At 41.1% G+C, this 288,358-nt stretch overlaps 1 protein-coding gene, 1 non-coding gene and 1 pseudogene across 5 annotated transcripts; 1 reads left to right on the top strand and 2 right to left on the bottom strand.

Moving 5' to 3' along the window:
• Positions 1-96,173: 96,173 nt before the first annotated feature.
• On the bottom strand, positions 96,174-282,718 carry FAM124B (family with sequence similarity 124 member B). 4 transcript variants are annotated; one of them, XM_089328964.1, is made up of 9 exons: positions 281,527-282,673; positions 159,795-159,979; positions 151,448-151,680; positions 148,991-149,126; positions 121,241-121,355; positions 111,296-111,497; positions 108,193-108,283; positions 105,652-105,860; positions 96,174-97,222 (listed from the first exon to the last, which is right to left on the bottom strand). In XM_089328964.1, exons 1-9 carry the CDS (start codon positions 282,256-282,258, stop codon positions 97,095-97,097), a joined length of 2,031 nt encoding a protein of 676 aa, XP_089185090.1. In that variant the 5' UTR covers positions 282,259-282,673; the 3' UTR covers positions 96,174-97,094. The 4 variants fall into 4 exon arrangements, 3 of the variants coding, with proteins under 3 accessions (XP_089185090.1, XP_002712551.4, XP_089185091.1); XR_517161.5 differs by lacking the exons at positions 96,174-97,222; positions 105,652-105,860; positions 108,193-108,283; ... (3 more) ...; positions 151,448-151,680; positions 159,795-159,979 and adding exons at positions 248,863-249,534; positions 253,878-255,427 and having other exon boundaries at positions 281,527-282,718; XM_002712505.6 differs by lacking the exons at positions 96,174-97,222; positions 105,652-105,860; positions 108,193-108,283; ... (3 more) ...; positions 151,448-151,680; positions 159,795-159,979 and adding an exon at positions 248,863-255,427 and having other exon boundaries at positions 281,527-282,718.
• On the bottom strand, positions 201,578-201,650 carry TRNAF-GAA (transfer RNA phenylalanine (anticodon GAA)). Its single transcript has one exon. It is a non-coding gene; the product is annotated as a tRNA-Phe (tRNA).
• Positions 230,973-233,047, top strand: LOC100355695 (uncharacterized; annotated as a pseudogene).
• Positions 282,719-288,358: the final 5,640 nt, after the last annotated feature.

Genomic DNA, 288,358 nt, shown 5'->3' with positions numbered 1-288,358 from the left:
CCACACCCTTTATTACTGAATACTTTCAGCCTGTACCTGGCTGTTCTTCCTTTGACAGCTCCTCCTGAAAGCCCCTTGAATGTTCCATCTCTGCATCACCACTCTTTTTCACTCTGCCAGCTCCATCCTCTCTGAAGGTTGCATGATTCTGACTGTGACCTACAGTTGTGACAGCCACCTTGATGTCCTAGGTCAGAGCTTGCCTTGGAGCTTCAGATCCTGTAGTCAGCGTTTACCTGGCTTCTCCTTCTGGGTCTTCCAAGACACAACACCTTCTGTAGTCCACAACACTGCATGACACCTTCCTCCCAAAATATGCTGTCCAGAGTATATTTGCTGTCTCACTGATCGTCAGTACCATGCAGACAGGCTCATGCTAGAAATTAAGGCTTCCCATCCTTCATCCTGCTCTATCAGACATCACACCTACTGATTGACTGCTTTGATATTTAGCAGTCTCTGCCCCTCCATCTCCATACCTTGTGCAAAGTCGGACTATCTATTTCACCCTGACTGCTTTAGCAACTCCTTAACTAGTTTCCAATTCTTTTTTGCTTTCTAAGTCATTTTCTAGAGGAGTTCTAGGCTCACAGAAAAATTTGGATGGAGGCACAGATTCCTCAATGCTACTCTTCCTCCACACAAACACAGCCTCCCTTATTTTCAGCATTTTCTACCAGAAGAGAAAATTGGTTATGATTAATGACCCTACAATATTATTATCCTCCAAAGTCCATAGTTTACATTAGGGTTGATCTTCGTATTTTCATGTTATGAATTTGGACAAACATGTAAGGACATGGGTCCGTCATTATACTGAAGTATAACATAATAGTTTCTGTGCCCTAAAAATCCTGTCCTCTCCTATGTATTCATCCCTCCCTCAAGTCAACCCAAAGCAATCACAGACCTTTTTACCATCTCCTTAGTTTTGTCTTTTCAAGAATTTCATGTAGTCCTAGCTGGACTTCCATCTTCTTTTTACCTCCCCTAAAATTTTCCTTCACCTGCTCATAGATGCCTGTAGATGCTCTGTGTAAAAACACAGGTTGGACTGTGTCATTGACTGAAACCCTTTGGTAGGTTCCCCACTGTCTTCAATTTCAGGTGAAACCTGTATCATGTTGCACGCAGGGCTGTTTGGGAGTTGGTGTCTGCCTCGCTGGCCCTCCAGTTTCATCCTACGCTTCCATTCATGCTGAATAGCAGGTACCTGCCTGAATACACCACACTCTTTTCCTTTCATGTCATTGGAGTAACATTGCACCTTCTTTGGAACACACGTTTCCATTTTACTACGCCCTTAAAGTTCATCTCACGCTAATCTCCTCCAAGGTGACTTTACCTGATCACTGACAAGCAGAACCCTCACCCTGAGACTTCTCAAAGCCTTCCACAGATCTTTGACTTTGCACTTACCCCTGTCTCTTTAGGGGTCTGTGAGCTCCTTGAGGGCAGGGACTAGGCCTTTTGTCACCATATCTCCATGATCTCACCCTTGACGTGACACATCTTTGTGGATTATTGACATGAACTACCTGAGAGACTTTTCCCTACTCCCTATTGCGGAGTCAGAGTAGAGAATATGCCTCACAGTGTCTTAGGGGAATTAATAGAAAGTGAATGTTCTCAGCCACTCAACCACAGATCAGCATCCAGGAAGGGAACTGATCTCACAGTTGTAACACCTGAAGCAGGAGAGCAGCATTGTACCCCAGAAGGCAGTGGCACACAAGTGGATTCTGCATACGTTAAAGTCAAGAGGGCTGTGGAAAACCCACAATAATGTGGATATGGAAAAATCCCAGACAAAGGCTCCGTTTGAAATGACCTTGTCTGCCAAACAAGTGTGGTTATGCGGCTCAGTGCTGCTCAACAGGACTTCAGTGGAAACTGTGTGTTCAATTTATGTAAAATGCCTTTAGACAGACCCTGACACTTTCCCATTTCTACTTTTCTGCTGGCCAAAATATGGACATGTTGACTGAATAGTCATCCTGGGCCGAGAGCTAATGGTGAAAAACAGGCCACTAGGGGAAGGGCAATGAAACAGACAGAATAAAGGCGAGTGATACTGTTCAGTTCCATGCTGGCCTTGGCCTCCTGTTTTGGATTTTTACATGTGAAAGGAATACTATTATACTTCGTTTCGGCTATGTTTTGGTTATGTGTCTGCAAGCAAAATCTTCAGAACCAGACATTATATGACATCCCCAGGGAATTTTGAGCATCCTAATACCTTACAACTCAACCATGTTCTTGTAGTTGAAGCTATACCATATTTTCCCACTCCAGATTTTGATTGGTTAAGAATTAGGGCAGAGGAGACTTCCACACAGGCAGAGTGAACTAGGAAGTAGACATCACATGAAGATGAATGTCTGAACTCTTGAATTTTAAAGAATGATGGTGATTGCTCTCATGACTTGATAGAGTCACATGGTTTAAATTTGGGCCCACACTATCTCCTAGGAATGCATGCATATTTAGTCTGGTGTGCTGTAGAGCTACAGGGAAAACTGACAGTACAGCAACTGTGTTGGTGATGATGAGGCTGCCAGCAATTTCAGGATGAGGACTTTCCTGGAAGAGCCAAGGAGCCCAGAATGTTTTTCGGACATTAAAGATCCACTTCCCAAATTCATTTTTTACCAATTTGTAGGACTAGCATTTGAATTAACAAACATTCCCAGAAAAGTTACAAATGCTCAGTCATCAGCTCCAAAGAAATAGTTTTCAGGAAGGCACTAGTGGAGAGTAAAAGTTAGTGGTTTATTTGGGAGAAGACAAACTTGAATGGGACATTATGACTCCAAGCAAGTCGAGCAAGACTGAGGGGAGAAGGTCACATGATGCACTTATCAGCCTGGCTCTGGGCTCCATGAAGGCTGGCATGGACTGAGGATTCCCTCTTCACACCTTTGGGACATCAACAGTGCCTGAGATGGCCAGATCTGGGATGTTGGGACTTCTTTGGAAACTATAAATCATGGCTTCTTCCAACTGTTGGCTCTCAGGATGGGCATTCAGTGAGCAAATTGGATCAGCAGAGTAGGTAATCCACACAGGCCACAACTGGCCAAGAAGTCTGCTTGCTCTGCCCCCAAATGCAGGTGTCCCTTAGTGCAGGCCAGCCAAGGGTCTTTCCCCAGGTTCCGTCATCCTTCCCGGTAGCTAGTGGGAAGATCATCAAGGGCAGGGGACAGGAAGTGCCAGCCTTCTGCAGAAGAGAGAGACAGTCAGGGCCCTCCTTCTGTCTGACCGCACCGCACTCCCCTCATTTCTTCCACCTTTATTTTTTTCTGTTGTTCTTGGGAATTTGCAGTAGTTTCCAAATCGGGTTGCTCAAGAGAATTATAAAAATACAGACTCCAGGCCCCACATCCAGGAGACTTCTAATTCTACTGGCTTTGATGATTGTGCTTGGCTCTTGGAGTGGGAAGAGCCTCAGAAATTTCTTCTCAGGCCTGCAGTGGGAGTAAATCCTTTGTGATCAAAAAGAAAAAGGAAAAAGGGAACAAGACAGCTAAGGAAAAAAAAAAAAGAAAAACTCTGCCATCCTTGTGGGTTGAAAGAAATATCATCCTCTGTGTAGTGACTGACGATGAAAGTTTAATGATTTCAACAGACCCAGAAATCAAGTACTCCCTGAAATGGTTCCTGGGTTTCATTAAAGAGTTTGTTCCCCTTGGATAGTAGAGAAGCAGAATCACTGACTCAGGAACACACAGAAAAGAAGGCGACATTTTCCTTGCTCTTTCTTCATCCCTGCGTTCCTCCAAACAGAAGCCCAGGACTCCCTCTTAGCCTGCAAATCCTCCAAACGCGGCTTCCTGCATTCTTCTGCAACCTTACACTTTACAGGAAACACATTTTCCTCCTCCTTTCACCTTTCCACCCAATCTCACCTCGAATCTAAATAGCCTGAAGTTCACTTGGGCCAGGAGGGCCGTCACCTGCAAAGCCAGCTAGCTAATAACTGAATGTCCTTGGAGGTAGTGATGACTCCATGCATTCCCTGGAGAAGTCACCCTTCTGAGGATTTACTCACTCTGTTCCTCTACAAGGTTGGTTGCTGGAACCAGTGAGACGTCATCTGCTGAAGAATGCAATACTTTCCTTAGGACAGAAGGACCAAAGCATAGAAAGCTTGGCTACTGGCAACTAAAGATGTAGGCTAGAATAAACCAGTTTTTCATTGTCACCATGACTCTGGTACACTGATATGTTTTTGAATAAAATGATTGCAAATGGTGCTCTGTCCTGGCAGCTATCTGGTATGGTATGAACATTCAAGGACAAGTGAAAACATGAGAAAAATGCCCTCCTGATTATTCCCGGTCAGAAAGAGCTTTCACAGGTCATTCAACAGCAAACTGCATTTGTTTATGGATACACATAAGTTGGGGATACCAGGAATTTTACTTTAGGATCACAGAATGTTAGTTAGAGGGGAATTTTCAGAGTATTCCCTTGACTGAGAGAAAATTTGGTTTGCCATCTCTAAGCATCCTGGAGAAATAAGTAACAACATAAAAGATAGAAGTGGAAGAAGTGAGGGGGGTGTGGTAAGGTAAAAAGGAAGAAAGGCCCTGGCTGGCTCTAATGTTTGCTAAGTTGAGGGCTGTGGAGAAAAACTGAATATCTTTTAAAATGGGGAAAAGAAGACAGCAGGTGCCCTCCAGAGCCTTTTTCCTGTGCCCTTTGATAATTAGCAAAATTGAATTGATTACTGATGGACAAGGATCCTACTGGTATTTCTAAGATGAGATTTTCAGTGCTCCATTTACAAGAAACCTCAGCTTGTTTCTGAGGACTGCTCGTTTCTCACAACTAAGCTTTGTTTGAAATATACCCCCCTGGATGAAGACCAGACTTGTGAGATGATGAGCAAGACCAACCTAAAAATCCCAGAATACCCATTCTACTCTCAGAAAGACAATAGCAGGAATCACAAGTTTACACACATTGTTAAGTAAGACTTCTTACAAATATTAGGCAACATTAAGAGTTCCTTTCAATTCTTTCCCCACATGGCAACAGTGTTTTCTCCACTTGGATATTGTAGTTCAACATCATAGAGTAGATCAAAGTCCTCTGACAACTCACTTTCTGTGTGACTCAGCTTTGAATGCCAACATGTACTTGTTACAAACATACCCTTTGATTGGTCCCTCCATACAAGTTTTCATTTTTAATACAAATATTGTCATAAATCTCTAAGTGTTGGAGTTTTCCCCTATGACCTATACTTAGATTGGGTCTCTTTGTTTGTAATAAAGTTGTTTTAAGGAGCAAACTGAACGTGAACTCAAGCACCAAATACATAAAGTTGAAATTCAACCCTCTGGTTGCAAGATAGAAACTTAATCTGTTCTTGGACTTTCATGGTATTGGACAAAGAGGTGGGTCTAAAGACAGCTCTTTAATTTCTCTCTGGGTCAGGCTAACCTGCAGTGGGAGTTCCTGGAAGCCAGGTAGTCACTGCAGAGTCCAGGTGTGGATGACTGATTGCTATTGTGAAAACATGCCAAAGCAAGGGATATCTTCTCTTCAGGTAGCACTTTTTATCAGAGGACGTGTAATCACACTTTGTATCATGATCTGTTCTCAAAGCATATTTTCACAGAGTACCTTTTCCCTTCTACTGCCATGAGTATGTGTGAAAGGGGCTCTAGGCGCTTCTTGGATTCCCAGAACTTGATCTCACATACCTCCCAGTCTTCATAACTTCTTCACTACTGACTGCCATGAGGCCTTCAGGATAAATGTCCTAATGAGTCACCATCAGGAAGCTAGGACCATCTCAGATCCTCCCTCATCTACCAGATTCTTACCACATGAAACATAAAACGTTGCCTTGATGGCCCCCCACCTCCCCTCCCCTGTTCATGGGAGCTTCTAGGATACAAGGTAATCATCAGCAAGATCTCCCATATCCTTTCCGTCAATAATTCCTTCCTCTCCTTACCATGAGTCCTGGATCTACCCAAGAACATGGCTTTCCCTTCACCTTTCTCAAGTGGGGGCTATTCTAGCTCCAGCCATCCTGTTGGGATAAGCCAAGGACCTAGAGGTGGGATAGGTATCCTTGTTCCTTATTATCACTTTTCCAAATTATGGTCTTTCTCCCTTCCCTTTCTTTCCCCACCTAGTTGTGAAGCTCATGCCATCAGACCAAAGCATTGCTACCCCTCCTTATTACAGTCATCTGTGGACCCAAGGTCACTCATCCCTTGATCCTAGAAGAGTTTAGATCCTGATTCAGTATCACTGTTCAGTGGCACATTTATCACAACACTTGAAGATTTCATACTAGTTTAGATAGTCCTTGGCCTCTGAGGTCCTTGATCTCTCTTCCAATGACTTGGCCATATCCCATCTAATGGTCTTAGCCTTGCCACAGCCAAGGATGCGGTATTTTATCAAATGCTTTCTCTGCATTCATTTTAAATAGCCAAGTGCCCTTGTATTGGGTGTGTATACATTTATTATAGTCAAATCTTCCTGTTGAGTTGATCCCTTAACAATTATATAGTGCCCTTCTTTGTCTCCTTTAATAGCTATTGTGCTAAAGTCTACTTTGTCTGCTATCAGGATGGCTATTCCTGCTCTTTTCTGCTTTCCATTATCATGGAATATCTTTTTTCATCTTTTCACTTTCAGTCTGAGTGTATCTTTGTTGGCAATGTGTGTTTCATGCAGGCAGTCTTATTTATCAATCCATTCAGCCAGTCTGTATCTTTTAATTGGAGAATTTAGACTTTTCACATTGAGGTTATTATTGGTAAGAATTGATTCAACCCTACCATTTTCCCATAAATATTTCTATTGTTTACTTTGGATTTCTTTTGTACTTTTATTAGGAGATTTTCTCCCTCATATTCTTTCACAATGATGACTATTTTCTGTGTGTAGCACATTCTTAAGCATCATTTGTAAGGCTGGATAAATGGTGAAAAATTCTTTCAGTTTCTTTTTGTTATGGAAGGTCTTTATTTCAACTGCATTTGTAAATGAAAGCTTTGCATGCTGCAGTATTCTGAGTTGACAATTTTTTTCTCTAAGACTTGGACTACGTCTTGCCTTCTTTCCTAACTTGTAGAGTTTCTGATGAGAAATCAGCTATCAGTCTAATTAAAGATTCTCTGAAGCTATTCTGGCATTTCTCTAGTCACATTTTAGAATCTTTTATTTATGTTTTAGTGTTGAAAGTTTGACTATATTTTGCCGTGGAAGAACTTTTCTGGTCATGTCTATTAGAAGTTCTATGTGCTTCCTGTACTTGGATGTCCCTTTCTTTCTCAAGATTAGGGAAGATTCCTGTTGTGATTTCACTGAATAGAGCTGATGATCCATTCTGTCTTTCTATACCTCAGGAACTCCTGTGATACATATCTGATAGTATCCCACCAATCTCAAACACTGTTTTTAGTTTTTCTAATTTCTTCTTTTTTTTTTTGCCTGACTGAGATATTTCCAAAGATTTGTCTTCTAGCTTGCATATTCTTTTTCTGTCTCACTGAATTTGTTGTTAAGATTTTCCACCGTATTTTTTTTTTTTTGACAGGCAGAGTGGACAGTGAGAGACAGAGACAGAGAGAAAAGTCTTCCTTTTTCCGTTGGTTCACCCCCCAATGGCTGCTGTGGCCCTTGCACTGGCTGCACCACGCCGTGCCGATCAGAAGCCAGGAGCCAGGTGCTTCTCCTGGTCTCTCATGGGGTGCAGGGCCATCCTCCAGTGCACTCCCTGGCCACAGCAGAGAGCTGGACTGGAAGAGGAGAAACTGGGACAGAATCCAGCGCCCCGACTGGGACTAGAACCCGGTGTGCCGGTGCCGCAGCCGCAGCGCCGACCTCCACCGTATTTTTTATTGGACATATTGAATTCTTAATTTCTAATATTTCAGTTTTATTTCTCTTCCAATATATCTCATGGGAAAATTCTCATTCATGTCATTTATGAATTTCTTTAACTCATGCATTTACTTCTTTTTGTTTTTGAGTAATCTTATGATCAATCTTTTGAATTCCTTTTCAGGAATTTCATCAATCTCTTCGTTTTCACATTCTGATATTGAAGTGTTGCATTCCTTTTTGGGGAGTCATATTGTCTTACTTGTTCATGTTTCTTGTGTTCTACATTGATTTTTTTAGGCATTTGTGAAACAACTTGTTAGTTTTCTCCTCTGATGGCTTTGTCTTTGAATTATGCCTCTGTGACTTAGTGGAATGTCTACTCCTTCAGTGGGTATTCAGAAATGTGTAATGTTGTCATATAATGGCACCTCACAGCTGGCAGCTGACTGTGCCATGTGGCTGGCTACAGTGGCATCTCTGTCTTCCCTCCTCTTGTCCCACAGAGTCTAAATTACTTTTTCAGTAAAAGTCTTTTTCACCAAAAGATTGCATCAGTCAGACCCCTGGAAACATGATCCCTCCTTTGTTCTTTTTATATCCCAGAACAGCCAAAGTTATTGTGGCTACACTCTATTCAATAATATTTTTTTTTTAAAGACTTTTGATTTATTTGAGAGGTAGAGTTACAGACACAGAGAGGGAGTGACAAAAAGGTCTTCCATCTGCTGGTGCATTGCCAAAATGGCCACGAAGGGTGGAGATGGGTAGATACAAAGGCAGGAGGTACGAGTTTCTTCCAGGTCTCCCACATGGATATTGGGGCCCAAGTACCTGGGCAATCTTATTGCTTTCCCAAGTCGTAGTGGAGAGCTGGATTGGAAGAGGAGCAGCAGAACATGAACATGCTTCTATGGGATGCTAGTACCACAGGCTAAGGCTAATGCTGGCCCCGTTTTTAAAAATTCTTACCCACTAACTTAATGCTGCTAGAGCTACCCCACCATATTCGTTGGCTTGTCCCCCTACTCCTGGAGGGTTATCGCTATCCCAGCTCTCCCACTTTGTACTGACATTCTTGCTTTTGTTTACTGTAAGGTGGAAGAAATCCGAAGGCCCCCAACAGGCGGCAGCCAACTGGCCTCTGTCTGTCCATGTAGACGTTAATTTGTCTTCCTTTAGGAATGTTGGGCAATGACTTTGTTCCTGATGAAGACCTACTGTTCCCTGAGTCCCATATACTTTTTCCAGGTTATGCCACTAAGAACTTCTCTCCCTCTAGCCTGCATTTCATTTTCCCTGTGTGGCTGCATCATTATCATAGTAGGCAATGCTGTATTATTTCCCAACTTAAAATTCAAACAGCACTGTTTCCACCAGTCCTTCCATTATATCACCATTTCTCTGTTCCCACTCTAGCAAACATCACTTAAAGGTTTGGCTACACTAGCTTGCTCTATTTCCTCTTCTCCAAAGTTTCTATGAGAATTTATGGTTCATAAATGTGAATTTTAAAATTCTCTGTGTTAGTGTGCGTCAAAAAATTTTTTGTGTGTCAAAATTTACCACAACTTTAGTGACTTAAATTATTACACAGCTTTTTTTTTTTTTTTTTTTTTCAGATCAGGAATTCAGGTACTGCATGGCTGGGTTTGCTGCTGAAGGTGTCACAGGATGAAATCCTATTGGTCAGGACTGTGGTCTTGTCTGGGCTTAGAGCCTCTCCAAGATCTACTGATGGTTTCAGAATTCAGTTCTTGGTGGTGATAAGACTGAAGTTCTCCTTTTCCTTTGGCCATGACCTGGGGCCTTCTCTCAGTTTCCAGAGGACAGCCATAGTCCTCACCTGGGCCCTATGAGTAGCTCTGTCTCTCACATAAGGTCATTGCTAAATAGTTACCATCACTGTCACACCCTATGCCTTAGCTTTCCTTTCCTTTTTTGTGATCAGATGTATAGTATTTTGTATGACTGGTTTATATCCCCCACTCATCCCTGCTACCTTGTTTAGGGATAGCCTTCATGAAGGTGGAGAGTACTTCATTTTATTCATTGATATGTCCCTAACAATTTAAGATAATAGATATTCAATAAGTACTTGCTGCACTTATCTCTGCTCTTTGAAGATCAATGCAAGAAAATAAATTAATAGTTTCTGCATGGTGAGATTGTACTACATTGGTTTAAGATTATCAGATGGTTTAACAAAAAATAGTAGATGGAAACTATTTTTGGGTAAACATTATTTATATCAGTGAACATTTGATGACAAGTTATAGATACATTCTTTTTCTTATCAAATAAGAAAAAATATTTTTTGAAGATTTATTTACTTATTTGAAAGTTGGAGTAATGCAGAGAAAGAGAGTGTAAGATACAGAGAGATCTTCCATCTGGTGATTCATTCCCCAAATGATCACAACAGCCATATCTGGGCCAGGCCAGAGTCTGTGGACAGGAACTCCATCCCAGTCTCCCACATGGTGTCAAGGACCCAAGCATTAGAGCCATTATCTGCTGCTCTCTGAGGCACAATAGCAGGAAGTTGGATTGGAGGAGGAGCAGCTGGTACTCTGAATTGGTGCTCATACAGGGTGCTGGTGTCACAATTGACAGTTCTAATGTGCTATGCCGCAATGTTGGCCCCAATAAGATGGGTTTTAAAACCTAGAATTCCCCACAAAATGAATTTTTTATGAATTCAGGACTGGTTATCTTATAACCATTAAACTAATGTCTCAAAACTTATTTCATTCTGGTTTTTAATACAGAAATAAGAATAATTATCAAATAGTTCTTACACAGCAGCAGGTTCCCTGTGGGAAGCACATTTCTGCTTATCAAGAAATGACATGAACATCATGCCCCTCATAACAACTCTTTTCCTAAAGAGAATTTGGAGGGAGCCCCTTTTTCATGTTGACAACCTCCAGATTTGAATTACTCATCATGAGATTGAACACGATTAACCAAATCCAAAACTCAAAGCATGGTATCATGAATTCTAACCACTCATTCTAGATTTCTTAGATTCATATTTGTGCCTTGGAGGTGAATTTATGATCTACATAAACAAGAAATTCATTTTTCTGCAATTTGAGTATGGCCTTCATGCCAGAGATTAGAGCATCAATTTTTGAAAGGCACTTTGGAACCGAATTAAATCTTTAAAATTCCTGCCAAAAGTGTCTTGCTTTTAAAAATTCTTCAATAAATAATTTAAAATTCTACAAGTCCTTTGATTTATAAATCTTACTTCTAACACTTTAGCCTAAGAAAATAGTCCTGTAAATGAAACTTAATGGAAAGTATTCAGACTTCAGAAGCAGATAGGCCTGAATTCTGAACCCAGCTCCAGCATTAATATGCTGTGTAATTGAGTAAGGCTTTTTCTGTCCATTTTTTTCTGTGAAAAATGGGAATAACATATATCTTTTCAGATATATTCTTTTGTTTGTATGAAACATCTAGAGGAGGTGACTCCACAGATAGGAAGCAGATAGGTGATTTCTATGGGTCTGGGGATGTGAGGATGAGAGGTAAGAACTGAAGGAGAATGTGGGTTCTTTTTGTGTTGATGAAGAAATTCTGCAACCAGATAGTGATGATGGTTGCACGCCAGTGAATTGTATGCTTCTAAATGGTTATGAGAATAAATTGTGTGTTATGCATATTTTACCACAAGAAGAGTAGTATTAAGTAGAACTTTTGCTGTGAGGTTTCCTTCCTTTACCTTCTTTCATATTGATGAACAATCGAAAAAGAGGGAATCCTCCCAAATTCTTTCTAAGAAGCCAGCATCACCTTAATTACTAAGCCTGAAAAAGATGCAGCATTGAAAGAGAATTACAGACCAATATCCCTGATGAACATAGATGCAAAAATCCTCAATAAAATTTGGGCCAATAGAATGCAACAACACATCAGGAAGATCATCCACCCAGACCAACTGGGATTTATCCCTGGTATGCAGGGATGGTTCAATGTTCACAAAACAATCAATGTGGTACCCCACATTAACAGACTGCAGAAGAAAAACCATATGATTATCTCAATAGACACAGAGGAAGCACTTGATAAAATACAACACCCTTTCATGATAAAAACTCTAAGCAAACTGGGTATGGAAGGAATGTTCCTCAATACAATCAAAGCAATTTATGAAAAACCCACAGCCAGCATCCTATTGAATGGGGGAAAGTTGGAAGCATTTCCACTGAGATCTGGTACCAGACAGGGATGCCCACTCTCACCACTGCTATTCAATATAGTTCTGGAAGTCTTAGCCAGAGCTATTAGGCAAGGAAAAGAAATCAAAGGGATACAAATTGGGAAGAAATAACTCAAACTATCCCTCTTTGCAGATGATATGATTCTTTATTTAGGGGATCCAAAGAACTGGAACTCATAGAAGAGTTTGGCAAAGTAGCAGGATATAAAATCAATGCACAAAAATCAACAGCCTTTGTATACACAGGCAATGCCACGGCTGAGAAAGAACTTCTAAGATCAATCCCATTTACAATAGTTACAAAAACAATCAAATACCTTGGAATAAACTTAACCAAGGATGTTAAAGATCTCTACGATGAAAATTACAAAATCTTAAAGAAAGAAATAGAAGAGGATACCAAGAGATGGAAAAATCTTCCATGCTCATGGATTGGAAGAATCAATATCATCAAAATGTCCATTCTCCCAAAAGCAATTTGTAGATTCAATGTGATACCAATCAAAATACCAAAGACATTCTTCTCAGATCTGGAAAAAATGATACTGAAATTCATATGGAGACACAGGAGACCTTGAATAGCTAAAGCAATCTTGTACAACAAAAACAAAGCCAGAGGCATCACATTACCAGATTTCAGGACATATTACAGGGCAGTTGTTATCAAAACAGCATGGTACTGGTACAGAAACAGATGGATAGACCAATGGAACAGAATACAAACACCAGAAATCAATCCAAACATCTACAGCCAACTCATATTTGATCAAGTATCCAAAACCAATCCCTGGAGTAAGGACAGTCTATTCAATAAATGGTGCTGGGAAAATTGGATTTCCACGTGCAGAATCATGAAGCAAGACCCTTACCTCTCACCTTACACAAAAATCCACTCAACATGGATTAAAGGCTTAAATCTACGACCTGACACCATCAAATTATTAAAGAACATTGGAGAAACCCTGCAAGATATAGGTACTGGCAAAGACTTCTTGGAAAATACCCCAGAAGCACAGGCAGTCAAAACCAAAATTAACATTTGGGGTTGCATCAAAATGAGAAGTTTCTGTACTGCAAAAGATACAGTCAGGAAAGTGAAGAGGCAACCAACAGAATGGGAAAAATATTTGGAAACTATGCAACAGATAAAGGGTTGATAACCAGAATCTACAAAGAAATCAAGAAACTCCACAGCATCAAAACAAACAACCCTCTTAAGAGATGGGCCAAGGACCTCAATAGACAATTTTTCAAAAGAGGAAATCCAAATGGCCAACAGAAACATGAAAAAATGTTCAAGATCACTAGCAATCAGGGAAATGCAAATCAAAAACAAAATGAGGTTTCACCTCACCCCGGTCAGAATGGCTCACATTCAGAAATCTACCAACAACAGATGGTGGCAAGCATGTGGGGAAAAAGGGACACTATTCCACTGTTGGTGGGAATGCAAACTGGTTAAGCCACTATGGAAGTCAGTCTGGAGATTCTTCAGAAACCTGAATATAACCCTACCATACAACCCAGCCATCCAACTCCTTGGAATTTACCCAAAGGAAATTAAATTGACAAACAAAAAATCTGTCTGCACCTTAATGTTTATTGAAGCTCAATTCACAATAGTTAAACCTGGAATCAACAAAAATGCCTGTCAATAGTAGACTGGATAAAGAAATTATGGGACATGTACTCTATAGAATACTATACAGCAGTCAAAAACAATGAGGAGAGAACTTCCACTTTGACTGTGACCTTGTCTAAATAAGATCGAAGTCAGTGAACTCAAGAGGCTTCCATAGCCTTGGCAACTCATGACTAGAGCCTAGGGAGATTACTGACGCCATAAACAAGAGTGTCAAATTGTTAAGTCAACAACAGGAGTCACTGTGTACTTACTTACTCCTCATGTGGGATCTCTGTCCTTAATGTGTTGTCCAATGTGAAGTAATGCTATAACTAGTACTGAAACAGTATTTTACACTTTATGTTCTGTGTGGGTGCAAACTGTTGAAATCTTTACTTAATATATACTAAATCGATCTTCTGTATATAAAGATAATTGAAAATGAATCTTGATGTGAATGGAATGGGAGAGGCAGTGGGAGATGGGATGGGTGCAAGTGGGAGGGAAGTTATGGCGGGGGGAAAAAGCCATTATAATCCATAAACTGTACTTTGGAAACTTATATTTACCAAGTAAAAGTTAAAAAAATTCCTACAGTAAATTATTAAGTATATCTACACACATGCACTACAATGTGCACACAAAAATTTTAAGTGGTCATTATTTCTCAATATTGTATCACAGAATTTTTTTCTTTTTATGGATGGGGTTTATTATCTTTTTTATTTCTCCTTTCCCACAGAGAAAACAAAAACACAATCAGCAGAGCTTCAAGAATCCAAATTTTTTAAATGATCAGAATGCAAAACTGGTCAGAACTGCTGCTTTCATTTGGCTTACATATTTACATGGTGTGCAGCATGGGAGGGGCCACAGAGGGATGCTTAAAGTGTGGCATAACAAAACATACAAAGGTGACCTTTTTTTTCTTTATACTTCATAGACGAACCCTGCCTCATTTCCAAATGAGAGCACTATAAAACAAAATTCACAGGCTCTATTTACTATATAAATTATGAGATTTGCTGTACAGGAGCATGACTATAAACATAGAGTATAAATGTATCTCTTTGTGATGTAGCTGAGGATGGGCTCAGTTGTGTCCTAATCTTTGAGAGGTTAGCAGAGGAAGGACTGGGCCTAGGGGTGCAGCTGTACCAACTCCCCTTTCCTGGAGAAGGCTGATGCTCACTTGCCTAGGAGAACTGGGATGGTTAGGGAAGAGGTGCAATAGGATGAATAAAACAGGGGGCTCCAGATGGCAGAGGGAGGGCACCTGAGATGGGAAGGAGCATACCTTACCCACAGCCACATGGGGACCCCATTCTACTTGGTCACAGTTCTGAGGGCAACCCAGCCATGCCTTGGTTTCCTCCCCCTGAAAAAAATGTGGGGCTTTAAATTCACGATCAGAGGGCATGAAATTGAAGCTCACCTTTAGGATAATAGAAAACGTTTGGAAAGATTCCAGTAGATGGTTGAGTAGAAGGAAGGATGGAAGGAAGCTGACCACCACCAAAAGCTGGCCCAGAAAGTCATACTGCACAGAAAGTGAAGAAGCAGCAGAAATGTGGAAATATTCCGTACAAGATGCTTCCTGGGGTTCAAGGTGGCAGCAATGGAAGGAAGGAGCTTGAATTTCTTATTCCAAAAGCTCCAAGAAAGACGGCTTTCTTATCTGATGAAGAGAATAGCAATAGGCCTTAATCACAGTGCATGTCAACTTGTCTTTCTTGGTTAAGATTTTGTTCACTTTTTAACAGGCAGAGTTATCAAGAGAGACAGAAAAGTCTTCCATCCACTGGTTCACTCCCCAAACGGCCGCAATGACTGGAACTGAGCCAATCCGAAGCCAGGAGAGTCCCCTAGGTTTCCCACACAGGTGCAGGGGCCCAAGCACCTGGGCCATCTTCCATTGCTTTCCTAGGCCACAAGTAGAGAGCTGGATTGGAAGAGGATTAGCCAGGAGCAGAACCAGTGCCCATATGGGATGCTGGCACTGCAAGTGGATGCTGAACCCACTATGTCACAGCATTGGCTCCATCAACTTGGCTTTTAAATGAAGAAGAACCTGGGGCCATTTTAGCAAGTAAAGTGTACGTTCCCCAGTGCTGACCATTCCTTCCTCATCCTCTATCTACCTGGCTCAGGAACAGGACCACTCTCTCCCTCAGCAAGATGGAAGCAATGTGTGAGCCAAGGGTAACCTGAACCTCTCTGTATAGCTTAGGTATGGCTGCCATTCTAAAAACTTGGGAATTAGAACACCACAGATAAACTGCTTTGACTAGCCACACCTGCCTAGGTGAGGAAACTGTGGCAAGGGATATGGGGAGCACTGGGAAGTGGGAAAGGCCCATATATACGGGCTTCTCCAGGTCACCAAAGAATTACATTCTCTCCCATGAACTCAGCTGAGTTGAGGGCAAGGATGCCCTGGAGTAGCTGCTCTTGATTGAAACCAGTCTTTGATAAAAAGAGAGAGAAAGAGGGATGCCTGAGCTGTCACACTAAAGGAAGGTTTTGCACACATAAAGCATTCACAATGACTTGCGCACCTTTGAGAACATTCCATAAATCATAGCTTTTACCCTGTTCTGTACTAAGAAGGTGGTTTAAGTCTGCAAACAGGTCCTGTAATCGTGTGCAGAAATGTAGTGACCAACTGTCTAGGGTCCTTCCTGTGCCTTCTGAGAGGAGAGACCTAGGGAGTAGGATTGAGATAACTGCCCTGCAGACTGATGGAGTGGACCAAGGGCAATGAGAATCAGGACTGAGATCCACTCCATTTCCTAAGGGGCCCAAATCCCTGAGGCAGAGGGCTTAGGGGTGTGAGAATTGGAAAAGGGCAGAGATTTTTGGACTTGAGGTCCTCCCCCACTGCGGGGCTGCCCCTAGAAAGCTGTGTTACTGCAAGTAGTCTTTCTTTTAATTTTCTCTGTTTGTGTTAGTTCTATAGTAAGAGATGAAGTTTTATGAATAAAGAGTCAAAGAAACAAAAGTGCTGACTCGATGTGAAAGGTGAAAGTGCCAAGACTTACTGCACTGTGTGTTTATACAATAGAAGTACTAAGAATTATCTCATATCTGCATCCTGCATGGTCATAGTTCTGAACTGCACTTCGCAGAGGAGAACCATGTCTGCTTTGTGCATCAGAATGTATGTGAAATCACGTCCAATTCTTAGCATTTAATTTGCATATCAGCATGGTTAGACATAAGCCTGGAGAGAATGTAGGAATAATTGCATGCAAGTCACGTCATGCCAAGATAACTATAACACTTTTTACTATACATATTTGATTATAAATGCCCCACTTAAAAAAACTCGTTTCTTTCCCCAGATGAAGAGCTGAAATACTAGTTGGTGGGATTCCAAACAAGATACTTGGTAACTCTACTTATAGTTGTCTTTATTTATCTCAATCACCCCATGAGAATGAAACAATAAAATTTGGTCTCACAATAAGTCACTTCCTTGGTTTCAGGGTATTATTAAATTGTGAGCCCTGAACCAAACTTGTGCTGGTGGGAACCTTGGTCTCAGACTGTGTCCACAGTGGCATACTGTTGCCTTGTCATTTGATGGATGATGAAATAAATGTTCATGGAGGCAGGGTGATTGGGCTAATGTCACAGAAATGCATGATAGACATAGGCATTGATCCCAGGTTTCTCAGCAGGGTGAATTTCCTCAAATCTCAGATGCCTTCCTGGATTTTTCAAAGATGGTGACTACACAGCTGGTGTTCATTTCAAGACAGATACCCTAAGGACCACAATACAGCACAATCTTAAAGAATTAATAAAAAGATAACAGGGACTTTAGAATTTATAAATCTCATATGCTGAGAGAATAATGCTTCAACTAAGAATAAACTTCTGACATGGAGTCATAAAATGTTCCATGTTCACAAAATGAAAATATTTTAAATGAACTGACAAGGTAGGGGTAACATTGAAAGACAAACTACATTAAATTTGAGCTGCAATGCAAAAGGAATGTACTCTCTTAAAGACAGATAAAAGCAAAACTTGGTATGAGTCCTGCATGCAGAGCCATCTGCCCACCTGGTGTGCCATATTGAATTTTTTTGTTTGGTGGACATAATCCACATGCAAGCAGATTTTGATATTCAAGCCACATCCCTCTCCTCCATGGGTGGTCTAAAGTAGAAGGCTATGCAGACCATGTTTTCTAAGCCACAGCAGAAGGAATGGATTCAGTGTGGAGACTTTTAGACTAAAGCGGAAATAGAAATCATTTCCCTTCCCTTGTAATCATTCTAGCTCAATGAATCATTCTCTCAGGTGAATCAACCCTGGGCTCTATTTTGCATACTTTGCCACACTCTGAATCCTTTTTCATCTACAGTGGCCTTTAGGTCTTTGTTGTCTTATTACAGACATTAGTGCTAAAAATCTCATTTCTTTCCTAAGACCCTGACTACATCATACCTTTTAAAAATACCTTTCTTGGGGCCGGTGCTTTGGTGCAGTGGGTTAACACCCTGTCCTGAAGCACCGGCATCCCATATGGGCACCAGTTCGAGTCTCGGCTGCTCCTCTTCTGATCCAGCTCTCTGCTGTGGCCTGGGAAAGTAGTAGAAGATGGTCCAAGTCTTTGGGTCCCTGCACCCATATGGGAGACCCAGAAGAAGTTCCTGGCTTCAGATCAGTGCAGCTGCGGCCTTTGGGACCAATTTGGGAGTGAATCAGCGGATGGAAGACCCCCCTCTCTCTCTGCCTCTCCTCTCTCTGTAACTCTGACTTTTAAATAAATAAATAAATCTTTTAAAAATATCTTTCTTGCTCTTTTCTTTCAGTAAACACAACTACATTCTCACCCTTTGACTTGACTTCCCAATCTGATTTTTTTCGTGTCTCCTTTCGTGCTTCCTGGAAGCCTGTGCCTCCGATTCTTATCTTCTCCCTCACCTCCCTCCCTTTTATTCAGCCTTTTCCTTGGCCCCTCTCAGCTGCTTTTGTGTTTTGTTCTTGGGCTTTCTCATGAGTTCCCAGTCATCTGCTTCTGATGCCAGCCCTTCCCTCATTCTCATACCTTCAATCTCTATGGCTTTCACTAGCTTTGTGAGGCTTTCCGGTATGCCCATGGGTGGTGCCATGATCATCTTGGGACCCCAGCTGGGTTCCATTCCTTTGTCCCCAGGCTGTCCAATGAAAGGCTGGAATATAGTTATTCCCTGTAAACCCCACCTAGATCAAAAAGCAGGGTTACCTCAGGGATTACCTCGTTCCCTGCCCCTTATCCCACACTGTTGTGATGTCCACTGGGTTGATCTCTATTCCCAGAGAGAAATTTTGCTGATTACTGAGTATCACTCACATGGAGATGGTTAACTTGAACATGCTCCAAACATGAGAAGATGAGAAGCACTGCTTCCTCATTCATTCATTTATCCCTCAGCACATTATGGAGGAATTATTACACATCAGACATTGTGTTGGGTGATTGGAATTGTGTGCAAGAGTTTGGGTTTAAGTGTATCACAAAGGATCAGGGTAGCAGTTCTCAAACTTTCTTGGTCATGGTACCCTTTTGGTCTCAGTAATATTTGGATGACACCTCCGGTCCAAAAGTAATAACTAACCATTCATTTTTTTAATAGCTAGGTTCAATTAAACAACTTGTTAAGTATTTATGGATTTATAACTTAGTAATCATTTGGGAAATAGCTACACATAAATAGAAGGAAGAAAATATTTTACCTCATTTCTAAATAATCAGTTACTCATAAGCAGGATGTATGTGCTTGCTGGGCTCCTCACAAATTCTCAAACTTTAAAATCAGATTAGACATTGACACCCTTACTCACCATTCCATATTGATTTTGTGCTTACTTAAAGACAACACTAAACTCAGCTTTGGCAAAAAAAAAATACGACATTATGAAAAGGAAGGTAGCATAATAATAGAAATGTAGAAATTTAAGACTGAGCTAGAAGTCTATGGGATTTCTGACAAGTTACTGTGTTTTTATCAAAAACTAAACATATCCCTCAGCGCCCCTTTGAGTGTACTGTGGCAGTCTAGAGTACCTTGATACACAGATTGGGAATCATTAATGATATGGTTTCTCTTGTCCCATGCCTATAATCTGAGAGAGGTGAGAAGTCATACAAATAAGTAATGATGGCTTAGGCACTATAAAATTCACCACATTTGAGTAATGATTCTATTTATGATTTTGTTGGTTGATGTAATGTCAAAATAAAACTGTTAGCAAAAATAATTTTAAATTTAAAAAGCAATTTGTTTACTACTGTTACCTTGATTGTTTTTTAAATCGAGGTATAACTTACATGTAGAAAATGCTTACATATCAAGTGCTCCATTTAATGATAACTTATGTCTATAACTATCCATGTAATATCATCTAGTTCAAGAAATGTGAATGGGGCCCGAGTTGTGGCACAGCAGCATCCTCTATGGGCACCAGTTCTAGTCCTGGCTACTCTACTTCCAAGCTAGTTCCCTGTTAATGGGCCTGGGAAAGCAGCAGAAGATGGTCCAAGTACTTGGGCCCTTGCCACCCATGTGAGAGACTGGCTTCTGCCTGGCCCAGACTCAGCTATTGTGTCCATTTGGGGAGTGAACCAGTAGATGGAAAATCCATCTCTTCCCTCTTTCTTCACCCTCCTTCTCTCTTTCTCTCTCTCTCTCTCTCTTTTCTGTAACTCTGCCTTGCAAATAAATACATACATATTTAAAGGAAAAAGAAGTGATCACCTCAGAGCTTTCCTTAAGCCTTTCACAGCGAATCCCTCATCCACTGCCCCGTCCCACCTGCTACAGTGCTATTGATAACCACTGTGTTGACCTCAACCCCTGTAGAGGAGTTTCACTGGTTCCCAAACTTCCTGTAAATGAAATTATACACTGTCTGCTCTTTTACATCTCACCCTCACTCAGCATAGTGACTGCGAGAATCATCTGCATTGTTTCATGCATCAGTAACTTGTTCTTCCCTCTTGCTAAATTATATTCCATGGTGTGAATATATCACATCATCTTTTTCTGAAGAAAAAATATCTCAAATTGGAAAAAGAAATGTTTCTACTTTCTTTATAGATATACCACATATGCATGTTTCCTTAAGCAATATGTTATCTGGACTTTTGGCTTGTACACTTTAGAAAGTTGTATGCCATTTTATATAAATTGGATTCTTCTGTAACTTCCTTTTTTCACCCTTGGGTTTCTGAGTCACCCATGTTCAAAATAACCTATTGTTCATTCATTTTCAGTGCTGCATATTATTCTGTGCATGAAAAAGTCCAATATATGTATGGACCATCCAGTGATGGACCTGAGCAAGTTATTTGCATCCTAAAATGCAGAGTGTTTCAAAAAAAATAACCAATGTATGAAAACTGCCAAAGATGGAAGGGGCTGACAGACTGAAGAAAGAGGACAAAGCAAAGACTGCATAGTTTGTAATTTACTTTGGAGACTTGCAGACAGAAGGGTGGTCTTGGGTGGCCACAGGACAGTTGATCCCTGTGTCCTCAGTCCATAGTAGCAGATTCATATGTTAAGCTAGACAAAGGTGGTTTGATGTCCACCTGAGTGCATCTGGACTTTCTCACAAAACATTAGTATTCCAGGCATTAGATAAAGGTCATTCCAAGGGCAAACCTGGCAAGACCAGCCTAACCAATTGTTTCCTAAAGAGCAAGATGGTGGCTTTGTCAAAAGTGGCTTTGGTTAAATCAAGTTGAATCCCTACACAGAGAACTTTGCTTCTCAGACATTTTTAACTTTGCAAATCAATATGAAATAGTCATTCTCCTTTAAATAATTTTGTAAAATCACTGTCTTCTGGAGGTTCTCTTAGGATAAGTCTGCAAACCTAAAGCAGTCCTGGGGTAGTTTTCAGGCAGTGTGCACAAAGTGACTGGTCTTGGTTCATGCAGGGCCTCTCTCTGGCCCATGGGCTAATGACCACACATCCCTAAAGAGGTGCTTACTTCCCTGTTAACAGCACCCAACCCTAAGGAAATCTTGCACTAGAGCTTTCAACTAAAAGAGAAGCGCCCAGTGCCAAACGAGGAACCTGGTCTCTTAGTTGTGCTAAGCTTGGATTCCATTGAAAGAATGATCCCAGAACATAGCGACAGCCAGCTAAGAAAAGTGGAAAGATTTTTCTGCTCTAAGAGAAAAATATTAATAAATGGGATGTACTCCAAAATTAGGAAGTCTGTAGTCTTCAGAATCCTCTTGCTTCCTTTATCTAATGGAATGGTTTTGCCTTCAGGCTTTACAAAATGATCAATTTAATCACCAAAGATTTGCTGACAGAAAATAATAACGAGAGAAGATCTTCCTGCTGCTCTTCAATGTTCTCTGTGTAGCAGGCATCCATGGAGCTAAGTGCTTTTACATGGTTGATCTCATTCACTCCCCACAAGAGCACTGAACAGCCACTGTCATTATCAGTCCCATTTTATGGATGAATCAGAAGTGATGTGCCCCAAGTCCTGCAGCTGGTGTTAGCAACGCAGGGTTGAAAGCAGTGTGTGTTGATTGCAGAGCTTGTGTTCTCAGACACGATTGCGCCCCGAGGCCCCTGCCTGTCCAGCTGCCACAGCGCATGGGTACTATTGATATTTTGAGTACAGTGACTGGAGACTGACGAAGGCTGCGTTCAGGGGGCACTTGGCCTGTCTTTGCAGTAATAGGTCTATGCGCAAACATTTTAGTTCAGGAACACAGTGCAGGCACAGATGGAATAAACTTGCAACTATTGAAGCGCTGGTTCTAGCCATTCTGTTCAGAGTTTTCACAGGTATTACTTGATTTAATGCCAGTGCAGCCTGTGGGATTCAGCACAGCACCCCCAGGGGCTGTGAAGCAGATGTTCAGAGCGGTTACTTGTAGCACATGATTTGAAGATCGATAGGACTTAAAACTATGGCTTCAGCCTCTCAACCAAGAGTCCTTTCTATCAGCCCTCAAGGCCAGGGAAGCCTTTAGAAAATAGCTATAGTCCTGCATCACTTAGGTAACACTTTAAGATATTTTGAATCTTTTTTTTAAAAAAAACATATTTGAGGTTTTGTGGTGTGTTGGAAGTCATATTTTATTTGTTCCTTTTTGAAATCTGTATTTAGTTTAGGATTAACGTAGGATCTGTTCTAGGCCCAGGGAAGGAAGATTAGGGATTCAGAGAAGATTCTTTTGTTTCTTTATTTTTATTTATTTATCAGAGGAGTAAAGAGAGAGAGAGACTGACAAACATAGAGAAAGAGAATTTCAACCTGCTGGTTCACTCCTCAAAATGACTGCAACAGTCAGTGCCAAAGCTGAGAGCCTGGAACTTACTCCAGGTCTCCTGCACAGATGCCAGGAAGCCTGCTGCCTCCCAGGGTACGTGTTAGCAGGAAAACCAAGTGAGGAACTGGAGCCAGGTGTGGAATCCAGGCACTCCAATGGGGGATGCAAGTGTCTTAGCCTGTTTCCCCAAGGCAAACCTTATGTGCAGTGTTTTGTAGCTTGCTTGTGAATTTGCATCTTCCTTCCCATAAAGGTACTGCCTCCCTTTCTGCTGTGATCCTATGGGAATACACAGAGCTCTGCATTTACGTTTGATTTGCCAAGATACCAAAGGGTATCTCTTTGACTTTATGGCTGCAATCAACAGTAAGTGTATTGAGGAGATAAACCTTTGCTGTAAAGAAACTTCTGACCGAACCCTTGATCCAAATTGAAAAGAGGGCATTGCTGGTCTATACAGCATGGCCTCACCCTCTAGCACAGCTGATTGGACAAAGATGGGCACAGGACTCAGGCTGGGTCAATTAGATTTCCTTCCTCAGGACTTTATCATTGAACTGAGAGATTCACTCCCTTTAGAGAGCTGAAGTTGCATTATGTAAGCTCTGAAAGCCAGCAGCGAAGCAGTGAAATCACTATGTAGAAAAAGAATAAAGGAGATGTGCTGTTAACATTAGTCAGGTTCAGTCAGGACAACAGAAGACACACCACCTGTTATAGCGGAAGAGTTCATACCGGGAATTGGTTGAAAGGCATTGGAAGGCTATAGAGGCTAAAAGGGAGCCCTGAAATTATACAAAGATGGTAACTTCAAGGAGCAACTAAGGATGTCAGTGCTAGGGGAACAAAAGGAAGTTACCAGAACCTAGAAGTTTGGAAGAGGGGTGTTCAGAGCTGAGCCCAAGAGCCTTGAAGAAGCAGTCCTGTTCAGCTGGTGCAGGTACCTTTGGAACTCTCAAGAATTTTCCAAGGACTGAGCCTCAGGAAGAGGCTTCTGGCTGGTTGGCTGGAGCTGGTATCTCTAAATCAGGGTTGAGGAACCTTTCTTTTGCCAAGGGACATTGGGATATTTATAACATCATTCCTGGGCCATACAAAACTAACAACTTGAAAATTAGCCTGCTATAGCTTTATTAAATTGCAAGTGCTAGCTGTGGATGTGTTAGCAGGGCCAGACCAAATGATTTCCTGGGCCTTATACTGTCAACAGACTGGACATTCCTCACCAGCACTCCAAAGGGTCCCCTTGAGGTAGGTTATGGGTATGCACAACCAAGCTGGATACTCAGGTCCATTGCTACTGGAGCCAGCTGCTGCTGGGATAGAACAGAAGTCAGGAAGAGCAAGCCAACTAGAAGGAGCCTGGCCCTCAGCCATCCTCCAGGCTTACAAACACCTGTAGCATCTTTATATATAACCTTTACACGGAAGCAGTCACCAAAGCCAAAATGTGATTTGTAGAAATCCAGCTCTGGCATCACAATAAAGAGTCAAAAAGGGGGGGGGGTGTCTTTGGAGCTAACAGAGATAAAAATCCACTGGTGTAGGACGCATTGACAGGCATGATACTGGAGTGTAAATGAGTCTCTAGCCCCTGGCCTCAGGTTTCTCAACAGCATCACTGTTGCATTTGGGCCCATCCTGTGAACTGCAGGGTGTTAAGCAGCCTCCTTGGCCTCTATCTGCTAGATACCAATAACACCATCCCAGCACTGCCAAATATCCCCCGAGGGAAGAATCATCTCAGTTGAGGACCACTGGGCTAAATTCTTGTTTTGTGTTCTGTGGGGTGTCTCTGATCTTTTAATAACCCCCTTTCCCACTTAAGCTATTTCTATTTCACTCTTATTACCTGCAACCCAGGAAGTCTTTAAAGTGATCCTAACACTTGCTGAGATCTTAAAGTATGTCCCAGGCCCCGTGTTAAGCATCTACAGGCATCGTCTACTTTAATGCTCTTAACAATCCAGCGAGAGCAGTACAAGTATTTTGTCCTCACTTTATAGAAGAGGAAACCGAGGATCTGAGAGAAAGCTCACCCCAGTCACTGAGTAGAGCACATTCTTCATGACAAGACTTTACTATCATTTGCCCCCACTGATCAGTGGAACTGTAGCCAGAGGCATTTTTGTAGATCAAAAGGTCAGGTATCTGCCGGCGCCGCGGCTCACTAGGCTAATCCTCTGCCTGTGGCACTGGTACTCCGGATTCTAGTCCTGGTTGGGGCGCTGGATTCTGTCCCAGTTGCCCCTCTTCCAGTACAGCTCTCTGCTGTAGCCCGGGAAGGCAGTGGAGAATGGGGGCCCTGCACCCACGTGGGAGACCAGGAGGAAGCACCTGGCTCCTCCTGGCTTTGGATGGACGCAGTACGCAGGCCGTGGCGGCCATTTGGCGGATGAACCAACAGAAGGAAGACCTTTCTCTCTGTCTCTCTCTCTCTCACTGTCTAACTCTGCCTGTCAAAAAAAAATTAAAAAAAAGGTCAGGTATCAGAATTTTTTATTTGATGCAAATGAATATCTCTAACCCTTTTCCAAAAAAATGCCAGCCCATTTGTCTTTCTTTCTCTGCATCCCCCATAGTGTCTTCCTGGACCACTCCATCTGATGCAGACAATAGTTGGCTAGAGCTTCTATAACAAAGTGTCACCGGCAGGGTGGCTTAAACGACAGAAATTCTGGAGGCTGGAATCTGAGCTCCAAGCATTGACAGGCTTGCTTTTTTCCTGAGGCCTCTTCAGTGGCTTGTAGATCACCATCCTTTCTGTTTCTTTGCATGGTCCTTCCCCTTGCATGTTTATGTCTTAATCTCTTCCTACATGGATAGCAACTGTATGGGATTCAAGCCTACATTAATGACACCATTTTAAATTAATTGCCTTTTTAAAGACCCTATCTCAGGGTGGGCCTTGTGGCACAGCCCGTTTAATTGTTGTTCCTGAAGCCTGCATCATATACCAGAGTCCTAGTTCAAGTCCCTGCTCCTCTGCTTCCAATCCAGCTTTCTGCTAATGTGCCTGGGGAGCAACAGAAGATGGCCCAAGTGCTTGGGTTCCTGTCATCCATATGGGAGACCCTAATGGGGTTTGAGACACCTGGCTTTGGCCTGGTCCAGCCCTGGCTATTGTGGGCATTTGGGAAGTGAACCAGCAAATGGAAGATCTCTCTTGATCGGTGTCTTCCTTTTTCTCTGTCACTCAACTTCTCAAAGACAAACAAATAAATATTTAAAAGAACCATAAAGACTCTACCTCCAAATGCAGTCACATTCTGAGGTATTAGGGTCAGGACGCCAATATGTGGATTTGAAAGGGGGCACAATTCAGTTGCAACGGTCTCCTGAAAGCACCAATGAGTTTAGGCAGCTTGTTGATTAGATTCATTTATCAGTTGTATCTTCCATCTTTTTGGGTTCATGGAGTGTTTTGCTTCACACATCCGTGTAGATATCTTGTCCTTTCAAGAAGTGCATATGCTCACTAAAAACATTTCCTTCCCCAAACCTAGCACAAAGGTAGGCACAAATCAGTAAGACATTACATGAACTTATCATCACTTGAATAGCATAAGCTATATTAAAACAGGAATATTGATTTAAAGACATCTCAAGATTTATTCCAACTTAAAGTTTCCATGCCACACTGCTCTTTAAAACCAAGTTTTACACAGTGGAACCACACTTTGAGATCTCTTGAAAACCTTTATTATTGCTTTAATTTTCTTATGATGAACCCGTACCAATGCTATCTAGAACTAAGCTGTAAAAACAGTCAAAACTCATTTGACCTGCTGGAAGCTCACAAGATTTTTAGTTTCTAACTGCTGATGAGGTAAACATGGGCCAAGACCAAGAAGGGAAAGAAAAATATCAAGACCAAAGCAAAATATGTAAAAACCTGCAAGTCCCAACCCACAGGCCAGCTAAAAATAGATCTCTGGCATGACCACTTTCCTAGCCCAGCATGAGAGACTGAAGAGTGGCTGATGGATGTCATTACTTGGAAAGGAAACCCAAGTTTATGGAATAAATGTAAATAGATTCATTCTTGGGAGTTCTTTTCAGAGTCATGTTGGCTTTTGGCTGTGGTCCACAGTTTGGACATAAAAGGATTTAGGGCTCTGTGTGCAGAATAGTCGCAGTTCCTCCAAGAGCAGATTTCCGACTTAGAACATTTTTATTCGACTGGTGCAGCCACTGGTCATTTACTTGATGAGCTTCTTCTGTGCATGTTTTTGTACCCATACTTTTAAATTTGTTCATTTGTGTTCTTTCAACAAATATGTGTTGGATGCCCACTTTGTGCCAGTGTATGACTGCCACACTGCAGTGTAGTCAAATACTTTTGGTCCAGGTCAAGCCACAATGTGTAGGGAGGCAGTACAGTGGTGGCTAAAAACAGATTCTGGGGCCAGACAGCCTCACTCCCACCAGGCTCCATACCTCCCGGATTGGTGGCTTTATGCAACTTTCCTGTGCCTCATTTGTAACACAGGGATAATGATTTTTACCTACCTCATGGGTGGCTGTGGTAATTAACTTAACAGGGCATATAAATTACTTATTGTAGTTCCTGGCACATTATAAGAGCTACAAAGTAATTAGCTGATATTGCTTTTACTGTTCTTGAATAATATTTTTGCAATTTCTTGGTATTTTCTGTTACTCTTTTTCTATTTGGGCCATGACCATCACAAACAACTGCTTTGGGGGAAAATTGCTGCAACAGAAACAAGTGAAAAAGGCACTGGGCATTCAGACTCAGAAACTGAGTTGGAATAGTCTTTCATTTTCTGAGACTAGAAACCTTTCTCTCACTACGGGGGAAGGTGGAGAAAAGACATTCTCGGAGTCTGAAAAATGAAAATCCTTGTGCTTTGGTGTGGAGGGAGGGGAAATCCGGAGGGTGTGATGCATGAGATGGACTGAAAATAGACTAGGGAAACTCAAGGGTAGATCCCATGTGTTTCAGTGAGTTTAGGCAGCCAAAGCAATACACCACAGACCTGGGAACTAAGCAACGAGCATTTATTTCTGACAGTTCAGGAGACTGGAGAGTTCACAATCCTCTTCCTCACTCGTAGTTACCATCTTCTTTCGGCATCCGCACAGGGCAGAAAGCAGAGTGCAATCCTCTTACACAAATCCCACCCATAAAGGCTTCCTTATCATGGCCTTGTTACCTCTCAAGCACTCCTTTTCCTAAAATCATCTCCCTGAGGGTTAGGCTTCAATATATGGATTTTGGGAGAGTGAAAACATTCAAGTCATAGCATCATATGCCCCAAAGAGTACGGAAACAGACAAGGTCTTGGTCAGTCTCTCAGAACTTTCTGTGGTCAATTGCAGGGATCAGGTATGGTAGAACAAAAAGAAGAATGAATATTTTCAACAAGCACTAGCTTTAAAGACACAAAGAGACTGATTTCAAGGGGCTTTCCAGACAAGATTCTAGAGAGTATTGTGCTAGGATTCTGCATGCAAAATGACTGAAGATGAAACCTTTCCCCTGCATAACAACCTGTGCCTCAGCACAACATAGGACCACAAGGACTTAGATGCACTTCTGCTGGAGCAGGAGTAATGGGTTGGGGCACTTGCAAGAATCACTGTCATTACTGAAAGTTTTTGAGTGCAGACACTGCTAATTTAGATTAAATGCATATAGCATAGAGCTTGGTATATTGTAAGTGGGCAAGAAAATGGCAATATATTATTGGCAAGTACTGAAGTAGACACTAGGAATATATAGATAAGAGGGTACAATCCTTGTTCTTCAGGAGTTAAGTATTTTTTATTTGACAGGTAGAGTTATAGACAGTGAGAGAGAGGGACAGAGAGAAAGGGTCTTCCTTCCATTGGTTCACTCCTCAAATGGCCGCTATGGCCAGTGCTGCACCGATCCAAAGCCAGGAGCCAGGTGCTTCCTCCTGGTCTCCTATGCGGGTGCAAAGGCCCAAGCACCTGGGCCACAGCAGAGAGCTGGACTAGAAGAGGAGCAACCGGGACTAGAACCGGTGTCCATATGGGATGCCAGTGCCGCAGGCGGAGGATTGACCAAGTGAGCCAGAGCACCGGCCCCCCAGTTGAGTAATTTTTAAAGATTTAGTTATTTTTTTTGACAGGCAGTGTTACAGAGGGAAAGAAAGAGAGAAAGAGAGGGATCTTCCATCACTGGTTCACTCATCAAATGACTGCAACTGCCGGGCCTGAACCAGACTGAAGCCAGGAGCTGGGAACTCCATCTGGGTCTCCCAAATGGGTGGCAGGGGACCAAGTACTTGTGCCATCATCTTCTGCCTTCCCAGGCACATCACCATGGTGCTGACTTGTAAGTGGAGCAGCTGGGACTTGACTGGTGCTCATTTGGGATGCTACCATCGCTAGCCCCAGGAGTTGAGTCTTGTGGAGACCCACACACAAACTCCTTCACAAACACATAAATCTACAATAGCCTTACCCAATGTGGTAAAGGTATAACAGAGGTACAGTGAAGCCATAGTGGGAAGAGCCCCCAAACCTGATTGCAAAGCTTGGGGGGTGGGGGCTGGGGGATATTGGCATTGACTTATGCCAATATTTTGGCACTGCCAAAAGAATGAAAAATGTGTGCATGAAAGTATGCAAAGGCAGAAAATATTGGGGTGCACTTGAGGAGTGACACAACCAGGCAGCACCGGATGCCACAGATGTTCTAACAAGTCAAGTTTGGAGGTTGACAGAGGATGCAAATGCCCCCAAAGGCTCTCCAAAGCAGGTTCTGACTGCCTAGGATGTAAAGCCTTCCCGAAATGCATTGATGTTTCAGGTACTGTCCTCCCTAAGATGAGGGATTTCTCAACAATGTCTTTGAAAACAGCAAAGAGAAAGAATCTGGGACCTGAAGGCTGGATACAGAGCCTGGCCCCATCACCCACTTGGCTCTGTGATTTTCACTAAGTGACAACCTTCTTAGTCCTCTGATAGACAATCCATCTATTACCTGCGAATAAAAGACAATTGTGAGTCTTTTCTGCAACTTTGTCCTGATGTTCAGAATGACACTGAGCAGTGGATTCGAAGAGTCACAGAGGACGACAGTGAGGTTGCCTTCAGCACAGAGTGCCCGCTGAGTCCAGGGTGTTTACTCAAACAGTTAGAATAAGCCACAGGCCCTAAGGCAGGAAAATGCAGAATAGACCAGAAGAACTGAAGGGAGCAGTGGGATCCCTGAATTAATATTTATTGAACTTCTACTTTGTACCCTGCGTGATTAGGGAGGATGGAAAAATATGGATCCACAAGACACAGTGACTGTTCTTAAGAAAATCACAACTGTTTACGGAAGGCAAACAAAGGGAACAAGTAATGACAAGCAGTGGATCTGAATGTACAGAGGACTTTGAGAACACATAGAAGGAAATGCTCCAGCTCCTATGCCTTCAGGGGAAGCAGCAGGGGAGCCACACAGAAGAGTCAGCATTTGGATTGGGTCTTGACACCTCTCAGAGAAGTGATATCAGGAGAGACGTAGAGGACACAGCACACAATCAAGCACTCAGTTATGTTTTACTGGGTCTCTAGCTGCAAGGTGAGGCAATAATCTGATAAAACACGAGTGATTCATCATTTTAAATAGATGTCTGTGTATTACTGCTATTTCCTTCTTTATTTTCCAAGTGCATGTTTTTGTTTTTGTGTAAGATTTGTTTTTTGGTGTTCAGTGGGCATTTTGCCAACAAAAAATCATGCTGTCTGCCTTAATGAAGAATATTAGGCACTTCCTTCTGTCCAGAAATCAGGAAGTCTGAGTCTAGTTCTTGGCTCCAGTTAGAAGATAGCTTAATAGAGTAGAAATAAGAGTAAAAATTGCTAGAAGACACTAAGACCAGAATAAGTGATTTAGGCTTGTAGCCAGCAACAAAAGGATTTCAGAAAATTCTTCTCACCTCAGTGCCTGACCTCCCCAAAGCCTTCACATCTGTCAGTCATCCTGCAGAAGGAGGAAGGAAGAGCAAGGGGACGTGAGGTGGGAGGGAGAATTTGGCAGGTGCACTGAGTGGGTAATTGAGTTGAGATGGAGTCAGCCAGTCTGGAGTCAAATCCTGCCTCTGATACTCACCAATTTTGTGACCTCAAGCACTCTTACTGTTCTAATTTCCTCCTCTTCAGTACAATGGTGACAAAAATCTACATCTTAGCCTTGCAAGATTAAGGATATAATATCCAAATTCAAATATAACAGTACCTTCTTTGGGAAAAAGTAAAATAAAATAAACAAATATAACAGTACCTGGTATATGCCACAGATGCAGTACATATTAGCCACTATCATTTGTCCATTCAGGATCCTCTCCACCCTCTTTCTTGACAATAGATTTCCTTCTAGAATAGAGACAGAAGGTGAAATGTAAGGACCACATGGTCACTACATGTTTTACCCCTTCACTGCTGACAAAATGGACTAAAATAATTTAAAATAAAATAAAATCAGCCTTGATGCCAATGGTCCAGAGTCCGGAGTCAGGTTTTCCTGCTGGAACTGAGCTTCTTTCTCATAGCTAGGGTCAGTATAAGCAAGAATGGGTGTCTGCTATGTTCCTGCCATGAGGCCTGCCCGTGGTAACAGATGGCAAAGCTTCATATTACCCACAGGATAAAAACAGTGCATGCTGGATGCAAATGCGGAGGCTCCTCAACATTCCATAGGTCCTCAGCTCTATGTATTGGAAGGTCTACCCCCATCATTTCTGCAATCAACCTTCTTTTTTGTTAAATCATTTCATTGTATAAATTTTTATTAGTATGTAATATGTATACATCTTTACATAGTTCTGTGCCATATTTCACATATACACATGCACACAGAATAAACCAAACAAACCAGGCAACTAGCCTTTCTATTTCCTCACGTTTTCTTTGTATTGGGAGCCTCCATGTCCAGCTCTTCCAGTTTTCTATCCAATATATAATATATTATTGTGGACTATAGTCACCTCACTGTGCTATGTAACTCTAGAACTTGTTCTATCTAACTGTGTTTTGGCAACTGTTATCCAACCTCACTCTATCCCCTCTTACTCCACTCTTCTGAACCTTTTGTAATTGCTACACTAAGTTCAGATCAAATATACATATTTCCACATAGAGAGATAACATATGGTATTTGTCTGTGTCTGGCTTATTTTACTAAACCATGATCTCCAGTTCCATTAAATTTTTTGCAAATGTCAGGATTTCATTGAGTTTATAGACTGCATTCATCCATCAAAGAACATCTAGCTTGATTCCATATCTTGGCTATTGTGCATACTGCTACCATGAACAAGGGAGTGCTTATTTCATATACTGTTTATATATATATATATATATATACACACACACACACACACACACTCACACACACACTCACACACACACACACCAAGAAGTGGGATAACTGGGTCATATGGTAAATGAATTTTTTTTGTTGTGGAGAAACTTCATTCCACTCTTCATATTAGTTGTACTAATTTGCATTCCTACCAACAATGTATAAGCAAACCATTGTCACTACATCCTCATCAGCATTTGCTATTTTTTGTCTTTTTGAAAATATTCATTTTTCACTTATTTATTTTAGTGCTGATTTAATAACTTGCTAAATTGTTAAAAGAGAAGTTGGAGGCCAGCATTGTGGCACAGTGAGTTTTTTTTTTTTTTTTTTTTTTTTTTTTTTTTTGACAGGCAGAGTGGACAGTGAGAGAGAGAGACAGAGAGAAAGGTCTTCCTTTGCCGTTGGTTCACCCTCCACTGGCCGCCGCGGCCAGCGTGCTGTGGCCGGCGCACCGCGCTGATCCGATGGCAGGAGCCAGGAGCCAGGTGCTTTTCCTGGTCTCCCATGGGGTGCAGGGCCCAAGCACTTGGGCCATCCTCCACTGCACTCCCTGGCCACAGCAGAGAGCTGGCCTGGAAGAGGGGCAACCGGGACAGAATCCGGCGCCCCGACCGGGACTAGAACCCGGTGTGCCGGCGCCGCTAGGCGGAGGATTAGCCTACTGAGCCGCGGCGCCGGCCAGCACAGTGAGTTTTAATCTGCTACCTGTAATGCCATACCTGCTGGAGTCCTGGCTTTTTCACATTCCATCCAGCTTCCTGCTAATGCACCTGGAAAAGTAGCAGATGGGACACCTGGATGGAGTTCTAGTCTCCTGCCTTCATTCTGGACCAGTCCTGGCCGTTGCAGCCATTTGGAGAGTGAACAAGGAATGAAAGATGTGTCTCTGTTCATCTTTCTCTCTCTCTCTCTTTCTCTGTAGCTCTTCCTTTCAAATAAATGAATTTCTCTACAAAAAATACAAGGGAAGCCTGATACAGGATATATAGAAACTCTATATGGTCTTTCTAATTTTTCTATAAAACTATCTTAAAATATAGCCTATTTTTTTAAAATAAAAGTCTAATATACAATGGTAGAAAGGAAGAAAACCAGAATTCCTTTTGGACACACATTTTCTTTTCTTTACTAACATTGTATAAAGGTGGTCACACTGGATTAGTTTTAATCACTAAAGTATTATTAGTGTTACTCATTACTTATCTGCTTAACAGGTCACTATTAAAGTACTGTTTTTCAAACCTATTTTCCCCAGAACATTCACCAATGCAGCGAAGCTAACTACTTCAATCATAAACTATAAAATTGTAGACATTCAAAGAATCTTTTTAAAATATTTATTTTTATTTATTTGAAAGCCAGAGTCACAGGGTAGGGGGAGATCTTCCATCTGCTAGTTCACTCCTCAAATGGTTAAAATGGCTGGGCATGGATCAGGCTGAAGCCAGGAGCCAAGAGCTTCTTCCAGGTCTTCCACATGGGAGCAAGGGGCCCAAGCACTTGGGCCATCTTCCACTGTTTTCCTAGGCACAGTAGCAGGGAGCTGGATAAGAAGTGGAGCAGCCAGGTATTGAACCAGCACCCATATGGGATGCTGGCGTCGCAGGTAGAGTCTTAACCCATTATGCTATAAGATAGACCCCAAGGTGCAGAGAATCCTAGATGAATTCTACTCCAATCTGCTGACTTTACTACCAAGGACATTAAAAAGAAAAGAAATGATTTGTACAGAGTTGACTTACAAGTAAGAAATAACCAGAAGTTATTTCAACTCCAAATTCAAAGATTTTCCCTTAGACAATAATTCCATTCTAATTACAGTTACTCTTATCAATATTCAATGTTTTAATATGACATTTTAGAATCTAAATCTGTGTTTTCCACAGATGGACAGAATCACCAGTGCTAACTGTGTACACAATGTTTTCCTTAAACACTAAGTTTTATGAAAACTTTTCTTTTTTATTTATATATTTTATTTAAGCTATACAAGTTTCATATATTTCCTTTATACCTTTTTAGGGAAATAATGGCACTTTACCACATACCCTCTCTCCCACCCATGCTCCAATTCTTCCTTCCCCTCCTTCTCAGATCCCACTCTTCATCTTTACAATGATCTTTTTTTTTCTGTAAACTTAGTTAACTCTACCCTAAGTAAAAGAGTTCAATACTCTAAAGAGAAGACAAAACAAAACAAAACAAAACACTGTTCCTCAATGAATGAGACAAGGGCTATAATCAATCATTGCTTCCCAAGATGTCTATTTCACTCCAATGCATTATATTTCAGGTATTCTATTAATTACCTTGGATCAGTGAGAACATATGATATATGTCTTTTTGTTGGCTTATATCACTAAGTATAATGGCTTCCAGTTGTGACCACCTTGTTGCAAAAGACAGGATTTCACTTTTTTTTATAGCTGAGTAGTATCCCATAGTGTACATATACCATAATTTCTTTATCCAGTCATCAGTTGTTGGATCTGGGTTGATTCCATATCTTAGCTATTGTGAGTTGTGCTGAAATGAACATGGGGCTACAGATAACTCTTTCATATACTGTTTAATTTTGGTTTGGGTAAATTCCCAAGAGTTGGATGGCTGGATCATATGGGAGGTCTATATTCAGATTTCTGAGGTATTTCCATACTGTCTTCCACAATGGTTGCACCAGTTTACATTTCCACCAACAGTGAACCAGGGTACCTTTTTCCCTACATCATTGCCAGAATTTGTCATTTGTTGATGTCTGTGTGTGGGCCATTATAACTGGAGTGAGGTGAAACCTCATTGTGTTTTTTATTTGCATTTCCCTGATGGCTAGTGATGCTGAGCATTTTCTCAAGCATCTGTTGACCATTTGAATTTCATCTCTTGAAAAATGTGCGTTCAAGTCCTTTGCCCATTTCTTAATTGGAATGTTTGGTTTGTTGTTGTTGTTGTTGAATTTATTGAGCTCTTTATAGATTTTGAATGTTAACCCTTTATCAATTGAGTAGTTTGCAAATATTTTCTCCCATTCTTTCAGCAGCCTGGAGATTCATTTATTTCAGTTGGTACAGCAGCTTATATAGCCAAGGCAGCCGATCCAGTCAAGGGGCAGTTTATGTCCTAACCAGTCACAGCCTGTGGCCAGGCAGGCTCCATTATCATGTGGTTTTCGAAGCCATCCAATCACAGCAAGTGGCCATCTTGGCATGGCCTCATTCCACCACATTTGGGGTTTCTTGTGTTTCCATGTGAATTCTATCATCATTTTTTTCTAGATCCTGTATTTTGATTGGTATCACATTGAATCTGTAAATTGCCTTGGTAGTATGGACATTTTGATGATGCTGATGCTTCCAATCTATGAATATGGAACATTTTCCTATTTTTAATTCTTTTTAAAAAAAGATTATTAATTTTACTTGGAAGTCAGAGTTACACAGAGAGAGAAGGAGAGGGAGAGAGAGAGAGAGAAAGAGAGAGAGAGAGAGTTCTTCCATCCACTGTTTCACTCCCCAAATGGCTGCAACAGCCATATCTGTGCCAATCCGAAGCCAGGAGCCAGGAGCTTCTTCTGGGTCTCCCACATGGTGCAGGGGACCAAGAACTTGGACCATCATCTACTGCTTTCCCAGACCACAGCAGAGAGCTGGATCAGAAGTGGAGCAGCTGGGACTCGAACTGGCACTCATATGGGATGCTGGCAATTAAGGTGGTGACTTTACCCACTGCACCACAGTGCTGGCCCCCATTTTTAGTCCTTTCTATTTCTTTCTTTAGTGTTTTTTGATTTGTATCATAGAGATTTCTGACACTCTTTGCTAAATTTATTACAAGGTATTTGATTCTTTTTGGAGCTATTGTGAATGGGACTTATCTAAAAAGTTCTTTCCCAGCCATGACTTTGTCTGTGTATACAAAAGGTATAGATTTTCCATGTTGATTTTAATCCTGCTACTTTACCAAACTCTTTTATGAGTTCCAGTAGTCTCTCAGTGGAGGTTTGCAGATCCTCTATAGAAGGGATCATGGCATCTGCAAATAGGGATAGTTTGATTTCCTCTTTTCCAACTTGTATCCCTTTGATTTCTTTTTCTTGCCTAATGGCTCAGGATAAAATTTCCAGGACTATATTAAATAGTAATGGTGAGGTCTTTAATTCAATATCTGTCTTGGCTATTGGTCTGTTTAGATTTTCTATGTCTTCATGACACAGTTTTGGTAGATTGTATGTGTCTAGGATTCTGTCCATTTCTTCTAGTTTTCCTATTTTGTTGGCATACAGCTCTTCATAGTAACCTGATGATTCTTTTAATTTCTGTTGTATCTGTTGTTACACTTTCTTTTTCATCTATGATTCTATTGACTTGATTCTTCTCCTTCTCTTTTTTGGTTAGTTGCACCAATGGTATATCAATTTTGTTTATTTTTTTCAAATAATCAGCTCTTCATATCACTGATTTTATACTGTTTCTTTTTTGGTTTCAATTTTGCTTTTTTTCCTCTAATTTTAATTACTTCTTTCTTCCTATTGATTTTGGGTTTTGTTTGTTGTTGTTTTTCTAGGTCCTTGAGATGCATTGATAGCTCATTTATTTGGTAACTTTCCAATTTCTTCATGTAGGCACTGATTGTTATAAACTTCCCTCTTAACACTACTTTTGCTGTATCCCATAAGTTTTTTTTTGACCAGGCAGAGTTAGACAGTGAGAGAGAGAGAGAGAGAGAGAGACAGAGAGAAAGTTATAGACAGTGAGAGAGAGACAAGAAGGTCTTCCTTCTGTTGGTTCACTCCCCTAATGCCCGCTACAGCCAGTGCTGCGCCAATCTGCAGCCAGGAGCCGGGTACTTCCTCCTGGTCTCCCATGTGGGTGCAGGGACCCAAGCACTTGGGCCATTCTCCACTGCCCTCCTGGGCCACAGCAGAGAGCTGGAATGGAAGAGGAGCAACTGGGACTAGTACCCAGCAGCCCAACTGGGACTAGAACCTGGGGTGCTGGTGCCACAGGTGGAAGATTAGCCAAGTGAGCCATGGCGTCGGCCTACCATAAGTTTTGATATGATGTATTGTCATCATTTCTGTCCAGAAATTTCTTCTATGCCCCACTGTTCATTTAGGGGCATGTTGTTCAATCTCTGTGTGTTTCCATATGATCTAGAGATTCTTGAGTTGTTGATTTCCAGCTTTATTCCATTGTGATCAAAGAAAATGCATGATATTCTTTTAAGTTTTTGAATTTGCCTGAACTTGCTATATGGCTTAGCATATGATCTATACTAGAGAAAGTTCCATGCACTGATGAGAATAATGCGTATTCTTCCACTGTAGGGTGAAAGGTTCTACATATATCCTTTAGGTCCATTTGGTTCATAGTGTCAATTAACTCTATTGTTTCTTTGCTGATTTTTTTTGTCAGGTTGATGTGTCCTTGCTGAAAGTGAGGTATTGATGTCCCCCATTACTAATGTATTGGAGTCTATGTCTCTCCTTAGATCCTTTAACATTTCTTTACAATAGCCTGATACCTTATAATTAGGTGCATATACATTTACTATAGTCACATTTTCCTGTTGAATTGATAACTTAATCACTACATAGTGTCCTGGTCTCTTTTGCCTTGATTGTATTGAGGAATGTTCCTTTCATACCTAATTCGCTTAAGGTTTTCATCATTAAAGTATGTTGTATTTTATCAAATGCCTTCTTGGTATCTTTTGAGATAATCATTTGGTTTTTGTTCTTCAGTTTGTCAATGTGATGTACCACATTGATTTGTGATTGTTGAACCATCTCTACATACCAGGGATAAATCCCACTTGGTTTGGGTGATTGATCTTTCTAATGTGATGTTGGATTCTATTAGCTGGTAGGATTTTTGTATCTCTGTTTATTAGGGAAATTGGTCTATAATTTTCTTTATCTATTGTATCTTTTTCTGGTTTAGGAATTAAGGCAATGCTGGCCTCATAGAAAGAGTTTGGGAGAATACCCTCCCTTTTTATTTTTTTAAATAGTTTGAGAAGAATTGGAATTATTTCTTCTTTAAAAATTTGGTTGAATTCAGCTATGAAGCTATTCGCTCCTGGGCCTTTCTCTGTGGGATGGTCTTTTTTACTGATACAATTTCTGTCTTGGTTATTGGTCTGTTTGTGTTTTCTGTGTCTTCATGGCTCAATTTTCTTAGCTTGCCTATGTCCAAAAATCTTTCTTCTAGGTTTCCTGATTTGTTGGAATACTGCTCTTCATAGTAATTTCTGATGATTCTTTTTATATCAGTGGTTTCTGTTGTTACATTTCCTTTTTCATCTCTGATTTTATTAATTTGGGTCTTCTCCATCTTTTTGTTGTTGTTAGTTGGGCCAATGGTGTATCAATTTTGTTTATTTTTTCAAAATAAAAGCTCTTATTTTCACTGATCTGTATTTTTTGTTTCAATGTTGTTTATTTTTCTCTAATTTTAATTATTTCTTTCTTCCTATTAATTTTGGGTTTGTTTGTTATTTTTCTAGCAACTTGTGATGCATTGATAGTTAATTTATTTGTGCCTTTCCAATTTTTTGATGTAGGCAATGATTGCTATAAACTCTCTTCTTAATACTGCTTTTGCTGTATCCCATAAGTTTTGATATGTTGCATTGTCATCTTCATTTTTTTCTAGAAAATTTTTGATTTCTCTTTTGATTTATTCAATGACCATGTTAATCTTATCCCATATCTCTACTCTTGCTTTTAAAGCTTGTGGTCTGCAGATCTTAACCAAAAAAAGTTGCATTTGCTAATATCTCGAAGTGTTTCCCATAAGTTTTTATCTAGTAGCTTTATAGCTCCAGATTTTGAACATATTTTGAGTTGATTTTTGTATAGAGTAAAAGGTAGGGGATGGAGGTCAAATTAAATCTTCTAGATATGGACACCCAGTTTCCTTAGCACCATTATTTGATGAGATTGTCCTCTACCAGTGTATGTTTTTGGCACCTTTTTAAGAACTCTGTTGATTGTAAATGTGTAGAGTAGTTTCTGGGATCTTTGTTATATTCCTTTGTTATATTCCCCTTGCCAGTTCAATTCTCCACTAAGATTCATTTTCAATTAACTTTGTACACACAAGACCAACTCTATATTAAGTAAAGATTTCAACAGTTGCACACACCCACACACACAAAACGTTTGAGAACTGGTTTTACAGTTAACTCTTGTAATATAACTCACTAAGGACAGAAGTCCTACATGAGGAGTTAATGAACAGTGACTCCTGTTGTTAATTTAACAACACTCTTACATATGATGTCAGTGCCCACCTGCAGCTTTTGACGTGAGTTGCCTAGGCTATGGAAGCTTTTTAAGTCCACAAACTCTGTCAGTATTTGGACAAGTCCATAAGCAAAGTGGAAGTTCTCTCTTCCCACTAGTGAAAACTACATTCTTCTTTGATGGCCACTTCTTTCTGCTGGGGTGTCATTCACAGAGATCCTTCATGTAGAATATATTTTTGCCATAGTGTCTTGGCTTTCCATGCCTGAAATGCTCTCATGGATTTTTCAGCCAGACCAGGAAGTCTTTAGGGCTGATTCTGAGTTAAGAGTGTTACCTAAAGCAATTGTCATTCTTTGAGTCTGCTGTGTGGACTGCTTCCCACGTTGGAACATTCTCTCCTTTTTATTTCTATTTATTATTATTACCAGACACTTGCTCATATTTATATGATCACTTTATTTATTTATTTTTTTGACAGGCAGAGTTACACAGTGAGAGAAAGAGAGACAGAGAGAAAGGTCTTCCTTTTTCCGTTGGTTCATCCCCCAGGTGGCCACTACGGCCAGCACGTTGTGCCAATCTGAAGCCAGAAGCCAGGTGCTTCCTCCTGGTCTCCCATGCGGGTGCATTGCCCAAGGAAATGGACCATCTTCCACTGTACTCCCGGGCCACAGCAGAGAACTGGACTGGAAGAAGAGCAATCGGGACAAAACTGGTGCCCCAACCGGGACTAGAACCTGGGGTACCAGTGCCGCAGGTGGAGGATTAGCCTAGTGAGCCGTGGCACTGGCCATACGATCACTTTAACACTTGATCTTATCTATATGTTTACTATAACTCTTAATATGACCACATTAACAATTAAGATGCCATTTTTACCACCAAGCTAAATGGGATTTGAAGCCCCATGAAATTAGTCCACAGGAATGTATGCAGAACTACACAGCTTTACAATTACAAACTTCCTCTTCCCTCTCATTACCACCATATTTTTTACTGAGATCTATTTTCAATTGACTTCATACACATATGATTAACTCTATGTTAAGAGTTCAAGAAATAGTATGAAGAAAAAAAAAGTAAAAAAATAGTGTCAATTTTACTTCAGCAAGTTTCCCCTTTGGTGCTCAGTTAGTTGTCGCTGATCAGGGAGAACATATGATATTTGTCCCTTTGGGACTGGCTTAATTCACTCAGCATGATGTTTTCCAGATTCCTCCATCTTGTTGCAAATGACCGGATTTCATTGTTTTCGACTGGTGTATAGTATTCTATAGAGTACATGTCCCATAATTTCTTTATCCAGTCTACTGTTGATGGGCATTTGGGTTGGTTCCAGGTCTTAGCTATTGTGAATTGAGCTGAAATAAACATTAAGGTGCAGATGACACTATGAGAAACAGTGACTTGATCAGCTCTTGTCCTGACTGTTGATGTACAATGTAATACTTTATCCATTTTAGTATTTTTTTTTGTTCTAGTACCATTGGTTGAACTCTGTAATTAACACACAATTATTCTTAGGTGTTTAAATTTTAACTGAAAAGTGATCCCTGTTAGGAATCTGGAAAGCATTATGCTGAGTGAAATAAGCCAGTCCCAAAGGGACAAATATCATATGTTCTCCCTGATTGGTGACAACTAACTGAGCACCAAAAAGGAAACCTGTGAAAGTGAAATGAACACTATGAGAAATGGTGACTTGATCAGCCATTGCCCTGACTGTTGATGAACAACTTAATACATTATCCCTCTTAGTATTTTTTTGTTTATCTGTTCTACTTAATACTTTTGGTTGAATACTGTAATCAATACACAATTCTTCTTAAGTGCTGAAACTTAACTGAAAAGTGATCCCTGTTAAATATAAGAGTGGGGATAAGAGAGGGAAGAGATGTGCAATTCGGGACATGCTCAAGCTGACTTACCTCAAACGGTAGAGTTAGAAACATACCAGGGGATTCCAATTCAATCCCATCAAGGTGGCATGTGCCAATGCCATCTCACTAGTCCCAGTGATCAATTTCTGTTCACAATTGATCATAATGATAGGACTAAGAGCCAAAGGGATCACATAAACAAGACTAGTGTCTGCAAATACTAACTGATAGAATAAAAACGGGAGAGAACGATCCAACATGGGAAGCGAGATACACAGCAGACCCATAGAATGGCAGATGTCCTAAACAGCACTCTGGCATCAGAATCAGCCCTTAAGGCATGCGGATCTGGCTGAAAAGCCCATGAGAGTATTTTAGGCATGGAAAGCCAAAACACTCTGGCAAAAACAAACAAACAAAGAAAAAACCAGAAAAAACACACACAAAACAAACCCTACATGAAAGATCTCCACGAGTGAGATCCCAGTGAAAAGAACAGGTCATCAAAGAAGGAGGTACCTTTCTCTGAAGGGAGGAGAGAACTTCCACTTTGACTATGACCTTGTCTAAATATGATCAGAGTTGGTGAACTCAAAAGGCCTTCATAGCCTTGGCAACTCATGACAAGAGCCTAGGGTGATTACTGATGCCATAAACAAGAGTGTCAATTTGTTAAGTCAACAACAGGAGTCACTGTGCACTTACTCCTTATGTAGGATCTCTGTCCTTAATGTGCTGTTCATTGTGATTTAATGCTGTAACTAGTACTCAAACAGTATTTTACACTTTGTGTTTCTATGTGGGTGCAAACTGTTGAAATCTTTACTTAATATATGCTAAACTGATCTTCTGTATATAAAGAGAATTGAAAATGAATCTTGATGTGAATGGAAGGGGGGAGGGAGAGAGAAATGGGAGGGTTGCAGGTGGGAGGGAAGTTATGGGTGGGGGAAAAAGCCATTGTAACCCATAACCTGTACTTTGGAAATTTATATTCATTAAATAAAAGTTAAAAAATGAAAAATAAAAAAAGTAAAAAACAAAAAAAAATGAAACTGTTCCTTGATAGTCAAGACAAGGGCAGCTCAAGTCATGCCTTCTTGAAGTTCAATTTTACTTCTACAGATTTGTTTTTAGGTGTTTTAGGTGATCTATTAGTTCTCACTGATCAGAGAAAACATATTTTTGTCCCTTTTGGACTTGCTTATTTCACTATATACGATGTTTTCCAGATTCATCCATTTTATTGCAAATGAACAGATTCATCTTTTTTTACCACTATGTAGTATTCATAGTGTAAATATCCCATAATTGCTTTATCCAGTCTTTGGTTGATGAGCATTTAGGTTGATTTCATGTCTTTTTTTTTTTTTTTTTTTTTTTTTTTTGACAGGCAGAGTGGACAGTGAGAGAGAGAGACAGAGAGAGAAAGGTCTTCCTTTTGCCGTTGGTTCACCCTCCAATGGCTGCCGCTGCAGCCGGCGCACCGCGCTGATCCGATGGCAGGAGCCAGGATCCAGGTGCTTTTTCCTGGTCTCCCATGGGGTGCAGGGCCCAAGCACCTGGGCCATCCTCCACTGCACTCCCTGGCCATAGCAGAGAGCTGGCCTGGAAGAGGGGAAACCGGGACAGAATCCGGCGCCCCAACCGGGACTAGAACCCGGTGTGCCGGCGCCGCAAGGTGGAGGATTAGCCTATTGAGCCACGGCGCCGGCTGATTTCATGTCTTAACTATTGTGAATTGAGCTCCATTAAACACAGAAGTGCAGATAATACTTTTGTTTGCTTATTTCATTTCCCTTGGCTAAATTCCCAGCAGTGAGATGGCTGGGTCTATATTCAAATTTTTGAGATATCTCCATGCTGTCTTCCACAGTGGCTTTACAAGTTTACTTTCCCATCAACAGTGGATTAGAGGACCTTTTCATCCCACATCCTCACCAGTATGTGTTTGTTGATTTCTGTACAAAAGCCATTCTAACTGCAGTGAGGTGAAAAGTCATTGTGGTTCTGATTTGCATTTCCCTAACAGCTAGTTATCCTGAACATTTTTTCATGTGTCTGTTGGCCATTTGGATTTCCTCTTTTGAAAAGTGTCTGTTTAAGTCCTTTGCCCGTCTCTTAACTTGGTTGTTTGTTTTGTTGTTGTGGAGTTTCTTGATCTCTTTTTATATTCTGGTTATTAATACTTTTTAGTTACAAAGTTGCAAATAATATCTCCCATTCTGTTGGGTGCCTCTTCACTTTCCTGAATGTTTCTTTTGCTGCACAGAAACTTCCTCAATTTGGTGAAATCCCATTTGTTAATTTTGGCTTTGACTTCCTGAACTTCTAGGTTCTTGTCCAAGAACTTTGCTGTGCCAACGTCTTGAAGAGTTTCCCAATGTTCTATTATAATCTGATGGTACTGGGTCATAGATTTAGATCTTTAATCCATGTTGAGTGGATTTTTGTGTAAGGTGTAAGGTAGGGATCTTGCTTCATACTTCTGCATGTGAAAATCCAGTTTATCCAGCACCATTTTTTGAATAGACTGTTCTTGCTCCAGGGACTGGTTTTATATCCTTGGTCAAATATAAGTTGGTTGTCTATGTTTGGATTAATGTCTGGTGTTTCTATTCTGTTCCACTGGTCTATCCACCTATTTCTGTACCAGTCCCAAGCTGTTTTGATTATAACTTCCTTGTAGTATGTCTTGAAATCTGGTATTGTGATGCCTCTGGCTTTGTTTTTGTTGTACAAGATTGCTTTAGCTATTTTAGATCTCTTGAGCCTCCATATGAATTTCAGTATCATTTTTTGTAGATCTGAGAATGTCTTTGGTAGTTTGATTGATATCACAATGAATCTGTAAGTTGCTTTCAGAAGAATGGACACTCGGATGATATTGATTCTTCCAATCCATGAACATGGAAGCTTTTTCCATTTTTTTTTTTTTTGTATCTTCATCTATTTGTTTCTTCAATGTTTCGTTATTCTCATTGTAGAGATCTTTAACATCCTTGGTTAAATTTATTTCAAGGTATTTGATTTTTTTTCTAACTGTTGTTAAAAGGATTGATCATAGAAGCTCAATCTCAGCCTTGGCATTGTCTGTGTATACAAAGGCTGTTGAATTTTCTGTATTGAGTTTATACCCTGCTAATTTACCAAACTCTTTTATGAGTTCCAAAAGTCTTTCAGTGGAGGTTTTCTGGAGATTATACAGTAAAACCAAAAGCAATATGAGGAAATTAGAGAACTAAAAAACACTGTTGGGTATCTACAGGATACGATCAAATGACCCAACATATGGGTTCCAAGAGTTCCTGAAGGTGTGGAGAGAAAGGATTAGAAGGCCTTTTTAGCAAAATAATAACAGAAAACTTCTCTAATTTGGAGAAAGAAAGGAGCATCCAAGTACAATAGAATTCCTCATAGACATGACTGGAAAAGATCTTCACCATGACACATTGTAATCAAACTCACCACAATGAAATATTGAAGTGTTGTGTTCTTTTGCGGGTGTCATGGCTATCTTCCTTATTCTTGTTTCTTGAATTGGTGCATTTGTCATTCAGCATTTATGGAGATACTCACTGGTTTTTACTTTGTTTATTCCCCCCCCCCCCCCCGCAGTGGTTTTATCTTTGTACTATGCCTCTGTAGATAAGTGGAATGTCTGCTTTCAAATCTAGAGGCTTGTAGTGGGTATGGCCAGGGGAGCTCTCGTAAGTTCTCCAGGGTGAAGGGCATGTCTAAGATGGCACATTCGGGTTTGGCATGGTAAATCTCCTATTTTTTTTAATCGGAAGGGGCGTTTATTCTTCTCAGCTGAGCTCTTCTCCTCAAAGGAGCTCAAAGGCTAGGCCTGAGCACTAGCCCCAGTGGTTATAATTTTCATCTGTTCTGCCCCAAGGACCTCACAAAGGATCTATGCAGTCCTCACTGTAAGCTCAGATTCCCCAGCAATGTCCCCCACCAGATAACCAGGAAGCTCTGAGCATATTGAGTCTCCCACAGTGACTGAACCAAGTCCAGCCACACTGTGAGTCCTACTACACACCCTCAGTTTTTTTCACAGTCCTGGCACACAAGCTTATCACAGTCACGAACTCCCAGCTCTTACTTAGTTCTTCCCATTAGAGTCAGGAATCTCCAGTCGTCTGGTTGTTGGGCATGGACACGAGTTGTCCAAAATGGTGCCCATTCTATCAGCTTGTTACAGGATGCCATTGTAAAGTGACTGGGGAGAGACAAATGTAGCCCTTCTTTTATTTTTTTCCTCCTCTAGTTTGGCAGGTACACTATCCCCCACAGGGCTCCAAGCCAAGTTCCCTCTAGGCTCTTCCTACAGCTTTATGATCAGTGGCTTGTGCTACTGTGGTCTGGTCTCCCCTCACTTCCAATGCTGGTATATAGGCTCTCAGCTGCTGGAATCCTGAGTTAGGGCATCCATGACCTCCATGTAGGTCCACCATGTCCCTCTAATTTGAAGAGTTTCCTTTGCCATTTTCTTCCTTCCCTGAGACTACACTCTTTACACTTTTTAAAAACTATCTTCTCTGAGACTAGAGCAGTAAGCTCCCTCCCTACTCTGCCATCTTGGAACCCATCTCTGTAATTAATCTAATCTCCTTTTCTTCAGAGTATGTTACTTTTTTTTAACTTTTATCTAATGAATATAAATTTCCAAAGTACAGCTTATGGATTACAATGGCTTTTTCCCCCACCTATTACTTGCCTCCCACCTGCAACCCTCCCCTTTCCCTCTCCCTCCCCCCTTCCATTCACATCAAGATTCATTTTCAATTATCCTTATATACAGAAGATCAATTTAGCATATATTAAGTAAAGATTTCAACAGTTTGCACCCACATAGAAACACAAAGTGAAAAATACTGTTTGAGTACTAGTTACAGCATTAAATCACAATGTACAGCACATTAAGGACAGAGATCCTACATGAGGAGTAAGTACACAGTGACTCCTGTTGTTGACTTAACAATTTGACACTCTTGTTTATGGCGTCAGTAATCACCCTAGGCTCTTGTCATGAATTGCCAAGGCTATGAAGGCCTTTTGAGTTCGCTGACTTTGATCTTATTTTGACAGGGTCATAGTCAAAGTGGAAGTTCTCTCTTTCCTTCAGAGAAAGGTACCTCCTTCTTTGATGGCCCCATTCTTTCCACTGGTATCTCACTTGCAGAGATCTTTCATTTAGGTCATTTCATTTTTTTTTTTTTTTTGCCAGAGTGTTTTGGCTTTCCATGCCTAAAATACTCTCATGGACTTTTCAGCCAGATCCGCGTGCCTTAAGGGCTGATTCTGAGGCCAGAGTGCTGTTTAGGACATCTGCCATTCTATGAGTCTGCTGTGTATCCTGCTTCCCTTGTTGGATCATTCTCTCCCTTTTTTGTTCTATCAGTTACTATTTGCAGACACTAGTCTTGTTTATGTGATCCCTTTGACTCAGAGTATGTTACTAAAGCATTATTGTTTTCTTTTGGAAACATGGTACTGCCTTATTTTTTCATACTTCCTGTGTCCTTACATTGATGTTTGCATATCTAGCAGATTCATTGTTTCTATCACTGTTCAGAAGTGACTTTCATTGCAAAAGGCTTTCTCTTAAAGATGTGTCTTCAAATACTAGCTTGGTAGGCTATTTTGATCTTATTTCCAAATGGATTCTACAATATCATAACTTTATATCTTTTCAACAATTGGTGGCAGTTTCAGTGGGGGCATAGAGTATTACTTTCAGTCCCACCAAGGATGCATAAGTTTTGGTAGAATCCTATGGGGCGTGGGCTGGGGTCATAGTGCACTTTCCCTCAGTCCACTATAGTTGGAGTTGTGGAAGTGCCAGGTCAGAGACCCGGAGAGGCTGCTCAGATAACCACATTGGCATGGTCAAAGGCAAGGTCATAGCAGCATGGATCCTAGTCCAGCAGAAACACACAAGTCTCTGCCATGCCAAATCCAGGTGTCCATGATATGTGTTGACACCCAGCTTTATTTTCTTTCTCCATGAAGACAATTACTCCCAATGTTATGCTTCTTGATTTAAGGAAAGATTGGTTGGAGTAGTCCTATGTCCATCTGTGCCTTAATGTTATATCACACCCACAACTCACAGCCAGCTATGATGCAGCACAACACAGGGTAGCACCAAGGCCTACTTTGCTGTATGCTACCTGTTGCATAAGACTCCAAGTCCAGTTGACTGGAGCCACAGTCTCCATTTGGGACTGTGGTAGATCCAGGGACTATGTCCAAGGCACTGACTGGAGACAGGGACATTTTATGTCTTCTCAGTGATGTCTTTACCATATCCAAAATGCAGCCCTATGCTCCTTTGATACCCTACTCCCCAGTGGCTATAGTCTTGCTCATTGCTGTCTACCCATGGCTGCTAAATCATAAATGTAGTCCTTTGACTCCCCAAAGTGACATTAAGCTAGGTTACACCTAAGTCAAACAGCTATACAGGGCACTTCATTGTCTTGTAGATGCACACCAAGTCTTCAAGAGGCTGGGAGTTGGGCCAACATTGTGGCAGGTAAAGCTGCTGCCTGTGAATTCAGCATCCTACATGGTTGCCAGTTCATACCCCAGCTACTCCACTTGTGATACAGCTCCCTGTTAATGGCCTGGGAAAACAATGGAAGATGGCCCAAGTATTTGGGCTCCTGTTACTCCCTGGGTGAATTGGATAAAGCTCCTGGCCTTAGCCTTGCCCAGCCCTGGCTGTTGTGGCCATGTAGGGAATGAATCAATGGATGGAAGATCTCTCTCTCTTTCTCTCTACTTCTGATTTTCAAATAAAATAAAATTTTTTTTTAAAAAAGGCAGGGGCCAGTATTGTAGCATAATGGGTAAATAGTGGGTAAAGCTGCCATCTGTGCCATCCCATATGGGTATTAGTTCAAGTCCTGCTTGCTTCACTTCTGTTCTAGCTCACAGTTAATATTCCTGGAAAGCAGTAGAGGATGGACCAACTTGGCCTTCTGCATCTATGTTGGAGACTTGGAAGAAATTCCTGGCCCAGTCCTTGCTGTTGTCACCTGGGGCAGTGAACCAATGGATGGAAGATATCTTTCTTTGTGTCTCTACACCTTTCTCTCTACCTTTCAAATAAATAAAGTCAATCTGAAAATAAATAGAGAGCGAGCTTGGGGGTAATGTGGGATGAAATGTTGATCATTCCACCAGGCCATGGGTCTCCACCTAATGCCAGTCAAGATTTAGAGGCTGTGTCTGTGAGCAAACTGTGGAAGCATTTAGGCTTTAGGTGGTGCTGAGTCTCGCCAGGAGAGCACTGAGCTTCAAAGCAGAGTCCTAAGTTCATTTTCTCACCTTATTTTCCAAAAGCTTAAGTCTTCCTCTGCTGTCCATTGAAGGTCAAGGGAGGGATGGTGAATGTGGTCCCTTGATCACGTGGTTAAGGATAGACCAAAGATTCAGTCTACAAGTAGAAGCGTGGGGGAAAAAGCTATGAGGTTCTGTCTGATGTTCGGTTTTGCCAAAGCAAGGTTTATACTGGGTTCAAGTCTAAGGTCTGGACTTTACTCCCTTTCCCTCCTCCAAGCAGGAGGTGTCTCTCCACACTGAACTAAATGGAGCTAATGGAGGGGTAACAAAGCAATTATTCCCTTCCTTATTGTGATGGTGACTTGGTACATGAAGAGCTGTTCAAATTGTTGTCTTTGTGGGGAGATGTTCACTGGAACTCCTTACCCAGGCACCATCTTGCTCCACTTTCCAGCAAGCCCTCTTTGTTTTAGGTCAGTGTTTAGGTTACACTGAAGGGTTCTGGCTGATGCAAAGGGACAAAGGAGGGAATGAAAATAGATAGGAGACATCCTGAAACCACAAGGCTTTGCTTAAAAGAAGGGAAGGAAGATGAAATTCACATAAATGCAAAGCAAAGTCACATTTTGAAGCAACATTCCCAAACCTCCAAGGCTGATTTCCAAGGAAAACAGGAGGTTTAGGCTGAGGGCTAGCATTCCAGAAAGTGCTCTAATTAACTGTTCTAATTAAAATTGCTTTTAGGGTGACAATGACCACTTTGGAGTCTTGGATTTGGAATTTCTATCCTAGGAGGACCTTTTTGTTGTCATTTGGTCTTTGAACCACTTGTTCTCAGAATTTAGGTTGATGGTAGTTATGAAGTGATTTCCTAATGAATCAATATAGAGCAATTATCTCATGACTCCTATATTCTAGTTCCAGTAAATCTTGCTTCATTTAACTTACACTATATATCAAATGTATTGTGCAAAACTAGTGAACCTTTTAACAGAATAATTATTAAGAAACTTAAAACTTTCTTATGTGCTTTTAGAAATTATTGAAAACATGATTTAATTGATGTCCATTGTTAGATTTATGCTTCTGTCTTTTGCAACTAACAAATGCATTTGCAATACCAATAAGATTTGCTTTTGTAAGACTTTAGCTTTTGTTCTTTACACAATCCCCTTTCAGTCCAGATTCTTCTGACCATCATAAGAACAAACGACCTCAGCCCACAGGAGGCCTCATTAAGAATATTAAGCTACTAGTGAGGGAAATACCCTGAGGACCTGAATTGTAGGGGAGAGATGATGCATCAGAATGGGGTTGAGGAAGTGGTATGCAGCAATCATGCCTAGCACAGTGGTATGCTGGATGGTGCCTTAGCACAGCTGCCCACAGTGTCAGGCAAGATCAACTAGAGATCATCCTGGTCAGTCATAAATACTTTCAGTTCAAATTTTGAAAGAATATGGCATGGGTAGCTTTCTTTAAAATGTAATTTTTAAGATAAAAAGCAAATATCATTATAATGTCATTAGAACTGTGAGTAAAAATGAAAGAACAGTATCTATTCATGTGTTGGCATCCTCTCATAAGGATGGGGACAGTAAAATGTCTTCACAACTAAAATTAATGACTTCAAGCCAGCATGACTAGTTTCATCCATGCAGATAAGTAACCATGTAGTGATGGCTTTCATTTAGTGAATGACTAATTTTCTGGTTCTAAAGGTGAAAGTGAGGTTAAGTTGTTGAAAAAAAAAAAAAGACTTAGCAGATCTGAGTAAAGGAAAATTAGTACTTAAAAGCTTTCTTACTGCCTCTGTTACCCTGGATGATGTCTGAGATGAAGGCAGGAGCCTTGGCTTAGCCATGGTCACAAGTCGGCTATGCTGAATCTGAATCCACAAGATGGGGAATGGAATGGGGAGTTAATAATGTCTGAGCAACCCATGGGGTCCTCTAGGTGCAGTGAATTTGTCTTATTTAATTAAAGGAGTCTCACTTTTGTCATCTTTAGATTGTTTTCGAAGCTCTCATTACATGCTCTTCCCTTGAGAGACACCTCAGACACTTTTTCTAAGTTTACCAACTATCATCACTTGTTAGAAATGAGGGGTCACTGGGACCCAAACTTTCTGTTACCAAAACCAGGATGGTGTCTATCACAGCTGGTCACTCAAGCTTCTCCTTTGACTTCTGCCAGGAATGATCCAGTGTTGTCTTACCTCTTAAAAAAAAAGCCAGACTTTCATCAGTAAAGACTGATTTTCACAACAAATCCATAACTTCACTCACACACTCTTAAATCCAACATGGTATTTGGGCTTACATACACCACTGAATTGGACCAAGGTTGCACCATCATGTTCGTGCTTTTGGTTCCAATCAAGAAGGGCAGAGAGTTGGTTAGGGAGGAAAGAAGATACTTGGGAAGGTTAAAAGAAAAGATGAGAGACAAAAAGAAATGGGGCTTGTGATTTGGGAGATGGAGTGAGGGGCAGATTTTGAGAGCAGACGGAGATATTAGAAGCCACTGCTCTGATGTGAGTGAAAATTGGAAATAATTTTAAGAGCTTTGCCACATGTTCTGAGTGGAGTGGAATTCCCCTTTTGTCCAAGAGACTTCTTTAATGATGCCACCTGCTTAACAGTGAGTACTATGTTGGGTGCCAAGATGCAACCCAAAAAGTCGCAGTCGTTGAGTTGTGCTTCCATGTCCTCATGTCGTGCTCTCTTGCAGTAGGTTTTTGAATTCCCTATTCTCTAACTGCTGTCCATGAGCCATTTCCCAGAATATATCTACACGGTGTTGGAATGGACTCAGTGTATCAGCCTTATGTCAAATATTGCCTTCCATGATCAACGAAGCCAGATTAAAAACTCAAACCTATCTAGCATTGCTCCAAGGAATATTTGTGAGCTAATTGGCAATGCTTGCTGGAGAACCAAGTGACACTTCCAGCTGAGAAAGACTGCCTTGATTGTTCCAAGAAAGGAACACATCCCATGCAAAAATGTGACAAAAGCAACGAGAATTTCTACAGCAAAGGAAGAAGGCCAGAGGGGGATAGAAATTACAATAATAATAAAAGAAGACCAAATCTTTATCCATGATAACTGTTTCAAATGCCCAGACTGCTACTTTCTGTCAAAACACATTCCCTTGAAACTCATGACTATCTACATGAAAGCTTAGAATTTATTTTGACATTATCTTTTATTCAGGTTATATATTTTTAATTCCCAAGCATATAAAACAGTGGAGAAAAAATTGAAGAAAAAATTTTATATTTCTTGATTTTTAAAGGTAGCAGAATTATTCTAGTGGATCTACCACAGGGGTATAATGAGAGGTAACATGTGAGATGTTAATGGCTTCATACTTACATTGATGGGATTCACATAACATGAGCAACATAAAACACATTCTATAAGCTGCATTTCAGTGTATGGGACATATGACCCAGCATACTGTGTTAATCTGTTCAGGCTGCTATAATAGAATGTCATAGCCTGAGTGGCTTATAAGCAACAGAGATTTTTTGCTCACAGTTCTGGAGGGTGCAGAGTACATGGCCAAGGTGTGAGCAGTTTTAGTATCTGGTGGAGATCTGCTTCCTAGTTCATCAGACATACCTTCATCCTCATCAGCTAATCATCCTCAAAACCCTACCACGTAATTTCATGTCGTGTGATCAGGCTTCAGCATAGGAATTGGGGCTGAGGGTATGAGAGTGGGAGAACCAAACGTGCAGACCATAACATGTGCCTCGGGTTGAGAACTTCAGTTCTTTAGGAGAAAAGTGAAGAGGCCAGGGAGTAGTTGGGTGTGAGATGTATTCCTTCCTCACAAAAAGAGCAAATGCAAACCTTTGGAGACAAGGTGAACATGGTAGAAGAATGCTTACCATGAAAATCAGGACGCAAAAAAGGGGGAGGAGCATCAGTGCTATGGTGCAGCAAGTTAAGCTGTCGCCTGTAGCACCAGCATGCTATATGGTCACTGGTTCAAGTCCTGGCTGCTGTACTTCCAATCCAGCTCCCAGCTAATGTGCCTAGGAAAGCAGTGGAGTAAGGTGCAATGCTTGGACCCCTGCACCCATGTGGGAGATCTGGATGAAACTCCTGGCTCCTGGCTTCAGCGTGGCCCAACCCTGTTGTGGCCATTTGGGGAGTGAACCAGCAGATGGAAGATCTCTCTTTCTCTGCTTCTCTCTCTCTCTCTCTCTCTCTCTCTAATTCTGCCTTTCAAATAAATAAATCTTTAAAAAATTAAAATCAGTAAGTAACTAATGGCTTAATGATGGTGAGCCAAGTTGCTCATTTTATCAACTAAGGGCAGCCTCTTTCATCACTTTCAGCGCTCCAAAGCATATGTGGGGGAAGGCATTGTGGCATAACAGATTAAGCAGCCACCTAGGATGTCAGCATGGCCATATGGGTGCTGCTCTACTTCTGATCCAGCAACCCATTAATATTCCTCCTCAGAAGGAAGCAGAAGATGGCCCAAGTGTTTGGGCCCCTGACACCCATGCAGGAGATCTGGAAGAAGCTCTTGGTTCCTGGCTTCAGCCTGGCCAGCCCTGGGTTTTGTGGCCCTTTGGGGAGTGAACCAGCATATGGAAGATCTCTCTTCCTGTCTCTCCTTCTCTCCGTGTAACTCTGCCTTTCAAATAAACAAATCTTTTTAAAAAAGCGAATGTGCATAAGCATCACCAGAAGCATGCAAATTGTTAAAAATGCAGATTCTCAGGCACCTCTAGGGATTCCATTCCAGTAAATCCCAGGTGGCTCCAGGCAGTCTGCATTCAACACAAGCACCCATCTTCTCTAGTTACAGTGAGGTAAGGCAGAGGAGCTGAGGCTGCGCTTGGAGCAGCATTGGATTCTTTCATAAAAGCCACACAATGAGACTGACATTCAGAATAGTCATCTTACATGGATGCTCTTCAGATTACACCCTTTGTCCTTTGTAAAATGATTTAGGTTTTACACACTTGGTCAGAAGATCACAGCCTGGTAAGAAGAGATGATATGAGGACAGAGGCCCTGACAGCCTCCCCAACACTTACAAGATATCTGTAGAAGCTCTGGAAGTCACTAACAGCTTCATCTTCCAAAGTAAATCTTTCCCCTCCCTTCTCTTTCTAATGCCAAAAGAGATCCACTGAGCCCTCTTCTTGTAAGTCCAACTCCTAAACATCTCTCCGTGGTGCCCTGACCATCATCCCCCGGCCTGGACTGAGAACGTGGTCTGACTTTGCTTCAAAGCACCAACTTTCCTACCTCTAATATACATCATTTTACCTGCAATAAGGGCTGTCTTGCTAACCCCCTCCTCAACTTGATAATTTTAAAAAACACACCAACACTGACCTCTTACAAAATGATGTTGAACACTCTCTTGGTATCAAAGCGATGCTCAGAACTTCCCTGTCGAGACTCAACATTGCCTGAGCATGAATTTCCTACTGATTTTTTTCTTTGGCTTATGGAACAAATGAAGGCAACAAGACAGTGGTGAGGTTTTGAGTTTCTGTGACTTATTATTGGTTATTTACTATTAGTCTAAAAGGGTTGTGGCTATCTGACCCAGCCCTATGATTCTTATCATGAATTTCTGTGCAAGTAAATTGAAGAATCTCTTCTTCATTGTGAAAATAACTGGTCAAGGCTACTGAGTTCCCATTATCCACTCTGGAGCTGGCAGTCTTGGTGGCCAGACTCAAAGAGTCCCAGAAGTCAATGGCAAAGTCAAGGCTTCAATTCTGGAATCCACAGGAGGTAGCGCACTAATTCGCATCATTCCCTCATCTTAGGAAGCCACACACACACAGATGTGTTCTGGAGGAACTTCGAAATATAAAAATATGCTGGCTATAATTTAGAGTTTACAATATTGCCCATGTCACCACCAAGAGAAAGGTCATCTTTGTCTCACATGGAAGCTAACTTTTTACTTTAGCAGTTTATTAAGTTAATTTGTTTCCAATAGCAAACAAAAATCAAACCTTAAATCTAGATCAAGAGGGATATGGGAGGCAAGAGAGAGAGGGAGAGGGAGAAAATGTAATACAAAGATGCTTTCAAAATATTGCAATTTGTCTGGAAATCAGAGATGGGAAAATATCCAAGCTCAGCAACCCATTTAAGAACTCTATAATTGGACTCCTTAACTCTCAGGGCTTCCTCCTATTGATTTTATTTTGACAGTAAGAAACTGAAGTTTCTATTTTTTTTTTTTGACAGAAGTCATATTTTCTTTTCTTGCTTTTAAAAAAAATGTGCTTTATTTATTTGAAAGGCAGGCACAGGGAGAGACAGATGGAGATCTCCTATCTATTGGTTCACTCCCTAAATGCCTGAAACAGCTGGGGTTGGGCCAGGACAAAGCTGGGGACTGGGAACTTTATCATGGTCCCCTATGTGAAAGGAAGGACCCAACTACTTAGCTATCACCACTTCCCACAGGAAGCACATTAGGAGGAAGCTGGAATCAGGAGCAAATCTGTGACTCGAACCTACAAGCTTTGATACGGGCTGCAAGTATCCCAAGCAGCATCTTAGCCATGGCACTGAACTCCTGCCCCTGAAGTTTCAAAGTAACACACAGATGTATTTCACACATAATTTGCATATTTTCAGCAGTCTTCCTGGCTCCACCTTAAAGGCTGTGTAACCCTGGGTAAGGGACTTTTCCTTTTTTCTCACTTTCCTTCCTCTCTAAGATATCCCCTCTACAGCAATGTGAGAACTGTGATAGTTCATATAGAGGTATTCAATAATTAACTAAAATTATTATGTGAAAATGTGGGTGAAGAAGCCCAGAGGAAGACAGAGGCTCTGCCCTTATGGGGATTACAGTCTAATGGAGGATACTCATATTAAACAATCGCTCATAACTGTTTCTCCACAATGTTCACTGGCACTATGAAAGAGGAATGTGTACAATGTGCTATGATGCGGTTGCCAAGAGGACTGTGAGGAGGCAGAGAGGATTTTCCCAATGAAGGGATTACAGACTGAAACTTGAAAAAGGGTGAAGAGGTTCTGCCAAGGACAAGGCAGAACCTGAGTGAAAGAATATAGGAATGTAAGACAATCGAGTTAAAGAATGGCAGCAAGTGAGAGACATGGCCCTGAACTACTATCCCATGGCTGAAGGATTGAGTCAGGCATCCCAGTTCAGTTAAGGAAAGCAGCTTTGCCTTGTAGCCCAGGCTCAGAAGGGGGTAACACTTTTGTAACAAAATAAGCTGAAATTTATACTCAAAGGACAAATATAAACAGGGAAGAGCCAAAAAGGTTTTGGGAACAACATCAATCTTCATTGGGCAAAATATATTTGGGTTTCTTTCCTTTTACTTGTTTTTAATTTTTTTTTGGTTGTCTATTCTGTAGATTTATGGAAAGCTACAAAATGCAACCCAGATGTTTTCCCTCCCAAGCTCTGAAGATCTGAAGCTGACCTTTCCCTCCATCAAGGAACAGAGAAGAGAATGGTCTTGACTCACTGCAGACCCTGGAAAGCTTCAAAAGTAGGCCAACAGAGGGACATGGGATTCGCTGACTTCTGAGGGAAGGCAGTGTGTCCAGGACCATGGGGACACAGAGATTTCAGGAAGAGGAAGAAGGGTAAAAGCAGAGATGGAGAGGGAATTGTGTCAGAGGTTATACCAGGGTGACAAGCAGTATCCTCATTTCTTGATTGGCAGTGGGGGTGAGGTGCCTGGGATAGAAGAATAATTCAGGACCCTAGGTACTACAGCCTTCCCCACTGTCAGCCATCTTTGGATTTATTACCAAAGGCCTTGAGTGAAGAATTATGTTGGCCTCTCTAAAGTTCCTGTGTATATTTGTCTCTGGAATAGAGGCCAAGGTGATAGCCAGAAGAAAGAAAGGAGTTGCCATTGACAAACATAAGAAACACCTTTGTTACAGGCCAGTTATAGGAAACAGGTTTACCCATAGACAACACTTGGCTAGGAGAACCATAAACTCTTACCCTGAATATCATCTCTTCCCAAAGGATAGCCAGAGATATTGCTTCCTTCCCCACCCATCTCACTGTGAGACAAAGGAAGACAGCTCATAACGCATTATGAGCCTTTGGTAAGGACCTCTGGCGAAAAACAATGGTGGTTTAGACTGGGCTGGTGGAAACAGAGATGGGGATAAGTGGATGGCTTTATGTATGTTTAGGAATTAAATAAATAGGAGTTGGTAAATACATAGAGGAAGTTGTGGTGTGAGCAGGTTCTCACAGAGAAACCACAAGGATCGACTGGAGTGTCATTTACTGAAATGAGAGCCCCTGTAGGAGGAGCAGGTTTCTGGGAAGATGACAGGATCAGTTTTGAAAACGTGGAGCAGGATATGCTGATGAGGCAGCCCACAGGATGCAGAGTAGGCAGCTGAGTATAAGGATCCAGAATCTGCTAATGAGGTCTGAAATGGACAAATGAGGAAGAGTTGACGCCTAAGGACAATGTAAAGGGTGAGGAGAAGAAGGCCCAGATGCGATCTTCTGAGAAACATATTCGGAAGTTGAGTGGAGTAGAATCATTCATGGCTATTGAGGAGTGGCCAGAGAAATAGTATGAAGTCTGGGAGATTTGGGGAACACTTATGTCTACAGAAGAGAATGTTTCAAGAATTTAAGCTCCCTGAGTGCAGCAGCTATATCCCTAGCACGTGGATACTGCCAAGAACATAGAAGGTCTGGTCAACATTAGTTTTTATTTTTTAAACATTTATTTACTTTATTTGAAAGGCAGGGCTATGAGAGAGAAAGAGAAACACAGGGAGTGAGAGAGAGAGAGAGAGAGATCTTCCATCTGCTGGTTCAGGGCTGGGCCAGACTGAAGGCAGGAGCCATGAACTTCTTCCAGGTCTCCCATGTGGGTGGTAGGGACCCAAGGACTTGTGCCCTCTTCTGCTGCTTTCCCAGGCACATTGACAGGGAAGCTTATTGGAAGTAGAGCAGCCTGGACACAAACCAGAGCCCATATGGGGTAGCAGGTGACAGCTTAACTGGCTAAACCAAAACACTGCCTTCTCTGGTCAATATTTGTTAAATGAAAGAAAGCATGTCAGTATCTCAGATGCTGATGAAGGTCTCTTTTTATTGTGTTCATTCACTTTGAACTCATCACAGAGGAGTATGGTGCCTTGATGCTTATGAGAACTAGGCTATAAGAACATGTGGAAAGAATGGAGGTAAGTGTAGTGAATATGAAGTGTTTAGACATCATTCTAGAGAATTTTGGTGTGAATGTGGAAACAAGAATTAGGGAGGCATATCTCTGATGATTTATTATCTCTTAATTTTCTTTTGTAGGTTTGGAGACCTTTGATCTTACATGAATGATGATGGGGTAGGATCATTAGAAAGGAAAAAGAGTAGGAGAGAATTGAAAGCATACAGTGAAATGCATGGTCCTGAGAAAAGAAAAGAGAATGTTCAGAGCACAGGCCTGGGTTTGGCCCCTGAAGGAAAGGCGAGCGGGACCCTCACTGATAGGACAGGAGGAAGAGATGACGGCAGCGAGGACTGCTTTGAAGTTCTGCTGGCGTCTCAGGGTTTCTTGTTCTCTGTGAAGTTCCAGGCAAGACCATTCACTAAGAATGAAGGTCATGGACAGAAATCAAAAGCTAAGGAAAGGCAAAGTATGAAATGGTGCTTCTGTACCGTGAGAGATGATGGCAATTAGAAAAGTACTATGAAATTGTTTTATGGTGTTGAGGGCCCATTGATCGTCAGTTCATAGGAGCGCTAATCTGTTGTTAGTCAGTTATCTCCTGTGGTTCTCATTCTTTTCCAGGACTAGTACAGAGCAAAGATATAATTAACTTTATTAAAAGCTGTAGTTTCACTAGATGGTTGGGACAAAGGAGGGCTGTGAGTGGCAGAGGCTTAATGAGGACTCTTACTCCCACGGGCATTTATGAAGTCCTTTGGGCACATTGTTACTCGGACCCCGCAACTGCCATTCCTTCTGGCTCAGGCTCAGATTTTTGAGCATCCACACCATGAGGAATCCTTCCCAGGTGACCTACTTGAGCAAGTGGAAAATAACTCTGATCCTTCTTTTTCACTTTCTGGCTCATATTAAATCCACAAAAATTCCCCAGGTGGTTGCTTTCGCTCGATGTAGTTCCAGAAGTGCAGACTGATCCTAGCATGGTGCCACTGAAGGGGAGTGTTGTTCTTTTCCAAGTGCAGTATGTTTCTTTGCTTCCTCTATTTTTCTTGGAAATAGAACAGTTACTATTTTCTATGTATACATTTCAAGTTCTTTGGGTGGTATTCTAGAAATATGCTTCACTAGGCTCAAGTTGAAGGCAACATTCCTTCACCACTCTAGAATGGGGAGTACTCAGCATGGCAACCATTCCTTCTAAAAAGCCTCCTCACATACTTTTCTCTTTCCATTTTAAATTCTCTGTTGGATGGCATGTAGAACTTTGAAATCCGTGTAATCAGTTCTTGTTGGTATCACACTCTTTGCATTTCTTGTCATGCCTGATGCCTGCCTGGAAACCTGCATACAAGGATGGGTAGCGAAATCTAATCTGGGAAAAGAGAGAAGTGGAGACTGTCAGAGACCTAAGTACAAAGAGAACTGGGACCAATGGATCAATAGTCACAATGATGTCAAAGAATGGCCCCATGGGGCTGTTTGAATGGACATTAAGAAATGACAAACATTGAGATGATAGGGCATAATTTCAGAGGGCCTTTGGTTTCTGTCTGTTGCTGATACAACATGACCGCATGTTGTATCATGTCATGTTGCATGACAGCAACATGAGGATGAATGTGTTGGGTGGTTCCTCCAAGATGATATTGGTGGTAAGAGGAAGAGTAAACCCTTAGTGGGTGAGAAGGGGTGATTTGGAGGTGAGCATATGACACAACAGGGAAGAGGAGGGTGCTTAAGCTATATGATTTACATCTCAAAGGAACAGAGGATTAGATAACATGAGATGGAAGAGCAAGCATCTGGAATTATTGCATGCAGCTGTAGATTTCCATCTCCCCTTCATAGACTGGTAGCATATGCGACTGGGAGAGACGAAAGAACACAGGCTTGAGGCAGCCACTAGGAAGCTGTGCCATCAGGGGAGCTGGAAGGAAGCTCAGGGAAGAGACTGTGTTAGAAAGGAGTTGACCGATCGGCCTGTTGGCTCAGATAGAAGGCTCTGGGAGTGGAGACATACGAGAAGGATCAGAAGGTGCTTGAATATAGAGGAGACACATCAGTTCCTTTGGTCATAATAGGTTCACTGAAGCCAGGAGTTAATGTCAATGGTCAAAGCTTACGGGTCCACTTTCCCATGGTCAAGTGGTAGCAGCTGATGCAATGAGCATTTCACCTGGGCTTTTCAAATCGCAATCTGATTATGTAACAGATGGTGCTTTCTCCAGCTTGAAGCCATGAAGATGGGACTTGTTAATGTGACTTACAGGATTCCCACAATCACCCCTCTACATGCCTCTCTACTCCAGTCTCTGTACTCTGTAGCCATCTTTCCTCTCTTAAACTCAATATATCCTGCCTGTCACAAGGCCTTAATGTATACTGTTTGACTGGAATACTCTTCCTTCCATTTAGCATCTAGTTAACCACTTTCCAGCTTTTTTGAAAGCTCAGCTCAAGTTTCTCTTACTCCAAGCTGACTCAGCTGGTCTCCCTGACTGGGTCAAGTACACTTTTTACCGATGATCATCAAACATCTTCCTTAATCTTATCACAGTTATGGCTATATGCTGTTTATGGGATTGTTTGGTTAACATCTCCTTCCTCCATGAGACTAAATTCCTTGAGGCCGGGAACCATGTGTGTTCTTCATGTAAACTGAATCGTCCAGAACACAGCAGAATGTCTTGTGCTTGGCTCTATTTTCAGCAAATAGCTGACAATGGATAAAAGCAGTGGTCCTAGCTTGGTGGTAGGGAACCTGTGTGCAGCTGACCAAGCCAAGGACAGGCCTACGTGGTGAGCTGCAAAATGTTCAGTCCCAGGACTGGTATTTTCCCTGACCTTTCACTGGTTTGGGGATGCTGGCTGGTTGAGATCTGGGATCTACAAACTCCAATATCCCTTGAATTGCATTTACTTATTCTTAAAAAAAAAAAGTCTGAGGCTATTTTAGTGGCTGATTTTTGTGGCTTGGCTGTGGTTCAGTAACTTCCCTGAAAGACAGGGGCCCTGGACTGTTTCCCTGAGAAGAGGCAATCCTATCTTTCTTGTATAAGAGCACATTGTCTATTCACAAGGGGCCTTCACAGCTCTGCTTCTTGGGGGAGAGCCCAGGAGATGCAACAGCTGCAGTGCTCCCAGGGGTGCCAAAGGTCAAAAGGTCAAGGGTCTCTTTTTTGCAGAAGGATACTCCCATCAATGAAATTGAGCTAAAGAACCCTCCCCCTCCCAACCCTTAAACCCAACTTCCTGCCCTAGGCTGTGGGCACTGCTATTTCTGAAGTTTCACTGTGGTGTGTTTTGTGGGGTGAACGGATGTGAGCTTTGATGGTGACTTGGAAGAAGGGCCTTCTGAGTTTAGTGACCAGTAAATTTCATGCTTCTTTTGAGATGTGCTGTTCAGCCTCCAAAGGACCAATTGTCTTGGAGAGACAGAGAAGTCAAAGTAGTTTCTTCCTCTACCAGGAATGCAGATGTGCAGCCCTCTGTGTTGAACTCAGACACAAAGATGACACCTACAAATGCCTCACACTTACAGAGCTGCCGGGCAGGACCTCTTCCCTTACTGAGTCACCCATAACTCTTCAAGCAATGATCATGAAGAGTGAAATTACAGGAAAAAGTGAGCCACTGCTTATCTAAATTATGAACTTTCCGGCAGTGACTCCAAGCAAGAGATAATACCAAAAAGTGAATATGGTGCATGGTGTGGCAAGGTCTAGCCTTTAGGAAAAGTCATGTTCTCTGTAAAACAGGTCTGCAATTCTGTCAGGGACAGGGCCTCTGTTTTCCCAAAATCCATGCCATGGAGTCACAGAGTCTAACACAAATGTTAGTTTTCTAGTTGATACTCTGCAGAATATCTGTCAAAAGTCCATGAGCTAAATGAACTGATTATGAAAAATAAAGCAGATTGAGTAAAACTCCTGTTGAGCTGGCTTGTTGTAGGATTCTGTTTACTCAAAGGCAAGACATTTCATTCATTTGTTCACTCATTCCATTATACTTATAATTCACTGAGTACCTAAAATTGTGTTAAGCACTCCACCAGGCACAGGACAGAGTTTTTCCATGCATACATGCTTAAACTTCTAGTCATTTCAGATTTGTTCACATCATTACCAGAATAAAATTAAGGGGCCACCATTGTGGCACAGCAGGTTAAGCCTCCATCTCTGTCTCGGGCATCCCATCTCAGAGCATCAGTTTGAGTCCTTGTTCCTTTGCTTCCAACCCAACTCCCTGCCAGTGCACCTGGAAAAGCAGCAGAAGGTGGTCCAAGTACTTGGGCCACTGTCACTCACGTGAGATATCCAGATGGCCATTTTTGTAGTGAACCAGCAGATGGAAAATAAGTTTCTCTATGTCTCTCTCTCTCTCTGTCTCTTTCTCTCTCTCTCTGCCACTCTCACTTTCAAAAAAAAAGAATAAAATTAATAACTTTTCTAAATTATTCTGAGGACAATCAAAATGAATGAGAAAAATGAACCATGAAAGAGAAAGATGACATCCTGGATGGCCACTTGACTCTTCATGCCTCAGTTTTCTTATTTGTAAATTATGGATATAATTAACATATAATATAAAATCTCTCCTGTTCTATAAACATAAAACAAAGCCAGAATTTTCTAAGACATCTGATTGTTCACTATCCCAGTTTTTACTGTTTATACTAATTTACCCTTAGCCTTGATAACTCACCATATTCTTGGAGATCACAACTTGGTCAATAAAGGACTCAAGTGAGGCTCACTGGAGCATGTCTCCATCCCACGTTGTGTCTATAGTCATTTTCAGCTAGCAGATAGGCTGGTCTGGAAGTCACCAAGATGCGGATTGCAGGTGTGTGAACTTGCTGGGGGTGCCCTGAGGCTTAGCTCAGTAGTCACTGGAGTGCCCAGAGGAGTCTTTGCAGCATGGCAGCCTCCAGGTAGCTCCAAGCTCTTGGAGTGTTCAGAAGATGCACGGCCTCTTGGGGACTAGCCTCAAAAGCCAGAACACCATTCTTGCCTCAAACAAAAGCCAGCTCAGATTCAAGAAGAGGGGGAGAAATAGACTCAGACTCTCAACGGAAGACTTGAATAGTTCATTTGGAGGAAAGTTAACAATGGCTGCTATGTTGGTGGCAAGCTACCACAGTCACCATCAGAGCTGAGGTACTACAGTGTCTGAGACTTGGCAATTAAAAGTGCTAGATATCTCTATGACCTTTGATTTCTCCTTCTCCTCCTATAGGGTAAATCATGGGTAAGTTAGGTGAAACAGCTCAGTATTTATGAATGACTTTTGAGTATGGATAAATCTGACACAAAAAATGCTTAGCTAAACTTTAAACCAAAAAAGAAAGATCTGGGGATGATTTCAAGACATAAAGTGTCTCAGCTGTTGGATCAGCTTACAGCTCTGTCACTCCATTTTGAAACCTCTGGTAAAGCAGATTTTCTTGTCCGTTAGAAGCCCAGGGCACAATCTTTGCGCCTCTCAGGTATTCATCAGATGCCTTCGGGGGCCATGTCTTTTTCTGTAACTAGATTCTGAAGAGCTTGAAGATTTGATGCCTCTGCATTTCTCCTATGAAACATTAAGCGGTTCTCAATCACTCTCTGCTGAATGCACACACTCACTCTGATGGGTTAGAGAGGGAGCAGGGAAAGTGTAAAGAGCAGATTGATATCAACTCCAGGTATTGGAAGAAGGTGGTTTCATTATCTGTAATGGCCAATGTTCAACAGCTCATCGATGCTCTCTAATGGGCAATAAAACTGAAAGCATCCATTGAGAGTTTGGTTTCCAGTCCATGCCTCTGTAAATTATATATATAGCTCCCACTTCATGGCAGGCGACAGGCAGGATTTGGACAGCAAGTTTTCACAAGAAACTTAACTTTACCTATGGTCTGTCTCCGCACACAACCACTTTATTGAGAATTTCTCTTTGCAGGCTAGTCTTTGTACCACCTGGGTATTCTACACAATGTGTTTTGGAGGAGGGCAGTGGTGGCTGGAGGTTAATGAGTATTTGTGTGAAAAGTTTAATTACTATGAAAATAGAAGAAAATTGAAGAGGAAAGAGGCTTCTTTATTTACATCTTACCACTGAACAATTTTAAGACCATAAAAAAGAAAAAGACATGAGGTGCTGACCCAGAAAAGATAAGAGCTCCTTGTTTTTCCATAAAATGTGAATATCACCTAACCGTGAGGCTATTTTATTAGAACTTCTGATTCTCACTAAATTGTTTTATTCCTTTTCCGTTATGATAGAAATAGTTGAAATATAATGTCTTCAGAATCCTCTTACAAGACTCTTAAAATATTCTTGTGATTATATGGTAATGCTGTAATGTATGTAACTATATAATAACCAATGTTACTTTTTCATTGCTTACTTTCTATTCACTCTCTTAGTTCAAACTCTGGTTCAATTGCTCAGTTGCTGTGAGTCTTTGAGCAAGTTACCTAATGTCTCTAATCCTTTTTTTCTCCAACATTACTACTAATACATATCTATATGGCAGTTGTGAAAATTAAATGAGCTAACATATGTGTAGAATATTAATCTGGGGGCTGACATTGTGGTACATTGGCTTAAGCTGCAATGTCAGCATCCCATATGGGTGCCGATTTGGAGATTTTGCTCCACTTCCTATCCAGCTCCCTGCTATTGAACCTGGGAAAGCAGCAAAAGATGGCCTAAGTGCTTGGCTCCTGCACCCATGTGGGAGAGCTGGCTAAAGCTCCAGTTTTCGACCTGGTCCAGCCCTGGCTGTTGCAGTCATTTGGAGAGTTAATCCACAGATGGAAGATCTCTATGACTCTGTTTCTGTCTCTCTCTCTCCCTCTTTCTATATACCTCTGCCTTTCAAGTAAATAAAATAAATTTTTAAAAAGAATTATACACCTATATTTTTTCATTTAATCCTCCAGAAATACCAAACAATATTAGGAAAACAGAATCATGTTAGGAGGTTATGTTCTAAATTCTGATGTGAGATTAGGTAGGACTGAATCCTGGCTCTTCCTCTTACTAGTGACATAATCTCAACAAGCTACTAAAATTAGCTGGGGCTTAGGTTTCTTGTTAACAGAATGGGGACCACAGTAGTACTTGTCTCATAAGTTTCATGTGACACTATACACAAAGCGAGGAATGGCTGGCACGTGGCAAGTACCACCGTAATACACACTGCTGCTGAATGCCAATGTCTTGTGTTGCATAAGCACAAATACACATTGTCTGTAGCAGATATCATGGTCTATATCAGTCTTATGTAGGGCTGGTGTCCTAGGTCACCCAGACCCCATATTCAGACTCCTCACTCCCCGTTTAATACTCTGCTGTCACTGTCTTGAAATTCTTCATATGCTTATAAACAAGGATTTTCATTTCATGTTCATTACACACGTGGCCCTGCAAATTATGTTAACCATCCCTGTCCCCACTTTTTGGAAATGATTTAAGAGTCCAGTTACCTATAGGCCACAATCATGCTGGCTCATCTGCTTTTCATCTGGGTTAGTCTGAACATTTTAACATAAGTTTCAAACATTTCTATACAGTGAGCTTTGTCCCTATTGTTAGAGAAAAGGCTAGGAGTCGGCTAGGAGTCAGCTGGGTTCTGTTCTAGTTTCTGTACTTCTCAGATCCATGGGTGTAGCATGGAGCTATGGTTTGAATGTATGGCCCCAACTTTTTGGTGTAAAACTTAATGTTCAGTGTAACAGTTCTGGGATATGGCATCTAAGAAGAGAAGTGTAGGTCATGAGGGCTTTGCTGTTATTCGTATCATAATTGAAGGGAGTGGGTTAGTTATCATAACCCAGGGCTTTTTATAAAAGGAGGTTTGGCTGCCTCTTGCTTTCTTGCCTTTTCTCTTTCTGCCATGGATGATGAAGCATGAAGGCCCTTGGCATATACTGATACTATGCTCTTGGGCTTCTCAGCCTCTTGAACTGTGAGCCAAATAAATTTCTTTTTCTTACAAATTTCCCAGTGGACCAAGACATGTGGAGATTGGGAGCCTCAAATCGGTACTTGCATGTCACTTTGTACTGAATAAGAAACACTGCAGACTGGCATTTACTATTACGTTGAAATACTATGGAGAAATCAATGCATTATTACAAATAAAATATATAAGTTCTCTTGAACAGATAATACCTTCTTGTATTTTTCAATGAATGAATATTAAGTATTTTAAAGTATTATTAGGCAGGAGATTGATAAACTTTATGGTAGTGCTTATCCATGTCTGCATACTTGAAACTTACAATCAGGTTGTAAGTTTCTAAGCTGCTAGATCCATTCCAATTCTCATTTGAGCCCTTTTATTTCTTTATTCAAAACTTTGCACATAAGAAGTATAAAATTAACATTTGTTCAGTGAATGATGAATGCTTGGTGGTTTGGTCAGATTTCCACCTTCATGTATAGGAAGTAGGAATCACATTAGGTAGAGTTAACAGAAATAACAAGTGGCAATGAATTCATAAGAGACATTTAAAAACATATGAGATTGAGAAAGAGAAACTACAGAATGCTTAAGATCTTGTAAGCATAACCAATGATGAGCCAAGAAGAAGAAAGCTCATCACTGGAGTCCAGTTTGCAAGAACAAAGGTTGCTTTACCACTGAAATAGCAGACACCATACCCAGTGCCCTAGAAAGGCGCCTCCTCACTCCAGAGCTATGTTCATCATGTTCCCATACTCAAAATGTTCCAGATCTCCCCAGCCTGCTAAATCCTATATGATCTGGGCCCCAATAGTACCTCAACCTAATTACCTCCTTCCCCTCCTCCTCACTCTGTTCCAGCCATAGTGTGCTTCAAGCTGCTCATTGAAGAGATCTTTTTCCAGGGCCATGTGTGTTCTCCTTGCCTGGAACACTTTTCTTTTTCTTCCTTCCTCACTTTATTCAGGTTCTTTTCTCAAAGGTTACATCCTCAGGGCAAACTTTCCCAACCACACTATATAACATAGATGGCACCCTAGTCATCCCCAAACTCATTTTATCTTTTTAAAACATTATATCATGTGTTTTTTTGTTCAACTGCTTACTGCATTTTTTTTCTCTACCAGAATTCAAACTATGTGAGCAGACACATCTTCCTGTTTTGTTCATTGAGGTATATAGGGGTGCAAGCATTGCCTTGCAGAGTCATGCTCAGTCACTATTTATTGAGCAAATAAATGATCAAATGAGTAAATGACTTAAAAACTCTCATGAAGAGTCAGTGTAGTGACACAATGGGTTAAACCATCACTTGTGCTGCCACCATTCCATATCAGAGGGCTGGTTCTGTGCTGAGTTAGCTGGCTTCCAATCCCTGCTAATGCACCTAAGAAAGCAACATTTGGTGTCCCAAGTACTTAAGCCCCTGCCACCTATGTGAGAGACATGAGTGGAGTTACAGGCTAGGCTTCCTCAGACTTGTTCTCTTGGTATAGGGTGCCCTCGTGATTTGACTGAACATGGAGGCAACTTGATACCTCAGGAGTCCAATTTTCTTCTCAGTGTTATAGAGAAGAACCAATTCCAAAGGAAGTTAGGATAGATATGCAGAGGAGACACTATCCACTGAAGAAAAGGATTAACTGACTTTCTAAAAAAGTATGACCCCAACCCAACCCATGCAGATCTGGGTATTTCTGCTAGATTATATTATCATTCCAGGCTCTTCACACTCTCTCAAGAATACATCATTCATTCCTAGTCTTTGCCATATGACTTTACAGTACCTCTCAGTAAAGTAAGTGACATACAAATTAATGCCTTGCTGACCTGAAGGCTGGCCAACATAATGTGAATAGAATGTTAAAGGGAGTATTTTGTGTAGTGTGGTTTGCCCTCTTGCATTATCTGCCAGGAGAAGCGCTTCCTCCAGGAAGCCACTGGTCTCTGAATGGCAGATGCTTGCAGCCATTATAAGCTGAATGTATAGAGCGAGGCACAACTATCCCAGCTAATCTGCAGGCTTGTGGGTGAGAATGATAAATGTATGTTATTATTATTTTTTTTTTGACAGGCAGAGTGGACAGTGAGAGAGAGAGACAGAGAGAAAGGTCTTGCTTTGCCGCTGGTTCACCCTCCAATGGCCGCCGCGGCCGGCGCACTGCGCTGATCCGATGGCAGGAGCCAGGTGCTTCTCCTGGGCTCCCATGGGGTGCAGGGCCCAAGCACTTGGGCCATCCTCCACTGCCCTCCCTGACCACAGCAGAGAGCTGGCCTGGAAGAGAGGAACCGGGACAGAATCCGGCGCCCCGACCGGGACTAGAACCCGGTGTGCCGGCGCCGCAAGGCGGAGGATTAGCCTAGTGAGCCGCGGCGCCGGCCTAAATGTATGTTATTGTAAACCTAAACCACAAAGACTTGGGGGGAGTATTTTTATGCCATAAAGACCTAATATGTTTTTTAAACATTTTTGTTAATATTTTTGCTCATTGCACCTTATTTATCAAGTAATATTGCAGTGGGTTAGTTAAGCTGTACACCTATTTTTCCCAAAGTTTACATTGAACTATAGGGGTCAGATTTTTCATTGTCACAATGGCTGGAGTATAAGTTGTCCTCCTTTATGATGCGAGGGAGCTTGTTGACTTTAGCTCTGCCGGACAGACCAGCATCTAGGATGTTTCCTCGGCAGCAAAGCAGCAATTCTGTTACATCTTCTCTTTCACACTTTTGAACAGAATAAGCACTCCATAAACTGATAATCTAGCTGCACTGCCCAGTGAGGTAGCCATTAGCCATACTGAAATGCAATTAATTGGAATTAAATGAAATTGAATTTTATTTTAATTTCTCAATAAACAGTATAGCAAAACCACAAACCATTTCCAACATCACATAAATTTCTATTGGACAGTGTCTACCTTTAGACTGTAGTGGCTGGGTAATTTATTAATTTTGAGAACAGGATAAATGAATTCTATGTGGTTTTACTGTTTGGGATGGTAGGATGGAAAGGGAGGAGAGAAGGAACAGAAGGAAAGTTGATCAATACAATCATTCCCTTTCACTTTTGATTTAGTCGTTTTATATATTAACACCTTATATGTCAATCTTTTGCATTTGACTGTCTTCTGGAAACATTTTAAGGCACATAATTGACCAAAAAAATAGATTTAAGTGTGTTATTCTTCTAGGGTGTATCTTGTAAGATCATTGCCCAAATGCAGGAAAAATGTCAATAAGATTTGTGAACTCATGGTCTTCAATCCATCCAAAACAAGAGACAAAAAGTACATCAGGAAAACTAAACAAAGAAACGTGTCCCACATTGCAGTTTGCGTTCCTGGCATCAGTTCATAAACAGCAGTGGCAGGCATTATATTCGTGCCCATGGTTCATCAAGCAGTATGGGCAAAGACTCAGCAAGTAGAAGGCAACAGAGCATAGGCTAAGATCAGCAATTTAGCTGGGGCCAAACAGCAAGAAAGAAAGGGAGACTCATTATATAAGCCAGCTACAGGTGTATTAGTTCCATTTCAAAGGTTTCCAACAGGTTTTTACTTATTTCACATTGAACATCAGTATCAACCTTAATATAAGAAACACTGCAATCATTTATTGTACAGTACTTGGCAAAGAAAAGTCTCAGGAGGAAATTCTCAAAGGCTCTTTCAGGTCCATTTTTCTTACAGGCAAGTTTTATATCTGAGGTGATACAATCTGCTTTCAAAATAGAGTGAAAAGTTTCTATTCATATCTGATCAGCTGGTCCTCTTTGGTTATTGATGCTGATTACTGAGTACTAAGACTTGCTTGTCTAGCAACAGTCCCTGGACTCTGCATCGTCACTAACTCTTTTACACAATACCCAGCACTGCTTTGCTAACCCTTTCACTTTCCAACCTATTTTGCCTTAACCCTACATCAAATCAGGAAGGCCAGATTTTTCTAGACCTTCTCCTGCAACATGTTTTCAGTCTCACTGAGACCACCAATCCAAGAAACCTGGCACTTGCCCACTGTTGTGTCTTCCCTTCTTAGCATCTATTCTATGGTCTATTCTTATAATTGCTACCTTACAAATACCAAATACCCTTGGATTCCCTAGATCTCTTCTCTCTTTCTCTCTCTCCCTCTCCATACACACACACACACACACACACACACACACACACACACGTATATATATATATATATATATATATATATATATATGATCTGTCTTCCAGGGAAAACTCTGACCTGTCACTACTTTTCCTTGAAAAATTCACTGTTACAGTTGTCTAATGTTGCAAATCAAAGTGTGCTAAGTGGTTTAAAATAATAACAGTTCACAAACCCACTCTTGGGTAGGGCTCAGTAGAGCCAGCTGGGCTGCTTGACATTGGAGACTAGAATCATCTGGAGGCTTACTCATTCATATGTCTGGCAGTAGATGCTGGGAAGACTCAAAACACATGGGGACCTGAACAGCTGAGGCTCCTCAGGCATCTCTCAGAATCTCTTTGTGGCCTCTCCATGTGAACTCTCCAGCATGGCAGCCTCAGAGAACTCAGCTTTTCAAATGTTGAATCAGGGAAACCAAGGTGCATGTCCCAGGGCTGAAATGCCAGTAATTATGTGAGTGGAAAATTATTCTAAAATCCAGTGGTGTCGAACGACCATTTACTATGCTCACTAATTCAGTAGGTCAAGAATTCAGACAGTACAGGAAAAGGAGGACACATCTTTGCTTCTTCATGACTGGGACCTCTTCCAGATGATTCAAAGGCTGGGAGTTGCAGTTGTTGATGCTCACTGTAAGCTGCAACTTCAGTCATGTTACCTCCACCTGGCCTCTCTGTGTGTCCTGGGCTTCCTGAAGACATGTGGCTGAGTCCCAAGGGCAGGTATAGAGAAAATGGGAAAGTGACAGAGACAGGGAAGATGGTATGACATAGCAACCTCGGCTAAGACAATTCCAATCTAGCTTTTTTTTTTTTTAATTTTTTTGACAGGCAGAGTGGACAGTGAGAGAGAGAGACAGAGAGAAAGGTCTTCCTTTGCCGCTGGTTCACCCTCCAATGGCCGGCGCACTGCACTGATCCGATGACAGGAGCCAGGTGCTTCTCCTGGTCTCCCAATCGGGTGCAGGGCCCAAGGACTTGGGCCATCCTCCACTGCACTCCCTGGCCACAGCAGAGAGCTGGCCTGGAAGAGGGGCAACCGGGACAGAATCCGGCGCCCCAGCCAGGACTAGAACCCGGTGTGCTGGCGCCGCAAGGCGGAGGATTAGCCTAGTGAGCCGTGGCGCCGGCTCCAATCTAGCTTTGGAAGACTGAACATTCAGACTCCACATAAAGGCTTCACTCATTCATAATGTTAACTATTATATTTATCCTGATGACTCCCAAATTTGTTCCAGTCCCAAAGATTTATGCTAACCTTTGACATCTCTGCTTGGATATCTGATAGGCCTTTCAAGCTAATCAAGTTCAGAAAGGTGGCCCTGGATTTTCCCTCTCATCCTTGGGTCTTCCTCATTTCAGTAAATAGCATCATCAAGTCCAAACCCTAAGACTCACCCTTGCATTTTCTATTTGCCTTTGTTTCTTCCCTCCAATTCTTTAGTAAATCCTATTGATTCCACCTATAAAATTCACTTTACATTCATCTACTTCTTTTATCCTTATCATCATCACTGACTTCTTTTTCTTGGGTAACTACAGTTGGCTTCTAACTTGTAGACAGTATTGGAAACATGCTTGTGAACATGTAAGATTTTCCACACCATTTGATCATTCTTCTGTCAACTTCTTCCAAGAAAACATGTAGCAGTATGTTGGGTTGAGTGCTCCAAATCTTAGAACACTAAGGGGTTCCACGTTGCAATGACTATGTGCTGACCAGAGCCCAAAGAAGTGGCTCCCTATTATATTTGTCACAAAGGAATTGTATTGTATGAGCCAATTAACCTCACCTAAAAAAACATGATGGATATGGAAAGCATTATAACTTTTATCTATCAAGCTGACAATATTTCTCAAGATGCACAGATCTCGTTAATAAGGTACATTGACTGTGATTTAATACTTTGTTAAAATTATTTACTGCTTTGTTCTGGTTGCTGGGTAAACAGAGGTAAACAAAACAGAGCTTCTAATAAAGAAAGGCAGACAATAGAAAAAACGGAGAGTTTTAGGAGCTAACTAGAACTGTACAGATACATGAAGCAGAGTAAGGGAAGATAGAAAGTGATAAAGTAAGTTCAGGGTATGTGCTGTTTCTATCTATCAGTCAGGGAAGGCATTTGTTTAAGATGCTGTTTAAGCAGAGAACTCAATAGTGAGAAGGAACAGTCATGTGGGAATCTGAGAACAAGTGTTCCAGGCAAAGGGAATAGCAAGTTCATGGGGACCTGAGGTTAACATGCCCTTAGCATAGTCAAGGTACTGTACAGAGGTGAGTGTGACTGAAGTAGTTTGAGTAGTGAAAGGGCAGTAGGAGAGAAGACTGGAGAGCTAGAGCATGCAATTGATGGTTACTAGACTGCCTGTGGCATGAGGCTGACAGTATTTTTGTGGAAGGGGTGGTCTTTCTTTCCAATCTTTGACATGTGCCTACGGTAGAGGACGCATGGCTTCAGAAGCAAAGAAAGCTCTGGAGTAGGTTTCTGTGTGATATAGTGTCCTCTTATAATCCCTAACATTAATTTAATGTGCATAGCTCCTTGTACTATGCATGCATGTAGCAGTTATCCAATGATAAAGAGCTGACATTGTTTCCTATCAAGTTTTGGTGTCCGTTGGAAAGGCAGTCAATCTGGATTCAAGTCCCAAATCCAGCACTTTCTGTAGTTATCTGTGTGATCTCCAGAAATATTACTTAACTTCTCTGGGCCTCTCTTATTATCTCTTATCTTGTCCATGAATTGATTTGGAAAATGCATGGGGACTTCTTAGCACAGTGTTTGTCACACATATGGGAGTCTCTCAAAAGTTCATGAACATGCATATCATAAAAAAACTATGTACAGATTTCAATTTTTTGTGCTAAAAAGCTGATCTTATAATTCACTTTCCCCATGAACTGTTTGACGTATCCTTGTTTTAAAGACTCAAAACATTGTGCTGTTAAGCCCCTCCTTGTGTTGTAACCCTGTCCTTTCCCGAGTTTTTCTTTTTTCTAGACCTACCTCCTTGTCTCTATTTTCCTTACTTAATTAATATCTCTGCTCACCTAGCCCTCAGCACTGTCTCCCTGTTATCCTGCCTTGTTTATGCCTCAGGACAGTGATTGACATATGTCATGCTACAGGTTTACTTTGCTATTGTCTACCTCCTACAAGTTAAATGTCAGCTCTGGGCGCAGGAAGATCCTTTTCTTTTTTAGTTCACTGACTATCTCCAGTGCATAGAACATTGCCTGGCTCTTAGCAAGCTCACAAGTAATTGTTGTGGAATAGATTTTAAGGATAAGAGATTTTAAGGGAGCATTCAGCAAGAATGCAGGATCCCTAGCCCCTTGCCTTGGCACTGGTATGTAGAGATCTCATTTTGTTGATACCAAGCATTGTTCTTTCACATCACAATCATGAACACTATGGAACTGGATATTTTAGATTTTAAGCCTGACAATTTGGAGAGCTCCAGAAGTTACACCAATTTACTTTATTGGAACAAACAGACCTATTTCAAGGTCTGGGGCATCACCCTGCCAACCACCCTGCAAGCTGAGACCGAGGAGCTGAGCTCTGTAAATTCCCTCCATTAGTAACAGCCAAAGTACCCTCTCCTCGGCTGCCGCGGCTCCTCACTTATGGCAAATATTTCGACTTGTAATTTCTCCAAAGGGCTATTTCAGACGTTTCACTTCCTGAAATTACAGTGATTGTATATTTTAGGCCATTTGAGCCTTCTCTTATCCACCAGAGATCAGGCGTGGGATGATGGAAGAGGCATAAGATTTCCTTTGGCCACATTTGGTTTAATCAGTATGAACTTCACGAAGAACATCTTGCTCATTTCCCCTGAGCCAAGAGAGACTTATGGAGGCTGTTCTACAAAACAGCAATTGTATTTTCTTTGTCATCTTTGTATATTTTTGAGGAAGTATGGCCTATGGTTGTTTTTGTATCGGGTTGCAGATTTGACTTAAATCTCCACCTGTACTTTCTAGGGATAGGGATTTAATGCAGTGAGCCCCAAAGAACAGGTCTCTAACACTCCTTATGAGAACAATTTTCACATTGGAGACTTAAGATTTGGGGTTATTCTGCTTAACTAATATATGTTGCTGTTACCCAATTGGTCACCTCCATTTTTTTCTTATTAGGTTTGTAAGTCAACCATGGAAAGTCATATGTAGAAATTCCCAGTGTTTCCAAAATGTCTCTGAGAAAGAAGTTTTACCTTGTAACTCTTCCTAAAATGAAGAGAATGGCTCCAATCTCACTCACATATCATCTGGCTTTGAAAACGCAGCCTAGCAAAATGCTGATCTTCAACCTGAAGGGGTCAGAAACTTTGTGTCCTGGGATATAACAGGCAAGCGCTCTCAGGGGTGGCGGCTGGCAAAGCAGGGGAGCACACATGATGCTCTGCTCCTTTCTCCCAGGCAGGCAGGGTGCAGAGAGTGAGATCAGCTTTCCTGAATAGAGATCTAATTTAAATAATGGCAGATTTAAATAAGAGCAGATTCATTTGCTCCCACTGGATCAAGATTGCCAGAAACAGCTCGGGAAGGTTTGCATTCATAATAAGCCGGAGGGGTAGGGTAGCGGTTGTTTCCACTAAAAGAAATGTCACTCAATCTGGGACAGGAAATGTGGGCATCCCTTTGAGACTGATCAAGAGGGACTTCCTCCACTCTTTAGCCCAGGGCAAGAGGTCACAGACGGGGCACTAACAGTCCTGACATGTGGCTTTGATCACAGCAACCTCTGGACATGTTGGGGCTATGCGGCAGGGACAATGAAGGTAAAGTGTATATAATTTGGAAGTTACGTGAGTAAAACACACCAATGTTGGCCCATGCCCAAAGTGCTGGAACGCAAGTAGAGGTAAGGATAGCAGTGGGCAGGAGACTCCCTCCTCCACCCCTGGGTCATCCAGGGAAATCAGAAAGGAATGGAGGGAAGAAGGCACCGCCACTGAGTCCTTGCTATGCCTATTGTTTTCTTCTTTGTTTCACATAATCATCTAAGGTCAAAGAATGTCCCGGATATTTCACGTACATTAGGCTGGCAGGGAGGAGACAATAAAATGAGATTCAAACAGCCTCAAAGTTGTGTAGGTGCCTGTGTGTTTCTGGATGACTGAGGTGGCAGTTACGAGATTCATGGGGCAACTACAACGTCAAAGGCACTGTCTGACACTTTAGGAAGGGGAGGTCACTTTCAGAGAATCTCGGGTGTTTCTGAGGCTCTTCTTAAACGGATGGGATGCGGCACAAACTGCAAAGATTGCTTTAGTTCTCATAACACATACCTCCCCCGAGCTGAAGCCGAGGCTGCTGCCCTGCAGCTGATATTGGATCTTTTATGTTGTTCTAAATTAAATTCAGAGCAATTCAGCCCATGCCACAAGTCCTATTATGTGGGATTACTTGCACTAAATCTATGTTTATGGGAACATAAAATACATGTTGTTCCTATCGTCAGATTTTATTATTGATGATGATTTCTAATATGTGCCCATCAACTACCCTTTTAATCACTGTCAGTCATTTTTTTCTATTGCAGTCAGATTGGAAACGGCAATGATGGGTTTAAAATAAGGCCTTTCCTCTACTCAACTGTATTTAGGGCTAATTAAGAGTAAATAACTGTTCCCGGCAAGGAGGGCAGAATCCAAGCAAATCTTTGACAAATGCAGCCTTCCCCTTAGAGGAACATATTCTTGTCTGCAGCCAGTAAATATTTCCATTACAACCATAAGAAACTCCATATTTTCTCCCCATTGAGAATGTCATGCTGCTTTGATACAAGCAGTGAAAAATAAATACTGGTCAAAGCCAGGAAGAAAAACACAGAAGCATTTAATTAAGAAAAAACACATAATTCCCCATTTCTTTCAGCATATCCCAGTGTCATGCGGTTGCTATCCTCAGCTGTGTGAAGAAAATGAATGCAATCACAGGCTCTGAGCGCCCACTCATGTCTGACATTTCCCCTAAATCTTCCCACCTCCCTCCACTCCCACCCCCTCTGTGATGTAACACAATTCATTCATTATATTTTGAAGGTTACAGTCAATTGCTCCAAGACAAGAATGCAAAATGGATAGGATCAGACTTCCTGCATTGCAAGGGTTCATCTTGATGTCTGTTCCTTGGGCTCTCAGGCGATGCATTGCCCAAAGGACTCTCTGTTAAATTTCACTTTCACTGGACCTTTTAATTTTCTCTTTCCTTTAATGTGAGAACTACTGCTACTTTGCAAATTCTAAATTTTTTTTATTTTTATCTCCCATTGGGATTTTATAGCTATCTTTAGGAATTTCTCTAACTGATAAAATGAAATGTCTTCCACCCCAGAGGAGAAAAAAATAAATGTATTGAAAAATAAATAAACTTAGAAAAATAGGGCTGGAAAAGGAAAGAGTAAATTTTGAGGTATCGATATGGAAAAATAAAAAATACATTTCTTATATTTATCTCAACTCATGGAAATGTAAGAAAACATCATTATAAAATATAAAGTTAGAAAAAATTAACATAATAAAGAAACAAGGAAGGATTTTTTTTTAAATGCAAACACACTCACATATAAAATCTTACATGCAGGATCTGCTTTGTGGAAGACATTACATGCAGAAAGACAGCAGAGGATGGCCCATCTGCTTGGGCCCCCATCACCCAGGTGGGAGAACTAGATGAAGCTCCTGGCTCCTGGCTTCAGCCTGGCCTAGCTCTGGCCATTTTGGCCATTTGGAAAGTAAATCAGAAGCTCAAAGACCTCTCTCTCTCTCTCTCTTTCTCCCAATAATTCTGCCTTTCAGCTAAACAAATAAATACTTTAAAAGAAGAAGGAGGGGGGGAGGGAGGGGGGAGGGAGAGGGGGAGGGGGAAGGGGAGGAGGAGGAGGAGGAGGAGGAGGAGGAGGAGGAGGAGGAGGAGGAGAAGGAGAAGGAGAAGGAGAAGGAGAAGGAGAAGGAGAAGGAGAAGAAATCTTACATGCATTTAATCAAGGGTGATTCAATACCCTCAATGTGATGCACTAATATTTCCAGTTACAATGTTTTGACTTTGGGGGGCCCACATTGTGGTGTAGCAGGTAAGGCCTCTGCTTGTGATGCCAACAGCCCATATGGGCATCAGTTAGTGTCCTGACTGCTCGACTTCTGATCCATTTCTCTGCTATTGTGCCTGGGAAAGCAGCAGAAGATGACTCAAGTTTCCATGTGGGAGACCTAGAAGAAGCTCCTGGCTCCTGGCTTCAATCTAGCCCAGTCCTAGCCATTGTAACCTAGTCATTGTTTGAGGAGTGAACCATTGGCTAGAAGATCAATTCTCCCTCTCTCTCTTTCTGTAACTCTGCCTTTCAAATAAGTAAAGTAAGCCTGTAATTATAGAGCTTATTGAAATTATATCTGTGAAAAATTAAAGGAAAAAAAAAGGAAGGGAGGAGGGGGTTGGATTCAGGCAGGAGGGGAAAGAGAGGGAAGTATGGTTATAGAGCTATACCTATGAAATATGTTCTCTTTATATTAATAATAATGTTTTAAAAAAGAATTAACTGGAAAAAAGTTTCTTGACTTCTTCACTCTAATTTTTATGGATTCTCCAACAAGGCTAGAAACATTAATAATCTTTAAAATTATTTTTAGATGTTATTTATTTGAGCAACCCGCTGGTTCACTCCTCCAATACCCACAATAGTCCAAGAACAAGAACGTTTCACACCAGGAGATCAATCCAAGTCTCCCAAATGGTTGTCAGAGACCCACTGAACCATCACTGTTGCTTCCCATGGTCTGCATTAGCAGGAAGCGAGAATTAGGAGCCTAAGCCAGGAATTGACCCAAATACTCTAATGTGGGCATCTTAACCACTAAACTAAATGCTCACACCTTTAAAATTATTTTTAATAAATCTACTTAAAAATTATAGGCAGATTCCAGTTTACTAATTACTAGTTGTAGCCAGTGTACTAAGTTTCGCTGTCTGTTGTTCATAATATATAGGTTCAACCCCCCTTTCCACAGCTCTTTGCTGAATACTTATCATTTATCAAGCAGAGTTCTGGGTGCTGAGGATACAGGGGTCAAAAGGATCAAAGAGCCTGCAGCTCTTACATTCTGGTAAGCAAGATACGCACTGACACACATATACACACTCTCAGGAGTCACACGGGCTGTGAATAAGAGGACAGATGCTATCACAAGGGGCAGCCATTTTAGAGTTGCCAGAGGAGGCGTCTCTGATAAGGTGACTTTTAAACCAAGACTATACTGGGCAGGCAGAAGGTGAAAGATGAGCTTGGGAAGATAAGTGTGACCAGCCTTGAAGGACCTGGCAAGGAGCTGAGACTCTTCTTGAGGTAGGATGGCAGACTTGGTTCAGGGACGGAGTACAGTCTAGTTTACGTTTCATAAAAATTTCCCCAGCTATAGGGAGAATCCCCTGGATAGGATTGCCACATAAAATACAGAATGCCAGTAAAATTTGAATTTCAGATAAGCAATAAATAATTTTAGTGCAAGTATGTCCCAAATATTACCTGAGATATACTTAAATCAAAAAAAAATCTACTGTGAGACCTGAAATAAAATATTGTTATCCCTAATCTGCCTGAGAATAACTCTTGCATCGTTTTATTTTCCTGCTCCTTTCTCTCAGCACCTTCCAAGTCAAATTCTCAGGCTCATTGCTTGTGGATATCCATAGGGGGTGAGAAGGGCGAAGTTGTGGACCTTCGTCCAATAGCTCCTCCCCCCGCTATCTCTTTGAGTAGTCCCTGACTATACTTTCAGGGATCACGTCTAGAGTTTGCCCTACTTTCTTTTTCCATAGATACTACCTGAGCTTCTGACCCATAGCTTTGACCTCCCTTCATAATACACTAAAACCTCAAAGTATTGTGACTATTTGCTCTTTCCCAAGGCAATGTTACTGGGGCATCTTGAGTAGACACATGCATATGTATACACACATGAGGACAGAGAGAGGGAGGGAGGGAGAGGGAGAGGGAGAGGGAGAGGGAGAGAATGAGCATCTAGTCACACTCTCCTAAGCATGCAGGACTAACGTGTAAAATGTGCTTTGGGACTATCAGGCTCCTGTTTTCTCTCCTCCTCATCATTTACTCCAAGAACAAAATGATTCTACACCGAATAGAAACCTACATTGATAAATACATTGATCAGAACTGTAAAAGGCTACTCTGGAGACCCTGTGTGACAGAAGCAGAGCTAAGAGAAAGGTTTGAGAAAACAGAGAGACCCTTTCCTGTTTCTCAACACTTATGAGAACCAAATGTTACAGAAAGTTGAAGAACCAAAGCCAGATTCCTAGGATGATGTAGCTTGTTAAGGCTTCCAGGTGATGACAGACTTGATTTTCTCACAGTGCTGTAGGCTAAAGTCCAAGATCATGGCTAGAAGGCTTGGTTTGTCCTTGGAGTTGCTCATCTTGGATTGTAAGTGGCTCTAAGTCCTTACATGGTGTCCATTTGTGTGCCCAAATTTCTGCTTCTTACAAGGATACCAACTGAATTGGATTAGGGCCCATCCTAATGGCCTTGTTTAATATTAACCACTCTTTCAAGGCCTTGTCACCAAATACAGTCACTTTCTGAGGCATTGGGGCTTGAGGTTTGAACATACAAATTTTTGAGGAAAACAATTCATCCCATGACAAATGAAGACGATCTGAATGACAGATGAAGTCACCAACAACTGAGGAACAGAAGGGCCAGCATCGGAGGCACTCGACTGATGGTCAGGGTGAGAAATAAATGAAAGGAACCCAGGGCCGCAGAGTCAGCTGGATCCAGTGCCCCCTCCAGTTTCAGATGTGAGACATCAGTTTTTTTCATCAGCTGAGTGATCAGCTAGTTTTTTTTTTTCTCACTGGGGGTAAACCAAACCACAGAGACTATAGAAGGGTTATAGAAGTGTGCATTACACAAGATTCAAAATTTAACTCTATATACCTCTTGTTTCATTAAGTTTGATAATCACCAACCACAATGTTAAACAGATTATATTGGTTTTCTTTTTCTCACATGCCCAGAGGCATAGTAAGGTTTTGATGATGGGAGAGTATTGAACACAAAAGAAAAATTTGGAAGCCACTGCCCAGAATTGCACTTTTTAAAATTTTCAAAAAATGTCCATTTGATGTAAAAGGAGAGTGAGTTCCTGGCTGGGAGAAAAATATCTTAGCCTGCTTAGGTCACTGTAGCAAAACACCATAGACATGGTTGGTTTTTTTTTTTTTTTTTTTTTTTTTTTTTTTTTTTTTTTTGACAGGCAGAGTGGACAGTGAGAGAGAGAGGAGAGAAAGGTCTTCCTTTGCCGTTGGTTCACCCTCCAATGGCCGCCGCGGCCGGCGCGCTGCGGCCGGCGCACCGCGCTGATCCGATGGCAGGAGCCAGGAGCCAGGTGCTTTTCCTGGTCTCCCATGGGGTGCAGGGCCCAAGCACCTGGGCCATCCTCCACTGCACTCCCTGGCCACAGCAGAGGGCTGGCTTGGAAGAGGGACAACCGGGACAGAATCCGGCGCCCCGACCGGGACTAGAACCCGGTGTGCCGGCGCCGCTAGGTGGAGGATTAGCCTAGTGAGCCGCGGCGCCGGCTGACATGGTTGGTTTTAATAACAAGAGTTTGCTTCTCATATTCCTGGATGCTGGAAGTTCAAGATCAAGGTGGCAGCATTCATTGCCAGGCTCTGGTGAGGGTGTTTCTAGGCTTACAGAAAGCTATTTACTGTATATGTTCTCATGTGGAAGAGAGAACATGAGCCCCTTTCTCTTACAAGGATTCTAATTTTTGTAAGAATGGTAGAGACTCACACTCATGGGAGCCTCACTCTCATGACCTCATCAAAACCTAATTACTCTCTGAAGTCCTCATGTCCAAAAGCCATCACTTTGGGGCTTAGGGTTTCAACATAAGAATTTGTGAGGACACAGACGTTTCGTCCATACAAGAAGAGAGGACTGGGTGATTGTGTTGGATCATAAAAGTGTATTTGAACTTTAAACTTTGTTCTATATAACACTTGTTTTTATCTTATTGAAAAAGAAATTTGTACCTCAAGTCTCAAGAAAATTCACATTCCTACAGGAAGCATCATGCTTGCCAAGTTGCATTGCCTGACCCCTAACACCACGGTCACACGTCCTTGGCTATTTGTGCCCCTTTGCCTAAAAGTCAACTTCTCTCCCATAGGAGGGGGTAGACCCTTCCAATAAAAAGTTTGACTCACTTCCCTGCTCATTCTTGGTAACAGGACTCACTTGAGGCCTTCTGTGAGTAAGTGAAAGTGTGGATTCTGGTGTAGACAAATACATAATTTTCTATTTCCCATCCTAAGGCAGCTCCTGAACAAATTTCAGGAGTTCCTACCACTTCTTTCTTAGGTAATGTAGCAGTTATCTAGTGTTGTAATAACATTGCATAACAAACTAGTATGAAACTTGGATAAAATAATAAGCATTTCCTTTCACTTCTGACTCTATGAATTGTCTGGGCAATTCTGCTAATCTGGATAGACTTGGGTAAGTAGTTCTTGTCTTGCCTGAAGGTCACTGATACATCTGACTGTGGACTGGATGTTAGCTTACTGTAGGATGATCTTGACTGAGGTGATTGGCTTTGCTCTACATGGTCTCTCATCCTCCAGCAAGCTAACTCAGGCTTATTTTTGTGGTGCAGGGAAGAGAGAAAGAGCTGCACAAGCCTCATAAGTCCTGGTTTAGAGGTAAGGCCAGATTCTATTGATGAAACCAAGTCAAAGGGACAGCCATATTGAAAGAACTGGAGAATAGAGTGAGACTTTAATGGGAGAAGTGAGAAAGTCACTTTGCAAAAGGCAAATATTTAAGGAAGGACATAGAATTGAGGCCATTTTTTTTTTTCATTCAATTTAGCACAGGTAACCACTTTGAGTCATCTTCCATATAATCTTTTCCTCACTGCTTGTTTATGGAAATATTCTTGTAAGCTGGGATAAAATGTTGAGTAGGAAGATTTTAAGCCATGCTGGTAAGTGAATTTTTAGCTGCTTATATGTGTTCATGGTTAGGAGGACAGAGGCTGCAGATCATCCCTTATAATGACTTCTCTGAAGTCTGGTGGTTGACTACTGATGGTCTTGCTCTGTTAGACTGAGCCAATCCTTGATCAAAATGGGAGATATTTGCAAGAAATTTATTAGAACTGTGACAATCTGGCATGTGTTTGAGTAAAGATTTCAATCATGTAGAGAAAGAAAAGACTGTCAAAATGTGGAGGAAAAAGATTATGTAAGTCAGTAATGCTTAGATATATATAGAGAAAATCAATCATATTTTTGAAGCTAGTTCAAGAAATTTTTGCAATTATGAGCCAGATTTATGGTTCATAAAATATAGTTGTTTCATAGGACCATAACTTACAGTTAAAAGAGAATATACAGAGCCGGCGCCGTAGCTCAATAGGCTAATCCTCCACCTTGCGGCGCCGGCACACCGGGTTCTAGTCCCGGTCGGGGCGCCGGACTCTGTCCCGGTTGCCCCTCTTCCAGGCCAGCTCTCTGCTATGGCCAGGGAGTGCAGTGGAGGATGGCCCAGGTGCTTGGGCCCTGCACCCCATGGGAGACCAGGAAAAGCACCTGGCTCCTGGCTCCTGCCATCGGATCAGCGCGGTGCGCCGGCTGCAGCGGCGGCCATTGGAGGGTGAACCAACGGCAAAGGAAGACCTTTCTCTCTCTGTCTCTCTCTCTCACTGTCCACTCTGCCTATCAAAAATTAAAAAAAAAAAAAAGAGAATATACAAAGCTTATTTCTTAATTTCTAAGGTATATAGCATTGCCCTACTCAGATATTTACTTTCCTTTATCCATACCCCAAGAACATTGGAGAAAGGAGGAAACAGGCTGACATCATTGTAAGAATAACTCCACAAGGTGAATTTTAGAATATTACATTGACACAGAGAGCTATGTTGCTATGTTGATTGTACATCCCATTCCTTGTTAAACATCATGACAGGCATATTATCTCATTTATATAGAACATGGTAGGATAGGCATTAATAGTCCTTGATTTCACAGTCAAGGAAGCAGAGATTGAGAAGACGAAGGACTTGCCCAAATTTGCACAACTGGGATGGGTGAGTGTCAGGAAGTGAACCCTGTTCTGCTTTCTAATTTTTTCTGGCTGCAATTTTTCTGACAGACCACTAGCATTTTGAGGAAGTATTTTTGAAGCTGAGTAATTGAACAACAAGGAAAGTTGTTGAATTCATTGTGTTCTTTGGTTCTTTCCTCCCTCAAAGACAGAGAAAGACAGCCTATTTAATGGCACACAAATGTTTCACTCTTTCTTCATGGTCTTGATCTGGAATAATCTTTGTTAAACCAAAGACAGACTGGTCCCAGAGCAAAGAGCCAGCAGGAATGTGAAATACCAATGATGCAGTGACTCCAAATTTACAAATTGTAGGAAGAACTCTGGTTCCAGTCAGGACTGAGGGAGAGCAGTGACATCCACCCACACTAGGCACAGGCCCCGGGTGCTACTGCCATGGGTACTGGTGCCTGCATGGACGGTGAGGTCATTCCAGAGAACAGCAGGGCTCATTCATTCTTCCCGCCTGCCTCCTCAGACAGTGAGGGTAAACAACTTTCAGATGTATTTCCTGTTAGCTAAAGGAGCTTCATATGGTGTTAGTCAAGTAGTATTTGAAAATTCACATTTTGTATTTTCTCTAGAAGCACTTTCTTTTGCAAGAAGTTTCCAGGACACGGTATCATCCTAATTATCACTTGACCAACATTATTACAGGCCACTTTAAATCTAGACAGCCTACCTGGCTTGACAAGATAGTTAAGGTCACTCCAGGGATACCAAAAAGAGAAAGCACACGAACACATCAATTGCACAGCCAGATCATCCACTTGGCATAATGTGTGACCTGTCTGTCCAGTGTGCACTTCACAGCTAGAGACAGAACCACTTGGTTTCAGAGTCTTGAGGAGAATTTATAAGGTGGCTAAAAAAAACTGTAACTGGAAACACAGAAAAATGACTTGACAGTCTAGCTGTTACTGAATTTTTGAGAAAAAAATATTCAGAATTGTTGCAAGAGTTGACACATCTAAAACTGTCACTGTTACCTGAATAGAGTTCAGAGTTCAATACTTCTCCCTTCTCTGTGTCAACTTTTCTCAATGATTCTCAACTGGAGGAAGTAACACTCCCTCCCACCCCCGCCTCCAGGCTCCCCTGGGTGTAGGCAGAGAGAAAAAGGTGAATCCAGCTCTATACAGTTCTTCTCTTCTATAAGGACCTTCCTTCAGAGATGAGAGGAAAAGCAGATTGGAAGGGAATAATGTTGGCATCCTGTTTATGAATCAATTGAGATAAGGCTTAGTCATTCTTAGAAAAGGATAAGGAAACATTCAATAATGAAGTTTGAAGTTGGAGATTATTCCAGAAAAATAACAAAAGTGATGTTTTCTATAGATAAAATCTAGTTAAGAAGACAAAACTCCTATCTTAAGAAGCTTTTTTGTATCATGAAATGTGGCAGCTTCTCTCTGCAGGACATAAGGGAGAGGTCAGCACCTCAGCCCAGAGTAGTTAGATGTTACTATGTATGCCAGGTTTGAGAATCCACCTTCATCCAAAGGCAAATCTGGCTTGTCCCTTCCCACTCTCAGGAATCTAGAGCCCTCAGCAGTCCACCTGTAACCTCAACAGCATACAGATGAGGGCAGTGAGCCACTCACTCTGCGGGGTGTAGTTAGGGCATAGCCTCCTTGAGCCCTTGGTCATCTCATCAATGTAACCTGCGAGTCCACGTTCACCCTCTCCTGTCCTAACCTAGACAACACAGGCCAAGATTATACCCGACATTGATATTTCATGGATGCAGGGAAAGGTTGAAAAGGGAACAATGAGTGAGACCTTGGAAATCTTTCAAGTACAACCTTGAACAGGTTTTACTTAACCTAAAGCTTCCAAGTGACAGTTATTGTGAATCAGAACTCTCATTCCCTTGGATGTGGAGTTGATGTAGCTTTAGCAGTTTTCCTTCATTGCTCCTCAGGGTGGGCTAAATTCACCTGGCTGGCTAAGAGGAGGCCGTTTTCTTCCCAGCCAGTATTTTCTATTCTTTAACCCTTTGTTTCCTACAGATACAATGTCTTTTTGCTAAACCTCCCAGGACATGAAACTGTTCCTCCTCCATTCCCCAAACTCTCCTCCTACAAAAAAGGTATCAAAGTCAACCAGAGCCTTGTTAGCCATATTTCAACTCTAAATGCTCATGATTTATTTTTACAATGAGGAGAGAGGGGCACATGCTTCTTTGGAATTTGAAAGAAGCTCCTTTGCCCAGAGGATGATATGTTGAACATCAATTCTTACTTTTGTTCTAAACTCTCTCCTTAAGATATAACCCAAACTCCGATCTTATTTAGACAAGGCCATAGTCAAAGTCCTCCCTTCAGAGAAAGGTACCTCTTTCTTTGATGGCCCATTCTTTCCGCTGGGATCTCACTCACAGAGATCTTTCATTTAGGTCATTTTATTTTTTTTGCCACAGTGTCTTGGCTTTACATGCCTGGAAAACTCTCATGGGGCTGTTTAGCCAGATCCAAATGCCTTAAGGGTGTCGGTGTGGGTGCAGTCTGTTGAAATCTTTACTTAGTATATACTAAGTTGATCTTCTGTATATAAAGATAATTGAAAATGAATCTTGATGAAAAATGGGATGGGAGAGGGAGTGGGAGATGGGATGGTTGCAGGTGGGAGGGAGGTTATGGAGGGAAAAGCCGCTATAATCCAAAGGTTGTACTTTGGAAATTTATATTTATTAAATGAAAGTTGAAAAAAAAAAAGATATAACCCAGAGGGGCTGGCGCTCTGGTGCAGTGGGTAAATCTGTTGTACCAGCATCTCATATGGGCACCAGAGAAGGTTCTGGGTTGCTTCACTTTAATCCAGCTCCCTGCTACCGTGCCTGAGAAAGCAGCAGAGGATGGCCCAAGTGCTCGGGCCCCTGCACCCATGTGGGAGACCTGGAGGAAGCTTCTGTCTCCTGGTTTCTGATTAGTACAGCTCTGGCCTTTAAGGCCATTTGAGGAGTGAACCAATGCATACAAGATCTCTCTCTCTCTCTCTCTCTCTCTCTCCCCCCTTCTCTGTCTCTGTATCTCTGTCTTTCAAATAAATAAATAACTCCTATAAAAAAGAAGAACCCACAAAATACACTTAGTCATCAGCAATCAAATGTGAAAAAGCCATTATCTCTATGAATCAGCTTTCTGGTAAAGACAAAACCAACCAGGAATCATTTTGTCTTTGGAGTCATTTTAAGGCAGTTGTTGAAGAATAGTGATTCTCAAGTTTAAGTTAGCTAATTGTTTTTTGTTGTTGTTGTTGATTGTTTGTTTATTGAGAGATAGCGGGACAAACAGAGATACTCTCCCAATGCACACAACAGCTGGAAATGAGCCAGGCTGAAGCTCAAAACTAGAAACTCCATTGAGACCTCTCACCTGGATGACAAGGACCCAACTACTTGAACCACCACCTGCTGCCTCCATGTGTGTACATCAGAACAGAGTCAGGATTCAAACCCAGGCACTCTTATATGGGATTTAGGGGTCTCCATGGGTGTCTTAACTACTAAGGTAAACACCTACCCTCATTGCTTGTTTTAATTAGCAACAGAACAAAAAAAAATGTTTAATATTGAGGCTTAAACTAGAAAAAAATAAACAACTAGAATATATCAAAGGGGAATAGAAAAAAAATGAAAAACATTATGAAAAAGCCTCATGTTGCAATTCACATTTTTTGAAAGTTCCATTTTCATAAATTTCAGTTCAACAAACATTTTTCTGTAGTATTTATTTCAGGAGCTAGATACAGACATGAGTAAGATCAAATCCTATCCCAGAAAAATTATGCTAAGCATAGGGTAGACATTCAAGAAACGTAGGCGATCCAAGATGGCTGAATAGGGAAATGTCGTGCTGGTTTTGACCACTGGAAAATAACAGGAGAAAAGGGGAAGTAATATATCCTCAGGGGACAGTTGGAAGAAGTTCACAGTGAAAATTCTACATAAAAAAGGAAGTCAACACGGAGCAGTGCTGATGGAGCAATCACACAGCTGCTACTGGATACCTCTAGTGACTCCCACAGTTGGTGGCTGGAGGAGATGCTATCTTCTTGAGAGGAAATCGTGGCAGCCCATTGCACTGGAGATACTACCTGATGGAGAACAATGTGGATCCCACTGAATTTAAGTCTGGTGTGGAGTGCTAGCAGGGAGCAAGGTGCCTATATAACCCCATGAAAGAAGAGCACATTGCTTTCTTGATATCCTCCCAAAGGGCACCTGGAGGCTAGAAGGGAGGAAGCACCATCTTAACAAGGGAAGCAGAGCTGCTGAAACATGCATGACACTGGGATTTTTTCTGAGGGATAAATCCATTGTTCCCACTGACTGAATCTGGCCTGGAGAGTTGGTGGGGTGCGGGGCCCTCACTCATACCTATGAAGCCCTCATTTCCATACACTCCATCAAGACACCCATAATCAACTTGCCAAAGTGGGGCACCAACCAATTTCTTTTAGGCATGGAGCTGGCTCATGCCACTGCCACTTCTCCCTAAGGATGAGGGAAGCTTGTGAGACTACGAATGGATTCTCTGCTCCCTGTGACTGTGGAAGCCCTGTGAGCTATCACTGTGGGAATTTTGTGTCTGTGCAATAAGGTTTGGGGTGTGTCTGGGTTTTGGGGCAATTATGGTATCTGGTTTCAGAAGTTCAGAGTTTTCTGAGTGCCTGGGGTGAGTCATAGCAAGGGTTGCATGCTCACAAGGAAGAGTGCACAGATGTTTTGTGTGGTTTGTGTGTCAGCGAGGTTAGGGTGTGTAGCCAATGTGGACTCACTCTATGCAGTTGGTGCACCTTGGCAGAGGTGATGTAAGATTCTGATCCCTCCCCACTAAAGACAATAGAGGAGATCTACTATGCCCAACATGAGTATCACTCTGGAACTTGGCCCGCTCTCAAACAGTGACAGGAGCTCCTTCACCCCACCAAACACATGCCTCTGGATATCCACTGAAGAATAAGACACTCCACTAAGCCATAGAGCATATTTAAAAGATAAAATCCCTAGTGGAGAAAACCAACTGTTTCCATAAATGCCTAAAATAAATATAGAAATACAAGAAACATGAAGGAAGACATGGCTCCCCCAAAAGAGCACAACTGCACTTCATTTTTAGAATGTGAAGACAAAGATCAGTAAAATGCCTGAAAAGTAATTCCAAAGAATGATTATAAGATTACTCAAAAACACAGAGAATCAAATAAATGAGTTTAAAAAATCCATACATGACATGAATGAGAAATTCTGCTGGGGGGATTGAGATATTGAAGAGAAATCAAACTGATATATTGGAAATTAAGAATTTAATGTGTAAAATAAAAATACAATGAAAAGCCTTAACAACAGACTCAGTAAGGCAGAAGAAAGAAAGAAAAGATAAATCCTTATAAGCAGGAAAAAGAAAGAAAATTAGAAAACTGGAAATAGTATTCAGATTTATGGTATACAATCAATTGACCAAACATATATGTCTTAGGAGTTCCTGAAAGAGTGGAAAGAGAGAATAGGTTAGAAGACCTAGTTAGTGAAATAAAGCAGAAAACTTCCTAATTTGGAGAAATATAGAGACACCCAAGTAAAGGAAGCATATAGACCTCCTAATAGACATGGCCAGAAAAGATCTAAACCAAGACACATGATAGTCAAACTTTAAACAGTGAGACATAAAGAAAATATTCTAAAATGTGCACAAGAGAAATGTCAAATTACCTTCAGAGGATCTCCAGTTAGACTAACAGCTGATTTCTCATCAGAAACCCTATGGGCTAGGAGAGAATGGAGAGAATGGAGAGACACAGTCCAAGTCCTAAAGGAAAAAAAAATTGCCAACCCAGAATACTGTACCCTGTAAAGTCCTCATTTATGAAAGAAAGTAAAACAAACACCTCACATAACAAACAAAATTGAAAGAATTTGTAACCACTCATCCAGCCTTATGAATGATGCTTAACGGATGTGTTATACACAGAAATACAGAAAGATGGCCATCATTACAAAAGAATGTGAGGCAGAAAATCCCCCAGAAAAAAATACAAAATAAATCCAAAGTAAACAATAGGAATATTTATGGAAAACTGACAGGGCCAAGTCATTACTTATCATTAATAACCATTAATGTAAATGGCCTAAATTCTTAAGTTAAAAGATACAGACTGGCTGGACAGATTAAAAAACAAGACCCACCTATTTGCTGCCTACAAGAAACACATGTCACAAAAAGTTACAGAAATACTGAAAATGAAAGATGGAAAAAAGATATTTTATGCTAACAGAAAGCAAAAATGAACTGGTGTAGCTATCCTGAGATAAAATGGACTTTAACATAAAAACTGTTAAAAGAGGAAAAGAAGGGCATTATGTAATGATTAAGGGACTGGTTCACAGGAAGATGTGACTATAATAAATGTGTATGCACCCAAGGTCATAGCACCTGGCTATTTAATACAAATGTTAATGGATCTAAAGGGAGGCATAGACTCCAACATAATAGTAATGAGGGACTTCAACAAACCACTTTCATTAAGACAGGTCAACTAAGAAGAAAATCAATAAAGAAACAAATTCATCTACACTATGGACCAGATGGATCTAACTGATATCTACAGAACATTTCATCCAACAGTTGCAGAATGCACATTCTTTTAATCAGTGCATACAACTTTCTCTAGGATAGATCATATGCTAGGCAATAAAGCAAGTCCCAGCATGTTAAAAAATAATTGAAATCATACCATGTATCTTTTCTGACCACAATGGAATGGAATGAAGCTAGAAATTAACAACTTAAGAATATCTAGAAAATATGCAAACACATGTTTACTGAATAACATGCTCCCGAATGAATGGTGAGTCATAGAAGAAATCAAAATGGAAATAAAAAAATTCTTGGAAGTGAATGAGGATGGCTGGCGCCGCGGCTCACTAGGCTAATCCTCTGCCTGCAGCACTGGCATCCCAGGTTCTAGTCCCAGTTGGGGCACCAGATTCTGTCCCGGTTGCTCCTCTTCCAGTCCAGCTCTCTGCTGTGGCCCGGGAAGGCAGTGGAGGATGGCCCAAATCCTTGGGCCCCTGCACCTGCATGGGAGACCAGGAGGAAGCAACTGGCTCCTGGCTTCAGATCGGCGCAGCATGCCGGCCGTAGCAGCCATTTGGGGGGTGAACCAACGGAAGGAAGACCTTCCTCTCTGTCTGTCTCTCTCACTGTCTAACTCTGCCTGTCAAAAAAAAAAAAAAAAGGAAAAAAAAGGAAGTGAATGAGGATGACAGTACTACATATCAAAACTTATGGAATACAGCAAAAGCAGTGTTAAGAGGAAAGTTTATAGCTACCAATGCTAACATCAAGAAATTGGAAAGGAATAAAATACATAAGCTATCAAAAAGACCTAGAAAAACAACAAATTAAATCCTAAATTAGTAAGAGAAAAAAATAATTAAAATTAGAGGAGAAATAAACAAAAATCTCACAAATGATCAGTGATACATACAAAGAGCTGTTTTTTGAAAAAATATACAAAATTGATAACCATTGGCCCAATTAGCCAAAAAAAAGAGGAGAGTTCCAAATTAATAAAATCAGAGATGAAAAAGATGTTACAATGGATTCCAAGGAAAATAAAAAGTATCATCAGAAATTACAAGAGATTTATGTCAACAAATTGGAAAATCTAAATGAATTGTCAATTCTCTTTTGTCTGCTAATGAGAAAAATTCTGAATTAATAAATATTTATTTAGAATGCTAAGGGTTTTTTTTTTTTGAAGAAAGAGATGGAAAGGGGAGTGAGGAAGGAAAAGAAGGAAGGAAGGAAGGGAGGAAGGAAGGAAGGCAGGCAGGCAGGCAGGCACGTTGTAGCAAAGATGGATCTCTGTCTTCCCAAGTACATTCCCATATTTCTTGCCTGAGCACATTAATAGACTACATTTCCCAATCTCCTTTGCAAATAAATATGGCCATTTGGTTGAGTTATAGCCAATGGCATATAATCAGAAGGAATTGTGAATTTTTTAGAAGTAACTATAGTTTCTATATGTCTTCAATTTTTGCTACTACAACATGTAAAATGCATTGCTTTTTTATCGTGAGAACAATGGAAGGTAGGTCTTTCCTCTAAAGTCTAAATCTGCTACATCTTTCTGGTAGCCAATAGGAGATGGATGTATCACAAGATCATAGGCAAGCGACCAGTTTGCAGGCTATTCCAAAAACTCAAATGAGAAATACAATTAAGCAGGGTCTCTTGGTGTAAAATTAGGGAGCTAATTAACTACTTTATCTTTTGGCCTCAGAAACTAAACTTATCTGAAAGCAGATAGGGCTGGGAAATATGATAGCTTTGTCTTCATCCCACCATTGACTGGACACAGCCAAGAAGAGAGGCTCTCATACCTTTTATTCTTCTCCCTTCTCCTGTTCCCTACCCTTAGTAAATGTCCAGTTTTCAAACATCAGGATATACTCTTGAGTGCACATACAAGAAAGGCAATATTAATGAAAGTCCCAAATCATGTTATTTTATTACATATCCAAACCATTGTCAAACACCACTGTAAATTATTTATAAGAATGTCTTTCATCAGCAACTCCGTGATTAGCCTTTGGAAAGAATCTTGCTGAAGAAAACCATCAATAAACAGAAGGCATGTAGAGAGAACACATGGGATGATGTTTCAGACAAGACTGGCTGGACTGACAAGCAGAAAATGAAAAGAGGAGGAAAATATTTTAAAACAGAATTTATATAAATTTGATAATGAAAGGAAAATGTATAGTTTACTGCAAAAGGCCTGAGTGCCTAAATCATTGCCAGGATATGGAAGAGACACATTCCCATCCTTGGTCTTAAGTAGGCAACTTGAATCTTTGCAACAGTCCACTAGAGCAAAGCACACTAACATTGTCAGACTGAATGTCAGCAATTGAAATATTACCTCCAGACTTTGATTTTGTAAATGTCTTTTTCCTGGTTTAAATTAGGGGATATTAAGATGTTGTTCCAAAAATTCAGAAATATCTTGTTTCTCATTTATCAGCTTCATCTTTCCTTTGGCCTCACTTTCAACTATAAGACTAATACCCCTTTTGCTATTCATGAATATTCCCATATTAAGATTTGACAGATTTGTGAATTCCACATAAAATATCCAAATTTTTAGAAAAACCAGAAGACAGAAGACATCAGTGTATACACATCAGTGTATAATAACTGATTGGGAAAGAGTCAAACTATTTTGGCAGTCTGAGGGGTTCTAGCGTAGACTTTAAAGAAAGGAAATTTTTAAAAACACTTTTCTTACTCATAATGTTCTTAGTAGACAGAAAAATGGTTTTCTCTTTGAAGATAAAATGTAGAGGCATATTAAGAAAGGAAACATCTGCCAATAGAAACAGCAGTGAGAATTAGTCGCGTATCCTGGAAAAATAAGATTTAGTCCAACTATGTTGATATTACTTAGTAAGGTTGGACACCAGGGTTGAAATAATTCTTACTCAACTATTTTATGGAAATCTTATGAAAATAATTGAAAATAGAAACATTAAGTTCCTTCACTAAAGAGAATGTACATTCTTTCTTTCTAGCCTTAACCTTTTGCAAACCTACAGAGAGAGAGCTCAAAGAGAATACCAAAAATACCTGAATATATGGAACAGATATGGAAGTTAACTGTGAAGCAAGGTTTTATTTAGCAAACTTTTTCCCACTGACTATCTTCTTAAAATGGAATGAATATATTTTACTGATTCAAAACAAAAATCACTTGCAAAAGGAAATAAAATTTAAGCTCAAAAAAACAACATGGCTTCTCTATGGCATACATTTAAGGAAGATTAACCAAGTAACTATGTCCACTTAAACATGACCCACAGTTGAGTAATGCTCTCCTTCATAATGCACTAATTTTTTTCTCTGTTTCATTTTGGATATGTCTTTTTATTTGCTCAAGTTCACTAATTGTGCTAGCTCCATTTGCTACACCAAAATATCATAGACTGGGTAGATTAAACAACAGACATTTCTGTCTCAACATTCTAAACACAGCAATGCCAATTTAATTGCCACTGAGGATCCTTTCCCGGGCTTGGAAATTGCTGCCTTCTCATTAACACTCCACATGGTGAAGAATGAGGAATCTCTCTCTTCTTACAAGAAAACTAATCTCATCATGTGGGCCAGGTCTTCATGACTTCAGCTACCCTCATTACCTCCCAAAGGCCCCATCTCCAAATAGTTTCTCATTGGGGCTTAGGAGATCATCACATGAATTTGGAACAGGACACAATTCCATCCACAGCACTAATCTTATCTTGAGCAATATCTAATCTATTAATCCCATCTACTATGCTTTTTATCTCAGGTATTGTAATTTTCATTTGCAGAAGTTTGATTTTTGTCTCTTTTATATCTTGTATCTTTGTATCTTTGTATCTTCCAAATTCAGTCTTTTCTCTACCTTCTTGAACTGTGGAATATAGCCATGGCTTTTCACATTCTTGCTACTCTATTTTCTCATCTATGTTCCTGCTGGATTGGTGTCAATGGTTTTTTTTTTTTTTTTCATCAGATATCATATTTTCTTGCTGTTTAACCTGCTTTAATTGAATGCCAGACATCGTGGTTTTTGACTTGTTGTGAGCTGGCTGTTTTTGTATTTCTGTAAGTATTCTTGAGCTCTGGCCTGAAACACCATTAAGTTACTAGAAAACAGTTTGTAATCCTTTCAAATCTTGCTTTAAATCTTGGTCAGGAAGTTCCAACCACTGTTTAGTCTAAGCTTAATTCTTCCTGGGCCACTGAAAGCTATTTTTACCCCAGTCACTTTAGGGGGGTGAAAGCCTTCTAACAACTCTACCCAAGACTCCATAAATTCTGAAGATTTCCACATTGGCTGTTGGAAAATGAAATATTCCCAGCGGTATGAAAATAGCTAGTGCTTTCCCTGTATCCTGCCACGTGGCCCCTTTCGTGGACACAGGTAATGTTCTCACATGCACGCCTTGTTCAGCAGCCAGCCAAGGCTACAAGGGAGACCCTCTGGTGATCTCCAGTCTTCATTGCACTGCTGTTTCTTTTCTGTAACCCGGCCTTGTAAAATTCTAGCCACCCTGACTTTCCCAGGGTCCTGTTTCTAAGTCCTTAACTCAGGTAGACCTCGGTGCTCTGCTTCTCTTTCCAGTTTTTATGCCAATTCTGAAAATCTTCTTCTAGGCAATAACTGGGGGATATCATGAGCCTCACCTCACTTGTTCTTTGCTTGTCGGGCATCACTGTCCTTACTGCCTTTTGTGCAAAGTCTTCAAAAGCTTTGTTTCATTTTACTGATTTTTTTTTTTTGCAGGTGTTTTGGTTAAGACTGGAGCATATATCCAGAAAATCCAGTCTCTCCCACTCCATATTGACCAGATTTCTCTTTCTATTGATTTTTAAATTATGTTATATATTAAGACTCTCAATATTTCAACTTTTGTATACATTGCAGCCTGAAGATATATTTAACTTAATCTTGGTAGGATTTTTGACCTGAAGCCCAGGTCAAAAGGAAGAAAACCGAAAAAGTATGAAAATCATAGAGTTCTACACTCTGAGCTAGGTATAGCCAGATGTGTGCTGTGATTTGGAAGTTATGTAATAGTGATACGTCATGTCCTCATTTGGATTGCATGGTAATGGCATTTTGATAAATAGCCACCCAGGAAAAACCTCCCATAAATAAACTATATCCATATTTTCAAGTAGTCTTTAAAATATTAGTTAAATGTGAAAACTTTAAATTTATCTACTTCATTTCTTTACATATTAAACATTTATGAATATGGATTAGAAAATAAACCTTAATTAATACATATCCAAAGTAAAGTAAAGCACTGGTATTTCCTGGGTTTGACAAAACTTTAGAAGGAAGTAAGTACCAAGAGATGCTCAAACCCTTTGAAACACAGATGTATTTTTAAGGCCTATTTGCCCTGAGAAGTTAAATAAAAACTAACACAATTTTTTTTCAAATGATTACAAGTGCAAGTTTATTACATATCAATCAAATATCAGATGGGATAGGTTCCATAAAAGAACAATAGGGAAAAACCGGATCCCTAATAAATTGCAGATGATATCAGGGTATCAAACATTTGAAACTAAGAAATGTGGTGTTTCAAAAATAGCTAATACTAATCACTTAAATCTCCATAGTGGTTTGTTCAAAGTGACATTTCTGAAATAGTAGCTTATATCCTAAAAAGGTAAAAACAGTCCAAAAACCATATGTTTCAATTATTCCTTAGAAAAAAGCTAAAATTCAGTATGAAATCCTAAAGTAAGGACAGATTCCCAAAATGTCACCAAATAGTTTCTATCAGCAACCTAATGAAATCAATATAATAATTATCAGTATCCCCTATAATTACTTAACCCACTGCAATTAATGACTACAAATTACTCATTAATAAACTATTTCAGAATAATTTTAGGTTTACAGAAAAATTGCAAAGGCTCCCAGAAAATTCTCACATACTTTCACCTAGAGTTAAAATCTTACATTCCTTGAGACACTTGTAGCACAACCAAGAAACCAACACTGGTATACCATTGCTTACTAAACATCAATTGCACAGAGTAACTCAAAGTTTTTTTGAATAATGAGTTTAAACATACATCTTTTTTAAGGCAAAATACTATCATTTTGAACAATCAATAATACCTTTAGGGTAAGTTTTAGACATGAGCTGCACAGTAGATTCTTTGTAGATGAATAGAAACTAACTTGAATATAATTTCTAATGAAATCTTCTTGGATGAGAGCCATTGTACCTCTCATATGGGGTCTAACTTTAACCCATATTGATGTGAGCAATGAGTATATTAATTTTTGATCCATGTTCTTGTCCATGAACACATAAAAATACAAGGCAGAGACTAGTAACTTGTGCAAATAAGAACAGAGTTTATTTAACATTGGGAGAATAAGCATACGTTCACACGCAAGTGTGGACCACCCCACACAAAGAAATACTCAGCATGAGTATGCCAGAGTTGCACATGAATGAGAGAGAGAATGGTACTTCTGAGCAAAAAACAGGAGCTGAGCCCTCTGACCACAGCATTCGCAGCGGAAAGATAGCTACCCAATCTGGGTATACAAACAGGTGGGGTGGGAGCATGCACCTTGGTCCTGGATGTGACAAGTGTATCCTGGGAAAGTGGGTGTATCAAGCCAACAGTTAAAGAGATGGGTTACATTACAGGGGTACAAGAATTCCTTGTCAGCTAAACCTGAATTTACTACATAGTTACACCATATCAATATCGAGCAGCACTGTTCTTCAAGTGACCAAAAGCTCCAGAGAAGTTGATGCTTGAGTTTTTCCAACAGGATTTTTTAAATCTGCAGATTTTCTTTTAGCTAGTCATTATCTATCCTTAAATTTCTTAAGAGTGCTCAGGATTTGGCAGAGTATTTTTTTTCCTATTTGTATATCCATGCATACATAATCCAGTGACATTTATGTTTTTATGAATGGCCCTAATGAAAAGAATAAGATTTCATCAACTAAGAGACTGGTCTGGAAAACCTAAAACGTAGAGCCTCTGTTCCCATGGCAACCAGCTAACTGATTGCACCTGGCCCTCCAGGGTAATTAATTTCTTGTGTGCTCTGATGGTCAGCTGCTTCTTAAGGCCAGCAGAAAACAAGGAGGAATACAGTGACCTTCTTTAAAACAAAACAAACTTAAACCCACATAGAGGAATTGGACTTTGGGGTATCTCCTAATTTCACACTTGCAGTGGATTTTACCTTTGAACAATATAATGGAAGGTCAAATTTTGAGTTCTGTTAACCTTAGTTTCTCTGAGCAGTCGCTTCAATTAGCCATGTTTCAAGGATCTTGAACATTTTTTCTCGTGCTTGAATTACTTGCAATGAATCCTGGGGTGTTTCCAAGTATATATCTGCACAGTGTGATTCACCTCAAAAGAGAAAAAAAGGCAAATGTTAGAGACCCACAGGTCAAGTAGGAAAGACCAATTGTCCTGAGCCCTGGGTGCATATGAAAATCACCTCTGACTCCTTAAAACAAATCAGTCTGAGTCCTATCCTTTTGAAATTCTGACTTAATTAGCCTGGGTTAGGATCCGGATGGCAGTGATTTTCAAAAGCCAATTAAAATATTCAGGTATAGTTAAAATTCAGGATTAAATAGTATATTAACATGGCAAACTGACTTGATGAAGCAAACTTCTTACAGAAAAGATTAGATAACTATATAGTATGTATGAGAGTGAATTACTGTGTCCTCAAGTATTCCTTCTGTGCTACAGATTAATAAAAACTTCAGGAAATGCCTAAGGCAGTAGATCTAGAGGATGATAGTCTGTTTTTCTCTTTTTTATCTATGTATGATATAATTTAAGCTTTCAGGTTACATTTTGCACCTGAGGAGTTCATAATTTCGGAGAGCTTCATTTCAAAAGTTTTCCCAACTCTAAGAGAAAATTGTAAAATTTAGGAAACTTAGCAAACTGACTGTTAAACCATTAGTACATGGCTATGATGGAAGAATTGACACCACCAAATCAGCAAATGCTGCTGGTCAGATATTTGCTTCTCCTGCAATGTGACTGTTAAACACCTACCTGCAAAGCCCCGGGCAAAGAAAGGATGACACTTGACTGGACCTCAAGTTTTTATCAGCCCCTTAACTTTACTGGCGTAGAGACTGAAGTTCAGCATGTTTATGTGAATGGTTAAGAAAAACGTTGTGGCCAACATTGTGGTGGAGCAAGTAACACCTATGCCAGCATCCCATATGGGCACTGGTTCATGTCCCAGCTGCTCCTCTTCTAATCCACCTCCCTGCTAATGGCCTGAGAAAAGTAGCAGAAAGTGGCACAAGTGTTTGGGTCCTTGTTACCCACATGGCTCCTGCCTTTGGCATGGCCCAGCCCTGGCAATTGCAGCCATCTGGGAAGTGAACCAGTAGTTGGAAGCTCGCTCTCTCTCTCTCTCTCTCTCTCTCTCCCTCTCTCCCCCTCCTTCCTTCCTTCCCTCTGTCTCCCTCTGTCTCCCCCTCTCCCTCTGTAAATCCGAACTTCAAGTAAATAAATTTTTTAAAAAGAGAGCAAAAAAGAAAAAGAAGGAAAGAAGGGGGAAAAAGTAAATTGCTTGTGGAACCAAGAATAGAAGCTTGTTCACTTCAGCATCTGTCACATCTGTCCTTACTCTGGTCTACGAATCTCTCATCTTTTATAAATAAGCATCTGTCTGTTCTGTGTTCTTTTATGGGAACAAAGTATTTGGGTTAAAAGGCTCAAACTTCCTAATAACTGACATACATACAGGTGATAGAGTACTATACAGCCACTAAAAGGGAATAAGAAAGACTTCCGTGTACTGATATGGAAAGATCTGCACTGCGTATTAAGAAAAACAAGCAAGGTATAGAACAGCATAGTTAAAAACTGCCTTCTGTTTCTGAAAGGGGAGATAAGACTATATATGCTTATACTTGCAAAAAACTCCTGGAAGCATAAACAAGAACTTACTAAGAATGGTTTCCTGACAAGGATGGAAAGAAAGAGCGTGGCAGGAATAACACATTTCCTCTGTATTGAAAACGAAACAAGGCTATTACAACTGACTGTGATAAAAGCCCATGGTGCTCCCTATAAACATAAACTATCTCACAGAATTTCAACATCCGATGAGGTCACACAATGACTACGATGGAACTAGATCCAAATAAAACCACTCTGTAATCATGTCTGAACATAGACAAAGACAAGGGCATCACGGAACCACAAAGTATCAAAATACTCTTCTCTCCCAGCTGGTGAGTAAGTGCTTCTGTACTGTGACAACTCAGGATTCACTCTGTTTCTTTTTACTTCCTGGACAAAAGTAAAGTTTCTCGATCAGATTGCTTTCACTGCCTTACAGTACATAATTTGTCCAAAGTTCAAGTCTGAACATTCAAAATAATATACTAAACGTATGAATACTCAAGAATACATAATGAATTCATAAAAGAAAAGATTATTAAATCAACTTGATTTTATAATTATCCAAGATAATGAGCCAAATAACAATTTTCAGTGGGTAAGAATAAACTATTTGAATACAATACCAATCTGAATTTAGACAAGCCAGAGGTGCTGAAATGAACGTGAAGCAGATAAAGCTCAGGGTTTGAAATTTTCCCTGGTTAGAATTACGTGATCCCCTCTTCAACTGATATAATCTCAAAATAAGACTTCGACCTTCTTGTCAAGTTCTTTTAACTTCATTTCAGTATTGAGGTGGTTAGCAGTTTCATTCACACCCAGTCTCTGAGCATCAGCCATGCACCAGGCACCATGAATTCAAAGATAAACAAGACCTCGTCCCAGCAATCAAGGAGTTTGCTTCTTAAATGGGAGCCTAAGCTGCTCCCCCTCCTCAATTCTGTTTGGACATCTATTCCGCAGGAAAGCTTCGGAGCAGTTATTTGATCAGTGCTTGTCTTCTGGCTCTGTGCCTGACTGACTGTTCTTGGGGGGCAAAAACTATGAGCATCTCACTCACCAGCGCAGTCCTAGTGCCCAGCAGAGCTTTGGACACAGGTAGACATTTGTACTGATTCGACAGTGCCACCCCAAAATTCATGTCCATCCAGAACCTGAGAATGTGACACTATTTGTTTTGTGCTATTTACCAATTTTTATTTTATATATTTAAAATACTTCTGAAATAAAAAGGTGTTTTTTTTAAAAAAAAGAATATGCTGTTATTTGGAAATAAGATCACTGGAAATACAATGAGTTATGATGGGGATATACTGGATTAGAAGTAGCCTTAAATTCAGTACGACTGGTGTTCTTATAAGAAAACACACACAGAGCCACACACAGTAGGAAGACAGCCATGTGATGGCAGAAGCTGAGATTGGAGTCATATAGCTGTAAGCAAAGTAAGGTCAAGCATTTCCAGCAACCACCAGCCACAAGGAAGAAGCAAACAAAAAGTCTTAAGCCCATAAGCTTAACTTCTTATTATTACTTTATGCATCTGTAGAAATGAGAACAGTAATAGGGGCTATACTTGATGGAGAAGAGAACTTAATGAGATTATTCATGTAGAGTAAGAACCAGCACTATTGATTAATGGAGCACGAGTCACATGTGGCTATTGAGCACTTGACATATGGCTTTTCCAAATTGATAAGGGTTGTATAAATAAAGTATTTAAGAGATTTGAATACTTAGTATGAAAAAAGATGTGATCATCTTCCTAATAATTACATGCTAAATGAGAAAACCGTTAATATATTGGGTCAAATTAAAACATATTAGTAAAGTTAACCTCACCTGTTTCACGTATATCACCTATTTTGCCTGAGTATTAGACCTAAAACTCTAATATATATGCTTCAGGTTTATAAGCACTTAAATTATTCTTCTATTGAACACTACATTGCAATAAATGGTGCCCAGCTACAAATAAAATACCTCTATTAAAAACATGTAGGAGGCCAGCATTTAACTTGATGGATAAGACATTCAAATTTCCTAAAGGAGTACTTGAGTTCAATATCAAGCTCTGGCTCCTGGCTCCAGCTTACTGCTAATACAGACTTTAGGGGGCAGTGGAGATGGCTCAAGTACTGAGTTGCTGCCACTCACATGGGAGACCTGGATTTTGTTCCTGTGTTCTTAGCTTTAGCCTAGCCCAACCCCAGCTATTGTGGGCATTTGGGAGTGAATCAGTGGGTGGGAGCACTCTGTTTCTGTCTCTTTGCATGTCAAATACTTTAGCAAGAATAACAAAACATAATAAGTAGAATCATTATATTTAGTGTTAGGTACTGATTCAAAAGCAGCACATGCAGCTTAAACATTTGTAATCTGAAAAAACAAGATACAAAATGCTCTGAAATCTGAAATTTTTGAGAGCCAACATGACACTCAAGAAGTTTTGGATTTGGGAGCATTCAAGATTTTTATATTACAGAGACCGAACTGGTAAGGTCTATGTAAATACTCTAAAATTTTAAAAAATCAGAAATCTGAAAGTCTTGCTCCAAGCATTTTAGATAAGGGATATTTAACCTGTAAAAGAGTGGGCACCATAAAATAAGAAAAGTTCTGTGGTATTTTCTGTTCACTGTGGCTTTTTCACCAAGTCATCTGACTTTCCTTCCTTAGAGCTGTCATTTGGTGAGCATTGCTATGCATTAGGTTCTATACTAAGTATTTTGTTTTCATTGTCTTTCACAATAACATAATCAAACAATATAAGTGTGAATAACATATCAAACAATATAATTGTGAACAAGATAAACATGTGAACAAGATAAACATTGTGAAATATAATATATGTGATTTACAGTTGGCATTCACTGACTTCTATATTCATATAGTCACTTGCTGTAACTACGATCAGGTATCTGGCATGAGAGAGAAATGGAAGTCATACTGCAAAGGTGCAGGGACTTGCATGTGTCCATGGGAAGCACCCCTGACCTGAGCTGTCCATGACTGTGTGACAGAAATCTGAATGTCTCTGATTCACCTTGGCTAGAAAAGCTTTAAGGATTCCATTTGGAAAGAGACCAGACAACTATAAAACCCTCCAAAGCCTGGAGTTTCCAGGAAGTATTACCAATTCTGTTCAACATAAAAGCTCCTCACCCTCCAGATAGGAAACATGAACTCACTTATATAACATTTCTTCTCTTCTGAGGTTAGGTGTTGACAAAACCCTCCCCATCCAGCTTTTTGAGATTTCAATTGAATTAATCCCTAAGGGAATTGTAATTTCCCATTAAAAGGTGATCTAATCCTTGGCATCTAAGAAGGGGCCAGAAAAGGGGACAATAAAGTGTCAGTCTTATAACTATTGAGGTCATGTTTATGCTGTGAACTCTGTCAAAACAAGAAGGAGCATGAGTTTTTCTTGGCATTGAAAGCTTAGTATGCGAGCCAAAAAGGAGAAAAACCATCATGAGCTTTGGAGGTATTAACTTGCCCCATCAAGAATTTATGTTAGGTTTTCACTCTTGGAAGATACAAGAGTGACACTGCTACTTTCTGCTTTCATTCAACACCAAAAATGATCTTTCCTTCCTTTTCATAAGACAGAGTGAAAGGATGAGGACTTGTAGAGTTGTATAGAGAGAATGTAGTTGTATAGAGAGAAAGATACTTGTCAAATGTCTATTCACTGTCTCAGAAGAAGTTACAGATAAATTTAAGACTATATAACAGGAATATGAGAAGGGTCAGGATATGATGGGCTATGTATAAAAATATTCACAACTTGGGAAATTCCTCAAACTCCTGTGACCAAACTATAGATCTACTTAATTTTTCCCTCCTCCTTAACTTTTGCCCTTCTACGTGATAGAAATGTGTATATCCAACATCGAAGGCCAGTACCCTAAGTCCAGGATGGCCCTGTTCTCCATCTGCCTTCCCTCTACAGTGAGGTCTTCCTCTTTAACCCTACTTCCTTCTCCAGTAATTGTTTTTAGTATCTTCTACCATGCATGACTGAGCTGTCTATACTGGCTGCTTCTACTTTCTTACCTCTTATATCTCAAAGTGCTTTAAATCCCACTTACAATGACTCTACCTGAATAGCTCTCAGGAAGAAAGAACAGATCAGTAAGTCCAACGGCTCTTTTGCATTCTCATATTGTCTGAAATCCCAATAACATTACAGCGGACCCTCTCTTGCTATCTTAAAATACTCCCTTCCTTGGTGACAGCTTTTGGCTTTCCAGAAGCCTACTGCCCATTGTCAATCTCTTTTTCTAGACTTTTAGTGTTTTATTCACACAAGGTTCACTACTAAGCCCAACTGTCTCCCTTGATATTCTTTTCCAAAGCCATACTCATCCATGCCTAGGGTTCGTTTGTCCCCAGTACACCCTAAACTTTTTCAATGTCGCAAATGTCTCTTCTAAGTCCAAGCAAACTGCCTACCCAGCTTTTCACTTAAATACTTCACAGGTACCTCAAACGCAATGGATGCAGAAAGGGGTTCCTAATGTCTCTTCATGTCCTTCTCCCCACCTCACCCCCAATCTTGGCCTTCTTAAAAGGTGGAATAGCTCCACCAACCACCTAACTATATCAGTAGAAATCCAAGCCTCTCATTTTGTACCTCTTTCTTCCTCATCCCTTATATTGAGTCAATCACTAATTTCTGTCATTCCCCCTCTACTGCAACCACTCTACTGGATTCGTGCGAAAGTCTTTTTGCTTCACACACATATTCACTTTGCTCTATTAAAATTCCACAATGTGGTCTGAATGGATCTCAACACATACATCCCATTGATTCATTCCCTTACCTGAAACCCCAAATCATATTCCATTTCTGTTTGGATATTTCTCCAAATCCTTTTTTTAAGTCCCCAAACTGACTTGCTTTCCACCAGTTTTGCTTACCCCTAGATCTCAATATCAACTTTGGGGACAATATTGCCCCAATTGGCAATGTATGGACTACAGTGATTCTTCTAGGATAGAAATGCATAATCAAAACCCAATTATCACCCTTTAAAAATGAGTGTCAGAGGATTGAAAGATGAGACCCAAGTCTTTGCTATCTTCTTATCACTAGATTTTGGCTCTAGTTTACTGTCCCACTAGAAGGAACAAATTATTTCTGATTATAGAAGTACTGCACTCAATGTAGGCACTGTGACTCAACCACTTTTACCATCAGAAACAGGGCAGTATTTTGCACAGAACCAGTGGTTCTGTATAGGATCTTCAAATTACCATTAACTGACTGCCTGAAATTTTGTTGAAGAATATTAAGCTTGAGAATATTATAATTGTCACAAAGGAAAGAATTTCTGGGTAGAAAATAGAAAGCTTTTGCTCAGTATAATGTTGATTATTATAAAATAGAGAACCATAGTGGACATATAAAGCAAGATTATTTTAAACATGTATTTTTCCCATAAAAGACCCTATTCCTCACTAATGATTAAATTACTAAACATCTAGATGTCAACCATAGTAATTGTTTAAATCTGTCTCGACATTTGCTACATTTCCACTGCCAAAAATGTTTCTCCTTGAGGCCATTTTTATTATTTAAGAAAGTTTGTAAAAATTAAGTGTTGCATGTTTATAAGTTTGACTTTTCATTGACCAAGTCTTAAGGCTTTGAGGGAATTTGAGCTGGAAACCATGGTGATAGCTCTTGTAAATATCACATTAGCATAATAAGCAGCAGATTTTGATTTTGCAGTGGGAATACACATTTTATCCCTTACTAAAAATAGATTACTGAGGTTATCTTGAAACTAATTTCACTAATCACAAACACAAAACGGGTCGTATAGAAAGATCTTATGTTCTAAGGGACTTCATTGTGCTAAGAAATAAGCTGGTGTGCTACTGGGCACATCATTTAGCTAGCATTCAGATCCATTAGACAAAATAACTTTCCTTTATGAGTCATAAGAGTCACACACGAAAATGACCTCATCTCATTTGACTACCTGAAAATACATAAACTTCTTGGAAGAAAACCGATAAAGACAATAGTAAACAAATAGTAATTTCATACACATCATTCATTTCTGTGCCGTTTCTTTTTAAGATGTGCTGTTTAGAGTAAGCAACAATGACTGAATACAACAGCCTCCCTTTATCTGTGGATTCTCTTTCCACCAGTTCAATTACCCTCAGTAATTAGTCAACTTCAACCTAAAAATATTAAATGGAAAATTCCAGAAATAAACTCATAAGTTTTAAGTCTTGTGCTATCCTGCTCTGTTCCAGCTAAGACAAGAATCATCCTTTGTCCAATATATCCACACTGTATACACTACTTGACCATTAGTTCCTTTATAAGCATCTCAGCTATCAGATCAACTGTTGTGATATCACAGAACTTCTGGTCAAGTAACCCTTACATAGAAACCTAATGCTACGTCACAATGCCTGCATTACTCACCTCACTTCATCTCATATAGATACTGTGTCATCTCACATCATCACAAGAATAGTGATCATAATACAATATTTTGAGAGACCACATTATGTAACTTTTAGTACACTATATCACTATAATTGTTTTATTTTACTGTTAGTGGGTATGCTAATTTCACTGTGCCTAATTTATAAAGCTAATTTTATCATAGATATGTAGATATAGGATACACACACATACCTATACACACAGTATCTGACACACTAGCGATAGTTTCAGTCATCCATTGGGGATTTTAGAACATATCTCCACCTTTAAAATGAGGCTACTGTACTTATCATGAAGATTATGTTGCCTATCTATCACCTGCTCCGAGGTACTTTGTACTTTCTGTCCATAACAATATTAAAACTTCTTTTTAATTTTTTGTGGCTTTTTTTTTTTTACCAGTTAACAACCATGTTACCTTCTATAAAAATAGCAGGCAAATCTTCTTTGATAGTCTCTGTGATTCCCAGAATGTGCCAAGGGTCAAGGGAACCATTGGTAAAGATGATTTTGCTTCCTGTCACATTCAAGCCACCATAAGCCTCATTTGTGGCCTCAACAGCTGCAGCCAATGAAGCACTATTGAACTCAGGACCAAAGATATCTGAACATTGTTCAAGAAGACCACTGCAAAGAAAAAAAAAAACAAGATTCAGCACTGGGTTGAGGAATAAAGGAAAGATATTTAAAGAAAGCTGTAGTATGCTACTGGTGTTGTTTTATAATTTGTTTAGTTTTTTTGCTAAAAATCTGAATTACGTAAAATAGATAAAAAATTTCTTCACTCTAAAAAGAGAATTATTGAAAACTTATTCCTCAAGTATGCTATTTCAAGGAAATCAATTCTCATGGAAATTATTTGATTTGCTGAAGGGATCAGTTCCTGATAGAGAACAATATTTTGACACAGAAAAAGCATCCTCTTTATTTGATCTGTGCACAACAAGCCTCCTTATTCAGCTATTTGCATGCTCTATAGACTCAGCCTCCAATGACCGTACTCAAGATACTGAATATGAATCAAAAATATGTTTCTAAATGCTGTGATTCATAAGTACTGAATAATAAGCACAGAGTCTTATTGCAGTTGTATTTGTGAACTGGCTTCTTTGCATAAACCATTTATTCTTTTTCTATCTCAGCTGTTCCAGTAAAAAGTAAATAAAACTAGCTACTTGGAATGCCCACATCCACAGTGCTTGGTTCAAATTCTATCTCTTCTGCTTCTTTTTTTTTAAAGATGTACTTATTTATTTGAAAGACAGAATTAGAAAGAGGCAGAGGCAGAGAGAGAAAGAGATAGAGAGACAGAGATATCTTCCATCTTCTGGTTCACTCCCCGATTGCCCGCAATAGCCGGAGCTGCACAGATCTGAAACCAGTAGCCAGGAGCTTCTTCTGGGTCTCCCACACAGTGCAGGGGCCCGAGAACTTGGGCCATCTTCTGCTTTCCCAGGCCATAGCAGAGAGCTGGATTGGAAATGAAGCATCCAGGACTCGAACTAGTGCCCATATGAGATGCTGGCACTGTAGGCAGTGGCTTTGCCTGCTATGCCACAGCACCAGCCGCTCCTCTGCTTCTGATCCAGCTGTCTGCTAATACATACCCTGGGAGGCAGCAGACTCAAACACTTGAGTCTTTACAACCCACATGGATGCCCTGGGTTGAGTTCTGGGCTCCTGGCTTCAGCCTGACCCAGCCCTGAGTGTGGCAGGCAGTTAGGAGGGAACCAGTCATGGAAGATCTCTCTCTCTCTCTCTCTCTCTCTCTCTCTCTCTGTTTTTCAAACAATAAAATGAGAAGTAACTAATTAAAATAAAAAATGTGTCTAACGATCTTTCCTAGCATATTGTTCAATACTAGAAATTTTAGCTCATTTTATATTTCTTTCAAAAATATAACTATGTGGGCCGGCGCCACGGCTCAATAGGCTAATCCTCCACCTAGTGGCGCCGGCACACCGGGTTCTAGTCCCGGTCGGGACGCCGGATTCTGTCCCGGTTGCCTCTCTTCCAGGCCAGCTCTCTGCTGTGGCCAGGGAGTGCAGTGGAGGATGGCCCAAGTGCTTGGGCCCTGCACCCCATGGGAGACCAGGAGAAGCACCTGGCTCCTGCCATCGGATCAGCACAGTGTGCTGGCCACAGCAGCCATTGGAGGGTGAACCAATAGCAAAAGGAAGACCTTTCTCTTTGTCTCTCTCTCTCACTGTCTACTCTGCCTGTCAAAAAACAAAAACAAAAACAAAACAAAACAAAAAAAAATATATAACCATGTGAACAGCATTCTATTATTTAAGAGAAGTAAAAAAAATACTTGAGGTACCTTCTTTGGAGAATATTAAATAAAATTACCCAGAAATACCAATAGGTTAAAATAAAAAACAAGGATCTTTAGAATAATAAATATTTGCTGCCAGCTGCCAAACGAGGTAGTCCAGAAATCTTCTTGTCCTGTGTATATTATTAGAATATTTTCATTTTTAAAAGGTTTAATTTTTACTTATTTGAACAGTAGAGTGACAGAGAGAGAAAGAGCTTCCATCCATAAGTTCAAACCCCAAGCGGCCGCGACAGCCAGGGCTGGGCCAGGTGAAGCCAGGAGCCAGGAACTGCATTCCGGTCTCCTACCTGGGTGGCAGGGACCTGAGCACCTGCATCTTCAACGGCTGCCTTCTTGTGAGCCTCAACAGAAAGCTGGATTAGAAGCATAGCAGCCAGGACTCAAACCAGTGCTCTGATATGGGATGCCGGTGTCACAAGGAGTGGATTAACCTGTTGCTCCACAACATGGGCCACATTATTTTGACTTGTTAATCTTCCATTCAGAAGACGTCTTCCTTAAATTTTTGTATCAGTGTAGGGGTGGCCAATTTGATTGATTTATTCTTACCTTTATATATTAAAATAACCTTTAAACATAATCTCTAGGGGCAACTAGAGCATAAGGTAGATCTTTTACCTCAGAGGGATTCCAGAGAATGGCTGATTGTTTGAGGTCGTGGTCTGAAATAATCCAAATTCATTGCAAGACTGGTAGGTCCATTGCCTCGCTATAAAGCAAAATATCAATAAACTTAGCCAGTGTAATATGTCAACGTAGTGGACACCAGGTTCCCTGGTCTTTGGTGAAGCTTGATGTGGGTGTGTCTGTGATGGTGTTCTGGATGAGACTAACATTTGAATAGGTGGTCTGAGGAAAACAGACGGCCCTCCCCAGTGTGAGTGGGCCCCTCCATCTGTGGAAAGATGATGAGAGAATTCACTCTCTCCATCAGAACTTGATCTTCCCTGCTCTCAGATTTGAAATCAGTTGGGAGCCCCATCAGCTTTCCTGATTCTCAGGTCTTTGACTTTGACTGGAACTAAGCCTCAACTCCCTTGCTGGGACTCCAGACTGCCAACTGCAGATCTTCTCAGCCTCCCTAATCATGCAAGTTAGTCCCTTATGAAAAAAAAAATCTCTCTCTATCCTCTCTCTCTCAATTTTCCTACACCCTGGAAAATCCAGACTAAAATGGCTAGAAATTATATTTTTGTTAATGAGCAAATAAAATGCTTTAAAAAATGTACTCTAATTTAGGTGTTACCCATACCCCTCTAGAACAATGTTTTTAATTATTTATTTACTCTTATTTATTTGAAAGCCAGAGAAACAGGCAGACAGAGGTTTTCCATCCATTGATTTACTTCCCACATGTCCTCAACAAGCCAGGAGCTAAGAACTCAATTTAGATGCTCCATGTGGGTGGCAGGGACTCAACTACTTGAGTCATCACCTGCTGTCTCCCAAGAGACACAATAAAAAAAATGGAACTGAAAGCAGAACCAAGATTGAATACCAGGCACTCCACTATGGGATGCAGGTATCTCTAGCAACATTTTAATTAATGTGCCAAAAAATTGATCCTAGTGTATTTTTCATCATGCCCACATAGTTCCACACCAAGCACTGAATCTATGTCCTGTGAGAAGGCTGTTGAGGTCCTCATGCTTCTAAAGCAATCCCCTCTTCTTCCTCTCAGACCTTGGATCTGTATACTTCCTTTCTTCTGTCTTAGCCTCTTTTAGAACAGACACCACACTCCATGAATTCCCCTCTAGTTGATGTCTGGAGATCTGTCAGATCTTTAATTACAAAGTCTCAGGAAGGACTGATATACACTTAGTGTCTCTCTTCCTCACCACTGGGAAACACTCAGTCCCACTGGGATTGAACTTCTCCTACAGAGGTCACCAACAGCATTAGCTAGATGACTAAATCAATGATTTAAATTATGTACAACAATCTTGAAGTTTGATTCATCGAAAGGTAGCATCTGTCTCAAAGATTACACATTATCATGAAATTTAGTTAACAACTTAAAGAACCATTCCTATCATAAATAGCTTCAAGTTGCCAGTATTCTATATATCAAGCAGGCTAAGTGGAAGAAAACAGGGACATTTAGGATGGGAATGATAGGGGTCTTTCTTTGGCCCAGACCAGCTTATATTGAAGCTACAAGTAGCTAAATTATTTCTCTGGTAGAGAAAACACAAATTCAATTTATAGATCCATAGGTAGGATCTAGAACTAAGAGAAGCAACGATGATAACCTTACTCTTCTGACACTGTAAAGGCAGAAGTTATGGCCTCAAAAGTTGAACACAGATTTGGGAATAGATTTATGGTGTTCAGAAAACACAGAATTGAGAAATTATCTAACAAAAATTTCTACCTCTCTCTAGGCTGATAATTTGGGAAATTTCATAAGAACCAAATACATTAAGGAAAACAGAAATTTGTTTTTCTTCCCTATTTCTCTTACCATCTTTTGCTACCCTAATGAGAATGTACAATCCAGCCACTTTATGTCACTGTTGCTGAACAAGACCTCTCCTTCACATGCTTGTCTGCACTACTTGCCCAACTGTGGAAGAAGCATCACTTGCATATTAATAGATGTCTCCTGTCTTAGGAATCCTCAAATTTCCCTTAACAATGGAAGGATCTTGTGCTATGTAGAACTAGTCAAGTCAAGGAAGACTGTAATTCAGCATTTAGCCTCAATCTTCTCTCAGGATCTAAGTCATTTTACCAAACATTTATCTATTTCTTCTTCTGTACAAGGCATTGTTCTAGTGCTGTAGACTGTAAGGCAAATTCAGTGACATCTCTGCCTTCAATGAGTTCAGAGAATAGAAAGACGAATAGGAGCTCAGGGCATTACCTGACTTCTCCAAGAAGTCTTTTAAATCAACTACACATCAGATTGATCCTAGTCCCTTCTACTGACACCACTGTCAACACCAAACTCCCTTATTGGAGATGTAGCCCCTTTGGGGGCATGCTCCACTCTCTCTCATTGAACAAAATATTGCAAGAACCTATTGGTTGGCATGAGATATTTTCTAAAATTTTGGTTATAGAGGCTCCTTCACACCTTAAAGTTGTTTGAACTTTTCCAGGAGAAGTGGGCCTAATGCTAAATCTTCAAGGCTGAATCCAGGCAGCACATGTCAGTAGTTTGCAAGGTAGAAGCCCAAGCATCAACCCCGAAAAGCACCCAAATTCTTATAATTTTCCTGGAGAAACCTTCACTCCCTCTGTGTGTCAGAATGTGTTAAAAACTGCAGATTCCTAGATCTCAACCCCAGACATTCCAGTTCTATCCATCTGAGAATGACAGAGACATTTTTGTTTTGTTCTAATTTCTCAGGTCTGTCTGTGGCATTCTAGAGTATAGTCAGCTTTCAAAATTGTTCTGTACAAAACTCGAGGTGGCAGAGGGTTTTCCTCAAAATCAGTAACACTTAATTGATGCTGAAAAGTACCAAACAGATAACTTCCTTTATTCTGCTTCTTGAAGCCCTGAGCTTATATCTGACTGGCTCCTCAATTCATTCACTTTTATTTCCCATCCAAGTATGAAATCTTTACCTAGTGGTCCTTTTATGTCTCTTCATGGTGCTTAATGCAGCCTCACAATTGGCAACACGTTTCAATCACTTTTCTGGTTTCCTGCATTCGTTTTTCCCAACCCCAAAAGTAAATTTTGAATATTTATTAACTGATACTTTACCTGAACCCAATTGGATATTTCTCCAAGAGGTCATAGACAACGATCTTACATATGATTTATAACTTGTTGAAAGGCAGGGAGAGCCATCTCTTTTGAGAACCATATTTGAAACTGCTGCATATCTTTCATATGGCCAGCCCAGAGATTCGTTGGTCATTATGTTGCAAACATCACTGACACTCAACCGCTTAGCCAGGTTTCCCTGTAAAAACAGAGGTTCTGGTTATTCTTTTTTTTTTTTCTTTTTTGACAGATAGAGTTAGACAGTGAGAGAGAGAGAGACAGAGAGAAAGGTCTTCCTCCCGTTGGTTCACCCCGCAAATGGCCACTACGGCCGGAACTAGGCCAATCCGAAGCCAGAAGCCAGGTGCTTCTTCCTGGTCTTCCATGCTGGTGCAAGGGCCCAAGCACTTAGGCCTTCCTCCACTGCCAGCCCCCTGGTTATTCTCAAAAGTATATACAAACCCAGAACAAGTGGGATTTATCCCTGGTATGCAGGGATGGTTCAATGTTCGCAAAACAATCAATGTGATACACCACATTAACAGACTGCAGAAGAAAAACCATATGATTATCTCAATAGACGCAGAGAAAGCATTTGATAAAATACAACACCCTTTCATGATGCAAACTCTAAGCAAACTGGGCATGCCCATCAACAGTAGACTGGATAAAGAAATTATGGGACATGTACTCTATAGAATACTATACAGCAGTCAAAAGCAATGAAACCCAGTAATTTGCAACAAGATGGAGGAATCTGGAAAACATCTTGCTGAGTGAACTAAGCCAGTCCCAAAGGGACAAATGTCATATGTTCTCCCTGATTGGCAACAACTAGCTGAGCACCAAAGGGGAGACCTGTTGAAGTGAAATGGACACTATGAGAAACAGTGACTTGATCAGCCCTTGTCCTGACTGTTGATGTACAATGTAATACTTTATCCATTTTGGTTGTTTTTTTTGTTGTTGTTCTAGTACTATTGGTTGAACTCTGTAATTAGCACACAATTATTCTTAGGTGTTTAAATTTTAATTGAAAAGTGATCCCTGTTAAATATAAGAGTGGGAATAAGAGAGGGAGGAGATGTACAATTTGGGACATGCTCAATCGGACTTGCCCCAAATGGTAGAGTTAGAAACGTGCCAGGGGATTCCAATACAATCCCATCAAGGTGGCATGTACCAATGACATCTCACTAGTCCAAGTGATCAATTTCAGTTCACAATTGATCACACTGATAGGTCTAAGAGTCAAAGGGATACACAAACAATACTAGTGTCTGCTAATACTAACTGATAGAATCAAAAAGGGAGCGAACGATCCAACATGGGAAGTGGGATACACAGCAGACTCATAGAATGGCAGATGTCCTAAACAGTACTCTGGCCTCAGAATCAGCCCTTAAGGCATTCGGATATGGCTGAAGAACCCATGAGAGTATTTTAGGCATGGAAAGCCAAGACACTCTGGAAAAAAAAAAAAAGAAGACCTAAATGAAAGATCTCTGTGAGTGAGATCCCAGTAGAAAGAACGGGCTCATCAAAGAAGGAGGTACCTTTCTCTGAAGGGAGGAGAGAACTTCCACTTTGACTATGACCCTGTAGGAATAAGATCGAAGTTGGCGAACCCAAAAGGCTTCCATAGCCTTGGCAACTCATGACTAGAGCCTAGGGAGATTACTGACGCCATAAACAAGAGTGTCAAATTGTTAAGTCAACAACAGGAGTCACTGTGTACTTACTTCTCATGTGGGATCTGTCCTTAATGTGTTGTCCAATGTGAAGTAATGCTATACTAGTACTGAAACAGTATTTTTACACTTTGTGTTTCTGTGTGGGTGCAAACTGATGAAATCTTTACTTAATATATACTAAATCATTCTTCTGTATATAAAGATAATTGAAAATGAATCTGGATATGAATGGAATGGGAGAGGGAGTGGGAGATGGGAGGGGTGCGAGTGGGAGGGAAGTTATGGGGGGGAAAACCATTGTAATCCATAAACTGTACTTTGGAAATTAATATTTACTAAATAAAAAAAAAGTATATACAAGGGGCAGCGTTGTGGTGTAGAAGGTAAAGCCATGGCCTGCAGTGCCGGCATCCAATATGGGCTCCAGTTTGAGTCTCGGCTGCTCTCTAACCCTGCTCTCTGCTATGGCCTGGGAAAGCAGCAGAAGATGGTTCAAGTCCTTGAGACCCTGCACCTGCATGGGAGACCCAGAAGGAGCTCCTGGCTCCTGGCTTGGGATAGGTGCTGCTCTGGCCATTGCAATCATTTGGGGAGTGAACCAGCGGATGAAAGACCTCTCTCTCTTTCTTTCTGCCTCTGCCTCTCTGTAACTTTTTTTTATTTTTTATTTTTTGACAGGCAGAGTGGACATTGAGAGAGAGAGACAAAGAGAAAGGTCTTCCTTTGCCGTTGGTTCAACCTCCAATGGCCGCTGCGGCCGGCACACCACGCTGATCCGATGGCAGGAGCCAGGTACTTATCCTGGTCTCCCATGGGGTGCAGGGCCCAAGCACTTGGGCCATCCTCCACTGCATTCCCTGGCCACAGCAGAGAGCTGGCCTAGAAGAAGAGCAACCGGGACAGAATCCGGCACCCCGATCGGGACTAGAACCCAGTGTGCCGGCACCGCAAGGTAGAGGATTAGCCTAGTGAGCCTCGGCGCTGGCATAAATAAATCTTAAAAAAAAAAGAGTGCATGTAGGCCAAGGGTAGCTTTGAGTCTCTAAAAGCAATGGCAGATCGGTGTAGTGTCCAAGAGGATGACCTAACAAGCCTATGTATGTGATTTTGAGCCACCACTTAACTTCAAAACTATTTTCTCATATGTTAATTGAGAAGACAATCATACTCAGAAGAACTCACATACTGTTGTGAGGACCAGTTAAAATCGGCCCTTAGACTATGTCCAGACCAAAGAGTATTTCATAAAAAGTAACATTGTACTCATACTTACTATTACCACTATTGTTTAGTCAAGAGAAACATTCAATGAGAAAAAAATTGGGAACAACTAATAACTGTACAATATGGCTAGGTTAGGTAAAATTAAAATTTAAGAAGACTGAAAAATAAGAGATAGTTATGTAACTTTTCAAACAAGTAGGAAACTTTATTTAGAAAGCAAGCCAAAGAGGATGATCTTGGAAGGTGGGTTTGGATGTATTTATGCAAATGTAGGGGACACACTAACATTATTTGTTTTTTTAAGATTTTATTTATTTATTTGACAGGTAGAGTTATAGACAGTGAGAGGGAGAAACAGAGAGAAAGGTCTTCCTTCCGCTGGCTCACTCCCCAAATGGCTGCAGCAGCTGGAGCTGGCGGCTATCTGATGCCAGGAGCCAGAAGCTTCTTCTGGGTTTCCCACCTGAATGCAAGGGCCCTAGCCCTTGTGCCATCTTCTACCACTTTCCCAGGACACAGCAGAGAGCTGGATCAGAAGAGGAGCAGCTGGGACTAGAACCGGTGCCCATGTGGGATTCTGGCGCTGAACGTGGAGGATTAACCTACTGCACCACAGCACAGGCCCCAGACAATCTAACATTCTGGTGCAGATTAAATTACTGACTTAAAGTCATCCTTTCTTGAAGGAATAGCAATCCAGAAAGGGATTTAGGTAGAAATCTGTGACTTTTCTCACCTCACGTATTAAGTCATAAAAATTCCTTTTCTGTTATTCTTAGAAAGAAAAATATGTTTTACTAACAGGGTGGTAACTGAGGACTGGGAGTGTGACTTCTGAACGCCCTTCTAGTGAGAGCATTACAGTGTGACAACATGCAAATACACCTCTTTCCAGAGGTGTGAGGGGCGGGTCTGTTTGAGTTTGGGTTGGGTTTGGTATTTTGCGGATGGAAAGAGAGGAAGTGACTTGACAATAAAATCCTCCTTCATCACAGAAACAGAGCACGTGGCTTTAATTAGGAAGCAGGGTACTGCCTATTCAGCTACACAGTAAATTGGGCTTTGTGGGGCCTGGCAGGCTCTGACAACTGAAGTTCAGCTCCCCGGCTTTCAGGAAACACCAGCCACTCTGCAGACTGTACTGCAGAACATGGCTTGGCTTTCCAATCACACTCCACCCTACCGCCCCCAGCAAATACAGAAAAACAGAGCTAACCCATGGGGAGGCTGGGAAAGGCTCTGTATTACTTTCTGGCTTAATAATTCTCTCCAAACACATCATCCAGCAGAAAAGTGCTCAGATCAACATCTCTTATCTCCAGGGGAAAGAGTCTAGAAACTACAAAGTACTCTAACCAATTTCCTGTACTTTTATATAGAAAAAGTGGACAAAGAAATGTAGACATGGTCCCTGCACAGTTACATTCAATGCAATGTCCCCAACTGAAGCCATAGAGTCAGGACACACACACACACGCACACACACACACACAAATCCTCAATGCTTTCCTCTCTCACCCTAATGCTTAGAGTTTATTTATTTATTTTTTTTTTGATTATCAACATCACAGGATTAAAGAGTCTTGGCAGAAATGTTTTTGAAGGAATGATAAAATTCAATGTTTTAACTGGCTATTCATTAAAGATAACAAGTGTTTTGTGTGGATGAAGATCAAATGTGTTGACTGAATTGTACTTTTCGAATTCTATTTGTCAAATTGTCTATGCAGTTGGGCGACCCTAATGCCAGCTTTGCACAGAAAACTTGCAGCTGACTACTGCTACATAGAGTTGCTAGAAGAACAGAGGATAGTGAAAGGAACCATAATTCTCCTAGTGAATTGGTTTCCTCACACAAAATGAGATTTTGCCAGTGTGGGATTACTAAGGGTGGAAATGAGTGGTTAGTGTACAAGACTGGGTCCTAAACCCCACTCTGCCTAAGCATCAACTAAGGGACCCAACTCCAGATTCCCACTATAGAAAGTCTGAGGTGGGGCCAAGGAATCTACATTTTCAACACACATTCCAGAAATTCTGGAAATTTTCTTTAATCCAGAATTTGAGATGTTCTGGCAGGGTTGAACCTCTTCAAATGCTGGGATTGAAAAACAATACTACCTCCCATCACATGGTATATATATATATTGGCATTTCTGGGTAGTTGTTTGATTTAATATAGCTGAAGTCCCATTATTACAATGCATGAATTAGCAATATTTCCTTCAATGAGGGAAAAAGCCTCAAAAACCCATAAATTGCCAAGTGTCTGGTATTACACATCATTGTATGAAGTGTCAGAGAATCGACACCTATTCCCCATTTTGATCAAGCTCCTCAAAGGACAAATGTTAATTTTCATACAGCAGCTATATAATCACTCATTTTTCCCTCGGCACATAAAAATCCCCCACATCTATTTTTAGTCTTTTCTCAGAATGAAAGTTAGACTTTTACCTGAGGAAAATTCCAATAAAGATTTTATACTTGAAATTGCCAACCCACATATTTCTAAGAATGTTATAAGAGTTTAGTCATGAAGAAAAAGGCATAATAAAACCTCTTATAAATAAGAATAATCTTGTAAACTTAAAAATAATATGCATCAATAAGAAAAGCCTGTTCTTGTTCATCTACTACCTAACTCCAAAGTACATACTGAGAAATTATTGGTGATAATTCATTAAAATCACCAACCCAACAGGTGCCAAGGAAAATCTGGAGTGTGAAGAACAAGACTTGAATTTTAATGAACACATGGGCTCCCTTTGAAGCTCCTTCCAGGAAAATATCATTGTGCTACGATATACAAAACCAGCTCACACCTGAGTTCTGCCTCATGTCCTATGGAGCCATGGCCAGGTTAGTAGGTCTCAGCGAGAATCCAATTTCTTACCTGCGAGTGTGGACCTAACAATGCCCACTACAAGATTATTGCTAGGAGAAAAAGAGAGAAAGTGAGTGGACTTCTGGCAGAGCACTATGTATCCCTAGGTGCTTAGCACACCTGGCATTTTCCCCATGGCATGAACATTTAATTTAGAAAGAAAGAAAAAGAAAGCAAAGCAGGCAAAATGAAACCATTAGAAGCCCTGTCTTTACCCAGGCTTGAAGACATAATATGTGCAATTACAGTAGTTGAGACGTGACTTTCAGGGAAAGAAATGGGTTGGAATCCAGACTCAGGGGCAGGCATTTGGCCTAGAGATTAAAACACTGCTTGGGATGCATACATACATATTCAAGTGGCTGGATTCCAATTTGGCTCCCATCCTGATTCCAGTTTCTTGTTAATGCTTACCCTGGGAGGCAGCAATGGTGACACAAGTGCTTGGGCCTCTACAAACTACACAGGAGACCAAGATTGAATTCTAAGCTCCCAACTTTGGCCTGGAGCCCTGATTGTTGCAAGCATTTGAATAGTGAAGCAGTGGATGGGAGAGTCTCTCTCTCCCCTCTTCCTGTCTCTGTTCGCTTTCTTCAAACAAATAAAATAAATTTAAAAATTAAATCCTGACTCAGCCTCTTAGAAACCTTGGGACTTTGGGCAAGTAATTTAAAATGCTTAAATCTGGAGTTCACAGTCATATCATTATTTTATTACAACATTATTCATTAACAATATGGAATAGATCTGTGCCCTTGAGTGTTTCGTTCAAGGAAAGTTCTTTTGGTACAGTCCTTCAGTTTGAAAACATGGGAATCCATGATCTTGGACTTTCAGCAGAGCAACTTTATCAGTCTCAACAGTCACCTCAAAATACTCTTCTCTAGGGCACTGGAGGCTGTCCCCAGAATGGGTACCTTCCAACTGAATGACTCATCCTTGCAGAGAGCGCCTGCCAGCACGAGTGGAGTCCCAGCCTGCTGGTTACAGGTAAGCCGGTCCCCCAGGACTTTGAGTAGGAAAGTGATCATGAAGAAGAAATGCCTGAATCCCCAAGTATTAATTTAATTCTGATAAAATGTGAGCCTTGCATTCTCTACAAGGAAGAAAAACTCTCATAGAGTCAACTCAATTATTCAGGCTAATAAAAGAAAGATTTATGCGTGATGTGCAAATTAGGTGGCAGAGGTGCCAAATCTTCCCTTGAATTACACTTTAGAAACAATTAAGAATTGTCTCCAACAATGAGACAATCTTCCCAAGGGACTAGGATGGCAAGTGCAACTCCACCAGATTCCTTGTAGCTACACCACCCAGTAGTATGGGGAGGGAGACAGGAGTGCATATGATGACTCCCTTCTTCAGGTCTTAGAAGCTGGGTGAGGGTGGGGAGTGTGTAGGTGCCCGGAGCTTCTGCTCGAAGCCTGACCTTGCTCCCAGCACATGCCAATCAAGAATCGGGGACAGCAGCTTTCTCAGAATCACTCCAGCTTTAGAGGATTCTGAACTCCACACTGGTTTTAGATTTTTGAAGTGATCACTAATCCAGGAGCCTCTACTTCATTGGAAGCCAGCCAGGTTTGTAAAATATATTTTCTCTTTTTTGGAAAGACTATTTTCTGCCCATCTGTGAAGATTTAATTTAAAATAAAAATTCCCTGTGCCAGGCTCTATGTGCAGCCCTCCACATACACCATCTCGCTGAATGCCACTCGGCTCAGCACACTAGCCCCAGAGTTGGAGTTGGTAGTAGCAACCTCCTGGGGCATCCTGCTACGTGCTACAGCAACAAATGGAAGGAACTGGGAGGAGGGCTGCGGAGGGAAGATCTGCCTTGACTTCCGAGCCATGCTCCTTCTCCAGACATTAAGCAAAATCTGAGAGTGATGCAGAGTTTGGCTCTCAAGGAGGACAGCTAGGAGGAATGAACCCATAGGACACCGAAGGAGCGGAGGGAAATACAGTAAGGTAACAAAGTAAACACTGGCTTTGGGAATGAATAAAGAACAGAGAAATTTGCATCTGCTTGGAGCCATCCAAAGAGAGCTCACAGAGGAGGTGGCATTTAGTATATTAAATACATTGATATACATTTGTACACATATATACACCTAAAATATCCAGTAGAGGCGATCAGAGGTATTGCAGGGAGGTGTAGTAACAGAGACCTAAGGGCAGTTTCTGAACAACGCATAGTGACTTCGGCCAGAACCTGAGTTATGAACATTGTCAAGGTGGGAATTCCTATAAAGGCAGACCAAACACAGCTCTCTAGTTCATTCCGTGGGTAAAGCAGAGCTTTCGGAAATACTCCATCAGGGGAGTCAGTGAGATCAGAATTATGCTGCAGGAAAATTAACACAGAGCTGTGTAAAAGAAGAGTGGGCTGGGGGAGGGGGCTGTGTGTGGTGGAGCTGGAAGACTCATACAGGAGTTGGCCAAGGGGCTGAGTGAGGATGGAGGGGACAAGGAAGGGGGTGGCGGACCAGGTCCCACTGACTCTTCACCATATCTCACCACCTCCCACATGGCCTGGTACATAACTGGTGCTGAATGTGGAGCGACAATGACAGGGAAGGAAGGAGTGAGGGAGGGAGTGAAGGGAGAAGGAAGGGCAGATGGAGGGAGAAGTGTCAGAGACCTTACCCCTTAGGACTTTGGAAGTCTATGCTGAATATTCTCAATTTTTAAATGTCAATCCCTCCCTGCCACCAAAAATAATTTAATGAAGAGGTAAAGTCCATGGAAGATCTGCTGACTGCTGACTTGTGTTCTGCCAGGGTCATTTCCTGGTTTTGATAACGTGCTGTAGGATACAGGCTGGGGAACGCTGGAAGGAGGAATGGGGATTTCTCTGCACACTTGTGGCAACTCTATGTTCCCATCATTAGTTCAAAATTTAGAAAACAAAAGGTTTAAAAAGCCAATCCAAGTTGTAAAACACTTTCACCCCTTGCTCTGGCAGAGGCTGTCCTTACTGTCTTTGTGGCAGTTTACCAGACTGAGTTGGGACAGGACGAACTGTGGCATGAGACAGGCTCAGTAGGAGTCTCTGTCTCAGGGACCTGCCCTTGGGTCTCTGACGTTCGTCCAAAAGCCTTTGATTCCTCCACCTCCTCCAAGAGTGGCTACGTTGTCTAGCTGTCTCAAAGTCCACAGGCTTTCCATTTCAGAACCACTCTTATTCCATGATCAAGTGCAGACAAAGACTTTTAAAATATTATTCTGATATTCAAATTTTTGTTTAAATTTCCTAAATCTCACAGTTGTCCAAACTCCTAAAATTTACCACATCTTACTCTTCAGTCCTCACAAGGAGTAATTCAGCTCTTCCCAATTTGCTTGTAATTGTCACTATGAAATAGGTCAAGTTTGAGCTACTCATACGTAATGAAGATAATGAGAAATCTTTCTAAAACTTTTGAAATAAAAGATCATAATGAAGTAGCTGAATTCTGCCCTACAGTGAATCCATTATTTCAGTATGTTGAAATAGCTCCTAAAATATTTAGAATAAAAGATGAGTAAGACGAGGAAAGTGTGGGATCTTAGGATATTTGGTAGCAGGAATGTTTTCATCATTTAGTTTGGAATAGCCCTACCCAAGGCAAGTAGTGCTCAGAACTGGAAGTTTATACAATGTTTAGCTTTTAAGGAAATGTTCAGGGGCCGGTGGCGCTGTGGCATAGCTGGTAAAACCGAAGCCTGCAGTGCCAGCATCTCATATGGGCACTGGTTCAAATCCGGCTGCTCCACTTCTGATCCAGCTCTCCGCTATGGTTTGGGAGAGCAACAGAAGATCGCCCAAGTCTTTGGGCCCCTGCACCAGTGTGGGAGACCAAGAAGAACCTCCTGGCTCCTGGCTTTGGATCAGCCCACCTCCAGCCGTTGCGGCCATTTGGGGAGTGAACCAGCAGATGGAAGACTTTCTCTCTCTCTCTCTCTTTCTCTCTCTCTGTAACTTTCAAGTAAAATAAATCTTTAGAAAAAGAAAAAAAAGCAAATGTTCACACATGCATCTCTCTGTGGCTAATTGAGGATCCAGAGACATCTAATCGATGCCTGCCTGCTTAACGTGCCCATCTCCCCTCGCCCCCTCCCAATCTTGCCCTGCCCTTCCCGTCTTCCTTTCCTTACCTGTGAAAGTATAAAGCGATTATTAAACTGAACAGCTTCCATGAAAGGAAGGGCCAAGCTTTCTAGGAAAAAGGCTTTCTCTGCTTCTGAGTCAACTTGAGGAAGTTTGCATAAGCTGTGGGAAAGGAAACAGGAAAACACAGTAAATTCAATGCCATTACACTTGAACCTCAAAACCCAAATGTAGAAAACAGTTTTAAAGAAATGGATATCAGAGTTCTTCAAGTGTTTACACTGTGGAAGGAGTCATGGAAACTACTGTCAAGTTTTCAAAATACTCTGATGAATACAATTCCAACAGCATTTGTGTAATGCTACTGTTTCTTTTTAAAAGTTAATAGTTTATTTATTTTTGGAAACATTTTTAATCTACATTATAGTCAAAGGCTTAATGACTCTACTAAATAAAAAGGTAGACAAAATGCTATTACTTCAAAATGTTTCCATTGAAACCAACTCATTTGACCACAAAAGTCACGCAACCATCCTTAAATATTAAATAGTACATTAAAATTTGAAAATATTCTTATTTTAAGATTTATTTTAGGGGCTGGTATTGTGGTGTAGCAGGTAAAATTGCCACCTGCAATGCCATATCTTACATGGGTTCTGGTTCGCTTCTGATCCAGCTCCCTGCTAATGGCCTGGGAAAAGCAGCAGCAGATGACCCAAGTACTTGGGTCCCTGCTAACCATGTGGGAGACCCAGAAGAAGCTCCTATCTCTTGGCTTCAGTCTGGCCAAGCACTGGCCATTGCAGCCATTTGAAGACTGAATCAGCTGATGGAATATCTTTTTAAAAGAAAGATCTATTTTATTTATTATTTTATTTATCTGAAAGGCAGAGTGACAGAGAGGAAGACAGAGAATCTTTTCCAACTACTGGTTCACTCCCCAAATGGCCACAACAGCCAGGGCTGGGCCAAGCTGAAGTCAAGAGCCTGAAACTCCTTCCAGTTCTCCTGGATGGAAAGTGGGAGAACAAGTACATCAGCCGTCATCTGCTGCTTTTCCAGGCCTGTTAGCATGTAGCTGGATCAGAAGCAGACTCAAACTAACACTCCAATATGAGATGTCTGTGCTGCTGGCAGCAGCTTAACCCACTGTGCTACAACTCTCGCTCCTGAAAATACTCTTATATATTATCGCTCTGACAACATAGTGAGAAGTAGAAATTAAATAAAACAGTTTGCAGTGCTGTTATCAACATCATGATTTTTTTCTTAAGTTCATTTTTTTACTCTGAAAAAGTTACCTAAGAGATTATTGTGCATTACTCTTTAGCTGTTCTGTGCATCATTTCCCCTGCATGATTAGTTTATGTCTGCATGATAATTTCAACCACCTACTTTAATATACAAACTCCACTTTTCCGTAAAACTCTTAGAATGCTGTACATTCCTACTTACACCTCCTGTTTTTAAGAGTCCCTGCTTATATAACAAAATAAGCATAGTCATATAAAATGATTATAACAGTCCCAGGTTCAAAATGAATACTTAATAAAGACACTATCATCAACAAATTACATTTGCCACTCCTTCAAATGTGTTCTAAAAGTGTGATTTTTAAAAAACTCTTTAGACATTTATTTTTATTGTTTGGGTGTTGTTTCACATTTTGTTTTGTTTTAAACCTATTGTAAGGAAAACTGATACAGACAGAAAACAGAGAAAATAACAAAACATTTCAAAATGGATTTTGCGACTAAAGCATTTAAAGAATTCTCCAGCCCACACTGCCTACTGTCTCCAAACAATTCCCTGAAAGATGGAGTGTGTGTCTGTTTGTTAGCCTGCAGTCTTTAGCCTATATAGACTACATAGTTCGACAATTACTCTTGCTTAGAACAAACCACCCAAATAAACAAAAGCTGAATCACATTATAGGAAAACCAGAACTTCCATTTTCATTTTCATCGTTCAAGCCTTACAGCCTAGCGGTGAAGTTTACTGTTGAGTTTCAAGAACTCTCATTTTCTTGGACCATTTCAGGGAAGGGGTACACTTATTAGGAGAGTGTGGTCATTTCAGAAGTTAACTAGAAGAGAGGTGGGTATCTCATAAGATAAATAATAAAGCACAGCCCACAACAGCTGCATGGGGGATTCTTTCTTGACTTTTTCCAGGCCAGGTGTTACCAGGTAGGCAGAAGTTCCCCAGGAAGGGCTGGTAAGATAGTGCCAGGCGACAGGCTGAGAGCTGAGCATGGAGAAACTGTGCCCCTCTTTTGGGACTAGGAAGGCTGCATGTGCCTTAGTCTGCTTGGATTATGGTAAAACACCACAGGCTGGATGGTTTAAGCAACAGGTACTTGTTTCCTCACATTTCTAGAGTCCAGTCCAAGATCAAAGTGAGGGCAGATGTGGCCTCCGGTGAGAGTTCTCTTCCTGGCATGCACACAGCCACTTTCTCACGGGGTCTCACATGGCCTCTCCTTTGTGCCAGTGCTCAAGAGGAGAATGAGAGAGGGCACTCTCTGATGTCCTTTCTTAGAAGGACTAACACTATCAAATCAGGTCCTCACCTTTGCTGTGGTCCTTACATGTCCCTAAATTTCATGTGTTGGAAATTTAATCCCCAGTGCAACAGTGTGTGGTCACAGTGTGTCCTTAACTGGTTAAACCTGTTACAGAAAGGACTTAAGAGTATGGGTTGACTCTTCTGCTCTTCTGCCAGGCGTGGAAGCAGCAAGAAAGCCCTTATAAGATGACAGCGCCTTAATTTTGGATTTCCCAGCCTCTAGAACCATGAGAAATACATTTCTGTCCTGTATAAATTACCTAGTATGTGACTATTTTAGCAGAAGAAATTGAGCTAAGACACACCCTGATGACCTCACTTAACTAATTACTTCCTTAGGAACTCTATCTCCAGATACAGCTACATCAAGGGTTAGGGTTCCAACCTATGACTTCGGGGTAGGGGTACGCAAAGCTCCAGTCCATTTGGGTATCCTAAGACAGTGCATACAGTAGGCAGTCACCTGGAAGTTAGCATCTAGATATCATGACAGCTGTGTGGTCATCCAGGAAGGAAAGATCCACTCTCTGCAGCCTACTGAGGGCTCCATCTAAGTTCTCACTCCTTTTTTGAGCAAAGCAGCTAAATAGGAGCTGAGTTACCCTTTGGAAAGCATGCTGCCTGGGCCCTTGCCTGCCAGCTTCCAGAGTCACTTCTTTCCTGCTCACCTTGGTGTCTGTAAAGGCTGCTCTGGGTTCCCCTGTCCACATTCAGATAAACCAAGGGGAGAGAACCATGGCCATTCCTGGGCCAGAGACCTGAACAGTGGAGCACCCATTTCCTGGGACGTTTGTATAGACAGAGCCACCACTGGGGGGTAAAATTCTCATTTTCAGTTAAAACCTGAAGGGTCAGGTGCTATTCACTTAATAATACGTTAAGCAGTATTCCCGTCCGTTTTGTCTCACTTTTTTTTTCTGCTATCATTTCTACATTTTTACCTTCGTGCCTTTTTTGCTAGAGTACCCTGAGCATTTTTCCTGAATGTTATTACAGGTTGAATAGCATTCTCCCCCCCAAAAACAGCAGATTGGAGCTCTTGTCTCTAGTATCCAGAATGTGACCTTAATTGGAGATTACATCTTTACATGGATAATAAAATTAAAATAAGTTCATTAGAGTGGGCCCCAATCCAATATGACTGTGTCCTCATAAGAGGAGATGATTGAGACAAAAAGAGACACATATGGTTAGAGCATGATGGAAAGACATGCACATGTGGGAATACCCTGTGAATACTGGAGTTATGACGCTCTAAATCAAGGAATTTCTAGAAGCCAGGAGAGACACCTGGGCCAGGTCTGGCTTTATACCTTCAGAGGAAGCCAGACTTCTGACCTCTAGAACGGGAACTCAATCAGTTTCTTCTGGGTAAGCCCCCAGTTCACCGTGCTTTGCTACAGCAGTCCCAGAAATTCGTTGGTGAGACAGGTTGAGTCAGGTTGCCTCTGGCAAGAGAGGATCCTGGCTTTGCTTGCTTCATTGCAGTACCAGCCACTGGCAATCTGGGACCTTTATGGCTGATTGGATCAGAAAACTCTAGGCCTCAAAATGAGGAGACTGAATAGGGACAGATGGCCATTTCAGACAAAATCTGTCCCAGAAATATTGCTTACAAGATAGTGGGGGATGGGATAGAAAAAAATAAGTGATGATGAAATTATAGAAGGAGAACAGATCAGTGGTTGTCAGGGTTTAGAAAAGGAAAACGGGGTGTGACTTTAAATAGGCAGTACAAGGAATCTCTCAGGTGACAAAGCAGTTTTGTATCTTTATTGACATGGTGATTATAAAAATTGTATACATGCAGTAAAATCATAGGTGCAAATGAGGGCATTAAAATCTGGTGGAGTGCGAGTAACATGTGCAGTCTAATAAGTTGCATTGTTCTGATGTCCATATCTTGGGTTTGATTAGCTATTGCAGATATGTAAGTTGTTAGTTACCATTAGGGGAATCTGGGGGATGGATACATAGGCCCCTTCTGCATTATTTTTGCTATTTCTTCTGAGTCTGTAATTCTTTCAAAATAGAAAGTATTTAACCGAAGAGAATGTGGCTGGGAAACAAACATAAAGGTATCTGTTCTTGAATTTCTACTACCCGTGTGGCCTGAGCCTTTGGACTTGAGGACCTCAGTTTAATCACTTGCTAAGTTAATATCCTGGTATGGAATGTGAATATTTTAGTAATCATAGCCAGTTTTGAAAAACAGATCCTAAGAGAGCAAAATATTAAGCGTATACAGTAGAATTTAAGTTCTTATTGTAATATTGATGAGATCCTCTCTAATCCTGATCTGATTGAAATACTGTTGAATATTTTAAAATGGACCCTCTTGAAACCAACACACACGTTTCAAAGTGACATCTGTGTTTCTCAGTTGTCAGCTGGTGACCACTGCAGTTACCAAGTTCAAATGATCTCCAGTACCATCATTATTTCCACTTTAAAAAAATGAGCTTATGAGATGTAATAATTGCTTCTAAGAAGTTGTTCTAGACTTAGTCATTAGTCTGCTAAATTTCACCCTAGTGTGTCTTTAGAGATGTAATCAGCTCTGACACTCATCAGCAAAATTTTCAGGAAATATTCATATATTCTGCTTTCAACACCTATTTTTAAAATTATGGTACTTGAAATACACTGATAACTGAATAAACAAGTTATAGAACAGGATTATGGATGGTCTAATTTCTGTATGAAATATATATCTGTGAGTATATGTACCTTACATTGATTTTAGTATGTATATAGGAGGCAACTGATAGACACCATGATGTCTTTGAGAGATTGACATTGCAGGAGACTTATTCTCTAAGGATTGTGTTCTATAATATTTGCCCAATAAAGACTAAAATGGTGTTTGATGACCTTTCCAATCACACTGGACAATAATACTCATCTGTTGCTTGAACTCCTGCACTGGTACACAGAGACACCCACACAAAAAGTATTAACAAATCACTAACACTGCATCAGAGATGCAGCCAGAAGCTTAGATTACAAAGAAGCACAGGTATTATTCCTTTTGCCTCTTACATTTTAATCCAGCTAAACATGGTCATACCTGTTGGTCCTGCTGTCTTTTAGTTTTGACCCTCTCTTTGCCAGCCTCAGACCCTTGGCTTTGCAACATTGACCTACATCTCAGCTTTAATCCAACCATCATGGATTTCACAAATAGCCTATTGTGTTTGAACCTTAGCTTGGTTTACTCCTAGAGCACAGAGACTTCTGTGGGAATTCCTCCATCTGGCTTCAGCCCCAACCCTGAATCCACCTGCTCTGCCAGTAATGGCCAGGGCAAAAGATTCCTTCTTGCCTGGCAATGTGAGCAAATTACAAGAGAGGGAGAAGGACAGGTGCCAGCAGCTAACAAAAACGCAACAGCAATTGGCAATGGTCACTCTTGGCATAACCAAAGCATGGTGGCATCTTTAATGTGAGATAATGTAATATAAATAATGTAAAATAAATTAGAATGTCCAAGTGATCAATTTCAGTTCACAATTGATCATAATGAAAGGACTAAGAGTCAAAGGGAGCACATAAACAAGTCTAGTATCTGCTAACACCAACCGATAGAATAAATAAAGGGGAGAGTGATCCAACATGGGAAGTGAGATACTCAGCAGACTCATAGAATGGCGGATGTCCTAAATAGCACTCTGGCCTCAGAATCAGCCCTAAAGGCACTCGGATCTGGCTGAAAAGCCCATGAGAGTATTTCAGGCATGGAAAGCCAAGTCACTCTGGCAAAAAGATCTCTGTGAGTGAGATCCCAGTGGAAAGAACAGGTCTTCAAAGAGGGAGGTGCCTTTCTCTGAAGGGAGGAGAGAACCTCCACTTTGACTATGACCTTGTCTAAACAAGATAAGAGTCGGAGAACTCAAGGGGCTTCCATAGCCTTGGAAACTCATGACTGGTGCATAGGGAGATTACTGATGCCATAAACAGGAGTGTCAATTTGTAAAGTCAACAACAGGAGTCACTGTGCACTTACTCCTCATGTAGGATCTCTGTCCTTAATGTGCTGTACACTGAGGCTTAATGCTATAACGAGTACTCAAACAGTATATTTCACTTTGTGTTTCTATGGGGGTGCAAACTGTTGAAATCTTTACTTAATGTACACTAAACTGATCTTCTGTTAAAAAAAAAAAAAAAAAAAAAAGAAACTATCAATTCCCAACTTGACTCTCACTGGGATTAAACATGACAATAGGTCTGATCTGATTTCATCATCATTTAAAAAAAAAATCATCTATTATTTTTCACTTTATGTTTCTGTGTGGGAACAAACTGTTGAAATCCTTACTTAAGGTATAATAAGCTGATCTTCTGTATACTAAGATAATCGAAAATGAATCTTGATGTGAATGGAAGGGGAGAGGGAGTGGGAAAGGGGAGGGTGGTGGGTGGGAGGGACGGTATGGGGGGGAAAGCCATTGTAACCCATGAGACGTACTTTGGAAATTTATATTCATTAAATAAAAGATAAAAAAAAAAAAAAATAAATAAAAAAAATAAAAAAAAATAAATTAGAATGACATAAAGAAAGAACATGCTGTCTGATGTGGCTTTTGTACATCCGAATCTATTAATACACATGTATTTAAGAAGCTAAAACAGGGGCCAGCGCTGTGGGACAGCGGGCTAAAGCCTTGGCCTGAAGCGCTGGCATCCCATATGGGTGCTGGTTCTAGTCTCAGCTGCTCCACTTCCAATCCAGCTCTCTGCAGTAGAAGATGGCCCAAGTCCTTGGGCCCCTGTACCTGCGTGGGAGACCCAGAAGAAGCTCCTGGCTCCTGGCTTCGGATCGGAGCAGCTCCAGCCATTACGGCCAATTGGGGAGTGAACCATCAGATGGAAGACCTCTCTCTTTTCTCTACCTCTCTCTGTAACTCTGTCTTTCAAATAAATAAAATAAATCTTTAAAAAAAAAAAAAAGAAGTTAAAACAGAAGACCTGGAGCTCTCCATGAGCAAAGGAAAGAGGAAGAGCATACATCATAGGTCACTCATCTCAAAGCATGGTGGGAGGGGAGGGGTTGTTTCCTGAGAGTGTGCCTCAGAGTAGCGGGGAAGTCTCCAAACACTGCATCATGCCAAGAAAGGAAACCTTTGGGAGCCATTGACCCAGCACTGAAGATAAGTTTGTTGACAGTCGGGGCTTCCTTCTGGAACCCTTCCCAGCACACATACAGGACAAGACAGAGTCAGATACAGTCATGATGGAGAAAACAAAAAGCAGTCCATAAATTATCAGCAGTATTGTGCGGAAGGTACCACGGCTCTGAAAAATTAGGAGTCATGAACTTGAACTCTGGCAAGAACTATCGCCCTGCTCCTGGAAATCCTGTCTACTCACACTCAACACTCAAGTTTTATAGTCTGAGGAACTCAGTCTAAGAACTTTGTTTAATTTCCTTGAAGAAGGTTAAAACTCGATGGAAAAACAGGAAGCTCCTAGCATGAAATGTAGAAAACCTAAGAAAAATATGAGTGAAATGAAAATAGGGTGGGAAAAATGAGGCTGGCATTGTGGTACAGCAAGTTAAGCTGCCACCTGCGACATCTGCATCCCATATGGAAACCTGGTTTGAGTCCCTACTGCTCCACTTCCAATTCCGGCTCCCTATTAATGCGCCTGATAAAGCAGCAGAAAATGGTCCAAATACCTGGATCCTGCAACCCATGTGAGAAACCTGGATGAAGCTCCTGGCTCTTGGCTTCAGTGAGGCCCAGCCTTGGCTGTTGAGCCCATTTTGGGAGTGAGCCAGAAGAGCCAGGTCTCTCTCTCTGTTCATCTCTCTCTTTTTGCAACTCTGCCTTTCAGCTAAAATAAATAAATCTTTCAAAAAGAATATAGGAAAAATTAATAATAAAGTGAAAGCCAAAATTAATAAACTTAGTAAAATAGCAAGATCTCTTTGGACCAGACATTAAACAGAAATTTCATTTAGCAAGGCTGAATGGTCCTCAAAGGAACTATAAAAAGGTCCCAAGAGTAGGGGGTGGCAGACAAGAAGCTAGCTTATGTGAAAAGGTGGAGAAGGAATAGGAAAAAGCTGAGTTAATTATGCAAACACCTAAAATACAAATTAGAATTACAAGAAGGAACTTGGTCAGCTTTCCCAAGAGAGCATGGGGAGATGCAGGCTATTGTGCTAAAATGAGAAAAATAAAGCCAAAAATGAGATGCAAATTGCAAATCACAAAGACATGTACTAAATTCCTTAAATAGACATGATGAAAGACAGTTACAGGGATGTTGGCCTTTCAAATAACTTTTCACTAAATGACAAGAAAATTCTCTTAACAACTTAAAACTGTACAAGGAACTAGCTGCAAAGTTTATAGTAGTCACTAATAACAATAATGATAACATAATAATTATCATTAACATCATCATATTATCAGTATGCTATATAGGACATAATCCATATAGCCATGAAACTGTATTAATTCATTTATTCCCTCAACACTAGTTTTTCTGAGCATTTTAGTGACCATCTTAAGTAAGTACATCTACATAATGCACTAGATAAATAAATCTGTTAATATTTTTATTGTTATCAATGTTTCTGCTTGCCCAGCATCAATTCCTCTGTTTTGATAAAAGAATTCCTTTGCACCATTTGGAACTCACTCTGATCCTGCTTTCAATCCACATGGCTCAGATGGCGCTGACCTCTGTCCTAGTTTCTGGAATGTCTCCTGATCCTAAGACAAGGGCATCAGAATCCTCGGCCATGATGGTGAGCTCATGTCTGTGCCAGTGACCCAACTAGCCCACTGAAAATTCACATTAGGATATTTCCTGAAACAATCTCTTTGTAGGAATAGTGCTTGACCACTATAAAGGCAGAACACATCTAAGAGCATAAGACAACAAAAGGAAAAATCAGCCAACAGCAAAGCTTTAGTCCAGAGACACAGCTATACTGACCATCTACTTTTATTTGTAAACTTTATTGTTACATGAGATACTGATTTATTTTTCAGTGTAAGTTAGTGTGAGTCATATTTCTGTCACTTGTAACTTAGAGTTTTGGACAAAAGAAATGCTTACCATATGCATGCTACATGCTGGACAGATATTGAGGTCTAAGCAGATGGAGTCCCTACTCTCATGGAATGCACAGTCTACTAATTGGCATGAATGGTCACTTGCAAATATATTGAGAATTATAAGGGACAAATACAGGCTTCCAATGTCAAAGCTTATCAACATGTGTATCTCACCAGTCCTGAGAAAATATTCCCAATGACTTGAAACATGCAAATGAGTTCATCTAGTTGGAACTGATGACATTGAAAAAGCAAAATTCTTACATGCATTCAAAACCATTGAACAAAATTCTTACCCCATATATTATATAAAAATCAACTTTTAGTTCACTGTTATAAGAAACAATACCAAACATGCAAAGTCAAAGAAAAGCATTACATGGAAATCAAGAAATCTGTAGATTAAATAAATATATGAGACATATTAACACCCGTAAACAATGAGAATTCCTATATAAGGATGTCCCTAAGCAATAAAGAAGTCACCATAATTGTACATTATCAAAAATCATTCCTGTGATGGATACTGTTGATGAACTCACAGTATAGAGACAGTTCCAATCATAAGACAAAGTTCTGCAAAAGGGGTGAGACATTAGTTCTCAGGGCTGAGAATTACTTTTGGTCATAGTAAAGTTATGTAAGTTTGTAGGTATTAGTATTTTAAGTTTAAAAATGAGAGCATTGTAATCAGCTGATCTCTGATCTTGTACTAATTAAATCTTATGTGTTGGTAGTCAAGTTTGCCAAAACTTCATGTTGACACATAAAGTATTATTCAGAAACACACAGCTCCTTTTCCAAAGTTCATATTTCTTTAGAACACTTAATCAATTATTCTCCACTTGCAGGATTTTAACCATCCTAGAGAACTTGATTTTTAAAGAAAGATAGAAGTTAACGTTCATGTTTCCAATGTACTTGTAATATTGTAATAATGTTGGCAGTGTAACTTTTTTTTTTTTTTTTTTTTTTTTTGGACAGGCAGAGTTAGTCAGTGAGAGAAAGAGAGAGACAGAGAGAAAGGTCTTCCTTTTACCGTTGGTTCACCCACCCCTCCAAGTGGCTGCTATGGCCGGCACGTTGTGCCGATCCGAAGCCAGGAGCTGGGTGCTTCCTCCTGGTCTCCCATGTGGGTGCAGGGCCCAAGCACTTGGGCCATCCTCCACTGCCTTCCCGGGCCACAGCAGAGAGCTGGACTGGAAGAGGAGCAACTGGGACAGAATCTGGTGCCCCAACTGGGACTAGAACCCGGGGTACCAGCGCTGCAGGCAGAGGATTAGCTTAGTGAGCCGTGGTGCCGGTCAGTATAATGGTTTTAAAAATCAAACCACACTCCCACAGCTATTTTGAAGAGAAGTATCTGGATTGAGAAATAGTATGGCATTAAATAAAATGTATGAGATACAATTATAAAATATTGTCTCTGTTTCAAAATACATGTCACAAGTGGACATGGTCTCTTTCAAAGAAGTGGCCTTGGAGATGGCTCCCTCTTCCCAGACATGAGCCTCAGTCACATGCAAGGTATTTTTAGAAACTTTTTAAAAAGATTTACTTGTTTGAAAAGTAGAGAGAGAGAGAGAGAGAGAGAGAGATTGATTTTCTGTGCACCTATTCACTGTCCACAATAGCTGGGGGTAGGCCAGGCTGAAGCCAAGAGCAAGGAACTCCACTTGAGTCTCCCACATGGGTGGCAGGGATTCAAGCACGGAGCCATCATCCCCTGCTTCCCATGTGCTGTGTCAGGGAACTGGATTGGAAGCAGAGTAGCCAGGATTCCAAATGGCATCCCAAGCAGCAGCTTATCCACAACACCTGGCCTCTTTGGAAACTTTGTTGAATTGCCATTAGAGACATTGCTTGTTTTATTGACTACGCTTAGCACTGATAGAAATGTGTTCTTTGCTTGATTTTTTTGGAAATAAATTATCTCCAACTCAGGTGCATCAAGTGTGTAATCAAGCTGTAGAATTCCACTTTGATCTGACACTTGAAGCAGTGACCTTTATTTTGCTGTGTACAAACTGACTTTAGAGAAATTCCAAATAGGATCCTTCTAAGAAATTAGTAAAACTTTCAAACTTTTTTTGAATAAGTGTGTTACCTGCCAGAATGACTACTCAGATGACCTGATATATGGATCATTTTTAGTTACCTAATAGTCTAAATTGTTTATCTATGGAATTAAAATTGAATTATGTATTATGTATTATGACCCCTGAAAAATCCATATGTTGGTGTTTAACCCCAAAGGTACTAACAAGTGATTGGACCATGATGGCTTCATCCTTATCGGTAAGACTGGTGCCCTTACTAAAAGGCTCAAGAGTGAGTTTGTCTGCTTTTATTGCCTTTCCTGTGGAGTTAGGGACACAGCAGAAGATGCCATCTTGGAAGCAGAGAGTAAACTTTCACCAGACAATGAACCTACTAATATGTTGATCATGTACATCCAACCTTAAAACTATGAGAAATACATTTCTGTTGTTTATTAATTCTGCCTCCTCAGATATTGTATTATAGCACCACAGAGTGAGCAAGAGACTCTCCAAATATCCCTTGTTAACCATCATTCCAAAATATTATGGAGACTCCACCATGAACCATTCCCTGCACATACCAGGCACTCAAAGATAAAGTCAATTGCTAAAAATAAAGTAAAGAAGAAGCAGTAAGTACTGGAGCCAGTCCTTGACTGTAATTCCCTGTTGTGGGGCTCCAAAAAGAGATTGCTGGCAATAGATACACTGGCAACAAGATGGAAACTCAGGAGTATAGTGATGGGCTTTTGGGAAATAAACTTTAAAATCTGACCATTTCTAAAATTAATAGTATCTAACCCAATATACTCATTTCATGTTTAAGGGACAAGAAAAGCTTCCTAAAATATATTTGGAAACACACCTAGAATAATCTACAACATCACCTTACCTCTAAACTCCAAATCAAAGTTCTACAAAAATGTGGGACATCTAAACAGTTATTTTTCCATAGGTTTACTGCCACTAATTGTAACTCTTTAATAATTAAATTAATGAGATTCAAATCTCACATAGGTTCACATTCTATTTTTAACCTTGGAAGAAAAATAATTGGTCAATTTAAGTCATTATAAAAATTTATTTGTTGTTAATTTTAAAAAATATAATCAGTATAATCTGTTTTCATATTGACACTTTCCAAAATTAAAAAATGTTTAAAAGGGAAATGTGAACCCAAAATTTCCTGGATGATTTAAGAGGTTCAAATTTCTTGGGAAAAGAACCTGGGAATATGTATTACCATGATTTGTTTCTGAATCTATTTGTGTGCTGAGGTAAATATTTAAAGTGAGAGAAGATAAAAGAAAACAACTAAGATGATCACATTTTACCATTGGCAGAAGTCTTCCAATAATACACAGCATACTCTTACTCTGGCAAATACCTTAATTTCCACTTAGAAGAATTTAGATGTTATCAAATAGAATTCACTGCAGGTCAGAAGCCATCTAAAAACACTCTCTAAATTTAACTTCAGTAAATAATGTTGAAGCCAACATTACTCTTAAGGCAAATATGATAAGTATCAACCCATTTTTTAAAAAATGTTTCCTAAGACAAAGGAAAGCACATTTTAATCCACTCATTTTATAAAATAACCTAGCTCAAAATTGTGACTGCATCAGCAAAGCCATCTACTTAATTCTCTATTAAAAGATTAGGGTATGCCATTTCAGAGCATAACATATAAAAGCAAGTTTGTATTACTTCACTCATATGGAATTGATCTGAGCCAAAAAAGGTTTTATAGGATCACAATTTTTGCATTTTCTAGATCAGCAGAATCCCATAAAGTACAGTGGTACCAGAGGCATCAACCAAGATTTGCAAGAATCCAAATATGGCCATTGGGAAATGGATCTCCTTCAACTGGGATTTCTATCATTCTATCTCCTCTCCACCCATAAACTTATGTGAGGGAAAAAAAAATGTGTTTCTAGAACAACAATGAAAGCTGAATTTCATATATTATTTTGCTACTTCATAGTCTTCTAGAGTTAAATGCTAAAAAGTCTTTACATATTCCTATTTTTATGTTTTTCCCATGTCTAATCAACTGAAAAATGCTAGTTGAGCCTACTGTGTGATCTTACCAAAAATGACTCTTGCCTTGGATGGATGTGAGGTCTAATTGGGAAGAGAGAAGACAGGAGGAAAGAAGAACAAAGCCTAAATATGTGCTCAATTGTGGGGTTCAGATTGACTGTTCCGAGGGAACTGGAAGGCAGGAAGAACCTGGGGCTATCCCTGGAGTGAGCGAGAAAGGTGGTCAGGCTGGTTATTTCACTGTTTTAAGACTCCATAACCTTGGCTGCATAGCAGTGACACAAGTAGTTGTCCCCTTGTGGGTTATCATAATTACCCGAAGCAATGCTTAGCACAGTGTCTAGCTATGATTTCAAAAGTCAGGAATTAGGACTTGATCAAGGTTCTGACTGACAGAACTTTGTTAAGATGAAGGGAGAGAAGATTCCAGAACATGCAGGAACACGTGAACAACCCAAAGGCATAAATGACCACGAGGTATAAACTAGTGACAGTTTCAAGCTTGATATCAGCTTCACTAAGAAAATTCAGTTTCATATAATAAATTGTTTTCCTATGTAACCAGAGGAAAAAGTACAGCTCCCCACTTGTGTTTCACTGGAGATTCTGAGTTAGGCAGTTAATTGAGAACACCAGGAGTCACTGTTAAAACAGTTTTGATCAGTTTTGGATTAGACCAGTCTTTCATTTTGCATTAGCAGTTTAAGGAGTTCAGTATTGCTTAGTAGTGGCAGGGAGCTAAGTTAGACAAGTTGGCCACAGTTCTGCAGTTATGCTAAAAAGTGGAACTTCGCTGGTTTGCAGAGGCAGTCTGGAAATCTATTAAAGCACACAGAAATAGATTTCACTTGGACTCAATCAGAGGCATTGAGTCTCAGTGGACCAACAAATGGCCTTGACTGAACCTTGATATATATCAGAATCTGCAACCTTGGCCTGCTGTGTGAAAGAATCAAGATTTCACCAACCCCTTCCAAGACCAAGTTGAAATTGGACAAAATTTATTCAATGGGCATAATTAGACCTAAATTTAGCCCTCCTAACAGCATAAAAATACTTCAGAAATTCCATACATCTAGATAAAAGCAAACTTTTGAAACACTGAGAAGTCTATCCCATGAGTTTGCTTTAAGCAAATAAATTAAATTTGTGACTTTGCTAGAAAAATTATTCACCCAAGGTAGGAACTTGACTATAAATGCAAATATGTATTAATATGCAATTTATATAGAGAGATGTAACAGGAAATAATTCTAAATGCTTTCTTTCTAGAATGTGTACATACAATGACAACAGTTGCCAGTCTTCCAAAAGTTGTCTTTTTTAAGGTATGATGACCTTACTATACTTGGCTCATTGTCTTATCCATCTTTATAACTTCCGTGGTGCAAAGAAGTAGCAAAAGATGATTATGAAATTTAATTTAATTGTAACTTTTGCTAACATTTGGGCAAATTTTTCCAGTTAAATAAGCCAGGAGTTGTTCTTGACAACTACCTGTTTCTCACACCATATATCCAATTCATCATTGGTATTTATCCTCCTAACTCTTTGTTAACTGCCACATACCATCCTAAATCTTTCTAAACTCTGTTTTTCACTCACCTTGTCTGTAATAATACCCAAATTCAAATTGCCAAATTTATGTGATAGTATGCTCATTGATCTGCCCATGTGTTTACCACCTCCTCCCTAAGCCATGTCATCCCTACAGCCAGTTATCTTCTCAAAATGAAAATTAATCCAAATTCCTCACCATCTTGCTTAAGGTCAATCAAGCACTCCCTATCTCATTATCCTATAAGGTCCTTCAATGCAGCCACAGTCTACTTTCCTGTTTCATCCAGGCACATTGGCTGCCATTTAGTTCTTCATCTGATAAGCACTCTTACCTTCGTTGCTATCTCTGGAACGTTCTCTGCCTGCTTCTCCTCATCTTTTTGAAGGCAGATCATATATGATATTATTAGAGAAGTCTCACTGTCTTGTCCTAAAGTTAAGATAGCTTCCCTTGTTCTAAATTTTTAATCTCCAAAATTCCTCATTTTGAAAATTTATCTTGGTTTAATTATAAACATATCTTGTATTGTGGATATCTGATTTGCGTTCAACTCCTTCACATGACTATAAGTTCCATGAAGGCCCAGTACAATCTTTATTTTTCTGCTTTATTTTCCCCTGTGCCTAGTACAGTGTCATGGATGGATGGATGCATGATGGGCAGGTGAGTGGGTGGATGGATGGATGGATAGAATGAAAGATTAAAAAGAGAAGAAAGGAGAAAAGATGTTAGAAAAGTTTAATGTGGTATTGGTGAATTCTCTATAAAAAGCATCTTCATATAGCTTTCACAATATATGATTCAGCATAATAACCATAATAGTAACATACAGTCAGTGTCCACTTACAGAATCAAGTTTTTCAAAAAAGCAATCAATTTAGAATTGGTACAATGCAATGTGTGTGATAAGATTATTTTATTTATTTACTTATTTATTTGAGTTTTAGAAAGACAGAGAGAAAGATACAGAACTTTCATCTGCTTGTTCACTCACCAAATGCCTGGATTGGCAGGGACTGGGTCAGGCTGAAACCAGGAACTGGGAACTGATTCCAGGTCTTCCGTCATGGAGGGAGTTGGCAGGGACTCAACTACTTGAGCCAACATCTGCTGCCTCCCAGGGTGCACATTACCAGAAACTAGAATCAGGAACGGAGCCAGGATTCTGACAGGGCATATGGTTTTCTGAGTGGGCATCCTAATCAGTAGCCTAAACACCTAAGATTATTTTCATTAGAAATACCACTGAAGAGGGGCGGAGCCAAGATGGCGGAATAGGGAGGGCGCGCACCGATAGTCCGGGAAAATTTAGTTTAATAAAAGGGGAGTTACGGTAGCCGCAGAAAATAGAACCAAACAAAAATTGCAGGGGAAACCCTTCTGAATGGAACAGGCGTGAATCGGACGACCTACTGGGAGAACAAGGTCGCCCACCGCACGGAAGCAAAGTCGCGGGACCCAGCCGCAGAAGCCCCAGGGTCTGCGCGACAGTGCTCCAAGGAGAGTGCACGCCACACAGAAAACAGTGGGGAGACTTGAGACGCTCAGGGCTCCGAGTCCACACATTGGCGCTGGAAGGGGAGGTGAGCTCAATAACCCGAGACATTGGTGGGGAAACGGGGGTCAGAATCTAGAGGGGGGCCGGAAAGTGCAGCAAACTCACTACCGGAAAGAAGGAAAAAAAAAAGCTTCGGGGTTTCTCTTCCCCCTAACCTTGCAAAGGTTACAAGCCTGCAAGACTTGAAGAATTCCCAAGAGACAAAGAGCAGGCCTCCTCTTTGGATTTACATATCAGTGGGGGAGAGTTAAGGAACTGAGTCACTACAATTCAGTAGCCTAGGCAACCCAGTGGGAGTCCAGAGGAGCCAAAGACTGGAAGCTAAATACCATCAATTCTGCACAGCCCTGCCCTGCAGTGTTACTTACCCCCTGAATAAATAAAATAAATAAATAAATAAAAAGAGAGAGATTTACCACGCTTAACCTGAGGGTGTCACCTTTGCACACCCTTAACCTGGAAGAACCAGGCAGAGCTCTCAGGCCCCACCCATCTCAAGCCTCCAAGGCTCCTCCAACAGCAGGCAGTCCACTTAACACGGACACAGTATAAAAAAAAAAAAAAAAGAAAAAAAAAAAGCGCACAGTGACGCAAGAAGAATTAACTATGCCGAGTAACAAACACAGAAATAGAGGGAGCAAGATCAACGATGACACTATGATGCCTCCAAATAAGCAAAACACCCCAAACCAAGAGTATGAAGATGATGAGATAGAAGAAATGCAAGATACGGATTTCAAAAAATTTATGATAAGAACATTTAGAAGTTTTCAAAAGCAAATCCTTGAACTACAGAAATCCTTAATGGACAAGATTGAAAATCTTTCTCGTGAAAATGAAATTTTAAGGAAGAGTCAAAATGAAACTCAGAAACTAGTAGAACAGGAAAGTGTAATAGTCAAGAGAAATCAAAATGAAATGAAGAGCTCAATAGATCAAATGACAAACACATTAGAAAGCCTTAAAAACAGAATGGGTGAAGCAGAAGAGAGAATATCGGACTTAGAAGATAGAGCACAGGAAAACATACAGTCAAACCAAAGAAAAGAAGAGGAAATTAGAAACCTGAAAAATATTGTTGGGAATCTACAGGATACTATTAAAAAAACCAACATTCGAGTTCTAGGAGTTCCTGAAGGCATGGAGAGAGAGAAAGGATTGGAAGGCCTTTTTAGTGAGATACTAGCAGAGAACTTTCCAGGTTTGGAGAAGGACAGAGATATCCTAGTACAGGAAGCTCATAGAACCCCCAATAAACATGACCAAAAGAGATCCTCACCACGACACGTGGTAATTAAACTTACCACAGTGAAACATAAAGAAAAGATCCTAAAATGTGCAAGAGAGAAACGTCAGATTACTCTCAGAGGATCTCCAATCAGACTCACAGCTGACTTCTCATCAGAAACCCTACAAGCTAGGAGGGAATGGCGAGACATAGCACAGGTGCTAAGAGAGAAAAATTGCCAGCCCAGAATATTATATCCTGCCAAGCTCTCATTTGTGAATGAAGGTGAAATAAAGACCTTTCATAGCAAACAGAAATTGAAAGACTTTGTGGCCACTCGTCCGGCCCTGCAAAAGATACTTAAAGATGTGCTACACTCAGAAACACAGAAACACGGCCATCAATATGAAAGAAGGGAAAGGAAGAACACCTACCAGTAAAAGAGCATGGGAAGCTCAAAGCATATACTAGAAAATATTTCCGGGAAAATGGCAGGGCAAAGTCACTACATATCAATTGTCACATTGAACATTAATGGTCTGAATTCTTCAGTTAAAAGACACCGTTTAGCTGACTGGCTCACAGAACACAACCCAACTATTTGCTGCCTACAAGAAACACATCTCTCTAACAAAGAGGCATGCAGACTGAAAGTGAAAGGTTGGAAAAAGATATTCCATGCCAACAGAAACCAAAAAAAAGCAGGTGTAGCCATATTGATATCAGACAAAATAAACTTTAATACAAAAACTGTTAAGAGAGACAAAGAGGGACACTATATAATGATTAAGGGTTCAATTCAACAGGAAGATGTAACTATTATAAATGTATATGCACCTAATTACAGGGCACCGGTCTATTTAAAAGATATGTTAAGGGACTTAAAGGGAGATTTAGATTCCAATACAATAGTACTGGGCGACTTCAATACTCCACTCTCAGAAATAGACAGATCATCCGGACAGAAGATCAACAAGGAAACAGCAGATTTAATTGACACTATTGCCCAAATGGATCTAACAGATATCTACAGAACTTTCAACCCTACATCTACAGACTTCACATTCTTCTCAGCAGCGCATGGAACCTTCTCTAGGATTGATCACATACTAGGCCATAAAGCAAGTCTCAGCAAATTTAAAAGAATTAGAATCATACCATGCAGCTTCTCAGACCACAGCGGGATGAAGCTGGAAATTAGCAACTCAGGAAACCCCAGAAAGTATGCAAACACATGGAGACTGAACAACATGCTCCTGAATGAACACTGGGTCATTCAAGAAATCAAAAGAGAAATCAAAAACTTTCTGGAAGTAAATGAAGACAACAACACAACATATCAAAACTTATGGGATACAGCAAAAGCAGTATTGAGAGGCAAATTTATAGCAATAGGTGCCTATATCAAGAAATTGGAAAGGTACCAAATAAATGAGCTTTCAGCGCACCTCAAGGACCTAGAAAAACTGCAGCAAACCAAACCCAAATCTAGTAGGAGAAGAGAAATAATTAAAACCAGAGAAGAAATTAACAGGATTGAATCCAAAAAAACATTACAAAAAATCAGCCAAGCAAGAAGCTGGTTTTTTGAAAAAATAAACAAAATTGACACCCCATTGGCCCAACTAACTAAAAAAAGAAGAGAAAAGACCCAAATCAATAAAATCAGAGATGAAAAAGGAAACGTAACAACAGACACCACAGAAATAAAAAGAATCATCAGAAATTACTACAAGGACCTGTATGCCAGCAAACAGGAAAACCTATCAGAAATGGATAGATTCCTGGACACATGCAATCTACCAAAATTGAACCATGAAGACATCGAAAACCTAAATAGACCCATAACTGAAACAGAAATTGAAACAGTAATAAAGGCCCTCCCAACAAAGAAAAGCCCAGGACCAGATGGATTCACTGCTGAATTCTACCAGACATTTAAAGAAGAACTAATCCCATTTCTTCTCAAACTATTCAGAACAATCGAAGAAGAGGGAATCCTCCCAAATTCTTTCTATGAAGCCAGCATCACCTTAATCCCTAAGCCAGAGAAAGATGCAGCACTGAAAGAAAATTACAGACCAATATCCCTGATGAACATAGATGCAAAAATCCTCAATAAAATTCTGGCCAATAGAATACAACAACACATCAGGAAAATCATCCACCCAGACCAAGTGGGATTCATCCCTGGTATGCAGGGATGGTTCAACATTCGCAAATCAATCAATGTGATTCACCACATTAACAGACTGCAGAAGAAAAACCATATGATTATCTCAATTGATGCAGAGAAAGCATTTGATAAAATTCAACACCCTTTCATGATGAAAACTCTAAGCAAATTGGGTATAGAAGGAACATTCCTCAATATAATCAAAGCAATTTATAAAAAACCCACAGCCAGCATCCTATTGAATGGGGAAAAGTTGGAAGCATTTCCACTGAAATCTGGCACCAGGCAGGGATGCCCACTCTCACCACTGCTATTTAACATAGTTCTGGAAGTTTTAGCCAGAGCCATCAGACAAGAAAAAGAAATCAAAGGAATACAAATCAAGAAGGAAGAAGTCAAACTATCCCTCTTTGCAGACGATATGATTCTGTACTTAGAGGATCCAAAGAACTCTACTAAGAGACTATTGGAACTCATAGAGGAGTTTGGCAAAGTGGCAGGATATAAAATCAATGCACAAAAATCAACAGCCTTTGTATACACAAGTAATGCCATGACTGAGAAAGAACTGCTAAGATCAATCCCATTCACAATAGCTACAAAAACAATCAAATACCTTGGAATAAACTTAACCAAGGACGTTAAAGATCTCTACGATGAAAATTACAAAACCTTAAAGAAAGAAATAGAAGAGGATACCAAAAAATGGAAAAATCTTCCATGCTCATGGATTGGAAGAATCAACATCATCAAAATGTCCATTCTCCCAAAAGCAATTTATAGATTCAATGCAATCCCAATCAAGATACCAAAGACATTCTTCGCAGATCTAGAAAAAATGATGCTGAAATTCATATGGAGGCACAAGAGACCTCGAATAGCTAAAGCAATCTTGTACAACAAAAACAAAGCCGGAGGCATCACAATACCAGACTTCAGGACATACTACAGGGCAGTTGTAATCAAAACAGCATGGTACTGGTACAGAAACAGATGGATAGACCAATGGAACAGAATTGAAACACCAGAAATCAACCCAAACATCTACAGCCAACTTATATTTGATCAAGGATCTAAAACTAATTCCTGGAGCAAGGACAGTCTATTCAATAAATGGTGCTGGGAAAACTGGATTTCCACGTGCAGAAGCATGAAGCAAGACCCCTACCTTACACCTTACACAAAAATCCACTCAACGTGGATTAAAGACCTAAATCTACGTCCTGACACCATTAAGTTATTAGAGAACATTGGAGAAACCCTTCAAGATATTGGCACAGGCAAAGAATTTCTGGAAAAGACCCGGGAGGCACAGACAGTCAAAGCCAAAATCAACTATTGGGATTGCATCAAATTGAGAAGTTTCTTTACTGCAAAAGAAACAGTCAGGAGAGTGAAGAGACAACCGACAGAATGGGAAAAAATATTTGCAAACTATGCAACTGATAAAGGGTTAATAACCAGAATCTACAAAGAGATCAAGAAACTCCACAAAAACAAAACCAACAACCCACTTAAGAGATGGGCCAAGGACTTCAATAGACATTTTTCAAAAGAGGAAATCCAAATGGCCAACAGGCACATGAAAAAATGTTCAAGGTCACTAGCAATCAGGGAAATGCAAATCAAAAGCACAATGAGGTTTCACCTCACCCCGGTTAGAATGGCTCACATACAGAAATCTACCAACAACAGATGCTGGCGAGGATGTGGGGAAAAAGGGACACTAACCCACTGTTGGTGGGAATGCAAACTGGTTAAGCCACTATGGAAATCAGTCTGGAGATTCCTCAGAAACCTGAATATAACCCTACCGTTCGACCCAGCCATCCCACTCCTTGGAATTTACCCAAAGGAGTTTAAATTGATAAAGAAAAAAGCAGTCTGCACCCTAATGTTTATTGCAGCACAATTCACAATAGCCAAGACCTGGAACCAACCTAAATGCCCATCAATGGTAGACTGGATAAAGAAATTATGGGATATGTATTCTTTAGAATACTATACCGCAGTAAGAAACAACGAAATCCAGTCATTTGCAACAAAATGGAGGAATCTGGAACACATCATGCTGAGTGAAGTAAGCCAGTCCCAAAGGGACAAATACCATATGTTCTCCCTGATCGGTGACAACTGACTGAACACCAAAAAGGAAACCTCCTGAAGTGAAAGGGACACTATGAGAAATGGTGACTTGATCAGCATAGCCCTGACTGCTAATGGACAACTTAATACATTATCCCTCATAGTATTTTTTTTTTGTCTGTTCTACTTAATATGACTGGTTTAATTCTGTAATTATCACACAGTTATTCTTAAGTGTTGAAAATTAACTGAAATGTGATCCCTGTTAAACATAAAAGTGGGAATAAGAGAGGGAAGAGATGTATAATTTGGGGCATGCTCGGGCTGACTTGCCCCAATTGGTAGAGTTGGAAACATACTAGGGGATTCCAATTCAATCCCATCAAGGTGGCATGTGCCAATGCCATCTCACTATTCCAAGTGATCAATTTCAGTTCACAATTGATCATAATGAAAGGACTAAGAGTCAAAGGGAGCACATAAACAAGTCTAGTATCTGCTAACACTAACCGATAGAATAAATAAAGGGGAGAGTGATCCAACATGGGAAGTGAGATACTCAGCAGACTCATAGAATGGCAGATGTCCTAAATAGCACTCTGGCCTCAGAATCAGCCCTAAAGGCACTCGGATCTGGCTGAAAAGCCCATGAGAGTATTTCAGGCATGGAAAGCCAAGACACTCTGGCAAAAAGATCTCTGTGAGTGAGATCCCAGTGGAAAGAACAGGTCTTCAAAGAGGGAGGTGCCTTTCTCTGAAGGGAGGAGAGAACCTCCACTTTGACTATGACCTTGTCTAAACAAGATAAGAGTCGGAGAACTCAAGGGGCTTCCATAGCCTTGGAAACTCATGACTGGTGCATAGGGAGATTACTGATGCCATAAACAGGAGTGTCAATTTGTAAAGTCAACAACAGGAGTCACTGTGCACTTACTCCTCATGTAGGATCTCTGTCCTTAATGTGCTGTACACTGAGGCTTAATGCTATAACGAGTACTCAAACAGTATATTTCACTTTGTGTTTCTATGGGGGTGCAAACTGTTGAAATCTTTACTTAATGTACACTAAACTGATCTTCTGTTAAAAAAAAAAGAAAAGAAACTATCAATTCCCAACTTGACTCTCACTGGGATTAAACATGACAATAGGTCTGATCTGATTTCATCATCATTTAAAAAAAAATCATCTATTATTTTTCACTTTATGTTTCTGTGTGGGAACAAACTGTTGAAATCCTTACTTAAGGTATACTAAGCTGATCTTCTGTATACTAAGATAATCGAAAATGAATCTTGATGTGAATGGAAGGGGAGAGGGAGTGGGAAAGGGGAGGGTGGTGGGTGGGAGGGACGGTATGGGGGGGAAAGCCATTGTAACCCATGAGACGTACTTTGGAAATTTATATTCATTAAATAAAAGATAAAAAAAAAAAAAAAAAAAAAAAAAAAAAAAAAAAGAAATACCACTGAAAACTAGAAATCTAGATTATGTTTCTGGGTCTGTGATTTTTGGGCAAAAATCACTAAACTCCCCTGTTTTATTGCATCATCTATAAAAGAGAGGTATGGCCTTAGAGTCCTATGAATACTTGCTGGGATCCTATGAACTGATTATTATGTACCTTCTCTTGGAAACATCCAGGTCATTGGACCGGCACTGTGACATAGTAGGCTAAGCTTCCACCTGTGGTGCCAGCATCTCATATGGACGCTAGTTTGTGCTCTGCTTCTGATCTAGCTCTCTGCCTGTGGACTGGGAAAGCAGTGGAAGATGGCCCAAGTGCTTTGGGCCCCCACAGCCACATGGGAGACTTGGAAGAAGCTTCTGGCACCTGGCTTCAGACTGGCCCAGCTTCAGGCATTGCAGACATTTGGGGAGTGAACCAGCAGGTGGAAGATCTTTCTTTGTGTCTCATCCTCTCTGTGAGTCTACCTCTCAAATAAATAAATAAATAAATAAATTCTTTAAAAAATCCAGCTCCACGAAATTCATTTATTTTGTTAATAAGCATGCTTGTATGTGTGTGTGTGTGTGATTACTTTAAGAAATATATATAATTAAGCTTTTTAGATAGTCTATTTAGTAGAATGTTAAAGTTTGGGAACACTTATTCTAAATAGTCACAGTCTTGTCATGATTAACATCCTAGTGGCTAGGAAACTAACTGCCAGCTGTCCAATAAAGTCCTTATGTTTTGGCAGTAATGAGGACCATGAGTGAATTTTTATTTGAGAACTAGAAAGAAGAGTTAGTTCTGAAAGTACTTTGAGTAGGGTCGGATTTTGAGGGCAAAGCATCTTGGAAGACTGAAAGAGTGAGAGCAGCTGAGAATCTTTCTTATGTGGCAGCATTGGCCAACATGCTGAGGACAGATGCTGAGCCCCTAAAATGTTCCTCTGGTTGTCAGCCTGGGTCTCCAGTTGCAAGCTGTGTTGTCAGGTCCTGTCACTGTGCCTGTAAACTTCAACTTTCCATCTGAACTGAGTTCCCCCAATCCTCCCCACTGAGCCCAATCTTCTTCAACCTGACATTTAATCCCTCCACTCCCACTCCTTCCAGAAAGAGAAAGAAAGAGGGTGAGATGGGAGAAAAACATTAAAGAGATGAAATATAAAAGAAAAAGATGTTACTACACCAGTTTCTATCCATGGGGCAAAAAAGTTTAATTCATCCTGTTACTGGTTTCCCATCCCTTGATCAAATACTTTTTCCTTTACTGGATATATCTAATAGTTAAGCCTTTCTTCTCCAGGGACAAGAATCCTCTTGACTATATTCCCTCTCTTTAATAGTTCTCAACTCTGTGCATAGACTAGCCTGGTAAACTTCCACCAGCAACAGTAACATCAGTCATCAGTTAAGTGCCACTTGGTGTGCCCATACCCTATATTGGAGAGCCTGAGTTTGAGTGTCAGCTCTGTTTCCAATTCCAGCTTTCTACTAATGTATAAAGTGGGAAGCAGTAGGTGATGGCTCAAGTAGTTGGGTCCCTGCCACCCACAGGAGAGACCTAGATTGACTTCCAGGCCCCTGAATTTGTCCTCGCCTAGCACTGGCTGTTGTGGGCATTTGTTGAGTTATCCAGTGGTTAGGAGATCTCTCTCTCTCTCTCTCTCTCTCTCTCGTGCGCATTTCTTTCAAGTTAAATAAATTTTCAAACAGAAAGAAACATTGCCATCTAGTCCAATAAATCTATGGTAGGAGGAGGAGCACAGAATCAGTCTTTAGAAGCATCCTAGAGTCAAAACTGTATTTAGAGGGTCTCTTGAATATTTTATTATAATCAGATTGCATAGAAGCCTAGCAGAATAGAAAGAAGTCAAAGGTGTAGGTGGAAATGGTATTGGAAGGACAGAATAAATGAAAGAGAGAAAAAGGAAGGTCTTCTTTTGATTCCTACAAAGATTCAGGAATGCAAAGGGATGCAGCTTGAGTTAGGATCAGGGTATCATCTTTTATAAGTCAAACAGGTATCATTAGGACTAGTGCCTGGCTCTTCTGAACCCTAGTTCATTGTTTTTGAATCTGGAGTACTCAGAAGGGTAAACAAAACTTGAATCAGATTCCAGGTCAAGCAGAGAAGAATCGGAAGCAGATGGTTCTAAACTGGGAGATTGGCTTTGGAAATCCAGAATTCTGGTCCCTCCCATTGGTGCTGGGGTCACAGACAGACCACTTTGGATTTCTGGGGCAGGGTTCTGAACAAACAAGGCCATGAAGGTTCCAGGTATGAGCAGTCACATTGCCTAAGGTTCAAGGCAGCAGCAGGCAGTGCCCTCCTGCAAGTCTCAACTCACCAAGGAACTTCCTGCTGCCTGTACTAGTCTGAAACAAACCTGCCAAGTCCCCCATGAGATCCCTACATGGACTAAGGTATCTCTAAGAACATAAATTGGAACATGGAGCAAACTGACAGTCTGGAAAAACATTATCTGCTAGTAAGTTAATGGAATATTAGAATGTGCACTAGCAAGCATGCCTTTACTTAATTCTGCAGCTTAAAGGTAAAATATGATCAATGAGTTAAGGTTTGAAGACCTTCTTCCTCAAACAGAATTGAAAATCTATAAACACAAAACCCAAATGCTTTTGATTTAAACAAAACTACTAACGTGACTTTCCATTGGCAGGTGGTGTATGCTGATGGCTTTCCACTAAAAGTGTTCAGTCTGTTGACCCACTTCCATGATCTTCTCCTGTCCCCTTGTGGTCAATGGGTGACATTTACCCCATGGCACAAAACAGAGCAAGTGGGGATGACAGCTGTGCTCTCCTCTCATCTGGAAAATGCTCAATTTAGACAGCGCCGTGACCAAGAGACCTCTATTATTTGATGCACTCACAATTAGCCTCCTCTAGTCTGCAAAGACACAGAATCTACAAATGACCTTTAATCATCCAAGAAAGGAAATTTGAGGAAATGGCACCCCCTGCTGGTACATTTTATCATCCTCAAAATCTAATTAATCTCCCAGAGCCAAAGGAAGAGAGACATAGTGCAGAGGAGACACACATGCACAAGAGTGATGCTGCCAGCACAACTTCTGACAGCTCTAGATCTTCACCTTGCTGAAGTGGTACTGCGGCCTGACACAGTGTTTTCTTTTAGGCTGTCACCCCCTCCTTTCTTTGCTGTAACCTAAGTACCACCAAGAATGAAACTAGGTACTGCCTTTAGATCCCTGTGTACTCCTGAAGATATTCTTTCATTTTTGGAGGGAAAGACAAACACCACAGCTTCTTATCCTTAGTTTGTAGATCTCCCACTTAGAGAGAGATAAGGGGAGAGAGAGAGAGAGAAGGAGAGAGAGAGAAGGAGAGAGAGGAGGAGGAGAAGGGAGGGAGGGAGGGGAAGAGGAGGGGGAAGGAAGGAGGTGGCGGGGCGGGGAGGAAAGACCCTCCTCCATTACTGGGGGAAATTTGCAGTCTAAATGATAGAACAAAGATTTCCTTCTTCAATCAGGGAGAATCCCAATACAAGCATACTTTTTGTTCAGCTCTTGACATCTCCAGCACCACATAGGTTCTTTGTCTTCTCTATGCTTGAGAAGCTTCACCTAGGTTTGCCTCATGGGAACTGCAAACTTCCTCCTCTGGGTTCCCTTCTGCTAGGATAAGTGCTTTGTGGTGCCTGGAGCTGTTGGCTGTCAGGGCAGCTGAAGGATCCCACTGGGGACATCCTTCCTGTCCTATCCTCTGTGAGCCTGCACCTGTTGCGCCCACACTTTTCCTCTCTGCTATTCACTCCCATCAGTTTTACAACACGCGCAGTGATCTCACTCCCTTTTCTTAGATAATATAAAAGTCTGTAACATAAACAACATCCCAAAAGAATAAAAGTGTTCCGTCTTCTTCCTAGATAAGCAGACTTCCTTAAAGGACATGAATGGTGTAAAATTCAAATGAAAACTGTTTGGGCGTAGATTCTTTCACACACAAACTAGTCCACTTACTTGAAGTCAATTGCAACCTTTATGTGGAGGTCTGGATAGCTCAGGATCTCCTCCAGGGTAGCTGAAGCATTTTTCACTGCTTTTGGGCAGTCACTGTTATAAGCAGCCAGAGAAGTTTGAACTACTTCAAGGAACTCTACAAGTATGAAAAATAACAGCAGTAATGGTAAGACTGTGAATTAGTATTATTTAATTGCATTCTTTAATAGAATTTAATTCTTCTCAGTTTGTAATATTTTCTCCTTTATAGAAGGGTACTTCAAAAAATTCACAGAGATGGAGTGAGCGGCACAGCAGATTAGGTGATAGTTTGCGATACCCACATCCCTCATCAGAGTGCCTGAGATTGTGACCCTCCTTCACTTCCTATTCAGCAGATTATGGCTCAAGAATTTTGGGTTCCTGCCATCTACATAGAAGAAACCTTTGGAGTTTCTGGCTCCTGACTTTGGCCTTGAGCAGGCTCGGCTATTGCAGGCATTTATGGAATGAATGGGAGATGAAAGATCCCCCCCACCCCAATTTCTCACTCTCTCCTACTCTCTTTCCATCTCTCTATCCCCTTCCTTCTGTGTCACTCTAACTTTAAATAAATAAATAAGTAAATAAATAGGAGTCGGCGCTGTGGTGTAGCAGTTCCCATATGGGCACCGGTTCAGGCCCTGGCTGCTTCTCTTCCGACCCAGCTCTCTGCTCATAGCCTGGGAAAACAGTAGAATATGGCCTAAGCGTTCATGCCCCTGCACCCACGAGGGAGACCCGGAAGAAGCTTGTGTCTCCTGGCTTCAGATCGGCTCAGCTCCAGCCATTGTGGCCATTTAGGGAATGAATGAGCGAAAGAAAGATCTTTCTTCTGTCTCTTCCTCCTTCTGTCTATAACTCTACCTCTCAAATAAATACATTTTAAAAAACTTTAAATAGATAAAATACTTTTTAAAAAAACTTCATGGAAAAATCAACTTAAAAATAGGTTTATAGGGCCCAGCACTGTGGCGCAGTGGGTTAAAGCCCTGGCCTGCAGTGCTGGCATCCCATGTGGGCGCCAGTTTGAGTCCCTGCTGCTCCACTTCCGATCCAGCTCTCTGCTATGGCCTGGGAAAGCAGTAGAAGATGGCCCAAGTCCTTGGGCCTCTGTACCCACAGGAAACTCCTGGCTCCTGGCTTCAGGGGCCATCTGGCAAGTGAACCAGTGGAATAGAAGACTCTGTCTCTCTGTCTCTACCTTTCTCTGTAACTCTGTCTTTCAAATAAATAAAAATAATTCTTAAAAAAATAGATTTATAAATTGAGCCTAGAAATTAAGACACCAGTGTCCCATATCAGAATACATAGGCTTGACCCCCAGCTCCAGCTTCCAATTCTAGCTCTCTGCTAATGCAGACACTGAATGGCAACAGTGACAGCTCAAGTAATTGGGTTCCTACCACCTGTGTGTTCTCAGATCCCATCTTCAAGCCCAACCTGGTCCTGGCCCTTGTAGGTATTTGGGGGGTTGAACCAGCTGATGGAACTCTCTCTCTCTCTCTCTCTCTCTCTCTCTCTCTCTCAAATAAATAAATAAATTTTAAAATAAGATCATTTTGTCCAAAAAAGTTTTGAAATCCCTGCACAGGTTTTTTTTTCATAATATTCATTTTTCACAACTTTTGAAGATCCCTCATATGATGGATTTCAAAAAATGATTTTAGCAGAATTTTTGAAGATTTATTTACTCATTTATTTGAAAGGCAGAGTGACAGAGAGACACAGATCTTCTATCTGCTGGTTCACTTTCCAGATGGCCACAACAACCAGGGCTGGGTCAGACTGAAGGCAGGAGCCAGGTGTTTCATCCTGGTCTCCCATGTGGGTGGTAATGGCCCAATACTTGAACTAGCTTATGGATGGATACTTATTCATCTCAAAGAAATCCAAAGATTAAAGCAGATTTTATCCAAACTGTATGTCTGGGTTTTTATGGTTGCTTTTTCAATTTTGTTATTGCTTTGCAAGGAAAAGTCAGTTGAGAAAAAGTTTGATACCTTGTTCATTTGTGCCAGGAGCCTAGTTGCAGGCCCAAATTGCCAATCAACAGTGTTCACCTACATAAGAAAATCCTAGGGATGTGAATTATAGATAATTTTCAACTCAGACGGTAGGAAGGTGAATTAAAAGGCAACTTTGAAATAGGAAATGTTGCCCTTAAAAATAAGAGCTTTTCCTGTACTTCTTTGGAAATAGATAAATCAAAGACTCTTTTTGCTATCAAATCAACAGCTGAGACATAACCTACTTCACCCAGTAAGAAGTTATCACTAATCAATAATGTCTGCAAATACAGATAATCACCACCAGCCACAATATCTTTGGATTCTCTATGGAGTTGTTTCATGTGGAAGGTGGGTATAGACCCTTATGTGTTATTCAATGATCCATCTGTCCAGGTCATTCACTCACTTGTATTGTGAATACACTCACCGTAAAAGTCAGCTTTTGCTTTGAGTGGCGCACTGCTGGCCAGAGCTGCTACAAATAGGTCAGGGTATTTTGTCCTTAGCCAAGCTGCCAGGGATCCTCCATAAGAACCACCAACCAGGATCCACTTATTGTTGAAGAGGCCCAGTTTCTCCACGATCCCCCTTCGGAAGTTGGCAACATCTTCCAGGGCCTGCCTGCTGCTGAGGTACCGGAGGTTGGTGGTGTTCAGATTCCTACCACAGAAACATGAATAGTCTGTTCATGAAAACAATTACAGCAGAACACTTTTATAAAATAAAAATGTGTATTTTCAAAGCATGTTTATACCAGGCCCAACTTGAAAATGTAATGAAGTGATCTGGACAACAGTGACACAAGATGCGGGAACAGCACTAATCACATTTTTCACAGTCTCATTCCTATTTTGGTGTTTCCTCTTGTCACCCTGTGAAGGAGTTTCAAGTGCCTGTCTGCATCCATTTGATCAGTTTTTCTAACACACTGAATAGAACCATGACCATCAAATTATCACTGTGACTTTCTGAAGGAATGTCAGGGATTTAACTCTATCCAAGGAATTAATATAACCCATGGTTAACTGGATTGATGCTCATATTTTTTAATCTTCCTGATTTGCCTGCTACATCAGACAGAGCAATATTTGGGTCTAAATCATACCACATCCAAATAATGCAATATGTAAAGGATCTTCAAAAAGATTCACTGGGGCACCAGCACTGTTGCATAGTGGGTAAAAGCTGCTGCCTGCAATAGCAACATCCCATATGGGTGCCAGTTCATATCCTAGATGCTCTACTTCCTATCCAGCTCCCTGCTAATGCACCTGGGAAAGCAGAGGAAGATGGCCCAAGAGCTTGGGTACTGCTACCCACATGGGAGACCCAGAAGAATCTCTGGGCTCCCAGCTTGAGCCCAATATCACCCTAACCATTGAGGCCATTTAGGGAGTGAACCAGTGGATAGAAGACCTTTCTCTCTCTCTCTCTCTCACTCGTTCTCATTCTTGATCTTGATCTCGCTCTCTTCCCCTCTCTCTCTGTAACTCTGCCTTTCAAATAATATAAGTAAATCTTAAAAAGTGAATTCATTGGGGAGAATACAAGATGGTGGAATACACAGGGAGCTTACTGCTCTAATCTAGGGGAAGAAAGTTTAAAAAAAATGGAGAGTGTGAAATCTCAGGGAAGAGTTAGGCTGTGAGTGAGATATCAGAGGAAAGAACGGGCCATCAAAGAAGGAGGTGTCTTTCTCTGAAGGGAGGAGAGAACTTCCACTTTGACTATGGCCTTGTCTAAATAAGATCGGAGTTGGCGAACTCAAGAGGCTTCCATAGCCTTGGCAACTCATGACAAGAGCCTTGGGTGATTACTGACGTCATAAATAAGAGTGTCAATTGTTAAATCAACAACAGGAGTCACTGTGCACTTACTCCCCATGCAGGATCTCTGTCCTTAATGTGTTGTACTATGTGAATTAACAGTATAACTAGTACTCAAATAGTACTTTATTAGTTGTGTTTCTGTGTGGGTGCAAACTGTTGAAATCTTTACTTAGTATATACTAAATTGATCTTCTGTATATAAAGATAATTGAAAATGAATTTTGATGAAGAATAGGATGGGAGAGGGAGTGGGAGATGGGAGGGTTGTGGGTGGCAGGAAGGTTATGGGGGAGAAAAGCCGCTATAATCCAGAAGTTGTATTTTGAAAATTTATATTTATTAAATAAAAGTTAAAAAAGAAAAGAAAAAATAAATAAAAGAATTATATGTAAATGAAAAAAAAGGTCTTCTTCCTCCCACTGGTTCACTCCCCAAATGGCCACAATGACCAGAGCTGTGCTGATCAAAGCCAGGAGCCAAGAACTTCTTCCCAGTCTCCCATGTAGGTGCAGGGGCCCAAGGCCTTGGGCTATCTTCTACAGTTTCCCAGGCCATAGCAGAGAGCTGGATTGGAAAATAGCACCCAGGACTTGAACTGGTATCCAAATGGGATGCCAGCACTGCAGACAGAGGATTAACCTACTGCACCAAAGTGCCAGCCCCAATCTACCAGACTTTTAAAGAAGAAATAATTCCAATTCTTCTTAAGCTATTCAAAAAAAAAATTAAAAGGAAGGGTATTCTTCTAAACTCTTCCTATGAGGCCAGCATTGCCTTAATTCCAAAACCAGAAAAAGGTACAACAGAGAAAGAGAATTATAGACCAACTTCCCTGATGAACATAGATGCAAAAAGTCTCACCAAAATACAAGCTAATAGAATCCAACATCACATCAGAAAGATCAATTACTAGACCAAGTGGGATTTATCTCTGGTATGGTTCAACATTTGCAAATCAATCAATGTGGTACATCACATTAACAAACTGAAGAACAAAAACCATATGATTATTTCAAAAGATGCAAAGAAAGCATTTGATAAAATCCAATATCTTTTCATGATGAAAATCTTAAGCAAATTAGTTATGGAAGAAACATTTCTCAATGCAATCAAGGCAATTTATTACAAACCCACAACCAGCATCCTATTGAATGGGAAAAAATTGGAAACATTCCCACTGAGATCCAGAACCAAACAAGGATGCCCACTCTCATCATTGTTATTCAGTATAGTCCTGGAACTTCTTTTAACCAGAGCCATTAGCCAAGAAAAAGAAATTAGAGGGATATAAATTGGGAAGGGGGAAGTCAAACTACCCCTATTTTCAGAAGACAGACTCCACTGAGAGACTGTTGGAACTCATAAAAGAGTTGGTAAAGTGACGGGATATAATATCAACACACAAAAATCAATAGCCTTTTATACACAGACAATTCCATGGCTGAGAAAGAACTTCTAACATCAATCCCATTCACGATAGCTGCAAAAAAAAATTAAATACCTTGGCATAAATTCAACCAAGGACGCTAGTATCTCTACAATAAACATTATAAAGAAAGAAATAGAAGACATCAAAAAGTGGAAAAATATCTTCCATGTTCATGGATTGGAAGAACCAATATTTTCAAAATGTCCATACTACTGAAAACAATTTACAGATTCAATGTGAAACCAATCAAAATACCAAAGACATTCTTCTCAGATCTAGAAAAAATGATGCTGAAATTCACATGGAAATACAGGAAACCCTGAGTGGCTAAAGTAATCTTATATTCAATATATACAAATATACATATACATTAATATGTAGAAAACCTAAAGTGGTGATTCTTAGGACTTTTCCTAAATTCTGTGATGGCTATCTTTCGCCCAAGAAAATTGAAACAAATAATATTCCACAGAATTGAACAACTTCTGCCCAACATGGAACAAGATTAATTTCAATTACTCAACACCTTGTCCTGATTATTGTTCAACTTTGCAGCACCCTAAAACTAAAACTATTTCCTAATCTTCATACACTTATTTCTGATTCCATATGATCTCCTTGTTCTACTTCAGAAAAACCAAAAGGTTCATATATTTTTCTTAGACTCTAGCTGCCATTTTGAATCTAGTAAGTGACTGAATCTGTCACCCTTTACCTGATGCTGCTGACAAATCTGGTGAGCTATTCTGGCTGCAATAGCCAGTTTGTTCTCTTCAGAGACATGTAAACCTACTTGTAGGAACTGTATAATTCCACTGAAGAATTTCTCTAATTCAAGAGACACAAAATTGATACCATCATATGAAATGTTACTACACTCCCAATACAATCTATGTTCCACTAGGATGTTAGTTCTTATACCTGGCTACCACACACTAATGTAACCTGTGTATTTGTTGCTATTATTAGAGATTTCTGAATATTTAAAGCTATTAATCCTCCAGGAAATTATATTTCCTTAAAAATAATACCAGAAACTTCCAAAATGCAGCAAGCACAGGTTATTTGAAAAAACTTCCAGGAGGGATAACAAATTTATTCTTCATACATACTCTATTACTCCAGTTCAGTAGGGACAATACAATTTGGAAAAGTGGTTGATAACTGTATCTTATCATAGCAGACATGTAAGTAATGTCACTTCTGCCCTGAAAGTCCAACAAACTAATCTAAATCAATTAGCTGTAATTATCATGGACAAATGTACAGCTCTGGATCTCTCTGCCAACCCTTGGGAGGTTGGACTATAGCAAATGCTACTTATTACACTTTAGTAAACACTAAGGGACAAATAGAAGAGTCAGTAACAAAAAAAAGCCACTGGGTTCTCTAAAACAGGACCTATTGAATTCTAGGACATGTTTTCATTGTCTTGGTTTCACAATCTAAGCCCTTGGTTACGAGATCTACAAGGATTTACAGTATTTTGTCTCTAAATATTGGCTACATTACATTTGGGCAATATATTCTTGGCAGTCTTAAATGTTACTGTACAACCTTGTCACTTCAGATAGTTCAACAACTCATCCTACAGCAAAAGGAAAGATTAATCCTGGGTCACTAGATTTTGCTCCGTGGTCACTCCTCTAATGTTAAACAACAAAACCCAGCAAAGGCAAAAATCTGGATATCATAGATTGGCACCCTGTGGTGTAACTTCATGGGTCCTTGAACAAAGTAGAAACTGAGGAAAAATTGTTTAAAACAAGCTCTGACATTTGGATGCTAGCCTGAAATTCATAGCTCCTATCTCCTAGGTAAATAATCTCTTAAATATTGTCACAGACAAGGTTACACTGAGCTCCAATAAAATGAGATCAGACAAGGCCACTGCATAATTTTGTTTAGGCACAGATAAAAACAAGGCCACCACGTTATCTACAAAGTACCAAACAATCCCTTTTGGGGCCAAAACAACGGATTGCTATTTCTCCCTGCCTATATGTAAGATTTATCGAGCTACTCAATCACCTCCCACTTTCTGACAGCTTCCAATCGAAGCAAATTCCCACTTCCTTAGACTCTCCCCCAAATTAGCTATTCGAACCCTAGCTATTTAAATCCCAAAACTATGGTAGGTTCTTCTTTTCTTTTTTTCTTTATTTTTACAATTTATTTTAACATTTTGCTGCATTAACTTCAAATGTAGACATTAATACATACACATATACACTGATTTTTTTTCTTGAAGATGGAGATATTAATATCACAGAGAAATCCATGATAATCATAATGTGAAGAAAGAAAGATATATTTTCATTTACATGATATGATTCTGCTGAGAAATATTTATAACTAAAAATCAAATTATATGACATTGACACAATTTTTATACTCTCTATTAATTTCCACAAATAGGAAAAAAATGTGATAATTGTCTTTCTGGGTCTGGCTTATTTCACTTAGCATAATGACCTCCAATTGTATCATTTTGTTGCAAATGTCAGTATTTCATTCTTTTTTAAAGCTGAGTAGCATTCTATAATATATATATATATATATATCACATTTTCTTTATCCAATCATCACCTGAAGGACATCTGAGTTGATTGCATATCTTTTCTATTGTGATCAGAGCTGCTATAAACATGGGAGTGCAGGTGTCTCTTTCATATGCTGATTTCATTTCCTTTGGATATATTCCCAGGAGTGAGATAGTTGGGTCATATGGGAGATCTATTCATAGTTTTCTGAGGAATATCCATACTACTCTCCATAATGGTTGTGCCAATTTCCATTCCCACCAACAGTGTATTAAGGTACTTCTTTCCCCACAACCTCACTAGCACTTGTTATTTTTCTGATTTTTGGAAAATAGTCATTCTAACTGAAGTGAGGAGACACCACATTGTGATGTGTTATTTGCATTTCCCTGAGGCTAGTAATCCTGAGCATTTTTTCATGTGTCTGTGTAGGTTCTTCTCAACACCTTCTGTCCAGGATGTCCCCAATTCCCCTATTGTATAAATTCTCTTGCTGTAATGCATAATAAATCTAATTATCTTAACTATCTGTGTGCAAGTATTCCTAGTAGCCTTTTGCTGAAATCCATTCATATACATGACACTTAATTTATTTTTCCAAATTGTTTAAAAAAAAAAACATTTCATTTCACAAACAACATAACTGAGGGAACCCTATCAAAATTTAAGACATAGCCAAATAAATTAGAGTCTTTAATAGTTTAGTGGTGCAGTGGTATACTAGTCAACTTCTCATTACTAATCTAAAATGCCTGAGAGGAGCTCCTTAGGAAAGAAGGTTTATTTCAGCTTGTAGCTTTAGGTGTTCACAGTTTAAGGTCAGGAAGCCCCATTAGTCCCATGTCTGATAGATGAACATGTGTGTAGGGGGAGGATCACATGGGGAGTCAGGGAGGTGGGAGACATGGAGCACACTTTTCATCTACTCTGTGTGCATTCTCCTTCTAAAGTCAATGACTTGGAGGCCCACTCTAGCAACCTCATCCAGTCCAATCATGGACACCATAATTGGATCAAGTCCTCATCCTTAATTCATCACCATTAATCCATTAACCATTAGCGTTAAGATTTTGGGGTTTAAACATCTTCATGAGTTTGGGAAGCCAAGTCCTGTGCAAAGCATAACAGAAAATGAGGAGGTGGAACAAACATGAAGGTACAATGTTCATGGCTAAGTCTCTGCATGAAACAAATTTACAGACACATAATTCCACAGCCAGCAATAAGGAATTTCATCATTTATGGATTCCTTTCAAAAATACTAAAGGGAAGTACATAACCTAAATAAGAACTTCTCCAAAGGCTCTTCTTCCATTCCCCAGTTCTTATATCCCTGCTTTGAAATCTTGCATAAAGTATATCCTAAACTCTCTCCTATAGCCCAAACATATAGGCCTCTTTTCATTTTTCCCCTACTCATATAAATCAATTTAGCATCTTTCTCTGCAAGAAGTAAATCTTCCACATTGGTATAAAGGGTGCTAGCAAATGAAGAATTCCCATTAGTAGTTGAGGATAAAAGGGATACTACAACATTTAGGGGTTAATGATATTTTTCCTCCTTCCTAGGCAAATCATCAAAGGATAAAAATTTCAGCAGGTTAAGTCTGACGAGTATTTCCAGCCTCGCAAAGACAATTTGTATGGCAAACTACTTTAATCTCTCTCAACATGAGTTATCACCTATTTAAAAATTATTTTATTCCCTTAGAGAGATTAACAAAGAAACCCCAAATTTAAAACTATTTATGGGATATCAAATATTGTTAATACCCACATGCAAATGCAAGTTTCTCATAAAGAAATACAGAAGTGATAGAACTGCTGGAATGTCACCTCATCATCCAAAGTCATGTGACTCAGAATCCAAAATCACATTTGTGGAGTCACAGCAGGAAAGAAGGTGGTGGAACTTTGAGTAATTATTGGTCTGTCATGATAAATGGTACCCAGAATTATGACTCATATAATAAAGGTATCACTTCACTGACACTAATGACACTCTCAGGGTTGCAAAAAGCAATCCTTGCTTCTTATTTAAATGAGAACAAAAGGCCTTGACATTACACTGGATTTTTCATAACCTTGAGAGAGGTACATTTTAAACTTTATTCTATTTGCTTGAATTTGTACAATGAGCAGTTTATAATTATAAATAAGTAAGCTGATGAAAAATAGAAATGTAGAGAGTAAAATTAAAATACTGAGGAAAAAATAGGCCTCATATTCTTGCTCTTCACTTTGACATGTTGGCCTGAAATTTAGTGGGATAGCTGGTCATCTTTGATAAGTTTTTTTTTTTTAAACTAAATTGTCATCCCTGCTTCTATGGGGAGAGTATTTCATGATTTAAAATTCCACTGGAGTTGAAAAAATTAATAGGTATATTATTTTTGCTTAAATATGTTCAAAAAAACTAAATTATATTACCTGAGGAGTTTATTTTATTCAAAATAAATATTATATGAGTCTTTTTTTAATCAAGAAAGTTCTATTCCAATCCTCTACACCCAGTTTTCCTTTCTTTAAAATGTTTATGTAATTATTTTATTTATATGAAAGTCTGCGAGACGGAGAGAGAGAGAGACAAAGAGAAAACTACCATCCACTCGTTCACTCATTATATAGCCACAACTGCCCGGGCCAACTGAAGCCAGAAACCCAGAACTCACTCCAGGTCTCTTGTGTGAGTGGCAGGAACCCAATTTAAGTACCATCTGCTACCTCCCAGGGTATGCGTTAACAACAAACTCACACCAGCACGCAAATCGAAACACATCCATACAGGATGCAGGCATCCTGAACAGCATTTTAACTGGGGTGTCAAATGCCTTCCCCTTTTTTTATGGTTTGAATTTTCAGGTATTCACTATTCTAAAAATGGACGATATTTAGATTTAAAATGAAAAAGAGAGAGGTAGAGAATAACACCAGCAACAAGAGGAATCCCACAAAGCAAGACTTTCCACTTACTCTGTTGGTCGGCTGAATCCATAAAATCTGTGCTCCAGAAGCAAGCAAAGGCCCCCCAGTCTCCGAGCAAAATTAACCCAGGTAATATTGGGTTTTAGCAAGTCTGGATTGGCAGCTACTTCTCCTTCAACCATTAGAAACACTGGGCCTCCAGGTGTAAAGAATTCATCGTTCTTCAAATACCTCTGTAGGAAGAAGAGCATTTGTTTGGGTCAGTAACTCACAAAGCCTGCAAATGATCTGTGATTTCTGATAACTGGCTATTTGTCAGAATGAATATGTAAGTGAAGTAGGCACAGTGCATACTGGTTACAAGTGTCTGAGTGTGGTGTGATAGAACAGACACACACACATTACACGAAGTGAGTTTATTACTTACAGATGAGCAGAGAGGTACTAGAGAAGCCCAGGACTCATTGTAAAACAGTTCTACAGGCTCAGGAAAGGGGTCAGGACAGTCTCACTTGTGAATGCTATTTTACCCACAGCCTAAGGATCCCACACGACTAAATACCTCCCAAGCCACGTGACACATTGGGCTAGAGTGCTGGAGGAGAGGGGAAAGAAGCTCAGAGTCTAGGCTATTCTGACCAGATCCTAGCCCATCGCAGAATTCTACAACCCAGTGAATTCCACAGTTTCTTTTGAAAACAACAAGTAAGCAAGGGGGAGAACTGTGTCGGCCCAAGGCCAGCAGAGAACTGTTCTGCAGATTATGGGTTCTGGGATCCCGTCTAAATCGAGGACATTATACAAGTGGTTGTGCTTTCACATTGGACAAATTTAGCTTTTGCTGCTTAATTTGAAGATTGTCTAACCTATACCACAGGCCAGAAAATAAGATAGTGACTGCCTGGCAAAGTAGGATGAATAATACTAGCTCACAAAGAGTTCCAGGTCCTGCTTCTGTATGTGGAGAAGGAGTCTTTTCAGATGGAGTTGGGTAAGGATCTTGAGACAGAGTGATTACCTTGGACTGCCTGAGCAGACTCTATTACATAATCACAAGTATCCTCGTAAGAGGGAGGTAAAGGGCAATGACTGAAGACCAGAAGAAGCCATGAGGTGAAGGTGATGGGAAGCAGAGTTAGGAGATGCTATACCACTGTCTTCGAAGGCAGAGGGAGGAACCATGCAGCACGGAATACAAGGAGTAGAGCTCAAGAAGCTGTGAAAAGCAAAGAAATGGACTCTTAACTAGATCCTCTAAAGGGAAGGCTGCCTTGAAGACACCTTAATTTCAACCCAATAAAGCTGACTTTAGAATTGACCTTCAGAATGGAGGAGAATAAATGTGTGCTATATTAAGCCACCAATTTTGTGGTATTACAGTGTTCAAAGGAAATTAATACTCCTAGTTTCAACAATTATCAATAAACCATTAATCAATCAATATATCTCTCTCTCTCTCTCTCCTTTCCCAGCCCTCTGTGTTATTTTCAAGAAAATCATATGTATAATATTTTATCTATTGATACTACCTTTTATTTTCTGAAAATATGTTGACTTTAAGAACACAGCTATCATAATTTTTAAAGAAATATTTATTCGGTTTTATTTGAAAAGGAGAGAGAAAGAAATCTTCCATCTACTGGTTCACTCCTCAAATGGCCACAATAGCCAGGTTTGGTCTAGGCTGATGTGAAGACCTAGGAGCTCCAATCGGGTCTCACACATGGATAGCAGGGGCCTAAATACTTGGATCATCTGCTGCTGCTTTCCCAGGCACACGCGTATGGAGCTGGCTTGGAAGCAGAGCAGCCAGGACTCAAATCAGTCCTCCAATATGGGATGCTGGCATTTCAAGTGATGGGTTAAGTCGCTGTGCCACAGCATCAATCCCAAACATAGCTATACTATTTTAACACAAGTAATTAACAAGAATCTATTAAGTTCAAACATCCACACAGATCTTAAATTTCCCAAATGGTCCCATCATTGCTCTTTGTACTTGAAACATCTTGCTAGTTTTTCTATATTAGTATCCAAGCAAGTTCTGCACATTGAATTTAGCTTAATCTGTAGTCCTTGTCGTGTTGTCTAATATGGTAGCCACCAGCTATATGTAGCTACTTAAATAAATTAATATACGTTAAACAAAATTGAAAATTCAGCTATTCAGTTTCCCAATCTCATTATCTAGATTTCAAATTGCAGGGTATTTTTGTTCTGTTTTGTATTGTTTTGTTTTTTAATGTTCCAAGCATCTGATCTTTGGTCAGTAGGAGACCCTTCAATTTGGCTTCCAAATCCTCTTGACCCATCCCTAATAATCTTTGATAGTTTCCTTGCTCTTTGATCTGCTCCATTTAGTCTAATCCAAACCTGCACTGAGCCACACCTCTACAGAGCCCTGCCTACTGGTGGTGAGAAAAGTCACTTAAAAATTTCAATCTAGGAAGCTGATACTAGGTAGGGCAAAGTTTCCATCTTAAAATCATAGAAGAAAATGCATCATAAACTCATAGTTATCTTTCCATTTCATGTTTAGAATTCAGGGTTCCTTTTTTACTCATATTTGTAATTATTTTCTTTTATTTTGAAATTTTTGGTTCCAAAAATTTGTTAATATTTATTTTTTCTATAGTAATAAATGTATTATGCACATGCATTAAAATAAAAACATGAATGTTAAGAATGATGCTATGATCATTGAAAATATTTCTTTATAGTTGTGTGCACATACACATCTTTAGGGTTAATCCCAGAAGAGATAATAAAGTCAAAGTACTGTGTTCCCAAATCATTTGAAATAATTCTGTCTGCTTAAGTCACAGATTTCATAGACAATTAACTTTATTTGTTGCATTTTATTTTCATTTGCTTTATAACTATGCAAAAGCATTACATTGGTCTAAAGCTCAATCTGCAAAACAAATTATGCTTAAAGAAGTCTGGTACAATTTCTGATTCCTAAATCAATTACCTCCCTCCCATGATGTATAACCATTTAATTAAATTTTATTTATCCTTTTATTACTCTTTATACAAATAAGTAAATATAAATATTTCATTTTTCTGTCTTTTCACAAAGCATCATTCTGCACCTCACTATTCACACGATAGGAGGTCTTCAAATATTTATGGGAAACATGTGTTATGAAAAATACTCCTCATGGGTTGCAAATTTGACACCAAAATAAACTTACCTATTAATTCCATTTTTCTATGAACTTTTTGGAAGCACATTCATGTATCTCAGTGATCACTAACAGCAGTATATAAAGATATAGGGATGTTCCTAACTCCTTTTAAAATTTTTAATTTATTTGAAAGGCAGAGGGAGAGATAGGGAGGGAGGGAGGGAGAGAGGGAGAGAGTGAGAGAGAGAGTCTTCCATCTGCTGATTCACTCCCAAACTGCTTGTAACAGCCAGGGCTGGATGAAGCACACCAGAAGCCAGGAGGAATTCAATCCAAGTCTCTCACATGAGTGGCAGGGATGCAGGTATGTGGGCCATTGTTGCCACCTCCCAGGGTGAACATTAGTGGGAAGCAGCACTGGGCACTCTGGCACAGAATGGGGATGTCTGAAACAGGGTCTTAACCACTGAGCAAAACATCCACTCTCCTTCATGCCATTTCTACAAACTCGTGGTGTTTTCTTGTGTGTGTGTATCATAATTAATTCAACCAGTATTCTCTTGATCACTGGCTCATTTTCCATATTATCCTATTCTCAACAGTAATATGGGAAATACCTTGTATGTGTAATGTTTTCATATTTTGCCACTGCATCCTGAACATAGATTTTTGAAAGTGGATATTTTTGGTAAATATTGCTAAAATGGAGTGATACCACTGTTTCTCTTTTTTATCTTTTACCTATTTCTATAAGAGACCCTTCTTACCTACAGTTGGTGTTATTAAACTAGAGAAATAATACTGCAAAACAGTTAATAATTATGTCTGAAATCTGTTCCCAAGAATTCAAAAAACAATGACAAAACATTTATAAAGGGTTCAGATCATTAATAAAAATGTTTAAAAAGAGTGAAAAATGGCACAGAGATGAAAACCAAGGTATTTATATTCAGAAGAGTTACAGGAGGAAAAATAAACAGCATAGAAACAAAGGTTATTCAAAACAGGTATAATCAGAGAGCAATTAGCAAACTATAAGCAGAAAGATGTTTAAAAGAATTATAGCAGGTCAGGCAATTGTGGCTCAAGGGTTAAGCCACTGCCTGCAATGCTGGCATTCCATATGAGCACCCTATGAGTCCTGGCAGTTCTGCTTCCAATCTAGCTCCCTGCTAATATGTCTGGGAAAGTAGCAGAAGATGGCTGAGTACTTGGGCCCCTGCCACCCATATGGGAGACCTGAGTGAAGCTCCTGGCTCCTGGCTTCAACCTGGCCCAGTCATGGCTATCATGGCCATTTGGGGAGTGAACAAGTAGATGGACAGGTCTCTTTCTTCATCTTTCAGTCTGTCTCTCCCTCTCTCTGTAACTGCCTTTCAAATAAATAAATAAATGAATAAATATTTTTTAAAAATGAAATTATAAAGAATTTACAACTATAGAAAAACAAAGGACGTTCAATATCTGCATAATGTGTAAATTTGAAGAATAAATGAATATACAGAACATAAAAATATATAATTCAGAAAGTAATATTTTAAACAAATGGAAGACTTTAATCTACATATTGAAAAGACAGCATGTCTCAGGAAAATTCACATAAACCTACCACCCTAAGCAGTGTCTCAGGACATCTTAAATATTTTTGAGGACCAGTGCTATAGCATAGTAAGCTAAGCCTCCACCTGCGGCACTGCCATCGCATGTGTGTGCTGGTTCATGTCTGGGCTGCTCTTCTTCGGATCCAACTCTCTGCCTATAGCCTGGGAAAGCAGTGGAAGATCGCTCAAGTGTTTGTGCCCCTGCACCTGCATGGAAGGCCCAGAAGAAGCTTCTGGTTCCTGGCTTCAGATCAGCCCACCTCCAGCCATTGTGGCCATTTGGGGAGTGAACCAGCGGATGGAAGATTTTCTGTCTGTCTGTCTCTCCCTCTGTCTGTAGCTCTACCTCTCAAATAAATAAACAAGAAGGAAGGAAGGAGGGAGGGAGGGAGGGACGGATGCTTCAGGCATTGCTGTGAAAAGTCCTCTATTTTTCTGAACTTGACATCCTAAGTGGCAACATGAAAAACTAGATGAGAGTTCAGCAGTGCCTGGGAACTCAGAGAAGAAAGTTGACACCCAGAATTACCTGGGCAAATACTCTTGAAACATAATTCTTACAAGTCCTTTTAAACAAAGTGAGATTAATCTATGTATAAAACTAAGCCTGAACAAATCTCTAGAGGTTATCAATTAGCATATTAAATATAATGTAAATTACATCATTAACTAGAATAGAGAAGAAGGGAAGGAGAAAAAGTGGAAAGCCATAGTATGAATAGAAAGGCAATTATATATATATAAAGACTCAGGGTTTCATTTTTTATAAAACCATAAATGTAAACACTAATAATAATAATACTATCGGAACCGGGGCTGTGGTGCAGCGGGGTTAACACCCTGGCCTGAAGCACCGGAATTCCTTACGGGCGCCGGTTCTAGTCCCAGCTTCTCTTCTTCTGATTCAGCTCTCTGCTATGGCATGGGATAGCAGTAGAAGATGGCCCAGGTCCTTGGGCCCCTGCACCCAAGTGGGAGACCTGGAAGGAGCTCCTGGCTCCTGGCTTTGGATTGGTGCAGCTCCAGCCGTTGTGGCTGTCTGGGGAGTGAACCAGCAGATGGAAGACCTCTCTGTCTGTACCTCTTTCTGTAACTCTGTCTTTCAAATAAATAAAATAAATCTTTAAAAATAATAATAATAATACCAATCAAAATCAGATTTATGAAAATATATTGTTTTATAGGTATAATGTTATAATCATGTAAATATTTCATATCATTATAAAAGAAAATTAACTTTACAAAACCAATGCTTAAAAACATTTTTCAACATGGACACTAATGACGTCTGATTAGCGACAAAACCACACAGAGAGAAAAAAATTTGTGTGACTATAAAGCTAGTAATTTGTACATTTTTAGTGAAATCAGCCCTGCAGAAAAAGAGAACTATAAAGGAAGCTTTTGAACTTTTTTAGTAATTATATTGCTGGTAGTAGTGTTGTATTATGCTGAGGCAGCTGTGAAAGGCACAGTGAAGCAAATAAGTGATTACGTAATATGCTAAAACTGTCATTCTCAGTGTCCTTTTAAGATCTGGAAAATAAAGAGAATGAATCAAAAAGTTACCTTGACTTTCCTCTACAAATTTTGCCATCATGTAACTGATGATAGGTGAAAGCAAGTCTCTTTTTAAAAGAAATATTTCAGTATTTAAATAAGTGAAGAAAACTTCAAAATTTGAATATCTTTGTGCTGCCTCTGATATGTTAATAGACCTGCCATCTCTTAAAATAATCTGTGTGTTTGTGGAAGCTGAAGCATCCAAGAAGTGTTCTTGCCTCTACCACCCCCCAAAAAACCTGAATGTGATCCGTCTTCTAAAGCCAACACCCAATCTCTAGAAATACAGACACCAAGCAGGCTAAACTTCAAGATTCAATCAGTAAAATTCAGGCTATGGAAAACGCCATAGGATAAATGACCGGTGTCTTCAGAGAGTAAATTACAGGGAAGAAAGAGAGGGAGAGACATGAAGGGGAAGCTTGGGGTCTAAGGATTAGAAGCAATTTAAAGCACATAACAACCTATCAGCATACACAGACCTTATTTAATCCTGATCTAAATAAAATGTTATTTATGATACAATTGGAAATTTTAACACTGAGTAAATACAGTGATCCCTTGGTAGCTATAGGGTTTGGGTTCCAAGACCCATTTTGCATACCAAAATCCAAAGATACTCAAGGACCTTCTACAAAACAGCATAGTATTTGCATATAACCTACCCGTATTCTCCTGTATACTTTTTTTTTTTTTTGACAGGCAGAGTGGACAGTGAGAGAGAGAGACAGAGAGAAAGGTCTTCCTTTTTGCCGTTGGTTCACCTTCCAATGGCCACCGCGGCCGGCGCCATTGGATGGCACCGGATCCGATGGCAGGAGCCAGGTGCTTCTCCTGGTCTCCCATGTGGTGCAGGGCCCAAGCACTTGGGCCATCCTCCACTGCCTTCCTGGGCCACAGCAGAGAGCTGGCCTGGAAGAGGGGCAACCGGGACAGAATCCGGTGCCCCGATCGGGACTAGAACCCGGTGTGCCGGCACCGCTAGGCGGAGGATTAGCCTGTTGAGCCTCTCCTGTATACGTTCAATCATCTGATTCCTCATAGCATAATACAATGGAAATGCTATGTAGTTGTTTAACGAGTGATCACAAGGAAAAAATCTGCATGTGTTCAGTACAGGTCCGATACGAGAGCCGACTGTACTTAGCTCAAACTGAACCTAACCGCTTCATGAGTGTGATCACTGCCACTCCATAAGGTCATTTATTCCAGCCAAATATTTTTAATTTAAGTCTGACATCGATAATTAAATTTGTTTCCATTTTTAAATTCCTTTTATTTTAGAAATTTGCAACTAAAGGCTTGAAAATAAAAGTTATGATGAATTAAACTTGATTTAATTAAGACAGTTAAGGGAAGCAGGTCTGGTGAAGGTGAATTGAGGTTTGATTGATGATTTTTGGAGATGTGTGTGTGTACATAGGGAGCAGCTTTTTCATAGTAAAATTTTTTTAATGGGGGAGTATGCATTTGGGGCAATAGCTAAGATATCACTTGGGATACCCACATTCCATATCAGAGTACCTGGGTTCAAATCCTAGCTCTGTTTTTGAATCCAGCCTTCTGCTACTGTGTACCCTAGGAGACAGCAGGTGATAGTTCCAGTGGTAGAGTCCCTGCCACCCCCACACACTACCTGGACTGAGTTCCTCATTCCCAGCATTGGCCCTACTGTTGGTTGTGAGTATTTAGGAAATGAACCAGCGGATGAGACCATTCTCTCTCTCTCTCTCTCTCTCTCTCTCCCCCCTCCCTCTCCCCCTCTCTCCCTCTCTCCCTCCCTCTCCTTCTCCCTCTCTCACCTCTCAAATAAAAGGAATAAATAAATAAATAAAAACTAGGTAGTAGAAGTGACAGACAAAAGAGGAGAAAGTGAAATAACTAATTTCATCTCAATAGAAAGTTGATCAAAACTAAAGATTAAAGTTCAGTATATACACAAAATTATAGTTAAAGTAATCCCTAAAAAATCCTAAAAACTCAGTAAAAACATTCCAAATTACTAGATGACTGTGTGCACATGAACACATACAGAGAAGAAAAATAACTTCACATGGTAAAATACACTAAAATAAAGGAAGTGTTTAAAAACTGAGTAACAACACAATGATGAACTGTGTTATTAACTAAGCTATTAGCTAATAGCTGCATTAACTAAAAAACTAAAAAATTTGTCATAGCAAAGTAGGAAACAAGGTAAAAAACATCTGTCTATAAGAAGGAAAGCTCTTAGGTTGGATTCTCCTTAGAGCCCAAAAGAAGTGAATGAAGATTTGTATTCAGATGGCTGAACATCATAGAAAGGACTGAGGCCCCTGGAGCAGAAACAGAGGAAGTAAGAACCTTGGTTATTGTGGAATCCAAGCGCAAGCACATGAAACAAATCAAGAAGAAAAGTGCTTCATGGTAATGAAAGACAGGGTCCACAAGGCAAAACCGAGTTACACATACCTGTGCAGCAAGAAACTGTGAAGCAAAATGTATAGAAGAAAAGCATACAGGAAACAAAAGGACATTTAAAGGCACATTAACAAAAAGAGGCTAATATAGCTCTTTAAGATCCTGATGCATTGGGTAAAGAATCACAGGATATAGAATATTTAAATTATATAATAACAATGTAGATCTAATTAATATATATCAAAATCTAAACCCTGAAAGCTAATTCACTCTTCAACCAGATATCTTATTTAGAAGAATTTACTCTGAATACATACTATTAATATCACAGAAAAACAGTATTGATTATGGAATTTTTGTAATAGCAGAATAAAGGAAATAGCATAAATCCCATTCCTAGAAAATTGAATAATTATGGCCATCTACTTACTGGAAACCTATCCTGATGTTTTAAAAAGCAATAAAAGATTTCTATGGACTGACATAAAATAGTTTTTATAAATTATTGTCAAGTCTGAAAAAGAAAATTACAAGATACAAGAGATACACCATTCATACAGAAAAAGAGGAATAAGCATCTATTATATAAGTGTTACTTTTGCATAAAGGATAAATTAGAAGTTAACACAATGTGTTAACCACCTAGGGTAGATGGGAAGAGGTATAAAGACTAGGGGATGAGAATTAGGCCCCTCACAATACATCTTTTAAAATAGTTCTTACTTCTGATCTATATTAATGTTTTGCATATGTAAGAAACAAAATTGAACTAATAAGGGTAGAAGGAAATTAAAAGAAATTTAAAAATAAAAGAAACATGATCATACGGGCGCCAGAAAATTACACAGGTGAAATTCTATCAAAATATTAAGCAACCGTGGGCCGGCGCCGCGGCTCACTAGGCTAATCCTCCGCCTTGCGGCGCTGGCACACCGGGTTCTAGTCCCGGTCGGGGTGCCAGATTCTGTCCCGGTTGCCCCTCTTCCAGGCCAGCTCTCTGCTGTGGCCAGGGAGTGCAGTGGAGGATGGCCCAACTGCTTGGGCCCTGCATCCCATGGGAGACCAGGATAAGTACCTGGCTCCTGCCATCAGATCAGCGCAGTACGCCGGCCGCGGAGGCCATTGGAGAGTGAACCAGCGGCAAAGGAAGACCTTTCTCTCTGTCTCTCTCTCACTGTCCACTCTGCCTGTCAAAAAAAAAAAAAATATATTAAGCAACCGTGACTATAGGGCTATGTGAACCATTCCAGGACACACAGTTAAGAAGGAGATTTTCTGAATTCTTTCCACAGAGCACAATGCTAACACATGACAAAGAGATAACACAAAAAGAAAATTAGAGAGCACATTCAATTACAAACCACAAAGCAAAAATAGTAAATGACCCATTTTTGAAAATAGGTTCAAATGCTTATTGTCACAGTCAAGTAACAATATCCAATAAAAAGGTAGATTTCAAAGCAGAATATTAATAAGTTTCATAATAAAGCGTATTTCAGCATTTCAATAAATCAACACAAGAAGATAAACTAAAATCTCATCCTTTTACATACCAAAGGCATTCCATAAAATTTGGTGTGTATTATTTAGTGAGCCTGGGAGTTACAGAAGTAATTATTAAAATATTAGGATAAAATATATACATATTAATTTATAGATTTACCTTTTTATGTATTTCTAGATGGTTGTAGTCTATGTAAAAAGGGAATGTCTAGTGACTTGTTAAATGGGAGCCTCTTTCTAATATTTTTGTCAATCAGAGCATTCCATATCTCTGGGAACAAAGTGGCTTAGGGCACACCATGGACCAACCAAGTGTTGCCCTTAGATTGTTGCTGGAGCCATGATGAAGGAGGTTTTCCTCTCTAGAGTATTGCTAGTATGGCTACCAGCCTGGAGCTGCAGAAACAGACCAAGTGTGGAGAATCATGCAGAATCCAGCTAGAGCTGACAAAATAGGTTGGTGCTCAAAAAACCGTATCTTACATATATGTCAACTTACATAGACCCAAGACTGATCACAGTATAATTAATCCATTCCTATTAGTACTAAAAGGGAATTAAGCCAAATTTAGCAGTTCTGGAATATGTTAGAAATTTCTGTTATTCAATAAGGAAGAAATAAAAAATCCATTTTTTTTCCCAAAAGGACAAAACTATTAATAGGTAATTCACAATTAAACTAACTGAAGTGGTGCCTTCCCTTCCTTGTGGTGGAATGAGGTGAAAAGGTCATGCCAAGATGGCCACTCAGGTGAGAAGGTCATGCCAAGATGGCGGCTGACAACAGAAACTGCCTGGCAACAGGCCGTGATTGGTTGGGGCATAGACCGCCCCTTAACCGGATTGGCTGGTCTTGGGTATATAAGCTGTTGTACTAACTGAAATAAACGAGTCTGTGGGCTGCTTGCCTCAAACCTGCTTTCACCCAACTCCCGGGGTCTGTGTGGTTACTCCACGCCTCTTGCCCCCACCATGCTCCTCCTCTCAGAAACGAATCCACTGCAACATTGTTGAGAAATCAACTGCAACACTTCCTATTATCAGAGACCTGTACATTAAGTCAAACCAATGCAATTTTCTACATTCTCAGGTTAGCAATCATTAGAAATTTAGAGAACACTAAGATTTAATGTAAATGTGTTACAGGTTCACGGCCTGTTGAACAGGCCTGGAAGCAGAGTATGCATGTGCCCTAGAATACAGCAACTGCAGTCCTACACATCCACACATTCCATAAAACTATCTCACAAGGGCCACAGGAGTTGTAAGGTAGTGAGTTGGGCTAAGTAGTGTTTCCAATAGCCAGGAGCTTGACACACAAGCGTCCATCCAAATGTGAACTGTAAATGAAATAGAATACTCTGCAATGGTTAGAAGAGAGTAATGTTTAACTATGTGCCAAGATCTAAAAAAAATACATCATGGAGCCAAAAAGTAAGGTTCCAAATGAGATTTAAAGCACAACACTGTTTAAGCAGGTGTTTCAAAAACATAAAACTCTATGTATTTGAGGTATATGCATAGAAGACAATAAAATGATGAAGGTCAATTGGAAGTAGTATGTTAAATATATGAGAAGGGGGGACAAAATCAGAAATGAAGAGAAGAATACAACTGAAAAATTGTAAACAGCTGCATGTGTGTTGGTACATTATAAACTGAGGAATACAAATAACTCAACTCTATACCCATAATCTCAGATAGATAGCATCTTTAAGATATCTAGGCCATAGTTCATTCAGTTTTTTAAAAATTAAAACATATACAAAATGATTCTAGTCATGATTTTAAATTGCAAAAGCAAACAAAACAAGAAACAACTGTGAATTCACATAGTATCACTGTGAAAAATACTGCTATAAATGTGGTTGTGCTTACATAATTTTTAAATCATGGTATCTAGGCATCAGTTAGATGCTTTCAAGTAAATCCCTCAGGGAACTGAAAGATCCAGTGCTGGAAAGGACGCAGAAGAGCTGTGAAAAAGGTGACAACATGTGACAAATGGCTCCAGCTGTTAAACCCGATAGACACACCTGCTTGTCTCCATGTATGTAGTCACAAATTGCATGTCTAACTACTTTACATATTTCATAGTCGGATAAAGAAATGCAAAAAAAAAAAAAAAAAAAAAAAAACCTCTTTAAGTTCAGTATGAAACAAACTAGCAGACAAAACTGAGGCATTCAGAAAACTTTCCTCATCCCTTCCATGCTGCCCAGGCCTCCACAGCGCCCTCAACAGACCTCAGCCTTATCCTGTCTCCCACCTCTCCTGGGCAGTATTTTTTACCTGTGACCATAAAGTCTGATCATCGCTAAAGTGGTCAAGCTTTTGCTGGAACCAGTCCTCGGTGAGATGTTTCTGTGAGGAAGGTGGGACTGACCGCGACCGTCTGTGGAGGAAACTCCTGGTGCCAGAACATAGCAGGAGCAGCAGCAGCAGCGACCTCAGAAGCCACCCGGGAGCACACATCATGGCTGTGTCTCTGGAGGCAGCTTCCCCTGTCTGGGCTATTTGTACTGCAGAAGATACCACACCCTAGTGCAAGACCAACCCCACCCCACCCCCCAAGCAGAATTCTTTATCCCAGAGTCCCTAGGGCCACTTGATGGTATCTTTTACCAAAAATCATAGTCAGCTAAAATCAATCCCTGGAGCAAGGGCAGTCTCTTCAATAAATGGTGCTGGGAAAATGATTTCTACATGTAGAAAGTATGAAACCACACCCTTACCTTACACCTTCCACAAAAATCCAAGACCTAAATCTATGATCCAATACCATCAAGTTATTAGAGGACATTGAAGAAACTCTGCAAGACATTGATCTAGGCAAAGACTTCCTGGAAAAGACCCCAGAAACACGTGCAATCAAAACCAAAATAGACAAATGGGATTACATCAAGCTAAGTGGCCTCAGCACTGCAAAAGAAACAGTCAGCTAAGAGACAACCAACAGGATGGGAGAAAATATTGGCAAACTAAACAACTGATAAAGGTTTAATATCCAGAATCTATAAAGAGCTCAAGACATTCAACAACAAAACAAACAATCCAGTTAAGAAATGGGCAAAAGCTTTGAACAGGCGTTTTTCAAAGCAGGAAATACAAATGGCCAACAGACACTTGAAAAAAGCTCAGAATCACTAGCCAACAGGGAACTGCAAACAAAACAATAAGGTTTTACCTCACTCCAGTTAGAATGGCTCTCATACAGAAATCAATGAACATGGGCCGGTGCCGCGGCTCACTAGGCTAATCCTCCGCCTAGCGGCGCCAGCACACCGGGTTCTAGTCCCAGTTGGGGTGCCAGATTCTGTCCCGGTTGCCCCTCTTCCAGGCCAGCTCTCTGCTGTGGCCAGGGAGTGCAGTGGAGGATGGCCCAAGTGCTTGGGCCCTGCACCCCATGGGAGACCAGGAGAAGCACCTGGCTCCTGGCTCCTGCCATCGGATCAGTGCGGTGTGCTGGCTGCAGGGCGCCGGCCGCGGCAGCCATTGGAGGGTGAACCAACGGCAAAGGAAGACCTTTCTCTCTGTCTCTCTCTCTCTCACTGTCCACTCCGCCTGTCAAAAAAAAAAAAATCAATGAACAACAAATGCTGGCAAAGATATGGGGAGAAAAGTACCCTAATCCACTGTTGGTGGGAATGTAAACTAGTGCAGCCACTGTGGAACACAGTATGAAGATACCTCAGAAATCTGAATGTGGACTTACCATATGATCCAGCCTTTTCACTTCTGAGAATTTACTCAAACCAAAAAAAAATCTGTTTATGAAAGAGTTATCTGAGGGCTGGTGCTGTGGTATAGTAGGTTAAGTATCTGCCTATGGCACAGCATCCCATATGGGCGCCAGTTCAAGTCCCAGCTACTCCACTTCCAGTTCAGCTCTCTGCTGTGGCTTGGGAAATCAGTACAAAATGGCCTGAGTCCTTGGGCCCCTACACCCATGTGGGATACCCAGAGGAAGCTCTTGGCTCTTGGCTTCTGAGCAGTTCAACTCCGGCCATTGCCACCATTTGGGGAGTGAACCAGAAAGTAGAAGATCTGTCTGTCTGTCTGTCTCTCTCTCTCTGTAACTCTGCCTCTCATGTAAATAAATAATCTTTAAAAAAAAAAGAGTTTTCTGTACCTCCATGTTAATTGCAGCACAATCCACAATAACTAAGGTATGAAATCAAGTCAGATGTCTGTCAATTGTTTACTGGATAAAGAAATTATGGTAGGGCCAGCACCATGGCTCACTTGGTTAATCCTCCGCCTGTGGCGTCAGCATCCCATATGGGCACCGGGTTCTAGTCCCGGTTGCTCCTCTTCCAGTGCAGCTCTCTGCTGTGGCCCAGGAGGGCAGTGGAGGACGGCCCAAGTGCTTGACTGGGAAGAATCACCTGGCTCCTGGCTTCAGATCGGAGCAGTACCAGCCATAGCGACTATTTGGGGAGTGAACCAATGGAAGGAAGACCTTTCTCTCTGTCTCTCTCTCTCACTGTCTATAACTCTAACTGTCAAATAAAAAAAATTAACAAAAAATAAATTATGGTATATATACACTATGGAGCACTATTTTAAAAAATAATTTTTTTCTTTTGCAACAAGATGGACAAAACTGAAAACCATCATACTTAGTGAAATAAGCCAGTACCAAAAAGACAAATAACATATATTTTCCCTGATCTAAGGTAACTAACATAGTAGCTAAAATGTAATGTATTGGAGTAAAATGGACATTTTGAGATTCAACGATTGTTTATAGCCCTTATCTCTTCTGCTGAGGAACAGTTTTTTTTGTTTGTTTGTTTTTTTCACACTATTTGTTGAACACTTTTACTTAGTGTAGGGTTAATTTTATGATCATTAAGTAAACTGGAAGTAGATCTTTGTAAAAATTAAGAGTGGGAATGGAAGAGGGATTGGAAGAAGGTTTGGACCATGGGTGGGAGGGAGGGTAGGGGAAGTGTCACTATGTTCCTTAATCTGTATACATGAAATACATGAAACTTGTATAACAAATAAAATTTTTAAAAAATCATAGTCAGCACTACTTGCCTCCACGAGTGCCGCTACTAAAATAGATACTGGAAATTTTAAATGGGATTCGAGGTGGGGAATTTGGAGGTGTCTGTTAGCAGCTTTCCCCTGGCTTTGCTGGGGTGAAGTTCCTGGCCCTGTAGCTCTCCAGGGTTGCAGAACCCTCAGGGATAGAAATTGGAGGTGACAGCAGGAAATGCTGAGTACACCCTCTTTCGTTATCTACTAAACAATGGCCTCATCTTTGTACCCTTGGCTTGGTGGTCTTCTTGTGGGACTTCAAGACCACAAACAAACACAGGGAAGCAACATGCAAGTGAATGACAGACTCCCGAGTGGTGCTGCCCTCCAACAGAGAAATCCAAGTATTTGAACCACTGCTCTCAAGTTCAGCTTCCTGGATCTCTGATTGTCTCTCTGTCAAATGCAATTATTACTGACCTCTCATTCTAATATTCTTCACCACCACCATTATCACACTCTAATCAACTGTCACTTTTCCCCAAAAAAACAAGAGATAAAGAATTATCACAGCATCTTTAGCTCTGAAATGCTTTGTAATAGAGCAGAAAACACAGCTGATACACAAGGAAGAAGAGAAAAAAAAAAAAAAAACAAAGAAAGGGAGGGAGGAGGCAGGGAAGAAAAGGAAAGGAAGGAGTCTTGTTAGATTCCTAGTCTTGAGGGCTTTGCTGACTCAACATAGCCTTTAGATTCTATGTCAGAGTGGAATTTTACTGAAAATATTATGGATTCTAATAATGCATTAAGGAGATGGAGTGAAAGTATAAAACTTGGACAAAAAGAAGAGCAGTAAAAATATTACAAAGTTAGCAACTGTTGCCACAAAGATAGTGACCATTGCCTAGGAAACTGCCCTACGGCATGCCTTACGCAGGACAGCACAGAGGCAACACCAGCAACAGATGACCTTGATGACCTCCCATTTTTTTTTTCTTTTTCCTGCTTTAGTTATGTGTAAGAATTTGAAAGCCCTTAGGTCAAGAACTCAGACATCTTGTCCATGAAGGGTCCAATAACCAAAGAACAGACAGACCTTGAGCATGGGCCAAACATGTGGAGATTGAGTTCATGGGTCACCTGTCCACTTGCACCTATCAGAGACCATGACTCACCTCTCAGGACTCACCATAGCTACTTCTCAACAGGCCATCTCTAGTGTGACAACTTCAGTGCAAACAGCCACGTTCTTGAGCTATTAAAATCTATCTCAATTTGGATTCTTTGGATTTAGTTTTGCTCTTCCACTATAGATGGCCTTCTATATGAGTGTTACAAATGTTCTCAAAATTCACTTTAGTGGTGGTTGTAACTATAAATTTCTCAGAAATGACTGAATTATACACTGTAAATGAGTAACTTGTGTGCTATGTGAATTGTGTCTCAATAAAGCTGTCAACATTAAACTGAAAGAAGTCAATCTCATCTGAAAATTTATTTACAAGCATATCTTTCAAATTCTTTTGTAGCAAATGACAAGAATTCTATTCCCAGCTTCCCTCTTGCTCTTTGAACAAAGAAAGCAAGAACTCAACCCAGCAGATGTCCTGTGAGAGAAGTTTAATGCTAAAAGCTCAGTTACCACTTTGCAAAGATCGTCCTCACCAACTCAGAGGAGAACGAGGAGACTTCTTAACAGGCATGTCATCCTAATCCTAAAAGGAATACAAAGTTTTTACATATTGAGGAAAGAATAAGGGCCAGATTTATCATATTCATAAAAGAAAGAACATGTAATACAGAAGTCGGGGCCCCCGCTCAGGGTCGTGCATTGTTGGCATTGCCTCTGTGCCTGAAGGGCCCTTTCTGGGACAGTGGTCACTATGGTTGCAGCAGTGGCTAAGCTTAGGATATCTTCCTGCCCTTCTTTGTTGTCCAAGTTTGAACCCTTTCAATGTGTTAGACTCTATTATCCATCATATTTTGGTTAAGTGGTGACCCAGTATTTGATTATAATTTTTACTGATTTATAGTTTATATTTAATCAAATGCCCACACTTTAAGAATTGTGTTCCATGGAATCCCAATTGTAAAATCAGCTTTATTGTGAGATAATCTATATACAAAAAAATGTAGAAAATGTAAGAAAAGCGGAAAATGAAAAAAAATGCATCTTACACTGGTGTTATACAATGACCTTTCATTGGCTTACGATGGTAAAACTCTCTTAAAACAGATGAATTCAATTCAAAGGAAATTTGCAAAGGTTATGTACTACAAAACTGAATTGAGAGTGCTTATGATAATGGTAATAGAATACTACAGATACATGATACCTCTTTCTCATTGAACTTTATGTCTTTCAATGTTATCAAATTAACGAAACAAATTTTGATTGGAAGTTTAAGGGATATTCAGTGATGTTTGGTTTGATGTTGACCTTTTAGACTCACCATCCAACCCACTGACACAGGACCATCACTTCTAGAATAAGGTCAAGACGTGGACATTGTGATGCAGTGATTATGATGTTGCTTGGGTCACCCACATCTTTTATCAAAGTGCCTGTTTTGAGTGCCAGCTCCTCCACTTCCAATCCAGCTTCCTGACAATGCACACTTTGGGAAGCAGCAGGCGATGGCTCAAGTACTTGCGTCCCTAATGCTCATGTGGAAGACCTGGATTGAGTTCTTGGCTCAACTTGGCTTTGGCCTGGCCCAGCACTGGACATTTCAGCCATTTGGAAGATGTCTCTCTCTTGCTCTTGCTCTCTCTCTCTCTCTCTCTCTCCCTTTCAATAAGTTAAGATAGAAAGTTAGAATAAGGTCAACTCTACAGAAAATACCTGGGATAATGAACAGCTAAAAGGTGCTGAAGCACCATAACCAGCCTGGGCAACTCTTCTAGTTAACACATATGCAAGTGGCCTTCTTTCTACCTGACCAATAGCGATCACAAACTACGGTGTGGCAGGGAAAGTCTATTCCTTGGCATTCACGGGGAGGGGTCTGGCCTCACACCCCCATCAGCTGGCTAATCCCAGCCTCAATACCATAGGCTGCAGTATCCAATATGGCAGGCACTGGTCACATGCGGCTTTGGAGCACTTGTGATGTGGACAATGCAAGTAGAAATATGACATAAATACTCTGGATTTGAATTCCTTAGAAAGAAAAGTAGACTAAAATATATCATTATCATGATTATATGCTGAAATTAGTCTATTTTGTATATAGTGGGTTAAATAAAATACATTATCAAAATTAAATTCACCTGTTTCTTCGTATTTTTTGATGCTGCATTAGAAGCTCCTAAATTAAATATCTGCCTTGCATTATATTTATAGTGGAGAATTCTGTCCTAAGGGTTGGGCTGCTGTTCTTGTCTCCCTCACTTGATGCAAGGATTAGTGGAGCTCACCAGAACCATGCAATTTCCAGTTGTAATCAAGGACTTATAGGATGTACATGTTGATTTTGCCTCTTCAGGGCTGTGGCTGGGGGTCCCAGCCCCTTTCCACACAAGCACGTCCTTCATGGTCACAGCTCTGGCTGTGTCTTAGTATCCCCCAGGTTCTTCCTGAACTTGCTAACACCTTCCCTCCAGCATGTTCTCTGGCTGGGAACACCAGCACAGCAAACCTCTGCTAAGTCCAAGCCCAACACCAGTTTTTCCTCAAAACATGGATCTACAGAATGGAAAGTCATTGGAGCCCAGTTGAATAAATTCCAAAATAGAAATGAATTTCCTTTTTTGTCTAGATAAGATTTGTGCCATTCAGTTTTCCTTTAATAAAATGTACTGTTTAATCTTCCTCTCCACAAAGAAGAAAGTGTGATTTTTTTTTCTACATGTATCTCTCAACAAAATTCAAGCTCTTTCCACGGCCAGTGATGCCCTTATACATCTGATACCTGCTTGCCTCTCACCTTCTTGAATTGCTTAAAAGTGTGCTCATTTGATTAAATATAAATTATAAATCAATAAAAATTAATATGCAAACACTAGATTACCACGTACTGAAACTATTATGGATTCTAGAGTCTAACGCATTAAGGAGATGGAGTGAAAGGGTCAAACTTGGAAAAAGAAAAGAGCAGGAAAAATATTATAAGGTTAACAACTGCTGTCAAAAGGATAGTGACCACGGCTAGGAAAGAACCTTTAAGGCATGCCAGTCATTCATCCAGAAAATTCTCTTTAGTCCTCTTGAATTCTAACCCCTCCCCATGGGATCCCATCCATCCTCCTATCTTCCCCAGCCGTGTTTATATTAACTGTCCACAAATGTAGCTGGAGCATGAGAACGAAGCATTTCCCACAATAAAGCAAGTAAGCAAACAAAGTCTCCAGGTATCAGAAACATTGGTAATTGAGTGTTTAAACTATAAGCCTCACACAGTGTCACATTGCAAAGAGGACAGAGGAGCGGCATCCACGTCTGGAAGTTCTATGTCTAAGCAAAGCAGAGATCTGAGAAAGGAAGCAAAATATAGAAACATTAACAGGGGGATGGGGGAAGGAACACACAGTGATCAGGTGTATTCTACTTACTGACTGGCTCTGGGTAATATTTTAAAAGAATCTTGTTTGTTTACGTATTTTACTTGGTAAAGAATGCTTGCCATCCTCTATATCTTCTTTCATTTATTTTCTTGCTAAAGAACTTGTGTTGTAGTCTGAAAATACTTTATTTACATATTCACTTGTTTATTACAAATCAGATTATGCCACTCCTTCAAAGAAACCCATTCAGTTGGTCCCTCAACAGCACCGTGAATAAAATCAGTGCCTCACTCTGACCCGTCCACTTCTCATCACATCCTGCTCACCACCTCCCAGCCATACGGCCCTTCCACAACTTCTTTCTGCTTGTAGAACATCTTAGACCCTCTGCCCAGGCCGTTCCCTCTGATGCGAATGCACTTCCTCCTGGCCTCAGCACAGCCAGCGTGCTTGGTAGTCACACCTCAGCTCCAACGTGACCTTCAGCAAGGTCTTCTCTGACATCACTGACGTAGCCACCCTCGTCCTCCTGGCACCTTCTCTACAACCCATTCGATGCGTTCTCATGTGTGACTCTTTTGTTCTAACCTCTGCAATGTCCACTCCCGCAGCTGCAGGCTCACGGCTGCTTCTCCAGAACCTGAAAACAGTTGCCTTATTGTATTAACCAGTGGAATAAGGGAATTGGAAGAGAAAGTCATTACTAACAGGCGATGTAGTTATGTGCATAGAAATCCCAAGACTACCCATAGAAGGATTTAGCAAATTTGCTGGGTACAAAAATCAGTTTGTATTCTGTATTCCTGCAACTCACGATTTAGAGCTGATGGTGTAGGAGCTATCATCTAAAACAGCATCAGAAATAAGGAGTGCAAGCAACATGCTCTGTGATTGGTAACGCAAAACAAAATCCTGTGCATATTTTGTGTTCTAGTAATTAGGCAAGGTTCAAAGTCACCCCTTTAACATCTATTTAATATACCCGTATTCTGACATTCCAGGAAGGACACTAATTTTCATTTACTGAAGTGTGATATTGCAGTCATAGCTGTGTTTTTTCCAATCATTCTAACCACAGATAAATTTACATTAGGAAAGAAGGCCTGGAATGAAAGAAAATACTAGGCCGGCGCCGCGGCTCAATAGGCTAATCCTCCGCCTAGCGGCGCCGGCACACCGGGTTCTAGTCCCGGTCGGGGCGCCGGTTCTGTCCCGGTTGCCCCTCTTCCAGGCCAGCCCTCTGCTGTGGCCAGGGAGTGCAGTGGAGGATGGCCCAGGTGCTTGGGCCCTGCACCCCATGGGAGACCAGGAAAAGCACCTGGCTCCTGGCTCCTGCCATCGGATCAGCGCGGTGCGCCGGCCGCAGCGCGCCGGCCGCGGCGGCCATTGGAGGGTGAACCAACGGCAAAGGAAGACCTTTCTCTCTGTCTCTCTCTCTCACTGTCCACTCTGCCTGTCAAAAAAAAAAAAAAAAAAAAAAAAAAAGAAAGAAAATACTATAGATAATGCTTTTACTTCTACTTTGTAGAGATGAAAAATTACGTTGTGAAAATTCCTTGCAGCCTGACTCTAACAAAATAATTAAAGAATTGAGGCAAATGAAATTTGTAATAATGTATTGCTTACATTAAAATATTTTAAGAATTATAAGTACTATATAATTTAATAATCAAATAAGGCCAAAGTTTATTTTAATAATACACTTTTATTAGGCTTATTAATCTTAGCTATTGAGCTGAAGTAATGTTACTAATTAAAATAGTAATAAAACTGAAAATGCAGTGAAAAAAGATGTAGTTTCATAAGTAGATCTCAGTTGTGTAAAATGTGGGTTACATTATCATCAGGATAATGACACGAGTGCCATGAAGCACCTTGGGAGAGGGTAAGCAATTGTCGACGGTGCTGTTTCCAAATCTACTTTGTTCAGTAGCAGGAGCTCATTGTATTAGAATGGAAGGAATAATATTTTCTATGACATTTCCATTGGGGAACCTTTGAGATTTTGAATACATACATGTAAATAAAAAGCTTCAGTATAGTTCTACCCTTTGCCTTCCCCCGTGACTATTACCGTCTGCTTTAGCATGTGGAGGCTGAGGGTGGGAACGGGAAATCGCAATTTCGGGTGTGCCTGTGGAACTCTGTTCCTCATGTGAATGCTGTCTGTAATGTGTGTCTCGTCTGTAAATCCTGGCCTAGCCCTTTAGCAGCTGTGTGATCTTGTGTAATCTAGTTAACCTCTCAGGGCCTTGTTCTGCATCTGAAAAAAAAAAGAAAAAGAAAAAGAAAAAGTAGTTTCTACTTCATAGGGCTGGCATAAAGCTTAAATAAGTGAATATATATAAGGCTTGGGACACAGGATGGCATGTAGTAGGCATGTAGCTACTGTTAACCACTGGACATTTGCACAGCCTAAGGCACTGTGCCTAGTTGTCTAAGATGTTAGTCAAGTCTGCTACTGAGCTTGAGGGAATACGGTTTGGCTGCTTATTCCCAAATTAAGAGATAGCAACTGCCAAAACCATTGGCTACCGGGAGCTGCAATCTGGCGTTGGGCTATTTCCTCAATCCACAACAGTTTCCCAGAAAAAGAGTCACAGGATGACTCGTTCCTTCTCCCTCTGAGCATCACCTAAGAAAATCCCCAGGTCAGAGACTGACTGCTTCTACGCCCTTAAGTCTTTCACACAGGAGCGAACACTGCTGCCACTTCTTGATCATTCATCCCGGGACTGCGGACCTCATGAAGCTCTCTTGTGACTGATGAAACAGAAACTAGGAAGCAGACCCTTGAACAGGCGGAAGTCCAGGTGCTGCCACACATTTCTTAATGCCTTACCTGAGTCTGCCTGATTCCTGGGCCCTTTCCCCTTCAGAATCTCCATTAGTAGCCATGAACCTACAGTCACAGTCCTGTCTCAGTCAAGAAGAAACACTACCTGGTTAAGTGTGCCATGCTAGTTTTCCCTTACAAATTAGGTAGCAGTTCTGTATGTATGAACACACACACAGGTACTCACAACACATAGATACAAAGACACCAGTGCAAAGATACTCATTGTCTGAAATCAAAGACATTTATGTCAGGATAGAGCTATACCATTTTTTAAAGTGGTGTTCTCTCTGCTTATATCAAAATGTGGTAGGTGAGCACTTTTTAGTTTAACAGAACTCAGGAGACATTTAGCATCTGCACCTTGCCTAAATTATAGCCTCATAATTAAGGGAAATGTCTGAAGAAATAAATTCGTCTTCCAGGTTGGAACATCTCCTTTCCATTTGAAAAATGCAAAGATTCACACAGCTACCTTATGTGTTCAGCTGCATCTGCTGCAGACACATGGAAGCCTTCACAGGTATAACTCAGAACCAAAGTTGCCCCTTAAAAGTGACAAGAATCAGCTCACTGGTGCCTTGGTCGCTCAGGTACACCCTGCATCCGAGTCTTGATCCCCGCTCCTTCTTATTCTTTAAGATTGCCATTGGACTTGCAAAGTGAGGTCTATGTAAATAGTCTCATGGTTTTGCATGAGGGGGCCATTTCCCTGGTATGTACGGGCCTTGGCAAGCTCTACTCATTGGCGAGGTGATATGCAAAGCAATTGGAACAGAGCTCATCAATGTACAAATGTCACTTTTTTTTCTGAAGTTTTCAAGGATGTTCTTTTAGGAGGAATCCCCAGAAGTTTATTTATTATTTGAACTAGGGGGGAAATGAAAGGTGCCTAGCTCTGGGAAGCTCAAGAAACCCTTGTCACTGGCCTGCTTGCCAACTAACTTTGCACAGGAACGGAGCCACGCAAGCTCCCGAAGCTGCCAAGGCACTGCTGTTGTGATTTTTTTTTTAAAACTTTTTTTTTTTATCTTTTATTTAATGAATATAAATTTCCAAAGTACGACTCATGGGTTACAATGGCTTCCCCCCCCCCATACCGTCCCTCCCACCCACAACCCTCCCCTTTCCCACTCCCTCTCCCCTTCCATTCACATCAAGATTCATTTTCGATTATCTTAATATACAGAAGATCAGCTTAGTATACCTTAAGTAAGGATTTCAACAGTTTGCTCCCACACAGAAACATAAAGTGAAAAATAATAGATGATTTTTTTTTTTTGACAGGCAGAGTGGACAGTGAGAGAGAGAGACAGAGAGAAAGGTCTTCCTTTTGCCGTTGGTTCACCCTCCAATGGCCGCCGTGGCTGGCGCGCTGCCGCCGGCGCACCGCGCTGATCCGATGGCAGGAGCCAGGAGCCAGGTGCTTTTCCTGGTCTCCCATGGGGTGCAGGGCCCAAGCACTTGGGGCATCCTCCACTGCACTCCCTGGCCACAGCAGAGAGCTGGCCTGGAAGAGGGGCAACCGGGACAGAATCCGGTGTGCCGGCGCCGCTAGGCGGAGGATTAGCCTAGTGAGCCGCGGCGCCGGCCCTAGATGATTTTTTTTTTAAATGATGATGAAATCAGATCAGACCTATTGTCATGTTTAATCCCAGTGAGAGTCAAGTTGGGAATTGATAATTTCTTTTTTTTTTTTTTTACAGAAGATCAGTTTAGTGTACATTAAGTAAAGATTTCAATCGTTTGCACCCCCATAGAAACACAAAGTGAAATATACTGTTTGAGTACTCGTTATAGCATTAAGCCTCAATGTTGCTGTTGTGATTTAATTGTCTTTGTAGCTGTAAAAGTCTACACAGAAACTGCTGCATTAATATTAACTCCCAGTAAGTGTTCTAGATGGATGAGGCCGCTGCACTGGTGGCAGATCCCTCTCTCTGTGCTAATTTTTTTCTAAATTTCTGAATTTAAGGCAGTTGAAATAAATTCTAGCCTCCTGTTTGGCTGTTTAACTAGAGTCTGTTCAGTGTTTATCTGAAATTTCTTTCTTAAACCTCACCTGTTCGGGGCCAAATTAAGAAAATAAATGTAAATTCAGGATGATACTTGACTTGCAGATTGAAAGAAAAATTGGATAAGTTTCTCAACTCAGGAAATTACATCTAACTTTTCAAGATTTTAAGAATCAAAAGAAAATTTCTGCTGACTCCAGCAAGACCATGTCTATCCACACAGCCACATCCATCACGTTAGGATGACTATTTGTGATTCGATCATAAGGACTCCTGACTCCTCTCCCCACACCCTGCCCCCTCACCCTGGGGAAGTCAGATGCTGCGTCATGAGTGGCCTAATGGAGAGATGCTTTGCATGAGGAACCAAGGCCTCTAGCAGGGAACGCATGAGTGAGCCCAGAAGCAAATCTCCCAACCCCACTGCAATCTTCAGATGCTGGTGGCCCTGGCTGGCAGCTTGGCCTTCACACAGATGGGATACATGAGCCAAAAACATCCAGCTAAGTTGCTCCCAGTCTTGGTCCTCAGAAGTTGTGCCTTTGACATGACTAATGTCTGTGGCAGGAAATTCTTGTGCTTGGGAGTTACTTGTTAAGTGGGACAGATAACTCACATGTTGTCTTTAGGCCGTTTGGAATGAATATAATTACTGACATAGTTGGGTTTAAATCTACCATCTTGTTGTCTGGTTCTATTTGTCCCATCTGTTCTTTGTTCTCTTTTTCTCTTGTTTTCTGTGTGCAGCTGGGATGCTTGCTGGTTCTCAAACTATAACTCCGTGTTGTTATTTAACAGTTGCTTTGGGGCTCACAGTACAATTTTTAACTTGCCACAGTCTACCTTCAAGCGCATTCCATGTACTGTGTAAGAACCTTTAAAGACAGATATTTGATTCTTGCCTCCAAGTCCTTATGGTGTCATTATTATGTGCTGCTCTTACATATATATTTTTAATTAATTAGTTAATTTAGTTTTTCAGGTGAACAAATTTCATGTACGTCATGGATACAGATTCAGGAGCATAGTGAGACTTCCCACCATACCCTCTCCTGCCCACACTTCCAGCCTTGCTCTTCCTTCCTCTCTTATTCTTTCTTTTATTTTTAAAATGATCTGCCTTCAGTTTGTTTTATACTTATAAGATTAACTCTACACTAAGTAAAGAATTCAACAAATAGTATGCAGAAAATAACACTGTTCCTCAACAGTAGAGAAAAGGGCTTTTACTTAGTATTTAATCCACAGTATATTGTTCTTATTTCTGCATTAAACAAGAAATTTAAAGTCTGTAAAGTTCTTTTCCCTACACAGTTATTCTTTCCAGTGTACTTGTTTCCTATATAGAATTTCAAACTATATTTTATACTATATGCAGAACTAAATTCAAAATGGGTCACAGACTTCAATAAAAAACAATTTAAGAAAACTAGAAGGAACACAACAGAAAAATTTTAAGACTTTCTGTTAGGCAATGATCTCTCAGCCATAAACAAAATCACAATCCATAAAAGAAAAAATGGTCTTCAATAAAATTAAGAATTTTTGTTCTTGGAAAGCACTGTTAATAACATTTCAAAAATAAGGCACAGTCTGAGAGAAAACACTTGCACATTTCCCACTTGAAAAAGGACTTCAATGCAGGATGTCTTTTGCAAATATAATCGATTCTCATAAGAAAGTAAAGCTGGGGGCTGGTGCTGTGGACCAGCAGGTTAGGCTGTGTCTTGCCATACCAGTCTCTTATATGGGCTACAGCTGGAGTCGTGTCTGTTCCACTTCTGATCCAGCTCCCTGCTAATGCTCTTGGGAAAGCAGTTGAAAATGTCCCAAGAGGTTGGGATCCTGCCACCCACCTGGGAGACACAGATGAAGCTTTCTCCTGGCTTCAGCCTGGCCCAGCCCTAGCCATTGCTGCCATGTAGGGAGTGGACTAGCATCTGGAAGATCTCTCTCTCTCTCTCTCTCTCTCTCTCTCTCCATAACTCTACTTTCAAGTAAATAAATTAAAGAAAAAAAGCAAAACAAGTAAAGCAATTGGACATGCAATTTGAACAGAACCTAAAAAAATATAGAGATGGCAAATGAGTACATGAAAAGATGCTGGATAGGGGCCATCAAAGAAGGAGGTACCTTTCTCTGAAGGAAGGAGAGAACTTCCACTTTGATTATGGCCTTGTCTAAATAATGTCAGAGTGTGTGGACTCAAGAGGCTTCCATAGCCTTGGCAGCTCATGACAACAGCCTCGGGTGATCACTGACATCATAAATAAGAGTGTCAAATGTTAAATCAACAGGAGTCACTGTGCAGCTGCTCCCCATGTAGGACCTCTGTTCTTAATGAGTTGTACTATGAGAATTAACGGTAAAACTAGTCTTCAAACAGTACTTTATACTTTATGTGTCTGTGTGAGTGCAAACTGTTTACTTAGTATAGAGTTGATCTTCCGTATATAAATATAATTGAAAATGAATCTTAATGAAGAATGGGATGGGAGAGGGAGTAGGAGGTGGGATGGTTTGAGGGTGGGAGCGCAAGTATGGGGGGAAGAACTGGTATAATCCAGTGTTGTACTTATGAAATTCATATTTATTAAATAAAAACATTCTATAAAAAAAAGAAAAGATGCTAGACATGGTTGGTTGTTAGGGACATACAAGTTAAAACTCAATGGCAAATTAGAAATAGAACTATCTACAAAATAGCTTGGCCATATCAAGAGTTGGCCAAAAAGGGGGAAAAACAAAAAACACAAGCAGCAAATGGAACTTTCTTTACTGCTGGTAAAAATATAATATGGTACAACAATGTCAGAACACAGCTTAACAATTTATTTTAAAATTAAACATACATCTACCATATGAACAAGCTTTTCCACATCTAGGTATTTTCTCAAGACTAATGAAAGCAGATATCTACTCAAAGACTTTTCCATTAATATTCATAACAGCTTTATTTGCAATAGGCAAAAGCTGGAAGTAACCCAAATATCCACCAAAGAATGAATGGGTAAACAGATTTAGTATATCCATATAATTGAATACTATTTACCAGTTAAAAGCATTGAAATGCTACCACATGTAACAACATGGGCAAAACTCAAAAATAAAAGAGGCCAATTTAAAAAGCACATACACTAAACAATCCTACTTATAAAATTCTAGAAATGTATATGTAGTGGAAACAGATTAGTGCTTCCCTGGGGACAGGAGAGTTTGGTAGTGTTGGGAAAGTCATGCAGGGAATTACAAAAGAGCACATTACAAGCTTCAGGGACAATGGCCCGCTCATTATCTTGACCTGGAGTCAGGGCAGGGCCAGGAATGAATGTACGTCAGAGACCAAGTAAACACTACCCCAGAGACATCTTACAGACACTGAAATCTATCTTGTACATCTTGTTTTTATTTTAAAGATTGTTTGAGAGGCAGAGTTCCAGACACACAGAGAGAAAGACAGAGAGAAATGTCTTCCACCCACTGGTTCACCCCACCACCACCACCACCAAATGACTGCAATGGCCAGAGCTGGGCCAATCAAAGCTAGTAGCCAGGAGCTTCCTCTGGGTCTAGCATGTGGGTGCAGGGACCCAAGCACTTGACTGGACCATGTTCCACTGCTTTCCCAGGCCATAGGCAGAGAGTTAGTTCGGAAGAGGAGCAGCTGGGATACGAACCAGTGCCTTTATGGGATGCTGGCTCTACAGGCAGAGTCTTAGCCTACTACACCACAACACTGGCCCCTGCGGATCTTGTTTTCCAAAATCTTAGCTAATCAGAAGCTCATAGAAGCATTTTCAATAATTAGATTCCAACCATCTTTATTTATTTTACTAAACTTTCTCATTAATCAATTGCAGAAAAGCCAAGACAAAAACAGAAGTCATAGAGATATAGGCAGCATTTTTTAAGTTTCCAGCTCCCAAAAGCAATGAATTTAAAACTCCCAAGGGAACAGAATCATAACCCTTGTAAAAATCCTGTTCTTACACTGTGCTTGAAGATACCTAAGTTTAGACCTCAGCGTTCTTTAGAGAATGTTCCATGCTTACATGTTCAGAACTGATAAAACAGAATCCAAAGTGTGCGTTGGCTTGCATGCAGTACATCCTCCTTCGCTGACCTTCTCAGAATCCAGGCTGCCATATGATACATTGGACAGATTTGTAGACACTCACATTATCAAGGCTGGCTCTAAAGGGAAATATAGAGAAAGTGAAACAGGCCTGGCACATCTCCAGGAGCCAACAGGCTCTGCTGAGGTGTCCTGTGTGATCAGGACCTGCACAACCTGTGGTTGGCAGGCAGAACGATGCTCCCCAGAGACAGGCATGCTCTGATCCCTGGAGCCTCTGAATACATGAGCTTCCATGGACTGCAGGGATGAAAGCCTCAGATGGAGGTAAGGATCTCCGCTGGTCTGAGTGGGGATTTCATTTTGTAAGGGAGGTCAGATGAGGCTGCTCTGAGCAAGAGATGTTTGAGCTGTCAAAGGTGAATAATTGTTAAGGATGCAAAAGTCTGATGAGAGCATCAATGCAGAGACCAGCAAAGCTCGGAGAGTCTGAGGGACTGAACAAGGTGGTTCAGCTAAAAGGGAGAAACAAAAGAAATGGTAAGAAATGAGGGCAGACGGTCGGGGCACCGGATTCTTTCCCGGTTGCCCCTCTTCCAGGCCAGCTCTCTGCTGTGGCCCGGGAGTGCAGTGGAGGATGGCCCAAGTGCTTGGGCCCTGCACCCCAGGGAGACCAGGAGAAGCACCTGGCTCCTGCCTTCGGATCAGTGCGTTGCGCCGGCTGCAGCGCGCGTGCCGTGGCGGCCACTGGAGGGTGAACCAATGGCAGAAGGAAGACCTTTCTCTCTGTCTCTCTCTCTCTCTCTCACTGTCCACTCTGCCTGTCAAAAAAAAAAAAAAAAATGAGGGCAGAGAGGCTGGTAGAGGGAAAACTGTGTAAACCAGACCAGCAACGTTTTCCACCATGCTGAAAGCAGTGGACTTAATTCAAACAGAGGTTTACAAAACTTTTTTCAGGGCTGTGAAATATGACCAAGTGCTTGGGCCCCTGCACCTATGTGGGAGACCTGGAAGAAGCTCCTGGTTCTTGGTTTTGGAACCAAGTGGCCTTTTAGAGAGTGAACCAGCGGATAGATGACCTTTCTCTATCTCTCTCCCTCTCTGTCTGTAACTCTATCTACCAAATAAATAAATAAAAGCTTAAAAAAAACTTTCAGGATAAATATCTACACAGATAAAGAAGGCTTCAAAATAATTCAATAACATGTCTAAGCATATTGTTTTTAAAAGGTTTTCTTTTTCATCTTGAATTTTAATCAAATATAATTTAACAATGACAACATTGTTTTCTGTAGAATATGTGCTGTAAAGATCCAACTTTTTTTCAGGAAGCAGGTTTTTTTGTTTTTGAAGATTTATATATTTATTTGCAAGACAGAGTCACAGACAGAGGGAGGGAGAGACAGAGAGAGAAGTCTTCCATCAGCTGGTTCACTTACAAATGGCCGCAAAGACCAGAGCTGGGCAGATCTGAAGCCAGGAGCCAGGATCTTCTTCCAGGTCTCCCACATGGGTGCAGGGGTCCAGCGTCTTGAGCCAGCTTCCACCGATTTCCCAGACCATTAGCAGGGAGCTGGATGGGAAGTGGAATAGCCAGGACTCGAACCAGTGCCCATATGGGATGCCAGCACAGCAGGCAGATGCTTAACCTACTATGTCACAGCACTGGCCCCCAAATTCTAACTTATTTTCTCAAAATCTAACTTTTTAAAAGCATTTTAATTCATAGAATCTTGTTAACTGAGTATATTTCAATTTTTAAAGTTTATATATTTACTTGAAAGGTAGAATGAGAGAGAAAGAGGAGACACAGAGAGAGAGAGAGAGAGAGAGAATCTTCCATCTGCTGATCTGCTGGTTTACTCCCCAATTCAGGGCTGGGTCAGGCCGAAGTCAGGAGCCAATAACTCCATCCAGGTCTCCCACACAGGTGGCAGGAACCCAAGTACTTGGACCATCATCTACAGCAGGAGAGAAAGAGGAGGTGGGATTCCAGCCCAGACTCTCTGATATGGGATGTGGGTGTCCCAGTTGGTACCACAATGCCTGTCCCCAGGTATATTTTCAGCACTGAAAATAAACTGATCTGGATACAAGGTAATGAAATATTCTCTCTGGTATTACAAGGATACTTTTAAAAATTCATGGAAGAATGAAATTAAGAGATAAACTTACTTTGATGCAAATAAATTTTGAAACCCATGCACAGTTTTTTTATAGTACACATTCTTCATGAACTTTTTGAAGTATTCTCACATGGTGAGTACACAACAGACATGCTTTGCCATTCTCCAGCTCTGCAAGACTTGGAGCCAGGCTTTCCCAGAGATTCTAATGTGCTTTACAAATTCTTTTCTGATTAGCTGATGTGATCACACGAGATCTATTGCCAAAGTCCCTCATACAATGAATGTATAAAGGGGAATCTGGGCCTAAATTGCTTCCTAACCAAACACAAAATGGGGGAGGGGGCACAAAGGGATGGAGGGAGAGCAAGCTAACAAGATGATTTAATCAAACTGAACAAGTACATTTCACACAAGGGTTTTATTGAAAATAAAATGACACGAAGTTGACATTGTCCTAGGAAATCTCATCTGTGTGCTGTCTGCTTCTGTAGCAATCTGCTAGTAGTTAGCATGCACTTACTTCCCCAGGATGGATTCTTTGGTATAATTAATTTCTGGGTTGAGATTGTTCAGTGCTTCTAAACATCATAGGCAAGAACTTGATGAAATCTCTTTAAAATATAAAGCAATCATAAACACAATGTAAAGCTTCAACCAACGTCCTCCCATTGTTCTAACTGTATCTTGAGTGTGTTTCGAGTTTTACTGACAAAGATAGAGGGTGGAGCTTCTCTTCCTCCACAATCCCTCTTGTTAGCAACATTAGCAGAAACTCAGAAGTTTTTCCAGATGCATGAGTTAGTTCAACTGAAACATTATTTTTATCTTGGCGTGTACTTGCACAATGATCTTCACAGAAAACATGATATATGTTCTTAACTATGGCTGCAGGTTACCACAACTGATGCGTGTGTGTGGGAGGGTGCTTTTATAAACACCTATGTTCAGCCGACGCCCGGCTCACTAGGCTAATCCTCCGCCTAGCGGCGCCAGCACACCGGGTTCTAGGCCCGGTCGGGGTGCTGGATTCTGTCCCGGTTGCCCCTCTTCCAGGCCAGCTCTCTGCTGTGGCCCGGTTGTGCAGTGGAGGATGGCCCAAGTGCTTGGGCCCTGCACCCCATGGGAGACCAGGAGAAGTACCTGGCTCCTGCCATCCGATCAGCGGTGCGCCGGCCGCAGCACGCTGGCCGCGGCGGCCATTGGAGGGTGAACCAACGGCAAAGGAAGACCTTTCTCTCTGTCTCTCTCTCTCTCACTGTCCATTCTGCCTGTCAAAAAATAAATAAATAAATAAATAAACACCTATGTTCAGGACTCTACCTAGATTTTCTCATTTAATTGGCCTAATATTTGTTTGAAACATGTATTGTTTGTTATTCACTAAGTGACACAAATATATGAAAGCTAAAGGAAAATGCTAATCTTGCCAATTTATAGACTTAAACTTTGGTTAGTCTTATTCTCTACCTCTTATTCTCTATCTCAGAAATGTTAGAAAACTTGAACTCCAGGGCTATGAATTCATTACATGAAATTATAAGCAAAATGTATCAGCTACTAGGAAAAAAACTGCTAAAGAATGATTTACAGTTTTTGTAGAACGTTAAGATAGGTTTAATTTAAAAAATTTACTTCCTTCATTTTACAGATTTAAAGACAGAGTTGAGGCCCATATCCCACATTAGAATGCCTGGCTTCAATTCCAGATTCCAGCTTCCTGCTGGTACAGATTTGAGGAGGCAGCAGGTGATGGTCTAGGTAGGCAGGTCCCTGTCAACCTCTTGGGAGACCTGAGTTAAGTTCCTGCTTCCCAGCCTTGGCCCAGTGGTTGCAAGTAATCGAGAGAAAACCATCAGGTGGGAGTTCTCTCTGTCTCTGTCTCCTTCCTTTTCTGTCTCTTTAATCTCAAAGAAGAATAAATAAATAATAAAACTTTTTTTTACATTGCAGAACCAAGCATGTCTTTTCTACTTCTGCTCCTACCTATATAGAACATGCATGCTTCGGCTTGTCTAGTTCTTAACTTTCCCACTGCCTGAATTCAGAGATTGCTTGCTCAGAATTTTTCCTTCTTCTCACTTAACTTTCAGAGCTTTCCTGCCCTCCCCGTACATGGCTATGAAAACACTCACCCTCAGCAGCCATCACAGTGCCTGGCTGCACTAAACCAAGGAAGCAGAGTTGTGAATCACAACTTAGATATGGGGTTCTTCTCAAATCTAGCAGCTGTCTTAATAACACAGGCATCATCATGAGAGGTACAGCTCTTGGTAGGTCAGGGAAGATAATCCAGAATGTGTGGAATGGGGGCCACAGGACAGATTACAATTTTAGATGGGTGGGCAAAGTAGCGCCATTGAGCAGTCACTTACTCCACACGTGGAGTAAGTGAAAGATTAAGTGAAAGATTAAGGAAGAGCACATCCTAGAATATTCTAGAGCCCATTTGCCTCCCTCAGTGTGAGCAGGGTGAGAGAAGCAATAGCAAGGTCAGACTAGGGAGACCCAGTGTGCTGTTATAAGGATGACAGCTTTCGCTCAAACATAAATGGTGGTCACTGCACTGATTTGAGCAGATGAGAGAGACAGATTCACTTTGTTCCTTAGAGATCACTGCAGCTGCTGGGGTAGAAAGAGTATAGGGGCCGGAGTCCAGGAACAGAGAACAGGTAGCAGTCTTGGAGGGAGAGCAGAGACAAGGTCAGATTCTGCACAAGTCTAATTCCAAGAGATTAAAAACAGTGTTAAGAGTAGATTTTGGATTTTCTAAGTACCTACATCCTTGAGATACAATCTCAAGAACTTTCCAGTTCTGACCCACATAGGACATTTGGAAGCTTTGGTGTGTGCCAGGTATAATAGGAAGATAAATAGGGTCTCTTAGTTTCCTGTCGACTTAGTTTTCTTTTACATTTACATTGCTAAGGATGGGTAATTAAACTACCATATAATAATGATTGTTTAAAAAGACTATTCTGGGGCTAGCTCTGTGGCATAGCTGGTACAGTGGCCACCCACAAGACAAGCATCCCAAGTGGGTGCTGGTTCAAGTTCTGGCTGCTCCACTTCCAATCCGCCTCCCGGCTAATGGTCTGGGAAAGCAGCAGAGGATAGCCGAAGTACTTAGTACTGCACCCATATTGGAGACCCAAACGAAGCTTGGGGCTTCTGGCTTCAGCTGTAGCCATTGGGGCCATTTGGGGAGTAAATCAACAGATGGAAGATTTTCTCTCTCTCTCACTTTCTCTCACTCTCACTCTAGCTCTAGCTCTCTCTGTAACTTTACCTTTCAAATAAATAAATAAATAAATCTTTTATTTTAAAAATGGCTATTTCCCATCCTACCATTCTACAGATTGGAAAGAATAAATGTAATACATATATATATATATACACACATATATATGGATGGTGCAGGTATTATACATAACTATATACCTGCAGGTATATCTAACCCCCATGGTGTTGATTATATTTGAATTGTAAATTGCCCTTAATGATAAGAAACTAGTATTAAACGTAAACAGACAAATCAAAGAATCAGCATTCATATAATGAGCCCAATTTTTGATAGGCAATATTTTTCAAAGTTATCAATCCTTCACTACCTCCACCAGTATCTGTTAACAGCAGGCATTATCACAAAAATTGAAGCTACAAAAATGAACGAGCCACGTTCTTTGATGTCAGGTTGCTCACACTCTAGCAGAAAGAGGCAAAAATACTTTACAGTTTAAATTTTGCCCTGAGACTTCTGCCACTTAAGCTTAATCCTTCCGAGAATAGGCAGCAGCTGTAACTTTCATACTCATCCCCAGCTGGACACTCTTAGATTCAACATTATGCAGTTCCCAGAAGCAAATTAAATAAAAAAGGGTGCTTCAAAGGCTCATGGAAAATGGAATCAAAAGATTTGTTTTTATGCAGAAAAAAAATGTGAAGTCACGCATAATTTACTCATTTGTGGTTTCCATGAATTTTTTGATGACCCCCCCATACAAAAATCTGCTGATTGGAGGCCCCACAGGGATTCCCTTCATTCTCAGAAAAGGTATGGGACTCTCTTCGTTGACCTCCAGAGGACACTGGGCAAAAAGGAACACGGAAGGTCACACCAGCACCCCTCCCACTAACCCTCTGAGCGGAGGGCTTGGCCCTGGTGTTTTTGTTAGAAACCTCCCTAGGTGATTCTGGAGTCCATATAAGAATGAGAGACCCTGCAGGGAACTTCACACAGAGCACTGGCTGGCCACTGATAGCTCTTATTTACAGCAGTTAAAAGATAACTGCATCGTTCTGTAAAGCACTCTGGGGGATCTTTCTTGGTTCTTTAAACTCTGGGCACTGGAGTGTTTCTGTCATTTCCACATGAAGAGTTTTATTTGCCTTGTCCTGAACCCTCCTATCACTTAAAGGGCATTTAGCTCCTGGTTCTCCAGTAATTTGTGCCTGTGCATAATTCATTTTCCACAGTTCTCTCACAGGGATTGTTCAATGCAACGTATGGAGTTCCATGTTCACATTTCTTAATCTTGTAATGCAAACGCCAAATATCACCAAGTAACACCTTACTCTCTGTGTACCTTGGTCTTTCCAGAAAGGATCATCCAGTCCCTCCATGATATTCTTGTAACTTAGATCCTGGCACACAAAGCCCTTCTTGTCAAACATCAGATGCACACCCACTGCAGATCTCTCAGAACTAGGCATCGTAGAATAGGTGGCTTTTCATCACTGCTGTGAGTCTCTGGAGAAATAAGTGTTAACTTTCCAGTCGAAATATACAATAGATTGGCAAAACAGTTCATAGAAAATACATATTATGAAAAAAAAACTACGCATAGATCTCTATAAAATGTTTACACCAAAATAAACATATTTAACTCTATTTTTATAATTTTTTAAAAATTTTTCTCAACATTCAGGTCAGGGTGAAGAATTCCACATGACTGGCTAAAAAGCCCAGGGGAGCATTTCAGGCATGGATATCCAAGACACCGTGGCAAAAATGTTCTACATGAAAGATCTCTGTGAGTGAGATCCCTGTGGAAAGAACAGGCCATCAAAGAAGGAGGTACCTTTCTCTGAAGGAAGGAGAGAACTTCCACTTTGATTATGGCCCTTGTGTAAATAATGTCAGAGTGTGTGGACTCTAGAGGCTTCCATAGCCTTGGCAGCTATCACAAGAGCCTCAGGTGATCACTGACATCATAAATAAGAGTGTCAAATGTTAAATCAACAGCAAAAGTCACTGTTCACTTGCTCCCCATGTAGGACCTCTGTCCTTAATGTGTTGTACTATGCGAATTAACGGTAAAACTAGTCTTCAAACAGTACTTTATACTTTGTGTGTCTGTGTGAGTGCCAACTGTTGAAATCTTTATTTAGCATTGAGTTTATCTTCTGTATATAGAGATAATTAAAAATGAATCTTAATGAAGAATGAGATGGGAGAGGGAGTAGGAGGTGGGATGGTTTGGGGGTAGGAGGGCAGGTATGGGGGAAGAACCGCTATAATCCACAAGTTGTACTTATGAAATTTATATTTATTAAATAAAAGCTTTCTATAATAAAAAAGAGCCTTGGGTGACCACTGACATCATACATAAGAGTGTTAATTATTCAATAAACAAGACTCACTGTGCACTAACTTCCCGTGCAGGACCTCTGTCCTCAAAGAGTTGTTTCATGAGACTTAATAGAAAAACTTGTTCTCAAGAATCACTTCCTTTTAGTGTATTAAGTGGAAGATATTCTTATGTCTCATAGCTATAGCTATGTCTAAAAGCTCACAAAAATGTATCATTCTTGGGTTCTTCTTTAAAGATAAGTTTCTAAAAGGAAAGGAGGGGAGGAAGGAAGAGAAAAGTGAAAGGGGAAAATAAAGCGAAATCACCTGCAAGATGCACTAACTGAACAGCCCTTGTCTGGACTGTTGAAGAAGTTTGTTTTTTTTTTTTTCTTTCTTTTTCTTTCTCATACAAGCATTGAACTCTTTACCTAGAATAGAATTAATCCTCTGTATGTAAAGTTAAATGAAAATAGATCTTAGTGAAAAACAGGACAGGGAACAGGAGAGGGAGGAAGAAGAGGGGTGGGAGAGTGGGTGAGAGGGCAGGGATGGTGGGAAGAATTACCATGTTCCTAATGTTGTAATTATAAAATGCATGTAGATACATAAATTGTTAAAACTATAAAAGAAATCCACATGATTTTCAAACTATGATTTCTTCTACTTAACGCTAAAGGAATCTCCATATTTAATTTTAGTATGCAAAAGGAATCTCCATATTTAATTTTAGTGTAGTCTCAGAATGAAAAATTTTTATTCTTTTTTTAAATGAGAGCCCAGAGATGTGAAATTTGCAGAGATTGACCTACACATAGCAAGACTGCTCTGAGATTCTCTGGCTTGAAGAAAAGATATAGCCCCCACAAAGGGACAATACAACAGCAGCAAATATCAAATATGCTTAGCAGATTTAAAAAACTACAAATAAAGAGAAAAACCTCATCTTTACACAAATGTGCTTCTTTTAGTCACTCCTAGAACAACTCCTAGAAGAACATGGAATTGTGGAATATGGTCTGCTGATAAAACAGGTGCATGCGCTACAGGAAAGACTCATTGTTCAAGAGCAAAGTGTGAGTGTGAATTAGGACCCTGGCTCCAATCACATAGCACTGCCCTTGGTGTGGCAGGCAGGGCTGGGCTGCATGAGTAGCTCTTCCTGCTTAGCTCTGTAACTGGGTGGAATACCACCTTACACTTCCATATTCTTGCCTCAATTCATGGAGAAAGAATGTTCACCTTCCAAGCTATCATCTCAAGTAAATGAGTAAGCTTGTGCAAGTATCCTGCAGAATACCTGGTACTCAGCACCAGGTAAGTACTCAGTAAATAGGTGCTCAGTAAATCAACGTTATCCCCACGACAGTGAGAATATTTAAGGGGAAAAATGTGAGGATGAAATAATTGAATTGCTATGGATTTTGCTCAAATACAATGACATATGAAATTGATGAGCAGGCCACTCGTCCAGAGAAGAACACAGACTGTAATAGCAGGGCAAGTAATCCAAGGCCTTGGAGGTCAGAGAAACTCAAATCCTGACCTGGTGCATTGTTCATGTGACTTTTGACAAGTCACGGAAAATGCTCATTTTGAATTTCTCACTTGTTAAATGAGGATGTTTTTAGATTATAAAAGAAAAACAGCAGGAATGGCTTAATATGAGCCGAGGCCGTTGGTTTATGGGAATTGTTATCAGTATTAATGGTAACTAATCAGAAAACTTCAACATTTATTTTTGGGCAAATTTATTATTTTTATAATAAGTCCAGCAAATTAGCAAAGGTCAAAATGCATGCTCTTGGCCTTTTGGGAAGCAAGTTTATAAACATTGGAAAGTAGCCTCTAATGAGTTTTCTGGATCACTGGAGACCAACAAGTGAGTTCTGGACCGATTGTCATCTTGACAAAGTTACTACCCTTGGAATGGGAGACCTTGTGCCCCATTGACAAAGCAAACAACTGCTTTCCTTTTTACCAGAAGGCAAAACTGGCAGTCATAAAATTGGTGATGCATGGATAAAATAAGCCAAAACTCCCTCCCTAAATAAATTACAGGGAAAGAAATTGCTCATATAATGTTGATATTGCATCTCCATAAAAATGTACATTCAGTCAACTCAGTCACAGAGATATAAAGGTCTATGCTAAGTATATAAACTAAGCAAGGAATGTTTACATTATAGAGCATGTGCCAAATCTATCCTTGAGTTGTCCTGTGAAAGAGAAAGTCAAGGCTACCCCTAAGAGGGTCAAACACAACTATCCAGGTGCATTTTGTTGGGAATGAATGTAAGTAATTCACATGGTGTCAGACATTTCAGACCCTCTGAGATTGTGCTTCTGTAGTGACATTGTTGACAGGGATTTTGCACAACTAGTCTCAGCATTGCCATTCTTTTCCACTGGCTCTATCCAATGATTCCTATGAACCTCCTGAAAAGAATTCAAGCGTAGGAGTTATTTAATATACACAACAAAAGAAACGTTTATGGTATTAAAACAGATTAGGTTAAGTTTGTGGTTTCATGTTCATGGGGGTCACTTTCTAAAAACTTCTTCATTCAAAGGTTACAGAAAGTGGCTGTATTTTGCTATTTAGCAATCATTTCATATTTTGAAATACCTTTTAAATATTTAATATAAAAATGAGTACAACATGGAAATATAAAATTTCAAAATAATATGAGAAATGATACGCTTGTCACTGAACTCATGTCCACTCCACAGGGAACAGTGAGCGGCTCTCGAGACTGGCCATGTGTATTTATCAGTTCAGTTGCTAGGGAGGGGCCCATAAGCTGTGCACCTGGAAAAGTGGGATCTTCTGCCTCATTTCTCATCTACTCCTAATTTCCACAGCACTCGGAAAAAGAACATACACATTTTCTGTACATTGTCCATCTCTCAGTCTTGCTTTTTCCTTCTTTGTGCTGTTTATCTCTGAAGCTCTGTTGTCTCTATTTTGCTGAACAACCTCTATTACACTGGCCAACAGTGTGAAAGCCTCATCCAGACTTTCCAGGACCAGGCTGAATCCATTTCTGAGTAGTTAAAGAGTCTCACAGATTTCGTGGGATGGAAAAGCACGAACACAATTTAATTTCCAAGCCACTGCAGTAACAGTTCCCAGATACAGAAACAAAATGAACTAATGCTAGATTAAATACAGACGTTAAACACTTGATTCTCTTCCTAACAGGTTTTATTGGTCAGGGAATCTGCTCCAGCCAATATTTTAAATTCTCAGAAAGAACGGTTTAAAAATATCATTCCAGCTTACTTTATGTACCATTGTAACTTTTTTAAACAAATTTCATTAATATAAGGGGAAACCACTGTGAGTTTTAAAGTGATTTTCTTTACAAAATTATAAGAGACCTTGTGGATTAAATACTGCACTAAGAACAAGAAGTTTAAAAAAGACATTGAATGATAGCCCCAAGCTGTCATCAGTGGTCTATTATATATTTATTTCTGAGCAGACCATGTTTAGATAATCTATAACACCTGGACTCACAATGATGATGGCAGCATCTTCTTTAAATGCTTTGAGTGCTGCCAATCACTTTGGTCTCTTCCTTGGACTTTGTGACACTGTCAGGTACTTGCTCTGTCACACAGAGTTTTTCTGCAGTGCTCTCGGATGGCTATAAATGCCTAATTGCTCTCTGCTTTTTAAATTTCCCTATCACTGATCAAATCAATTCTTAGCACTTGCTCAAAATGATATCTGACACAAAATTAAAATTCAAAAATGTTAACTCTATTATTCTTAGCTTTCTCATTTAAGGTTTAGTAAAATTGTGACTTTTAAAGTTTAGATTATTCTAGAACTAGACCTTTAGTTTTCATTTCTTAGCCTCCTTTAATATTTTTCTTTATTTTGGAAGAAATGTGGATGATAACACACCAAAGAGAAAAAATGCTATTAGTATTTTAGATATTCATATATCTAATCCTGCTGCTTGGAAACTGTAGATCAATATTTCATTCTTGTCTAGTTGCTATATAAAATGACAATTGAATTTATGTATATATGTGTTTATTGTACATTATTGGATTCACAGGGAAAATTCTGGAAAAAGATTAGATGGAAGACTACAATAATGATTATCTCTAGAGTTGGGATTAAAGTAGACATTATGTTTCTGTTGAATTTTCAGTGTTTCAGTGCTTTAGAATTTAAATCGTCATAAAGACTATGCAATCTTAAAAGATTCTTAATTATCTTACCAATACAATTATCTGCTTAATATCATCCAAGTTCCCTTTAGATACCAGCATTACCATTTGCACGAATGTGCATATCAACATTTAAGAGGCCAATTGCCTTGTAATAACAAAGTGGAAATTATTAAAAACCACAAAGTTCTGTCTGTCTTGCCCATAGCCTAACCCAGTGGCCCCAGAGACTTGTTCCTCATCCCTTCTCTGAGATCCCCTGCCGGGTCCAGCCTTTCCATGCATCGTGTTCTCATAACACACATTTTCCAAGAGCCCTTTGAGGATCCATGTATGCACGAATTTCAAAGTCTTTTGCACTAAAATAAACTCATCTTTGCATTCCATTTTTCCACATACTTTCTGAAGTATTCTCATATATAAGAATACTGAAATGTCCCTGTTTCAGGGATTTCAAAGACCCCCTGATGACCATGGACCTGAGGTAAGAACCTTTGAACAAAAAGTTAAGTCTTTCTACAGAACATTAAAGCCTGAACATCCTTTCACATTTGCTATATGCAAAGGAATTATCAATACATAATTTAAGAACAATTAGGAAGACATAGAAAATGATGGCTTATAATACTGCCTTCATAGTTTGAGGGGTGAAGAATTCTTAGAACTATGTCTCATTGCTCTATCTTGCAAAGTCCCTGACCAAGAGAAATAATCCAGTAATCAGAGTAAAAATTTTCTGTTCTGTTCCTAGTGCATGCCAGGTCTCAGGCTCAAAGATGCCCACTTACCCAACAAGTAGTTATGGAGAATTTTAGTGATTATTTAAAAATAAGTTAATATACTGACTTTAGGTGAAAATGTGACAGGTTCTAACTACTCAAGAGAAATTAGCTATTATTATTTTAAGGATTCATTTATTTATTTGTTTGAAAGGCAGAGAAACAAAGAGGAAGAGATCTTCCAATCTGCTGATTCACTCTCCAAATGGGCACAACAGCCAAGGCTGGGCCAGTCTGAAGCCAAGAGCCTAGAATTTCTGGGTCTCCCGCCTGGGTGGCAGGGGCCCAAGAGCTTGGGCCATCTTCTGCTGCTTTTTCAGGTGCGTTAACATAAAAGGAAGTGAAACAGCCAGGACACAAACCGGTGCTCCTACAGGATGCCACCAACACCAGCCCCAGCTATTATTATTGGAGACATAAAATACTAAGGTGAGTTTGGATCAGCATCAATCAGGAGGCCTTTGACTTTGAAAAAGAGGGAGTGATCTATCCAGAGCTATGAAGACTGCCAGAAAGCTACAAGCATCAATGGGATTTTAAAAATCACTGCTGAAACCCGGGATCGAACCAGGGACCTTTAGATCTTCAGTCTAACGCTCTCCCAGCTGAGCTATTTCAGCTTGCCTGACAGTGCCTTCTGTGTGACATTGTTGAGATACTATTTGTTTTACGATAACAAAAAAAAAAATCAATATTCCAATTGAGCTGAAAGTTGGCACTTAGCAATGATTACAGAGGTGATGAGGGAAGTTCCATCTTTAGAAGCTGGAAGTAATAAATCATTTCACTTTTCTCATTTGCATTTCCAACTGCTCTGCTTGCAAACCTTTTCTTCCACTTAGAAATAAATCATGGCCTTTTCTTGGTGCCAAAATAAAAGACGCCTTTTGTTGGAATTTCCACTCTAGTATATGCTTTATTTCTAGAAAAATGACAGCATGATGTATTTAAATATTAATTGAATATCCGTTTCCATGAAAGCAACTTTCAGAGACCCACAAATACAGCGAGGAATAGATACCAGGGAAGACTAAAGCTCCAGGGAGATCACCAAGGTGGAACGGCAGACACAGAAAATATGGTGGAGCAAATTAAAGAGAGTTCTGGGGTAGGCAGAATAATGGGCTTTCAAGGATGCCCTTATCCCAACCCCACAAAATATGAACATGATAGGTCACAGAGCAAAGAGAAAATCGGGTCGCAGATAGAAGGGAGGTTACCAATCAGCTTAGCTTGAGTCAGAAGATTTCCCTGACTGCTCCAGGTGGGCACAATGCAAAAACAAGGATACTTACAGGTGGGGGAAGGAGGCAGAGGAAAGAGAGACAGAGGGTGACATGAGAGGGACGTGGCCTCATATTGCTGCATTTGAAAATGGATGGAAGTCATAAGCCAAGGGTTGCAGGCAGTTTTGGAATTAAGAAAACAGGTTCTCCTCTGGAGCCTCCATAAAGGAATGCAGCCAGCAGAATCCTGCTTGTAGCCTAGAAAGCTGATTTTGTGTGTCTGACCTCCAGAACTATACAATAACAAATTCGTGTTTTTCTAAGTCACCAAAATTGTGATAATTTGTTAAAGCAGCAACAAGAAACTAAAATAAACTTTTAACAATGTATTTATTCATAAGTGAACTGAACATTAGAATTTTGGAATGTGTAATATTAGAATTTCTAATACTAAATGTTCCTCAGGTGGATTCTATAGTGTGAAGATAGGTCATGTTTGATGAGTTAAAGTCTCATCTCTTCTCATTCTGAACAATTTTAAAACCTATAAGCTTAATAAATATAGACAGTGAGTCAAATTCCATGATCGGTTTAAGACAGATTTTGTATGGTTTACAATAGGAGATAATCTAACACCATTTGTCATTATCACATAACTTCCTATATTCCCTCAATTTTAGGTAAAATGTAGTGAAAGAATTGAGTGATTCATTTGATTTCTCTGGACTTCAGTTACCTCATCTATAGCATAACAGTGAGACTCAGTTTACTGAGTTATAAGGAGATGAATGAGGCTGCATCCGTGAAAAGCACTAAACAATATCTGGGAGTAATGGCACTGGCAGTAGTACAAAGATGTTGAACAACAAAAATAAAATTCTGGCTTTTTTCAGATTTAAAAAAAAAAAAAAACAGATCTCCAGGATCAACTGTTAATCCTCGGTCTTTGGTAAATTTTTAGGGGAGAGAGGAAGCACATTTCTGCCCCACAAGCCAGCTTCCAGTTTGAAAGATGCCAGTAATTTGTGGATGCTGAACACTTCCCAAAGGATCAAATTCATTCACTCAAGGTCATCCGCAAACTGGGAGTCTGGTAACAGGGTAATCACACTGCTGTTACAATTTCTTCCTACCGTAGTTTTGCAGAAAAATACATTATTTTGAGAATAGGACATGATTTCACCTGCTAACTAGGTACTAAATCATTTCTAAATGTTTCTTTGGAATAGAAAATCAGAACAAAATTAAGTCGAGACCTTCAATTTGTTGTTGCTAGATCTTAGAACTTCAGAGACCTCAAACTTTAAATGTGAACTAACAGAAATATTTTTAGCAAACCTCTGAGTATTGAGGAAAAAATATTTTGTGTGTGAAATGAAATAAGTGTCAGAATTAAAAGCCATGAGTCCTTAAAACACATCTTTTCTTTAAGTCCATGGTATTTTCTTAAACCTCTTTGCCCAGACAGGGCTTTCCCTACAGTGATTTTTCCCAGAAGAAGCCATGGTGATGTCACAGTTTCCTTAGGGTAAACTGTGGTGGTGTCTCACTCTCCTCGGGAGGTGGCATGATGCTGTTACACTCCTCGCCTATCATAAGCAATACCCTGACTGTTTTCACAAATTTGCTTCCTTTCGGATGTGTATATAGAGTCTGATTTCAGGCAGGGGTGGGGAAACTTTTTCCTGCCAAGGGCCACTTAGATATTTATAATGGCCAGGATCTGTCAGGCCATTGGGTGCAAACAGTTAACCTTGGTTATTGCTCTAGCAAGTGTCCCTGGGACAATCCAAATGGCCAAAATAATACATTGTGATTGAGTAGATTTAGTCAAGAGTTACCAGTGAGGCTTTATGCACATCCAGTTCCCCCATCAGGGTCATCAGTTACTGACAAAATCCCCTGCTGACCAGTAGCTTGAAAGGGCCTCCTCCTGCTGCCCAAGTGGGCTGTAGTCCTACTGCAGCCTTCGCTATGCTGGCCTTCTGCCTGGACCAGTTGTCTCTGCACCTTCTTTGACCCAAAATCTTAAACCTCACAGTAACATCATTCAGAGGCCATCCAAAATAATCAACTTAAAAAATTAGCCTGCTATAGATTTCCTGTATGTCGAGTCCCGCCTGCGGTTGCTTTGGCAGGACAAGACCAAGTGCCCCATCTCATAAAGCAATTCTCTAATGCATTTCTTCCAAAGCCTTTAGCCTATCCATTCTGACATACCTTCAGAATTAATCTCTAGTCCACTGGGTGTTGGAAGTTCTGATGCTACGCTAACTTACTGATAAGTACTCTTCCCAAAGCTTGCTTCCCTTGGCTCCACATTTCTGTTTATGTTCTCTGAGATGAGTCAGCCTGCTCAGGCTTCTCCTGGGACACTCCACCAGTTTGCTCTGGGCTAGCCCAGGCAGCAGTCCCTAGGGTGCTGGGACTTACAGGAAAGGCACCAGGGCTGCAATCTTGACCCTTGAATGACGTGACTGCTTACACCAAGGACACGGCTGCCGTGACCCCGTTGCCTCCAAACCTGCCCTAGAGCACCACAGATCGTGAGACTGTGACCGTAGCATCAAGGGCAGAACAGGAGGGATGGGAATTTTCTGGACTTCTAGAAGAATTTAACCATCGCAGTTTGAGTCTCCTAACACTGACTTATCTTCCTACCTGAAATGGAATCCGATGTGGTGTTTAGACATCCTTTTACACAAGGAGATCCCAGGACGCCCCCAGATATTATTTACTCTTAGAAAACAGAAGCACTTTTTCAGAACGTGTATTCCCTATTGCAGGCTTACACCTTCACTGTAAATTCACTCCAGGCAGGTTGGGCTGAGGAGCTCAAGATGTAATCAAGCGTTGACACTGTGTCCTTCACAGCTTTCTGCACCCCAATCAGCCATCCTGAAACCTAAGGCTTAGCAGCTCTGGGCTTCAGTTTCCTTATCTTTGAACTAGAAAAATGTGCTCTAAGATCCTCAGGTGGAACTCCTGGGATTCCATGGGGCCAAAAGAGACACAGGACTGGGGGTGATATAAGCTTCAGGACTCAACTGTTAGGACTCAAGACAGAGTTCCATGCCTCAAAGACCAGGTGCAACTTCTACAGAAGAGTTTCATCCCCAGCAGCATTACTCAAGGTATGTCGGCAGCCACCTTTGCCTGGGTGCATATTGCAATATAATTTTTTCATTAGAAGCACTAGATTTACACCTTCACAGGTGATGGGGCTACAATTTCTTCATGGCACAAAGCAGAGTACATGGGATGAGGCTTAGATCCTGTACTCCATCAGAGTGACCCTTTAATAAGATGCTCAATAGAAGCCTGATTTGAGTACATCAAAAGAAGTAGTGGCCGGCGCCGCGGCTCACAAGGCTAATCCTCCGCCTAGCGGCGCCGGCACCCCGGGTTCTAGTCCCGGTCGGGGCGCCGGATTCTGTCCCGGTTGCCCCTCTTCCAGGCCAGCTCTCTGCTGTGGCCAGGGAGTGCAGTGGAGGATGGCCCAGGTGCTTGGGCCCTGCACCCCATGGGAGACCAGGAAAAGCACCTGGCTCCTGGCTCCTGCCATCGGATCAGCGCGGTGCGCCGGCCGCAGCGCGCCGGCCGCGCCGGCCACTGGAGGGTGAACCAATGGCAAAGGAAGACCTTTCTCTCTGTCTCTCTCTCACACTGTCCACTCTGCCTGTCAAAAAAAAAAAAAAAAAAAAGAAGAAGAAGTAGTCAAAAACTATGGTTTAAATGCCCGCAGAAGTTAATGTTTTCACTGATTTTTAAAAGATTGTAAATCTTTACTTCATCTGATTAAAAGAAAAAGCTGCCGATATTGATTCTGTTGTGTTACGTAGCAGAGCGACTTGTTAGAACAACCATCAAGTGCTTCAACAATGATCTTATCATGGACTGAGATTTGCTTTTGCATTTCTTTACCTAAATTCTGTGAGTTTTCAAGTTGCCTCCAGTTTGTACAATCCAAGTGATCACCACAGCAAAGGTTATTTGATGTGCCTGTCCTAAAAATAAAACCCCCTTCTGTCACAATAAAGAGCCATCGATTCAGCCCACGGTAGCTGTCAGGTGATCTTTGCCATATAGAAAGGGTGATGTAATGGCATGATCTGCCCTGCCTCTCCCCTGCCCTCTGCTGCACCGGACTTATTATCAACATTAATCTTTGGGAAATCAAGGGAAGGACAAATTATGAGTAAACTTGCCAAACCTTAGACCTGAGCTTTCTGGGTCTCAGGTCCCTTCATTGCTACTAAAATTCTCCTTTTCCAGAGTTCCTCAGACAACTCCGTAAGTGCCTCCTTGACATGTGTGTGGCATTTAGCCCATTAAGAAACTGCTTCCACAGCCCCTCCTTTTTCTCTTGATCCTGACACAAAAGCACAGGACTTGAGTGGCCTCTGAGGTGCTATCTCCCAAAACATACTTGATTACTCTTCAAGGAAACAGTCAGAACCAGTCCTTCATATCCTTTAATTAAACCTGTTTTTTCCTTCATTCTTCTCTCCAACAGAGCTCCATTTTCTAAGAACCTCTTTCATTCTCATTTAAAGGCTAAACTCAAATCAGTAAACCAAACACACACTTTCACGTACAAAAGGAAAAACATCTCAACTGTAAAAGACACTTGTTAATATTATAAAAGAAACTCCTTGAACCACATCATGATTTCAGCAGCCTGAACCCCTCAGGTTAGGAGTTAAGAAGAACATCATGTGGGCTGGTGTCCAGGGTCACCCTTCCCTCTCTAAATGCTCACTCATTCTCTAGGGGACTTCGAGGTGTCCCTTGAGGGCACCTCCCCTTCCCTGCCCTATGTAAGCCCCTGCTGTGAGATCCATCACCTCTTTCTCTGATCTCCACCCCTATCCAGCTGAGTACTATCTATTGAGTACCTACTATGTGATGATGATAAGCTACCAGAATTCTTTGGGAGTGCAAAACTCAGTAACCTGTCTCAAAGCAGAGGTTCTTAACTTAAGGAAATGTTAGTGATGGTGGAAAATTCTAACCCACATCAGGTCTGCACAGTCTACATCTCTCTTTATCACCCAGAAAGCTTCATTGACTTGAAAGCATTTGCCAGTGTATTGTACAGTTCTGGATTTTCAACATTGCTGCCATGAGATGGGAAGCCTATCGCATCTTTCCTGGGCATTTACTGTTTTGTTCACCAGAGAAGTTTTAATGACTATAAGGTAGTCGAGGATACAGAAAAAAATAAACAAGGTCATTTAATTTTGGTTATTCAGGCACTAAGATATGTAATTCTTATAAGTTCTCTTTGGAGATTCCAAGGTGGCAGAATTGAGAAATGGCATGGTGATTTTGGCTAAAGGGAAATAGCAAAAAAAGTATAGGAAGTGCATTCCCAGGGGAGAGCTGGAGAGAAATCTGCAGTGGAAATTCTAAACAATGAAGAGGGAAAGTTTGGAGCAGCAACCAACGCGGACCCAACACATGACCCCTGCAGCCAAGAGCTAGAGGAAGTGCCAGCTTTGGAGAGCTGGGGGAAACCAGACTGCAGCAGCCTCTGCCTCTGGTGAAATACCCCAAGGGAGAGCCTAGCAGAATACACTGTCTCTGAGTCCAGCCCGGACCCTAATAGGGACAGGGTACCAGCCTAACTCAGCAAAAAAAAGGGACATATCTCTCTCCCCATCCCCCTACAATGACACCTGGCAACCAGCTGGGAGAGGTCACCATCTTGACATTAGTAGCAGCTGAGGCAGCTCGGATATACGCACCAGGCAGTGGGCAGGGAGAAAGCGCCATTTTGAAATCAGTACCAGCTGTGGTGGCTCTTATGCATGTGTGTGATCCAGGAATTTTACCAGAAGGAAACATCTGCATTCTCCACTGCTTTTAAGTCTGACTGAGAGATTTAAAGGGGGGCTGCATACCCACATAGGATAGTGAGGTGCCACCAGCATCTCAACATACTACAGGCTCCAGAGCTCAAACTGCCAAAGCAGAGCACCCACAGGCAGCTAACTCTGGGAACATCTCTGCCTCTCTGTGGACACGATAGGCTGGCAGGGCGGAGTGGATCTGCTGCATGCTGTGACTGTGGGAGCCTTGTGTGCTGAGATGGGGAACTCTGTGACTGTGCAATAGGGCTCAGGGTGTAGCTCGGTCTCTGGACAATCACTGTGTGTGGCACCAAATGCTCAGAGCTCCCTGACTGCTGGGGTGGGTCAGTGTAGTGAGATTTATGTTCATAGAAGGACTGAACAAATCCTTTGTGTCATTCATGTGACAGTGTAGGTGAGGGTTACACACATTGTGGGCTAACCCAGGGCACTGATCACCTTGGAAGAGAGGAGGTGAGTTGTGATTATGCCAACAGAAGGGATCATACCCTCCCCACTGCTGACAATAGAGATCTACCATGCCAAACATGAGTGTCACCTTGGATACTCGCCCTACCCTGGAGCACTGACTAGAGCTATCTGGCCACACCCAGCACATGCCTCTGGGTATTCACTGAGACAGCAGATACCACACTAAGCTACAGGGGCATAGTTCAAAGATAAAACTCATCAGAGGAGAAAAACAACAAGTATTCCAACAAATGCCAAACAGAAATTCAAGAAATAAGAGTAAGAAAGACAACATGACTCCCTCAAAGGAACACAGCAACACTTCAAAATATTAGAACGTGAAGGTGAAGAGAATGCTTAAATGCCTACAAGGAATTAAAAATATTAGTCATAGGATTACTCAAAAGCAATGAGAAGCAAATTCACTAATTAAAGAAAAACATAGATGACATGTAAGAAAAAATATCCCATGAGGTTGAGATTTTGAAGAGAAATCAAACCAAAATATTAGAAATAAAGAATTCAACATGACAAATAAAATACAGTGGAAAGCCTTAGTTACAGGCTTGGTGAGGCAGAGAAAGAATATTGAAGCTAAAAGAAAAGTCCTTGGAAATTTCTTAGTAAGACTGAAAAATTAGTAGAAGAAATTAGAAAAATTAAAAAACAGAATTGGATATTTATGGGATACTGTGGGGAGCAAACCGGACTAGACTGAGTTACTGGAATTAAGACTTATTCTATGCATCTGCTCTCCCACAATATGGCGCTGGGAGAGGAGAAAACAGCTTCTACCCAGCTGCCTCCAGTTCAACCAATAAACAGCAGGACCTGCTCCTGATTGGAGGAGAGCAGCGTACTCGGCGTGTGGGCAGCCGAGTTAGGATTGGCGGAGGAGGACTATAAAGGAGGAGAGAAACGGCATGCACCAGGAACATCTAAGGGGAACATCTGAGGGAACACCTGTGCAGCCCCCAAGAAAGCCGGCCTGCGGTGTGCCGCTCCCCTGCGGAAGTGGGGAATGTGGCCAGGGGGAACTGCCCTTCCACGGATGTGGAAGGGATAGTAGCCAACCCGGGAAGAACCAGCAGTAAACCCGGGGAGGGCCGAGCAGACGAAAGAACAGTGCAGGGTCCTGTGTCGTTCCTCCACGAAGAGGGGGAGCGACATAATGGTGCCGTGACTCGGATAGGAAACTTAGGACGGATATGAAACTTAGGAGGGAGGAAACGGGAAGAAGTAGAAAATGCCGGAGAGAGAGACTAGCAAACAGCCTAGGGAAAAGCCGGACGAAAAAGGTGCCGGAAGAAGCTATTGAAAGCCTAGGCATAGACTCAGATACGGACTACGGACTACGGGGGGAAGTTGGGAGAAATCTCTAAGGTCGAAAGCGAAAGTGAAAGCTAGAACAAACAGACTCGGATGCGGACTGTGGGGAGAGGCCAGGAGAAATGAGGGAGGAGTATTGTTGGAGGAAAGCTTGGGGAAACATACTGGGTAGAGAAAAATGTTAGGGAAATTGAAGCCGCGGGGGGCAGGCCGAGGCGGAGACGAAAGCCACTTTGGGATTCTCAAGTTAGCCCGGGAATGGGGGGCGAAAAGTTAAAACCAGAAGCGGAAACGTAAGCCTGGTTGGGATCCGTCTGATTAGCCCGGGGAGCAAAGGACGGGAAGCCAAACCGTGGGGCGGAGACGTAAGCTGGGTTGAATTCGCCAGGCTAGCCCGGGGAACTTGGATTGAATGCTAGTGGTGGAGACGTGAGCTGACGCTGTGTGACTCGCGGAGGCTGCTGTGCGCAGAGAGAGCGTGCGGGGCACAAGTAGATAGGGAACGCTGGGCTAAGTGCGAGACCGCGGAGTGTGTGCACAAAGCCGAGCCGCGCAGATGAGAGAGACGCGGGCTGAAGCGGCTCAGCTGGAAAGCCGCCGAGAAATAGCCTCGGGGCGGGCGCCGGGAGGCCGCGGGGATAAGAGAAACAGAAGTTTAGAAGTAAAATGAGAGAAATAGGAATGCTGGAAGATAGAAGTAAAATGGGAGAAATAGGAATGCCCGGAGATAGAGAAATAGAGAAATAGAAAGGCCTCCCCTCAACATGGCAATGAGAAAGCTTGGATTCGGTCTGCCCGATTAGTGAGGCGATGAGCACCTGCGGCGGCTAGCAGCTTATGCGCCGCAGGTCACCGAAGACAGGCACGAATTAACATCAGAAAGGCCTCCCCACAATACTGCAATTAGAAGGCTTGGATTCGGTCTGCCTGATTAGGGAGGCGGTGAGCACCTGCGGGCGGCTAGCAGCTTATGCGCCGCAGGTCACCGAAGACAGGCACGTTATCAACACCAATAAGTCACCCCACAACAGGGCAATGAGAAAGCTTGGATTCGGTCTGCCTGATTAGTAAGGCGGTAAGCGCCAGCAGGCGGCTCGACCAAAGTATGAGCCGCAGGTCACCGAACACAGGCACGCATCAGCGCCTAAAAACCTCCTCACAACATGGTGAAGAGAGGACCCGGATTCGGTTTGCCTGATTGATAGGACTTGTAAGAACCTGTGGCAACTCTAGCAAGTAGAGCAGAGTGTGTGCCGCGGGACACCGAAGACAGGCACGTATCAACGCCAAAAATAAAAAGAAAGGGGGATCTGTGGGGAGCAAACCGGACTAGACTGAGTTACTGGAATTAAGACTTATTCTATGCATCTGCTCTCCCACAATATGGCGCTGGGAGAGGAGAAAACAGCTTCTACCCAGCTGCCTCCAGTTCAACCAATAAACAGCAGGACCTGCTCCTGATTGGAGGAGAGCAGCGTACTCGGCGTGTGGGCAGCCGAGTTAGGATTGGCGGAGGAGGACTATAAAGGAGGAGAGAGACGGCATGCACCAGGAACATCTAAGGGGAACATCTGAGGGAACACCTGTGCAGCCCCCAAGAAAGCCGGCCTGCGGTGTGCCGCTCCCCTGCGGAAGTGGGGAATGTGGCCAGGGGGAACTGCCCTTCCACGGATGTGGAAGGGATAGTAGCCAACCCGGGAAGAACCAGCAGTAAACCCGGGGAGGGCCGAGCAGACGAAAGAACAGCAGCAGGGTCCTGTGTCGTTCCTCCACGAAGAGGGGGAGCGACAGGATACTATCAAACAAAACAAGCCTTAGAAATTCCTGAAGGTGTGGAAAGAGAATGCATTAGAAGGTTTATACAGTGAAATAATAACAGAAAACTTTCCTAATTTGGAGAAAGAAATGGAAGTCCAAGTACATGAGGCACCTAGAACTCCTAATTGACAAGACCAGAAAAGGTCATTGACATGACACATTGTAGTCAACGTTTCAACAATAAACATACAGAAAAGTTTCTAAAATGTTCACTAGAGAAATGCCAGATTACTTTCAGAGGATATCCGATTAGACTCACAGCTGGTTTCCCACCAGAAATCCTACAGGCTAAGAGAGAATGGAGACGTAGTCCAAGTCTTAAAAGAAAAAAAAAAAACTCAACCCAGAATATTGTAGCCTGCAAAGCTCTCAATATGAATGAAGGTGAAACAAAGACCTTCCATAACAAACAGAAGTTGAAAGACTCTGTCACCACATGTCAAGCCTTACAAATGATGCTTAAGGATGTATTATACACAGAAACACAGAAGTATAGTCACCACTATGAAAGAATGTGAAGGCAGAAAACCTACCAGTAAACTACAAAAGAATAGACATTTTTCAAAAGAGGAAATCCAAATGGCCAACAGACACATGAAAAAATGTTCAAGATCACTAGCAATCAGGGAAATGCAAATCAAAACCACAATGAGGTTTTACCTCACCCCGGTCAGAATGGCACACATTCAGAAATCTACCAACAATAGATGCTGGAGAGGATGTGGGGAAAAAGGGACACTAACCCACTGTTGGTGGGAATGCAAACTGGTTAAGCCACTATGGAAGTCAGACTGGAGATTCCCCAGAAACCTGAATATAACCCTACCATACAACCCAGCCATTCCACTCCTTAGAATTTACCCAAAGGAAATTTAATTGGCAAATAAAAAAGCTGTCTGCAAATTAATGTTTATTGCAGCTCAATTCACCACAGCTAAGACCTGGAACGAACCCAAATGCCCATCAACAGTAGACTGGATAAAGAAGTTATGGGACATGCACTCTATAGAATACTATACAGCAGTCAAAAGCAATGAAACCCAGTCATTTGCAACAAGATGGAGGAATCTGGAAAACATCATGCTGAGTGAATTAAGCCAGTTCCAAAGGGACAAATATCATATGTTCTCCCTGACTGGCGACAACCAACTGAGAACCAAAGGGGAAACCCGTTGAAGTGAAATGGACACTATGAGAAGCAGTGACTTGATCAGCCGTTGCCCTGACTGTTGATGTACAATGTAATACGATATCCCTTTTAGTACTTTTTTGTTCTAGTATCATTGGTTGAACTCTGTAATTAGCACACAATTATTCTTAGGTGTTGAAATTTAACTGAAAATTGATCCCTGTTAAATATAAGAGTGGGAATAAGAGAGGGAGGAGATGTACAATTTGTGACATGCTCAATCGGACTTGCCCCAAATGGTGGAGTTAGAAACGTGCCAGGGGATTCCAATACAATCCCATCAAGGTGGCATGTACCAATGCCATCTCACTAGTCCAAGTGATCAATTTCAGTTCACAGTTGATCACACTGATAGGTCTAAGAGTCAAAGGGATCACACAAACAATACTAGTGTCTGCTAATACTAACTGATAGAATCAAAAAGGGAGAGAACTATCCAACATGGGAAGCGGGATACACAGCAGACTCATAGAATGGCAGATGTCCTAAACAGCACTCTGGTCTCAGAATCAGCCTTTAAGGCAATCAGATCTGGCTGAAGAGCCCATGAGAGTATTTTAGGCATGGAAAGCCAAGACACTCTGGAAAAAAAAAAAAAACCATAAATGAAAGATCTCTGCAAGTGAGATCCCAGTGGAAAGAACGGGCCATCAAAGAAGGAGGTACCTTTCTCTGAAGGGAGGAGGGAACTTCCACTTTGACTATGAACCTGTCGGAATAAGATCAAAGTCGGAGAACTCAAAAGGCTTCCATAGCCTTGGCAACTCATGACTAGAGCCTAGGGAGATTACTGTCGCCATAAACAAGGGTGTCAAATTCTTAAGTCAAGAACAGAAGTCACTGTGTACTTACTCCTCATGTGGAATCTGTCCTTAATGTGTTGTTCAATGTGAATTAATGCTATAACTAGTACTGAAACAGTATTTTACACTTTGTGTTTCTGTGTGGGTGCAAACTGATGAAATCTTTACTTAATATATACTAAATCATTCTTCTGTATATAAAGATAATTGAAAATGAATCTTGATGTGAATGGAATGGGAGAGGGTGCGGGAGATGGGAGGGGTGTGAGTGGGAGGGAAGTTATGGGGGGGAAAGCCATTGTAATCCATAAACTGTACTTTGGAAATTTATATTTACTAAATAAAAATTAAAAACAGACAAACAAACAAAAAAAAAGAAATCCAAAGCAAACAATAGGAATATTTATGGAAACATAGCAGGTTCAAATTGTTACTTATCAATAGCAACATTTAATGTGTATGACAAAATTCTCCAACTGAAAGACACAGATTGGCTGAATGGACTAAAAAACAAGGCCCATCTACTTGCTACTCACAAGAAACAAACAAAGCAACAAAGATACATACAGATGGAAAGTCAAATGATGGAAAAAGGTATTCCATGCTAATGGAAAGCAGAAATGAGCAGGTATATCATCCTAATATCAGAAAAAAAATAGACGTTAACAAAAAAAAGCTGTTAAAACAGATGATTAAAGGATAAATTCAACAGGAAGATGTGACTATAATAAATTATATGCAACCAATTACCAGGTACCTGGCTATTTAAAAGAAATATTAATGTATCTCTTCCAGGTCAGCTCTCTGCTATGGCCCAGGAGTGCAGTGGAGGATGGCCCAAGTGCTTGGGCCCTGCACCCCATGGGAGACCAGGAGAAGCACTTGGCTCCTGCCTTCGGATCAGCGCGGTGAGCTGGCCACGGTGGCCATTTGAGGGTGAACCAACGGCAAAGGAAGACCTTTCTCTCTGTCTCTCTCTCTCACTGTCCACTCTGCCTGTAAAAAAAAAAAAAAAAGAAATATTAATGTATCTGAAGGGATACATAGATTTCAATACAGTAGTAATGGGGAACTTCAATACCCTACTTTCATCAATGGACAGGTCAAGTAGACAAAAAATCAGCAAGACATAACAGAGCTAATCTATACTATGAACCAAATGGACCTATCTGGAATCTACAGAACCATTCAACCCACAGTTGCAGAATACACAATCTTTTCATCAGTTCATAGAACTTTTGCTAGGATATATCATATGCTAGGCCATAAAGCAAATCTCAGCAACATTGGCAACATCAAAAAATTGAAATCATGCCATACATCTTTTCTGATCACAATCAATGAAACTGAAAGTCAACAAATCAAGAATCTCTAGAGCATATGCAAACACATGGAGACTGAACAACCTACTCCTTAATGAACAGTGGGTCATAGAGAAACTCAAAAGGGATTTCAAAAAAATTTCTGGAAACAAATAAAAATGACAGTAAAACATATCAAAGCTTATTGGATATAGCAAAAGCAGTAGTAAGAGGGAAGTTTCTAGCAACTATTGCCTATAGCAAGAAATTAGAAAGTCATCAAATAAATTAGCTATCAGTGCATCTCAAAGACTTAGAAAAACAACAACAACAAAAAAAACAAAATTAGTAGGAGGAATGAAATAAATAAAATTAGAGTAGAAAAAAAATGAACCCCCCCCACACACAAAAAAAAAAACATGCAAAAGGCCAAGGAAATGAAGAACTAGTTTTGGGAAAAAATAAACAAAATTGATACACCATTGGCCCAACTAACCAAAAAAGAAGAAAAAGAGAGAGGGAAGACCCATATTAATAAAAGCAAAGATGAAAAAGCAAATGTAACAAAGAATACCACAGAAATAAAAAGAAACATCAAGAATTACTAAAAGGAGGGATATGCCAATAAATTGGAAAATCTAGAGTAAATGGATAGATTTCTGGACACATACAATCTACCAAAATTGAGTCAAGAAGACACAGAAAACAAACAGAACAATAACCAAGGTAAAGATTGAATCAGTAATAAAAACCCTCCAAACAAAGAAAAGCCCAGAGATACATAACTTCACAGTTGAATTCTATCAGACTGTTAATGAAGAACTATTTCCAAGTCTTCTCAAACTATTCAAAACAAATAAAAGGGAAGGTATTCTCCCAAACTCCTTCTATGAGGGCAGCATCACCTTAATTCCAAACACAGAAAAAAATACAGCAGAGAAAGAGAACTATAGACCAGCATCTTTGATGAACATAGATGCAAAACTCCTCACCAAAATATCAGCTAATCAAATCCAACAACATATCATAAAAATCATTCACCTGGATCAAGTAGAACTTATCCCTGGTTTGTAGGTATGGTTCAACATTCACAAATCAATAAGTGTGACACATCTCATTTAAAAATTGAAGAACAAAAGACATATGATTATCTCAACAGATGCAGAGAAAACATTTGATAAAATACAGCACCCTTTCATGATGAAAACTCTAAGCAAATTGGGTATAAGAAGGAATATTCCTTAATACAATCAAAGTAATTTATGATAAATACATGGCCAGCATCTTGTTGAATAGGAAAAAGTTGGAAGCATTCCCACTAAGATCCAGAACCATACAAGGATGCCCACTCTCACCATTACTATTCAATATAGTCCTGGAAGTATTAGCCAGAGCCATTAAGCAAGAAAAAGAAATTAAATGGTTACAAATTGAGGAGAAAATCATACTATCCCTATCTGCAGATGAGATGATTCTATATACAGAGAATCCTAAAGACTTCACTGAGAGACTATTGGAACTAATAAAAGAGTTTAGTAAAGTAACAAGATATAAAATCAACACACAAAAATCATAACCTTTGTATACACAGAAAATGCCATGGCTGCGAAAGAACTTCTAAGATCAATCCCATTTACAATAGCCACAAAAAGAATTAAATACCTTGGAATAAGTTTAACCAAGGAGGTAAAAGATCACTACAATGAAAATTGAAAACATTAAGGAAAGAAATAGAAGACACACAAGAAAAGGAAAAATCTTCCATGTTAATGGATTGGAAGAATCAGTATTATCAAAATGTCCATACTACAGAAAGTAATTCACAGATTCAATGTGATCCTAATCAAAATATTAACAACATTCTTCTTAGATCTATAAAAAATATTGCTAAAATTCATATGTAACACAAGAGACCCCAAATAACTAAAGAAATCTTATACCGAAAAATAAAGCTAGAGGCATCAGAATACCAGGTTTCAAGACAGGCTACAGGGCATTTATCATCAAAACATCTTAGTATTGGCACAAAAACAGATGTGTAGACCAATGGAATAGGATAGAAACTCCAGAAATCAGACCATGCATCTGCAACCAAACTATCTTTCACAAAAGAACTAAAATCAATCCCTGGAGAAAGGACAGTCTCAGCAAATGATGCTGGGGAAACTAGATCTCCATATGCAGAATATGAAACAAGATTCCTAACTTACAGCTTACACAAAAATCCGCTCAAAAATGGATCAAAGGGGGCCAGTGCTGTGACACAGCAGGTTAAAGCTCTGACCTGAAGTCATGGCATCCCATATGGGCGCTGGTTCTAGTCCTGGCTGCTCCTCTTCTGATCCAGCTCTCTACTATGGCCTGGGAGTGCAGCAGAAGATGGCTAACCCCTTGTGCCCCTACACTCACAAGAAAGACCCGGAAGAAGCTCCTGGCTCCTGGTTCCTGGCTTCGGATTGGCACAGCTCCGGCTCTTATGACCATCTGGGGAGTGAACCAGTAAATGGAAAAGCTCACTCTCTGTCTCTATCTCTGTAACTCTGTCTTTCAAATAAACAAAAATGAATCTTTAAAAAAAATGGATGAAAGATGTAAATCTACAACCCAATGCCATCAAATTACTAGAGAATATTGGGGAAACTCTGCAAGACATTGGCATAAGCTAAGACTTCTTATCAAACTACTAGAGGAGAACACTGAGGAAACTCTGCAAGATATTGGCACAGGCAAAGACTTCTTGGAGGATGTCCCAGAAACAGGCAATCAAAGTTAAAATACACAGATGATATTACACCAAGATGAGAAGCTTCTGCTCTGCAAAAGAAGCACTCACCAAAGTGAAGAGGCAACCAACAGAATAGGATAAAATAATTACAAACTACACAACTTATAAAAGGTTAATATCCAGAATCTATAAAGAGCTCAAACAATTCAACAACAAACAAACAATATAGTTAAGAAATGGGAAGAGGACTTACACAGTCATTTTCAAAGAGAAAATTCAAACAGCCAACAGACACATGAAAAAGTGCTCAGGATCACTAGCCACCAGGGGAATGCAAATCAAAACCACATGAGGTTTCATCTCATCCCAGTTATAATGGCTCTCATTCAGAAATCAACAAACAATAAATGCTGGTGAGGTTGTGGGGGAAAAGGTACCCTAATCCACTGCTGGTGGAAATGGAAACTAATGTAGCCATTGTAGAAGACAGTATGGTGTTACCTCAGAAATCTGAAAAAAATAACCCATATGACCCAGCCATCCTACTCCTGTGAACTTACCCAAAGGAAATGAAATCAGCAAATGAGTTATCTCTACCCCTATACTTATTGCAATTCAGTTCACAATAACTAAGGTATGTAATCAACTTGGATTCTATTAGCTGAAGACTGGATTTAAAAAATTATGGTATATATACATTATGGTATACTACTCAGCTATAAAAAGAATAAAATCCTCTCTTTTGCAATAAAATGGATGCAACTGGAAAGATTTTATTTAGTGAAATAAGCCAGTTCTAGAAAGACAAATACGTGATCTGGGGTAACTAATAGAGTACCAAAAATGTAAAGTATAGGAATGAAATTGACATTTTGAGCTGCAGTGATTGTTTACAGCCCTGAACAGTATTTTTTTTTCTTCTTACTATTTGTTAATCTCTTTACTTAGTAACAGTTAATCTTATGAGTATTAAGTAAACTTAAAGTAGAATATTGTAAAAAATTTAGAGAGGGATTAGGAGAGGGAGGAGGAAATGTGGGAGCATGGGCAGGAGGGAGGGTAGGGTGGTAAATATGTTCCTAAATCTGTATACATGAAACTTGTATACCTTAAATAAAAATCTAAAAAAATTTAAAAGGGCAATGAAAATAAAGTACCAAACAATGATCACGAAAAATGTTTTCTTTAACCTCCTTTATAATATAGAGATCTAGAAATGGAAAAGTTACAAGATTTTGTATAAATGGAACAAAGTCAATATGAAAGCAGAGAAGTACATCTGTATTCTGCAAGTCCTGTTCAATTACTCAATTGGCACACTGCTCTGCTTTCTAAAAGAGGCAATAGAACAAAGACTCCATTTCTGGGCTTTATAGTCTTGGAAGAGAATAAGAATAAAACAAGACTGTAGAAACTGAAAATAGTGTGCTATTTAATACTTGCTCACAGTTGAAACATTTAAGTATTATAGCAAATTTTGCTAAAATGCGTCTGAAATTACTTGTTTCAGGTATAGCTCTCCACATAGAAATGTTACACCTTTCCCAGAGTAATGTGTATGACAGTTGTTTAGTCATATAAGCCCAAAAATCTTAATTGTACATAATTTGTCATGCAATAGTTAATTTTTTCAGATTATAGATATGAGAATAATTAAAAAGTAACTCTGAAATTGGAGAATTATATTTATGAAAAATAAAGGTTTCTATTTCTGTAGAAATTCTAGACAGTGATTTACTTGTCTTTTCAAGTCACAACTGAAATAACTCATTTGAAGCCAATCCAATTGGCTATCCTAAGAAATGGATAAAGAACTGTCAACTCTGTGTGGCCTGGATATCCCTCAAGGCACTATTATCACATAGTAGGGTTGGCAGTAGACAGGAATCAAGTTCATGGCCCTGAGGCTAACCAATCAACTGCTCAAGTGACTCATCCACTTGCGTAAATATTTTCCTGTATTAAATATGTACTTACCAGGGCTGGCATTGTGATGAAGCAGGTTAAGCTACCACCTATAACGCCAGCATCTCATATGAGTACCAGTCAGAGTTGCAGTTGCTCCACTTCCCATCTACCTCCCTGCTAATGTGATTGGGAAGGCAGCGGGAGATGGCCCAAGTGCCTGGGCATCTGTTACCCATGTGGGAGACATGGGTAGAATTCCCGGCTCCTGGCTTCAGCCTGCCCAACCCTAGCCATTGTGTCCACTTGGGAGTAAACCAAGCAGTTAAAGGGTCTGTTTCCATCTCTCTGTGCCTTTTTCCTGTCACTCTCCCTCACCTCCCCTGCCCTGTAACTCTGCCTTTCAAATAATAAGTAAATCTTTTAAAAAATGAAAAATAAATGTATGCTCACCATAAAAATTGACTTTTGCTTGAATTGGGATCACTGCTGCCCTCAGCAGTAGCAATCGAGTTGGATGTTTCATTCTCAGCCACACTGCAAGAATTTCTGTGCAAGGATCACCCAACATGACCCACACACTTTTGGTGAGCCCATTTCCTCTGCCATCATGGTTCAGAAGTTGGTGAACTGGCCAAGCCTTACCTGCTACTAAGGTAGTGGAGGCTAGAAGTGCCCAGATATCTGCAGTTAAAGCATAAACATGTTTTACTTCAACAACAGTGAGAGCAGAACAGCATGCTACTTAGCAAGGCTTTACTTGGATTTTTTCCCTACTTTCTACTTTGAACACTTTATTGAAGATGTGTAGAAAAACATGTGGTTAACAGGGTCTCATAAATGTAGGAAGAAGACAGCATGAGGAGCCACCATTTCGTGTGTCCTTCTAAGTACATCATGCCCATGGTCAGCACTGGCTGAGACCTGCAGAACTTCTCCCATTACAAGATGATCTTTCTGCTTAAATTGTGCAAAGGACAAACAACTTATCAGCTTCACTTTTGGGTGGCAACTCAACTTTGAAAGGGAATAACTGTCACTGCTTCACTTTTTCCAAGAATTCAGAGAATCTGTAGTTAATTGTGTGAAGGGTATTTTCGAATCTTTGTGCCAGCATCTAGAAAAAGCCAGTCTGAACTTCGGTTTCCTAAACTTTGAGGGAGCCAAGCAACAATTTCCTATTGAGCGTTTGTTAAGTGGGGTTTCTTATAAGCATAAGAGAAGTTTATTATTTGTGCTAACATTGGTTTTAATCTTCAACACCCAGAGAAACAACTCATACTCTCTTCTAGACACACTCATTTCAGGCAGTATAATGCTCCAAGTGGCTGACTGTATATATTAAAAACTTAGTTAAGGAGGTAAAAATACAATTCATAAAGAAATGTAAGCAGCCAATGAATGTATGAAAAGAAATGAATGTATGAAAAGTCCTACTAATAATCATAAAAATGCAAATACTGCATGATTTATTTTTCTTTCCCATCAAATTTCAAATATTTCATTCTGATGATCCTACTAAACGTTGACAAGAGCTGGAGGAGACAGATGAGATGTTCTTCTGTACTACCAGAAGAAGCATAAAGTGGAACAAAGTTTCTGACAAGCACGTTGGCCATCAAAGGTAGGAGAGGATTTGACGCCATAATTTACTACTAGAAATGTATCAGAGAAGCTGCTCAGTGGATCCAAATTTCCACTCTTCTCTTAGGAAAAACAAAAATCAATTAGGCTATCAGAATTAGGACTATATTTCCCACGTACTGTGTGATCAACGTGACTGAGTTATGGCAACCAGAATATAAGTGATTGCTTCGTAGCAATTACCAGGACATGTCGTACAAGACAACTGCTATGTCGCCTTCACCCCTCCTTCCTCACCTGCTTCACAGAGATGATGAGAACAATGATTTGATGGCTGGCACTCCTTCTCAGATCATAAGGACAGATGTCTATCAAAGGATGAGGTTTCAGGAAGCTGGAATAAACCTGGGGTCTCTATATACGTGAATTATCTATTTATGTACAGTTATATGGATGAAAAATATCTATCTGCTGTTTAGGATCTTGTTAGAACCAAATTTTACCTTAAATAAAGCAAGTTCTATCCATTAAAAAACAAACAGAAATGTACAAAATGACTTATGTACTATAAATTCTCTGCAGTTCTTCATAGCTGATAAAAAAAAAAGAACATGGACATTCAGCACTAATCAGGATGATCAGATGCATTTATCCCATTCACTGAATGAATGCGATTTCTGTTACTTCGGTAAACCATGGCTTTGAAGGCTACTTAATATTATGAGAAAATGCTTGCAAGAATGATATTTTTAAAAAATATGATTTAAAACCTTAAACACAGTTTGACTCTGTTTCAAACAAAAGAAAATCTAGATATTTAGCCATACAAAAGAGCAAATGGGACTGGCAATGTAACTCAGTGGGTTAAGTCACCATCTACAGTGTCAGCATCCCATATGAGTGCTGGTTCAAGGCCCAGTTGTTTCCACTTCCAAATCAGCTTCCTCCTAATGCACCTGAGAAGGCAGTGGAAGATGGCCCAATTACTTGATTACTGATGTGGGAGACTACATTGAAGTTCCATGCTCCCGGTTTTGACCAGGCCCAGCCCCGGCTGTTGTGGCCATGTGGAGAGTGAACCAGTGGATGGAAGATCCTTCTCTCCCTCTCTCTGTAACTCTGCCTTTCAAATAAGTAAAATAAAATAAAATAAATAAATAAATAAATAAATAAAGCAAACAATTGTAGGTTAGGATTTCAGCAACAATTATCTCAGATTATGAGTAACATCTCTTTCTATATAATCTATATTTTTGCCAAGAAGTACCAGCTCTAAGATCAGAAAAGAGGGTGTGCATTTGACCTTGTGGTTAAGATGCTGATGGGACACCTGCATCCTATACCAGAATGCGAAGGTTTGAGTCTTGTTCTGTTCCTAATTACAGCTTTTTGCTACTGTGCATGCTGGGAGGAATCAGGTGATGTCTCAAGAATTTTGGTCTTGAGCTCAACACGAGAGACCTGGGTTGAGTTTTCAGGTCCTGGCTTCAGCCTGACCTAGTCCCAGCAGATTCAGGCATGTGGGAAATAAACCAGCAGATGGGAGATCTCTCTGTCTCTCTATCTCTCAAATAAATTAAATAAGTAAAATTTTTGAAAATAAAATAAATCAGAAGAAAAATACTACCAGAAAACAGGAGACTATATTAGATGACTCACAAATTTTATGCAAGGGTGAACATGGTAAGAATCCCTATTATATTAATGATAGTCATCTTCCATAAGAACATAACAAACAATAATCTAGTGCAGAGTAATGCACACTGAAAAGTTTTATTTTAAAAATTTTGTTTAGCCTGTTATTATTTCAAAAGAAAACAATGATTTCCTAATTATCAATTTTAATTTCCTTTATAGAGAGATTGAAAGATACCCTGAATAAATTGATGATGACAGGTGTCACACTGCTCAGGATTCAGTCTGTGAAGTCACATTTAAAGAAACGCAGTTCAATAACCGATGGCAATTACAAAGAAGAGTGTGCCCCAAGAACACCAAGGATAAGTCCTGACTCACCTTAAAACTTCTCAAAATCTCCTTCTTCTTTTACGTTGTTCTACTTAGGAAACTCGCAAAACCAAACCTTCATTCTCTTCCCCTAACCTCAACTCAAAGACCCTTTATTTCCATTCTTCCCCAGAATTTTTCTTTATGTGGATCAATCTAAACACTTTTTAGGTAGCATAAAGTTCTTCTTACTGGTAATTAGGTGGTAGAAGAAGCATAAGGGAGAAAGGAACCCAGAAAATAAAGAATTTTCTACAGCAAATGAGGATAGTTTTGCAAACTTACTGCTAGTAAGTTTGTCCCATAAAATACAGACCAACTCCACCCCAAAGCAATCAGTTGGATCCCTGTGATATTTTACATTATTAAATTAACAGTTTGAGTTGATCATTGTTTCTGACCTCATAAATACTTGTTTTAAATTTGATCAATATAACTTTTTTCCAGCAGAATACAGAAAGCCTACTTTTGAAACATTTTATAGAATATTAAAATTCCCTTATCACCCACACACAAAGTTTTCAAGATAAAAATGTAGAACTAGTGAAATTACTAGACTGTTACCAAATCATAAAAAAGTTAGTGACTTAGAATTCCAAGATCACATTCTCTTTGAAGCTAGAAAAAGTTCTATGCTATTAACATAAAGTTATTAATAGTTTTTCAGTGTTAAACCGCACCAAGAATTATGACTCATAATAAAGATATCATTTCACTGACATTAATAGCATTCTCAATGTTGTAAAAAGCAATGCATGCTTCTTGTTAAAATGAGATTAAATTACTTTGCACCAAGTATGGATGTATTTTACAATGTTCAGAAACAATTTATTTTGCTTATTTGATTTCATATAATTATATTTATGATAATTTTTTTTAAATCACAGTTTTCCACCATACAATATATCACATGGAAAGAATAAAATCCTGAAGATTAGGAAGGCTTCCTCGCTCTACCTCTATACCACCTCTACAAATCAAAACTCAATATAACACCTGATATTGACAAATTGCTTTTAATAAAATGGTCCCTACTGCCCCTGAGTGATAGATTATTTTCAAAGTTTAAATTTCATTCAAATCCTGTCAATGTAAGAGGAAAGAACTACAAGACTGACAGGGTACATATAATTTCTAGTTTAAGTTTTGAACATGAGATTGAAGTTTAAGGACATAAACAGTGTGTTTGACTTAGAGAAGGTATACAAAAAATTCAGCTTTGTCCATAAAATCTGTGTTCCACAGGCAAGCAGAAGGCTCCCTATTCCACAGCCTATCTTATCGGAGCAACACTCCTGGACAGTCACATACTACTGGCAATACTCTCTCCTCCAATCATTAGAAACTCTGGGCCACCAGACATGTATCACTCATCATTCATGAACTATCTCTGTGGAAAGAAAAGTGTTATTTTACCTCATTAACTCATGTTTGCATATTTCCAAATTATAGCATAATTTAGTTGGTCAAAACTACAGATCTGGAGATGACCCTAAGGGCTGATCTAAGCAAATGACATTGCAAGTTGCTGCTCCCACCCTTCCTTTGTTGCACACATTTACTGAAAATTACCAGCAGCAATAGAATTGCCCAAGTCAGACTCAACACAAATTAATACACTATGGATTTTGGATTATGGAACAGGTTAAAAAACCTCCACCCTCTTTCTCAATTTTGAAATGAACCAAATGGACAAAGACAATGAGCAGAAATAGCAACTCAGTCTTTGAATAAAATAGGAAACTCTCAAAACCCACACCATGGAAAGAGCTGGGAATCCCAAGAAGAGCTGGCAACACACAGATGTCCTTTAAGTGCTCACACAACCACAGACAAGTCAACAGCCTCTGTGTACACAGAAAGATCTATGTTCATGAACTGGCCTGGGGAATGCAGAGTCCCACTAGTTATTGCAGACTTCTAGGAATCAATAAGGACAACAATTAATAAACAAAGCACCCAATGCAGGTTTTTAGACAAACACGAACAAAATGGCCCAAAAAAAGCTCATAAGAAATTAAAAAGACAAAGGAAGACGTAAAAAATCAGGAGCCTGCGAAATTATAAAACTAAAAATAAATCCAAGAACTTGTTTCTTAAAAATAAAGTGAAATTTGGCCGGTGCCGCGACTCAATAGACTAATCCTCCACCTGCGGCGCCAGCACACCGGGGTTCTAGTCCTAGTCAGGGTGCCAGATTCTGTCCCGGATACTCCTCTTCCAGTCCAGCTCTCTGCTGTGGCCCGGGAGTGCAGTGGAAGATAGCCCAAGTACCTGGGCCCTGCACCCACATGGGAGACCAGGAGAAGCACCTGGCTCCTGGCTTCGGATCAGTGCGGTGTGCTGGCTGCAGCGGCCATTGGGGGATGAACCAACGGCAAAGGAAGACCTTTCTCTCTGTCTCTCTCTCTCACTGTCCACTCTGTCAAAATAAATAAATAAATAAATAAATAAAATTTAAACAAATAATCCCAATGTCTCGTATACTGATTCTCAAAATGGGTGATTCCTGCCCTTCTCCAGCTCCAGGCAGACATTTGGCAATGGCTGGAGACAATTTTTGATTATCAAAAGTCAGGGGAAAGGGGGCTGGGAGGAGGTTGCTTCTGGCATCTGGTGGGTAGAATTCAGAGACAATGAGAACACATGACAATGCCAGGAAAATCCCCACAACAAGAACCACGTGGCCCCGAAATCTCAGTAGAGCGAAGGCTGAACAACCTGGGTCTAACCTCATCTAGTAAGTGGGTAGGAACTACATATAAGTAAAATATGGATGAAGATGGAGAAACTCAGACATTTTAAAAGTTACAGAACACTTTATTCAAGCTTCAGCACACAACTTTGAGAATCTGTAATTCAAAATCTCCCCAGAAAACATGAATTAACCAAAAGAAACTATAAAAAAAGAAAAGGTTTCTAAACAAATTATCAAAGAAGGAACTGAGAAAGTTGAAAGAAAAGATAAAGAACAGAGAAAAGCAATTCTATCAATATGTTAAGAAAGAGATTGTTTTAATTTTTTAAAGTTTTTTCGAGAATAGAGGGTAAGGAGAAAAGCTTCCTTTTTCATTTGTAAAATTGGAATTACATACAATACCAAAGCCTGACAAAGAGAGCTAATGGAAAAGGAAATTACAGAGCAATTTCAATTCTAAATATCAATATGATATAGTATTAGCCAGAAGATTCTATCAGCACTTTAAAGCAATAATACATAATCACCACATGAGATTAATATTAATGATGGAATCTCAGCATTAAGAAATTTTATTAAAGTTGTCACTTTAATAAATCACAGAAAAAGAATAGGATCATCCTTATTATTTCAGAAAGGCATTTCATTAAATTCAACATGTCTTTTTTAAAAAGAATAAGTACAGGCCAGCACCGCGGCTTAATAGGCTAATCCTCTGCCTGTGGCGCTGGCACACCGGGTTCTAGTCCCGGCTGGGGCACCGGATTCTGTCCCGGTTGCCCCTCTTCCAGGCCAGCTCTCTGCTGTGGCCTGGGAGGGCAGTGGAGGATGGCCCAAGTGCTTGGGCCCTGCACCCCATGGGAGACCAAGAGAAGCACCTGGCTCCTGGCTTTGGATCAGCGCAGTGCGCCGCCCATAGCTGCCATTGGAGAGTGAACCAACGGCAAAGGAAGACCTTTCTCTCTGTCTCTCTCTCTCTCACTGTCCACTCTGCCTGTCAAAATAAATAAATAAATAAATAATAAAAAGAATAAGTACATAATTACATATCATGATTTTAAACACCTTATGACTACCTAGGGTAAGCATACATATAATTTATATATTGTTATGTTTAATTATAAAACCCTATATTAATATATGCTTTTTCCTAGTGTTACAATGAAAGAGAAAGTCTTTTCCCCAAGATAGGCCATTGCAAATGCAGTCATACAACATTTAATATTAGAGATACTCTGAAGGGAGGAAGGAACCTCCACTGTGATACGGCCTTGACTAAACAAGTTCAGAGTCGGTGAACTCAAGGGGCTTCCATAGCCTAGACAGCTCACAGCAAGAGTCTCGGGTGATTGCTGACGTCATAAACAAGAGTGCCAATTGTTAAATCAACAACGGGAGTCACTGGTACATGCTCCCTTCGTAGGATCTCTGTCCTTAATGTGTTCTACTATGAAACCTAAAAACAACACTACTAGTCGAACAATACCCTATACCTTGTGCGGTTGTGTGAGGGCAGCCTGTTGAAATCCTTGCTTAGTATATACTAAGTGGATCTCCAGTATATGAAGGTAATTGAAAATGAAACTCGATGAAGGGTGGGACGGGAGAGGAAGTGGGAGAGGGGAGGGCCACAGGAGGGAGGGAGGTTGGGGGGGGGACCACAACAATACAAAAGTTGCACTTTGTAAATTCACATTTATTAAATAAAAAAATAACTATATAACAAACAAACAAAAAAAAAGAACTTAATACTTTACCCTTTTAGTATTTTTTTATGTTCTACTTAAAACTATTGGTTGAACTCTGTAATTAATACACAATTATTCTTAGGTGTTTAATTAATGCTATAACTAGTACCCAAATAGTATTTTACACTTCGTGTTTCTGTGTGGGTGCAAACTGTTGAAATCTTTACTTAATGTATGCTAAATTGATCTTCTGTATATAAAGATAATTGAAAATTAATCTTGATGTGAATGGAAGGGGAGAAGGAGTGGAGAGGGGAGTGTTGCTGGTGGGAGGGAAGTTATGGGGGGGGGGGAAGCTATTGTAATCTATAAGCTGTACTTTGGAAATTTAAGTTCATTAAATAAAATAAAACTTGCATAAGAACTGCCTTCTGAGGACCACAGCCTAGATGACCTAAGCACCTTCCACCAGCCCCACTTGCTTCTTCAAGAGATCACCCTGGAAACCAAGCCTTTAGTATATGCCTTAGGCATTAGTCAGCACTCAAACCATGACACTGAGCAAGCCTTTAGAAACGTACAGAATCCAGCAGGCTGTACTTACAAAGCTGGGAGAGTCCCAATCTTGCCAGATAAGAGGAATATGGAAAGATTTCAGAATGGAATCACAGAATTCATCGTTAAACACTATCAAGTCCTGGGCATGTAGCATTCTCAAATCTGATTTCAGAATTAAATAATGTATAATTTGAAGAAGCCTGTGATACCATCCAACTTGACAGACATAGACTTGAAGTCCCTCTTGTCATTTAGGAGGGTATTTCCTTCTGGATGATAAGAAAAACACATTCCCATCATGTTACTCCAGAGTTTATGCCCCAATCAAGACTTCTGGTTATAAGCAACTTTATTAAGCATAGAAATAAACACAATTGGGTATTTTAAGCACTGGGAGTGCTTAGGAGAATTTACCCTCTACTGAACAATTTCCTAGACATTTCTCCTAGCCTAGGGGCAAACCTGCCTCACTCCTCGTGGATACTGCAAGACCCCCTAATCTAAGATGATAAGATACAAATGCAGGTGTCATCACCTAGGATTGCAGCAGCTGCAAGCATTTCACTTGAATCCAGGGCTTGTTGTTTTGATTTTTATTTACCTAATTTCAGAGGCAGAGAAAGAGACAGACAGAGCTCCATCTATTTATTGACTCCCTATATGCCCACAGCAAAACCAGGAGTCAGGAATTCAGTTCAGGCCTCCCAAATGGGTCATAGGGGCCCAAGTTCTGGAATCATTACCTGTTGCCTCCCAGGGTGTGATTAGCAGGAAGCCAGAATGGGGAAAAGAGCCAAGACACAAACCCATGCTCTCTCCTATGGTATGCAAGCATTCTAACCAACAAACAACTGCTAAACTCCTGCCCGAAATCCAGGGCTTTTGAACCTTAGATCTCTGGTTCACCGCTTGGTTTTCCTTGGTTCTATTGAAATCACTCTTCCTCTTCCTCCTACTCTGCTTTCTCCACCTCCTTCTCTTCATTCTCTGCTTTTCAACCACAACCATGTGCTGAGTTTCCACAAATTTTCAGGGTTTCCCTGAGAGCTAGAGAGAGTTTACCAGTACTTCAACTGGGAGAATAAGAAGTCACACGAAAAGCTGAAGGGCCCAAATGAGCCTGTGTGGTGTCAGAAGTGGGAGCTAAGTACCAACCAACCCTGAGTCTTTCTCAGATTCCTCTGGCCAGCCTGGAAGTGATATATCCACTCAGAATCTGCTACCCAGGCGGGAATTCTGTCACAGAGTAGAAAGAAGAAAAAAGTCAGGTGACCCCAGAGATTTTTAGCAATGCAAGGGTTTGTCCCGGAGCACTCACTTGCGAGCCTTTTCCAGAACCAGAATCCAGAAGGAACACTGCACTCCTAAGGCATAAGAGGATATGATTCCCTGCAGAGCTTCGGTCGTGCTGGCCTGGCACTCACTGAGGAGTCAATAATTACACACAAGAGATCAGCCTCACTCTGAGAAATGTATACGGAGCAGAGGATCTCCCGTCCTTAGGGAACTCAAGAATTGCCCAGGAGCCGCAAAATTAGTCCTCTCTCCCAGGCGTATTCCTACAATGGTTCCAACGAGCCATATGAAAACAGGAATCAGTAGAGGGTTTTTGATGCTTTTTGAAATTTTAATTTAAGCACCTTCTCTTGTTACCATTTAAAAGACAGCGAGAGATCTTTCTTGTGCTGCTTCACTCCTCAAATGTCCATATCAGCCTGGCCCAGAACTCGATCCAGGTCTCCATGTGGGTGGCAGAGACCCAGGTATTTGAGCCATCATCTGTTGCCTCCCAGGGTGTGCGTTAGCAGACAGCTGGAAACATGAACAGCAGAAAACATTCAAATCCAGGCATTCTGATATGGGATACAGGCAGCCCAACCAGCTTCCTAACCACTCTGCCAAATTTTTTTTTAAAAGATTTATTTATTTGAAAGGCAGAGTTACAGAGAGACAAGATCTTCTATCTGCTGGTTCACTCCCAAATGCCTGCAACAGCCGGAGCCAGACCAAGCCTAAGCCAAGAACTTCATTCAGGTCACCCATGTGGATGGCAAGGGCCCAAGTATTTGGACCATCTTCTGCTGCTTGTCCAAGGCCCTTGACAGGGAGCTAATGACATGAACCAGCTCCCATATGAGATGTTGCATCACAGGTAGTGGCTTTAATTGCTATGCCACAATGCTGGGCTCCTGGAAGGATATAATAACTTAACCAGGCCCCCTAATGCTTTCCCCAAAATATTAAGAATCTATTACTGTTTAAGGTTTATTTGGGGGGCCGATATTTGTTGCATGGATGGAATAAGCCACCACCTGCAGCACCAGCCTCCCATATGGGCGCCGGTTGGAGTCCCAGCTGTTTTCAACTTCCAATCCAGCTCACTGATAATATGCCTGGAAAATCAATGGAAGATGGTCCAAGTGCTTGGGTCCCACGTGGGAGACCTGGAAGAAGTTTCTGGCCCCTGGCTTCAGCCTGGCCCAGCCCTGAGTGAACCAGCAGATAGGAGACCTCTTTCTCTGTCTCTCCTTCTATATCTATAACTCTGCCCTTCAAATAAATAAAATAAATCTTTTTTTAAAAGAAGTTGACTACTTTCACCGAGGGTGAGGGCAGAGCTGCTACCAGGCAGGGGATGAGGGGAGGAAGGTCGGGGTGGGCTGGCAACTAGAGTGGATTGAGAGCCACCTCCCCTTGGCCACCTGTGCCTGTGCCACCCCAGTCCAGGCTGTTTGCTGCTGTGCAGGGAGAGCAAGGCAGAGCCACCACCAGGGCCACCTTGCAGCCTGGCTCGCTGATTACGGACAAGACCCTCAGGCTCATGTTACTGAAGCACATGTTTGGGATTTTGTTGAAGAAAGCTGAAGGCAGTACAATGAAAGAATCCTGGAAGATGCTTGACTGCTGTCTTTTCTCAAACTAGTCTGAAAGGGAGTACCCCCATTCATTCTGGATTGGCGGGTCCGAGGTACAAAATTATTCTCCGGAGCAATTCAGTTATGAACTTTCAAAACAAAGATGAGTCCCCAAAGGAAAATAATCTTTGGCAAATTCGTAATGGAACATCATCCATGATCGTCTCCAGAAAGAAGCCATCGGAAGGAAACTCTGAAAAAGAAAAGGTGGGCCAGCGCCGCGGCTCACTAGGCTAATCCTCCGCCTTGCGGCGCCGGCACACCGGGTTCTAGTCCCGGTCGGGGTGCTGGATTCTGTCCCGGTTGCCCCTCTTCCAGGCCAGCTCTCTGCTGTGGCCAGGGAGTACAGTGGAGGATGGCCCAAGTGCTTGGGCCCTGCACCCCATGGGAGACCAGGAGAAGCACCTGACTCCTGCCTTCGGATCAGCGCAGTGCGCCGGCGGCAGCGCGCCAGCCGAGGCGGCCATTGGAGGGTGAACCAACGGCAAAAGGAAGACCTTTCTCTCTGTCTCTCTCTCTCTCACTGTCCACTCTGCCTGTCAAAAAATAAATAAATAAATAAGGCCTTGTGTCTTATATGTTTTGATCTGGTCTGAATCAGATCAAGTGAAATTTGTGGAACATCTGATTTCACTAATGTGTCGTTATCAGCATGGCCGTATTAACGCTTACCTGAAGCCCATGCTGCAGTGGGCCTTTATTACTGCTTTATCAGAGCAAGCCGTAGATCACATAGCAGGAAACATTCTTTCCTACCTGGATGCCATGTCTCTGCTTGCAGCAGAACTGGTGTGCAAAGAACGGCAGGAGGGATCTCAGGAAGAATGCTTTGGAAGACGCTGATTGAGTGAAGAGTATACGCTGATCCTCTGTGGAAGGGACTTTCAGAAAGAAGAGGGCGGGGCTAGTACCTGTTTAAGAACAGACCCACAGGTGACCCTCCCAATTCATGTTATAGGCCATTGTGCCCAAAGATTATCCAGGAGATAGACTGTAGAATCCAACCGACTGTGTGGATGACAAAACTTGCAAAGCACTCAGTGCCACTTTGAAAAGAGTAAAGGTGTCTACTGTTTATGTAATGACGGTGAAAAAAATTATCAGTGGCCTATGAGATAATTCTATTAAAATCTGGGGTAAAACCAGCCTGGAGTGTTTGAAATCATTAACGGACACACAGGCTCTGTCCTCTGCAGAATGATGAATGTGCTGCTGTATCCAGTTCTTCAGATTCTATAGTGAGAGTCTGGGGTGTGACATTGGTGAAGCTCTCCACACATTGTTCCACCACAATGAGGCTGTACTTCACTTTTGCTTTAGCAATGGACTCAAGGTGACCTGTTCTAAGGCCTGCTCCATTGCTGCATGTGATGTGGCTACTGCCACCTATACCAATTTATACCATGTCCTGTTTGGCTACCATGCTGCTGTCAGTGCAGTAGACTTTGACCATAAGTACATCGTGTCTGAGTCTGGTGACAGGACCATCAAAGTCTGGCCTAAGAGTGAATTTGTTCGTACTCTCAATTTGCACAAGCGAGGCATTGCCTGTCTCCAGAATAGGGATTGACTGGTTGTGAGTGGATCATCAGATGATACCATCAGGCTATGGAATATCGAATGTGGTGCCTGCTTGAGAGTCCTAAAGGGACATGAAGAATTGGTCTGATGCAACTGATTTAAGAACAAGAGGATTGCCAGTGCGCCTATAATGGGAAAATTAAAGTTTGAGACTTGCAAGATGCTCTTGACTCTCCGGCCCCTGTGTCTGCACACATTGGTAGAACATTCTGGACATGTGTTTAGGCTGCACTTTGATGAATTTCAGATCATCAGCAGCTCCTATGATGACACTGTTTTGATTTGGGATTTCTTAAATGTGCCTCCCAGCGCCCAGGATGAGAACTGTTCTCCCTCTAGAACATACGCACACAGCTCTAGATAAGAGTCTGCACTTTCACCCACTTCTGGGTTTCCCACTTTGACCTACTGGCTACATAGCTACCAGATGCCTAAGGGTATTCATTCACAGCTGAGTTATGGAGCTGGAATTGGTTCTAGGCACTGGGTATATGTAAATCAGCCTAACTCTTCAAGTACCAACATTTCTTACCTCTGCTCTCGGCTCTAATTTGAGAAGGATACCTTAGTTTCACCGACTTTGACGAGAGCAGAAGTCAATTTATGTATTTTTATGTATGTATATATGCATGTAATTATCTATCAGAAGTCCTTTTATATGTAATTATAATTAGAAGTCCATTTATATTTATAAATATAAATTGTTCATATAAAAGGAACACACAGTCTGATCCACAGAAGCAAAACGACCATCACGAGAAGACTTGGCCTCTCATTTATACTGCTTTGCACTTTGGGCTGATATTAAGAAACAACACTCTTCTTCAGTGAAATTTTGGGTACCAAACACCTACCCAGAATTCCAGGGCTTTCCTTTTCGGAAGTTAGCATTCTCCTTTTAACCATCCAAGTCATTATGAATTCTGCCTTTTATTAGGAACATGTTGGATAATGGGGAAAAAATCCCTCTGGATTGTTTTAGTGACTTTTTTGAGAAATATACTTCCTTTATGTACTGGTTTCTTTTAATTTAAAGAACTATAAGCCAGTTACATTATCTCCCAACAGGTAATACAGCTCTTTCCTTGTATTAACTGTTCTCTGTCCTGAGCCATCTCCTGAGATTTGGTAGAGTAATACCTTTATATGTGTGCTTGCCTCCTAATTTAAAATACTGTATCTGCATGTAGATATGTTGCACATAACAGTGTAACCTCAAGGTTACTGGAATCGGGGGCCATCTGTGCCTGAGACACTAATATAGACTGTGTTTGCACTTAGCTGTGGGCTGGGCTCAAGAACCTGATAGCAGGGTTGATGTGGATTACCTACAACTCTTCCTGCAGTATTCATACAATGGTTTTATTTTGTAATTATCATTGTGTGTGTGTGTGTGTGTGTGTGTGTGTGTGGTATGCGTGTTTTAATGAGACACTTCACTTGTTTGAAAACGTAATTTCTAAAGCTTAACACAAAAATGCTTTATCTGTCATGTAGTACATATAATAGAGCGGTACCTTAAACATTAAAAAATTTTTATTTTGAACTAACATTTCAAATTCAGTCATTTGATCAGGTAACAATTCCTTTTAAATTCTAGGTAGCTTTTATCTGAAGATTCTGAATTTTTTTATTTATCTATTCAACTAAGTTGTTGCTGAGAATATCTGAATGAGGCTTATATTCTTATTTTTAATCAGTAAAAACAAAATATATTTGCCCCCTACAACACACACTTTATTCATGATCATCAAAGAATGTTTCCTGTTTGAGAGTAAATAACAGTTAGGAGTTAGGGGTGCTAAACATGAGGGGTAAGAGACTGATGAAGAATAAAAGGCCAGGAAGAAATATTGTAAGGATGGGGGCTGGTGCTGTGGTGCAGAGGGTTAACACCCTGGCCTGAAGCGCCAGTATCCCATATGGATGCCGATTCTAGTCCCGGCTGCTCCTCTTCCGATCTAGCTCTCTCCTATGGCCTGGGATAGAAGGAGAATATGGCCCAAGTCCTTGGGTCCCTGCACCCACGTGGGAGACCCGGAAGATGCTCCTGGTTCTTGGCTTCGGATCAGCACAGCTCCAGCCATTGCTGCCATCTGGAGAGTGAACCAGCAGATGGAAGACCTCTCTCTGTCTCTACCTCTTTCTGTAACTCCGTCTTTCAAATAAATAAAAATAAATCTTTTTTTTTAAAAAAAGAGAAATATTGTAAGGACAACAACCCACCACCAACCCATCACCAACAACCCATCAAAATAGTGGCCCATGCCACAGCCACCCATAGACAGTCTTCAAGGCGCTATTTGTCACTACAAAGGCAATGTGGCAACTGGTGAGAAAGAAATGAGTGAAAAGTTGCCGGCGCCGTGGCTCACTAGGCTAATCCTCCGCCTTGCGGTGCCGGCACACGGGGTTCTAGTCCCGGTCGGGGCGCCGGATTCTGTCCCGGTTGCCCCTCTTCCAGGCCAGCTCTCTGCTGTGGCCCGGGAGTGCAGTGGAGGATGGCCCGAGTGCTTGGGCCCTACACCCCATGGGAGACCAGGAGAAGCACCTGGCTCCTGCCATGGGATCAGCATGGTGTGCCGGCCACAGTGCGCTGGCAGCGGCGGCCATTGGAGGGTGAACCAATGGCAAAGGAAGACCTTTCTCTCTGTCTCTCTCTCTCTCACTGTCCACTCTGCCTGTCAAAAATAAATAAATAAATAAAATTTAAAAAAAGAAAGAAAGAAAGAAAGAAATGAGTGAAAAGTGGAGTGTTTAACCAAGTGGTTAAGTCACCCGCATTCCCATTAGAATTCCTGAGTTCAACTCCCAGCTCCGGCAACAATACAGATCCCAGAAGGCAGCAGTGATGGTTCAAGTGGTGGGGTTCCTGCTACACATGGGGGAACCAGAATTGTATTTCCTGATCATGGATCAAGTCCCAGCCCATCTCTGGCATTGTGTGCATTTGGGTTGTGAATTAGCAGATGAAAACTATCTGTCATCTATTTATCTATATTTATATCTATCTATGCTCTCTCTCTTTCTTCTGTCTGCCTATGCAATATTTTTTATTAGTGAAATTTTCATAGGAGATAGATGTTATGATCCTATTTCAGGAAACAAAGGTACCTTCTGAAAAGTTTTTTTAAAGACTTATGTTAGTTTAGAAATGTTGTGAAGGTTTTTCCAATTGGCAGTATTTTGCTTATTTTAATTTCTAATGGTTTGAAATATTCTCTCTAGATAAAGTTTACAAAATATATCACCTGATTTTATAATAAAGCTGTCATCTTAAAAATGTAATAAGACAAAATAAGAGATAACTCCAACCATCTTTGATAATTAAACAGAGAAATTTGTTATATTTCCTTGTGAAGGAATATCTAGAATGGTTTGGAGACCATAGGAATTGGTATAAAAGATGCCATACTCTTTTCTATATTTGAGCCAAAGCTACTGGATCTGGCCCATTTGGAAATAGGTACAGGCTAGAGGTACTTAGAGACAATGACTCTTTGCTTCTAATTTTTAAAGGATTTTTTCCCACTTTAGACTAATGTAGACTTATTAAAACTTAGTAAAAATTCTCATAAATAAGTGTAATGCAACAAAACAAGAAAATGATTAAAAGTGAATGGCAGAAACCCATCCTAGACAGGAACTCCCCAGACTGAAACACTTCTGTTTCTGATCACAAGGTGGCGAAAGTATCCTACTCGTTTAATACAGATGAACCCAAAGCCCTGAGAGTTTGCAAATACTCATTAAAACCACAAGAGTGTAGTCACATATTGCAGATGCAAGTCACCTTTTCCCTAGGCAGATCAAGAATTTTTCACAGAAACTTAATTAATTTGATGAAAATAGACTGAATGCTACTCTACAAGAAGATAAAAAGATCATTGGCTGTGTCTTTCCAGGATTATCTCAACACATATTTGGGCTTCCAGAACGATAGACTCTCTAGTATGTTCCTGGCATAGTCTCATTCTGTATTCCCTTGGAGAACCCCAGAAAGGACAATTGGAAAGCTCCACTGATCTTGGGATTTTCCTAGATGAAGAGAGTCTATAATTGGCTTCTTTGTGACAGATGAACACAAATGGTAGAACTTCTTTAAGGCAGGCTGGAGTGGCCTGGGTCCTAGCCCTGTTCTCTCCTGCTCTGTGCCAACTATGAGCAGTTTCCAGGTACCTGGGTGGAACCAGCCTTCCCACCATCATATCACCTTCAGCTTACCCTGCCTCTGACCCTGACTTGCAAGAGATCGTGGCACTAGGTTTGGGGCTGCCAGCCCTTTATTTCCCCTGAGTGGTAGCTCCATACCTATACCCCTTAATGTCATTCATGATCTCTCCCTAAGCTTTCTGTTTTTCCGTAACATGCTTGCTGACTCGGGACGCTGGCATAGCTCATCTACTGCTGAAGCCAAGTCTTACTACTATTTTTGTTTAAAAATCTATGCTAATATAGGACAAATCATTTGAGTCCACTTGAACACATACCAGAATGAGGTATCATTAAGAGTATGTATTTATTTTAGCTTAACCAAATATTGTGCATAGATATTTTTCACTCATTCAAAACATACTTTTTCATTTTTTTTCTCAGAAGAGTAAATGTCTACTTTATACCTATCTTCTATCTAGGCCATTCTCTCTACTGATGCCATGTTCTGTTAACTGCTCCCTGCCCCCTTTATTAAAAATTACTATGCCCTGGGCTTTCTGGATAAGATCCAAAAGCACAGGCAGCAAAAGCAAAAAATTGACAAGTAGGATTATATTAAACTGAAAACCTCCTGCACAGCAAAGAAAACAATCCATAGAGTGAAAATAAAAACAGAATGGAAGAAAACATCTATAAACTATACACATGACAAGAATAATATCCAAAATACATAAGAAACTCAACTCAAACAACTATATAGCAAAAAAAACCTGACTTTAAAATGGGCAAAAGACCTAAATAGATGTTTATCTAAAGAAGACATACAACTGGCCAACCGGTATATGAAAAATACTCAATACCATTACTCATCAGAGAAATGAAAATCAAAACCACAGTGAGATATCTCTTCCCCCCAGTTAGCATGGCTACTAAAGATGAAAGATAACATTATGGTTTTTCATAATGACTGTTCTAAATTGCATTTCCACCAACTGTGTGAGAAGGCTCACTGTTGGTGGGAACATAATTTAACAGTCATTATGAAAAACCACATGGCAGTTTTTCAAAAAATTAAAACTAGAATTACCATATGATCCACCAATCCCACTACTGGTTATACAGCCAAACAAATGAAAGTCACTAGTTGACGATATACCTGCATTCCCATGTTTATTACAGCAAGATTCACAATAGCCAAGAAATGGAAGCAAATTTACCAGATAAAGAAAAAGTGCTGTATATCAACAATGGAGTGCTACTCAATCCTAAAAAAGAACAGAAAATAACCATTTGATTAATTTTAAAAATAACCTTTATTCTTCAAGATCTCATCTCCTTTAAGAAGAATCAAGTATATGTGCAATATAAATAACAGAGAAAACTATGATCATTAGAATTACAGAGCTATAAGGAAAGCATGAGATGGCAGGAAAATGGGAAATTCATTCTAGGAAAAAATTTGCATTATTGATGCAATCCAACATTTTTGTCTTCTCTCATGTGTTCTACATTTCTTTATTCTACACAAATCATCCTTTCAGTGGTACTTTAGAGATTTATAAACACTTAAAAATTAGCACTTTCTTGATTAACTCAAGTATATCTTTGCCACCTGATAAGAATTTTGTGCTCCAATAAAACAAATTATGAATCTTCGTTGCTTACAATTCCTTCTAAGAGAGAAATGAAGCTTTGGAACTTGTTTATACTTGGAAAATTCAAATAAATACATGGGCAACTTGTGTTTGGTTGCCAACTAACCTAGCCTAGTGAAAATCTAGCAAGCTGCATGCCTGTTTGGCATAAAGTAAGCTAACAGTGGAAATTGCCATAATATTTAGGAATGTGTTTTAGCCTTCTGTTATATAATTTGCTTCCATGCATTGTCACTTTTTTCACTTAAAAGTGGGTTTTTTAAAGATTTTGCTTTTTTTTTTTTTTTTTTTTTTTTTTTTTTTTTGGACAGGCAGAGTGGACAGTGAGAGAGAGAGACAGAGAGAAAGGTCTTCCTTTGCCATTGGTTCACCCTCCAATGGCCGCCGCGGCCGGCGAACCGCACTGATCCGATGGCAGGAGCCAGGAGCCAGGTGCTTTTCCTGGTCTCCCATGGGGTGCAGGGCCCAAGCACCTGGGCCATCCTCCCCTGCACTCCCTGGCCACAGCAGAGAGCTGGCCTGGAAGAGGGGCAACCGGGACAGAATCCGGTGCCCCGACCGGCACTAGAACCCGGTGTGCCGGCGCCGCTAGGCGGAGGATTAGCCTAGTGAGCCGCGGCGCCAGCCAAGATTTTGCTTATTTGAGAGGCATTAAGAGTGATTTTATGATGGGTAAAAGATTACATAAATGAGGATCTGCTTAACATGACTATTAGTCAGCATCAGCATATTTCTGTGACGTAAGGGAGTCATCTTACATGGAATTGCCGCAGTGATATTTGATGCATGATTTCTAGGTAGTCCCACTGAGAGTTCTTCAAGAGGCTCCTACTCAGGGACGGTGTCTTTGCTGCCATTTTGCAGTTGTTGTCTTTACTTATGTGTACAAATGGCCTAGGTGGGGCTACTGCTTTCTGTAACTGGCTCCTTCCTGCTGTGGCTGTGCAAGCATTCCTATGGCCCCCTAGAAGTCTGTATGTTGTCCATGTGGAAATCAGCAAAAGGGCATCCTTCCTCCCAGATCTCAGGTGCCACCTCTGGGAAAGACTTCTCACAAATATAAATGCAAAGATGCTAAGCTGATGAAGGCAGTCCCTCAAGTGGGCAACCCAGCCTGCACAGACCATAGGACGAGGTCAAGGACACAGCTGTAAGAGAGAACTGTGCCTTCCTTTTTTATCTGAGTTGACACAGTCTGTATATATGCTATTTGACAAACAGGCTGATCTTTTGCAGCTAATAATAAGGGGTCAAAGTTTACATTTATGACTTAAGATTCTGTGTTATTCCAACCACAACCTCACTTCATGTCATTTGTACTCTGATCATCTTTCTGAACCACAGCAAAAAGAATGCAGTTTGTACCAGCACAATGGAAGCCTCCCTAGTCCTCAGGATAGCCATGCTGAGTTCTGCTTTTTATTTTTACATCTTTTGTCCTGTCTTTCCAATATGGGACACAATTTATTAAGAAAAGAACAAGACTAGAAAAAAAGGGCAGAGTAGACTTTGGAGTGCAGAATAATGCAGAGAGCACTTCTATAGGCATTAGTGGAAGCCCACACTCACCAAACCAACTGATGAGAGAAAACAATGCATTCTATTACAAACAGTAATAGGGAGATTTATTCTTCAAAATTACCTACCTGCTAATATCCTCTGAGAAGTCAAAGATATAGGATTTCAAATGTGCATAGATTAACAATATTTACCTTTTATTTTTAAAAAATTGAAATATTCTATAGTCTTTGAGTCACATACTTGAAACCTGTGTTTCTCGCACCTTTCCCCTCACCAAATATACACACACACGTATACATGCACACACATATATACACACTCTCCAATTTGGTGGGATTGGAGGGTGGCAAAATATGAATAGCCTCATAGACACGCATCATTTAGCAGGACCTCATCTCCTTGTGTTTCTATGAAGAGTTGGGGACTCTGATGTATTCGTTTCCCAGGCCTGTTGTTACCGCAAACGTAATGACCTTAAGCAACATGAATTTGTTATCATCCAGTTCTGGAGGTCAGAAATCCAGACAGGGTCTAAGGGGGCTAAAATCAAGATTCTGGTAAGGCTGCCCTCTCCTGGCGGCTCATGGGAAGACTCTGTCTCCTGGTCTCCTTTTAATTCTGTGCAGCTCCTGACTGCCTTCCCATCACAGCACCCTCTTCCTCTTCTGTAGTCACATTGCCCTCGGCCTCACTCTTACAAGGACAGTTATGAATACAGTTGGGACCCATGGGGTAATCTACAAGGATTGCCCCATCTCAAAACCCTTAACTTAATCACATCTGAAAAATCTCCTTTGTCACACAAAGGAACATCCAAAATTTCCAGGAATTAGGAATTGGGTATCTTTGAGGGACATTTTTCCACTCACTACATATGATGAGGTCATAAAAAGCCCAAACTCTGTGAGCCAGGTGGCCTGGTACTCACTGACGGGTTATAGATATGATTTACGGGCTGGCATCGTGGCTTACTAGGCTAATCCTCCACCTAGCGGCGCCGGCACACCGGGTTCTAGGCCTGGTCGGGGCGCCGGATTCTGTCCCAGTTGCCCCTCTTCCAGGCCAGCTCTCTGCTGTGGCCCAGAAGTGCAGTGGAGGATGGCCCAGGTGCTTGGGCCCTGCACCCCATGGGAGACCAGGAGAAGCACCTGGCTCCTGGCTCCTGCCTTCGGATAGGCGCGGTGCAATGGCAGCAGCACGCCAGCCGTGGCGGCCATTGGAGGGTGAACCAACGGCAAAGGAAGACCTTTCTCTCTGTCTCTCTCTCTCTCACTGTCCACTCTGCCTGTAAAAAAAAAGGAAATGATTTACATTCTCTTTGATTCAGTTTCCACATTTGTTGAGTAAGGACACACACACCCTCCCTCTTTGTTTATTTACCCTGAGGATTAATTCACATACACACACCTTGTATGGTTGCTGTGAAGATTAAATTCATTAATATGAGGGTGTTTCAAACAAGTAGAGAAAGTAGAATTAAAAGATAACTTGGTTTGGGTTCAAAAATTTTTGAAATCCATGCACGGTTTTCTCAAAATATACATTTTCCATGAAGTTCTTCAAAATTCCTCACAGATGTAAAGATCTTAGAATTTGAATTGTACACTTAATAAACATCTTACCACCTTAGACACACTGAGCGCTCATCATGATCATTATCCTAAGAAGTGTGCACCCCATAGACACACACATGCACACACACATGCAGGCTTTATTTATTTATTTATTTATTTTTGACAGGCAGAGTGAACAGTGAGAGAGAGACACAGAGAAAGGTCTTCCTTTGCCATTGGTTCACCCTCCAATGGCTGCCGCGGCCGGTGCGCTGCCACTGGCACACCACACTGATCCGAAGGCAGGAGCCAGGTGCTTCTCCTGGTCTCCCATGGGGTGCAGGGCCCAAGCACTTGGGCCATCCTCCACTGCACTCCCTGGCCACAGCAGAGAGCTGGCCTGGAAGAGGGGCAACCAGGACAGAATCTGGCACCCCGACCGGGACTAAAACCCGGTGTGCCAGCGCCGCTAGGTAGAGGATTAGCCTAGTGAGCCGCGGCGCTGGCTACGCAGGCTTACTTTATCGTTTTCTACTTTAATTCCATGTCCACTGCTAGTAGGCTCTGGCTCTGCTGTCTTTTCTAAACCCCTTGTCTAAGATGCTCAGGACGCAACACTTCTCCCCATGGCCACCCTCCTACCAAGCACCAGGAACTTGGTTCAGCTCTTGTCACACTGATCAAAAGGTGATGGGACTATGACCACAGTCATTGGCCACTGAGAGTGAGATCTTTGGGATCTTGGCCTGATCCATTTTCCTGTTCCAGCTCCTGGGATTTGATTTTGTCCTGGCGGCCTCTAGGTTTTCTTTCCCCAAGTCTTGCCCCACCTGCATGACAAAATCGCCATGCACGGACGCACACTGCATTTCTCCTTCAAGGTCTCTCACAGGACAGAGCCACACCACCCAGTGACTCCCAGTGTAGGACGTGCTCATCCTGTGACAGCTGAACTGTCTGGATCTTCACATGACCGTGACCCAAGGGCAAGTACACAGAGACCCTGAGCTAAGTGATTGAAAGAGGCAGAGCCTTGCCTCTTGGAAAACTGAGGGTCAGGCAACTCCTTCTTAATAAATGTTAGAGGCTCTAATGACAGCCAATTTCTGGCTTCTCCCCTTGATGTGCTAGAAATGAGGGAACTGTTCTGAGCCTGTGTGGCGGCTGGGAGGATGTTAGGTTATTACCTTCCTATTTTCATCCATTTCTGTAGGCTTTGTGCAGAAGTAGCCCTATGAAACCTAATAAAGGCACAGAAACTCATCATCTTAATTTTAGCATGAGAGAGATGTGCCAGCCTGTGGCCTAACTGAAGGGTTCCCTACATATTACAGCCAAGTGGTGGTATTCACTCAAATACCACTTAAGTCACCATGAAGTCACTTTTTCAGGCTGCATAAAACTACCTAGGTTAATTATACTTTTGCCTGTTCCAGAAATAATGCTTACCACAAAAGAGGGAATTTTTCCTTAGGAAGCCAACTTCAACTGCCTCATTGGTCCATCTCCTTTTTATATGCAAACTGCAAATACTCACAAAGTTAAATTATACTTTAAATTACTTCAGAGTCACCCAGACTTCCATGGGTGTTACTGAAAGCAAAAGCTGGCCCACATCAGTGTGGCAAAAACTGATGAGTCACCCTTAAAAGAGGTGATTGGCTCACTAATTACGTATCCTGAGTGTCTGATCTGGTCTGGGTGTCACTCCTTAGGCTCTCATTCCTCTGGTAGATTTTCTTGGTAGGGCAACACTGACAAAGACATTTGTGCTTTTCCACTGGGGGACCATTTTTGTGGTATCTGCAGGGCTCTTTAAGACTTGCTCATTTAGCTCAGCAATGTGCAAAGTAATTGAAATCCGGCTCTCTGGTGTACATTGACAGCCTTATTTGAAAATGGGAGAACTTTTGTCTGGTGAGAAAACTGCAAGAATCCATTGAACTCCCTCTGGTACCTAAGGAGGCAAGTAGTCCCTCAGTGCCTGTCTAGCATCGTGCAGCTGATAGCTTGTTGGAGGCTGCTTGGAAACCCTGCCCACATACACAGGATGAGCAGCCAGCCCCCCCCCACCACCACCGCTGCGGCCTTCACTGCTGTCTTTCAATTGCTTTTTCACCTGCCAAGTGTCTTGATAGAAATTACTCCATTCATATTGCTTCCCAGTAAGGCTTTCAGACTAATGAGGCCATCGCTCGGGTGGCAGAGCATGCTCATGATGAATTCCTTACATAGTAGACTGACAGCAGTTGAGAACAACTTCTAGCCTCCTACTTTTCAGTCTACTGGGACCAGTTTGACGTCCACTGAAGGCTCCCATTCTCAGTTATTCAGAGAAAATTTACAAAAATAACCGAGGAAGGTGCCTGACATGAGCAAGAAGAGTTAGACTGAAAATACAAATGTTTCAAGACTCTGGCAACATGTGGTTTGATGGTTGATAGCTTCACCTGAATTTGATACGAGAAAAATATTGGGAGGAAAGGTAGAAAGTCAAGAATATTTACAGGGAGGGAGGGTTTAGTGGGAAGAATCACTAAATTCCTAAAGTTATATTTATGAAATTTATACTCATTAAATAAAAGATTTCTTTGGGAAAAAATAAGAAAGATTATTTACAGCTAGTCAAGCAATACACGGGCTGTGTTTATGTTTGCCTTTATCTATTATTAATTCCTAGGGTAGTATCTGGCCCGATATTGGGCACATAAATCTTATTGCTCTGAGTTGTAAGGCAGAAATGATTACATGGAATAGTGAAGAACAGGCCTCAGAGGGCAGGTGGTAAAAACAGGAAGAGAGATTCATATGAGGGGACTTCAAAATGTTCAAGGAAGAGTGGAATTAAATGATAATTCAAGTCTTCCATGAGCTTCCTGATTCCCCTCATATATATCCAACACTGATTCATTGGTTAAGAGCAGCACCGGATTTATGGATAAAGTGCTGATAGGACACATTCATGGAGATCGAGGCTTTTGTTCTTCATTTCAGTCAATAAACACTGATGTCTACTCTTATTAGAGTATTGTGTTAGGACTTACAGACAAGGTTATGACAATGACGGGTCCTGATGCTGATGGAAGAGGTGTTGCAATGGAGCAGAATGTACAATGGACAGGCTTAACACAAATAAACAACTAACCCAGCAAGGATCATTTAATTATAGGGCTTGGTAGCGGGTTGAAGGGTGGCCACTCAAAAGTTATATCTTCGGGCCGGCGCCGTGGCTCAATAGGCTAATCCTCCACCTTGTGGCGCCGGCACACCGGGTTCTAGTCCCGGTTGGGGCGCCGGATTCTGTCCCGGTTGCCCCTCTTCCAGGCCAGCTCTCTGCTATGGCCAGGGAGTGCAGTGGAGGATGGCCCAGGTGCTTGGGCCCTGCACCCCATGGGAGACCAGGAAAAGCACCTGGATCCTGGCTCCTGCCATCGGATCAGCGCGGTGCGCCGGCTGCAGCGGCGGCCATTGGAGGGTGAACCAACGGCAAAGGAAGACCTTTCTCTCTCTGTCTCTCTCTCTCACTGTCCACTCTGCCTGTCAAAAATAAAAAAAAAAATAAAAAAAAAAGTTATATCTTCGTCCTAAACCTCAGAACCTGGGACACCAGATTATTTGGAAGAAGGGTCTCTGCAGGTTTACTCTAAATTAATCATGTTGAGATGGGCTCATTCTGAGTTAAAGCAATGAGCCCTAAATCTAATGACAGGTATCCTCAAAGAGAAAAGAAAACCCAAAGAAGATGGAGGCAGAGGCCTGAGTCCTGCATTTGAAGGACTGTCTGGGTCCATAAGAAGCTGACAGAGGCAGGGAATTCTCTCCTTCAGCCTCCAGGGGAGAGGAAATCAACAGCCTCCATTATCAGTGAATAATTTTCTCTTGTTACAAGCCATAAAATGTGTGATCATTTATGACAACAGCCCTGGGACACTCACACAGGTTCTCAAGGAAATAAAACAGACTGATGGGTGTTGTATGTGGGAAGCCTCACCTTGCCAAAAGGCAGCTTCTTTGACCAGAAGCCCACATGCAGGTCCTTGTCCCAGACAAAGTGATAGGTCCAGAAATCACCACGTGATTCAGGCCTGCCAATCAGAGTCTTCTCTGAGAATTTTCTTTTCGGAAGAGACTTCCTGTCCACAGTGGGGGCTAAATTGTGAGTCTGAGCAATGGTTCGCTGACATGTCTTTTTAGGCACATGATCCAATAATCTCCTTCTTCCTTTTTGTCTAAGTTATTTCTCGGTCTCTCTTACTTGTAAATAAAAAGGCTCCAAGTCCTTTTCTGGTGACCTTGGCCAAATCACTTGTAACCCATAGGTTTCCTTTTGTCTAGCTTCAACAATTATGGGCGCAGACCTGCTTCTCAGAAGGCATCCTCCCTCCCTCTCAGCCTGCTTTCCTCAGAGTAAGAGCAGGTCCTCTTAGCGTCACAGCCCAGAAGATGAAGACAGAAGCAATTCAAAAAGAGGAAAAAGAAAAGAGGAAAAGAATCAAAGCCATGAGAACTTCAAAGAGACACTGAACCCCCAAATGAAATAGCCGAATCTTTGTTTCTCCCTTTGAAAAGTCAGTTCCTTAACACAGTGCCCCAATTTTGCCCTTGGCCTTAACCTACAACCGTGCTTTATGGACAATGGCCTCAGTTATTTTGTGTAAAAACAGGACTGATGCTGGCTGATTCAAGCTGAGAGTGCGTTTGTCAGAAGACTAGAGAACTGGGCTCAAAAAATGCACAAGAACAAAAGGAGGATTAACTGGCAGAATCACAACCATAATCCAGCCACGGACCCAACTGAGTCCAAAGGCTCCACTGTGACTATGGCCAGAGACAGATACCGCTTCCTCCCTGGAGCCAGAATGCTGCTGGCCACCTCCCCCATCCTGAAGAAGCCTTCTCATCCAGGCATGTGAGTAATGTGAGTATTACAATGACAGAGGAGAATATCTGATTGGCCAAGTATAAATCACTGAGCCTAAGTTAGACGAGATGGGAATGGGACCTCCTTCAGTGGGCTCTGCCTCTCGACAAAACTCCTACAGGGAAATCTCCTAAACATAAGTGAATTTTAAACTGCTACTAATATTTAAATTATTTTCAAATATCTGCTCTTGGAGTGACAGAATAAAAAGCTTAGCTAGTCCCTCTGTAATTCCTATTGTGCCGCGTCAGCGCCCTCTCGTGACAGAGTAACGAATGGGACAAAAGCAAAAATACAACCCTATGAGAAGTCCTGCTGAATTCAGTCCCACTTAATTTGGTGAGCTAGACCGCTGCACAAAGAAAGAGGAAAATGACAAAATGCAGCTGCAATGTTGAGAGACATATAAAAAGGAACATGACTTGTAATTGGCTGTTAGTTGACTCAGTCATAAACTGTGCTCACACGAGTCAACCAGCCCTTGTGATGAGAGCAGATAAGTCATTTGTGCTGGGAGTCCTGAGTGTGTCGCTTACACAAAGAGCAAATCTGCCCTTTGAAGCCCCACAGTCCCAAACTGCCTCCTCTGAGCTGCACCGGGGACTCCTGCAGTGAGCCTGGCTGGCCTGAGCATGAGAGCCTGGATCAGCCTGCAGACTGGCACATGGAATCTGCTTGTGGAAGGAATGGAGTCGCACAGACCTTGGAGAGAGTTTCAGGCAGAGCGGGGCTGCATGAACAATGAGCAATGAAAGGTGTGCAGTGAAGCTCATTCCCTGGGGGGAACACGATGAGGAGGGAGTCCCTTGGAATAGGTTTGCCATCAATAGGCAAACAAGGAAAAGTACTCAGCTGAGAGGTGGAGGAAAGGCAGGTAGAGAGGGGGGCCATCTGGAGTAGACGCAGAATTTGGAACATGGACAGAAAAGAAATGGTTCATGTCTTTTGGTCTGAATACTTGTTCCCTGCAAACTTCCTCTGTGGAAGCCTAACCCTTAACGTGGTCGTATTGGAAGACCTTTGGGAACTGGTTAGGTCATGAGTGTGGGGTCACTGTAAGAAGAGACATCAGGGCCCAGCACTGTGGCATAGCTGGTTAAGCCACTGCCTATGATACCAGAATCCCATAGGAGCACCAGTTTGAGTCCCAGCTGCTCCACTTCCATGCTAATACACCTTGGAAAGCAGCAAAAGATTCCCCAAATGCATGGGTCCCTGCCACCTACCTGGGAGATCCAGATGAAGCTCCTGTTTACTGGCTTCGGCCTGGCCTGGCCCAGCCCCAGTCCCAGCTATTGTGGTCATCTGGGGACTGAACCAGCAGATGGAAGATCTCTCTTTCTCTCTCTGTCTCTCCCTCTCTTTCTCTATAACTCTGCCTTTCAAATAGATAAATAAATCTTATTTTTAAAAAGGAGAGAGAGTGACATCAGGGAGTTGGCTTTCACACACCCCCACCCCCAGGCCACCTCACCAAATGAAGGTGCAGCAGCAGCTGGTTCCCTTAGAGCCAGGAAAAGGACCCTCACTAGAGCCTCGCCATGCTCACGCCCTCATCTCAGATCCCCAGGCTCCAGAACCGAGGGAAATAAACAGCTGCTCTCAGCCACCCAGCCTATGGTGTGCTGTACAGACGGGTTCTAACCTTGGGAATCTACAGATGGAAGCCCCCTCCGTGCCCCTGTCTCCTGCTGTGTGTTCACTGAACAGAACGTTCATAAAAGCATCTACCCTAGTTCCCGCGCTGGACTAGGGCTGGGTGTAGCGGCTACTTTAGTAAGGAACGGCTGAACAAGTACCCTGCAGCAGGGACTTGAACCTGAATCTTAAATGACAAGACGGAGTCCCCCCCCCCCCCCAGATGGAACGTTTTGGCGATGCTTGAGGAGCAGAAGAGAAACCAGAGCAGTGTTGTTCTCTGAGTGCTCAGACTGGAGACAGAGTGGGCACCATCCCAACACTGAGCTCCCCCTTCTTGCGCCCCAGGGCGAAGATGTAGGTGGTTAGAGGCAGGCTCCAGCCGGCCAGCTTGGATTCTAGTCCTATTTACTCATTATGCAATTCTGAGTTAGGCTGTTGACCTCTCTGTGACTTGATTTTCTCATCTGTAAAATGGGCCTAGCACCTATCTCACAGGACTGTTGTGAAGATCAAAATGCCAGGGAGAGTGTCTTGCATACAGGAAATGCCACTCGCGTCTGCCCTCATCATCAGGTTGGATTAATGTCATTGTCTCCCTTTGAGGATTATTGCTCTTGAAAGAAACAGTTCAGTGTGACTGTTGATTTCTCAACAATGTTGCAGTGGATTCATTTCTGAGAGGAGCAGCGTGGTGGGGGCAAGAGGCGCGGAGTCACCACACAGACCCCAGGAGTCGGGTGAAAGCAGGCTTGAGACGAGCAGCCCACAGACTCGTTTATTACAGTTGGAACCACATCTTATATAGGCAAGACCAGCCAATCTGGTCAAGGGGCGGTCTATGCCCCAACCAATCACAGCCTGTTGCCAGGCAGGCTCCGTTGCCAGGTGGGTTTCAAAGCCATTCCTGGGTAACTGGCACTCGCTTGCCAGTGGCCACCTTGGCATGGCCTTCTCATTCCACCACATTTCCCCCTTTTTATTTATTTTTGAGCAACAGGAGGCATGATTCTTGGCCATACCATTGTTGACCCCATTCCCATGTGGTCTCCGTAGGCAGCTGTGCCTGTCTTAGGTTGTCCCCCGGGGATCTTGTCATTGACTAACCAGAGCTCAAATCGAGAGACCACAGGATTGCTTGCTCAGATAGGGGTAGGAATGAGGAACAATGGTTATCAGGAATGGCATGACTGCACACAGGCTGTGGGCCATTTGAGTGGCTGACCAGAGTTAGTGGGGTATAAAACAGTAAAAGGTATGGCTATGGGCAGTTCCTCAGGGTAGGATGATAGGGCAGGTGCATCTGCTAACAAGGCGGAGTCTTGGTCTTGTTCAGCTGGTTCTGGTTGGCTGTCGGTTGCAGGCTTGCTGTTTCTGGCTGGTACCCAACTGGGCTGTTCCGCATTCTCTGGAAAGACACAAGCATATCCTCGACCTTTGGTTAGCAGAGGGTGTGGTCCTTTCCATTCTCCTGTCAGGGGTCTTTCCAGGTCATCAAAGAAGGAGGTACCTTTCTCTGAAGGGAGGAGCTAACTTCCACTTTGACTATGACCTTGTCTAAATATGATCAGAGTCGGTGAACTCAAAAGGCTTCCACAGCCTTGGCAACTCATGACAAGAGCCTAGGGTGATTACTGAGGCCATAAGCAAGAGTGTCAATTTGTTAAGTCAACAACAGGAGTCCCTGTGCACTTACTCCTCATGTAGGATCTCTGTCCTTAATGTGCTGTACATTGTGATTTAATGTTATAACTAGTACTCAAACAGTATTTTTCACTTTGTGTTTTGATGTGGGTGCAAACTGTTGAAATCTTCACTTAATATATGCTAAACTGATCATCTGTGTATAAAGAGAATTGAAAATGAATCCTCATGTGAATGGAAGGGGAGAGGGAGAGGGAAAGGGGAGGGTTGCAGGTGGGAGGGAAGTTATGGGGGGGAAGCCATGTAACCCATAAGCTGTACTTTGGAAATTTATATTCACTAAATAAAAGTTTAAAAAATTTAAAAAAAAGAAAGGAACAGTTCAGAACATCTGGGACAGAAGTGGGATCTTTGAAACTATCTCTTTCCTTCTTACATCTTCCACACATCAGGCAGACTCTCTGGAATACTGTGCTTGTTGAACAACACATCTGAACACACAATGAAGGCAGAATGAAGGTTTTATGAACTTGAACCCTAACGACATGCTGCGAGGGCCACCCATGTCCTTTCTTTTCCTAATGCAGGCTACAGCAAATTTTAAAAATTGCTGTTCTGAGAAAGGCACAGAACCATCTCCGATCTCAGAGGAAGGTTTAGTGGTGTGAAAGGAGAAGGCCACGGGAGGAGAGAGTCATGATGGGAAAAGAAAAGGAAAGAAAAAGAAATGGAGGGGTAGGGGGAAGGAAGGAGTCGCAGGAGGGAGAAAGGCCAGCGCACGCCGGCTGAGAGAGGCTGCAAGGCAGACAGCGCTGACTTGATGGATCGGTGAACACGTTCTGCAACAGGGCCATAACATCCAGAGTTTTTCATCAACAGAGAATGAGGTGTATGCTTTGCAATTCTGATTTCTCCCTTCATGTTTCCCTGGCCGTTCTCTGTCTTTCTGAGATGGCACAGTGGGGTCTTCACATCTGCGCCACTTCCGTGCACAAGCGACTGGCCTCACTCATGGTCCAGGAGTGATTGACAGGACATGAGCACCTGCAGATGCCACAGGGAAGCCGCTATGGAAGTGCCAGCTGTACCCCCCTTTGTGAATCAAGATGGACCCATCTCTTCCTGTCTACACCCCGCCTCCCAGTCGCACATCCCTTGCTCTCCACCAAGCAACAAATGTTTGCAAGTTTCTAAATATTGCTTTCTGTTCATATTTAGCAGTGTCCAAATAATGCTTGTAAAAAGGTGTGAAATACAATTCATAAGGTGAAAGAGAGCCAAGCAACTATGAGGAACTGCATTCAAATACACCCATAAAGAAAAATAAAATAGTCTGATCACCATGAGACTCTCAGATTTAAAAACTGACATTTTATATTTTAGGAAATATCATATAATTATAATGAAGTCTGATTAATCTGATAAATTGTATTAAACTAGTTCATGGCTTATTCCTGTTGCATATCCTGTTGAACTTCAAGATATATTTGACTACTTATTGTGTATAACTTGCTTATTAGATATGGAACAGAAAACAATTGTCACACTGGTAAAAATTTTAGAAAAATGGATTTACTTTTTTTCAAAAAAAATCATCCATTCTACCTATTCTTAAAATTTTTATTTACTTTATTTTTATTTACTTGAAAGGCAGAGAGAAAGATAGAGTCAGAACCTCCTGGTGGTTCACTCCCCAAATGCCTACAAGAGCCTGGACTGAGCCAGTCTGGAATTCAATCCAGGGTTCCCACATGGGTGGTAGGGACCAAAATAACTGAGCCTTCCGCACTGCCTTCTAGGGTGCACATTATCAGGAAACCAGAATGGGAAGCAGAGTTGGGTCATGAATTCAGGCACTCCAATGTGGGATGTTGGCATCCCGAGAGATATCTTACCTGTTATGTCAAATGCCCACTCCTGGATTTATTTTTTTAGTGGTCTCATTGATATTACTAAAAGTTATTTTGTAAAATAATCTTTGTTGTCATGACATTGTCAAACTGTTCATCTGAAGGGCCAATTGTATTAATAATACAATATAACAATAAATACAATAAAATATCACACTTAATAATAATATCCAAATGCTTTCATATGCATAATCTTGATTCTCCTAACACCTATTGTTACAGTAGATAAGACAACAGAGGGTTAGAGAGTCTGACAAGTTCAAGATCACATAAACAGCAAACTGAAAATCTGAGACCAAGATCTGGGGCTCTCCCACCCAGTTCATGGTATTTCCAACTCATTGTGTCGTGAATTGTATTTCTATGTTGAGTAGGATAGAGTATGGGACATTTAAAGAGTATATTATTTTAAAAGTCTCTTTTGTATGGTACTCATTCAAATTTCTTAATATTCTTTATGATTTCCATGTACTTAGAGTCTTACCCCTGTATTATGTCAAAGAAATATAAACAGCATTTAACAAAAAATGTGGGAAGGGAATTCAAACTTCTCCCTGTCATGATTTTAAGGTAACTAAATAGTTCAACTGAAATAAGACTTCCATTACTTTTTTGCTGACATTTTGGAAAGCCATACCAAAATTGAATTCTGTATTTCATTTTATAAGATCAACTTTTGATCTGCAAGAGACAAATAAAATAGAAATGAGAGGGGTCAGCATCATGGAATAGTAGGTTAATCCTCTGCCTGCAGTGCCCACATCCCATATGGGCGCCAGTTCTAGTCCTGGCTGCTCCACTTCCAATCCAGCTCTCTGCTATGGCCTGGGAAAGCAGTAGAAGATGGCCCAAGTACTTGGGCCTCTGCACCCACATAGGAGGATTGGGGGAAGCACCTGGCTCCTGGCTTCAAAATGGTGAAGCTCCAACTGTTGCAGCCATCTGGAGAGTGAACCAATGGAAGGAAGACCTTTCTCTCTGTCTCTCTCTCACTGTCTAACTCTACTTCTCAAATAAAATGAATAAAAATCTTTTTTTTAAATTTTTTTAAAAAAGAAATGAGAATATATGTTTTAAGGACAAAAATAATTCTAGAAATGCAGAAGACTTGTCTTTGTCCGTGGGTAACCCTCCTCCATTTCTACCCCTTGTGCTAGGCAGGGCCCCCAAATTCAACCTGGTCTTGCTTCCACAAGATGCATTCAGGCTTGATATATGCTTCTCCTCAGCCAGGTGTACTAAGTACCCAGGTCTCCAAAAGACCCCACTAAGTCAGAGTTCATATGTGTAGCATCTGTCCTGGAGAATGAAGTCCATGGAGTTTATAAATTAACTGAAACACACAGACTTCAGACTTTTAAAAACATGCATAGAGGGGCTGGTACCATGGTGTAGCCAGTAAAGCTGCTGCCTGCAGTGCCAGCATCCTGTATGGGTGCCAGTTCAAGTCCCAGTTGCTCTACTTCTGATCCAGCTCTCTGCTATGACCTGGGAAAGCAGTAGAAGATGGCCCAAGTCCTTGTGCCCCTGCACTCATATGGGAATACTTGAAGGAAGCTCCTGGCTTCTGACTTCTGGTAGGTGCAACTCCGGCCATTGTGGCCAACTGGGGAGCGGACTAGTCATGGAAGACCTCTCTCTCTCTCTCTCTCTCTCTCTCTCTGCCTCTCCTTCTCCCTCTGTAAATCTTTCAAATAAATAAATAAATCTTAAAAAAAAAAGCTGGTATTAAAAAAAAGTGGCCTAGAGGTTAGTGCTATGGCACTACAGGTTAAGCCACAGCCTGCAATGCAGCATCACATGTGGGTACCAGTTCTAATCCTGGCTTCTCCACTTCCCATCAACCTTGGAAAGCATGAGCCCTGGAAAGCTGTGGAAGATAGCCCAAGTACTTGGGCCTCTGTATCCACATGGGAGACCTGGATGAATCTCCTGGCTCCTGGCTTCTGTCTGGTCCATCCTTGGCCATTATGACCATTTGAGGAGTGTACCAGCAGACAGAGGACCTCTCTCTCTCTCTCTCTCTCTCTCTCTCTCTCTCTCTCTCCCTGCTTTCCAATAAATAAATAAACCCTTAAAAAAGTAAAAGTTGGCAGAATAGATATTCCTTAGTGGTAAAATCATAAACATTTTTTGGATTGGGTGGCCACTGCATGTATTTGGACCATATACATGTATTTGGACGAGAATAAAATACCTGGTTCAATCCTAGGGATTCAATAAGTAGGTACTGAGTAGAGCGTGTAAGTGAATGAATGAATGTTGCAGAGAAACAGGTGGATTCAGACACGCCCGAGGAATGCAGTCCTGCTCCAGCAGCCCGACGAGTCCAATCTCCCGGCCATGCTCAGCAGAGCTCTTGAAGTATCCCATTACCCTTGTTCCTCTCGGGTTTGTAATGAGAGCCCCTGCCCTCTTCAGAGAAGGGCAAAAACAATGAGAAATGGAGGGAGCAGGAAGGAGCCTAGCAATCACTTGTAACCCCATTCTCTGGCTGCCAATGTTTCTGCTCATTACACAAGAAAAAAACTGTTGACAATTTTCAAAACACTTTGCATTTTCACTCATTTTAGATGCAAATAACTTTAAAGGCAAAATCACAAGAGGGTGTGTGGTGAACAGGGCCTAGTTATCAAAGGAGGCCACATAAACATTAAAAAGCACTAAAGAATAAACAGTCCATGCTGTCCAGGGGGATGAGCTATGCAATCCAAGGAAAAATTAAAACCAAATTACATCCACTAATCAGTCTTGCAGAATACATCGATTCATTTGCATGCAATGCAATTGTCTTGATAGGTGCTGAACTCAACACATCCAGCTGGGTCAGTGGGCCTCCTGGGAGCACAAGTGTTGGGCACTCTTTGCCTCTGCTGGTTCTCCCTCTTATGACTCTGATGGCAAATAAAGAACCACTCCCAGCATCTGTGTAGACTTTGAACATTTGAAATGAAAGCAATATGGATCTGTGCACGGGGCGCATTCAGGCCCCCTCCAATGAATAAGAAGCCGGATGATGTAGTGTCAGTGCCCCATTTCTAGAATATTCTATCTGATCTTTTTTTTTATGTTTCAAAAAGCCACATTTGTTTTATGCTATATAAAGAATTCTTCCTCTTCTTTCTCTGCACCCTGGCCTGGGTGATGAAGGGAGCACTTTGAAATGATCTTCCTGGCACTTGCATCCCTTGGGCCAGCAAATGCCAGGGAGCTAACTCTTTCCTTTAGGACTCTGCTGTTTGGAGAGGGAATTTCTTGTAATGAAGAGGCTTGCAAACAGGGTGGTGACTGGTTAGTCTGTAAATCCTTTGAAAATCTGCCCAGGAAAGAGTTTCTAGACTCAGAATTGATGGTGGTGAACCCTGTATCAACATTTGTCTCTGCCTCCAACTTCTGAAAGCTGTTTTCCCAGTTGAGGTCCTTCATTCTAGCCCCATGTTCAAGGTGGGGAGAAGGCAGATGTAGCCGGGTGCCCATGTCTGGGCTGCTGGCCATTGATGACTGGCTGGGGCCCTTCCACAAAGTGCCACCAGGATTGTCTGATGCTGGACTCCCACCAGGCTCAGGGAACTCCACAGAATGCACCCCCAACCTCCTGCCCCGGCTCTTCCGGCTCCTTTGTTCCAGGGTTCTTCTTGAAGAATCAGAGGTCAGCCTGGAGCTCTGGGGAGTCATATCAGCTTCTGAGATGCCATCCACAAAGGAAAGCTCACCTTGCCTAACATCAAACTCTGGATTCACCTGGACCTGTCAGACAAAGGAAGGAACAAAATTTGAAGCACTTGTTGCACTAAGTGCCTGCAGCAAGCCACGCCTTATGCACTTCCCGCCATGCCTACAGCAGATTTCAGCAAAGTTGGTCAAATTGAATAAAAGTGGCTACGTACAATCTGATAATGAGATATATAGCTAGCATCAGCTCTGAATAGCTCTCTCTTTGACTCCCTAGATTGACTGCATGACAAGAGTGAGGCTGTGAGAATCAAATTACCACTAGACAATACCATTCTTCTGGTAGATCAAGACGTAAAAACAATGCAAAGACATTCACAGATGTTATTCCATGACCTTACGCCATGTCGGAAATGATGCATTACCAACCAAGCAAAAATAAAACTAAAAAAACCATGAAAAAATGTGATTGTAGTCAAGATAAGAATTGGAACAAGAAGAATTCAATCTTCAAAATTTGGTAGTCCTACTTTTAGATCATGCTAACAACATGTCTCTTGGAGTATTCCAGGACATAGGGCCACTTCTGACCAGCTTACAACTTGTCCCTTTTGAAATTTTTATTTATTTATTTATTTTTATTTATTTGGCAGACAGATAAGGAGGCAGGGACAGACAGAAAGCGTGTGCCACTGGTACGCTTCAGAAATGCACACAACAGCCAGGGCTGGATAAGGTCAAACCTAGAAGCCCAGAACACAATCCAGATCTCCTCCATGGGTGGCAGGGATCAAATTACTTGGAGACATCATCTTCTGCCTCCAAGGGTGCACATTAGTGGAAAGTTGGAATTGAGCAGAGCTGGAGAGCTGGCACTCAAACTCAGGCACTCCATGTGAGATGGAGGGGTACTTGCAGTGTATTAATCACTGCGCCAAATGCCTACCCCAGCATCTCTTTAAAACCAATATTGGGTTTTTTTTTTTTATTTTTTGACAGGCAGAGTGGACAGTGAGAGAGAGAGACAGAGAGAAAGGTCTTCCTTTGCCGTTGGTTCACCCTCCAATGGCCGCCGCGGCCGGCGCACCACGCTGATCTGATGGCAGGAGCCAGGTACTTATCCTGGTCTCCCATGGGGTGCAGGGCCCAAGCACTTGGGCCATCCTCCACTGCACTCCCTGGTCACAGCAGAGAGCTGTCCTGGAAGAGGGGCAACCGGGACAGAATCCAGCGCCCCGACCGGGACTAGAACCCGGTGTGCCGGCGCCGCAAGGCAGAGGATTAGCCTAGTGAGCCGCGGCGCCAGCCCCAATATTGTTTTAAATTTGGGGATGTCATATATTAAGAGTATAGGCCTAGTATTGTGCAGAAAAACAAAAGGGGGGCATTGCTTGTGTGGTACCTCTGATGTTCTGTCCCATAACAGTCACTCTGTGCTTCCAGAATTTCAGGCCTCACTCAGCAAACACCTGCCCTGCAGGTGACCACACTCTCCTTGCATGATACTTTTTCATTCTGGGAGTCTTGGGAGCTCCATGTCTTAGTCTTCGCACCATACTCTTCCCAAGAAGATTTCTAGAAAGGATAACTCTCTCTATGTTGTTAACAGCCCTTGAAAATCAGTAACCATGTTCCTGTCTTGCTTGGCCCAGTCCTTAATCAAATATCCCAAAGAATGGTACAAAAAAAATCTTTAAATCTTCAAATGCATATTATTAAATAAAATAAGTCAATCTGATAAGGCTACAGACTGTATGATTCCAATGCTATGACATCCCAGAAAAGGCAAAACCATGGAGAGAATAAAAACCTAAGTGCTGGGGTGTGGATGAGGGGAGGATGTGACAAACAGGCAGAGCTCAGAGGATTTGCCAGCACTTAATGACAGGTCCATGTCATTGTACATTTGTCAAAACCCATAGAATGCACAACACAAAGAGTAAACCCTTGGGGCCAACTGTGGACTCTGGGTGGTAATGATGTGTCCATGCAGGTTCATCTGTGACAATCAATGCATCTCTCTAAGGAGGGTTGTTGACAGGGAGGTTGTGTGTATACAGGGTCAAGGGATATATGGAACTGTGTGTACTTCCTATTTAACTGGGCAGTGAACCTAATACTCCTTCAGAAAACAAAGTCTATCTAAAGAGTGGAAGAATAAGTGTTTTATTTCTATTTCACAGGCTAAGAAAACAGAAATCAGGATAGTCAGAAAACAGATGTAGAAATGAGGAAATAGCCATATGCACACACATCCTCTGTCTGTATTTCACTTATATATGTTCTCCTCTCAATATTCTCTGATATGAAATGGTGATGTGACTATTACCAAACTGCAAAAACAAAACAGCAACAACACAGGGCCTTCTGTTGCTTCTTTTAGAACTCAGCAAATATTCTTTGTGAAGGTTTATTAATAAATATCTGAGCTTTGCTGGCCAGATGGTCTTCATTACATCTTCTCAACTTTGCATAAAACATGAAATAGCCATAGACAATTCATAAATGAATGGATAGCTGTGTTTCAGTAAAACTATTTATGAATCCTGAATTTCTAATCTCATGTAATTTTCATGTATCATAGTTTTTCCCACCCAATTAAAAATGAAAAGCCATTCTTAGATCTCAGAGCCTAATTGGCAAACAAATGCTTTAGATCAATGATTCTCATGCCCTATCTATCATTTATCTATCTATCTATCTATCTATCTATCTACCTATCTCTTTCTATTTATATCATAAGAACTTTTTTCAAAACAACATCTTATGTGGAATCCCCAAATACAAAACCATCTAATTAGAGCTGTGCAAGGGGCTTAAGCACAGAGGTAGCCCTGCTTATGGGCCTCCCTTAATTCTTCCCATCTCCCTCCCATTGTGGCAGCTGATGTCCCATCCCTGGGTCCCTAGATCTTTTCAGAACATAGTTTGAAAACCACTAGAATCTCTAAATACTCCCTCTGGACCAAGCCAGTTCTCTAGAGAGCTGCACACATCTGACCCCACTCCCCCAACACAGACACACTTCTCTGGGGCCACACCTGAGCACGATGCTTCGACCTGTGTTAAGGAGAACTCTTGTCAGCATCAGAAACTCTGGTGGGGATGCTGATGAGAAAATGAGTGCTGCACCACAAGATGTGCCCCTTGTGGAAATTCGTAGCAAAAAGGTATCTCCCCAAATTTTGCTGCACTTTGGAATCATCAAGAACTGTTAAATCCTCCTCATCCCTCTCCCCCACACATACTGGTGCCCAGGTCTCTCCCCCGATTATTCCAATACCATTAGCCTGGATTGTGACATGGACATTAAGAATTTTTTAATCTCTCAGTGATTCTAATGTGCGGCAGAGTTTGAGAACCACCGTCATGGGGTCAGGAAAGGTGTGCTTGGAGTTATCATCTTGTGGTCTTGTGGGCTGCTCATCACCACACACAGCTGACCTCCTGCCCCACATCTCTGTCCATATTTCTGCCTACTTTCACTCTGCTATCCTTCTCTCTCTCTCTCTCTCTCTGCCCCAATCCCCCCTCCCCTCCTTCTTGTTTTCTTGCCTTCCTTCACCCTTCCTTCCCTCTATTTCCTAATGTTTAATAAAAATGTCTTGTGCCAGGTTGAGTATCCCCTATCCAAAATTCTTGGGACAAGCAGTATTTTAGACTTGGGGATGTTTTTCAAATTTTAGACTACTTAAATACACCTAATGGAATATTTTGGTAAAGAGTTCCAAGTCTAAACATAAAATTTATTTACACTTCATACACACCTTGTACACATAGTCTGAAGGCAATTTTAGACATTATGTTTAGTGCACCTGTGTTTTGTCTGCAATCTGTCACATGAGGTGGGACATAGAATTTTCCAATTGTGGCACCACATCATGGTTCAAAAAGTTTCAGATTTGGGGGCATTTTAAATATTTGAATTTTGGATTAGGGAAGCTCGACCTGTATATAAAAGTGGTAATTGTTCACTATAAAAATCATTCAATTGTTCAAGTATATAAAGTAAAACATAAAGGCTTCCCCCATCCCCAAAGTCTCACTCTCCAAAGAAAGCTGTTTGTTTATCCTTTCCAAACTAGAAGGGGGCAGTTTATTTCCCAAATAGAGGCTGGGATCTCCTATCCCCTGGAGAAAAAAAATCCATGAGTCCCTCAAAGGAGTGAACTGTCATTGTTGCCTGTTAGTGAACCACCTGACATTGCTTTATTGTTTTCCACCTTTTTTTTTTTCTTTTGACAGGCAGAGTGGACAGTGAGAGAGAGAGACAGAGAGAAAGGTCTTCCTTTGCCGTTGGTTCACCCTCCAATGGCCGCCGCGGCCAGCGCACTGCACTGGCGCATCGCACTGATCCGAAGCCAGGAGCCAGGTGCTTCTCCTGGTCTCCCATGAGGTGCAGGGCCCAAGCACTTGGGCCATCCTCCACTGCACTCCCTGGCCACAACAGAGAGCTGGCCTGGAAGAGGGGCAACCAGGACACAATCCGGCACCCTGACTTTGAGTCAGTGAAATCTTTTTCTTCTAGAAACGTAAACAGGCATGGTTATTTCCATATCAAGAAATCATTCAGGGTCAGCATTAGAGCATCCACTCTGGAGATAAAGATCCATACATTCAACTCTGGGGCTCTCATTTCATTTGCTGTAAGTACGAACAGAAAGAGAAGCTTGAGTAGTTTGCTACTTGCCACCTAAATCAATCTCAGATCAGAATGAGATTAGTCCTGAAGCCACAACTAGAGCTTGGACATCTCCGGGCAGCTGGAAAGTATCCTCGTAAGCCTCTGGAGTCCCTCCATGTCCCCTTCACTGGACCTTGTCTACCTTAAAATGCTCCACCTCTCAGCGCCATAAGCACTCTCAGGCCACCTGCTCAAGCACTCAGTTATCTCATTACAATAGCTTTTCAGCACAACACCTCCACTCCCTGATTTCTCCCTCTACCTCCTCCTGTCTTCACTGCTTCCATAGCCAATTTGAGTTCAAAGACTATCATTTTGGTCACATCCTTGCCAAAGACCTCCAAATTGCCTGCACTATTCCCATTGTGTTCTAACGTCTCTTGGAAGCTCTCAGCCCTGGATCCATCTGCCTACCCACATTTTCCAAATTGGTGCCCATGATACTGAGGAAAAGAACATGGCTGTAAAGGTTCGTGCTGCCAGGAGTGTGCAGTGTCCACCTTTGACCAGGTTAGTGCTACTGTTCCGTTTTCTTAGCAACCTCTCCATTCACCACAGTGGCTGTCTCAAGCCTTTTGACCTATCCTGAAGCCTTTGATGGCATAATCTGCCCCTCCCTCTTGCATCAGATAGTCTAATGCAAGAAAACACCAACTCTCTGTTTATTAGTGCCATACACACCTGCAGCTTCACCTGTGCACAGGGGCAATAACCAGGTTGTGCTGTGAATTGATCACCTCCTGCATTTTTGGTGAGTCCAACATGGCATTATTCATTTTCTGCCATTTTACTCATTCATGTCACCATCCTGCCTCAATGACTCCCTGCTCTTCTTAAGATAAAACCTAAGCTCTTTAATATGGTCCAGTCTCAGTGGGCATTTGGACCAGTAATTATAACATCACTTGAGGTATCCACATCTCATATCCAAGTACCCGGGTTTGAGTCTCAATGCCACTCCTAATTCCAGCTTCCTGCTAGTGCACACCCTGGGAGGCAGCAGATAATGGCTCAACTATCTGGGTCCTCACCACACAAGTGGGAGACCTAGATCCTGGCTTCTGCCCAAGTTTGTAGTGGACATTGAGGAGTGAATTGGCAGATGAAAGATCTTTATCTGTCACTCTGCCTTCCAAATCAATCATTTAATTAATTAATTAGTGCTTTTTCAAAAGAAATTCTGCCTTTAAATATAATACAGATGGCCAATCCCATCCTCCTGACCTATCCTACTCCAGTCCAATAATTTATCACTTTCTCTCTTGCAACCCCCACATAGCAAAATTGAACTTTCAATTACTTGAACATGACTTGCTTTTTCCTAATGACAGGGTTTGTCTATAATATTCCATCGAATTGGGATAGATCTCTTCTTACTCTGTTTCCTTAAAACTACCCACAGTCAGCTCAAAACTTAGACATAATTTCTTCTTGGAAACTTCATATCACCCAACTTCTCCATATCACCCAACCCAACAGGTAGATGCCTGTAAGCATTTTTTAAAGATTTATTTATCTATTTGAGAGGCATATCTACAGAGAGGCAGAGAGAGAGAGACAGAGAGGTTTTCCATCTGCTGGTTCACTCCCCAGTTGGACCCAAAGGCTGGAACTGCACCGATCTGAAGCCAGGAGCTTCTTCCGGGTCTCTCAAGCAAGTGCAGGGGCCCAAGGACTTGGGCAAATCTTCTACTGCTTTCCCAGACCATAGCAGAGAGCTGATCAGAAGTGGAGCAGCCAGGACTCAAACCGGCATCTATATGGGATGCTAGCACTTCAGGTGGCAGCTTTACCCTCTACGCCACAGCGCCAGCCCCAGCCTGTAAGTATTAACTCTGCCACTAACTGGCTGTAGAACTCTAGACAAGTTACTTAATATGAGTATTTCCATGCCTCAATTTCCTCATCTATGAAAGATGACAATAAGTATCAAAACACTAGGGTTGTGGCAAACAGTAAATGGTAACAGTGCCTGGGACATGGTGGTGCTGTGTATGTGATGGTTATCATCATCATAAAAGATATGATTGCTAGTTCTTACTGTACTCCCTGTATTTCCCATATCTTAGCTCTCACCACACTGTTTTGCACATGGCTATTTTGCTCCTCTCTAACTTCCCCTGGATTTGAGCATCTGGCACAGCAGCGATTGTATACATCTTCATCATTGTGTGTCTGGTAGCTAGCGTAGTGCCTAATATACTAGCAATCATTAAGAAACAATTGAATAAATACATAAAACTTAACATTTAATGAAATACAAACATTTGTTCATAGAAATGAATGAAAACATAGCCTCTATAAACTTACGCACCTGATTACATTTGGTAGACAAAAAGTCTTATTAAGAAAACCCAAAGTGACTTTTATTATTATGGCTGGACATTTCTATAGTCTTCTTAAGAGAGGGGCATGTCAACCCCTTAAAAAGAGAAAGGACCAGTGCTGTGGTGTAGCAGATAAAGCCACTGCCTGAGGTGCCGGCATCCCACATGGGCGCCGGTTTGAGTCTCGGCTGCTCCACCTCCAATCCAGCTCTCTGTTGCGGCCTGGGAAGGCAGTGGTGGATGGCCCAAGTGCTTGGACCCCTGCACCCATGTGGGATCAGCCCAGCTCCCTGCTGCAGCCATCTGGGGAGTGAGCCAGCAGATGGAGGACCTCTCTCTCTCTGCCTCTGCCCCTCTGTAACTCTGCCTTTCAAATAAATAAATAAATCTCTTTTAAAAAATAAATAAATAAAATTAAAAAAGGCAGTCTAAGATCCTTAAAGCAAATGGTAAAAGTAAGTGCTACATTATTAACACAGAAATGCAGTTGCATGCAGCTGGAATAAAGAATTTCCAGGAGAAACACAATGCTTGGTGATTGAGATGAATCCCTTGAGGATAATAAAGCTTATTTTGCCAAAAAACATCAAATACATTTGTAGGAATTCTATTCATTTAGAGGTCACCTTTCTAAGAAATATTTGTAAAATGCTACAGATTGACATCTATGTTTTTCAAGATCAGGGAATATTAGCAATTATCACGATGAGCAAGATGATCATTTGTCACAGATTTATGAATCTAAATTGTTGGAAAACAAGAGGAAATATATCACTGGAAAACAATTAAGCTATCAAGGGACAGACTCACAACATGAAGGGAAAATAATATTGTTTTTTTACCGAAAGTAATTCTTACATGATAGGAAAAGATTTTGACAGCAATGGGGGGAAAATGATTGCATGGAACAAATTCATGTCAATAATAAGAAACCCCCAGATTCTTAGGCGCTGAAACCAGTCTTTCACATTTAACAGATTTTTGGAAAGGTACTAACTTGAATTGATTGACCAAAACCAGTGATGTCAGCCGGCTATTGCATGGCAGCGGGTACCTCCCTAGCAGTGCCTCTTTCAGTGTGGCACAAACTACACTACTGAGTGAGAGAAAAGAAGTGGGGATATACCTGCTAACACTAACCGATAGAATAAATAAAGGGGAGAGTGATCCAACATGGGAAGTGAGATACTCAGCAGACTCATAGAATGGCAGATGCCCTAAATAGCACTCTGGCCTCAGAATCAGCCCTAAAGGCATTCAGATCTGGCTGAAAAGCCCATGAGAGTATTTCAGGCATGGAAAGCCAAGACACTCTGGCAAAAGATCTCTGTGAGTGAGATCTCAGTGGAAAGAACAGGTCTTCAAAGAAGGAGGTACCTTTCTCTGAAGGGAGGAGAGAACCTCCACTTTGACTATGACCTTGTCTAAACAAGATAAGAGTCGGAGAACTCAAGGGGCTTCCATAGCCTTGGAAACTCATGACTGGAGCATAGGGAGATTACTGATGCCATAGACAGGAGTGTCAATTGGTAAAGTCAACAACAGGAGTCACTGTGCACTTACTCCTCATGTAGGATCTCTGTCCTTAATGTGCTGTGCATTGAGATTTAATGCTATAATGAGTACTCAAATAATATATTTCACTTTGTGTTTCTATGGGGGTGCAAACTGTTGAAATCTTTACTTAATGCATACTAAACTGATCCTCTGTAAAAAAAAAAAAGAAAAGAAACTATCAACTCCCAACTTGACTCTCACTGGGATTAAACATGACAATAGGTCTGATCTGATTTCATCATCATTAAAAAAAATCATCTATTATTTTTCACTTTATGTTTCTGTGTGGGAGCAAACTGTTGAAATCCATACTTAATGTATACTAAGCTGATCTTCTGTATATTAAGATAATCGAAAATGAATCTTGATGTGAATGGAAGGGGAGAGGGAGTGGGAAAGGGGAGGGTTGTGGGTGGGACAGTATGGGGGGGAAGCCATAGTAATCCATTATTCGTACTTTGGAAACGTATATTCATTAAATAAAAGTTAAAAAAAAAAAAAAAGAAGTGGGGATACTCATAGGAGGGAACTTTAAAAAGTTGATGGAAAAAATGGAATTGAACATGTTTATTTTGATGCAAAAAGGTTTGAAATCTGCATTTGAGGGGTGTTCAAAAATTTCATAGAAAATGCGTAATGTAAGAAAACTATGCATGGATTCAAAACAGTTTGCACTAACATAAATTTATCCTTTAATATCACTTTTCCATTTTTGAAATTTGTGAGCGTGGGGCCGGCGCTGTGGTGCAGTGGGTTAATGCCTGAAGCGCCGGCATCCATATGGGCACCGGTTCGAGACCCGGCTGCTCCACTTACCTTCTGGCTCTCTGCTGTGGCCTGGGAAAACAGTGGAGAATGGCCCGGGACCTTGGGCCCCTGCAACCATGTGGGGGACCCGGAAGAAGCTCCTAGCTCCTGGCTTCGGATCAGCGCAGCTCCGGCTGTTGCAGCCAATTAGGGAGTGAACCAGCGGATGGAAGATCTCTCTCTCTCTCTATGCCTCTACTCTCTCTGTGTAGCTCTAACTCTCAAATAAATAAATAAATCTTAAAAAGAAAAAAGAAATTCGTGTGTGTGTGTGTGTGTGTGTACTAAGGCTGTGTGGAGTATGAAGAGGGTGGAGGTGGAGAGTGAGAAGGAAACGAGAGAAATGGGAGGATAATAGGTTCTGAATAAGTACATCTAGGAAACTCAGAATGAAAGAAAAAATCCCTCAAGAAATACCAGACAAAAAGAAAATAAACTACCATGTTCTTTTATTTTTAATGGCTAACGAAGAACATAACGATGAAAATATCTAAATTTATGATGATAAATGAAACAATGCTTGCTTATGCCAAGTTGTTCTAGAGAATAAAGAGAATAACCTATTATATTTTTTTTTTATTTTTTGACAGGCAGAGTGGACAGTGAGAGAGAGAGACAGAGAGAAAGGTCTCCCTTTTTTCCGTTGGTTCACCCCAACAATGGCCGCTGCGGCTGATGCACCACGCTGATCCGAAGCCAGGAGCCAGGTGCCCCTCCTGGTCTCCCATGCAGGTGCAGGGCCCAAGGACTTGGGCCATCCTCCACTGCACTCCCTGGTCACAGCAGAGAGCTGGACTGGAAGAGGAGCAACCAGGACAGAATCCGGCACCCCAACCAGGACTAGAACCGGGGTGCCGGCACTGCAGGTGGAGGATTAGTCTATTGAGCTGCGGTGCCAGCCAAGAATAAACCTATTTTAAAGACAATAAATTATTTCCTTGTCAATCAATCAACAAATCCTTTTTTTCCTTGCGTTCAGCAGCATCCTTCATTTATTTGCTATATTGTTGAAAAGATTGTGAGCCCTTCCATTCCTCACAGAATGTTGGTATTCCTGTCATTCCAGTTCCATCTTTGATGTCAGGTGCTGATACATATTCTATCTGCACTACAGTCACTGGAAACCTGCCAACCTCGCCTTGGCTGTAAATGCTTTATTACACATACATAAAAAAAAGATTAAAATCATTCCTGTCTCACCACTCAGAGATATCTGATGCTAACATGGTGATATATTACATATCCTGCCAAATACCTTTATCTTTTTATGCTTTTAAAAATTTATTGAGTTATTATCATTTTTTCTTTTGAAAGACAAAGGGACAGACAGAGATCCTCTATCTACTGACTCCCTCCCCAAATGCTTTCTTTTTTATAATTTTATTTAAGTTATACAAGTTTCATGTATTTCATATATACAGATTAAGGAACATAGTGGTACTTCCCACCCTACCTTCTCACTTGCCTACACTCCAACCTTCTTCCTTTTTCCTCTCCAATTCCCATTCTTAATTTTAACAAAGATTTACTTTCAGTTTATTAATCATCATAAAATTAACCCTACATTAAGTGAAGAGTTCAACAAATAGTAGGAAGAAAAAAACATTGTTTCTCAACAGACAAGGGCTGTAAACAATTATCAAATCTCAAAATGTCCATTTCACTCTAATATATTACATTTTAGGTACTCTATTAGTTACCCCAGATCAGGGAAAGCATATGATATCTGTCTTTTTGGGACTGGTTTATCTCACTAAGTATAATGGTTTCCAGTTGCATCCATTTGTTGCAAAGACAAAATTCCATTAAGTAGTATTCCATTGTGCATATATCCCATAATTTCTTTATGTAGTCATCTGTTGATAGACATCTGGGTTGATTCCATATTTTAGCTTTGTGAATTGAGCTGCTATGAACATTGAGGTACAGATAACTCTTTTATATGTGGATTTCTTTTTGTTTGGGTAAATTCCCAGGAGTGGGATGGGGAATCATGTAGTGGCTCTGTATTCAGGCTTCTGTGGTTTCTCCATACTGTCTTCCACATTAGCTGGACCAGTTTACATTCCCACCAAAAGGGGATTAGGGTAGCTTTTTCCTCACATCCTCACCAGAATCTGTTGTTTGTGGATTTCTGCATGAGAGCCATTCTAACTGGGGTGAAGTGAAACTTCATGGTGGTTTTGATTTGCAGTTCCCTGATGGCTAGTGATCCTGAGCATTTTCTCAAGTGTCTATTGGCCATTTGAATTTCCTCTCTTGAAAAATGGCTGTTCAAGTCCTTAGCCCATTTCTTAACTGGATTATCTGTTTTATTGTGGAATTTCTTGGGCTCCTTATAGATTCTGGATATTATCCCTTTATCAGTTGTGAAGTTTCAAGTATTTTCTCCCATTCTGTTGGTTGACTCTTCAGTTTGTTGAGTGATTCTTTTGCAGTGCAAGAGCTTCTCCGCTTGCAGTAAACCAATTTGTTAATTTTGGTTTTGATTGTCTGTGCTTCTGGGGTATTTCCAACAAGTCTTTGCTATTCCAATGTCTTGCAGAGTTTCCCCAATGTTCTCTAATAATTTGATTATATATTTAGGTCATTGACCCATTTTGAGTGGATTGTTGTATAGGGTGTAATGTCAGGGTCTAGTTTCATATTTTTGCACTGGAAGATCCAGTTTTCCCAGTGTCATTTGTTAAAGAGACTGTCCTTGCTCCAGGGATTGATTTTAGTTTCTTTGTCAAAGATAAGTTGGTTGTAGATGTGTGGACTAAATTTTGGAGTTTCTATTCTGCTCCATTAGGCTACAGGTCTGTTTTTGTGCCAGTACCATGCTGGTTTGATGACAATTGCCCTGTAGTGTGTCTTGAAATCTGGTATTGTGATGCATCTGGCTTTTTTTTTAATGTAAGATTGCTTTAGCTATTTGGGGTCTTTTGTGATTCCATATGAATTTTAGCATCATTTTTTCCAGCTCTGAGAAAAATGTTGTTGGTATTTTGATTGGGATAGCATTGAATCTGTAAATTACTTTCAGTACTATAGACATTTTTCTGATACTGAACCTTCCAATCTATGAACATGAAAGACTTTTCCAATCTTTAAAGTCTTCTTCAATTTCTTTCTTTAATGATTTGTAATTTTAATCATAGAGATCTCCAACATCCTTGGTGAAATTTATTATAAGGTATTTAATTCTTCTTGTAGCTATTGTGAATGGGATTGATCTTAAAATTTTTTCTCAGCCATGAAATTCTCTGTATATACAATGGTTATTGATGTTTGTAAGTTAATTTTGTATCCTGCCACTTATTGAACTTTTTTTATGTGTTCCAATAGTCTCTCAGTGGAGTATCTTGGATCCCATCTATATAGAATCATGTCATCTGCAAATAGGGATAGCTCAACTTCCTCCTCAATTTGTATCCCATTGATTTCTTTTTCTTGCCTAATGGCTCTGGCTAAAATTTCCAGGCCTATATTGAATAGCAATGGTGAGAGTGGGCATTCTTGTTTTGATTCCAGATCTGAAGGGGGAATGTTTCCAACTTTTCCATATTCAGTAACATGCTATTCTTGTGTTTGTTATAAATTGCCTTTAATGGGTTGATGAATGTTCCTTTTCTACCCAATTTGCTTAAAGTTTTCATCATGAAAGGATATTGTATTTTACTAAATGCTTTCTCTGCATCTATTGAGATAATGGTGTTTGGTCTTCAGTTTGTTAATGTGATAAATCACATGTATTGATTTACGAGTGTTGAACCATCCCTGCATACCGGGGATAAATTCCACTTGGTCAGGGGCCGGTACTATGGTGCAGCAGGTTAAAGCCCTGGCCTGAAGTGCCAGCATTCCATATGGGCACTGGTTCTAGTCCCGGATGCTCCTCTCCCGATCCAGCTCTCTGCTGTGGCCCAAGATAGCAGTGGAGGATGGCCCAAGTCACTGGGCCCATGCACCCATGTGGGAGACCTGGAGGAAACTCCCAGCTCCTGGCTTCAGATTGGTGCAGCTCTGACCATGGCAGCCATCTGGGAATGAACCAGCAGATGGAAGACCTCTCTCTCTATCTCTACCTCTCTCTGTAACTTGTAACTCTTTTTTTTTAAATAAATAAAATATCTTTTTAAAAAAATCCCATTTGGTCCAGGTGAATGATCTTTCTGATGTGTTGTTGGATTCAATCAATTAATATTTTATTGAAGATATTGGCATCTATGTTCATCAGAGACATTGGTCTAGTCTCTTTCTCCATTTTATCTTTTTCTGGTTTAGAAATTAAGGTGATGCAGGCTTCATAGAAGGAGTTTAGGAGGAATCTCTCCCTCGATTATTTTCAATAGCTTGAGAAGAATTGAAATTAGTTCTTTAAAAGTCTGATAGAATTCAGCAGTGAAGCCATCTGGTCCTGGGCTTTTATTTGTTGGGAGGGTTTTAATTACTGATTCAAGCTCTGTTTTGGTGATTGGTCTGTTTAGGTTTTCTATGTCTTCATGACTCAATTTTGGTAGATTTTATGTGTACAGGAATCTATCCATTTCTCCTAAGTTTCCCAATTTGTTGGCATACAGCTTCCAGCTTTTGTAGTAATTCCTGATTATTCTTTTCATTTCTATGGTATCTGCTATTACATTCCCTTTTTCCTCTCTAATTTTATTAATTTGGGTCCTCTCTCTCTCTCTCTCTTGGTTAATTGGGTCAATGGTGTATCAGTTCTGTTCATTTTTTCAAAAAACCAGCTCTTTATTTCATTGATCTTTGTATTGATTTTTTGGTTTCAATTTTTTCTATTCTTTCTCTAATTTACTTATTTCTTTCTTCCTACTAAATTTGGGTTGGATTTGCTGCAGTTTTTCTAAGTCCTTGAGATGCACTGATAGTTCATTTACTTGGTGCTTTTCCAATTCCTTCATGTAGGCACCAATCTTTTTTTTTTTTGACAGGCAGAGTGGACAGTGAGAGAGACAGAGAGAAAGGTCTTCCTTTTCTGTTGGTTCACCCCCTAATGGCTGCTGCAGCCAGTGCACCATGCTGATCCGAAGCCAGAAGCCAGGTGCTTCCTCCTGGTCTCCCATGCAGGTGCAGGGACCAACCACTTGGGCCAACTTCCACTGCACTCCTGGGCCACAGCAGAGAGCTGGACTGGAAGAGGAGCAACTGGGACAGAATCCAGCACCCCAACCGGGACTAGAACCTGGAGTGCCAGTGCTGCAGGCTGAGGATTAGCCTATGGAGCCTTGGCGCTGGCCTAAACTTCCCTCTTAATACTTCTTTTGTTGTATCCCATAAGTTTTTGCTATGATATGTTGTCATCTTCATTCATTTCCAGAATTTTTGATTTCTCTTTAGATTTTTTTTCTATGACCCACTGTTCACTCAGGAGCATGTTTTTCAGTCTCCATGTGTTTGCATATGATCTAGAGATTCTTGAATTGTTTATTTCCAGCTTCATTCCATTGTGATCAGAGAAGATGCATGGTATTATCTCTGCTTTATGGATTAGCATATTATCTATCTTAGAGAAAGTTTCATCCACTGATATGAAGAACATGGCTTCTGCAACAGCAGGGTGAAAAACTTCTGTAAATATCAGTCAGGTCCATTTGGTCCATAGTGTCAATTAGCTCTGTTATTTCTTTGTTGATTTTCTGTCTAGCTGATCTGTCAATTGATGAAAGTGGAGCGCTGAAATCCCCCATTACTCATCATTGGAGTCTATGTCTCCATTTAGATCCATTAATATTTCTTTTAAATAGCCAGGTTTCCTGTACTTGGGTGCATATACATTTATTACAGTCACATCTTCCTGTTGAATTGATCCCTTAATCATTGCATAGTACCCTTCTTTGTCTCTTTTATCAGTTTTTGTGTTAAAGTCTATTTTTGTCTGATTTTAGCATGGCTACACCTTCTCTTTTTTGTTTTCCATTAGCATGGAATAATTTTTTCCATCCTTTTATTTTCAGCCTGCATGTATCTTTGTTGGTGAGATGTTCTCTTGTAGGCAGGAAATAGATGGGTCTTGTTTTTTAATCCATTCAGCCAATCTGTGTCTTTTAATCGGAGAGTTGAGGCCGTTTACATTCAAGGTGACTATTGATAAGTAACAATTTGGCCCTGCAACTTTCCCATGAATATTCCTATTGTTTGCTTTGGATTTCCTTTGTACTTTTACTGGGAGATTTTCTGCCTTCACATTCTTTCATAATGACAGCTATCTTTCTGTCTCTCTGTGTGTAGCACATCGTTAAGCATCTTTTGTAAGGCTGAATGAGTGGTGACAAATTCAATTTCTGTTTGTTATGGAAGGTCTTTATTTCACTTTTTTTTCACAAATGAGAGCTTTGCAGGGCACATTATTCTGGGTTGACAGGTTTTTTCTTTTAATATTTGGACTCCATCCTCTCCTAGCCTTTAGAGTTTCTGATGAGAAGTCAGCTATGAGTCTAGTTGGAGTTCCTCTGAAAGTAATCTGGCGTTTCATGCACATTTTAGAATCTTTTTTTTATGTTTTACTGTGGAAATTTTGACTACAATGTATTCAATTGGGAAGATCTTTTCTGGTCATGTCTATTAGGAGTTCTGTGTGTTTCCTGTACTTGGATGTCTTTCTTTAATCAAGTTGGGGAAGTTTTCTGTAATTATTTCACTAAATAGGCTTTGTAGCCCACTCTCTCTCTCTCTCCTTTTTTTTTTTTTTTTTTTTTTTTTTTTTTTTTTTTTTTTTTTTTGACAGGCAGAGTTCGACAGTGAGAGAAAGACAGAGAGAAAGGTCTTCCTTCCATTGGTTCACCCCCCAAATGGCTGCCACGGCCGGCATGCCGTGCTGATCAGAGGCCAGGAGCCAGGTGCTTCCTCCTAGTCTCCTACACAGGTACAGGGCCCTAGCACCTGGGCCATCCTCCACTGCCTTCCTGGGCCACAGCAGAGAGCTGGACTGGAAGAGGAGCAACCGGGACAGAACCGGCGCCCCAACTGGGACTAGAACCCAGAGTACTGGCACCACAGGCAGAGGATTAGCCTAGTGAGCTATGCCACCAGCCTGTAGCCCACTCTTTCTTTCCACACCTTCAGGAACTCCTAAGATCCATATATGGGTCATTTGATAATATACCATAAATCGTTAACACTGTTTTTAATTTTTCTAATTTTTTCTTCCAATTTTTTTTTTTTTTGGTCTGACAGAGTAATTCCCAAAGATTTGGCTTCTAGCTCAGAATTTCTTCTGCCTCACCAAGTCTGTTGTTAAGGCTTTCTGCTACATTTCTTATTTAAGTATTAAATTCTTCATTTCTAATATTTCATTTTGATTTCTCTTTAGAATTTCATGGGGAAAATTTTCACTCATGTCATGTATGGTTTTCTTTAATTTGTGGATTTGCTTCTGATTGCTTTTGAGTAATCCTATGATTAATCTTTTGAATTCCATTTCTGACATTTCATCAATCTTTTCATCTTCACATTCTAATATTGAAATGCTGTTGTGTTCCTTTGGGGGAAGTGGTAATGTTGTCTTCCTTATTCTTGTTTATTAAATTTCTGCTTTTATTTTTAGGCATTTGTGGAGATGGTTGTTGGTTTTTTCCTCTGGTGTCTATTATCTTTGAAATAGATCTCTGTGGCTTTCAGTGAATACCAAGAGGCGTGTGCTGGGTGTGGCTAGGGAGCTCTGGTCAGTCCTCCAGTGTAGGCAAGTATCCAGGGTGACGCCCAAGGTAGGCATTTAGATCTCTTCTTGTTAACAGAAGAGCGGGATAGTTACCTCTGTTGGTATAATTGCACCCTCACTTCCTTTCTTCCCAGGTGAGCAACGCCTGGGTGTTGGCCCCCAGGGGGTGCAACTCATCTGCATCTCTGCACGAACTGCACAAATGACCTGCACAGTCCTTACTCCAAACACTGATCTCACTGCAATCACCTGCCCCAGCAACCAGGTAGCTCCAAGCATGTGGAGCTTCACACAGCAACTGCCCAGAAACCCAGCTATACCCTGCTCCCTCTTGTGCAGCCACAGAGCCTCCACAGTCTCAACACACAAGGATCCCACAGTTATTGGGTGCAGAGTATCCACTTTGACCCACCAGCCTGTCTTGTCCACAGAGAGGCAGATGTTCCCCAAGCCAGCCTTCCATGGGTACTCTACCTAGGTGGTTTAGGTCCAGAGCCTGTGGTATGTTGTAAGGCTGGGGATGCCTCACAGTCCTACTTGGGTGCCCAACCCCCTGTGAGTCCTCTAACAAGGCTCAAAGTCAGTGGGGACCACATATTTTTCCCTCCACTAGAATCTCTGGATCACAAGCATATACAGGAGCCACTGGACAAATGCTTCCCTCTCCCACTGCTACCACCAGCACCTCCCATAAGATGGTGTCCTGTCTCAGGCAGTTTCTGTGCCAGCACACAAGGGCTCCTAAGGTGAGAGAGCAATTATACACAAGCTGCTGCCCAAGCCCAGAATGGCACCCACCCTCTCTCAGCTGGGCATTGGGTGCCTTTGTTGGGAGGGTGGGGTGAGAGAAACGTGCCCCTTTTACTTCCACTAAGTCCATGGGTACCCACTAGCCTCTAGGGCTCCAGTCTGAACTCACACCATGCTCTCCCTCCAGCTAAATCAGCATGGGTTGCTGCAATCTGGTCTCACTTGCATCTTCAAACTGCTCTCTGCTTTGGCTGCAGGAGTCATGTGCTGTCCTTGGGTTCACGCTGTGCATTCACACATTCCACACATCTCTATGGCATTCCTCTTCCTTCCATATAATTTCCACTATGGTTTTCTCTCTAATTCTCCCCTGAGAGTGCACGTCCTACTTTTTTTTTTTTTTAACTATTTATCCCTAGCCTAGTATAGTATGTTTTTCCCCATTCTGCCATCTTGGAATCCCACCTCCCCATCCCCCCACCAACAAATGTTTCAGAAGCAGCTGTCTACTCAGTACTCTACTGGAAATAAACATTTATATGAAATGCTGAAAATAGAGATCATTTTTCCATTCAATTATTGTTTATAGTGATTATCTATATTCCCACTAAACTACAGCCTTTTTGCTTTTTACTTGTTAAACTTGTTATTTGGTGAATTATTAAGCCTTTTTACTGCAATGTAAATTTAAAACATGTTATCTCAAAAACTAAAAAAAAAAAAGACTGAAAGAAAGGAAGAAGGAAGGAGGGTGGATGGGAAGGAGAGAGTGAGGGAGGGAGGGAATATCATTATGTTCTTAGACTTGTATATACAAATCATACTGAATCTGTTAAAATGTAATCAAACTTACAAATGAAATAAAAAATAAGGGGGAAAAAATAGAGAAAATCACAAACTCCCAAATTATATGACACAAGAGCAGGAGGATATATAATAAAGTACGTGTTACAAAGATTTAGGTATAAAATGTTGTAGTTAGGCACGGAAGTTCATGGGCCCTGGAGTTTCACAGAAAGTTTCAATAAGGAAGTGCAATTGGACCAGAACCTTGAAAGTAGATAACTGAGGAGGAAATGAAAGATAACCCTGGACAAAGAACATCTCAGGCAATACATGGTGCAGATGAACACACAATGGATTATTATTCAGCCATTAAAAGGGGTAGAGTTCTGATAAAGTCTACAACACTGATGAATCTTGAAAACGTACTAAGTGGGATAAGAAGCTTACAAATATTGTATGATTCTATTATATGAGGGACTTATAATAGGCAAATGTATAAATACAAAGCAGAATTAAAGAGACCAGAGGCTGGGGATCAGGGAGGAGAATGGGGAGCTTTGTTTAATAGGTAAGAAAGTTTCTATTTGGATAGAAGAGAAAGCTCTGATAATGGACAATGATGGTGGTTGAATAACACTGTGAATGAACACTTTAAAAACAAGGAAGAGAAAATTTAATGTTATCAATATTTTGCCACAATTTTGAAAAACAAGGAAGGCTTCTTGAACATTTTTAAGGTGGAAATAATAAAGTTTTATCATCTGTATTTCAGAATAATAGCAAAATTAAAAATAATTTTTAAAAAAAGCATAGGTGGAGGAGTGAGTTCAGAGTTCTTGGCAGAACAAAAGGACAAGAAGGTAGTGATAGTCAAAGAATGAAATTGCAAAGGAAGCTGTTTGATACAGCCTGACTATGAAAATCCTTAAAAGCCAGGCAAGGGAGTTTTAACTTTATTTGCTCACTTTTTTGTTATCGAATTGAAAAGAACATAAATACTGCAGACATTTAGAAATGTATTTTGACAGTGATGAGTAGGATCAAGCAGATGCCTGAAGCCATGGTGAAGAGCTAGAAGAGTTAGAACACCATAATAATACTGCACACTTGAAGTTATATGGGCTTATAGAAGGAAGTAGGAAAAGAAATGACCCCAGAGGAAAACTGGACCAGCTGGGGACTCATTGGATGTAGGGGTTCTGAAGAAAGAAAGCTCTAAAAATAACTGATGTTTTAAAACCTGGCCAGTATCAGAGTTAGTATAGAAAAATCAGCCTCAGAGTCTGAGATACACTTCTTAGGTTCTTAAAATATTGTATTAAAAATTGCTTAATCCATCTACCATATTCCAAAAAATTAATGCTAAATATCTTTGAAATTGTTTCCAAAAACATAATTAAGAACCACCTTTAAGAGATGAAGTTTTGCCAGTGAAGAAGACATACACAGTAAGGTTATAGAAGCTTCAAGTTGCAAGAGACCTTAGAAATGAACCAGAGGCCGGCGCCGCAGCTCACTAGGCTAATCCTCCACCTTGCGGCGCCGGCACACTGGGTTCTAGTCCCGGTCGGGGCGCCGGATTCTGTCCCAGTTGCCCCTCTTCCAGGCCAGCTCTCTGCTGTGGCCAGGGAGTGCAGTGGAGGATGGCCCAAGTGCTTGGACCCTGTACCCCATAGGAGACCAGGATAAGCACCTGGCTCCTGCCTTCGGATCAGCGCGGTGTACCCGCCACAGCGCGCCAGCCGTGGCGGCCATTGGAGGGTGAACCAACAGCAAAAAGGAAGACCTTTTTCTCTGTCTCTCTTTCTCACTATCTACTCTGCCTGTGGGGGAAAAAAAAATGAACTAGCTTGGTCTGTTCAATGCAATGACCACTGACCACTGGAGGATATTTAAGTGCAAATTATTAAAATTAAACAAAACTAATAATCTGTTCTCAGTCTCAGTAGGCACATTTCTAATGCTCAGTAAATGTAGTGGCCAATGCCCACCATATTGCATTATGCAGATATTGACAATTTTCTTTTTCTTTTTTTTAATATTTTTGACAGGCAGAGTGGACAGTGAGAGAGAGAGACAGAGAGAAAGGTCTTCCTTTGCCGTTGGTTCACCCTCCAATGGCCGCCGCGGCCGGCGCTCTGTAGCCGGCGCATCGCGCTGATCCGAAGGCAGGAGCCAGGTGCTTCTCCTGGTCTCCCATGGGGTGCAGGGCCCAAGCACTTGGGTCATCCTCCACTGCACTCCCAGGCCATAGCAGAGAGCTGGCCTGGAAAAGGGGAAACCAGGACAGAATCCGGGGCCCCGACTGGGCCTAGAACCCGGTGTGCCGGCGCCGCAAGGCGGAGGATTAGCCTAGTGAGCCGCGGCACCGGCCAACTATTTTCTTTTCCTTTTTTTTTTTTTTTTTTTTTGAAGATTTATCTTATTTATTTGAAAGAGTTAAAGAGAGAGGCAGAGACAGAGAGAGAGGTCTTCCATCCACTGGTTCACTCCCCAGATGGTCACAACAGCTGGAGCTGCACTGACCCAAAGCCAGGAGCCAGGGGCTTCTTCAGCGTCTCCAACATGGGTGCAGTGGCCCAAGGACTTGGGCCATCTTCTACTGCTATCCCAGGCAATAGCAGAGAACTAGATGGGAAGAAGAGCAGCTGGGACTAGAACCGGCGCTTCAGGCCAGGGGTGGGATGCTGGCGCTTCAGGCCTGGGCTTTAACCTGCTGCGCCATAGCTCCAGCCCAGATATCGACTATTTTCATCATCACAGAAAGTGTTAGAGGACAGCATTAATCTAGAGGAATGGGTTCCAATTATGCAACAGAAAGAGGAGTGTATATGTAGAATAGAATCTTTTTCAAAAACACATGACTTTCTCCCACATGTCTGCGTCTTGGAGAACTATTTCCATTTTAACTTGGGTGCTGATTATAAGACATGAAGCCCAGGGACTGCAAGAATGACACTCAGGCAAGAGTTCTAGTTCATTCAGAAGAGTAAGTTAGAGAAAGCCACCAGCATGGATGGCTGACAACTACATCTGTTGATACTGGCTACCCAGATCATGCTGATGTTGGGCTCATGTGCTCCTGCAATTAATCTATCCCACTTGCATCCCAAGTACAGAATATCACTACTGCAGGTGAAGGATGGGGACAACTGTCAACATTCCCATTCAGTCAACTTAGGAAGAAGACATGGGAGTTGTTTCTAATAGAGGATGAGAGAGGACCTTCCTTCTCCACTCCATGAGTTTGGCCTGGAGAACTCCTGTAGATGGGTGTGGGGAAGACATGGAGGAGATCCAGAAAGAACCTCAAGATCATACCTTGGCCTGGGAGCTCACAGAATGGTAATATCTAGAAGTGCTTCTAAGTTATTCTCATACAGAATTCTTTGGACTATTTTGCTCTCTATCTTCAACTCTTCAGAATAATCTTGCTAAAAACTACCAGATGGTCTGAGTGGTGTCATGGGGACTTTCCCATAAGCCCAGCACGAGTGTGACATCAGTTACAGTGAGGATCCCAGGACCCTGCAGCCCGTCAAGTGTCAATGGCAACACAACCAGCCACCGGTGGCCTGGCGAGGAGGCCAGTACAGAAGAAACTGCGGAACCTGCTCTAGAATACCTGAGAAGCCACATCCTCAGCGCTGCTTGTTGCCAAGTGACATATCAGCTTGTGTGATGCCAAGATCTTTCCCACCTGTTCTCGGGTTGCTCCTTCTTGGTTTCCCTCACTGGTTCTTCTTCCTTCTTCCCTTCCTTGAAGTATGGACAATTTTTAAGCCCACTCTTCATCTTTTCTCACTCTACACTCTTCCTTGATAACCACCACTTCTAAGGTTTCCAACAACTTATGTCCCTAGCCCAACCCCTTCTCTGAATTCCAGCCCTAGTGGCCACTTGACTGTGGAATGTCCTCACCTGAATGACCTACAAGCATCTCAAACTCAGCTTGTCCAGACTCACTGTCACCACCTACTTCTTCATTCTCTAATTCATTGCCAAATTTTGTCAAGTCTATCCTGTGAGCTCTGGATTTAAAAATATTTCTCACCTTGGATTGGACTAAAGGGACTTCTGAAGTGGTCAGTACAGTCTCCTCCCAATCTATCCCATTTGATGGTACCAGAGTTACTGTCCTAAATTATATGTTACAGGCATCATCATGTCTGCCTCTTCTCTAAAGAAATGACTCTCTTTGGATCCTAGTTTACACCTTCCCACACACATTCTGAGTGGACCAAAAATTGTTCTAAACTCATTTGAACTGTCAGCCCCTAATCTCTGCTTGCAGATCATCTTCCAAGTCACACGTCCTGCAGGTAACTCTCTTAAATAACTTTGGTCAGTTTAACCTTTCCCTTCCCTACATTCCAAGTTGCTGGCTGCAGCCCTACCATCACATTGATCACAGGCCTCCTGGTACTTCAGGCACTGGATGTGTCCACGCCTCATTAGGTCAGAAGGGCCATGTGATCAGACACAGCACATCTAGTTGAAGGTTAATGATGGCATGACTGTCTCATCTCCCACAGGATCAAGGCACGTAGTCTTTGCTGGAGCCTTTTAAACAGCCTCCAGGGACGTGTTATCTCTTTAGTTTGCAAAGTTTCCCCCATGACACATCAAGCTGAATAAGATCACCAATTCTAAGTCATTGCCCTGGAATTCAGAGTCTGCCAGAAGCCTCACACCAAAGTCACGATTTGACACTTAGTCTGCCCAGATCAGAGGTGTGCAAGAGATGGGTGACAGTGGTAAACCAAGGAAAAGGGACCATAAGTATAGTAAATTTGGGAGAGATCTAGAAAAGGTGGAAAGAATGCAACTGTGGACAACTGGAAAATCTATATAAAAGCACAAAGAACGTGACTTTGGACAATAGGGCTCACTGTGGAAAGCTAAGAACAGGTAGTATCTGACTAGAGATACAGCATGATTTGACTTGACAAAATAGCTTATTTAATGGAAGGCAGTGTTTAAGTTGCAGGGGGTTGAAAAGTAGACAAGACTTATCATCCTTCCTGATGGAATAAGGACATGAAACTCAGCCATTCTAGCTCTTTGCTTTAAAATAGATAAAATCGGAATTTGCGCTTTACCCCTGCATCCTGTGAAATTCAAATTTACTTCTTATCCCTGCATCCTGTCAAGACACCAATTCACTCTCACACACTGTGTTATTCCCCACCGCACCCCACATTCTTTTCCAGGTATGAAACTTGAAAAACCTGTATGGAGAAACTCACCTCCATCTATCATCCCGCACCCCACCTCCAGACCCCTAGCCCACCCTAAGATATAAAAAGTCCTCAGTGGGCTGGGCCCTTGGACATATATTCAGTCTGTGTGCAAACTGGAAGTTGATCACTCACCTCTGCGAATTTATTTTCCCTGAATAAATTTGTTCTGGCTGTGAGTTTGTAACTGTCTCCTTTCTGTTCTACACCCCTTTTCCTTACACATCCCACCTTCCCTCACACACTGACACCACCACTATGGCAGTGCCAAATCCACAGGAAGGTCAGAAAGCAGGGGGATTGCTAACAAGAGGAAGAAAAACAAGAAATCCAATATATGTTTGCGTCCACTAAAAATTAAGGCAGCAGAATTAAAATTATCAGTGGAGAAGATAGCCCAATGCAGGCATTCAACAAATATTTGGGCAACGAGGGGCTGGCATTGTGGCATGATGGGTTAAGCTACCACCTGCAAAGTCAGCATCCCATGTGGGCACCATTAGAGTCCTAACTGTTCTACTTCCAATCCAACAGCAAAAGATGGCCCAAGTCTCTAGGCCCCTGAACCCACATGCGATACTTACTGTATAGACTGTGGTTATGAAAGGAAAATAGGTTAGTCTTCAAAACAGGAACAATTAAGAATGTGTCCCCCTGCCACACACACACACACACACACAAATTAATTTTTGACAGCAAGATTGACTAAGTCTAAAAGAGAATTTTTAGACACCTGGGAATTAGGGACCTATGAAATGTCCACTTTATGTAAACAAGGCAAATAATTTAGAAAGCATTTAACATAAAATCCATATGATTCATGTTTTATTAGCGAAGAGTCAAAGTAATGACAACAAGATTAACTCAAGAGAAAGACAGCTGTTGCAGCCTGTTAGTATTTTACACGATTGTCTTCAAAGGAGGTTCTGACCATCCCTCAAGGGCAGAAGCCATAGAATATTTTGCTGTGAGCATTGTGGACATCCCTGTGCCTGCACATTCACACGCACATGCATGCATGGAGCACTGGACTGCAATGGTTAACCACATGGACTTTGGAGCCTGACAAATACCACCTATCTGTACCTCAGACAAGAGACTAAACCCCTCTCTACCTTAGTTTCCTAATGGAAAATGGAGAAAACAGTGACTTCTTAGGTTGTTAGAAAGATTAAATAATATCCATCTAAAATAATTAGCATATGGACAGTGATAGCTAAAATTGAGTTCTAGGAGGCAAATATTTGACACAGCAGTTAAAATGCCCTTTGGGATGCCTACATCTCATCTTGGAGTGCCTGGGTTCTAGTCCTGGCTCCACTCCCAGTTCCAGGGTACTGTTCATATAAACCCTTGCGGGCAGCAGTGATAAATCAGGTACTTGGTTTCCTGATGTCTAAGTGAAAGACTGGGATTTAGTTGCCAACTTCTGGCTTCAGCCTGGCATTTAGGGAATGAACCAGTGGATGGAAGATCTCTCTGTGTCTTTCTCCTTGTCTCTGTCTGTCTTTCAAATAAATAAAAGTAAAGACTATTTTTTAAATTTAGTTTTGGGCACTATCTTCATGATACTCTTTGTAAGTGTAAGGTAATTTAGTGTGGACAGCAACCTGTACTTCAGAGAGATGCCACCATTATGTTCATTGAGCTAATGAAGAAACTGAGGTACAGTATTACATGAGTAATGAATGGCAAGGCTCAGCTACCACATAATGCACCATAAAAGACAACACGGGCAGCTGTCAGAATTAAATATTCACCCACAGTGTTTGTTCTCAATAGCATGGTTACAAAAGTGAACTTTTATTTCAATATTTTGTCTTGAAGGAGTTCTAGTCACCTAACTTGAGCTTTAATAAAATTTGACATGTACAAGATGCTTAAAAATTTAGTCCAGAGGACTGCAAACCTAACAACCCCAAACATAAACATGACCTCCATTTCCTTAAGTCAAGTGGCAGGAGTCTAGGATATTTCTGCGTCTGAAAGGGGGACAGAGGATTTGCATGAAGTTGATCAGCCCAGCAAAGGCAAATTCTGAAAAAAGATGACACTGGCTGATTCTAATACCAAGTTCAAGTTCACCAAGATTGAGCTTTCTCATCTGTCAATGAGAACATTTTACTAGACCAGTGACTCTCAACCCTACTACATCATCCAAGGAGGCTTTTTTTTTTTTTTTAAATCATCTGAGTGCCTCCCAGAGATTCCGGTCTAACTGGCCTGGGGTGCAGCCACACCTTGGCAATTTTTCAAAGTTCCCCAAGAATTCCAATGTGCAGCCATTGTTGACAGCAGTAGGTCACATCATCTCTACGCCCATGCAGATGTAAAAGGTCATACAGATGAAAAAGAAATACCTGAAGCAGAATCTTGTTGCCATCATAATCCTGAGTTTGCCACCTGGTGCTGCTGATGGGAACGCACGGGTTGGGTAGCAGAGGCACTAACTGGCCAATCTCCTGAACCTTGAACTGCAGCACTGAGGATTCTTTTGGGTCCACCGAGATTCCCAGGGGCAGCTGCTTCAGGGAGAGCTGCAGAGCAAAGCTCTCTGTGGCATAGAGCTCGAAGAAACAGAAGTTGCTCTTTTGCAGTGTGGCCTCTTTCTGCAGGATCATCTCATAGAGTCTGATGGCATCCTCATAGTTATCAAAACTGCAGTAGAGTGTCACCCGCAGGATCTCAGCCCCGCAGTGCACCTGCCTCACACCCCAGACAGGCATCTGGTTGTCCAGGCTGTAGAACTCCTGGTTGTCAAGGAGGTAGGGACGCAGCCTCCCCTGTGCATCCTGGGTCGGGTAGCACTGCCAGGGCGATCGCTGCAGGGAGTCCAGAACACGAAACAGCCGCTCCTCTCCGAGGCTTTCGTGAAGGAAGAGTAAAACAGACATCCCTGGGAAGCGGGACCGCTTCGGAGGGTGCCTGTCATAGTATCTCACTGGGCTGACCCTCTCCGACACCAGGAAGAGACGGACTTCCGGGCAAATGAAGTCCAGAAGCTGATCTAGAGTCTGCTGCAAAAACGAGCCATGCCCAGAGTTGGCCAGGAGATGCACGGTCATGGCCAGAGGCTCCTGCGTCTCACCCATAGTTGAGCTGCTTGATGATGAGAAAGAAAACGAAAACAAGTGTGGCGGGCCCACTGCTCAAGCTTCCGAGATGAACGGAGTAGTGGGCAAGGTCGCCTTGGGATGCCGGGCAGAGCCTTTAGGCCAGCAGAGAAAGTTCTGGTACACGAGCGACTTCAGATCTGATCTCTTCGCCAGAATAACGAGTGCTCCTGGCAGCTGAGGGGTGCACAGGGAGAGATGCACACACATTTGGGCTCCGCAGCCTCCGCGACAAACAACAGTGGAGGCCACGTCATCCAGCCTGGGCAGAATGGAGCTGCCTGCATTTGTCTTTTTCAGGCGGTTCCCCGGGGTTTCTGTTTGACCTAAAAACCTATAATCCTGAGAAACACCAGAGTGGGTGGTTCTTACAGACACTCTGTAAAGGCTGTAAAGGAAATGACTGGGCAGAGAGGAACAGGAGTCAGCTCTGTTAGGCAGATAGCCATCTGTTTGGTTGAAAAGACATGCATTTCATTGACCCACAATGGGTCTGATTTCCTTCTTACATCTCCTGGTGTTTACAGTAGCCTGCCAGGCCAACTGAATACAATGACTTCTTTAAAACCATTCTCAAAACTTGTCCCGTTGCCAGGTTTTTTTTCTCCCTTTGTCTTTTTATTTTATTTTTGTCTAAACATTTTAAGCTATGGCATGAAGATAATGACATTCTAGCTAAATAATTTTGACTTCAGCTGAATGTAATTAAAAAAAAAAACTGAGAAACTTAGTCTCCTTTGACTCACTCCAATTTTTTAGAAGGAATGAGCTTTCCAATGTCAGTAATAATAAATGCTGCTATCCATTGCAGATCTTCTCTTTACTACTCAAGAACAATTCTAAAATTTCCTATAAATTGCTTTAATCCTGCAGCAAAACTATGAAGAGGACACTTATACCCAAATTACTGATGAAGAAATCAAGCCAAAGAATTGCTAAGTAACTGGCTCAAGATCTCATAGCTAAAAAGTGGTTTCTGGAAGATTCGAACCCAGAAATTGAGAGGCCTCACATGCTGCACTCCCTTGGAGGTCCAGGAGCTCCAGCCTGGGTTTTCCTTGTACACAAAAGGGAAAGTCACTAAAGCAAGTTCTATAGAGGACACATATTCCCCAGAGATGCCTCCTGATCTTAAAAGTAATCATCTCAATAAATTGTCATCAATTTCTCAACACAGATGGCCCTGGAGGGTATTTTGTTCAGTGAAACACGCCAGACCCAGAAAGACAAGTACTGCATGATCTCACTTGTGTGGAATCTGAAAAAGTTGATTTCAAGGCCAGCATTGCAGAACAGCGCTGGCACCCTGCATCAGAGCACCAATTCGAGTCTCAGCTGCTCTGCTTCCCACCCAGCTTCCTGGGAACACACCTGGGAAAGCAGCAGGTTACGGCTCAAGTGGTTGGGCCCCTGCCACTCATGTGAGAGACTTGAATGGAGTTCCTGGCTCCTGGCTTTTGCCTAGCTCTGCCCTTGTTGTTGTAGCCATTTGGGGAATGAACCAGAGGATGGATGGATGGATGGATGGATGATCTCTCTCTCTCTCTCTCTCTTTCCCCTCCCCCTCCCGTTGCTCTGCCTTTCAAGTAAATAAATGAACAAATCTTATTTTTCTTTTAAAGTTGACTGCATAGAGATTGAGAGGAGAATAGTGGTTACCAGAAATGGGGTGAGAAGCAAGGAGGAAAGGGGAAAGTTTCTCAACAGTTATTAAGGATAGGAGGAAGGACTTCCAGTGTTCTATGGCATGTAGGGTGACTACAGATAATAATAATGTACCATACATTTTTAAAAATTTAGAAGAGAGGTGGGCATTATGGTGCATCAGACTAAGCTACTGAAGGGATACCCACACCTCATATCAGAGTGCATGGGATGGAATCTTGCCTCTGCTTCTGGTTCAGCTTCCTGTTAACGCATACCTGGGAGGCAACAGATGAAGTCCCAAGTACATGTGAGACCATATGGAGGTCCAGGCTCCTGAATGCAGACTGGTCCAACCCTGATTTTTACAGGCATTTGCTGAGCAAACCAGCAGAAGGAAGATTTCTCTCTGTCTCCCTGTCACTCTGCCTTTCAAATAAAAATAAACACATAAAATTTTAAAACTTCAAAAAAAAAAGTCAGCAGAATTTTGAATTTTCTCACCGTAAGAAAATCTTCCAGATGTTTAGAGAGATGGATCAGCTCCCTGATTTGACTCCCACACAAGGCACCATGCAATATACTCAAAAATGCATCACATAGCATACCACACAATGCATCACACAATGCATACAGGAATTAGAACACCACATAGCACACCATAAATATAGACAACTACTGTGTTTCAGTTTAATTGTTTTAATTAGAAAATAATGTCCTCAGACTCCAAACATAACACACATCCTAATATACTCTAAATATCAGTTTGAAAAATCATTTGGTATTCTGATAGTTCTGCTCCTAAAAAGGTGTGAACAGGTACATTTTTCTAAACAGATTTTTTATTTTATCCTCATTAAGATTCATTTCTTTGAAAGGCAGAGTGACAGAGGGAGAGAGAGATAGAAATGGAGATAGAGACAGAGATAGAGATAGAGATAGAGATAGAAGGAGAGAATCTTCTATCCACTGATTCACTCACCAAAAACCTGCATCACTGGACCAGACCAGGCAGAAGCCAGGAGTCTGGAACTCCATGCAGGTCTCCCACATGGGTAGCAATCATACAAGTATTTGGGCCATCATCTGCTGCCTCGCAGGTGCATCAGCAGGAAGCTGGATCAGAAGTGGAAGGAGGACTCTATCCCAGGCACTCTGATAAGGGATGCAGGTGTCCCAGTTCACTGTACCACAATACCTGCACCCAGAATTCTTTTTTAAGGAAGCAATTTATTAACACTTATAATGGAACACAATGTGAATTAACTTTAAATAAATTTAAAAGCACCTGTTAGGTAGGAAGTTAGATATGAGCTTATGTGTGTATGACAAAGGCCTAAAGAGAAGACATCTATATCCAGCATATGCATCTACGTCTCAAAGTCATCCCGATAATGTTTCAGGGGCAGTCCAGCATTTGCATCCTGCCCTGCCCCCTTCCACCTGATAACTTGCCAGGTGGAGGTCCCCTGCCCCTTCTGCCTGACAAATCTTCCACAATCTCCCAGATACAGCCCAGTATCTGCATTTCAAACACCCTGCTCCTGGATCCCCATTCTCTAGGGGGTCGTGCTCACCCTTCCTCTGAACCCAGGATGGCGCCAGCTAGGTTTCCTCCTGTCTGATACCTTCAGGGGAAAACTCAGATAGGAGCTTCTTAATATTTACAGCCATAAAATGCTTTGTTTCAGGGGGAGATGTGTGAAGACAAAGACCATCTCCTTAAAAACCCCCACCTCAACCGGACTTCGTGCTCAGCCCTCTGAGGCTCTGCTGAGCCACCTGCCTGCCTGGCCAGGTGTAATCTCTCCACTCAACCATGTAACATCGCTCCTCCCCCCCGCAGTCCGAGCGACTGGGCACTCTCAGGTCCTGTCTGGAGAGGTGCCCATCTGTTCTTGCGGATGTCCCTACCCTAATAAACTTTGCTACTTTTTACTTCCACTACTCTGTCTCACGCCTGAATTCTTTCTTGCGCAAAGACAAGAACACCACCATTTCTCCAGCAACACACCTTTGTGATTAAAAATATAATATCCTTTTACTTTATATACATAGCTTCTTCTAGTAGTAGAATAGCCAATTTGAAGTCAAATATTATTGTTCAAGGAAAGGAATATTTTCCATCCAGATTTACTTTCTAAGTACAATTCTAATCATTTGAGTTTCATGATTTTTATGCTCCCTGCATTGGAAAAATACAGTTTACAACAGATGAACCATTTAAAAATTATGCACAATTCAGTAATTACATTCACCTTGCTTCAATTTTCCAAGAAATCACCAGAGTTTTTTAAAAGCCATCACAGTTCCCAAGATTTTATTTTTTTAAACTCTAAATTCATGTCACACGTTGATGTTTAAGGACAATAACTTTCTCATCTCTCAACGTGAGCCCTTCTCCTCCTTGGTCCTTCCACTGACAGAGCTGACCGGACCAGAACACTTTAGACAAAACCATGGCTTTTGAACGGCCTTTTGAAATTCTGGAAATAACTCTAAAGATTCAAGCAGAAAAAATTATATCCCTAAGAGCAAATAAACTCACAACATTGTGTGCAAGGCAAACATTTACACCAATTCAGTAAAGGGGTTTCTTCTTGATGCTACTGTTGTTGCCTTCCCATACATTGCTAAAAACACTTTTTCCCTCTGGGGATTATCATTTCTGTCAGGATTAACAACATCTCATGAATCTGTTGGCAGCTAAAATACCTAGAAATCTGTGAGTGGTAGGGGCAGGGGACAGGCGAGACAGGACCTACCAGTCTCCTTGTGACTGGCTGCCTCCACAATTTTTCCTCCTCCAACAACAAAAAACATGGACCTTTCTAGCAACCGTCTCCATTCTCTTCACTCCCTCCACCCCCCACAAACACCAGCTTCTCGGCTGAGCTCCACAACACTCTTCATTTTTGCACAATGCTTCTGTTGACAGAATAGACGAAAATGGGAAGGGAAATCATCACTTTTGACTCCCCGATCCTGGACAGCTGACATTGGATTCTCCATCTTATTTTTCTTAAACTTGGCAGCAATACCCAGGTTTCTATCAATCACCCTTCTGGACAGCAGCCAGGTGGTCCACTATACACAGCAAAGTCGAGTAGCTAGGGACAGGTGGTACAAGGAAACCTAAGAAACCACCTCATTATGAGGATTTGTTAGAAACTTGGAAGTCCTCAGGGACAGGTCCCTTCTGCAGGTCTCATAAATACAGTGAGGCACAACACAATAAATACAGCAGGATAACTTTTAGAGAGTTTCTTCCCATCTATGATTTATAAAATATACATTCATCCCACACCTAGAGAACCAAGCTTTGTGCCAGAAGCAGAGAATGACAGCCACCTTGTCCCAGTCTGGGGGAGCACCTTACAGCATGCCATCAATGCCATCATAAAGGGCACTGCAGGGAGAGTCAGTAACAAATGAGAAGGAAGAGCTGGGCAGGTGCAAAGAGTGGGTGTGGGCCTCAGAGAGAGGCAGCTGATGTGGGAAGGCTGCAGCAGGGTCTCAGGACTGTGACCCACTAGGGAACTGAAAGCCATTCCAGATGGCTGGAAACAAAGAGGAGGATGGATAGGGCTGGGAGGCAGCCAGCGTTAACCAGGAAGGGCATTGCTTGCCACCATGAAGAGTTTGGGTTTTGCTCCAGTATGGACAGAATCATGGGTGAGTTTGACTTAGAAAAGGGAGCAATACTCTGAGCATGACATAAGGAGAGCCAATGAACCACGTAATAGACAGCTTTGCATTATCACCAGCAAATGCCTGAGACAGGCTAGCTTATGAAGAAATGAGTTTTATTTAACTCACAATTTCAGGGTTTCAAGGGCATCATGCCTACCTCGGCTCAGTTCTGGTGAGGGCCCCCTTGCCTATATCACACCATGGTCAATAACAATGGTAGAAGCCCTTGGGGAGCAAAAGAAACCATCTGGATACAGGAAGCTAGGGGGAGCTGGGTGGGACCAGGTTCAGGCTCTTTTAACAGTCCTCCCTCAAGAACCACCAAGGGGTGGTGTGAGCATTACCTTAATCTCTCCTGAGGGCAGGCTCCCAATGCTCAACAGACCCACCTCTTAAATATCCCATCAGCTCCTACATCACCACACTGGGGACAAGATCTCAACGCAGGGACCCTGAGGAAACGCACCACATCCAAACTATAGTGACAGGCTTGTTGATTGGTGGGATTTGAGCTGAAAGCTGCAGTTATCAGAGCAGGAGGACGCCCCCAAGTGGTACATAAGTGTAACTGGATGAAGCTGTCAATCACCAAATAAGGAATCCTAGAGAAAGGGGACATCTGGGAGTGGGCATTGGGACATGTTGAGTGTAGGTGAGAATAGATGTCCAGTAGTCATTTACACTGCCCAGAGAAAGTAGGGGACCAGAGATCATGGATTGGGGAATCTGTTGGTGCTTATGT

The sequence above is a fragment of the Oryctolagus cuniculus genome, chromosome 3 (genome assembly GCF_051225735.1).
Source record: "Oryctolagus cuniculus isolate XC-2025 breed Fujian yellow rabbit chromosome 3, ASM5122573v1, whole genome shotgun sequence".
NCBI classification, from domain to species: Eukaryota; Metazoa; Chordata; class Mammalia; order Lagomorpha; family Leporidae; genus Oryctolagus; species Oryctolagus cuniculus.
This window is presented reverse-complemented; position numbering and strand designations above follow the sequence as displayed.

Bases quoted from the DNA above. Each gene is read 5' to 3' on its own strand.
- FAM124B (XM_089328964.1), bottom strand. From the start codon at position 282,258: ATGGGTGAGACGCAGGAGCCTCTGGCCATGACCGTGCATCTCCTGGCC. The intron at 151,681-159,794 runs GTAAGTGGAAAG...TTTCTGTGGTAG, and splicing joins GGATTCAGCCGACCAACAGA to GAATCTGAACACCACCAACC. The intron at 108,284-111,295 runs GTAAAGTATCAG...TTTGCTTTATAG, and splicing joins AAATATCCAATTGGGTTCAG to CGAGGCAATGGACCTACCAG.